The sequence below is a fragment of the Danio rerio genome, chromosome 16 (genome assembly GCF_052040795.2).
Source record: "Danio rerio strain M-AB ecotype USA chromosome 16, GRCz13ab, whole genome shotgun sequence".
Classification (NCBI taxonomy): domain Eukaryota; kingdom Metazoa; phylum Chordata; class Actinopteri; order Cypriniformes; family Danionidae; genus Danio; species Danio rerio.
Window position 1 is genome coordinate 7577501 of NC_141036.1, and position 245000 is coordinate 7822500.

General features: G+C 36.7%; 6 protein-coding genes and 1 long non-coding RNA gene across 14 annotated transcripts in view; 3 read left to right on the forward strand and 4 right to left on the reverse strand.

Annotated features, from left to right (window-relative positions):
• nt5c3a (5'-nucleotidase, cytosolic IIIA) overlaps positions 1–16930 on the reverse strand; it is a 21882-nt gene extending 4952 nt beyond the window's left edge. The window contains exons 1-3 of one of the 3 annotated variants that reach the window (XR_015510262.1): positions 16622–16930; positions 4561–4659; positions 1317–1386 (exon numbers count right to left, since the gene is read on the reverse strand). Coding sequence is in view for 2 of the 3 variants with exons in the window: in NM_199560.3 (NP_955854.2) it covers positions 1317–1386; positions 4561–4659; positions 16622–16759 (307 nt within the window). In the remaining variant the exon portion in view is untranslated. 3 annotated transcript variants of the gene reach the window in all.
• Positions 4796–11334, forward strand: LOC101882543 (uncharacterized). Its single transcript, XR_015511025.1, has 3 exons — positions 4796–4874; positions 8479–9383; positions 10431–11334. It is a non-coding gene; the product is annotated as an uncharacterized LOC101882543 (long non-coding RNA).
• A 3337-nt stretch (positions 16931–20267) lies between the features above and the next one.
• Positions 20268–36398, forward strand: sri (sorcin). Of its 2 annotated transcripts, none has more exons than XM_087285375.1 (8): positions 20268–20461; positions 26513–26581; positions 28112–28181; positions 28292–28335; positions 28946–29093; positions 30708–30821; positions 34201–34259; positions 35736–36398. In XM_087285375.1, exons 1-8 carry the CDS (start codon positions 20420–20422, stop codon positions 35760–35762), a joined length of 573 nt encoding a protein of 190 aa, XP_087141501.1. In that variant the 5' UTR covers positions 20268–20419; the 3' UTR covers positions 35763–36398.
• A 38711-nt stretch (positions 36399–75109) lies between these two features.
• Positions 75110–210017, reverse strand: foxo6a (forkhead box O6 a). Of its 3 annotated transcripts, XR_015510996.1 has the most exons (3): positions 127093–127537; positions 78232–81251; positions 75110–78179 (listed from the first exon to the last, which is right to left on the reverse strand). XR_015510996.1 is itself a non-coding variant. In XM_087286614.1 (2 exons), exon 2 carries the CDS (start codon positions 81168–81170, stop codon positions 79893–79895), a length of 1278 nt encoding a protein of 425 aa, XP_087142740.1. In that variant the 5' UTR covers positions 81171–81941; positions 209938–210017; the 3' UTR covers positions 75110–79892. The 3 variants fall into 3 exon arrangements, 2 of the variants coding, with proteins under 2 accessions (XP_087142740.1, XP_087142739.1); XM_087286614.1 differs by lacking the exon at positions 127093–127537 and adding an exon at positions 209938–210017 and having other exon boundaries at positions 75110–81941; XM_087286613.1 differs by having other exon boundaries at positions 75110–81251.
• On the reverse strand, positions 138755–141320 carry med18 (mediator of RNA polymerase II transcription, subunit 18 homolog (yeast)). The gene is made up of 2 exons (NM_200335.1): positions 140990–141320; positions 138755–139455 (listed from the first exon to the last, which is right to left on the reverse strand). The coding sequence occupies exons 1-2, from the start codon at positions 141060–141062 to the stop codon at positions 138902–138904; spliced, it is 627 nt and encodes a 208-aa protein (NP_956629.1). The 5' UTR covers positions 141063–141320; the 3' UTR covers positions 138755–138901.
• Positions 142501–174843, forward strand: atg5 (ATG5 autophagy related 5 homolog (S. cerevisiae)). 3 transcript variants are annotated; one of them, NM_205618.2, is given in 8 exon segments: positions 142501–142587; positions 143596–143753; positions 145862–145989; positions 147603–147681; positions 147761–147923; positions 153781–153875; positions 160046–160157; positions 173442–174843. In NM_205618.2, coding segments are annotated over 7 exon segments (828 nt in total). In that variant the 5' UTR covers positions 142501–142587; positions 143596–143639; the 3' UTR covers positions 173579–174843.
• prdm1a (PR domain containing 1a, with ZNF domain) lies at positions 190787–203004 on the reverse strand. Its single transcript, NM_199515.2, is given in 7 exon segments — positions 190787–192606; positions 192930–193058; positions 193147–194111; positions 195993–196245; positions 197297–197416; positions 199614–199862; positions 202865–203004. Coding segments are annotated over 7 exon segments (2331 nt in total). The 5' UTR covers positions 202892–203004; the 3' UTR covers positions 190787–192018.
• Positions 210018–245000: the final 34983 nt, after the last annotated feature.

Genomic DNA, 245000 nt, shown 5'->3' on the forward strand with positions numbered 1-245000 from the left:
CTGTGATTTTTTTTCCTTTTCTTTTTCAAATATTTCACAAATTATGTTTATTAAGAGCAAGACATTTTTCACAGTATTTCCTATAATATATTTTCTTCTGGATAAAGTCTTATTTGGTTTATTTTGGCAAGAATAAAAGCATTTTTTAATTTTTTATAAAGCATTTTAAGGTCAATATTATTAGCGCCCTTAAGCAATATTTTTTTGGATTGTCTGAATAAACAATTGTACAATAATTTGCCTAATTAACTTAGTTAAGCCTTTAAATGTCACTTTAAGCTGAATACTATTGTCTTGAAAAATATCAAGTACTGTCATCAAGGCAACGATAAAAGAAATCAGTTATTAGAAATGAGTTATTAAAACTATGTTAAGAAATGTGTTAAACAAATCTTTTTATGTGTGCACATTGTGATATACAGGTTTGGAAATAATGCATTCAGTGACATAGAATTAAAGGAATTATGACATAAAACCAAGATTTGCAACAAAAGCTCTGTGAAATTTTGGTAACACTGTCCAAAATTATGGTCCTTTAGACCAGTGTTTCTCAACCACGTTCCTGGAGGCCCACCAACACTGCATTTTTTGGATGTCTTCTTTGTCTGTTACACCCAGTACAGGTCTTTCAGGTACTGCTAATGAGCTGATGATCTGAATCATGTGTGTTTGGATAAGCAGAGATGGATAATGTGCAGAGCTGAGAAACAATGGTTGAGTAACACTGCTTTAGACAATATGTAGCAACTACGTCTCATGTGACTCTTATTACACTTAATTTTCTAGAATAAGTTGAGTAAAGTACTTGCAAAGTTACTGATTGTCAGCAAAATATTTGTTGTGGGACACAAAAACAATACGTTACAGGTGTTAAGCACACAGTCTACTAATATTCAACTGATTGCTAGCAAAGATACATTTAGTCAGACAGCCATCTTAATAGTGTCACCGAAATTATTAATAATACTAACCTGCAAAGTTTAACAAAACTATTTTAAGTAACTTACTCCAATTATCTATCTATCCATCCATCCATCCATCCATTTAATTTATCAATTTATAACTATTTCTTTCAGAATATTGCAAAGGATGATTACACAGCTTTAAAATTCAATCTGTACAGACAATGTGCTTGTTATTGTGTGATGCACTTTAGTTAATTTCATACTTGTGTGTAGTCAATATTTTGTTATATGCATAAATTTGCTTAGGTGGTTCATTCCACTGATGAACAAGGGAATACGATTAACGAATGTCACGTGTTATAGGAGCATAATTCTTTGTTGCAAATACATTCTTTTTTTTGGCATACTCACTATGACATGATGGACAACGTTTTCCATTGACGGCAAATCTGCTTAACGTCATATCGAAATCTGTGATGATCTAAAAATAGTACAAAAAAACACAGTAAGAATTAGGGTTGTAACAATATACCGGTATGACGGTTTACCACGATTTGAACGTGCACGATTATCATACCATGAACAATTGCATATCAACGGTTTTAACCCTTAAAGACCGAGACAGCCGCCCGCGGCTAAAAATAAGTATAGCTCTTAAATGTTTAATAACTTTTGATCCGCTGATCCGATTCATACAATTCAAAAATTGGCATAAAGAAGAGAATCTCAGCTTTCCAGTGCTGTATCACATAACATTCGCGGACTTTCAGAGGCTCCGGAATCAGTGCGGTTACGTCATCAACATTTGACAACGCTGATTTGACACAGAAACGCTCGTCACTGTGTCTCCGGACAAATCAGACATGATACATTGATGCATTGTCCCTCCTCCATGCCCAGATTGGTTCAAACTCGCTATATCAGAACCAATAAGCATAGGTTTCGCTTTTGTTTTTGGACCAACACTGAGCTTTTTGAACAACACGGAATGAGAGATGGGCATACATTTATGCGTGGCTAAATAAAACGCAAAAAAAAAAAGTTTTGCATGAAATAATTCTCATACTAAGTACTTTTGCATGCACAGCAGCACAGAAACATGACAAAACAGTGACACAGCAAAGACGAACTGCTGCTCTTGCTGTTTTCAAAAGACGCAAATGAAGATGCAGCTGTTTGTCTGCATTGCAGACAACCATATCCATATCCATAGACAACCATATCCATGCTGGCACATAAAACCTAGGGATGTTCCATATTGAATCTAGTTTCGTTATGTAACTATTTATAGTATAGTAAATATTTATATCTATTTTTTACTGAGGATTTGCACCATGTTTATTTGGACTTTATTTGGACTTTGACACATTATTTATTATTTTCTTATTTTTATTTGTTCATTGTAAGTGGTGTTGTTTATAGTAACTAAAAATATATTATTTGGAAAAAGTCAAATTTGCTTCACTGTTCTATTATTTTGTAACATTTGTAACATACCGTATACCGCGAAACCGTCAAACCGTGGTATTGTTTTAGACGATTATCATACCGTGAAAAATTCATACCGTTACAACCCTAGTAAGAATAGTCAAGTTGCACATTTGGGGTCATTAGATGTAGTCAGACTGGTATACACTTACCTGACAAATGTCCTGACGCCTATCCAAGTTTTAGAAACAACAAACAAAAACTTGACTTCTAGCTGATCATTTGGTATATGAAGTGGTTAATATAAAAGGCAAAGGCTTCTAGATCCCGCTTATTTGACCAAAATAAAATATGATCATACCTTAATTTTTAATGATTTAATAGGTCTGACTTTGCTTAGAGAAAAGTCTTGTCACTTAACAGAAATAATGTACAGTATTGTACAACTTATAACTTATTAATAAAGTCATCTGGAGTGGCAAAGAAAGTGTTCTTGCAGGACTCTTAAAGTTCATCAAGATTCTTTGAATTCATCTTTAATCCCACCTCCATCTTACCCCACACATACTCAATAATGTACATTTTAGGAGACTGGGCTGGCCAATACCAAAGCACCTTGACCTTCTTTGCTTTCAGGAGCTTTGATGTGGAGGCTGAAGTATGAGAAGCGCTATCCTGCTGAAGAATTTGCTCTCTCCTGTGGTTTGTAATGTAACGGGCAGCAAAAATGTCTCGATACCTCAGGCTGTTGATGTTGCCATCCACTTCGCAGATCTCCTGCATGCCCCCATACTGAATGTAACCCCAAACCATGGTTTTTCCTTCACCAAATTTGACTGATTTCTTAGAATCTTGGTTCCAATGGGGTTCCAGTAGGTCGTCTGCAGTATTTGAGATGATTGGGATGCAGTTCAACAGATGATTCATCAGAAAAATCGACCTTCTGCCACTTTTCCAAAATGGTCAACTAGAAGTCAAGTTATTTGTTGCTCTTACAACTGTAATTGACGACAAGACTATATATACACACACATGTATGTTTGTGTGTGACCCAAAACAATAAAATCAATCATAAAGTGTTTTTTTACATTACCTAATTATTCATTCATTCATTTTCTTGTCAGCTTAGTCCCTTTATTAATCCGGGGTCGCCACAACGGAATGAACCGCCAACTTATCCAGCAAGTTTTTTTACGCAGCGGATGCCCTTCCAGCCACAACCCATCTCTGGGAAACATCCACACACACACACACACACACACACACACACACACACACACACATATACTACGGACAATTTAGCCTACCCCAGGGGTGTCCAATCTCGGTCCTGGAGGGCCAGTGTTCTGCAGATTTTAGCTCCAACTTGCCTCAACACACCTGCAAGCATGTTTCTAGAAAGCCTAGTTAGAGCTTGATTAGCTAGCCCAGGTGTGTCTGATTGGGGTTGGAACTAAACTTTGCAGGACACCAGCCCTCCAGGACCGAATTTGGACATGCCTGGCCTACCCAATTCACCTGTACCGCATGTCTTTGGACTGTGGGGGAAACCGGAGCACCCGGAGGAAACCCACGCGAACGCAGGGAGAACATGCAAACTCCACATAGAAATGCCAACTAAGCTGAGGCTCGAACCAGCGACCCAGCAACCTTCTTGCTGTGAGGCGACAGCACTACCTACTGCGTCACTGCTTCGCCCATTACCTAATTAAGGATGCAAATAAATAAGCTTTCTATTGATTTATGGTTTGTTGAGATGTGACAATATTTGGCATAGATAAACTTGTTTGAAAGTTCAAAAACACCTAAACATTGAGAAAAATCAATTGAGTTAGGGTTGTCTAGGGTTGAAAAGTTGTCTTAATTAAGTTCTTAGCAAAAGGTTACCAAACAAAATTGGAGTTTTATTATATTTATACTATATTTAAATACTTACAAAATATCTTCATGGATCATGAGCTTTACTTAATATTTTAATCCATTAAAAGAAAAGATTTTAACATTAACATTAAACAATATCTATATTGATATTTAACATTATACAAATGTATTTTTAGCTATGCATGCAACAAAAATCACATATGAGCAATATCATACAGAGATTCCTGCTTTACTGAACACTACTAAAGATGGTGTTGACTCAATAAGTGTGCTTTAATTTAGTGCATAACACAAGATGTGCTTCAGAATAGTCATAGCAGTGCTAAAAAAAAGCACAGGGTTGTACCTGCAGTTTGGAAGCTCCACCTTTAATGAGACCACAGATAATCTGCTCCACCCTCTCAGGGTCTCTGATGTGAACGGTGTTTTTCTCGAACTCTGGCATCTGCAGCAACAAGAAACAACCAATGAGATCAAGGCATTCAGTGGTGTGCTGAAATATTCCCTCCCTTCTCCCTAAAGCCTTGCTGATGTCACTGTCAGGAGGAGGAGCCAAAGGAGAGCAGACGCTGCAGTCTCACAACCATACAGAAGAAACACACACAAGCTGCAGTCTTTAAGAAGAAATCCACTGAGGCAGAAGACAATAATAAACCACAGGTAAACATTTTCTGGAATCATTTTGTCAATTTGTGCTAATAATCATCATGATTTACTGTATTAATGTTTAATTTAAATGTCCAGCATTAAGCAATACATTCTAAAACACCTTTTGCTTAATAATAATTGTAATTATGCTGTTGTATAAATATATCTTAGAGACATTTTTTTGTATACTGGTTAGTTTTAACAGGGATGGTTCACCAAATCTCTATTTTTAATCACTATTTACTTACCATCAAGGGGTTCCAAACCTTTACAAGTTTCTCTATACTGTTAAGGCCAAAATAACATTTTAAAGATAGCAGAAAACCTGAAACCATTGACTTCCAAAGTTGCAAAAAACAACTGCTATGGAAGTAAATGGTTACAGGTGTACAGCATTTTTCAAAATATCTTCTTTTGTGTTCAACGGAAGATAGAAAGCCAAACAGGTTTGAAACAAGTGAAAGGTGAGTAAATTATGACAGAACCTTCAGTTTTGGGTGAACTATCTCTTTAACTGCTGTTAACTGTAATTTAGACAGTGTTGACTTGTCATTTGCCAGTGTCAAAGTTAAGTCCCTCCTTATCCTGATTCCAAAAATACAGTGGACAACATACTCCAAATACACTGGATGTACCTTGTGATTCTAAAAATACCCCAACCCCCATCTCAAGCCTCCTAAATGGAAACCAGATCCCTTATATTTACATAAGTTGCATAAGAAAGATTGCGCAGATATTCAAATTAAATTAAAACAAGCTCCCATAGAACTCACAGACTCAAACATATTACATTTAAGAAGCAACAAACATTTACAGTCAACCACAATGACCATTGTTTATTATACAACATAAATTATGCAGCTCGGTACGTCCAGCACAAACTCGCAAGAATGCAAAAGCATCCAAACGTCAAATAACTTGTCGTGAATATGGATTTGACTGACATTTACTGCAGGACACAAGTAAACAAATATCAAGTCCAATAATAACTGGGTGTAAAAATAGCCTGTAACCGTACCTTTTCCTCTTCCAGGCGTTGTGTCAAAGAGAAGAAAAAGTTTCTTGTCTGACACGCACTTATATAGCCCTGCCACAAAGGAGGCGTTGCCTCAAAACCGATAACACCCCATAATCTAAACCCCTGCAGGGAGTCACATGACCCAAACACCCTTCTTAAAGACACACGGAAAATATAGAAAGCCAAAATACTGTGATAATGACACAACTGAGGTTTAGATGCAGTTTGGAGGTTTAAACTTTTTATTAAAGGCTAACTCCACTTTTTTGGAAATGGACTTATTTTATAAGTCACCTAGAGGTAGAGAGTTGAGTTGTACCATTTTTTTAACCCCTTTAGACCTGAATTATGTTTCAAATTTCAGAAAAATGGGACTGGGTCAGGGTCTGCAGGGGTTAATTCATCCAGAACCTCTCCAGGTGTGGTGGGAGCACTTTTAGCTTAGAAAATCTAATCGAAAAAATGGAATCGGATTAGATTATTATTAGCATCTTGCTCAAAAAAACAAACAAAAAAAGGAGGACTTTTCCTGTAGTTACATCATGCACTTATGCTGTGTTTTTACTAGATGCGACACGCACTCGCTTCATTCGCATGCCAAATTCGCTTCATTCGCACGCCAAATTAGGTTCATTCACGTGTTAAATTCGCTTCATTCGCAAGCCAAATTCGCTTCATTCTCGCGCCAAATTCGCTTCATACGCGCGCCAAATTCCCTTCATTCGCACGCCTACTTTCCTTCATTCGCACGCCTAATTTCCTTCATTCGCACGCCTAATTTCCTTCATTCGCACGCCTAATTTCCTTCTTTTGCACGCCAAACTTGCTTCATTCGCGCACCAAATTTGCTTCATTTGCGTGCCAAATTCGCTTAATTCGCGCGCCAAATTTGATTCATTTGCACGCCAAATTCCCTTCATTCGCGCGCCTAATTTCCTTCATTCACGCGACAAATTCCCTTCTTTTGCACGCCAAACTTGCTTCATTCGCACGCCAAATTCCCTTCATTCATGCGACAAATTCTCTTTCGCGCGCCAAATTTGCTTCATTTGCACGCCAAATTCCCTTCATTCACACGCCAAATTCCCTTCATTCACACAACAAATTCCCTTCTTTCGTGCGCCAAATTCCCTTCTTTCGCGAACCAAACTCGCTTCACAATAGATGTGGATCAACTCTACAATTTATACGTGGACGATGAAGGCTTTCAGACATGCTTCACACTGAGCCGAGCCTAGTTTGTTGAGCTATTGTCTGGTGTCAGCACCACCAAAGCTCCTGATTGTTTAACGCAACACGAACGCCCACTGAAGTTCAGATTTTCCAACTTAAGCTTTCGCACGTCAAAATGCTCAACTCGCCCTGCTTCATTCACATGAATCGCGTCATTTGCGCCGCAGGATGTTTATTCACATTTTTGCATTGACTTAAGTAAATCACTCAAGCTTGGCGCTTCATCCGCGTCTGGTGAGAACGCAGCTAAAGTATGACAAAAATGTAAAGTTGCTAGTTTCTATGTCGATATGGGTAGAAAACCATTTTAGCATAATAATCAAGTTTTGCTGCTGCACCATGGCTGCAGTGGCACAATAATGCTAAGCAAAGTAGCTAGGCACTATTTTCAGGTATTGCTGCTGTACCATGGCTGTAGCAGGCCCTAAGTTCTTTGATCATTATGACAGAATGGGAATATAGTTCCTAGCCATATTAGCCAAACAAAATAGCAACTTTTAATTTTCTGCCAGTATTAGCACACAATGGACCAACAGAAGTGTCAAGCTTTAATTAGGAAAATTATAAAAAATATATATATATATATATATATATATATATATATATATATATATATATATATATATATATATATATATATATATATATATATATATATATATATATTTTTTTTTTTTTTTTTTTTTTAAGTGAGATGATAACGGTCTAATCTGATTCAATGATTTATGCTAAGCTAAATTCAAGGTGCTCCTGCTAAACCCTGAAATCGGACAAATAGATAAAAAAATAGTAAAACTTTAGGGCAAACAACCTTGTCATTTTTAAAAAAAAATTAGTAAGATGCTAATGGTCTAATCCGATTCATTGATTTATGCTAAGCTAAGTTAAAGGTGCTCCTGCCAAACCCTGAAACTGGCCAAATAGATTCAAAAATAGTAAAACTTTAGCTCAAACAACATTGTCATATAACATATAAAAAACAGTGTGAGTAAGATGCTAATGGTCTAATCCGATTAATTGATTTATGCTAAGCTAAGTTAAAGGTGCTCCTGTCAGACTTTGAGACCAGCCGAATGGATTCGAAAATAGTGAAAATTCAGGTCAAAAAACATTGTCTCCAGCTCAACAAAATAAATTATGCTGACCAAAGGACTGAGGTTATCTCACAGTGTCTGAATGTGCGGCATGTGTGGATTGTGTAGTTCAATAAGGTCAGGGTTTGCTCAAAGACTGCTCTACTCTGCATATGTTTATTTCATAATGTCAGAAACAAAAGTTATAAGCATTTTGAAGCTCCAAAGAGAAATTCATACATCTCTTTGGGGTTGAGTCATGTTCTAACATGCTATTGTGTTTCTGAAACAGGTTTTCATCTTTACACACTGATTCTTCAATGTATGAGGGCTCAATGAATGTCTCAAGACCATTACTGATACTGAGGATTGATACAACTCATCAAGCAAGAACATTTGAGCTTGTTTACCATATTTGAAGTGTGCTAATCAGTGTTTACATGCTAATGACAGGCAATCACATTAAGCAGTTGTGTCTCTATGTCTGAATTAAAACAATTTGACTTGTATGGATTGTTTACATCGTCTTTACAAAGATTTTGAAGTGTGAAAGTTTTGGTGAAATGGACTTTCAGTGAAAGGACAAGAATGTCTTGGGTTTCATTCAAAACACATTAAAGCGGTACAGTAGTTTACCCCAAACTTTTGCCATTGTTTTTTTACTTGTTCTAAACCTGTTTTCTTTCTTCTGAACACACAAAGGAAGAAATACTCAAGAATGCTGGGGATAAAACAGCCATTAACTTGGATGTCATTGGCAGATTGTTTTGTAACCTTATTCAGAATATTTTGTTTGTGTAGGCAAAAACAATCCCTAAAGTTTATAACAAGTTGAGTAAATGTTGAGACTTTAGGTGAGATATCTCTTGTGTTTCAAAGACAAAAACCTTTGAGCATGAGTAAAAGTAGAATTTTTAATTTCGTATGAACAAAGTTATCAATACCAAAATAAAATGGCCTGTTAAATGACAACGTTGTTGGAAAAAGCCTGTTCATTAACATGACAATGAAAATAGTTTTTTGTTTTACTGAAAACACATCGATCTGGAAACAGGTTTCAAAGTATAAGTTTTTGAAAATGCTGTCATTGTCATCTCTGTCTAAAGACCCAAAAATAAGAGTCTTTCAGGTGCATGCATAGTGCGGGTTTAGAAAGGTGTAGATTAAAAAATGTATGTAAAACAAACATACAATGTGGTAAAAACTAGGGCTTTGCAATTAATCGAAAATCCGATTTTGATTTTAGCTTCTAACGATTATGAAAAACCAATAATCGAGATAAACGATTAGTAACTTCGCAGCGCGAAAGACCGCATGCTTATGTGTGTGTGTGCAGCGCGCACACACAGAAGCGTGCTGTCAGCATTTGGTCTCATTCGCACACAGAGCGCAGTCAGCGCACAAATCTGAAGTCATCTTAATGTGAGCACTTTAATGGTCAAATAGGTGTCAAAACGTGGTGTTGAGTGATTATTCATATTAAACATACGAGTTGAGAAACAAAAGACGTGAAAAAGAAACCATTAAAGTGAAAGTGTGCGATGTTCCTGCTGCCGCCTGTTTTTATGAGTATTAATCAAACAACAAAACGAGAAAATCCCTCACTGCTTTTGACTGAAGGACTTTTGAAGCTAGTGTTTTTCTTACAGTGAAGATGCTTAAAGCACAGTTTGTTTCATATTTTTATTATATTGTATTTATTTCCCTTTCCTTTGCAGGGTGGAAAATAACTGTATATATGCAGTTAAAGTCAGAATTATTAGCCCTCCTGAATATTAGCAACCCTTCTCCTCCCCAATTTCTGTTTCATGGAGAGATTTTTTTCAACACATTTCTAGACATAATAGTTTTAATATCTCATTTCTAATAACTAATTTCTTTCATCTTTGCTATGATGACAGTAAATAATATTACACTAATTTCAAAATACAAGCATTCAGATTCAAAGTGCGATTCAAAGACTTAATTAGGCAAAAATCAAATATTCAAAATATTTAAAACTGCTTTTATTCTAGCCGAAATAAAAAAACAAGATAGCCTTTCTCCAGAAGAATTTTTTTTATAGGAAATACTGTTAAAATTCCTTGCTCTGTTAAACATGATTTGTGAAATATTTATTTTATAAAAAAATCTCAGGAGAGGTAATAATTTTGACTTAAGTGATAATCGTTTTGAATAATCGTGATTACAATTATGACCAAAATAATCGTGATTATGATTTTTCCCAAAATCAAGCAGCCCTAGTAAAAACGCATCTTTTACGCATGACAAATTCTACACCCACACGGAAAGAACCTAATATAATCATATACGTTTTAATAAAGGTTTTGAATATATGAGACATATATAATATTGTCCGTTTTCCTATATTATATGTACATATATGTAAGCTTGTAAAATTCCCCAAAAAACTTTAACTGACATATAAATGAAGACAATAACATACCAAGTTATCACCTGTCATAATCTACATTTAAGCAAGACGATTAAGTGCAACATAGTTACCCGAATATATGAATGTCTTTTCTGGAATAGCTTTTAGCAGCCAACTATTTTCACAGGTTTTAGTTCGTCATCAGATACTTAAACATTATGCTACGTTAAAAAACACACAATACTGGTTAATTGGTTATTGATCATCAGAGGAACCCATCATCAATATATATGACTTTTACAACCGTAGGCTGCACCGTCATGCCATTTTTGATGAAAATTCATTGGTTTCTGAGCGTGAATAATGATAAAAGCTTGTTGCAAGATAGCAAATGCAGTGACGTATGGAACAGTCAATTGAGCTATATCTACGTATTGATGTCTAAGGTCACAGCACTGTTCATAGTGTAGTTCCGATTGGCAACCTGGAAATAAGTCCACTATTTTGCACTTCCAAAAGACTTAATGGGACATCAGAGACCATTTTATGCAATACTCCAAAGGCCATTGGAAAAAAACTATTTGATTGTTGTTGCATAAACAAGGATGATGCTAACTTCTGGGTTGGCCTTCAAAAAAAGTATGTCATCCCTGTTGCACTCTTTTTCATAATAACTTATAAAGTCAGACATATTGTGAGCTACAATGTTAACTAATGGAACATTTAATAAACCCTTTGTTGTAGCCCCATTCCAAGACAAAAAATGATTCTGTTAAAAAAAAAAAAAAACATACCCACAAATCACAGCTAGGCATGGGCCGGTATAAGATTCTGATGATATGATAACCTTAAATAAAATATCACAGTATTGTGCTAACTGCTCTAAAATATGTTCTTTTTAACTGTCTAGATAAAAAACTAAACTTTTTTTTCCACTTTGAACATAATATATTTATTTTAAAAATACTTTAGAGCAGTAAACATGTCAGGCTAAATAATTCAAATGAATCATTGACTTCTGCTTCGTTTCAAAAACACTAATTTCTTTACAATTTAAAACGGCACCTTTGGATTTTTAAATTTTTTATTTGCTGTACATACTGTTATCCTAAAAAACAAACAAAAAAATGTAAATAAAAAAATCTTACACATACCTTAGAAGTTGGTATGAAATTTTGGCGATTTTAAACCGCGGTATGTCAACATTATTAGCCCTCCTTTCTTTTTCAAATATTTCCCAAATGTTTTCCCAAGTTAGTGTTTTACATTATTTCCTATAATTAATTATTTTTTCTTATGGAGAAAGAAGACATTTGTTTTATTTGTTTTATCTCATTTGTTTTATTTTTGATAGAATAAAAGCAGTTTTACATTTTTAGGTCATTATTATTATACTTTGCTTTAAGCAATATTTTTTGAGATCAAACCATCATTATACAATGACTTATGTCTAGTTAACCTAATTAAGCCTTAAAATGTCACTTTAAGCTGAATACCAGTCTTTGATTATGTTGTTTTTAAATTCACAATCAAACCATTTTTTAAAAAATGTATCCATTTTCATTAGGATTGTCATCAAATCACACAGTTCATACTAAGTTAAGCTGTAAATACATAAGTCTTTTTGTCTGATTTTAAATTTTGGTATGGTATTTTCTGCTTTACAATACTGTAATTTATGAAAAAAAATGACAGAACAAAGAGGGCAGGCACTAATGCACACTATTAGGTCTCAAGAAAAGGTGCCGTGGCAACCAGCTCAAATCCAGTCAATTACATCAATAAGTCATTACTGCCACAATAAAACGTTCTCTTCCAGAACCAAAAAGAACCACAAGCATATAAACTTAATAAGCTCTTTGAAGGATATTGTGATTTCACATCAGCAAATAGGGCTGCACTATACTGGAAAAACCTAGCATGGCAATATTTCTTTCCCTGCGATTTAAATTGCGATATAAATACAATTTCACCAGATGTAGGGCTGTGCAATTATTGGAAATAATTTCGATTTTGGCTTCTAACGATTATGAAAAACTATTAAACGACATAAATGATTATTCCATCATATACCGCCCCTTCCCAGTTGTACACATTTGTTGCTCTGCAAAGCTCAGTTCCACATGAAAATGACTAAAAGCATGTACTGTAATGTAACGTTTGCAGCACGGGATGAGCACCATTCATTGATGAGCATTCGAATCATATTTTTAAAAGCGCGAAAGATCGTATGTTGGTGTGTTTGTGTGTGCGCACCGCGCTTAGCCTCTGACATGCTGGGAGACGAGCAGAGCACACAGATCTAACGCCATAATGCGAGCGCTTTAATGGTCAGATACATGCACATTTGTGTCACAGCGCGGTGTTTAGTGATTATTCATATTAACCCTCATTTGGGTAATAAACAAACGAGTTTAGAAGCAAAAGACACGTGAAAGAGAAACCATATCAGAGCCGCACTATTCTTAAAGTGACAGAGCGCAATATTCCTGCTGCCACCTGTTGTTATCAATGATTAAAATACAAAAGGAGAAAATCCCTCACTGCTCTTGACTGAAGGACTTTTGTAGCTAAAGTGTTTTTCTTACAGTGAAGATGCTTAAAGCACAGCTTAAACATAACAGATTTAATAACTAATTTCGAATAACTGATTTCTTTTATCTTTGCCATGATGACAGTACATATTTTGCGAGATATTTTTCAAGATACTAGTATTCAGCTAAAAGTGACATTCAAAGGCTTAATTAGTGTAATTAGGCAAGTCATTGTATAACAGTAGTTACTGCTGCAGACAATCAAACATATACATATATATATATATATATATATATATATATATATATATATATATATATATATATATATATATACATACATATATATATATATACATATATATATATATATATATACATATATATATATATATATATATATATATATATATATACATATATACATATATACATATATATATATATATACATATATATATATATACATATATATATATACATATATATATATACATATATATATACATATATATATATACATATATATATATACATATATATATATATATATATACATATATATATATATATATACATACATATATATATATATATACATACATATATATATATATATATATATATATACATACATATATATATATATATATATATATATATATACATACATATATATATATATATATATATATATATATACATACATATATATATATATATATATATATATATATATATATATATATATATATATATATATATATGTATATGTTTGATTGTCTGCAGCAGTAACTACTGTTATACAATGACTTGCCTAATTACACTAATATATATATATATATATATAGCTTAAAGGGGCAAATAATATTGAGCTATTAAAATAGATTTCAAAATATTTAAACCTGCTTTTATTCTAGCCGCAATAACACAAATAAGCCATTCTCCAAAAGAAAAAATATTATAGAAAATACTGTAAAAAATTCCTCTGTTAAACATCATTTGGGAAATATTTATATATAAAAAAAATTCACAGAAGGGTGAATAATTTTGACTTTAAATAATAATCGTTTTGAATAATCGTGATTACAATTATGACCGAAATAATGGTGATTATGATTTTTCCCATCATCGAGCAGCCCTAACCAGATGACATAGTATCTTTATTTGGAAAGAATGTATAATGTTAGATCGATTAGGACGATTCTACAGTGGGAGTGCATCTCCATAAAATCTAATAAACAATCTAGAAACTTTATTGGGTTCCCCGACACATTTTTGATGTGGTCTGCAATTTGCAGTGTATTTCTGTATTTGCATGTGTTGCCAGTATTTTTATGCATACCAATCTATAATTGCAATCAAGAACAAGATACACTTGAAACAAATCGTTAACAAAAATAAAAATAATTCTTTAAAATTAATAGTTTTTTAAAGTTACAAATGGAACAATTTATTATGCCTGAATGCTTTTAAGGTCATTTTACAAATCACAGGCATCAAAAACACAAGCAAATGATGAATTATAATCCAGACTTAACATTGTGTATGCTCGCGATGAGACTATTGCGAATGATCACATTGCCATATCGATGCTGAAATGATATATACTGCACATCGCTATCAATAAGATTTTTTTACTTTGTTTACATATACCATTACATAGTATATAGAGCTAATTAATTTATTCTTTTTCAAATATTTCTCAAGTGATATTTAGCAGATTAAGGACATTTTCACAGTAATTCCTATATTTTTTTTCTTCTGAAAAAAAAGACTCATTTGTTTTATTTTAGCTAGAATAAAAGAAGTTTACATTTGAAAAAAAAAAAAAAAACATTTTGAGGTCAATATTATTAGCCCCCTTAAGCAATATTTTATTTATTGGCTACAGAACAAACATCATTATACAACGACTTGCCTAATTACCCCAAGTATCTTGAAATAGATATTTAGTACAATACTATCTACTGTCATCATGGCAAAAGTAAAAAAAAAAAAAAAAAAAAATCAGCTATTAGAAATTATTGTGTTATTAAAACATGTTTAAAAATGTGTTGAAAAAATTAGGGGAAAATAATTAAAATATAATAATTATGAACAGGAGGGCTAATAATTCTGAATTCAACTGTAAACTCCAATGAACCAAAAAATTATGTATTGTAATTATTTTTGAATGCAAAAGGCCACCTAATATAAAGCGGGTCCAAAACTTGAACAAGGATGCTGATAAAGTGGGCGGGCACAACTTGTGCACTGTTGGGATTCCAGGAAAAGGTACCACGGCAACCATAACTCATATCCAGCCAAATAAGCTATTCCTTAGTACTACTAAAATTCACATTCAACATCACGAGGAAACACAAACCTGACATCTTCATCCACTTCTTGATGGATATCAAGACTTTACCACAGTAAGTGGCCAATTTTGATTTAACTATTAATGGTACCATAGCTTAACTAAACGCTTATTTTACACTGCTATTAAAGGGATAGTTCACCAAAGAAAAGGAGGTTTAAAACCATAATGATTTTCCTTACTCTGCTGAGCGCGCACACACACACAAAAGATATTTTGAAAAATTTTTATAAACCTGTAACTATTGACTTATATAGTAGGAATAACAAATATTATAAAACAGTTGCAGATTTCCATCATTTTTCTTAGTTTGTGTGCAACAGAAAAAAAGAAATAGATTTGTATTAAGGTGGTTTTACATTCATTATGTGATAACTTTTGACATGCTTCCCTATATTATTTATAATGATACTTTGAATGTTCGACCTAAAAGCACGCAAGTATGACAACACTAGCACTATTTTTTGACTGCTAACAATTTAATTTGATAGCCATTGGCTGCTAATATGATTTTACTGTTTGGAATTTGCAAAGAATACTTTTTCAGAAAATGAAATTATTAATAATATTAAGGAAAAAGCGCGAATGTGTGAATAATAAACAAACTTTACCTCAATCAGATTTGTGACAAGCGAATGATGAGTAAATAATGACAGACTTTTCAGTGTTGGGTGAAATAACTTCTCCCTTTACGTTTCATTATTTTGACATCATTATAAAACAATTTGTAATATTATTATTATTATAAAGATATAAAATAACACAACTGTAAAGACTTTATCCTCAAGGAGACTTAAAAGTACACTTTGGGTGATCGTCTGAAAGTGACACTACACAATAAACAAACATATTCGTGTATTTATTCCGAATATACAGAGAAGCAAATGACCTCTACATCCCTTCACCGTTCACCGGTAGAGACACGGCCCTCGGTTCGGTGACCGTGAACCGGAGCTTCAGCAAATACTACAGATATAAATTTGTAACGTTAGATAGATTTAAAGGGACTTTTAGCTTCAACGCGAGCGCGTCCATTATGTTCAACCGGCACAGCTGTCAACTCCTGGAGCCTGACAACCTCCATAACCGCCAAATGTTACGCGCCGCTCCCTCGCAGTAGCAAGACGAGATGTGAAAGCCATTACCCAAGTTGAAAATGTGCGCTCACCATTTCGATTATCTTGGTTTTCTTCCCCGCTCTCTGTTTTTTGGTGAAAATGTACTGAGCGAACACCACACCGCCGAAAAGCGCGCACACTGTGGCGCTCGCCATCGCGCCGACTTTAACCACCGCGTTCCTGTCCATGTCCGCTCGCAGAAATAAAACTAATGTAGTCGCACAGACACTACGTGTTTACGGGGTGTGTTGGAACAGATCACAACCACCCTACTCAATCTATTTTCTATCTAGTATGTGTCATGTTAGCGGAACTGCTAGAGAGAGGACCCGGATGACACACTGCACTTGTCTAATAGTGAAGTATGCAACCAGAGTACACTTCATGGTACCAGAGTGCAATGCGCATGACAGGACATGATGGGCGTTTTTATATATCCGCTGTTTTATTAAAGAGAGATGTCGTAAATGTGTTGTCAAATCTGTTCCAGTGTTGCCAAGTTAAATATTTTGTTGCTAGATTTAGCAACTTTTCATACTACCCTAGCAACTGTTTTTTTTTTTTCAAAAGCACAGAGCAACAAATTTAGCAATTTTGAACATTTATTTGGCTACTTTTAGTACTTTTAAAAAAGTGACTCAAAAGAGCAGTGGCTGCAGGCTTCACTCAGTAGAGTAAATTGCTAGCTCAGATTGTTTTCATAACTGTTAATTTAAGGATATTTGTTAACACGTATAACTGTTGGTAATTTAGGTAGCGATACATTTCAGTAGAGCAATAACTGTTGTCACTTTCACAAATGTGTTAATTTCACAAGTTAAAAAGAGTAAGTACACAAGCTGTGATTGTTTAAAAGAATGTAACTGTTCATTATCGGTGTTATATTTAAAATAAATGAAATCTTGTCAAAAAGTGTTTGTATTTTTATAATTAATTAACTTTATTTTTCATACAAATCTGAATGGACATATTTCAAATAATGTTTTGCTGAGATGGCCAGTCAATTTGACAGCATTAATTATTTTGTATACTACATAAAGATGTAGTTTTGAGTTGTGACTACACAATGACGTCATCACACAAAGTAATATGTTAATAAGATCCTATTTGTTGTGCATCTGGATGTAATGTTTTAATATAATATAATACATGGCGGGCAATGCAGTGGCGCAGTAGTGCTGTCGCCTCACAGCAAGAAGGTCGCTGGTTCTGTTGGCGTTTCTGTGTGGAGTTTGCATGTTCTCCCTGCATTCGCGTGGGTTTCCCCCACAGCCCAAAGACATGCGGTAAGTAAATTGGATAGGCTAAACCAGGGATGGGCAAACTTGATCCTCGAGGGCCGGTGTCCCTGCAGAGTTTTGCTCCAACACTAGTCAAATACACCTGAACATGCTAATCAGTGTCTTTAAGATCACAAGAAATCTATAAGCAGGTGTGTTTGAATAGGGTTGGAGCTAAACTGTGCAGGACACCGGCCCTCCATGACCGAATTAGCCCACCCCTGGGCTAAACTGTCCGTAGTGTAGTGTGTATGAATGTGTGTGTGTGTGGATGTTTCCCAGAGATGGGTTGCGGCTGGAAGGGCATCTGCTGCGTAAAAATATGCTGGATAAGTTGCCGGTTCATTCCGCTGTGGCGACCCTGGATTAATAAAGGTACTAAGCCAACAAGAAAATAAATAGTACACGGCGCCTCAGAGTAGAAACATGACGGGCTTACACTTGTCAGATACTATGTGATGTCGTCACTGATATGCAAATTAGTGCATAGCATCATCTGGCAACATTTAGCTACTTTTCGGGCAGGTTTTAACTACTTTTAACTGGAAATAGTTGGCAAAACTGATATGTTCCAAAAACAGTAGGAAGTCTGTATTTGTTGGATATACGAAACACAGAGGAAAAAACACAATATAATAAAGGAAAAAAAGCATTTGAGTGACGTACTGTATGTTGTAGAAGATACTGGAATTTAGTCTTATGGGAGTGGACCAGGAAGGAAACAGGCCTCCCAAACAAAACAAGACCCACAATGAGAATTTGAAATATCTGTTTGTGTAGGAGTTTCTGAAATCTATTGCAGTAGTGCAACATTAAGACTGATCACTAGCATTGAAATCCAACAAAGAAGTATATTTGGAGACATATTCTAACAATTGTAGGCATTTGATATATGATTCTAATATATATATATATATATATATATATATATATATATATATATATATATATATATATATATATATATATATATATATATATTCTTGGACATATAAAATGTAAACAAAATAGCACAAATGAGTTTCTGGACAGAAAATTTTAAGTTTATGAATATAAAATATGGTTTGTTTCCCAGAGATGGGTTGCAGCTGGAAGGGCATCTGCTGCGTAAAAACTTGCTGGATAAGTTGGCGGTTCATTCCGTTGTGGCGACACTGGATTAATAAAGGGACTAAACTGAAAATAAAATAAATGAATGAATGAAAATATGGACTGCACGGTGGGCGCAGTGTACGCCTCACAGCGAGAAGGTCGCTGGTTCGAGCCTCAGCTCGGTCAGTTGGCATTTCTATTTGCATGTTCTCCCCATGCTGACGTGGGTTTCCTCCGGGTGCTCCGGTTTCCCCCACAAGTTCAAAGACAAGTGATACAGGTGAATTGGGAAGACTAAATTTTCAGTTGTGTATGTGTGTGAATGAGACTGTATGGATGTTTCCCAGTGATAGGTTGCAGCTGGAAGGGCATCCGCTGCGTAAAACATGTGCTGGATAAGTTGGCGGTTCATTCCGTTGTGGCGACCCTGGATTAATAAAGTGACAAAGCCGAAAAGAAAATAATGAATAATAATAATATTATTACTAATAATAATAATAATAATAATGGGCGTCATGATGTCGCAGTGGGTAGCACAATCACCTCACAGCAAAAAGGTCAATGGTTCGAGCCTTGGCTGGGTCAGTTGACATTTCTGTCTGGAATTCTGTTTTTCCCATGTTGGTGTGGGTTTTCCTCCGGGTGCTCCGGTTTCCACCACAGTCCAAAGACATGTGGTACAGGTTAATTGAATAAGCTAAATTGGCCGTAGTATATGAGTGTGAATGCAAGAGTGTATGGGTGTTTCCCAGTGTTGGGTTGTGGCTAAAAAGGCATCCGCTTAGTAAAACAAATGTTGAATAAGTTGGCGGTTCATTCCATTGTGACAAACCCTGATTAATAAAGGAATAAAGCCGAAACGAAAATGAATGAATGAATAATAATAATAATAATAATAATGATAATAATAATAATAATGATAATAATAAAATAATTAATGCATGCATAAATAAAAGCAAAAAAGTAATGATAATGAGAAAAAAACTTTTTGCTATATGATGTTTTAAAGGAGATGGGGAGAGTGGGGATGTTTTTTTATTATTATTAAAGGTTATGTTGGCTTGCCATATCTGTGGCGTTCATGCATTTACAATCATTAGACAGCAGGTGTCGCTGTATCATTGAACAGCCAATGATATATGTGTAACTGTAAACCCTTTCAAACCAATGAGTTTTACACTGAAGGAAGACTAGAAATTTTCTGTTGTTGATCCTTCATTTACATTAAACCATTTTACAAATTCAGGAAGTAGATCATATTGCAGCCGTTGCTTTGCTCAACCCCAGAAGACACCCATTACGGAAGAGGGCGGAGACTAAACCCACATACTTTCTTTAGCATCAACTTGTGCGGGTTTTTGATCAGTATCTTCTGAAGAATTCGCGTTTCTCTGGGTTTTTGACAATCTCCTGGAGACCCCAACAATCAGCTTCTCCGGTTTTTGACAATCTGCTGAAAAAAATCGAGCTTATAAAATGAATTACCAAGGATATGGCGCACCTCCTGCAGCGGGCGGGGTAGGACTGATTTATTGAGTTACTCCTAATGATATTAATTCATACGCTGCACAAGGATGTTTGACGGAGAACATTTAGAAAGCTCAATGTCAAACACCCTGCTGCTTATTTTAAAACACCGGGCACTTAATATTGTTTAGGGCGCCACTGAACCAAGTAAATTACGCTATTACTGTGATTTTTACCTCACATTGGGTGTTTTAAAAGTTTTTACCGTGTTCTCTAGTGTTCTAGGCAGTGGTGAAGCGTTGATAAAATAGATATGAAAGTCCTTTGGGATCTTTATGACCCCAAACCCAATTTAAGTGGATAAAAACCCACATGGAAAGAACCTATATGAGTATGCGCATATGTGAATCTTATATGCAGCACGTATATGTCACGTATAGGCAAAACTGAGGTGTATATATATGTGCTTATACAGGCCATATAGGTCTCCTGTATTGCTTCTTTGTATCCACATAAAAGCCCTATATGTACATACAAGAAGTCTCCTATATAGCTCATATCTCACTTTGGCAACTGTCATACATGATGCCTAGTTCATATTTTCTATTATCAAGGCAATAACTAAGAACTAAAAAATGTATGTCAGGGTTTCTGCAGGGTCTTAAAAAGTCTTAAATCTTAAAATCCACATTTTAGGCCTGAAAAAGTCGTAAATTTACTGAAATATTGTGTTGTAGTTCGTTTTTTTGTTCATGTATTGCTACTCAATCTGGCAAAAACCCATACAATCAGCAACAATCCTAATATTTGTTTAAAAGTTCTTCATGGATTTACTGCTCAGAACACCGACCCGGACAGTATGCTATGCAGAGATTTATTTTATGATAGTTATTGAGCATTTGTTAATTTTTTTATTTTAAAGAAAGTTTATGTTGGAAAAAAGTGTTTGTATAGCTTGCTTCTTTAACACAATATTTAAAATATTTAACGTTAGCCCAGAAATCAAAAATATTTTAATTGTTTATCATTAATGTATTATTAAATGGCGACACGGTGGCGCAGGGTGTAGCATGTTTGACTCACAGTAAGAAGGTCGCTGGTTCGAGCCTCGGCTGGGTCAGTTGGCATTTCTGTGTAGAGTTGGCATGTTCTCCCCGTGTTTGTCTGGGTTTCCTACGAGTGCTCTGGTTTCCCCCACAGTCCAAAGACATGCGCTATAGGTGAATTGGGTATGCTAAAATTGACCATAGTGTATGAGTGTCTGTGTATGTGAACGAGTGTGTATGTGTTTCCCAGTGATGGGTTGCAGCTGGCAGGGCATCTGCTGCGTAAAACATATGCTGGATAAGTTGGCGGTTCATTCCGCTGTGGCGACCACAGTTTAGTAAAGGGACTAAGCCGAAAAGAAAATGAATGAATAAATGAATTTATTATTAAATGTATTAAATAATAATACATTTTTTGAAAGGACTAATAAAAATCTTTTCCAACTGGGCATTCGAAAAATTCCTTAGCCTTTAGCCCTTTATGAGTGTAAAATTTAATCCATAATGGTCTTAAAAAAGTCTTAAAAAGTCTTAAATTTAACTGAGCTGAAACCCTGGTATGTATGTGCGAACACTTGAAATTGATTTTACATGTATTTATCATGTTTTGGAATTTAACTATGGCAAATAAGTGAGAGCCCACACAGAAAGAACCTACATAAACAGAGGTTTTGATATAGGTTTTTTAATATAATAATTTTATGTATATTTTTAGTATAAATGTAACATAAAATTGTCTGTTTTCCAGTTTTACGCGTATGTACATATAATATAGGAAAACAGCCAATTTTATATATGTCACATGTATTAAAGCCTATATCAAAACCTATAATACAACATTTATATTTATCTAGATTCTTTCCGTGTGGGAATACATGTGGTAATTTGTATTCATGACCTTTGCTATAATTACACAGGATATTTTCACAAATGTTTATTTTTTAAATTAATTATAATGTTTTTGATTTCCTGTATGATGTCCATGTTGTGTTATTTAGTAATAGTAATTTCTAATAATCTCTCTCACACGCACAAAGCCAAACCTTCTCCACATACACTGGAACATAAGCTATTTGCTCCAAATCTTTTCTTTCACACACATGCACACACACGTCCTGTTTTATTAGCCGCCCCCTACTTTATATGAATGTCTTGAAAATGTTTTATAATGCTGCTTCTAGCTGCCTTGTGTAGAGAACTGTAAGGTTGTACCTAATTAGTAGTTAACTGTTTGCTAAAAACACCTATATTTGGATATTATTTGTGTCAACATTTTTGTTTGCGCAATCTCTATAGTTAAATGATGCTTATTTTTATTTTTATAAAAGTGCCCTTGAAATGTACCACTTAAATTTATTTATTTTTTTTTTTTCAAATTTGTTCATAATTTCTTGTTGGAAAACAAAAATGCTTGACTTCAGCCAAACACAAACAATGTAAGTAATTTGGGGGGGAAAAGAAGTTTAAGTACTATTTTCTGAATAACATATATATTTAACATATATATATTTTTTTCATGATGTTCTTTCAATTAACAAGTGTTAAAATTAATTCTATGTTTAGTTTTTATTCTATATCGCAAATTATTACTTATAATTATTAACTTATAATTATTAACTTATTTATATTTTTTTGTTCATTTATAAAAGGGATAGTTTCCAGAATAATAAAAATGTACCCGCCATTGACTGAACCTCAAGTCGAGTGTTTTTGTTCAGTTGAATTTTAAACAAGCCATATAAATCTTAAATGAGGTGAGTTTATAATGGCATAACAGTTCACCGGAAGTGCCTTGAGCTGGCTTATTTAAATTAAAAGTCCCAGTGCATCTAGCCTATTGTATCTGTTCTGCCAATGTTGACTTTGGTTTGAACACACACCTGGTTCTACTCGGCTGATTAGTACAGTCACCTTTGACCAGCACTGGGTGTGTCAGATTATGAGGCATGCGTAGCCTGTAGGTCATTGGTTTTCAATTCTAGCTTTGACATACTCTGACCATTTTCTTTGATGAAATAAGCTAATAAAATACATTATTTTGATAATCAATCAAAGGAGACATTTTAAATCTCTAATTTTGTGGGTAGACAGACTTAAAATCCACTGCAGGAGGTCATGACCACAATGGTTTACCTCAAAAAACTAAAACTAGAGTTGACTGGTGTTGAAAGCACAAAGTTGGCACAAATAAACAAACTTAGAATTAAATTTGAATTTAGATATTCATGTATACCAGTTAATCCTATTCATCTTTATTTCTATAGCACTTACAATGTAACATTGTGTCAAAGCAGCTTATCATCGAAGTTCTAGTAAATTGAAACCGTGTCAGTCCAGTTTTCAGAATTGAGGATCAGTTTAGTTCAGTTCAGTGTGGTTTCATTTTCACTGCTGAAAGTCCAAACACTGAAGAGCAAATCCATTGATGTGCAGTTCCACAGGTCCCAAACCAAGCAAGCCAATGGTGACTTTTATATATTATATGGTGCTCTTATATAATTTGCATATTCAGATATTTAATTAAAAGACATGATGCTTTGTATCTGAGTAATGAACAGAGTAATTTTTTTTGGATTGCTTCTAAAAAAACTAGATGTGAAACAACATGGGAAAGACCACTGTTGCTACATTTCCTTTTACTTTACAACTAATGTGATGTTAACGTTCATGTGAACCGGATGGTGCCGCTCACTTTCATTTCAGTAGGATGGGGTAATTTTAAATGAAATGGAATATTAAGTAGGGGGCGGGGTTATATTTTAATTATCCTCTTTTCATTTTTTTCTCGAAGCAAATTTCGCCCAAGCTGTCAAACTGGCATCATCATTGAAGGACTGCCATTCCAGACTGGAAACAAATGGATAGATTTGATTATTCATTCATTCATTCATTCATTCATTCATTCATTTTCTTGTTAGCTTAGTCCCTTTATTAATCTGGGGTCGCCACAACAGAATGAACCGCCAGCTTATCCAGCAAGTTTTTACGCAGCAGATGCCCTTCCAGCCGCAACCCATCTCTGGGAAACATCCACACACACATTCATACACTACGGACAATTTAGCCTACCCAATTCACCTGTACCACATGTCATGTCTTGGACTGTGGGGGAAACCGGAGCACCCGGAGAAAACCCACGCGAAGGCAGGGAGAACATGCAAACTCTACAAAGAAACACCAACTGAGCCGAGGTTCGAACCAGTGAGCTTCTTGCTGTGAGGCGACAGCACTACCTACTGCGCCATTGCCTCGCCCTTAGATTTGATTATTTAATTTAATTCAATTCATTTTTATTTGAAGTGCGTTTTTACAATGTAGATAGTGTCAAAGCAGCTTCACATAGAAGATTATAGTGAATTGAAACAGTGTCAGTTCAGTTTTCAGAGTGTATGTTCAGTTCAGTTTAGTTCAGTTCATTTCACTGTGGTTCAATATTCACTGCTGAGAGTCCAGACACTAAAGAGTTATCCAAGGATGCGCAGCTCTACAAGTCCCAAACATTGCAAGCCAGTGGCGACAGCAGTAAGTAAAAAACTCACCAATTGGCGAAAGTGAAGTATAAAAAACCAGGCTCAGTTGGGCACGACCATTTCTCCTATGGCCATCTTGTACAGATCTGCAGTCTAGGTGCCAGAGGCTGGAGAATGCTGGACTTAAATAGATTTGTTGTGCCCCTTAAAACTTATAATGTGCGCTAACAAAATAAACTTTGTAAAATAGAAATTTAATGCAGAATTAAACTATTTACAGTTTTTCTCTTTAAATTCGAAGATTAATTGTAGTTAACAGGTTTTTACTGTTGCTGCTATACATTTTTTTTTTTTTAGCAAAATACTGCTTTTGTGCCTTAAAGTTTACAATGATTTTTGGCAGTGTGGGAAAACATTAATGTATCGTCTTTGATTTGGTCATGTCATCAAATAAAAATAGTAAAATGGCATCTGCCACATAAAACATGTCAGAGTACTCTACCTGACAAAAATCTTGTCGTCAGTCCCAGTTGTTGGAGCAACACATAATAACTTGACTTCTAGTTGATCATTTGGAGAAGTGGCAGAAGGTAGATTTTTTTTCTGATGAATTATCTGTTGAACTGCATCCCAAATCATCACAAATACTGCAGAAGACCTATTGGAAAGAAATTAGTCAAATTTGGTGTAGGAAAAAAATCATGGTTTGGAGTTAAATTCAGTATGGGGGGGTGCGAGAGATCTGCAGAGTAGATGGCAACATCAACAGCCTGAGACATTTGTGCTTCCCATTACATTACAAAGCACAGGAGAGGGCAAATTCTTCAGTAGGATAGCACTCCTTCTCATACTTCAGCCTCCACATCAAAGTTCCTTAAAGCAAAGAAGGTCAAGGTGCTCCAGGAGTGGCCAGCACAGTGACCAGATATGAACATTATTGAGCTTGTCTGGGGTAAGATGAAGGAGGAGGCATTAAAGATGTATCCAAAGAATTTTAATGAACTCTGGGAGTCCTGCTAGAACGCTTTCTTTCCAGATGACTTTATTAATAAGTGATTTGAGTCATTGCAGAGATGTATGGATGCAGTCCTCCAAGCTCATGGGAGCCATACACAATATTAATTCTTTATCCACTGCAGCATGACTTTATATTCTATACTGTACATTATTTCTGTTCAGTGACAAGACTTTTGTCTAAGCAAAGTCAGACCTTAATTAAAAATCAAGGCATGATCATATTTTATTTTGTTAAAATAAGAGTAATCCAGATGCCTTTGCCTTTCATATAAGCCACTTTCGATACCAAATCATCTACTAGAAGTCAAGTTGTTATTTGTTGTTCCTAAAACTTGGACAGGAGACAAGACTTTTGTCAGGTAGTGTCACTGGCAGTTCATTCTTATTCTAATGTATCAGGGACAAAGCCAAAGGCCAGTGAGTGAGATAAGTAAATCATTAAAATAGTTTAATAATTAAAATACCAATTATAAAATAAGCCATCTTCAATAAAAACTAATAATAAGAATATGTCCTTATTACCACCATTTAACTCACTAAAATCAACTTCTCCATGTTCTTCTCTGCAGTATCCCGGTGGATTCCCTGGACAGCAGCAGGACCCTCTGTATGGATACTTCACTGCTATCGCTGGCCAAGTAAGAACTCAACAATACACTCACAAATTTGCTACCCTTTCGTTATGTTAGTGGCTGTTTTTGCCCCTCTAACTTCCATTATAACCATATTTGTTTATTTGAAGGCTGCAACGGCATATAATCATGCATTCTTGATTGTTGGTGGTTTTCCCTGTTGGGAAGAGGTACAATTTGTGATTTATACTGTTTATCAGCAGTTACAGTGCAAAAAAAATCTTAGTTTTTGGCTTTTATATGGAGTGTAATGTGTGTGAGAGTAAAAGACCCTGTTTACACTGTCAGGTCTTGATGCCCAATTCCGATTTAATTTTTTTTTTTACCTATATCAGTTTTTTTTGCCTGTCCGTTTACACTTTCTTTTAATCATGACTCATATCCGATTCATGTGTTTACACTTGCTCTGCAATTCATGACGTAAAGGTGGGTTTAGCATCTGCGCCACAATAGCCAAAATGGAAGAAATTGTTTTGCTTTTAGCTCTGCGAAAAATGCAAAGTTCGCCCAAATTTAAAATGATTTTGAGGCTGACGAGGGAAAGAGCCGTCATCGCAGCTTGCGCCTATGGTTTATATATGGTGTCCTGCACCTTTCAGAGGAATTTGTGGGTGCGAGAGGGATCTCAAGTCTGGTGGGTGAACACTGTGGTGGCTGACCACTTTCCTCCAGCGTGTTTCCTCTGTTGTTGTTGTTGTTGTTGTTTACTGCATCGGCGTCTCCACACATGCACTCCCTTCTACGTCAATAAACTGCAAAGAAGCACCACAATGTCATACAAAACGGAACGCCTCAATAAATCTGATCTGCCTGTTTACATGATAGTCGCATCGTCACATATCCGATTTATATCTGATTTATTTCCACATATGAAGCGATCTCTGAATATCCGAATACATACTTTTTTTTCGTGTTTACACGGTCATAGAAAAGATCCGATCTGTGTCACATATGAGCAAAAAATCAGAGTTAGGTCACATTTAACTGGCCTTAGAGAAACCCTTGCACACTTACCTTGATATGTTTGAGAAAATAAAAATAAACAGCTCAGCTCTCAGAACATAGTAAACATAGTACGTGTATTTATGCACGCACAGCCTAATTTGCTATTTCACTCCATAGAACTCCATATAAACAGCAGAAACATTTTTGAACAGGCCTATCTAAAGGATTTATGGTGCTAACGGATGATCAACAGTACAAATGTCCAATATAACCTCTTCCCCACAGGGAAAACCACCAACAATCGAGAATGCATGATTATTTGGTGTCATGGCTTTGCAAATGAAAGAATGTGGATATAATAGAAGTCAGTGGGGCAAAAACAGCCATTAACATAACAAAAGGGTGGTCGGTTTGAACAGTACACAAGGGTTAAAATAGATTGATGTAAGATAATTTTATTCACAGAAAGATTGCATATAAAATTTGCCAATCTTTGTGTCAATCTGTAGCAGAAATCCTTCATTTTACTTTGATGAAAACTTGTTTGTTAATAGATGCTGTAAATAATATATTCAATTTGTTTGTCTTTAGGATGGCCAGATATCTGCAGAAGAACTTCAGGCTTGTTTGACTCAAGCTAATTTCTCTGGTGGCTATAGACGTAAGACAAAGTTTATCTAAATTTAATAGTGAAGCGTAATAGTTCTTCATAGCCGTAAACTTAAAGCATTCGCAGATTTATGACTGTAACACTCCTTTTTTGTCTTGCAGCTTTCAACCTTGAGACATGTAGACTGATGATCAGCATGCTTGATGTATCCTTCTCACTCAGACGTGCTGAATTGCATGTGGTTTGAATTGTAGTGTTGTTAATATTACAGTATTAGTGCCACTAAAATGTCTGTGATTTTGACTATTTCAACATAAAAACATCTAAAAAAAAATTTATTATTATAATGGTGCAAATAAAGGATCAGTTCACCTAAAAAAAGATCAACTGACCTCATAATTACCTCATAATTTACTCGCCTTCACGCCATCTGAAAGCAAATCTAATTCGGTTAAATCGGTATATAATAACAACAAGATAATAGTTCTGCGATCATGACAGCTGTTTGTGTTGCTTTGTAATAAACTAAGAAAAATTAGTTTTCATAGCTTAAAAATTACAACTAATAATAATGTTTCTACTTCAAACTCACCTCATAACTACTCAAGTGTTTGACATAAATCGTTTATTAGTCATGCCGATTCAAAGAAAGCAGCTAAATCTTCTGTTTATTCAGCAACTGCTATTTTTTCCAGAGGATTTCCTAGGTTTCTTTGTGTGTATTTGGTGATAGGTCATGTTGTATGTACAGTAGCACTTTAGAAACACTCAATATTACTCAAGCTTTTTTCCCCCATTACTTAACTGTTCATCAGAGAGACATGTCTTACTCGATGGGCTTCAATGAGTTCAAAGAATTGTGGGCAGTGCTCAATGGCTGGAAGCAGCACTTCATGAGCATTGACAGGGACATGAGTGGCACAGTCGACCCACAGGAAATGAATCAGGCCATTTCCTCTATGGGTAAATATTTGGAATAAATATCCATTTTGTTTCTGTTATTATTGTTCTTTATTGTTAGATTGGTCCATGGCAGGTTGCATCCCAAGTATTTTTGTGATTAAAGGAAGTCTAATAGATGTCTGAAAACAGACCTTTTGGCTAAATCGAGGCTAAATGTGATCTGTCAGTGAAAATCTAATAGACGTCGAACATTAGTTTAAAAACAGACTATCATCAAATCGACAAGAATTAATTACTGTACACATGAAGTCTGTCCAGCAAGCATTTTTGTGATTGAAAGAGGTCTAAAAGGCATCTAATAGATGTCTAAACAGAAACCTTTTTGGCTTAAACAAGGCTAAATTTGGGATGTCAATGAACATCTAACAGATGTCTAACAATAGATCAAAAATAGACTATCATCAAATAGACATGAATGAATGACTTCACACACGAAGTCTGTCCAGGAAGAATTTTTGTGATTTAAAATAACTCTAATAGGCACCTAATAGATGTCTTAACATAAACCTTTTGACTAAAACAAGGCTAAATTTAGTCTGTTAGTGAACATCTAATAGACGTCTAACAATAGATCAAAAATGGACTATCATCAAATCGAATTGAATGAATGACTACACACATGAAGTCTGTCCAGGATGAAATTTTGTGATTAAAATAATTTTAATAGGCACCTAATAGATGTCTAAACATAGTCCTTTAGGCTAAAGCAAGATTAAATTTGGTCTTTCAGTAAACATCTAATAGACAACTAAGAATATTTCAAAAATAGACTATTGTCAAGTAGACATAAATGAATGACTACACAAATAAAGTTTCTCCAGTAAGCACTTTTGTGATTAAAAGAAGTCTAAAATGCATCTAATATATGTTTAAAAACAGACCTTTTGGCTAAAACAAGTCTAAATTCGGTCTGTCAATGGAAATCCAATAGACGTCTAACAATGGTTAGAAAAAATGGAGTATCATCAAATAGACATGAATTAATGACTACACGTGAAGTCTGTCTAATCAGTCTATTTGATGAGTAGTCTACTTTTTTAGACTGCTGTTAAAAGTATATTAGTTTATCCACTGACATCCCAAATGTAGCCTTGTTTTAGCCATGAGGTCTAGGGTTTTAGACATCTTCAAACATTTTTTTAATATGTGTAATTTTCTGTAGAACAGTGAAAATTATGCTATTCTTGATAATATTTTCACTTCAATTCTTATACTTTAAGGTGAATTAATAGCTTTTAAATCAACCAAATGACAACGCACTGAACGCAGCCAATAAAAAAATTAATTATGTTATAGAAAGTAAATGGAAACACAAGGTTTTATAAAGATTATTGCAGTGTATCCATGAAAGAGTATGTTCTGATGAATGAATACATCCCCTCCAGTTTTAAATACATCTCCTTCACTGAAAACCTTTCTTCAACAGTGCTTTAGATAAATAAATGCCAAAAAACAAGGTGGAATAGCTATATTTTAATTTGTTTCCTGATAAGACTGCTGAACAAGATTGAGGAAAAAACGTCTTTTTTGAGGAACTGGATTTCCTAATTGTTGACAGGATGTGAATAAACTGTAAAAATGCATACTTAAATGTTACTGTGTGTCTTGTTTTAGGGTACAGACTGAGTCCTCAGGCCATGAACAGCATAATCAAGCGCTACAGCTCTCAAGGAAAGATCACATTTGATGATTATGTGGCTTGCTGTGTCAAACTAAGGAGCTTGACTGGTAAGTTTTATGTCTTTCCTTGCATTCTGATTGTGAAGAAGGCTTTTGGTTGATTAAACGTTACTGTGAGCAATGCTTGATTCACATATTGGGTGTCTGCAACATGAGCAGAAAAAGTTATTTGGTTACTACTCTGAATATTTTCTTTAAGAACCGTAATCAAATGTTTTTAGTAATGTTAAAAGTTTTGTTAATTTGATTGTACAAAATTAAAAGGACCAGACCAGATTTAAATCTAGTTCCCACTACCATTGAAAAGCAGTGAAAAAACCCAATTCATAGTCATGGAAAACCTGAAAAAGACATGCAATCTAGACATGGCATTTTCCAGGCCTGGAAAAGTTTGGGAAAAACCCACAAACTTTTGGAAAAGTCATGACAATTTGTTGAACAAATACTATAGCTGTATATTTGAAATATAGGTTAGTTGTCGTTACGTCTTTTCTGTCCTTGGCCAATCACATAATCTCACATTAGTTGTGCAGTGTAAGCATTATCCAAATAAATTTTACATAGATGTAAAAATAAATGTAAACTAAAGAGATTGTTGCCAATTTTACGATATGCTTGAAAACATTTGAATGTGCATCGCTTTCTTTTAATTATTATTTGTCAGGTATATGTAGACATTACATAAAACAATAGGTAATGAAAATTTGCTTCAAAGTCTTTCAAAAGTCTAGGAATTTTAGTAGTAAAAATGTGTTTCAACCCTGTTTTTAACCAATGCATCGTTCCCATTTATTTCAATGAAGAGCCAGTGATCTCTAGTGAACAAGTGATGCTAACCTTTGATGACGAGATGCAGGTGTGTGCATCTTGTCACAAGTCATGTGACGATTTCCGAAAAGTTTTGTTTTATGCAAATTTTGCTAGCAACAACCAGTAGAAGCGAGGAATGGTTCAGTGAAATGCACTAAGGCTTTTTTACATTAAAAAAAAAATGCTTTTCTGACTTGGAGTATTACTATCTTTCTTACTTTTGTATTATTGTTTCTAGTCCAAATATCCAAAGATCTTTTTCTAAACAAGTAAAATATTATTTATTTTCATAAACAATAAGTGAAAATAAAGTGAGTGTGTCCTTAACGTAAAGTAATCTGCTATTGTTTAAATAATCTCATTTTTAGGTTTGAAATAAGGATATTTGGCAGATAATATACAGTAGCTTGTTTTAATGAAGGAATTCTCTTAAATTTCGACTTGTTATTTCTGAAAACAAAACTATATTTTTAACTTGTCTAGAACATTATTTTTGATTAAGCATCTTATAATATTAGGACTATAAACAAGTAAAAAATATAAGTAAGAAAGCTTTTTTTGCAGTTTAGTAAATAAACTATAAAAAAAGAAAACAAATTGGTCAAAAAATAAAACATTTTCATTAACTGAAAAAAAAAAATTATTTTATTAGCCTTAAAAGGCACCTATGATTAAAATCCAAGTCTGTAAGCTGTAACACACAAAGTTTTTTTTTTAAATTTGCTGACGTTAAAATAGGATCCAAATCCCTTCCATTTTGAGGCCAACCGCAACATAACGTAGGAGTGTGTTTTCCCCGCCCACCAAATTGATTGACAGCTGCATATTAACATGTCTATGTAGTAACGCGTATAATCATATCCCCAAGACAGGACTTGCTCAAAGCAACTGGGATTAAAAGATCTGTTGAGGCCTCTGTGATCAGCTGCACATCAAGAATGAGTTTTACAAGTTTAAAAAGCATCTTTGTAATAAAGAAAAGAGAGTAAAATCTCTATATAATTCATCACCATGGCCGCATGTCAATACAGTTATAAAAGGATACACTTCAATTCTGGTTGTGGACTTAAATCAGGTTTAGAAAGGTATAATAAATAATCTGATGGGGGGTGTTTTGAGCTGAAACTTTACAGACACATTCTGGAGACACAAAAGACTTATCTTAAATCTTGAAAAGGGGGTAAAATAGGTGCCCTTTAATGAACCTAACAACAAAAACTAAAAAACTAACAGATAAAATACAATACAAAAAAAAATAAATTATGTAATAAGCACACATTCTGTGGTGGAAAATCTGACCTGTGGCTGTTTATGGAAAAACTGTAGGTGGAACTTATTTTGTCTCATCTATGACAGCCAAACACAACAGTCAAGCCCGTTTATATACATAAACCTCTTTTATAAACAATACATCCTATCTGTTTTTCCATCATCTGCCAAAAATGTAATCTAGGCATACACATAGCCTATATTATCTCTAAAATGAAGATCTTTGCCTCAATACTTCATCATTTTTACTCTGCAAAGCTCCATTTGTGTAGTTTTGGATTCAGTGGCGTCTGTGGTTTGCACAAGTGTTCAAGTAAACTGTGAAAACACTGAACTTTCCCTTTGGTCAAAGTGTTCCGTTAATCTCATGATGAAACTAAAACCAAAACGAAAAAAAAAAAAAAAAACGAAATGGATCAAGTATTTATTAAAAATACTCCTAGCAACCCATAAGAAAACTGTGAAGTGACTACAACTGGAACCCCCTACAAAATCTAAATGGTTGGATATCATATCTAATGTTCAAAATAGGTGAGGATAACTTTTTCTCTAAAACTACAAATGGACAAATACCTGCAATATTGGGAGAAATGGATTGTACTTATGCCTTTACACAGTGTAATCTGATTTCTATATGTATTTGTTAATGTGACCTGTAAGGAAATATGTGACCAGTCAACTGTTCATTTAAGTTCCGGTGTTTTATTGTATTATTTATTTTATTAAATTATTATTATTATTATTTTTTATATCTATTATTTATATTTTTTCCTTGTTTTTTTCCCTTAAAAAAGAGAAATAAAAATAAAGTGTGTGTGTGTGTGTGTGTGTGTGTGTGTGTGTGTATATATATATATATATATATATATATATATATATATATATATATATATATATATATATATATATATATATATATATATATATATATATGTGTGTGTAAAACGAAATGGGTACTTCAGAATGTCAATGAACTGAATTTTAAAAATAGTATTTAAAGAAAAACTCATTTAATATTGGAAAACTTTAATAATGAAATGTTCTTCATTAATAGTATTATTTTCAAATGTATTTTTAAAAATATAGCATTTATCATGTGCCACAGTGCTGCATCTTATGTTAATAGGGCATGGCGTTTTTATTATATATTTTCAGATTTTTATTGTTTATTTTACACATTTTTGGTGAAAATATCACAAGTGTAGCTTGTTTTGGTGGAAAGCATAAATACTGTTTAAATAAAGTGTGAAACTTGAACTGTGAATAATTAAACACCCCCAGCCAATCATTTAAATCAAATTAAGTGATGAATATGAATGTCTTTACTGTAATTTGTCTTTTAAAACAGATGTGTTCAGAAAGAGGGACCAAGCACAACAGGGAATGGCGACATTTCAATATGACGATGTAAGTCACAAAAAACATTCGAGAATGTAATGTTCACTTCAGAATTGTGTTTTTATTTTGAAATAGCTGTCTCTACAATGTAACCTATAAGTCGATATGTGACCGATAGAAAAGACAAAATTCGGATTGTTAAGTTTGATTTGCCATGGTTATATCACGGTAAAGTTAAAGTGCAAAAAGTGGTTTGGGTTCCTTTCTAGTGTTGATTTTACATATGGATATGTAAACCTCGAACCATCTTCTGTATATGTATAATATACCTTTTTCAGACAAAAAGGGATTCTTAGGGTGCTTTCACATCTGTAGTTTGCTTCATTTGGTCTGGAGCAAGAACAATAAATGATGCATTGTTGCATTTTCTGCCGTCTTTAAGTCGTTTTCACACCACACTGCTGGCTTTGGTCCGAACCAGTTGAAACGAACCAAAATGCAGTCATCTGACAAAATCCACATCTCTCATTGGCCAGATGTTGTTGAACATATTTCCTAAACTGCTTATTGATTGGTCAGAATTCAGGTGCGGGAAAATGCCAATAAACTCCCGCAAGTAAACAAACCGGCAGACACAAAATGTCGCTTTTACTCTTGAGGGACGACTGCGCTGACTGATTTTATCCCTGCTTTAGACAAACTATACATTTCGAGAATGAAGCGCGGCCGCGACTGGAAAACAGTGTTTTAATGCATCGCACGTCAAGGAGGAGCCGTGAATTAATTTAGCTAAACTGCGACATGGTCATCTTGCGGAAATATTACCAACGATCCATCAGGTAATGCTTTCCCCTCTCTCTCTCTCTGTTGGTAAAGCGCTGTCAACAAATATTTTTCCTCCATATCCCATAATGCACAGCGCATCGGCCTTCGGCAGCAAGATTAGTCCAAAAGGCGCAGTACTTTTTGCGGTTGGACCTATATTAGTACGAATCATATTCTCACCACAAACGAAACGCCCCAGGGTTCGTTTAAAAGCGTACCGAGACCACCTCTTCAAGCAGGTCTCGGTACGCTTATTTAGTCCACTTTTGGTGCGCACTCGAGTACGATTGCTGCATTCTTTCCTGCCCAAACGAAACGCACCGAAAGGGAAAATGAACTCTAGTGCGATTCAACCAAACTACATAAGGCAGGTGTGAAAGCACCCTAATTAAGCAATCTAATTTAGCAATCTTTATTGAAATATTAAACCTGTTGACATTTCATAAATTCAAATTTTATAATTTCTTATGTCTTGCCCTTCATTAGGCAGTGTATGCTTGTTTGAAATTATATGACAAAGTCATGATAACAACAGTTTTTGTTATTTTAACTTGATTTAATAAGTTCCACAAAGTGTAACCTAATATGTTTAGTCAGTTTGACTGATCAGTTGAGACAACTAGAACATTTTATTTGATTCAGCTAGGAACAATTCAGCCAGCAACAATTTTCTACAGTGCATAAATGATTGTAATTTATTGCTTGTGTCTCCTCTCACAGTTCATCCACTGCACCATGAGCATCTAAGAGAAGCCTCGGGATTCATGCTGAAGGATGCAAAATAAAAAAAGCAAACAAACATGTGCTTTAGTTTTCAATATAAAGTATACATCTTTTCAACAGCCACTTGTCATGTCTGTTACAATATTGTAGTAATTATGCAACATATTGCTTAGATTTAAAACAATATTGTTTTCATGAAGTTAGCTATGCCAATAAATTACTTAAATGTACAGGATCATATATAAAAATGTAATCGTATAACCTATATAAAGGATAGTTTAACACCATTAGTTGCACTATAGCATTCAACCTGTGGAACTTTATCAGGGCATTTATATATTTCCATGACTTGTTTGAGTGTCTTAATCTCATGTGGGTTGTTATGAGCAGCTTGTAATTGTGACAAGTGCTAAACTTCTAATCAACATACAAGTGCTTTTAAATGGAGTTAAATTGTATGTGACGCCAAACAATTAAGGATTCCACTTTATTTTTGTGATCTGTTTGTATACATTTTTCATTTAATACGAAATAATTACTTTGAAATAACACACCAGCTAAGACATTCTCTGTTTGACTTCATGAATTACAGCAAAACACCATCATAGTGCTTTGTAACATCTTTGTGTTTCACGATCTTTAAACAGACCATGATATGAATGTTGAATGTGTTTGTGTTGTTTTTAGTCTTTTCCAGAAGGCAGTTGTACACAACAGTTAGACTGGTTTGATAATCTCCTTGTGGTAATCTGTTGACTAAATATAGCTTAGCAACTACTAGCAGTAGTAAGCAGTAATTAGTAGACAGTCTGCTTGATAACTGGGAACTCTTTACACTTTACATGATATGGTATTGGTATGATATACAGCTAATATATAAAATACAGTAAACTTAATCTATTTTTAATGTAAAATAATGCAAATTGATAAAAAGTGATAGGAAATAAATAATTGTCTTACTAATAGTTGTTTAAATTATAGTTACACCTTTTTTTAACAACAACAGATTTGACCATAACACTACTACTAATAATCACATTAAACAAAAGCAAATTGTCGTGAATAAACTGAAAAAGCCCAGCGAGGTGAAGAAGGCCTGGAGGCGGTGGTTTTTATATTTATGTACAAAATAATATAAAAAATTTTTTTTTAATTCTTTAGTCAAGTCAAGTCAACTTTATTGTCAATCAAACCATGCAACAGTACATTACACAGCAGACTGAAATTGCGTTTCTCCCATACTCCAATGTGCAATTTAAAAACAAAAATATGACACACACTAGACATAAACTAAACATTTAACTAATATAGTACAAGATAAATTGAATAAATAGACAATAATAAACTGTGAACAATTACCATATATCCTATTGTTCCAGAATATGACCAAGTTGAGGTATTTATTGTAGTGCAATTAGGTGCAGTATGGCAAAAGTGCAAAGTAACAGCATAGAGGTAAGTGAATTTTGTAAACATATTACACGTGCAAGGGATATTAACATAAAAAAAAAAAACATTGAGTTTGCCTTTCTCACAATTCCACAGATTTTTGTGTGTGTGGGTTGTGGGGTGTGATTTTTATAATCCAGTTTTCATGAGTGAGTTGAGCAGTCTGATAGCTTGAGGAAAAAAGCTTTAATTCATATGTAAAGATATTTGTGTATTGCTGTGCATCCTGTGTGTTTTAAGCAATGTTTAAGCGGCGCAGAACTGACGCGCTCTGCGATGGACTTTAAACCTTCTCTCAGCTGGTCTATTGCACAGTCTATTTCAGTTCCTCAAAATAACAACGCTCCAACAGTGCACCCTAACACGCCTCTTTTCTGGACCAGAACACCTATGAGTCCACAAAGTGGCACAAATGCATTTGCTATTTAAACAATGTGGCGGAAAACGGGAAAATTAAGGTTGCGTTGGTCTGAAAATAGCAACAAGTCGTGGAAACATGTCTTGTGCCTTATTGTGCCGGCTGTATAAAAGGGCCCAAAGTGTTATACCGTGTCCAAAAAAACGTCACGATGCACTCCCAATTAATTGGTAAAGTCTTTAATCTAATAAATACATATTAAATGCATATTAAACCTCTAACATATACTAAGTGTATATTCTGAGTGACTGAGATTGTTGGTTTATACTCAGTCACAGTTCTGACTTTTCATTTTCTGTTAGTTATTTTATATTCAAAATCTGTGGCAAACTATCTGTTACTGCTTTGAGTAGTATGGCAATGCTTTAATGAATATAGCATAAAATGATATTTAAACTCATATTGGAAGTTAATGTTGAATAAAGCACATAATCTGTACCTGAGGGGATCATTGTTTTAGTAGTAGCTTATGCTGTTGTTCTGTTGCGCTATTAGAAATGGTTTCTAAAATAAATATTTTGTGCGTTGCCATTACAGATGGTTAGGACAAAAACACCTTTTAACTTGAAAAAGATGCCTTTTATCTCGTTGCGTCGCTTGTCGTTAGGACATGGCGTAAGTTGACATGCAGTTGCATAATAGTCATGCTTAAAAGAGACCCTCAAATTCAAGTGTATTAGGCTCGCTTCTGAAATGCAATATTTGTTTGTTTGCTAGTGGGAGTTTAAGGGATGGAAACTCATGAGAAGTATGTGGTCAGTTTGGGGAATGGAAAAATTAGTCATAGTTTAGTCCACAAACAACCACAAACACACATAGGAGACAGGTGCATACACACAACAACAAACGTTTTGATGAACACGCAGCGAAACCGCAATGAACTATGATGATAGTTGAGAAGAGGTATTGCTGTTGTCGTGAAATGCTCTTTTTTTTTTTAACAAAACAAAGGGAAGTTTTACCTGTCAACAACATTTTCCCAGACATATTGAATATCCAGGTCGTCTTTAGTAGACTTGAGACCCAATATTTTTGGTTATACTTTATATGAAGGTGATGCAATGTAGTAAAGAGTAAGATTGAATCATTTTCCTTCAGCTTAGTCCCTTTGTTCATCAGGGGTTACCACGGTGGAATGCACCGCCAACTTATTCAGAATATATTTTACGCAGCGGATGCCCTTCCAGCTGCAACCCAGTAGTGGGAAACACCCATACACACTCATTTACACACATACACTACGACCATTTTAGTTTCTTCAATTCACCTATAGCGCAGGTCTTTGGACTGGGGAAACCGGAGCATCCAGAGGACACACACACCAACATGAGGAGAACATGCAAACTCCACACTGAAACGCCAATAGACCCAGCCAAGCTGGAACCAGCGACCTTCTTGCCGTGAGGCGGCAGTGCTAACCACTGACCCACCATGTCACCTGAGTAATATTAATTTATTAATTATATTCTTACTTAAATTAAGGTTTAGTGTTAGTTATTCATAGTGTCTAATTACTATAACTATGGAACGGTGACGCAGTGGCAGTAGTAGTGCTGTCGCCTCACAGCAGGAAGGTTGCTGGTTCAAGCCTTGGCTGGGTCAGTTGGCGTTTCTGTGTGGAGTTTGCATGTTCTCCCTGTGTTCGCGTGGGTTTCCTCCGGGTGCTCCGGTTTCCCCCACTGTCCAAAGACATTCGGTACAGGTGAATTGGCTAAATTGTCCATAGTGTATGAGTGTGAATGAGTGTGTGTGGATGTTTCCCAGAGATGGGTTGCGGCTGAAAGGGCATCCGCTGTGTAAAAACGTGCTGGATAAATTGGTGGTTCATTCCGCTGTGGTGACCCCGGATTAATAAAGGGACTAAGCTGAAAAGAAAATAATTGAATATACTGTTGGTGTATCATAAGCATTTTGTACATCTTGTATCTCTGTATCTTTCAGAGTTACATTGATAGCCTCACTTCTGAATGCTTAATTTTTGTATGTTTGCATATAGTGGGAGTTTGAGTGAGGGAAACTCATGTGAAGGATGTGGTCAGTTTGTGGAATGGAAAAATTAGTCAGTTTAATCCACAAACACACACAAACCCACTTATAAGACAGGTGCCTACACACAACAACAAACGTTTGGACTGATTTGTCAAAGTTTACATAAAGAGCTTAAAGTTTTGTTATGAATATGAATGAAAGCCCTATGGGTTTAGAAGAAGGTAAGGGTGAGTAAATGACTACAGGGCTTTTTATTTGGGGTGTTCCTGAAGTCTTTAATTATTTGTAGCAACCCGGATTTCCAATTTGATTACCTGAACAGTTGCTAAACACAAAAAATTAAACAAAATTCAACCAATAACCAGTAAAAGGTTGCTCTGGTTTCCCCCACAGTTCAAAGACATGTGCTACAGGTGAACTGAATAAGCTAAATTGGCCATAGTGTATGTGTGCGAATGAGAGTGTATGGATGTTTCCCAGTACTGGGTTGCAGCTGGAAGGGTATCCGCTGCATAAAACATATGCTGGATAAATTTGCGGTTCATTCCCCTGTGGTGACCCCTAATGGGACTAAGCCAAAGGAAAATGAATGAATGAATGAATTTAGTCATAATCCACTAACTCCTGTTTAAAAGCTGTCATTTGGGGAAAATAATCTGTTACATTTTGGCACCTATAGTGGAAACAAAGGTGTCAGATTGCCGGAGCAATTAGAAACTGACTTTAAAAAAGACAAAAGTTAAAGAAAAAGCAATCATTTTTTTGTGGTTATTGTAATATTTTAAACACAATGTTGTAATGAAGTTACAGTCAAATTATAAAAGTTTTTTTTTTTACACAACAACACCATTTTTGTTAATTTCCTTCATTGCAGTGTAAACATTTAAATTTGTAAATTTGAGAAAATTTGGGCAGAAATGAAAAAAAAAAGCTTAGTAAATGAACGGTGGCCCTGGTATTAATTAAGTAGACATGTTTTATGTCATTTTAAATAAAAACATATTACATGTAATTTATTTAATGTGAATTAGAAAGTAGGATGTACTTTATTTGTGTGGCTGGTGTGACCTTTAAAATCACCCATAACCACTTCAGTCTTTACTAGTCAGTAGAATGATAACCACAAAAACCAACATAAAACAGTGTTTTAAATCCCAACCACAATATCTTTAAACACGAACAATACCCCTTTACTAAAAAGGTAAAATGAGACCAACATTTATTCTCTGTATCTGGTTCAATGCCACTACTAAGATATAAATAATGTATTTAATTAATCATTTAGTAATTTTGTAAAACTCTCGGTGTGTGCATGGTTTTAACTATACTTGTGAGCAGGGGCACATTTAGGGATTTTAGGGCCCTAATATAAGCAATTCCAGTCATGAGGCCCAAAAGTTGAAGTGAAGTTTATTCATAAACTAATTTCGAGAGGATCACGTGCTTATGATTGACACGGCTGGCCCCGAGTCAAGCTAATGTACGAATCACCAATCAGACTACTCCTAACCAAGCATAAATAACCAAACACCTTACCTTTAGTCATCTTCGTCTTGAAGAATCCCTCCTTCCACCCCTTCGCCTCCTCTTTTGTCTACAGGGCAGCACGGCGGCCCAGTGGCTAGCACTGCAGCCTCACAGCAAAATGCCTCCGGTTCGGGCATCTACCCAAACGGTCAGCATTTTCGTGTGGAGTTCATGTTCTCCCCGTGCTTGCGTGGGTTTTCCCCGGGTCCTCCGGTTTCCTCCCACACTCCCAAAAACATGACTCTTAAGTAAATTGACTAATCCAAATTAGCACCAAATTTGATTCAATTCTGTCAGCAACGCATCACCTTAGCAACCCTCACGCAGCAGGAGGGAGGGGGGTTCTCGAGATCTACCCGAGCTCAAACTCCCCTCTCGCCCTGCAACGGGAGGGAGCCCCGGGCTTGAGGCTCTCATGAGCTCGGGGCTCTCTCCCGGGACAGCATGCCAAACTAGCTTATTACCAATCATCAGCTAAGTGTGAACTCTTGAATTTATATTTATTACTATTTTGCAGTTTTTTTTTCTTATAACTCGATCCCCTTTTCTACATTTTATCTTAATGCAAAATTATAATATTAACATGTAAAGCACCTTGTAAAGCTTTTGAAATTATTCCTTTTTTTAATGAGTTCACAACTATTCATTCATTTATTCATTCATTTTCTTTTCGGCTTAGTCCCTTTATTAATCTGGGGTCGCCACAGCGGAATGAACCGCCAACTTATCCAGCATATGTTTTACACAGCTGATGCCCTTCCAGCCGCAACCCATCTCTGGGAAACTTCCACACACACATTCACACACTATGGACAATTTAGCCTACCCAATTCACCTGTTTTGCATGTCTTTGGACTGTGGGGGAAACCGGAGCACCCGGAGGAAACCCATGCAAACACAGGGAGAGCATGCAAACTCCACACAGAAACGCCAACTGACCCAGCCGAGCTTCGAACAAGCGACCTTCTTGCTGTGAGGCAGCACTATCTACTGCGCCGCCATGGTGTTACGGTGGCCCAGTGATTAACACTGTAGTCTCACAGCAAGAACGTCACCGGTTCTAGTCCTTTAACAACCCGACTGTTGATTCTGTGTTAAGTCAGCATGTTCTTCCCGTGCTCGCGTGGGTTTCCCCCGGGTTCTCCGGTTTCCTCCCATGCACATTCCAAAAACATGCGCTACAAGTGAATTGATCGATCTAAATTTAGCACTGCAGTCAAACTTTCATCCAGCAGCATATCTCTTCATAGCAATAATTTTCTGTCATTAGCTCTCATCACAAAAAAAAAAAAATAATGGGTACTCGAGACCTACCTGAGCTCAAACTCCCCACTCGCCCTGCAAACGGGAGGGAGGCCCGGGAACTTGTGAGCTCAGGGCTCTCTCCCAGGACAGCATGCCAAACTTGCTTATAATCAACCATCAGCTAAGTGTGAACTCTTGAAATATAAATAACCTGATACAAAACAATGGAGATGTATTTAATGTTCTTCTTACTAAGATTTTCATAAATAATTTTTAAATTAGGTGAGGCAGTGGCGCAGTAGGTAGTGCTGTCGCCTCACAGCAAGAAGGTTGCTGGGTCGCTGGTTCGAGCCTCGGCTCAGTTGGCGTTTCTGTGTGGAGTTTGCATGTTCTCCCTGCCTTCGCATGGGTTTCCTCTGGGTGCTCCGATTTCCCCCACAGTCCAAAGACATGTGGTACAGGTGAATTGGGTAGGCTAAATTGTCCATAGTGTATGAGTGTGTGTGTGAATGTGTGTGTGTGGAAGTTTCCCAGAGATGGGTAGCTAGATAAGTTGGTGGTTCATTCTGTTGTGGCGACCCTGGATTAATAAAGGGACTAAGCCGACAAGAAAATGAATAAATGAATGAATTTTGAAATTAAATTGAGGATCATACAGAATGAAATTATTTGAAAATGTAAAAATAAAGAATGTTTTTGAGAGATTTATGATAGAAAATAATAGAATAGAAAAATAGAAAAAGAATAGAATAAGTGTCTAGAATACACAACCTGTACAGTTTAAAATGAATGAAGAATCCTAATAGGGATAACAAACCACAAGTGTAATTATGTGTGAAAATGGACATTGAAATGATGCACATCCATCAGCAGGAGGCAGTAGAGGAACACTTTTCTCTAAACTGAAAGATCAGGGAATGTGAGAAAAAAATAGTAAAATTGAAACAAAATGAGCAGAATTTTCTGAATTTTGAGACCCACCTAAGAAGATGTCAAATTTACACAGAAATTAAACATTTAACTTCCCTAAAACCAAAGCAAAACTACCTTATGCACTGCTTGGGGAATAGCTTAGATCAGGGGTGTCAAACTCAAATTGCTGGAAGGCCGAAGCCCTGCACAGTTTAGTTCCATCCCTGCTCCAACACACTTACCTGTAGGTTTCAAACAAGCCTGAAGGACTCAATTAGTTTGATCAGGTGTGTTTAATTAGGGTTGGAACTAAACTGTGCAGAGCTGCGGCCCTTTTGGAACTGAGTTTGACACCTGTGGCTTAGATATTGCCTGTTCTCAATAATAAGCTCCTTTAGCTCAAATGTTTTGTGTCTAATTTTTACATTTTGTGTGACAAGTATATTTTTGATAAGTTGGATAAAATACATTCAGGATATTTTTATTTATACAACTGCTTTCTATGGTTGGCACCGTCTTTGATTTGCCTTTCTTTTGATCATACTGTAACTGTCTACCTCCTACATGACCATTGTTGCATCACATTTCTTTGTAAGATCAATGTCATAATCATGGTTCTATTTCTTGGAGAGGGGTCTGGATGCAGACCTTGTGCAGCGCAATCTGAACTGCATCCAATGCTTTTTAATGCGCTCATCTAACCCCACCCCTAACCCTAGCCGTCACAGTGATGCCACTCACTCCATTGAGTGCATTGTGTCTAACATGGCTCTCTTAGCTTTCATCATAAACGCTGCATTTAGATACTATCGATTACTTCAGGTGCACAACACTGTGCGATGGTCCAGTGTTAAAAGAGCAGAAGAACTTTTTTTAATGCAACTCCACCTCTAAACACCTCAGGGCTCGCTATTCAAAAGAAAAAAAAAAAGGCTGACGGATATTTATTTGTATGTTGTTGTTGTTTCTTTAATGGAACTCTTCTGGGAGTTATGAATAAAATAAGGTAATTCATTCATTCATTCAATTTCTTGTCAGCTTAGTCCCTTTATTAATCCGGGGTCGCCACAGTGGAATGAACCGCCAACTTATCCAGCAAGTGTTTACACAGCGGATGCCCTTCCAGCCGCAACCCATCTCTGGGAAACATCCACACACACACTCATACACTATGGACAATTTAGCCTACCCAATTCACCTGTGTTGGACTGTGGGGGAAACCGGAGCACCCGGAGGAAACCCACGCGAAGGCAGGGAGAACATGCAAACTCCACACAGAAACACAAACTGAGCCGAGGCTCGAACCAGTGACCTAGCGAACTTCTTGCTGTGAGGCGACAGCACTATCTTCTGCGCCACTCTTTCGCCTAAGGTAATTGTTTTGAGTTTTGTAAATCACCAAATGAACCCTCATCATTGTCCAGCGACACCCCAGGGGATCCAGACCCCCCCTTTGGAACCACCGATGTAGAAAATAGTGAATGAGGGTATAGGGGACAATGTAAGATACAGCAAAAGTGTAGTAAAAGGATGCACTTTTCAGCCAGATCCTGCGTTCGTAGCATACACCAGCAGGGGGAGATGAAGTCATACTAACCAGAAAACCTGTTGTGACCATAGACTTGTTCAATGACAAACGCATCAGCTGAAGGTGTGCTTAAAAACTATTTATAATCTGTCAAACAATTAAAGCTGTTAAATATATCTATGAATAGAAACAAACCAATGTTTTTATGAGGTTTTTTTTAACCTTCATTGTCTTCATCTTGTTTTTGGGAAAATGTTGCTAAGTTTGAAAAAAAAAGAGGAGCATCAGCTGAGATTTTTAGTGAAGTTTATTTATAAAATAATTTAGAGAGGATCACATGCTTACGATTGCTTGTAGCCGGCCCTGCATTATTCAGTTTATGATTCACCAATCAGACGATTCCTAAGCCACGATAAATCCCCTAAGTTCCATATGACAGCCATCTTTGTTTTAAAGAATCCGCCCCTTCCACCCCTACCTCTCCTCCTTTCCTAGATGGGTGGCACGGTGGCCCAGTGGTTAGCACTGTTGCCTCACAGCAAGAACATCACTGGTTTTAGTCCTTACCAAGCCAGACAAAGTTTCTGTGCGGAGTTTACACATTCTCCCCGTGCTCACGTGGGTTTCCCCCAGGTTCCCCGGTTTCCTCCCACCTTCCTAAAACATGCAACTTAACTACGGGACAAAACCCGTCCCATATTGATTCAAAACAGGACGCGCAATTTCAATCTCAAATACGGGACGATTCCGTATTTCAAGGGACGGGTGGCAACCCCAAAGGAAAGGGAGGTCATGTACTGGACAAGTCAATAAATATACAGGACGTCCCGGCTGGCTAATGCGGCCAGTTAGCCTAGAACCTCAGGGGGCAGATTTTCATCTGTTAGGAAGTCACTTACCTGTTTGGCAGTCTTTATGAACATATGTTCAATATTTTGCGATAATGACGCCGCTGCCTGCCTTTTCTGCCTCCTTGCTCTTTTCGACCAACAGCGTAACTCAGTAGCTATCCATGGATGTCGCATCAAAGATTCAAATGTTACCACTCAATGGGTTATGTCACGTGACTCGCGTCATATTATTGTGGCTTTGAGGCTCTATGGGATTCGAATTACTGGCCAGAGATATTTAAAATGACACTTTATTACTATATATTTTGAATATAAATATATTATATTAATTATATAATAAATATGCTATATAATATTAAATTACAAAAAATAATTAAAAGGACAAATTCTGGACCTTTTGGTTCCTTCGAACCACCTGAACCCCCCCTGGCTACAGGCATGTTAAGGTAATTGACCAATCTAAATCTGCACCATAGACATGCTCCTAGTAAGTAGTTATCTCTTAAGAGCAATCACTATCTGTTCATAAGCTACTGCAGCAGGGGAGTTCTCGAGATCTACCTGAGCTCAAACTCCCCTCTTGCCTTGCAAACGGGAGGGAGCCCAGTGCTCGAGGATCTTATAAGCTCAGGGCTCTCTCCTGGGACAGCATGCCAAACAAGCTTTATTATCAATCATCAACTAGGTGTGGGCACGTGTTGCATCTACGAAACTTCAGTATATGCAAATAACAAATTATTATTTGAAGAAATAATTAATAAAACAAAAGCCCCATTAGGTAGCAAAGAATTTTGGCCAAGTTTTGGCATAAAGCTGGCACAGCAGGCATTTTTCCGGTACTGTCATGCGCCATGTGGGCCAAACATGGCCTGGGTTTGGCAGAGGTGGCAACATCAGCACACAAGACTTGGGTCAGATGGTCAAATGTAGTATTTGGCCCAGATGATAAAAAGGGAAATGTGGGCCACATAAATTTAGCCTGTCTTGACCTAAATTTAAAATACATTTAAATTATTTTTGAATAGGGGTGGTGACTCAGTGGTTAGTAAAAAGGTTGCTGGGTCGAGTCCCAGCTGGACCTTCTTTGTAGAGTTCGCAAATTCTCCCTGTGTTTACGTGGGTTTCCTCTGGGTGCTCCAGTTTCTTCTACAGTCCAAAGACATACAGGTGAATTGAATAAACTAAATTGACTGTATGAGTGTGTGTGTGGGAATGAGTGTGTATAGGTGTTTCCCAGTACTGGGTTGTGGCTGTAAGGCCATTCAGTGCATAAAACATAGTTGGCAGGTAAGGGTGAAAAGGAAGGGACATTTTTGAGTAAAGAAAGAATTCTACCAATCAGGTCACTTTAAGAAAAAGCACGCTCATAGCGCACCTAAAGCACAATGCTTCATGGGACACACCAACATATCTGTCCCAGTTGAGGCCCAGTAATGGGTTATTAACTTGGCTAAGACTTGGTCCAGATATGTTCCATGTTTGGCTCTTATATCAAAGCCAGATTTGATCCAGTACCATACTTCACTGCGGCATGTGGGCCAAGCAGGGCATGACTGTGGCGCAATGGGAAGCACAATCGCCCCACAGCAAGAAGGTCGCTGGTTTGAGCCTCGGCTGGGTCAGTAGACATTTCTGTGTGGAGTTTGCATGTTCTCCCCGTGTTAGTGTGGGTTTCCTCCGGTTGCTCCAGTCCAAAGACATGCTTTTTAGGTGACTTGGATAAGCTAAATTGTCTGGAGTGTATGTGAGTAAATAGGAGTGTATGGGTGTTTTCCAATGATCGGTTGCAGTTGGAAGGGCATCCGCTATGTAAAACATATGCTGGATAAGTTGGGAGTTCATTCCATTGTGGAAACCCCAGATTAATGACGGGACTAAACCAAAAAGAAAATGAATACATGAATGAAGGTGGGCCAGATGTGGTTTTGCTATGGGGGATGAGTCCCACTTCTTTACATTTTCCATGTTTACATTATGACCTCAAACCTCATTCATCCATAGAAGTTTTAGGATTTCATTACTTTCTGCTACCCAAAGCGAATCGTTTTTTTATGAAACACATTGTTTTTGTTTAGTTAATCTTCTTCTGAGATAAGCCAGACGTTACTCGCTGAATTCATTAGTATGAAGTAATGCAACCAAAATGTATTGGAGCATTGATCTTCTTGTAGTGCATGACAGGTCTGACTTTATTAATTTAGCATTATGCCTTAAGCAGCACACTAAGTGTTCAATTCAAATACATATTTTAACAAATACAAAAGCGCTTATGATTTAAAAATGTACTGGATATTATGAGAATCGGAGCAATGCTTTGTCATTTACAGGGTAACATGTTTATTAAATGTGTCAGTGTGTGTTTTGAGATATGATGGTGTGGTTTAGAGAGGGGCTGCTTTCCATCATTTTTGCCAATTTCTTAATCCCTTTAAGCAACCGATCCTTTTCAGAAATGCAAATTGAATCAATTTTAGTCTGATATTTCAGACTTTTCAAGTGGGACTTAATTAGAAGCCAGGACTCATCATTTTAATGAGAGAGGGAGGAGTAGGAGAGAGACCGAGCATGGTTTTGATGGGGTTTATGGTTTTGATCTGCTCCTTCTGGAGAAGTTCACCATATACACAAGCATCTTTTATGAATTATTTTGCTTACTGTATATGTGTTGAATAAATTTCATCATGTTTAGCTGTATTGGAGTGCCTGAAGTATTTTAAAGGGATCATACAATATCACTTTATCACATTTTACCAGTGTTGGGCAAGCTACAGTACTTGAAAAATATAGTAAGCTAAGCTATAAGTGACGCTACTTAAAATGTAGCTTAACTACACTTAAAGCTACCCTCTGGGAAATGTAGCCAGCTAAGCTAAAAGCCTATATATATTTAACTAAAATGTGCCTCAACAAATTTGAGTACTTCACTATTGTGTAGTTAAAAACATTATAGTACATACTATAAGGGTAATTCTTCAACTATGGGCTTTGATCATATATCAAAAAAAAATAAAAAAAATATATATATATATATATAAAATTTTGTTCTTTTTTTATCAAACTAACAATAAAACCTACTTTAAAAAGTACTAATATATATTTTTCATAATATTCAACCTCTTTTTAGGTGTCAAAATCACTGTTTATACCTTGTCGCACACCCAGAGTTTTAAACTTCAACAATGAAAATAACATTTTAAAATATTATTTATCTGGTGTCTATTAATGTATCTTAATGAAGCACTAGTGAAATAATGCAAATATTTTATAGGTATTAACGTGAGACTATTATCAATATTATTTTTTAAACAAAATATAGCTGTCGCACAGTATCAGTGTCATTTCCAGCACAACACTGTAATGTCGCTTTAAAAAGTTTGTGTGGAAGATTATTTAGATGGTTTCCAACACAATCTCAAGCAATTCGTAACTTTTCATTTAGTGGCTAATTCGTACAAATTCGTACGATCTAATTCGTACATTTTAGTAGGATTTGCTCATCCCCCAATGACGGTTGGGTTTAGGGGTGGGGTTAGGTGCCAAGCCTCCTTTTTAAAATCGTACAATTTCTTATGACTGAACTCGTATTAGCCGCTAAACTGCCAAAACAAATACTTACGTTTTCTCGTGAGATCAGGCTGTGGTTTCTATGAAAATGAACAGTGTCATCTGAGAACATGTTCAAGATGGAGGGAATTTAATTTTTTATCAACAACACTTGAAGAAAAATCAAGGTAAATATTGCTTGATAAGGAAATACATTTATTATACCTCATTTCCAAACATGTTGTACCTTTAAAGATGTTTTTAAAAGCCAAACAAAATTAAGGTAAATAAGTGTGTTTTGTATACATGAAAGGCTAGACTCAATTTAAAGCTAATCGCTGAAGCTATTTTTATTTTTTTCACAATAAACTGTACAAATGTCATTTCCACCACTGTCATTTCCATCACCACACACATTTAAAAAAAAATGTAAAAAGTTCTCATCACACATTAAAAGTGTATTCACAATGTATAGGTTCATGCTCTATTTAATTTACAAATTCAGTTTATTTATTTTCTAATAAGCTCCTAAATAAATGAATATTACATTTTAGAGTGTGACAGGTGAACAATTCAGCAAACAAATAGTTTATTTTATTGACAAATGTAAAATTATAATATATATATATATATATATATATATATATATATATATATATATATATATATATATATATATATATATATATATATATATAGTGGAAAGATTGGTTAAACTAGATACAAAAATTATCTTAGACAATGTTTGTCTGCCATCATTTATTTCATTTTAAAATTAAAGCTGTATATTGAGATGTGGTGGAATTGACATTTGTTCAGTTCACGATGGAAAAAAATGTTTCTCTTCTTATCAAAGTTTGACCTCTTACAGATCTTAAAACTAGACAAATTGTTTAGACTTATGAGGCTATGTTACATTAAATTTGAACAAGTTTTTTTTTACTCAACTTCACAAGGCTAAAAGTGCCCATAGTTAGGGTTAGGGTGCATAAATTACTAAAGTGTTTTTTGAGCACAGCATCAGAATTAACGATATTGCATCTTAACATGTACTTCTCGAGGTATGGTCACGAGAAATCCTGCTTCCATCAAACAAATTTCTCATGTTAGTGATGTCACCGATTGGAGAGAGAGGTGACAGTTTGTTGTGGACAACCAAAAAACAGGAAAGAGTAGAAATGTTAATTTTCGACATCATATGGATTTACTTTCATCGGCTAGACACCGGCCTCACTGCTTTGTGAATGTCAGTATCTTCACTTATTGATCCATGATTGGTAAATGTAGCTTGTGTGGAGGCTACTGCGCTACTTGAAAAATTGGCTTCGCTACTGAAAAGCTATTTGATTTAGAACGTAGCGACGCTACCGACACGCTACTTTAAAATGTAGTTAAGCTGGTAGCGTCACTACTTGTAGCGGCGCTACTGCCCAACACTTGACTTTACCCCTTCCAAACTTTACCCTTCACCTTTAGTGTGTAATGAGTGTGTGAGCATACTAATGTTATGCTTAAAAGAGCATTTTGTTTTATGTTTCAACACAGGCTCATTGTGGATGTGTACCCCTGTCTACATTTTAGGAGAGCACAAATTATGTAGCCAGAGGTAGCTGCATTTCGTCTTTAAAACGAAAGCTACGGGGCGATATGACGCCGCCGACGGCTTCTGTTCATTTTAATGCTACCAGCTGACCGCTTATCTCTGTAAGAACGGCATTTCTGGTGTAACCAGTTTGCCCTGTAACTCGCCATGTACGTTGGCGGACTGTGGACACGGTCTGGAGAAGAATAATTCCAGAAACCAGGTAAAACAAAAGCAAAAAATAAATGAATAAATAAGTAAATGAATAAAAGGCAGGCTGAAAACGTGGTGAGTGGATGAGTCAGTCGGTCAGTCATTCAGTCAACAAAGCAAGCTGGCCCGGTCGGCTGAAGTGTATATTGCACCCTCTGGTGAATTCATATGAGAAGGAGGAAATTTGTGATCATCAAAAAGCATACACAGCGGCCTCTGGTGGATTTACAAAAACTGCAAGCCAATGTACCTCTGGTTATGTATTTTGCTGTCCCCAGAAATGTAGACCTGGATACGTATTCATGAGCCTGGGTTGGGAAAGTGTCTGAGTTTTTCTAACACTGAAAGAATTACATTAGAGGGAAAATCTGATCTCATTGGTCGTTAATTGGCTGTCTATGAACATGACCAAAACGATCCAACAAACCAACGATCAAAAATCTCAGATTTTAGCCAAGGATTACTGAAATATTTTAGCTTTTCCAAAATTTGTCTCAGGCGACCAAATTGTGGCTGAAATCCCACAGTGTGAGCAGGGCTTTAGTTAGTTTAGTTGTGTTTGGTCAGGGTTGGAGCTGACCTCTGCAGGGGCCTCATGTACGAAGACTTGCGTGGAAATCTTACTAAAGCATTGCGTACGCACAAAGCTGTAAATGTGCGTACGCATAAAAAAATTCAGATGTATGAAACACTGCGTACGCCGAATCTCACGCATATTCTTTTGTACATCCGAATGAACGTGAAACTGAGCGCAACATGCACGAGCACAAAACCCCTCCCTGCCTCCTCCCCCGTATGAATATGCTAATGACTATGCTAATGGCAAAACCCAACGAAAAAGCAAAGGCAAAAGCAAGCAAAAAGAGAAACTTTGAACAGAATGTGAAATGGAGGTGCTGCTTTCGGAGGTAGACCGGAGAAAAGCGGTGTTATTTGCAAGTTTGTTCTCCGGAATTAACAACAAAAGAAAAAAAATAGTGGGAGAGTTTAGCTGATGCGGTTAACACAGTTGGGTCTGAACATCGCACTGAGTGAATTAAAAAAAAGAAATAGTGTGGTTTATATCTGTAAAATGTTGCAGTACCCTTAGCAGTCTCAGTGGCACACCTCGAAAGACGCATGTGATCATGTATTGACACGTTCGAGCATGAACTTGGCTCGAATCCAGCGTCTGATGGACTCTTTCTTCTTTTTTCCCCCCGCTACATATCAGATTTTGCCTACTATTAATCACGAGAAAGACAAGTAGGAATCATCAATAAGTTTGTGCATCATATTTTATTTGCAAATTTATTGGATGGAAATGTTTCTGATTCACGCATGCAAATTCATCTTCAGATAGTGTCTTTATAGCAATGTGCGTGCGATAGATGGCTCAGATTACATTGGGAAAACAGGCGACTGCTGCAAATTGTGCTTTAATGTTTAGCTGGTCAACTGTATGGTATGGAAACCTTACATACCTACTAGATGAACCCCTCTCATACAGCTGCCATTACACGGCTTTGTAGAGTGCAATTTAACACAACTGCCTCTAGGAGTCGCCAATGGAAATAAAACAGACACGCACAAAAAATGTGCGTACGCCAGCCAGAAAGCTGCCGTGAAGCTGCGCACATTCCCACGTTCAGTTCATCGTTAGTAAATCCAAACGTGAGCGATTCTGAGCGTGAAACCTGGCGTACGCAAAGTTTTTGTGCGTACGCAGCGTTGATACATGAGGCCCCAGGACTGTAGATCTCCAGAAACCGGGTTGAGCACCCCTACTTTAAGCTCTATTTTTTTTTTTTTTTGCAAACATACAGTTATTTTCTCAGAATGTCAAAAATTGTTTTGAAATTGTGCACAAAGCAATCCACAGATCTCCTCGGCTCCACGTTTAACTGACAGCTACAAATTCAATTCCTTTATTATAGCCTGCTCGGTAGCTTTTCATAAGGAGATGGGTCTTTGATGATGAGCAATTGCTTTAGCTTTAATGATATGCTGTCTGAGCCCCACTTCAGTTAACTTCCTATCCAAGATACGAACAAAACGATGAATTAGCTGTGCTTGTTGCTTTCAATTTGAGAAGTCAGCTTTGACACAGCTCACACATGCACAGAGGAAAGTAGAGAGCACCTGACAGTTTATGCTATTGTTTGATGACTGCCAGAGGTGGCTTTTGCTTCACATTTAAAATGGATTTCATCTCCTGGAATGAATTATCAAAGGCTGAGGGGAGGATTAATAAATCATGGAGCTGTTTCTCTCTGCAGTGATATGATTTTTCTTCTTCTTCTTCTTCTTAATCCACCTTTATTCCCCAAAGCCAAGCTCATTGGGTATACACTCACCAGCCACTTTATTGAGTACACCTTACTATTACCAGTATGGACCCCTTTTTGGCTTCAGAACTGCCTTAATCCCTCGTGGCAGAGATTCAACAAGGTACTGGAAATATTCCTCAGATATTTTGCTACATATTGACATGATAGCATCACGCAGTTGCTGCAGATTTGTCAGCTGCACATCCATATTGTGAATCTCCCATTCATCCACATTCCAAAGACGCTTTATTGGATTGAGTTCTGGTGACTGTGGAGGCCATTTGAGTACAGTGAACTCATTGTCACGCTCAAGAAACCAGTCTGAGGTTATATGGTTTATGACATTGTGTTTTATCTTGCTGAAAGTAGCTATCAGCAGATGGGTACACTGTGTTCATAAAGGGATAGACATGGTGAGCAACAATACTCGGGTAGGCTGTGGCGTTGACATGATGCTCAATTGATACTAATGTGCCCAAGAAAATATCCCCCACACCATTACACCACCACCCCCAGCCTAACCTGTTGTTACAAGGCAGGATGGGATCTATGCTTTCATGTTTTGATGCCAAATTCTGACCCTACCAGAAATTGAGACTCATCAGACCAGGCAACATTTTTCCAATCTTCTACTGTTCAATTTTGGTGAGCCTGTGTGAATTGTAGCCTCAGTTTCCTGTTCTTAGCTGACAGGAGTGGCACCAAGTGTGGTTTTCTGCTGCTGTAGCTCATCTGCCCCAAGGTTGGACGTGTTGTGGTTCAGAGATGCTCTTCTGCATACCTCGGTTGTAACGAGTGGTTATTTGAGTCTGACTGTTGCCTTTCTATCAGCTCGAACCAGTCTGGCCATTCTCCTCTGACCTCTGGCATTAACAAGGCATTTGCACCCACAGAACTGCCGCTCACTAGATATTTTCTCTTTTTCGAACCATTCTCTCTGTAAACCCTAGAGATGGTTGTGTGTGAAAATCACTGTAGATCAGCAGTTTCTGAAATACTTTATACCATGTTCAAAGTCACTTAAATCACCTTTCTTTCCCGTTCTGATGCTCGGTTTGAACTGCAGCAGTTGTTGCTGCTATGTGATTGGAGGATTAGAAATTTGCGTTAACAAGCAGTTAAACACCCAATAAAGGCCGGTGATTAAAGATACCCATGTGTACTTTAATATATATATATATATATATATATATATATATACATATATATATATATATATATATATATATATATATATATATATATATATATATATATATATATATATATATATATACATACATACATACATACATACATACATACATATACATACATACATACATACATACATACATACATACATATATATATATATATATGTATATATATATATATGTATATATATATATATATATATTAATGTTCCTTTCAAGGTCATTAGTGGGCATCATCTGTACCCTGGAATTGATTTCCAGGGGCGCTCTTTAGCTTGCCAATATTAAAATTACTACGGTAAACCAGAATGCTACAGTATAAGCAATGACTAATTAAATACCAATCAAATTAACACAGTGTTTACCACAAAAACTGCAAATGTAATTATCTAAAATATTCAGGTTTGTAAAGAATCTTGGGAGATTTTCTGAGACTTGTGGTATAAGTCTGTCTGATCCAAGTCTATTGTAAATGGCAGTCTGACATCTGGTTTATGAGTATCTCCCAGTGTTCTTTCCTCTGATCAGGACTGGATAATGAACACAGTCATATAAATAAGATACCCAAGGTCAGTTTACTGCAGCATAAGAAAGAAAGAAATGGAGAAAACCATGTATTAATATTCACCGACTTCTTAATATTTTATTACTTCCAGCTCTTTGATATTAAAGAAGTTCATCGGGGACAATGCTCTTTCCTACACAGACAAACAGACATATAATATACAAATTACGCAGAAATGTTAAATCATACAAACATGCCGATTCACTGAAGATTACATACAGTACTGTTCACAAACAGATGCTCCTTTCTACAATGCTGTCTGTACATGAAACCTTCAGTAATACAGAGACACTAAGAGCAAATATTGCACTTTGAAAGTATATAAAGGCAATATTGTGTAAAGATTTTATTCATTCATTTTCCTAAGGCTCAGTCCTTGATTTATCAGAGGTCACCACAGCAGAAAACCCACACGAACACAGGGAGATCATGCAAACTCCAGACAGAACCGGGGACCTTCTTGCTGTGAGCCAACAGTGCAAACTACCGAGCCACCATGCCACTTTGTGTAAAGCATCTATAAGGAAAAGGGGGGATCAAACATCCTTTAAATATCCCCTTTTTGTCTACCATAGAAAAATATCAGCAATAAATCATGACAGAGTTCTCCTTCAGGCCTGAGCTAAGGCTCGTATTAAGCAGTCTTTTTTATTCTGATGAAATTGGGATGTTGAAAGCAAACAGTAATGACACATATCGGCCTCCCAGTTTAATCATTCTGCTTGTTTCCTTTTGCCTCGTCTCTGATGCCTCCGTGTTTGAAGTTTCTTCGCCACCCTCTTCTCTCACTCCCTCTCTGGAGGATGTTTGAAGCTGCTGAGGAGCAGGGCTCTTTTTACACTCGTAGCCTAAAGAGAGCATCTGCAGAGCCAGTCGACTGAACAGCTTATAACAGTATTTGAAGTCTGAAATTTGACCAATCAAAGAGTAGCTGCAAGGAAATTGTGTCAAAAGAGATGTTTAGCTCCTCCCAGTCCCATCTGAATATACAACACAAGTTATAATTGTCTCCAAGGTATTTCAACAACTTAAAATGAATGACTTTCTTCATGGGATTGTAGTTTTCCCCTTCATTAAAGCCGCTTAGTACTGTCCTTTTGTTCGACGTTCATACTTCTTTGCTTCAAATCGAAGTTTGTTATGCTTTGATTTTCATCAAAGCTTTGACTGGATCAAGGCTAATCACGCTTTAATGAAGACTACAATAATAAAATAAAATAACTTTACTTCTGTAAAACTATGTGAAGTTTATTTATAAACTAATTTCGAGAGGATCAAGTGCTTATGATTGACACGGCTGGCCCGAGTCAAGCTAATGTACGAACCACCAATCATGATTCCTAACTCAGTATGAATAACCAAAGGATCTTACCTTTAGTCATCTTCGTCTTGAAGGATCCACCCTTCCACCCCTTCTCCTCCTCTTTTTCCTCTATAGGGCAGCACGTTGACCCAGTGGCTAGCACAGTGGCCTTATGCTGCGTTCACACCAGACGCGGAACGCGCGTCAAGCGCGAGTGATTTACATGTTAAGTCAATGCAAACGGGCGAATAGACATCCTGCGGCGCGATACGCGCGAATGGCGCGGCACAAATGACCCAAATTGAGCGTTTTGCGCGTTTGAATCGCTTAATGAGCGTTTCGCGCGAATCTCTCGATTTCGAAAATCTCAATTTCAGGTTACACTCGCGCCGCGTTAACCAATCAGAAGCTTGCTCTTGTGGGGGCGTGATTGTGACGTAGAACCTGTTGTCAGTGTTCCGAGGGAAATCCTCCAGCCTTCACCAACAACAGTTCATCAAACTCGGCTTGACACAGTCAGAAGCACCGCTGAAAGCCTCCGTCATCCAGGTTAAGTTTCTGGAGGAGTTTATGAGCTCACAGAGCTGGATGCACCTCTGAAAGAATGTAGTGGACTCAGACACGACCCTAAACGTATCGACGCTGTTTTTCAGTCTTCATAAAGCACATACTGTTATTTTCTTCATAAAATCCATGTTAGCCATTTAGCTATGAAGCTAGAGTCTTCGGGCAGACAGAAGCCCTGCCCATTACGCGAATCCGGGTCTGTTCTGATGTGAATTTGACAGGCAAATGAAGCGGGGATTGACGCGCGTATGAAGCAAGTAAACTCAAATGTTCACGCGGCTATTTACGCGCGAATATCGCGATTTATCCGCGCATTCCGCGTCTGGTGTGAACACAGCAATAGAGCAAGAAATCCTCCGGTTCGGGTCTCTACCCGGCCAGTTGGTGTTTCTGTGTGGAGTTCATGTTCTCCCTCGGGTTTTCCCCAGGTTTCCTCCCACAGTCCAAAACATGAGACATAAGTAAATTGACTAAATTGATTAAACAATGAGGTGGGGGGGGATTTGGGGTCCAAGGGGGTTCTGGCTGGTGGTGGATTCCTGACATGTAGAGAACAGACTTACGTTCTTGCCAGGTTATCCTTATGTTACCTGGAAATTATCATTCATATGTGGGCATTTGGGAGTCTCTATGCATACGCGGGAGACTCCCAGAACTTCCGGGTGACTTGGGATGTCTGCATCCTCAATGTCAAGAACACATCCAGATTCTTTCACACGTCCGTCATTCTTCGTACTTCATCTTGAGATGTGGACGGTTTGGCGGTTGATGCTGATGTTACATGAGAACACAAGGACGCAAAGTTTGTGTAAACGCACATTTACACATGGCACACTTTACTGATTAGCCCTATGTATGTATGTATGTATGTATGTGTGTATATATATATATATATATATATATATATATATATATATATATATATATATATATATATATATATATAAACTGTATATGTTCATTAATATTTTCCATTTGCTGCAATTCATACGGATGCATTTGTATTAATATTTAAAATGGCATGTTAGATGTTGGAGAGCTACAGTTTCTGTTTTAATGCTTACTTTCACTGCGTGTGCATCTACAGCTTTGCCATTCTCTTTGTATTGTGTGTTTGTTTGTGTGTATCTCTGTGTGTGTGTATGTATGTGTCATTCCTCTGTTTCCCCTCAGGATCTCATGTATAATGCATGTGAGTTCTCATGAATATGCTAATTTGGCAGAATGCATGGAGAGGTGAGAGGGCTTCCCCTGTTCTCTGCTTGCATCCGTCTGATGAGAGAAAAATGTGCATGAGAAAAAACCTCCTTCACATATAGAAAGATGAGAAGAGGGCGAGAGAAACGGAAATATGAAGAATGGTATAAAAGGGTAGATAGCTGCTCGACATAAATTAGAAAACAGTATTAAGCAAGGTAAATGAATAAATATAGTATCTAAAGAATGCTAAATAACAAAAATTGCAACAGAGTAAAATTTATTTAGCAAATTAACAAGTCTTATAGTTAGTTTTGTTATATTGTTACACATTGGGCACCAGTAAGACCACACACACAACACAACGTATTGATCATGAGATCTTAATCTTAATTTTGCCCCACATATTAAAGTATCTCTGGCCCAGCTCTGGCCTACACAATTAACTTTTACCCTGGCCCACATGCCACAGTGAATTACAGTACATGACTGGACCAAGTTTGGCTTCCAGACAAGGGTCAATCATGGACCATATCTGGGTCAAGTCTGGAAGCCAAGTTAACTGAGCCTGAACTGGGCCAGTAATGTTGGTGTATCACTACTGCAACGAAATTAATAAACCCATGAAGACTAAGGAGAACCCCCCTGCACTCCCCCCACTCACCATCATGAACAGCACTGTGGCTGCAGTAGAGTCATTCAGGTTCCCTGGGCACCACAATCTCACAGGATCTGAAGTGGGACATTCACATAGACTCTATTGTGAAGAAAGCCCTGCAGAGACTGTACTTCTTTCGACAGCTGAGGAAGTTCAACCTGCCACAGGAGCTGCTCATACAGTTCTACTCTGCTGTCATCCAATCCATCCTCTGCACTTCAGTCAACCGAACTCCATAGACTACAGTGAATAGTCCGGAAAGCTAAACTAATCACTGGCACTACCCTTCCTACACTTTAAGAACTGTACCCTTCCAGAGTGAGTAAAAAAGCTCGCAAAATCACTCTGGACGCCTCGCACCCAGCACACTACCTGTATGAACTGTTACCCTCTGGTCGGTGCTACAAAGCACCAAGCATAAAAAAGCCAGACACAGGAAATGTTTCTTTCCTCAGGCCATCTACCTCATGAACAGTTAGATATTTCCCTACTATGCAATAAACATGTGCAATACTTTTTCACACGCGTTTGTACACAGCACCTTGAAACCTGTATATTTATAACAAATCTGTACATACAACTCAACATCCAGATCTTTTGGTCGAACTGCATCTCTGTTTAATGTTTGTCATCTTTTTTTCATATTTATTTTGTGTTGTCACTTGTCACTTCAAGTACACTGGAAGCTTCTGTAGCCAAAACAATTCCTTGTGTTTGTGAAGCACACTTCGCAATAAAACTAATTCTGATTTAATTCTGATTCTGATGAAATTAAATTAACCAATTAAATTAACACACCCCAATGATTGCGCTTTAGGTGTGCTGTAGGTGTGCTTTTTCTCGAAGAGACCTGATCGGTAGAATTTAATTTCTTGTTTTGAAAATAATAAAGATGTATTTTAAATGTGTGTCAAGATAGGTCAATCTTACATGGCCCACATATCAATCATTAACATCTGGGCCAAATACTACATTTTACATCTGCCCCAAGTATTCTGTGCTGCCTTAAAGATGGTGCCACCTTTGCCAAACCTGGACCATGTTTGGCCCACATGCTTTATGTCAGTGCCGGATGAATGCCAAATCTGGGCCAGAATTCTTTGCTACCTGGGCATTACATGCTGCTTTGTGTAACCCCGCCGGTGCTACGCCACCCAACCCGCTTTGCGCTGATATCGAACCGGCAACCTTCCGCATGGGAGTCGGTTGCTCTAACAAAGAGGCTGAAGACCATGGCCTCTAGCATCGGTCGCTAGAGCACCTTTAGAGGTCAGAGGAGTGAGGTTTACCTGCACAGCACTCACTTGCTGGCCTACATTTGCCACATTTGGGATCTGATCACATAGCAACAATGGTAATGTGGTAACGTTGGGAAGTTTAACCAATACTGACTAGATCTCAGGTATGGTAGGAGTCATTAATGGGTATGGGCCAAGTTTAAAGACCAGTAGGGCCCTGTTTTAACCAGTGAGCACTTGATTGAATTGATTATGCAGACTGACATCTGTTGCACTTTTGATTGGCCATAGAATTTATACGCACAACTGGAAGATTAGCATCTGGAGGATTTGTAGCCACACTACAGTTGTGTAGTCTATTCCAATTGACTGTATAGAGAAAAAAGCAGAAAGAAACAAACTATCAGAATGAAAACTGTTCAGAGAAAGAAAATTGATAGCTGGGGAATTGATTGCTGAAGAAGAAGGTAGGCAAGACTCACATGCACATTTACAAATGCACACACACCTTCGGGCAAACATATCTGAGAGTTAGTGCATTCAGTGTTTCTGGCTAAAGGTTGTTGGTGGCTGGCAGGCACTGAGGGTGACCTGGTACACGCTCACTGGGACACTACAGACGGGTTACTGCGGAGGCCGAGAGAGACAGTAGGATGAGTGACCTTCAGAGATGAGAAATCAGCAACCTCGGGCAAACGTGAAAGGACATTCGAAGTCTGTTCACATCGTAAAACATATTCACTATACACACATACATGCCTGCTTTCATTCTAATCATTTTGTTCACAGAGTTGATGCATAGGGGTAGATAAAATGAGAATAAAATGTCAGCTTTAACTGATAATGGATGCACACGTTTACCTAACTATAAACTGATGGGTGTGACATGCATCTGCACTTAAATAGCTATTACTTTTAGTCACTGCATGTCTGTTGACGGATTGTAAATAATGTGACAGAATGTGGGAAATGTTGTTAATGTCAAACAAAATTATACTTCATTTTTAAATATGGGACTTCATGGATGAAAGTCTCAATACAACATTTTATAATTCTGCATATTAACTGCTGTACCGAGTAGCATTGCTCTACAAAACGCAATTGCAGTGGAAAACATTTGTGAAATTGTAACATCATATTTGGTTTCTCTTATATTGTGTTATTAATAACACATGCCTTTCATATAATCATGTTTTCCAGCATATCATTTTGTAATTATGAGCTGTCAAAGCTTCAAGAGACCATAATGGTGGACTCAATACTCTACTTGTCAGTTTTTGACACTCAAGATATTTACAACATGAGTACAACATATGTTATATTGTTTGTTTTCATAATTTATGAGTAATATATTATTTTCCATCATGTTTTTCAATACTTGGAGAAAAAGTCAACTTTTGACAAAAGTCTGTTTCTGAAAATATTTATACTTACAGTTGAAGTCAGAATTATTAGCTCCCTTAAATTTTTTTTCTTCTTTTTAAAATATTTTCCAAATGATGTTTAACAGAGCAAGGAAATTTTCACAGTATGTCTGATAATATTTTTTCTTCACGAAAAAGGCTTATTTGTTTTATTTCAGCTAGAAAAAAAGCAGTTTTTAAATTTTTAATTACCATTTTAGGGACAAAATTATTAGCCCCTTTAAGCTAATTTTTTTTTCAATAGTCTACAGAACAAATCATCGTTATACAATAACTTAATTATCCTAACCTGCCTAGTTAACCTAATTAACCTAGTTAAGCCTTTAAATGTTACTTTAAGCTGTATAGAAGTGTCTTGAAAAATATCTAGTCAAATATTGTTTACTGTCATCATGGCAAAGATAAAGTAAACCTGTTATTAGAAAAGAGTTACTAAAACTATTATGTTTAAAAATGTGTTGAAAAAAATCTTCTCTCTGTTAAACAGAAATTGGGGGGGGGGGGGGGGGAGATAAACAGAGGGGCTAATAATTGAGGGGGGCTAATAATTCTGACTTCAACTGCACATAAAAATGAAAAGAACCAAATGTACCATGTACCAAATTGGTTTCTCAAGCCCTGATGCACATACACTTAACTGCCATTCACTAGAGAGGGGTTACAGAATCAGTGAAGGAGAGAGAAATTTCAGACAAAGAAACAGATTCATAAATGAGAGTCAATTCCTGTGCTGGAGTCGACTCCTGCTTCAGAGCTATTCGGAGTTGAGGAATCAACATGTACACAATCAACTTTTGGACTTGAAGGATTCGGATTCCTGCTTTCAAATCCGTCTCATCATGGACCAACGTTTATCCTTTTCATCATCCTGTTTCTCAGTATTTAACCATGAATTGATTTTAATTAATGAATAAGTTAACACATTGCTTAATATAAGAATGTTCAGTGCATTTGCCTGTCTCTTTATAACTATTTTCAGAAGCCACCAATCTAGGTCAGAGGTCACGGAGACCTTGAGTGGAACTGAGGGCTGAGGACTGGAATAAACTGTTTCTATTGTTATTTCTAGTAGTTAATACTATCTAAAATGTCTAAAGGGATTTTGTTACTTTTATGGTTAATTCTTTTAAAGTGATTCTACTTTTATTCAAGATAGACTTTGTATAGTAAGAATATAACTGCCTGAATGTAGATGATACCAGTTTTTAACCAGTTTTGATAAAGACGGCTGTGAGTACACACAGCCTTGGATAAGAAACAGATTATACTTCAAGTGTGTGTGTTTTATTTGATTGTTGATCCGTTTCACAGGTCTGGAGTCAGCTCTAATCAGTCTAAAGGATGTCTGACGTTTATGTTTAGATAATGTTCAGAATTGTATGCACGAACCCCACGTGGAAATTTTCCTAGTCTATCTGTGTTTTAACCAATCAGGTTAGAACACCTATATGTATGCCGCAGTTAATGACGTTATGTGAGAGTTTGATTGTTATTGATTGGTGATTGTAAGCAGAGCGGCGTAGGAACTCATTGTGAGTGTTGAAGCTGGCTTCTGCTGATGAAACTGCAAACTATCTTCAGTAAACTTCATTTATTTATTTAAATCTCTGACTCCGGCTCTTCTTCATCTACCAGACTGGTCATTCTTTGGGTTAAACTGTAAACTATCCCTACAGACTTTACTCCTCATCTGAGATTCAGCTCGGTCAGAATCTATTATAACTATTGTCTCAACTCTCAGCATCAGACTCTTCCCTGCCCCCCAGCCATCACTTCCTAGAGTTCCCCATTTCTCCGGTAGCTTTGAGGCCAATGTGCACTGGCAGCTGTGCGGAGAAGGAGACTAATGAGACGTCTACCGCCTCAGTCTAGACTGCAACTTGCAGTTCAGGCCATTTACTGCAAGAGAGCACAGTCACACCTTGGGAATTCATGAGAGCCCGGCACTGGAAATGACATTTGGGCTGGAGTGTGAGCATGTGTGTGTGTGTGGCAGAAGATAGTGAGAGTGTTCTGTATGTATGTTTTCTCTGAGTAGAGAGATGTGAACAGTGTTAACGTTTCTTAAGGACTCTGATGCCTTCACAGCACAGTTAGATGTCAGGGGTTCTCGAAGCTGTCCTGGAGGTCTCCTTGCACTTCAAATTTTGTCTGCTTGCATTATCAGGAAACATCCAGGACAGGTTTTGCACACCCAGCTCAGCACCATTTCTCAATACTTAATGTGCAATGTTCAGACATAGGAAATAATCGCATATAGTTGAAGTCATAAGTTTACATACACCTTGTGGATTCTTACATTCATACAAATTTTTTTTGACCTGACCTGAGGTGTATTTCCAAAAACCACCATTATGCCTCATTAACAGTAGCGGTGATGCCAATCGTTCTTGGTGGGGACCTACTGCAAGAGCAGGTTTGTGTTGGTCTACAGCACCAAAAGTAACTGGCCTCTGAGCGAGCTGAGAGAGAATAACGTGAGCTCTACTGGTGCTCCTATTGGCTGTCGCTCAAGAAAGTCAATCTTTATTTGCATAAAGTTAAAGGATTCTCAACTTTGTCGCATCGCTCAACACGCCCAGCTGGTCGCCAATGTTTGCTGTCGCTTGTGTTTACGGAGGTCGCCGGAAGTGAAATCAACGATCACTTGTCGCTTTTCTGATACGAGACGCTCGTAGTGTGAATAAAGCTTTAGTTAACTAAGGTCACAAGTTCCGTCCTCACATTTATAGCTCGTTGATTTGGCATTTCCCAAATCTCACGTTCCAACAAACATTCGCAAATGTGATCGCAAACGTGTGTTTTTTTACAGTTCAGTTTTAGCTAACTTCAGATTGACAATTGTGCTTCCTTCGTAGTGCACTTGGAAATCATTTTAAGAGTTCACACTTAGCTGATGGTTGATTATAAAGCTTGTTTGGCATGCTGTCCAGGGAGAGAGCCCTGAGCTTATAAGATCCTCGAGCCATGGGCTCCCTCCCGTTTGCAAGGCGAGAGAGGGGAGTTTGAGCTCAGGTAGATCTCGAGAACTCCCCTGCTGTAGTAGCTAATGTACAGATAGTAATTGCTCTTAAGAGATAACTACTTACTAGGAGCATGTCTATGGTGCTGATTTGGATTAGTCAATTCACTTTGGTTGTTTGTTTTTGGACGATGGGAGGAAACCGGGGAACTCGGAGGACACCAACGTGAACACGGGGAGAAAGTGTAAACTCTGCCCAAAAACATTGACTGGCTTGGTAAGGACTAGAACCAGTGATGTTCTTGCTGTGAGGCAACAGTGCTAACCACTGGGCCACCGTGTCACCCATCTAAAAGAGGAGGAGTTGGGGTGGAAGGGGGGATTCTCCAAAACGAAGATGGCTGTCATATGAAACTTAGGGTATTTATCGTGGCTTAGGAATCGTCTGATTGGTAAATCATGAATTGAGTTACGTTGTTGTTTGGGGAACGCACTCCTGAATAAGATATTTCAAATAGATACCTATACATATATTTCACAAGGTAAAATAATCAAAAAGTTTACATGTTGGTTTATTGGCGGTGAGATAAAACAAGTATATGCAGTAGTATAAATATGACAAACACAACCTTTTTTCTTTTCTTCCATCTTTATGGTAACATAAATTCAACATAAAATTATGAAGCTTTGTGCTCAAAATACTGTTCCTTATTTAGAGAACTACATCCTCACTTGATGTATGTATGTATATATATATATATATATATATATATATATATATATATATATATATATACAATTTATTTTAAACTGATGTATATGATGTATACATACATGCACTTAATATTTGATGATATTAGAAAAGCTAAGTTCATATATATAGGTTAAAAGTGATAAAAGTGAGTTAACAGTCTGACATCTGTCTGTGTCTTTACATATATATATATGTGTGTGTGAGTGTGTGCGTGTGTGCGTGCGTGCGTGTTTGGGAGGAGGGGGGCGCCAATGGATAAATTGTGTCAAAAGGGAGGCCCACTGTCTTAGACTTTGAAAAACCCTAGTTTAAGATGTTGACTCTAATGTACGATGAATTTTGGTCACTTTCCAGCATGTTGTTATTGTACGTCAAAATAACTTTGTCCATAGATGCTGGCGAGACATTGAATTTTGGTCACCTGATGTCACAACTTAAATCTAACCTAATATTAGGGTCTTATGATGTTGCGTGCCTGCTGGGTCCAGTTATAGCAGGGTTGTCAAACTCAATTCCTGGAGGGCTGAAGCCCTGCACAGTTTAGTTCCAACCCTGCTCCAACACACTTACCTGTAGGTTTCAAACAAGCCTGAAGGACTCAATTAGTTTGATCAGGTGCGTTTAATTAGGGTTGGAACTAAACTGTGCAGAGCTGCGGCCCTTTTGGAACTGAGTTTGACACCTGTGGGTTATAGTGTTCACATGATCCCACTGTACCCACAGTTTTAGAAAATCTTCACCCTGGCCGAAGTTTTAGTCACCTGATGCTGCATTTTTGTGTGGACAAACAGCAAAACCGCATAGAAAAAAGTGCAGTTTTGAAAATACCTGTGTTCGTGTGGACAGGGCCTTAAAGGCAAGTGGAGACAACAACACATTGAGAAACAGCTCAGTTTTACTAATGAGCTGGTGAGTTGAATCAGGTGTGCTTGATGAGGCAGACAAAAGATGCCTTCACGCTGGGTTGTAATTACATCAATTTCGAGCTGACAGCGCATGATGTTCTACTCTCAGCTTTTCCCATCCCAGAATTACATATATTTTTGACAACACTATCAGCACCTAAACATTAAACTTCAATGAAGATGCAGCAGGTGGTGCAGTGGTCATGTGGCATCTCTTAGAAAATTTCCAGTTTACAAGTTGCAATTATAAGTTCTTCAAGGACGTGAACGCTTTTTACTAGTCAGACTCTCATAATTACGGTAATTATGATGATGTGAATGCACTTACACAAAATGTTCAGTGTTGTGGGATCCTCCAGAACATGTATGAAAATCTATTTTCCAAACTATCTTTACTATCATGGTATATTAAAATTTATGTTCACAGATTTTCATGCCACTTGGTACTGGATTGCATTTGTAGAGTCACTTTATTAGGTACACCGGTCAAACTGCTTGTTTCTAATCAGCCAATCACATGGCAGCAACTCAATGCATTTAGGCATGTAAGCAAGGTCAAGACGATCCACTGCAGTTAAAACCAAGCATCAGAATTGGGAAGAAAGTTGATTTAAGTGACTTTGAACATGGCATGGTTGTTGGTGCCATAAGGACTGGGCTGAGTATTTCAGAAACTGGTGATGTACTGGGATTTTCACAAACCATCTCAAGGGTTTACAGAGAGTGGTCTGAAAAAGAGGAAATATACAGTGAGCGGCAGTTCTGCGGGTGCAAATGACTTGCTGATGCCGGGGATCAGAGGACAGACCGGTTCAAGCTGGTAGGCAATAGTAACTCAAATAACCACTTGTTACAACAAAGGTATGCAGAAGAGCATCTCTGAGCAACCTTGAGGCAGATCTGCTACAGCAGCAGAAAACTACACCGGGTGCCACTCCTGTCAGCTAAGAACAGGAAACTGAGGCTACAATTCACACAGGCTCACCAAAATTGAACAATAGAAGATTGAAAAAACGTTGCCTGGTCTGAAGAGTCTCGATTTCTGCTGCTACATTTGGATGGTAGGGTCAGAATTTGCCATCAACAACATTTAAACATGGACCCATCCTGCCTTGAATCAATGGTTCAGGTGGGAGGGATATTTTCTTGGCACACTTTGGCCCATTAGTACCAATTGAGCATTGTGTCAACGCCACAGCCTACCTGAGTACTGTTGCTGACCATGTCCATCCCTTCATGATCACAGTGTGCCCATCTTCTGATGGCTACTTCCAGCAAGATAACGCCATGTGATAAAGCATGAATCATCTCAGACTGGTTTCTTGAACACGACAATGAGTTCACTGTACTCAAACGGCCTTCACATTCACCAGTTCTCAATCCAATGGAGCACCTTTGTGATATGGTGGAATCTGCAGCAACTGTGCGATGCTATCATGTCAATATGGATCAAAATCTCTGAGAAATATTTCCATTATCTTGTTTAATCTATGCCACGAAGGAATCAGGCAATTTTTGAAGATAAAAAGGGGTCAAAGCCGGTACTACCAAGGTGTACCAAATAAAGTGGCTTTACTTTTAAAATAAAATGATTACAATGAATTTTGTGATTTCCCAGAGATGGTTTGCGGCTGGAAGGGCATCCGCTGCGTAAAAACATGCTGGATAAGTTGGCGGTCAGGCCCGGATTGGCTAATCGGTAGGACCGGGAGAATTCCCAGTGGGCCGGTCAGTTTTTTGGCCGCGAGGGCCGGTGTCCCTAGCTCCAGAATCTGTAGCTCTCAGCAGTCACACTTTTTAAATTAATTTATTTATTTGACCACAGTCTTCTTATTCATTATCTTACCGCAGCTTATTTGTACATAACCAGCCTGCAGGTTATTGATGATATAAAGATGAGTCACCTCTCAATATACAACTGCTGTGGTTTAGTGGTTAGCACGTTAGATTACGACGCTGCCCACCGGGGTTTAATCCTCGTCTGAGGATGTTTTTTTTTTCTTTTTTCATTTTTATTGTTAAGACATATAACACTGTTAGGGTTGTTAAACATTTGAAGTTCTAAAGCAGCTGTTTTCTCAAAAAAGACGTGATATTGTAAATAGAAACTGAATTGGAAATTACCTTATTTTAATATAGTCAGTCGTGAACTGAGGTGGGCCGGTCTGAGGCTTGAAACTCCATGGCTGAAAAGGAGTCTCACTCCGGCCTTGTTGGCGGTGAATAAGCGACCCCTGATTAATAAAGGGACTAAGTCGACAAAAAAATGAATGAATGAATTAATTTTGTGATGGAGCATCATTTATTTGACTGCACAGACAATAAATCAGACTCTATATGTTATGTTCTACATATTTATATAGTGTATGGAGGAAGCCTGCTGACTGTAGACCTGCTCAGTATTCACTGCGGACATATTTGCTGCTTATTTTCTTCTTTTAATCAGAATCTGTTATACATAGTCATTCAAAGCCTTCTCTTCTAATCTAGCGGTGGTGATTGTAAACACTCAAAGGTGATTAAGGAGCCTGGAGGAATAAAGACTGAGCCATGAACCATGGAAGGAGAAATAATGAGGGGATGAAAAAGATTGAGAGGATAAACTAAAAATGTACCAAAAATGGTACTAAAAATAGTGTTACCCTTTGGATGTGATATGTCCCATGATCTGATACCATCACAGTATTTTTTTTAGTAAATGGGGTTAAAAAAAAGAGAAAGAAACTAAAGGCATATCGTTTTAAACATAGTGGTGCATCTTTTAAAATCAAAAGATTATTTAAAATGTTGCCTTATAAATCCTTTCAGGTCATTAGCCAATATTTTGATCTATTTCTTCGGAGACTGTGATCCGTAAACTACATTTTATGACCTCCCCATTGGTAGCTGCAAGCAGACAATCTGTTAATCAGAAACTAAATTACATGCATCAGAAGGAAGACCCGCATCCCGCATGATTAAACAAGATAAAACAAAATGAAAGCATCTTCACTGAAGATTAGAAATGACATTAGCATACAAATGGTGATGTAATAAAAAGAAACACCAAGGCAAAAAAAAGGACATAAGTAGTCAAGTTAAAACACGTTGTTGTAGAGTCAACAGTGCCCCATTGCAATTTAACACAACTCAGGCATCTGGCCAGCCATGTGGCAAAAGTTAGTATGTTGGTCTTAACCAGAGGTGTAAAGTAACTAATTACAAATACTCAAATTACTGTGATTGAGTAGTTCTTTTTAGGAATTGTACTTTACTAAGTAGTTTTAAAAAAGTGTACTTTTACTTCCCTTGAATACATTTTTAGTGCAGTATCAGTATTTTTACTCCACTACTTTCCTTCAACCTGCAGTCTCTACTTTAGTATTTCTTGTCTATGGGGATTAGAAAAATCAGACCCGTGATTTTTTTGTCTAATCGAATCACACATAGAAAGTAAATCGCATCATAATGAACTACCTCAAGACATGGGTGATTTATAATTTCAGCAAAATGTATGGAAGCGTTAAAAGTGTCCAAGAAGATGTCCAAAATATTTGCAAGTATTGACCCAGAGACTGTTTATGCATGTCACTAACGAGAAGTTGACGGATGTTTACTGTATGATGACCAAATTGGTCTTAAACAACCAGCAGGACCAAGACGTCAACATGACGTCATGGGGACGTTGCATTTTGTTTGGGAATCAGGTTGACGTCAGAACTTAAACTTAGGCCAACGTCAATGTCCAACGCCCAACCTAAAACAACCCAGCATCTAATGATGCTACAGTTTGACGTTGTGTGGACGTTACCACTATGACGTCTATCAAAAGTTAGATTTTGGTTGACATACCTGTCGAATGAATGTGAGTATTTGACGTCAATATGATGTTGGTTTAAAAAGCCCCTATTATACATGAAATAGGGTCATATTTTGGTTGTAAGGGTCTCCAACAACATTCAAATATGCATGAAAGGTCAAAAAACACTTTCATTGTCTAATAATCTGCATTTATTTTTAGCTAATTATCCCAGCGACTCCCATATGAATCATTCAGTGATTCATTTGTTCCCAAACCCCTCCTTAGTGCGAAGCTAATCTGCACTGATTGGACCGATGACAGCCTGTTGCGATTGGTCGACACTGACAGCCTTCAGCGTGAGAAAGGGTGAAATGCTCAGCAGCTAATCAGCAATATAAAATTAGTCACAGTGCATACACGCTTCATAGTGTAAGGTGTGGATTTTGGCTGCCAGTGGGTGAATGTAAATACAGACGATGGACTTGAACATACCGACGACTAACTATTTTATTGAGCAAAAACTCCAAGAACTGGCGAGCAGATCGTCACACTCTACCTTCTCTTTTCACACACACACACACACACACACGCACACGCACACACACACATTACCCTCCTCCTCAGAGGACACAACACCAAAACATTCAAAACAGAGAATGCACTTTCCGGTTGAGGGCGGTGTGATCGCCGTTCGCTTAGAGCGCCAGTTCAGCTTGCTGGGTGCAATTTAGACAACTCACTTCGAACCTGAGCTTAACTATTTTGAAACTTGACCATTGGATGTGTGTAGGAACAGCTGACGGTCTGTAAACAAAGCAGTATGCGTCGCGTTTTCAACATGGCTTTACACGCAATATGAGAATATAAAGAGTTTACTTGATACAGCACGCGCGGTTACAAGTAACAAAACACAACTAAACACATCATTTGCAAGATAGAGTAAACGAGGCAACAATTTTAATCGCACGTACTGACACTTGAGAAATGGAGGAAGAAACTGATCCATGATGCACTGATCCATGTTCTGACAGTCTTTACTGATCCTTCATTTAACAAACAGCCGATGAAACGACCTTCTTTGTAAGCATGCAGTTTCCAGAAGCACAGCACAAGGCTGGGCTATAATGCTGATGTATTTTTGCAAAAATAAACCTCAACCACTGACTCTTCACAGTTTCAGCTTTGGGTAGAGTCTGTGAATACTTCTGTACATGTGATTTTTTTAGGTTTTTTGTTTTTAATAAATGTGCAACAATTTCAAAAACTCTTTTTTTCACATTGTCATTCTGGGGTGTAGAATTTTGAGGGAATAAATTAATTTAATCCATTTTGGAATAATAATAATTCCTTACATTTATATAGCGCTTTTCTGGGCACTCAAAGCGCTTTACACAATAGGGGGGAATCAGCTCATCCACCACCAGTGTGCAGCATCCACCTGGATGACGCGACGGCAGCCATTTTGCGCCAGACCGCACACCACACACCAGCAGATTGGTGGAGAGGAGACAGAGTGATGAAGCCAATTGGAATATGGGGATGGTAAGGAGGCCATGATGGACAGAGGCCAGTAGGCAAATTTGGCCAGGATGCCGGGGTTTTTTGAAGGACATCCTGCGATTTTTAACGACCACAGAGAGTCGGGACCTCATTTTAATGTCTCATCTGAAAGATGGCACTCACTGAGCAGTATAGCGTCCCCGTCACTATACTGGGGCATTAGGACCCACACAGACCACAGGTTGGGCGCCGCCTGCTGGCCTCACTAACACCACTTCCGGCAGCAACCTAGCTTTCCCATGTGGTCTCCCATCCAGGTACTGACCGGGCGCAGCCCTGCTTAGCTACAGTGGGCGACCATGTGAGAGTTGCAGAGAGCTAGCTGCCGGTTTAAGGCTGTAATAAGGCTGTAATAAGGCTGTAACATAAAAAAAGTGGAAAATGTGAAGCGCTAGGAATACTTTCCAGATGCACTGTATATAATATTTGATATTTCTTCAAAATGTAAACATTTCCATTTAGTGCATTTTGCAGAAACTGGCAGATGTTCAGAATCACAAAGGTTTTTATTTTATTTTTAGTGTGACTAAATATCAGGGTTATTCCACCGATTGCTTTCTTACATCTTCTGAAGTTAAACTGTATGATGAGAAAGCCAGAATGATAACTAAGCAGAAGCTTCTCTCCTATCTGGTTCCCAGCATGTCCCATTTTCCTGTAAATCCGAGTCTCTTTCTCTCTTTGCTAGCGAGCGACTGACAGCATTGAGTCAATTAAAAGCACACATCTCTGGCAAAGAGGGAGGGACTGAAGTTCCCTAGTGAGAAGACAATATGGCTGTACTGAGAGACACACTCCCTCTGTGACTCCCTCAGACGGGAGTACGACAGCTGCGACCAAACTCCAGCTTCAGTGGAGATAACAAGCCTTATTAGATGCTCAGCACCCCTCCCCCATCAGCACTGTCACAGCCACATACAAACACACACACACATGTTGGGCTGCCATGTTTATTTTTTAGTTCGAGACTTTTTATAGACATGATTTTTATACTGTGCAATATATATATATATATATATATATATATATATATATATATATATATATATATATATATATATATATATATATATACACACACACACACACACACACACACACACATATACACTATAGTATGTACTATACATGAACAAAATATCACATAAGTAGTAGTGATATGGCTGTATATCATCACTGGTGGGAGGCATGCATTGGCACAAGGCCACAGGTCGAGTGGCTCAGTGTCCCACCACTACCAGTGTCATGCAGTGAGGTTTGTGGGGTCAGTGCTGCCTCACCTTGCTTCCTACGCTGTAATTGAACAAGAGAATTGCAAAACACAGCAATTTTTATCATAAAAATTAATTAAATCATTTGAATCATCACAGAAATTGCATTTATAGCACGGATCAGTGGACAAATATTTATTTTATCATTAGTATACTTCTCATAATGGCAGGTGAGGATGATGACAGGTGAGGCCCTTCCTCCCCTTACCACACATCCCTGACTGTTACGAGTGTGATGGGTAGAACCACACGAAATCTGCGCGCGCTGAATTCTGCAGATTTTCCGCAGATTTTTAGCCCATCATTAATTCTGTTTATTTACTTGAGTAAATGTGTGTAAACCTATATTTATTCAGTTTTTAATTTAATTACAGTAATATTATTGACTAATGTGAAAATGTTCATCTGATTTACGTACAATGCAGTCTGTAAAGTAATATTTTCTGTCTTTTAGTAGATATGTTATATGAGAGACTTGCTTTGTGTAACCACATAAAGTGAATCTATTTGGATTTGTGTTTTAAAAGTTAAATAAAAGTGATTATTTTTTATTTCACATATTAAGGTTTTAGTTGTGATACTGCCAAAATAATTCAGCAGAAATCCACAGATTTTTACCAAAATTCTCCGCAGAAATATCAAAAAACATCCGCAGATTCTGTCTGGCCCTAGTGATGGGTTTATACAACAGTTAGACGGCATAATCGTGTTTATAAAAAAGAAAATCAAAGACGGAGAGTATTAAAAACTCTTTTTGTACGAGGAACTACTTTCTTCCGCCATTCTTTCACATCTGCAGCTGATAGTTAGAACAGCAGAAACCGTTGCAACTTCATAGACGTCACTTTAGGATTTGAATGATTCTCTAGTGTAATGTCTAAAGTGATGACAAAACAACTAATTTTACTCACATTTTAGGATTATAATGCATGAAATGACATCAGTCTACAGAGATTTCCCAGTATTTTTCTCTTGCAATCGGGAGATCACAATAATTAACCCTAAAAAAGCCAAAGCAAAGCAAGCAGATTACTATGGTATAAATACAGCACTACAACATACAAAAGAAAGAGATCGACTTAGAACGTCACTTACCTGTTCTGTAATGCTTTTATCAGCTGTAATTTAAAAATTTTCCTCCCCAAAGGATGTGTTAAACGGCCTCTGTTGCCATCTTGTGGTGGAAAGTCAACCCTCTTTGCTCTGCTCAATGACAGGCTGATGGCCGCTGATGTGCTCATTCATTTTCTTTTCGGCTTAGTCCCTTTATTAATCTGGGGTCGGCACAGCAGAATGAACCGACAACTTATTAAGTGTTGGTTTTACGCATCGGATGCCCTTCCAGCTGCAACCCATCACTGGGAAATTGCTAAATCTTCAAATAGCCCCTATCCTTATAAATAAACTGCACAGTTGCAATCTAAACAAATACATTCTTGCCGGAAAAAGCCTCAAAAGTACATTGTGTTGTCCAACAGTTACAATATTTGTCAAACTGTAGTGAGTCCATTGATTGACTGTTTGAGAAACAGTCAGAACTGTTGTGTAAAGTGATATATTGTCTGAATTGATGTTGTACATGACAATACAAAAACTGCGGGTATATTTAGATGTATATTTAGGTAGAGGTGATTTTTCAATTTGAACAGTCAACAAAGCATAGATCGAGGTCAAAGATCAGCTGTCAGGGGCGGACTGGCCATCTGGCAATTCTGGCAAATGCCAGAAGGGCTGGACCAATTTTTAAATGTGGGCCGGTCAGTTTTATCTATCTATCTATCTATCTATCTATCTATCTATCTATCTATCTATCTATCTATCTATCTATCTATCTATCTATCTATATATATATATATATATATATATATATATATATATATATATATATATATACATACACACATACATGTATTGTTTTTACGTGCAGGCAACTTTTATCTCTTGCTAGAAGTGATGTTATGATGATGATAATAATAATAATAATAATAATAATAATAATAATAATAATAATAATAATAGTAATACATGTTAAGCATTTGGCCCAATCGGCGACGGTTGCCTGATTTCAAGATGGGCCGACCCAATCCGAGGTTACCTAGATGTAATCAAAATCTGGCAAGAATGTCATATTATTTCACCAGCTGTACACCAAAATAAATAGTGAATGTGCGTGTTCGTGGGTGGGGCTTTGTCAGTGTGGTAATGTGGGCTGATGTGACTACAGTGCCAGGGCTGAATTTTTGTCCCAGTCCGCCCCTGTCAGCTGTAAATAAACGGCAAAAACACTTTTGAATCACAAAATAAATACGATAACTGTTAATTAACATATATTTTGCACAGTGTGTCTTTTACAATAATCATCTATATTAAATATGTACAATAACCTCTTTACAGTCACACAAGAAAGAGAGCTAATTTAGCCACTTTACAGCATTATCTTCTCATTTATTTAGCAGTCAACAAATGATGAAAACATTCTCTTAGAAAAAAAAAATTAGCCATGAAATGAATAAACATTTTAAAGTCTTAAAAACTATAATACAATATGCTCAATATATTCATTTGGTTTGTACAAAGAAAAGAAATGACAAAACAATATTTCTATTTTAATCACTGAAAGCAACATAAAGTATCAAGACACAGACACAAAGAACCAGAAAGAAGTTGTATCTCTGATACAATATGTCAGACTTTTTCTACCAGTAAAGTTTACGGACCTTACAGATGTGTTTCTTTTAATCATTCTGTAATGGAGTGAGCTAATTAGAGCAACTCTGCATGATAAAGAACGAACAGCATATGGTCTACGCTTGTGGGATTTAAATCACAAGAATATCAATTGACAACACAGAAATAAAAATTATTTTAAAAAGATAATGTCCGGCTGCCGTAACACCTGAACCACACAGTACACATCAATTAGCTTACTTGACTGTACTTACAAAAGTGAGTAAACCCGTTACTTTAAACGTGACCTTACAAGTTGACTTTACTCAGAAAAGTGAACCCATTGTTACTTGGAAGTGTTGACTTAACATTCATTCATTCATTTTCCTTTGGCTTAGTCTCCATTTCAGAGGTCGTCATTGTGGAATGAACCACCAACTATTCCAGCATATGTTTTTTGCAGCAGATACCTTCCAGCCGCAACCCAGAATTGGGAAACACACTCGTTTAAACGCTCATACACTATAGACAATTTAGTTGATTCAATTTACCTATAGCGCATGTATTTGGACTGTGGTTTACTCGGAGGAAACCCACACGAATACCGGGAGAACATGCAAACTCCACATAGAAATGCCAACTGGCACAGCTGGGACTTGAACCAGCGACCTTCTTGCTGTGAGGTGACAGTGCTAACCACTGAGCCACCGTGCCACCCTCTTGACTTAATTTCTATAATTATGCACATAGTTCCTTAACTTGAAATGTTAGGTCACCCAGAAATGAAATGATGTCATTATTAATTCCTCGCCCTCATGTCGGTCCAAACTCCTGAAACCTTTTAAAATGGGCTATATGCACAGCTAGTGTTTTTCAGCCAAGGATGAAGTCCTGGTGAAAGCTTTATGGAACGATTTTCAATTTCATAAGGTTCCTTTTACAGCATTGATGTTGTATTGTAATTCAAATATAATCAGTTAAATAGACTTAAGTATTAATTTCGTTGTTAAAGCGTAAAAAGAGACGAAAGATTGTTTAATCGCAGGCGCTATCATTAGCGGCAGGCTAGCGCAGAAATTCCATTGAAAATACTGGGGTAAAATTACTTCCGGCTTAGTCCTTTTATTAATCTGGGGTCGCTACAGCGGAATGAACCAAAAACTTATCCAGCAAGTTTTTACACAGCAGAAGCCCTTCCAGCCGCAACCCATCTCCCCAGGAAACATCCACACACACATTTACACACTACGGACAATTTAGCCAACTCAATTCACCTGTACCGCATGTCTTTAGACTGCGGGGGAAACCAGAGCACCCGGAGGAAACCCACGTGAAGGCAGGGAGAACATGCAAACTCCACACAGAAACACCAACTGAGCCAAGGTTCAAACCAGCGACCCAGCGACCTTCTTGCTGTGAGGCGACAGCACTACCTACTGCGCCACTGCCTCGCCATTTTAAAGACATGGCAAGAAAAAAATGTAATTTAATTTAGTGCTTCTTGCTCCGTCTGATACCCACTTTATATCGTATCTCAGCCAGGCAGTGAAGATTGCTGTTTTCTTTAAGAAATCAGATCTACACACTGCAACTTTGTATTAGATGACAATTCACCAGAAGCTCTGGGGCTGGCTGACTGAAATTAAAAGTCTGTGTGTATATACCCCATTAAATTAAAATATTTTGATGAAATCTGACGGCTCTCTCATCCTCAACTGACAACAATTTTCCTGGCTAGTTAAAAGTCCAGAAACATGCCAAAAAGCATTCTTAAAACTGACGATATGACTTCAGGAGTTAAATCTGTATATTTTCAAGCTACGAGAATACTTTTGTTTCCACATTTAACAAACTTTCATTCAACAGTTTCTTCCTCTAATTGTGGGTAAACACCATGTGAGGAATTAGGTATTTGCACTAGTTAATTGCATTAAAAAACAATGCGAGTCGGCAAATAGAAACGAATTGAAGAGGAATTGGCGTTTAGCACAAATTAAATATCATGGATGATGTGTTTGGTGCAAATATGCAGAATTCACATCAGTCATGTCTATCACACAAGTTTAAATAATAGAAATTAGGTTACATTAGTGTTTGTGGATGTGCGCAATATACTGACACTATTGGAAACTGTTGAATAAAGTGTTTTTTATGTGCGCACAACTAATCAAGTAAATTAGGTCAACTAATCACTTTAAAAGCAGCAGATTCACTCACTTTTTAAAGTAAATTAAACTAATCTAAGGTTTTGTTCATTAACATTAGCTTCCATCTAAATATGTAAATAAGATTTATGCACAAAACTGAATTATCACATAAAACATTTGTGAATAAAGCACTTTTTTTCATATCCAATGAGTCAAAGACAACAAAATCATCACTTTCAGATAAACTAGTGCCAAATTTAAAATGAATTAAATGAGATTTGCTGTGGGAAGACACGCCATTGTGTGCCTTTTTCTTGTATAATCAATTACTTGCAACACAGGCTCAGGCTCATTGTGGATACGTGCCCCTGTCTACATTTCTGGAGAGCGCAAATTTTGTTGCCAGAGGTACATCTTTAACCTCTTAAGGTGTTTTTTTTTTACATGTATTTTTTATTTCTCTTTGCTATTTGGGCTCATTGGAACCTAACTAGAATAAAAGTGTAAGTATCATCCTTTGATATGATGTATTTTTAGAAAAAATGATATTCATATATGTGGATTTGTGGTCCGAATTTACATAGAACACTTTTCCCTGACTGTTTTGTAATGCATATTTAACATAGAATTTTTTTTTTAAACATGTTTTGACTATCAGAGAGTAAAAACAACATTTTTCCCTATTTTGGACTGGTAAAAATAGTGTTTGGGACATTCCATATGCTAAAAAACAGTTGCAGGATGACACTGTAAGTCTGTAACAAAATATTAAACATTAAAAGTATTTAAAAAAGCCACTTAAGAGCTAAAATGTGCTTTCCATGTATGTGGCCACTAAGTCCTAGGAGGTTAAAACGCTACTGGATGGTATGACGCCACCGACGGCTTCTGTTTATATTTGAGTTTGATGAAAAATTGATGGCTTGCCTCCATATAAATGGCTTTCCTGGTGTTACCAGTGTGCCCAGTATCTCGCCACCTACATCGCCAGATGTAGGAGCAGAGGGGATCGCAACAATGGGGTTTGAGTCTGGCAAAGAATGATTTCAGAAACCAAGTAAAACAAACTATCACTACAGTATCACTATCATTTGGGTTTAGGTAAAAGATGGGCGGGTCAGTCATTTAGTCGAAAGCAATCTGGCCTGGTCAGCTGAAGTATATACTCCACCCTCTGGGGTATCCACAATGAGCCTGGGTTGATTACTTGCACCTCAGAAGACAAAATGCAATGAGCAAGCCATGGCTTTTGGAGGTGCAAGACCATTCAGGGAGGTAATAATACTGGACCACTTTGATGACAGACTTTGGCTGAGGGATTTTATAATGAGCAAAACAACATTTCACATGTTTTACAATGTGGTTGGTCCATTGGTTAGTCTAATAGTGTCATCTCATCACGCCAATTAAACGATCTGCTAAACAAAATCACATGACTTTTTTTGATGTGCATGTTAGAATTTATTTGGTAAATGTGTTTCCGGGCACATTTATGGGCACATTTTCTAATCGGAATAAAAGTTTATCCAATACTAAGCTTTTTATGCATATATTGGCGTGTTTTTATGTTATATTTCAGAATGTGCATAAAATAGGTGGATGGAAATATAGCTATAGGTACAGAAGCACTCAGATCAGTAGATTGTTTTTGTTTTAGCCAGGAATTTGGAACTTCTCATTTGCTACTGCATTTGTTTGCTAAAATGGTCTAAACCAGTGTTTCCCAACCCTATTCCTGGCGGCACACCAACAGTACGTCCCTTAACTGACCCATTAACTTCAGGTTTTGGAGTTTCTTCTAATGTTCTGATGAGCTGATTTAGGTGTGTTTGATTAGCTAAAGGTTGAAAATGTGCACTGTTGGCGTGCCTTCAAGAACAGTGTTGGGAAACAATGGCCCATGTTACAATGCAAATTGAACCAGTCATGAAGGATCAGTTGATACGTTTCTAGACAATCACAAAATTCCTTTCCAAATTTTTGCTACCATAGTGTCCTATACACTCCTATCATGTAAAGGTGAAATTATGAATATAAATGTGTCCAATGTATGTAGTGTACAAGAGTTTTTTTTTTACTGAAGTGTAAAACAATGTTGCGTAACCCTAGCTTAGATTGTCATTATGGCTCACTCAGTAGACCAAAGGCAATTCACACACGGCAGAATGTGAAGGGACGTTGCCATTTTTCAATACATTGACACGACACAAAACATGGATACACAAGCAGGACCAAACAGACAACATAAATCTAAAGAGATTCCCATCTTGGTTTGATTTCAGTGTCAGCACAGTGTATTCACCCTGAATTATGGTGGAGCGTTGGGACTCCACTGCTGGCTGGCATGTAGGTAGTCATGTTTTCAGGAAGATAAAGTGAAGATTTAGTGACATTTATCCTGGCACCCAGCTCTGTTTGCTGTGGGTCTGCGGCGTGCCTGTAAATCCAAATCCTACGCCCATTCCTTGTGTCAGTGAGGAATCAAAATTGAAATCGATTTCCTCTCCAGAGTCCATAATGTCATGTAGGAGTATAGACTCCATGTCGCAGTCCAGGCTGCTGTAGAATACATCCATATCCAGGTCTGCTGGCAGGCGCTCGTGTTGGTAGAGCTGATGGGGGTGGTGGTGGTAGTTGTGGTAACCTGTCCCTGTCCCCTGAGGCTGGCGGTAGAGTCCGTATGCCAAACTGTGTTCATGTGGATCAGTGTAAACGTAGGAATGTGGTTGTGGATATGGGGTTGTAGCAAGGTGACAAGTGTCTTGAGCGATTCCCTGTACGCCTGCAGGGTTGAGTGCGGTGGAGGCTGGGAGATGCACAGTCACTGGGGGGCTGTATAGATAGGGGGATTTATGCATGTATGACTGCATGTGTCCGTCAGTGGGCTGAGAGTGGACCGATGTAGGCCGATGGTCCTGACTCAAGCTTTGAATGATATTGTGAAAAGGTTTGGAGGAAGTGTTTGGATTGCTGGGATGGAGACCTTGAGAGACCATCATTGAGTGCACCTCGTTCTCTTTCCCATGCATCATTTCCTTGACGAACTGCTGGGGTCCTGTGGTTAACAAATTCTGGATGGTGCTTGCACCTTGCATACTACCCGAGTTGTCCTCAGTAGTTGGTATGGAGGAACGGTGCATGCCTACATCAGGCAAGCCATAAACTGGCTGAGTCTCGCAACTGGAGCCTTGGCTCTTTATGTCACTGACGTAGTGGTAATGAGGGTTTTTATGACATGGGGACTGATGCTGCTTGTAGCCAATTGTTGCTCTGAGATCTGTGGGACAGTGGGATGCAGGGGAGTGGGCACTGGAGGGGCTAGGAAAGAGTCGTGGAGATGCTGAGCAGGATTTCCTCCGTTCTTCAGGCTCTCCCAATTCCCCCTCTCCAAGGATGGGTGACAGATGACCACTAAGTGTTGAAGTGGAAGAGCTGCCAAGTGAATGGAGATCCGTCCATGTGTCGAACTCATCCTTAACCACAATTCTACCTGTTCCAGAGTCTGGAGAGCTACAAAACTCCAGCAGTGTCTCTGTACTCTGCTCTCTTTTCCCAGTTGTCTTCTTACGGTTGGTTCGACCTTTACTCTTTAGTGGCTTGATGCCATTGTCCATGGAGACAGCTCGGCGGCGTTGAGATTTTCCCAGCTTTCCGCCCTCAGGATTCAGCATCCACCAGGAGCTCTTGCCAGTTCCCTCATTCTGCACACGGATGAAACGCGTGTGCAGGGACAGATTGTGTCGGATGGAGTTCTAAAGAGAGAAAATTTAAGGATTTTGGGTTAATTGGTTTCAAAACAAAATATTTAAACAGGCATAACTATTTAAAAAAATATACACGCTACTACTGTATGTAGGGCATAGTGATGGGAAGTTCGGATCATTTTACTGACTCGGTCCTTTGAGTCTGGTTCATCAAGATGAACATATCTTTTTACACTCATTTTGTTCAATTCCTTTAATTTGCCAAAATAACATTAAAATGTTATAAGATGCTTCCGAAGACATCTACAACTAGCCCAAACGTTGATCACACTACAAGTTAAAACTAGAATACTACTGTACAATGCAATACAATGAAAATAGTACCTCATTGTTTACCTGGTGTTTTACCTATGATTAGCTCTGCTTACATCGTCTAGCATGTCTTCAAACTTGAGTGGTTCTTTCACCTGACATTGACAGTCTTATTGACCTCATTCTCCGCAGACGAGCGGGCGCTGCCATTTGAATCTTTTTGGCACGAGACTTCCAGTCTCATTCACTTCCATTCATTTTTAGACATTAAAAACTGCTCGTTTCGCTGTTTGATGTTGCAAACTGATATTTCCTTGTTATATTATTCTACTTTGTCTGTATAGTCATGCAAACATTTGTTTGTAGAGCAAGTAGTTTGACCGTTTTTTGCCATTTATTATTCCTTGTCATTTCTCCCATAGGCAACTGAAACGGAAGTTCTAAGACAATCGCGAAAACAGGCGCACTTCTGCATTTTAGAATAAGGTCAATATGAGCCAATGCACACAGTCTGAACCACCAATGATTAGTTCACCTTTTGATTCATCGGGTTTTTGAGTCGTTTGCTCATCACGTGACAGCATTTAATGAGATGACTCAAACCTGAGGACTTGAGAAATTAACTGATCAAATCTGTTTTCGGCTCTAAATACATATGATTGGCTTCTGTCTTTCACATGATAAACAAACAACTCAAACTAAGGACTTGAGAGATGAACAGATCAAATCTTTTTTCCGGCTCTACATGCATTTGATTGGCCTCTGTCTTTCGTGATGAACGAACGACTTAAACCCGAAAAAGAACTCGAAAAATGGGACTCGAACGCCCCATAGCATTCGCTTGAAAAAACGAAATGCGGTCATAAGTACATCCGGCTACGTAAATCACAACCTCCAGAAACGTCTGCGGGGCTACGTTTTCAGAATGAGCTTGGGTTGCATAATTTGAACAGAACATGAAGACAGAGTGGGACATATATTAGCTCCTCCCCTTTTTAAAAAACAGCCAATTTCATTTTATTTTAATACTGTTCTGCCAGTGACAGTGCTTGAGCTCAAGGAGATATAGCAATAGTTTCAATATGCTTATTTCATGTGGCTACAGTTTTAAAAAACAAAAGTGAGACTGCTGTGGGAAGAAACCCAGAAGTAGAGGACCAGCAATGTAAACATTGCAACAACACACTGTAGACTACAAACCTCCAGCTGTTGCTGTAAGTTCAAAGTGCAGGTGTGGTGTAATGTCACTTTTAAAAAAACACTTTAATATCATTCAGTACAGTTTAATTTAATCACTTAAAAGCATTTTAGGCATAAAAACAAAATCCTTCATTCAACATTCAGAATGACTTTTAGACCGTCATCTTTATCGTTATCATGCTTATAGTGGCAACGGGCCTCATTGCAATGCTAATAGTTCACATATTAGCGGTGTTCTACTCTGACAATGACTTTGATTATTTGTTATGTTATTAATTGGTAGTTAACACATTGCTCAGTAATGAGATGTATTGAATGTTCATTTAGACAACATCAGTACAGCCCAGAGGTAAATCTAAGATATCACGCAGAGGCATTTCACGTCTTGTATAATTTTCTCCCGCCCCACCATTTCCCTGTCCAGTAGGGCTGAGCTGCTGGGAAAGTTAACTGGCATTGACACCATGTCTGCTCCTGTTAGACAAGAGAAGAGAGGCTGCGTCAAAGGCTATAAAGTCACTTTCTGCAGCTCAACTAAAACACTTCCAGGGACTTTTAATTAACCACAGACTCCAGTCAAGTTGATGGTACGCCCTGCCAGGGCAAATAAGCAAAATACATTCTTTTTGCCAAGGTAAAATGTTGCATTACAGAGCCCGTTACTCATTTATTACTGAAAAGTTTTGTTTATTTTGTTTGATTTTTTTTATTCTTTTATGATACCTCTTCTGTTTGATTTGATTAAGAGTTTAATATCTCCTTATTCATTATATCCTTCATCTCCCAGTGCTTTTTAACAGCATTCTATATGTTGCTAAACAATGCAAACAGATGCTGAATGGATGCCCTTATAGAAAACAATGTTTACAATTGTGCAAACCACTTCTCTCATGCTGCATTCACAGCAGATGCAGATGAAGTGTCAAGCATGAATGATTTACATGTTACGTCAATGCAAAGACGTGAATAGACATCCTGTGTCGCGATTCGCATGAATGAGGCAGCGAGAATGACGAAATTCACTGGAGTTGGATCATCTGAACTTCAACAAACATTTGGGCTCTGTTAACCAATCAGGAGCTTTCTCTTGTAGGGGTGTGATTATGATGTAGCGCCTGTTGTAAGTGTCCCGAGGGGAAATCCTTTTGCTGACACCGGACAACAGATCATCAAACTGGGCTAGGCTCAGTCGAAAGCACCGCTGAAAGCTTCCATCATCTAGGTACAGTTTCTGGAGGAGTCTCACAGAACTGAAAGGGTCTAGTGGGCTCAGAATGTATTCGTGCATGCCACGTTTGGTGTGAACACAGCATTAGGGATACAGCTGCTACTGGAAGTTAACAAGAATTATTTAATAAATTAGCCATTAAATTGTATTTTAATAACCTTTACCCTTTCCACAATGACAAATCCACCCATTTAAGTAATATGAATTGTAGTACAGTAATTGTATTATTGTAATAATAATATAAATAATTCTCATTAGCTTCCTGCCAGAGCTGTATATCATCTAGACCAGTGGTTCTCAAACTGTGGTACGTGTTGTCATAGTATTTCCAATAATTTTTTTTTTCTTCCGGAGAAAATTTGATTTGTTTTATTCGGCTAGAATAAAAGCAATTTTAATTTTTAAAAACTATTTTAGGGTAAAAACTATTAGCCCCATAAGCTATAAATTTTTTCAATAGTCTATAGAACAAACCATTGTTTTACAATGATTTGATTAATTACCCTTGCCTAATTAATCCAGTAAAACCTTTAAATCACACTTTAAGTTAAATACCAGTATATCTTAAAAATATCTAGTAAAGTATTATACTGTCATCATAGCAAAGAAAAAAGAAATCAGTAATTAAACCAAGAAATTATTTATTGAAAATATTATGTTTAGAAATGTTTCCGTTAAGTCAGAAATCGGGCTAATAATTCTGACTTCAACTGTACATGCATTCTAACCCTCATTTCAAATGCACAAGAAATTGTCAAAAAAACGCCATAGCATATTTGGAAGGGAAGACTAGTTTATAATCCTTTTCACAGTCATTAAACTACAAGTTCTGCATCACTGAAGTATGGTGCACTTTCACTCGGCATCCGTTCCCATGGTGATGGTTGGTTTTGGGGCGCTGCTGAAAATATTTTCTGTGGTCAGTGTTCACATGCAAACCTCAAAACCCTTTTCTGGAACTGATCTTCAATTGCGTCTGCAATATGTTTGTGCGCTTAAATTAATTCCAGGGGAATAAATGTATGATTTAATTACTTAATTACTTAGTTACTTAAGTCCAAGGGTGATATCATTGTAAGATCCTTTCTGGAAAATTCTCATTTTATTTTTTGCTTGGGGGATAAAAACACACACCCTTGGGAAAGCCAAGAAGCACAGGATAAAGCAGTAATGTCCAGTCCTGCTCCTCTAGGGAAGAGTTTAAATTCAAAACAAACCTTTAGGACAAACTTTCAAGTGTTTTAAAAAATATTCTGAGTTAAATGTTGCAGGATTTGACTCTTTTCTCACTTCACATAATAATAAAAATGACCTTTCTCCTAACACATCCTATAATTAGTCAGTTACTATGCATTCTACATGAGTTTTTTTACACGATGTACTCACTGAATCATGCGTTTTTGACTTGCTTGCTCTAGATTCTGTTGAAAATGGACAAACTCAAAAGTTTTCTCAAACCTTTTCTGGGTTTTAGAGGTTTAAAGGTTTCTAGACCCTGTTTACGCTTTTATTTTGTGTCATTCATTTCTGATGTGACTGATGAAATTCGATAATACAAATTAAATAAAGACGAAACATTGATGAATTATGGCATATTTGAAGAGCGATAGCTAATACCAAATCATTTCCCATCTTATACCTTGCAAACAAATGTATATTAGGTTAAGAATTGTTTAAATCATCAGTCCCAATTCCTATTTTTGTGCATATTTGACTGGAATCTCATCACATTTAACAAGAGCCCCATCACACTTGGCGCAATGTATCCTTATGAATCCTGAATCAAAACTGCTGTGATTCATGTGTTGCCATTGCAGGTCACCAGAGATCACTCCCTGTATCCTTCTGAACCACAAATCCCACCCTATTCTGCATTCACACACCAGTTTCAAGTTAAGGACATTATCATTAATTACTTTGATTATATATACACCATTCACACATTTGTTGCTGAGTCTTGTCTAGTTGTTGCTGTCATAACCAAGCGGTTTCTATTGTTTTAGCCTTGCTTGTGTTTTTGACCCGTTGCACTGATTCTTTCATTTTGTTTGTTTGCCGCCTGTCTCCACCCTTTTGCCTGTTTAATGGATTATGCTTTAGATCAGTGGTAACCAAACTTGTTCCTGGAGGGCCGGTGTCCTGCAGATTTTAGCTCCAATCCTAATCAAACACACCTGAACAAGCTAATCAAGCTCTTACTAGGTATACTTGAATCATCCAGGCAGGTGTGTTTAGGCAAGTTGGAGCTAAACCCTGCAGGGACACCGGCCCTCCAGGACCGAGATCGGTGTCCCCTGCTTTAGATTATCTGTGTATAACCATCTACTTGTGAAACTGTGCATGGATGGATTAGCTCTTCAGTGTTTGGACTTTCAGCAGTAAAGATTAAACCACACTGAACTTAACTAAACGAAACTTCAACTCTGAAAACTGGACTGACACAGTTCCAATTTACTAAAACTTTTATGTTAATTGTTATAGAAATAAGGATTAATTAAATAACAAGCTGTTTTTAATGTCTAAAAATCAATGGAAATGAATGAGATTGATAGTCTTGAGCCAAAAGGATTCCAATGGCTGCGCCCGCTCGTTTATGAAGAATAAGGTAAGTAAACAATGAGAGCAGGCTGGAATGTTTCAGAATGGTTGATTCCCCACATGTTCTTCCTCAGTTTTATAGGAAATAAGAGAGATGGTTGATGCTAAAATGTAAAAAAAAAATCTCTTTCTCCCCTCTCTCTCTGTGTTAAATGGGTTTCCATAGCCAGGACAGCTGGAGCTCTTTTCTTTGCTCTTAATTGCTGATGAATCTCTGTTTCTGCTCCTCCTCTTTTTGCTCCAGGGAACGTGTCCCAGAGGTGCCGATACTTATGAGCACCACCATGAGACCCTGCCATCCTGACACCATTTGCTACCCATCTGTCTGCTCCTGCCACACCTGGTCCCGTGTTTACAGGGCTGATCCCTTGATACTGCAGACCTCACTGACCTGCTCACTAGCCTTTTCAACCATTACAGAAACACAAGTGACTCAGCTGTACCGTCTTCTTATTTCAGATGTGAAGTGTGGTTTTGAACTTTAGACTCTGAACTCAATAACACCTTCACTCTGCTTCGCTTTAAATATTTAATCTTCTAGGCTGATCTGATGGGGCCTGGTGTAGACTGTTAGTCTAGACATACGAGCAGGGTAAAAATGTTTTGCTAGCTAAAACATAAGGGAATTAATCTGTAGATAAATATCAAGAGTTCTAAATGTAAATAAAGCTCACACACAAATATATGAAGTGATTATTTTCCTGTATAAAAAATTAATAAACCCATTGTCCATTGACTGGTATGGTACGGTACAGGTCGGTACGGATCACCTTTATTAGGCTCGCGTTTCCACTGCAAAAAGGGTACCAGTGATCTCTCACAAAACAGATGCTTCATACACATAAATACTTGTGTATAAATGTTCATCACTAACCTTTCTATGAACATGATTTGATTATAACTGCAGATCAATGCAAAATAACCTACTGTAATGTCTGCTATTATATAAAATAAATAAATAAATGCATCATCAACACATCCAGACCTTACAGTCTTCGATATGCTACCAATTACAGAAGAACTACCCTTACAGTCTCCAATATGTTGCCAATTACAGAAGTACTTCACACAGCATACATCTAGCCCTTATTTGGGTTCAAAAACAACACTCAACATACAGCCTACACTCAGTGCAAACCTCTCTTTAATTTTCTTTAATTTTCAGCAGCACATCATTCAGAGTTCATAATAGTCCAAAAGGTGATGATAATAATAAACATGGCAGTTTGTTCATGGTTTAGATTGCTGAAACAATCATTTGCTCCTTTGTTTTTTCCAGCTTCTCCTTTGTTTTTTCGCGAGTCACTCTCTCGTTTGTCTGTTTCTAAAAGGATTGGATGTCAGATGCACTTTAATAATCATGCGCACGTTATTACCATGTAGATATAGACGCAAAAAAATGCGCGGCAAGCGATTGTGAGCTCCTAGGAGATAGTGAAACCGATCGCACTTTAGACTAGAGATCTCCACGGGACAACATTTTTAATCCCGCTCCCGTGTACTCCTGCCAGGTTTTAGTCCGAAACCGACCGCTGCCGCTTATATTCAGCATTTGTTGTCCTGCTGTCCAACCCGCACCGTTTTCTACCCGCCGCGACCGATTTATTCCCGCGCCAAAAGACTGTGGCTGTTCATCAAGATGACGACAGGTTTGTTTGAGCTCGGGTCAACCAAGGCTCATTATTATATAATATTACGATGTAATGTTGAAAGGGTAACCAAAAAGTGGTACGGTACGATTCGCTTTTAGGTACCTTTCAACAGTGGAAATGGCCATAAAAGCGTACCGAACCATACTCAGTGGAAATGGGCAATTATAAGCGTCAGGTTGACTTCAGTTTAAAATGAGTAAACATCTTTGTAACTTGGAACTATTAAGTTGACTTTACTTTTTTTATTTTTATTTATTTTTTACAATTTTGCTTATGGTTCATTTGTTTTACTCACTTTATAAAAGTAAATTCAACTTATTTTTGTTTATTTATTTTATTTTATATACATATTTGCTTAGCAAAGATTAATTGCATCGAAAATAAAAGGTTGTTTTGACATAATATATTTGTTTAATGTGTTGATTCATTCATTCACACATATTTTTTTTTTGGCTCAGTCCCTTTATTAATCCGGGGTCGCCACAGCGGAATGAACCGCTGTGTTTAATAAGTAAATATGTGTTAAATACGTTAATGCTACGATTTCAGTATTCAAAAGTATTAAGTATTTGTAAAGTTGCTGCTACTGCTGTGGGATTAATCTTTGCCCAGTACTAATATATACAGTGAGTAAAATAAGTGTTTAACCAAAGTTGCTTTTGTTTTACATGAAACAATTCAAATCAAATCACCTTTATTGTCCCATCATCAGCAGCACATGTGCTATGATGAGTGAAAAGCTTGGATTCAATTCACAAAGAAAACAAAACTTATTTGTTTCAACGTTAAGTTATGTGGAATAAACTCAACGAAATGTATGAACACCCATGCTTGTCTTTTTTATTTCCTTAAATTATTCAAAAATTTCGAATTATTTCCAATTTGTTGTTGATTCCTGAGTCAGACAAGAGAAAACAACAGCTCGTTTCCAACATGAATACACAGGAGAATCGAGTAGGAGAACTGGTACAGATATATCCGCACCTGTACTTAGGCTCGCTGAGAAACTTTGAAAGCATCAAGCTAAGTCTGATAAACTTCTAAGCGTTGATCCATGGAATGGAGAATGCTGGAGAGTCACTGTTAATCTCTCACAGCCGCCATTGTTGTTGTGTTAAGGAGTCCACTTGAGCGGCGTGACACATTTCAGGTCTGAAAACAGCATACCCTCCCTCAGCCTTTATTGAAATTATTTTTGTCCTCAAACAAAGAATAAAAAAGGCATTTGTTTGCCTTAATAGCCTACTCTTGTTGCTAGTAGATGTTGCAGCACAGTCACTATGATGCCTAAAGTGATCCGTCCAACTATAGAGTATCCATTTTAATAGGTCCATAAAAAGTATACAGTGTCTCTGTCATGAAAGACACTAATAAACTAGTGTGGTTAAAGATCTGGTGCCGAACGCATACAAAATAACCAAATAAATTCTACAAACCTTGTAAAAATGCATGAAAGACTAATAATATTACCAGACTTAAGAGAAGAAATGTGCACAGTCCAGAGCCTGCCGAAGGGCTAATGAAAGTGGTGGGTGATTCTTGGCTTGCTGTGTGTTAATTGCCACGAGCAGCCTGTGTTTCCCGCAGGATCTGTGGGTGTGGGTGCTAGTCAGCGTGGGTTAGGCGGTTATAAATAGCGTCTCCATATTAGCTGAGCATCTGAGGAGCAGACAGGAGATCGGAAAAATCCAGAATCCTCTGCCAATTTGGCTCAGCCTCATGGATGCAGCCTGGGATCCCCCTGTCCGTAATCCACCCAAAATCAGCTCAAAATAAAACACGTCACAGCCATGTCACCGGGATATCTCCTTCCACTTTATTGAAGGACACAAGTAACAGTTAAACCAGTGCAGATTGTTTGTATCCTCCTTGCATAATCTCATTCACAGCAATAAGAAACCTCATTCGCTTCACTGTAAAGGTCAGTGCTCTTCTAATCACAATTTAACACACATAATTGTCCATTTCATTCTGTAAAATTAAATAAGTGATCTGTGTGTGTGTGTGTGTGTGTGCGTTTAACAATGAAAGACTCTTATTTAGTATTGTTATTTGGACTACATTTTAACTGTAACGTTTTGAATGTTGTACACATATACAGTACAGCATCATGTTCTCTAAAAGGATCACTTCACTCAAAAATGAAAATCACCTCATCACTTATTCTTCCTTGTGTGGTTTTAAACTGTTTTGGGATTCTTTCTGTTGAACGCAAAAGAAGATATTTAGAAAAATGCAACTTGCTATCACCCATCAATTTGCATAATACAAAAAAAAAAAGAAAATCAATGGTGCCAGTTATCAGCATTCTTCAAAATATCTTCTTTTGTGTTCAACATCTTACACAAGAAAATTATGACAAAATGTCAATTTTGATGAACTATCCCTTTAAAAATGTAAGTAGTCGTACTTAAAGTGTACTGGCAGCAAATAAACATTTACTGAGTGTCACTTAATTTTGATAGTCCTATTAAACATTCTACTGAGTAGTAGTCTACTGATTAGAACATTAGTATTATGTCCAGGCCCGTGCAGAGACCGTCCAAAGGGCATGTGCAGATGTGCAGGATTAATTTTTTGAAGAGTGGGGGGGGGGTTGTTGCGCGCGTACTGAAGAGCGGTGTTGTCGCGTGCGTTCTGATCAGGGGTCCGTTCTTCGTACCTCGCTTAAATGATCTAAGATTATTTGGCAGATCCTGGATCTTTTAATCTTGATAACTGATCTCTCGCTAATTTGGTTCTTCAAACAAGTTCGCGAATTAGATTAGAATGTCTGGATAAACTGATCTGAGATCGCTGCGTGTGTTGTGAAGGACAGATCTATCGATCCTCGAAATCATGATCAGCAATGCAATGATTGGCTGACGGCACAGCAGCGTAATGACATCATCTGATTAATATTCAATTAACCATGTGAGCAAAATTACATCAAATTAGCAGTAAACGGTTTGTTTAATATGACACGCAAGAACTTTCCACATTTGTTGTGAGCTGCAGGGCTTTACACTTTCATTTGTCAAGACAAGAGTATTCATCATGCATTTCAATGCAAATCAATGTATTTAGTTCTACATTTAGAAAAGATTTTCTTTATAATAGTATCCGTTTTTTAATCGGTGTAAAGAATAACTGGTTGTTTACAAAAGCATTTTTATATTGGTAAAGGTGTCTGCAACTTTTGTGAAGCATCAATCACTGGCATATTAACTATCAAAACATGTTTATAACTGCATAAATGTATTATTGCTTTAAAAAAAAGTCACATATTGTGCATTTCTATCATACACAATTTGTTCTAAAGCGATCTAAAAAGTTCATACCAATTTGTTTTCTCTTTGCACCACCAGATGGCAGTCTTTGTTCATTTCGAGGGTGCAGATTGCATACGTTTTATTAATATGTATAACTGAATTTATTTTATTAATGACTTTAACTTTATATATATAGTTAAAAAATATGTACCATTTTCCCAAGTGTATATAACTACTACTGTAAGAAAATATCAGAATTCGAAACATACTTTCTGTATTATCTTTGCTTGAACTGAGCCGATCTAATGCTGTTTATATAAATTGAACCTGCTCCCGATCAGGTTTGACCTAGCAGAACTGTTGCCATGACGACAACTCTCGGATCAGCTTTAAAGAACGAAACGATCCTGGATCGTGTCAAATCGTCAATATCCAAATCCAGCTAACTAAGTAATCCACGTACGAAGAACGGACCCCAGCTGTGTTGTCGTGCGCGTACTCAAGAGCGGTGTTGTCGCGCGCCTACTAAAGGGCGGGACCGAGGGTGTGCCGCGTTGCGGGGGCACTTTTGATCATTTTGGAAGGGCACTTTCTATCCAAGACTAAAAAGGGCATGTGCACTGCACAGGTTGAGCCCTATGTGTGCACATGCCTGATTATGTCTGCTAGTGGTGTGAACCTACACTGGTCTCACGGTTCAGTTCGGTTACGATTATCTTGGTGCATCATAGTGCATTGATGATGCTTTCCATACATAAATACTTTTTTCTTTTTTTTTTTGCAAAACAAGAATGTTTTTAATTAAAACCTATAAATATATTCATATTTATATATTTGTTGTCCTTTAATACAGCAGTCAGATATATGAACTTTACCTTTAATTTTACCTGCTCAAGAAAAACACTCTTTCTGAATGTGTCAAACAAAACTCCAATACATGCACAGAAGACAACACGAGCATTTAAAGCAAATAAACTCATGTCAATTTTATCCCGCTTGCTTTTTGAGCGCTGTCAGGCGAGGTCTTACACCCCTATGATTGGTCATTGTCTTCACCCGCTACACAGAAACTGCGGGAAGAACAGCCAGGTTACAATCTATATGCGCACAGTACGCGATTATCACAGTTAATCCATAATAAACACAGTGAAAAAAAATCTCACCACAGGCACGCTTGTTTTTGGATCCACAAATATCGCTTTAACAGCCGAGAGTAGAGGAAAAGTTACCTCACAAATGTGTCTAAAGTGAGAGAGAGGCAGAGATGGATTTTTACAGCATTTCTCCCTAGTAGTGAAATAGCGGCTCGACTCTGCATCATAACTTTTCAATTCAGATGGAGGGGGCATTAGTGCATCCAAAACGGTGAAAAGCCTTGAAGTAAGGATTGATGACCAACTAAACTTCTCTGACCACATTTCTAGAACTGCTTGATCTTGCAGATTCGCACTCTATAACATCAGAAAGGTCCGACCCTTCCTATCTGAACATGCAGCTCAACTCCTTGTTCAAGCTCTTGTTCTCTCCAGACTGGACTATTGCAACTCTCTACTAGCCGGGCTTCCAGCTAACTGTATCAAACGTCTTCAGCTGCTTTAGAACGCAGCAGCACGAGTGGTCTTTAATGAACCTAAAAGAGCACATGTCAATCCGCTGCTCATCCGTTTGCACTGGCTGCCAGTTGCTGCTCACATCAAATTCAAAGCTCTGATGTTTGCTTAAAAAAAGCGACTTCTGGCTTTGCTCCTTCTTATCTGCTCTCACTTCTGCAGATGTATGTGCCCTCCAGAAACTTGCGTTCTGTGAATGAACGTCGCCTCGTGGTTCCAACCCAAAGAGGGAAGAAAACACTTTCCCGAACTCTCGCATTAAATCTGTCCAGTTGGTGGAATGAACTCCCTAACTGCATCAGAACAGCAGAGTCACTCGCTGTCTTCAAAAAACCGACTACAAACTCAACTATTTAGTCTCCACTTCCCTTACTAATCTGCAATTTCCTCTCTGGCTCCACTACTAACTACTAGAAAAATAAAATAAAATTACTAATTGCTAATGTTTTGCTTCTTACACTGTCCTTAAATACCTGAATCTTGGCTACAGCACTTATTCATTGTTGCTTCTACAGTTGTGTAAATTGCTTCCTTGTCCTCATTTGTAAGTCGCTTTGGATAAAAGCGTCTGCTAAATGACTAAATATAAAATGTAAATGTGTGCTGTGTTTTCTTTAGTGTTAATGAAAGACATTCATCAAATCGATTAAGTTAACTAAACAAATTTAGGTGGACTGGACATGAAACAAATAAGTTGTCCCCCAAAAAATCTCAATTAATTGTGTCGATTCAGCTCATTTTAAACAAGTATTTTAAACAAGCATCAAAAAAAAAAAACAAACAAACAAAAAAAAAAAATTATATATATATATATATATATATATATATATATATATATATATATATATATATATATATATATATATATATATATATATTTAATGTGTATTTATACATGAACTATTATTAACATGAAAGAGGTCTCCATTTCCACGTGGACACTGTCAGCTCTGGTTTTAAAGTCCACCATCCCATAAATAAATTAAGCTCAGACACATTAAAGGCCACATTCAGTCAGCATGTCAAGCCCCAGTCACGCTATATGCAGAGGGATAACCAACACACACACATATGCAAGCTTGGCACACTGGCACACTTGAAGCTGTAGTACTAAGCGACCGGTTGCTAAGGAGACCCATGGGAAAGGGAGGGTTCTTGTTGCTATAGCAGCCTCTTTTTTTTCCTCCCAACCAATTTGCCATCCGTGTGGAAGTGACATGGGTGAGTGTGGAGGGGAATCTTTGTGTTTGTGTGCGTGTGTGTGTGTGGAGGGGAGTGGGGGGTAGATTCAGTCATGCGTGATGGGAGAATGCAAAAGATTCAGATTGCTTGAATTCACTAATGGATGAGAGAAAAGTATGGTTTGGGGATTAATTCAGGTTTGGTTCATTTCAAAGAACTTTGGGAGTCGCAGGATAGAAACAATGATTAGAGAAAGTGTGATTACAGGAGTCTTTATTTTAGCAATCAACAAATAATTAGAGAGCAAAACACTAGTTCTAAACTAATGAGCTGATTTGTGGTGGTGGCATTATTTGGATGTACTTATATGTTTTTCAGCATTGCACATTAAAAATAAGGGTTCTATAAGAGGTGTTTCCCAGCACTGCCATAAGAGCCTTTCTGGTATGGAGCTAGAACAGTCTCAAAAATAATTCATTCATTCATTTTATTATCGGCTTAGTCTCTTTATTAATCTGGGGTCGCCACAGTGGATTGAACCGCCAACTTATCCAGCATATCTTTTACGCAGCGGATGCCCTTCCAGCCACAACCTAGCACTGGGAAACACCCATACTCTCTTGCATTCTCACACATACACTACAGACAATTTAGCCTACCCAATTCACCTATGCGCATGTCTTTGGACTTGTGGGGGAAACCGAAGCACCCGGAGGAAACCCACTCCAACATTGGAAGAACATGCAAACTCCACACAGAAACGCCAAATGACCTAGCCGAGGCTCGAACCAGCAACCTTCTTGCTATGAGGTGATTGTGCTACCCACTGCACCACGGTGACGCCCCATGATAAATTCAAAACACAATTCTGATAAATAAATCCACAATACAATTCATGAATTCAGTTCTATATTTCAGAGGTTGCCACAGCGGAATGGACCACCAACTATTCCAGCGTACGTTTTAAACAGTGGATGCCCTTCCAGCTGCAACCGAGTATTGGGAAACACCCATACACACTCATTCACATGCACACTCATACACTATGGACAATTTAGCTTACCCAATTCACCTATAGTGCATGTCTTTGGACTGTGGGGGAAACCAGAGCACCCGGAGGAAACCTCAGGAAATAGGGAGGGGTGGGAGATGGGAGGGATGGCGCATAGAAGGGGGTAGAAAAGTTTGATTCAAGAGTTCTATACCCACAGCAACACGTGGAGAACATGCAAACTGGTATTCAAACCAGCGACCTTCTCACGTGAGGATCACGTGCTTATAAGGGTGTCACGATTTCGATTTTAATGCTTAATTTCGATTATCGAATCAAAAAAAAGAATCGTCGATGCTGCCACGCCCCCATGTCACGTCAGCTTGGCTTGCCAAGTGGGGAAAAAAAGACGCTTGTTGAAGTGCTTGTTCAACTGTGCAGACGCAGGAGACCCGTCGACAGAGCTTAAACCCTCTCCTCTTTCAATGAAGTCGCCGGTGTGTAAGCATTTTGGATTTCTAGTGAGTTATGTTGACAACGTTCGTGTTGTTGACAAAAAAAAACACAGTTTGCAAGCTCTGCTATGTACGTATTAGGGTTCGTCCGATAGACAACACCGGCATCGCGCTCCTCCACCCCGCCCCTGTTGCAAATTCGCTCGCGAAAAGTACACACTCAGGCCCTGTTTACACTAATATGTCTTTGTTTTTAAATTGCATTTTAGAACAACAATGTTTTGACATTGACAGTGGCGTGTAGCATTTCTGAGCAGCCCTCCTTCCTTACTACTGCTGAAAATGCACATTACGTGACCACACACACTCAGACACAGACGCACTCACAGCCATGCGCTCGAGACAGCAGGTCCAGGCAGAGGATAAGTAGACTGCTTCAATCTTTCACTCACTTGTACTTAGTCATTTTAGCGAACACCTCAGATACTTTTGGCTGGTTCCTGTTGGTTGTGCGTCTTTTTTACCGACGCCATTATAACGACACAGATCATTCCGCCTTTTCATGAGTCCCGCAGAAAAAGTGATTGACAGGTGGTAATTATGTGTGTAACTTGCCTTTATTCATTTACTGTATGATTTGTTTATGGGTAAAACAAAGACCATGCAGGTCAGGTAGTTTAAACGGTAGGCTACAAATAATTAATTTGTTATTAATTAATTAATTATTCATGATCGAAAATCGAATCGAACCGTGACCTTAGAATCGAAAATTTAATCTAATCGAGGATTTGGAGGATCGTGACACCCTTACGTGCTAATGATTGTTTTCACCTGTTCCCGCATCAGCTCATCAATCGATTATCCAATCAGATAATTCCTAACTCACTATAAATGACTAGAGTTTTTTTTTTCAATTTATTTATTGCATTTTTTCCAGATATTACACAAACTTACAAATGTATATGAAAAACAGAAGTCCAATCAACAAAGAGATGACATGAAATACATAGCAATAAAAACAAGAAAACTGTAGAACTCTTAAATCAAACACTTTTCTACCCCCTTCTATACACCATCCATCCCATCTCCCACCCCTCCCTATTTCCTGAGGCCTTCAATAATTATTTAACGGTGAATCAAGACACTGATAAATAAATAATAAGCCATTTGAAAAAAATATAAATAAAGTAAATAAAAATAAATAAATAAATAAATAAATAAATATATGGGAAAAATCAAGAGGATGAAAATATAAAATAACAACTAGAAGTCTCTCTTTCTCCCTTTTGAAATTCAAGTCATCAGTTCCTGAAATGTTAAGGTTCTCAATTACTGACAGTATGGGACTCCATGTTTTGTTAAAGGAGTTCAGTGATCCTTTAAAACAATGTTTCAGTTTCTCAAGATAGATGCAATTAAGAACCTCTTTAATCCAGTGTCCTGATGATGGAGGGGACACATGTTTGACTAGAGTTTTTCTTATCTCAATATCTTCGTCTTGAAGACCCACCCCTACTTTCCCTCTTATCCAGATGGGCGACACGGCAGCCCAGTGATGAGCACTGTTGCCTCAAAGCAAGAATGTCTCAAGTTAAAGTCCCTAATAAACCAAATGACATTTCTGTGCAGAGTTTTGCGGTTTTCCTCGCGTTCTCTGGTTTCCTTCCACAGTCCAAATAACACACACCCTAAAGGCTGCTTTATACTTCTGCGTCAAGCGCACGCGTATGCTATGGCACGGCCTACATGTGGACGCATAGCCCTCACAAGTCGCAGCAACATGAGCACAAGCTCTGTGATTGGTCGGCTTGGTAGAGTGTGGCAGGGGCCGAGAGCCATTCGAGCTGGATGGAGCGATTGTTTACAAGTGTGGAGTCCCGTGATGGAGCTCCAGATGGAAAGTTTTGTTTTTTGTTTACCTCATGGTTAATGTTGTTGCACGCCTGCCGGTTCCTGGCTCAAAATGAGTGAGTTTGAACGACTAGTACATTAAGGAAGTGCTCACGTAAAACAAAACACCAGTAAAGAAATTCGACACAGAGGAACATTAACACCTCACTGCCAGTTAGCATTTCTGAAGTGTTATTGCAGAGCAACACAAATAGCGCGCAAAAGTAGAAATGCACGGCAAAATGCAAGGCATGCGCCGTGCATGGGTCACAACGATCATTCGATGCAGAAGTATAAACCAGGCTTAAGTAAATTGAACACACAAAATTGATACCATAGTTAAGCTTTAGCGAGTACTCCTCTCCTCAGTCATTCATATCCATCATAGCTAGAAATAAGCCAGGGGGAGTTAATCAAGATCTACCTGAGCTCAAACTCCTTTCTCGCCCTGCAAATAGAAGGGAGCCCAAGGCTCGAGGATCTCATAAGCTCAGGGCTCTCTCCCGGGACAGCAAGCTTTATTATCAATCATCAGCTAAGTGTGAACTCTTGAATTAAAATAAATTACAAAAACAAAAAAAACACAATTTGATAATCCTTTTAACGCACTCAATGTGGTTCGGAATCCAATTTAAGTCTGTTTCAGTCTGACCACTCATATCAGATTTGGTGTGCTTTTTTTGTCTGCCACTTTCTTAAAATGTAAACATGTCAGACGTGTTTGTAGAAAACCTACAGAATATCTTTGGAGCAATGTTGTAAGTGCAAGTTGAGCAGAAAATTACAATATATTGCTGGCTTGTCAGGTCTACAAACTTCTTTGAATGTTGAGACCAGTGGAGACGGCAGCAGGGATTAAAGCTGTGTCTGCAAACTTGCTCCTCGCTGCCTCATAAAACATAATAATCCAGCAAAATGGCATCATGCTGTCATATTGTAAGATAAAATCTATACCGCAAGCTGTGTTGTTGTTGTTTGGCCTTCACCTACTAACATCATTGCCATAGAAATCAATACATCATGAGATCTTCGATGTAAATCTGATCTTGCTGAATGAAAGATCATCATCATCTCAGCTTTTGCCAGACAGATCTGCTTGAGATGCCAAGCATCCAAGTGCATCAACATTAAAGGGGACCTATAATGCAAAAATCACTTTTATAAGGGGTTTAAACACAGTTGTGTGGCAACAATCTGTGAATATAACCAGCTTCTAGTGGTTAAAATGTATTGATATTATTATTAATAATCACACTTGATAAAAACAGTCTGCAGAAACACTTTGATTGACATTCTCCAGTTGTTCGTGTCATCACATGAGAAAAGCCCCGCCCATTAGTGACCATCCCTCCCTCATTTGCATATGACGTTAGTCTTGTTTTTGAATCTGCCTATGTGTCTTATGTTGACACACAGGCATTTGTAGCCCCGCCCTCTTTTGAAAAGAGCACAATCTCATTTGAATTTAAAGCACCAATCACCAAAATGGCAAAATTAGGATCAAAACCTAAAAGGGGCAGTTTTAAAAAGCTATAAAACATTATTTGTGTGGTATTTTGAGCTGAAACCTCACATACACACTATGAGGACATCAGAGACTTATTTGACATCTTGTAATATGGGGCATAATAGGACCTCTTTTATTCATTCAACAGGTCTTCAAGACAACACTAGCAAACCTCTTGTCTGTGCTATAAATCCTTTACTTCATGTCTTATATTTTTCTTTGAATAAGCGGGATTTGAATGTGAGTTCCATCCATAGACTGTAAAATATATGGACGTAGTATCCGTGACATCACCCATAGGTTTTGAAGAGCGCAAAAGAAGCCACAAGTAGGCACGGCCAACCGTTGGTCACGCGTCATCACACCCACAGCGGGATACCAAACAAGGGCAAAGAGGCGGAGAGTGAGCGGAGCTACAGACACCTGCTAGCATTTAGCTTGGACCTGGTTCAGACACACTTTACTTTGGGAGAACGCTTAATACTTTATCAGCTGTGACTCGTTTGTATTCTGACCACTTGTGCTTGGTTGTACACTATATCAATAAAGTGTTTAGACTTTTAAAAACACTGCTGTAATACATTGAGCCACTAAACATTGTTCTTATGACGTTTTTCAACAGGAGGAAAACACGAATTACTTCCAAACACTTCAGATATAGTCTGTGTTAGTTACTGTAAGACTATTGATGAAATCCAGCATAACACTGTATGACAACGCTTCAGATGACTGTTCTAGAGCCTACAGCTAATCAATCTGACAGCTCTAAATATAAATATAAACGATAAATGATCTTAAATAAAACAAATACATGTATAGAGATGGTATATAAGTATATAACTTTACTCACATGGGAAACGGAGGCCACGTGAATGGTTTGTGAGCACAATTAAGTGCACTCAGCATGCCATGCCATCTAATAATTGTGGGAAACAAGTCCAAAAGGCAGTTGACTGTGTAAAGCCACATAAAACAACACAGAAATACGATAAATATGCCGAGTTCAGTGGCTAATCTGCAGGATTCAGCTGAAGTGACGTGACGGCGACCAGCGAGACCTAACTGTCACTCAAGTGGCCACTCCCTTAATTATGCAAACTTAATATAACCTAATATAAAGAAAACGGATGAGTTATAAAAAAATTCACCCCCCTCACAGTTGTCATGAAGGGTAATATTACCTGTATTAACCAAAATCTTTTTTTGTACCAGGCTGTAAACACCTTTTTTTCTGCTGTAAAGTTGGCCATTCTAACAGTGGGCTCAATTGAAATTTGCTCTGTTTTGGAGCCAGGAGCGGCCAGGACTAGCGGAATTTCGGATGAATTGCAGTTTTAGTTACTTCCGTATTGGCTCCCTGAGGGAGAGCGGGAGGTTGCCGCTTGGTTCCATCAGACTGTCCAATGATGTTGTTTTGAATAAAGTTTTATTAACAACTTAAATCAACTATGTTATACGGTCAAAAAACGCTTTAATCTTCCATGACACAACTCTTCTTTTTAGCCAGAAATGACATTATCATATCTTCTACATTAAATATGAATTTACTTATTGCAATATTTTAAAATTTGCTTATCACATAATTATTATTCATTCATTCATTGTCTTTTCGGCTTAGTCTCTTTATTAATCTGGCCTTGTTGATGCCAGAGGTCAGAGGAGAATATCAGACTGGTTCGAGCTGATAGAAAGGTAACAGTAACTCAATAACCACTCGTTACAACCTGGTATGCAGAAGAGCATCTCTGAACACACAGCACATCCAACCTTGAGGAGGATGGGCTACAACAGCAGAAGACCACACTTGGTGCCACTCTGGTCAGCTAGGAACAGGAAACTGAGGCTACAATTCACACAGGCTTACTGAAATTGAACAACAGAAGATTGGAAAAATGCTGGTGGTGGTGTAATGGTGTGTGAGAATAATTTCTTGGCACAGTTTGGGCCCATTAGTACCAACTGAGCATCGTGTCAATGCCACAGCCTACCTGAGTATTGTTGATGACCATGTCCATACCTTTAAGACCACAGTGTACACATCTTCTGATGGCTACTTCCAGCAGGTTAATGCACCATGTCATAAAGTGTGAATCATCTCAGAATGGTTTCATGAACATGACAATGAGTTCACTGTACTTAAATGGCCTCCACAGTCACCAGAGCTCATTCCAATGGAGCGTCTTTGGGATGTGGTAGAATGGGAGATTCGCATCATGAATGTGCAGCCGACAAATCTGCAGCAACTCTGTGATGATATCATGTCAATATGGATTAAAATCTCTGAGGAATATTTCCAGTACCTTGTTGAATTAATGCCACGAAGGATTAAGGCAGTTCTGAGGGCAAAAGGGGGTCCAACCCGGTACTAGTAAGGTGTACCTAATAAAGTGGCCAGTTAGTGTTGTTACCTGGCTAACCTAATTAACCTAGTTAAGCCTTTAAATGTCACTTTAAGCTGAATACTAGTATCTTCAAAAAAAAATATCGAGTAAAATCATATATAGGTCATCATGACAAAGATTTCTGTTAAACAGCAGTTGGGGAAAAAATATACAGAGGGGCTAATAATTCAGCTGTATATACATAAGCAAATGGATTTGAACTGATAACATGAAGATGCTTTAAAACTCACATATCAGATAACTCTGCAAGACAATAACTATCAAGAGGATATTTAAAAAGTGAGGAGAAGGAACGACATGACTCTTTCCTGATGCTAATGGTAGGAGCGCTGGAAAATTACAGATGTCCATCCCCCCACAAACTGCCAGCTATTTCCCGAAACAAAAAAACCCCAATTAAGTCACTTCGAGTTAGAGTCTGATAGTAAATGTGCACCAGAGAGAGAGAGAGAGAGAGAGAGAGAGAGAGAGAGAGAGAGAGAGAGAGAGAGTAGGGGGAGTCGAGAGTAAAGGCAGGCGCTTTCAGAGCGGGAGAAGAGAAACAAATGAGATGCATTCATCTCTGAGATCCTGGACACGAGACGCTGAAATATTAATGTGCACTTCAGCTCAGTCTGCTGAGTCCGGTGTCTGCGGTAAAAGCTCTAATAAGATCCAGCATGAATGGCTGATACATGTCTGGAGAACATTTTGAGAGTGTTGAGACATCTTGTCGACAGTTTCTTGAAAATGAAAGAGATGGTTCACCCAAAAATGAACATTTACTAAATAGTTGCTCTCATTCGTTCTTCTGTTGAACACAAAAGAAGATATTTTGAAGAAAGCTGAAATCCTGTAACCACTGGCATCCATAGAAGGGACAACAAATACTATGGAAGTCAATGGTTACCAGCAAAGGTTTCCCGCATTCTTTAAAATATCTTCTTTTGTGTTCAACTGAAGAAAAAGCTCACACAGGTTTGAAACTATAAAGGGTAAGTAAATCATGACAGAATTTTTATTCACTGATGAACTATCCCCTTAAAATCTACATGAACATGCTAATACAAATGATCATCTACAGCACATTAGTCTTGTGCTTCGTCCCAATTCGCCTACTATCTACAACAGGGATCACCAAACTTGTTCCTGGAAGTCCGGTGTCCTGCAGATTTTAGCTCCAACCCTAATCAAACACACCTGAACAAGCTAATCAAGGTCTTACTAGGTATACTTTAAACACCCAGGCAGGTGTGTTGAGGCAAGTTGGAGCTAATCCCTGCTGGGCACCGGACCTCCAGGAACGAGACTGGTGAGCCCTGATCTACAGTATCCCAAATACAGGGCTTAATTTGTGCTGGAACACGCCGGATCCGGAGTCGGTTGCTTTAACAAGGAGGATAAAGACCATGGCCTCTAGCGTCTGTCGCTAGAGCACGTTTAGAGGTCAGAGGAGTGAGGTTTACCTGCACAGCATTTGCTAGCTGGCCTCTATTACACTCACGCCCCTAAACCTCACTCCCATCCGGGTCACGGCACCAATGTAACCCCGCCGGTCATACGCCACTCAACCCCTCTCCGAGCTGTTATCATACCAGCGACCTTCCACATGGGAGTCGGTTGCTCTAAAAAGGAGGCTAAAGACCATGACCTCTAGCGTCTGTTGCTAGAGCACCTTAATGCCGAGTTCAGACTGCATGATTTTCAAAGTAGTCTTGTCACAGATGTTGTCACACTGCTTGACTATCTGGGCTTGCGTTGCTTTGTTTACACTGCAAGATGGATTGGCGACAGGGACTTTCACATTGCATGACTTTACTATAGGAAGAATCGCCAACAAGTTCGTCCAAACTACGTCTCACAGCCAAAAACACGTCGTATATCTTTTGTTATTAACTACATAATGAGAAAGAAGCCTTTAATGGGGTAGAAAATGTACATATTTGCTCACCTGGGTTTAAAGGAAATTAACCATTTCTCCTCAACGTTGATAATAAAGTCATTTCTTTCTGTATGAAACGTCAAACAGACACGGTTGCTCCTCCTGAGTCTTGTCAAACCCCCTCTAGTTTTTTCTTAAATAAACCGAAAAAGAAATAAAAAATAAACTTTTAACTTCTCCCTCAGCCTCCCGCTGGCCTGCAGCAGTTATACACACACGCACACACAAGTGAATGCCGCTCTCTCATTGGCGATCGCTGATGTTATTTTCAGTCAAAATTCATTTCATACGGCATGATTTGAATCGCCGACAGCTCCAGATATTCAGCATGCCAAATATCTCGCTGGCATTGGCAACTCATTGGCGATTCTCTCAGATCGCGTCTTTAATAGTTTATACTGTGCGATTGTCACTCACGTGCACGAGCACCGATTTGCCTGTGATTTCAGGCATTTGTCAGCGATTTCTCAAAACCAGTCGGTGAGCCAAAATTAGGGCTAAAATCACGTAGTCTGAACTAGGCATTAGAGGAGTGAGGTTTACCTGCACAGCACTTACTAGCCGGCCCCTGTTACACCAGTACCTCTGAAATCTGATCCAGCACCTCATTTAACTGATCCCCCTCCCCAATCGCTCTAATCCCTTGTCTGCTGTTTATTTTCACTTTCTTCCGCGACTCTCTAACTCTCTTCACTTTCGTCAGCGACAACCAATACCCCCCCCCCCCCCCTTTAAAAAAGTGACTTTTATTGAGATTTTTGTATTTTTTTATTGAGTTTGAATTAATTAAACATATAATAAATAATATATAGTGAAAATGCATTTGCAGCTTGTTTTAAGGTTTTTGTACCATAATATACAACATCAACCTGGAAAATATATCACTAGAAACTTTAAAAAAATTAATTAGAGTCACTATTTTGAACTTTTCAAGGTTAAAAGTTGTTGGAGGGAAGATCAAGGTCTCATAATGCAATTCAAAAGCATAAATAAATGAGGAAAAATAAAAATATGAATCTCAAAATACAGAAAACTGCTAAAGTGTGGGCCTCATTTTAAAAAATAATGTTGCACAAAAACTGTACTAAGATACTTTCATTCATTCATTCATTTTCTTGTCGGCTTAGTCCCTTTATTATTCGGGGTCGCCACAGCAGAATTAACCGCCAACTTATCCAGCACGTTTTTATGCAGCAGATGCCCTTCCAGCCACAACCTATTTCTGGGAAACATTCACACACACACACACACACACACACACACACACACACACACACACACACACACACACACACACACACACACACACACACACACACACACACACACACACACACACACACACACACACACTCATACACTACGGAATATTTCATCTACTCATTTCACATGTACCGCATGTGTTTGGACTGTGGGGGAAACCGGAGCACCCGGAGGAAACCCATGCAAACGCAGGGAGAACATGCAAACTCCACCCAGAAACGCCAACTGAGCCGAGGCTCAAACCAGCAACCCAGCGACCATCTTGCAGTGAGGCGACAGCACTACCTACTGCGCCACTGCTTCGCCCTTCTAAGATACTTTCGCAAAAGAAAATTTTGTAAAAGCCTGTAATTAATAGCATTACAATATAGAAAGGCATCCTCTTACATGGTTAAACTGGTCACACTGCACTTTTCTCCCCATAGACTTCCATTCATACGCATGCGTTTCTTGTTCTGATGCATTTGCAAGGTCATGCGACAAGTTTCGCAGTTCGCTACGTTGGAAAGTTCAAGATTGGTAAACTCTGACCCGCAAATTCACATCATGTGAATGCGTGAGACCAATAAAAAAACAAAGCATGACCTTTCTGGACAGAAATGTAAAATACAGACCAGCTTTTCTTAATGTCTAATCATCTTGTTTAATCCTGTCCCTTTTCGCAGCGCCGTACAACAGAATTTCACATGCTCAAACTCTAGTGTGACCGTGGCTTTAGACTTTGCCACAATTTTACAGTTATTTACTTGAAAAAAAACCCAGTACAATACCACATGCATTCTCTACAGTTCATTCCTGTAATATGCGCTGCATTGTAAGTCATTTTAAAGCTGTTAAAGTAACGTACTGCATATTAGGAATTTACTAAAAGTACTGCCACGGAAGTTAAAGACAAACATGAGACAGTTAAATTGTCACTTAATTAAGTTCAATGCTAAATGCTAAAAATAAAGGTTTTGTACTGCAAGTGGAAAATGTAAATGCATTACAGTAAAAGTACTGTAATAATTGTCATACTGAAAAACTAAAATGTGTAAAAGAAATTTTATCATAAAAAGAAGTTTTGGTAAGGCTCTGCTATTACATTTACATATAAGTTACATTAAAGAGGCAGTGCTGCCAGTAATTTACCGCAAAAATACAACTAAATGTCTAACGTTGTATATGCAGGCGGCAAACGTGCTTTCTCATCTTAAGCCTGGTTTATACTTCTGCGTCAAGTGACCATCGTAACCCACGGCACATGTAACGCGTGTAGCTGTGCATTTATACTTATGCGCGCTGTCTGTGTTGGTCTGCATTAACACTTCCAAAATGCTAGTTGGCAGGGAGGTGTTAATGTTCCTCTGTGTCGAGTTTCTTCTCTGCTGTTTTGCTTTTCCTGAACACTTCCTGGATGTACAAGTGACTCAAACTCGCTCATTTTGAGGCAGGAACCGGCGGACGTGCAACAACTGTAACTATGAGGTGACCACAAAACCAAACTTTCCATCAGGAGCTCCTTCACGGACTCCACACTTGTAAACAATCGCTCCATTTGGCTCGCGTCCAGCTCGCGCCATTCGCGCGGCTCTCGGTCCCGCCCAGACTCGTCAGCGCTACCAAGCCGACCAATCACAGAGCTTGCGCTATGCGTCGTTGCGACGTGTAGTATAATTTTTGAGAGGTGCACGTCAGCGACGCCGACGGCCAGTGCGAAAGGCTACGCCTCAGCGCCGTAGCATACGCTGGCATTTGACGCAGAAGTATAAATCAGCCTTAAGTCAACTATCATCCGTTTGGTGTGTTCACATGCGACTTTTTGGTCCATAAATGAATTGACAACACAGTTGGTTTACTTCAGCGCTGGTTGTTGGACATTGGCCAACATTGGTGAAGTCATCAGCACCTTTAGAAAATTATTTCCTGAGATAAACGGGGAAGTGTTCAATAATTAAAGATCCGATGAAGTGCTTTGAAATGTGCATTTTTATTCAATGTTTGACATAATCTAAATCAAAACAAGAAGAGAGGGTGGGACATAGTGTAGCTCCTCCTATTTAAAAAAAAAAAAAAAACAGCCCTTAGTTTTGAAAGTGGTTGAGATCAACGTATCAAATGTGAAGCGTCTTGAAGGGGGCGGGGCATGTCAGATACTAGACAGCATTTGATTGGACAAGATTTGATGAGAAACTGGAGAATGAGGAGACTTGAATAAAAGCGTTGATCCATTTAGGCAGACAAACTGCAAACTGTAGATGTTTATATCAGTTTTATTTCTTTTAAACATGAGTTTTGTCACTGTTTTGGAGCACACTAGCTTATAGATATCTTTAAAACGAACATACTGATAGCAATAGTAAGTTCCATTTCATGGAACTTTTAATTTACCATGTCCTTGCATCTATCCCTCATATCCTGAAGGGGTTACCTGTCGTTCTTTCCCAATTCTCTTCTCATCAAAATAAAGAAATAATCAGAAAACTCTCACACTCTTTGACCTTTAATGCAAGTTGACTGCCCCAGTAAAGCTGTCATACTGTCAGCCGAGTCGAGTGCACCAGCATCACACAGACGCTTACTCAAGACATGAACCCTAGACAGACTCCAAGGCGGAGAGAAAGAGAGAGTGGAAGTGAATCACTAATGAATCATTTGTCAGAAGATATAACGGTACCCAGATAAAGCACTTGGGTGAATGCCAATAAATATCTCTGTGGTGTGGAATAAAAAGGCAAAAATCTGATTTAACAGATAGTTCAAGCTAAAAATGAAAATGTACTCACTACTATTCACCCTCAAGTGGTTCCAAACCTTTTTGAGTGTACTTTTTTTCTACACTGTAAAACCTAACAGTAAAAAGATAGTTTAAAGGTGCCGTATGTAAGTTTGTGACTCTTCTAAAGCATAAAAATACCATATGTTTGCTAATATTTAAAGGGTCACGAAACACCAAAACACATTTTTTGAGCTGTTGACAGTCATATATGTGTCCCATGCTGCTAAAAACACTATTAGGACACATACAGTTGAATTCAGAATTATTAGCCCCCCTGAATTATTAGCACCCCTATTTATTTTTTCCCCAATTACTTTTTTACGGAGAGAAGATTTCTTCAACACATTTCTAAACATAATAGTTTTAATAACTTATCTCTAATAACAGATTTCTTTTATCTTTTCCATGATGACAGTAAATAATATTTTACTTGATGTTTTTCAAGACACTTCAATACAACTTAAAGTGACATTTACAGGCTTAACTAGGTTAATTAGGTTAACTAGGCAGGTTAGGGTAATTAGGCAAGTTATTGTATAATAATGGCTTGTTCTGTAGACTATCAAGAAAAAATATAGCTTAAAGGGGCTAATAATATTTACCTTAAAATGGCTTTTAAAAAATTTAAAACTGCTTTTATTGTAGCCGAAATAAAAGAAGTAAGATTATTTCCAAAACAAAAAATATTATCAGACATACTGTGAAAATGTCCTTGCTCTGTTAAACATCATTTGGGAAATGTTTTAAAAAGAAATTAAAAATCAAAGGGGGGCTAATAATTCTGACTTCAACAAAAGCGAAAATTGATTGTGTTTGCGTTTATTCAAGCAAATTCGTTCTTCCGGTTTGTAAAGAAATTTTGAAGCTGCATCACGGCGATTAGATCCATGTGGGAATTCCAGCGTGTAGACTGATGTCTGGATGTCAATCCTATAGAAAATTTATGGGCAGAGTTGAAAAAGCTTGTGCGAGCAAGACCCAACAAACCTGACTCAGTTACACCAGTTCTGTCAGGAGGAATAGGCCAAAATTCCTTCAAACTATTGTGAGAAGCTTGTGGAAGGACACCCAAAACATTTGACCAAAGTTATACAGTTTAAAAGCAAAGCTAAAAAAAATACCAAAGAAATGTGTGTAAACTTTTGGCTGTCTAGAAATTAATAAAAATTTCTCAAAAAAATTATTCTCTCATTATTCTAGCATTTAGCAAATGTAAATCATTTAGATAATTCTAACAGATCTAAAATAGTAAACGTTTAGTATGATTTACCATCAGACATTTTTAAAAAAATGGTTATGTTCCTTTTTTTAGAGTGTATGTAAACTTCTGGTTTTACCTGTACATGCACAAATATAATATTGCAAAACTTGCTATAGAAAATATACATTTAAATGAGAGATTTGTGAGGGGTCAACTCATATGTGTAGCACTGTAATTATCATTTTAGTTTCAACCATTCAAACCACATACGCAGTGATCAGATGGAGAACGGTGAAGTCTGAAAAGACCGCAGAAGGCAGGACTGTGGATGAAAAAGAGCAGAAGAGTTGTTCTGGAAAAACAGATTGAGAACAAACGAAAGAAGGAACAAAGAGTTGCATAACAGCAGAGATAAAGTGCATGGGTTCATGCGGGCATATCAGCCGGCTCCAAGCTCAGAGTTTACATGGACGGAATAGCAAGCATCCAGCCTTCAGACTGACCTACTTTCATCAAACGACACACGGATCCACTTGGGATGGCCACATCTCCACCGCGTGTACCTCCCATAGCACCTCAATTACCCCCGCTGAACACTGCGCAACTACTGAAATGACAGTTCTGTGGTGACTTTGCTTTGCTTTTTTTGCTTATATTTCTTCACCTCTTAATGAGCACTTGGTTTATTCAACACTTGCCTAGGAGACTTTAGATGCTGTCCAAAAGAAAAGCATCAAACTGTAGATGTTAATCTAACATCTACTGTGTGTCAAATCCCAAATTCAGGCCATGTTTACACCTCTTATTAAAGAAACACTCGATTTTAGAACCCATTTAGCAGATTAGCTTAGCATAAAGTATTGAATCGGATTAGACCATTAGCATTTCGCTCAAATATTTCTATTCAAAGCTCTACTCTTCTTTACATCGCGTACTTAGGCCAACGGAAAATGGATAGTTGCTATTTTGTAGGCCGATATGCCTTAGAACAATATGTAACCCCTCCGGTATAACACCAACCAACCCCCGCTCCAAGCTGGTATCGAATCGATGACTTTCCTCATGGGAGTCGGTTGCTCTACCAAGAGGCTAAAGACCATGGCCTCTAGCTCTGTCACTAGAGCACCTTTAGAGGTCAGAGGAGTGAGGTTTACCTGCACAGCACTCATTAGCGGGCCTCCGTTACATATACTCTGCCGTACCATGGCTGTAGCATGGGTAATGATATTACACAGCACCTAAAAATAGTCCTCAGCAAGGTATTGTTGTAATATTTAATCCATTCATGATCAATAAAAAAAGTGAGGAGAGGGTTTTCTTCAACGTTAAAAATCTTAGTAATATATTGGGTACAATTGAATAATACGATTCACAAAATTTTTCAGCCCTGGAGTTTCAAGCCTCAGACCGGCCCACCTCAGTTCACGACTGACTATATTAAAATAAGGTCATTTCTAATTTAGTTTCTAATTACACTATCATGTCTTTTTTTTAAGAGAACCGCTGCCGTAGAACTTCAAATGTTCAACAACCCTAACAGTATTGTATGTCGTAACAATAAAAATGAAAAAAATTACATACTCAGACGAGGATCAAACCCGGGACGGTGGCGTCATTATCTAATGTGCTAACTACTGGACCACAACAGTTGTATATTGAAATGTGACTCATCTGAGTTATATCATCATTACCCTCCGGGCTGGTTATATAGAAAAAGAGCAGAGCTTCTGTAAAATAATGTATAAGAAGACTGTGGTCAACTAAATAAATTAATTAATTTAAAAAGTGTGACTGCTGAGAACAACAGATTCTGGAGCTAGGGACTCCGGCCCTCGTGGCCAAAAAACGGACCAGCCCACTGGGAATTCTCCCGGTCCTCCCGATTAGCCAATCCGGGCCTAAAGAGGTGTGCAACAATTTAATTTCCTAACTCCAGCTTTTTGTCACCGACTCGGTCCCGGTCATTGCCCTCGCTGGCCAGCAGAGACCACCATCTCCGGACTTTTAGCATTACATCATCCATTCACAATGATTGCACAGACACCTGATCTCAATCTGGTTAACGACCCACGTACCTCATAAGCCGCACTCAAACACTCAGTCAGGGCGAAGTCTTGTTTAGCCCCGGCCAGCACTACTGAGCGTTTATCTCCAGCCTGATCTCTTGTGTACGACTCCAGCCTGCCTCTTACTTTGCTTCGCCTTCTCCCTGCCCACGACCCACGCTTGTTATACGGACTCTGACTCTCTCTGCCTGCCCACGAACCACGCCTGTTATACGGACTCTGATCCTTGCTGCCTACCCTCGACCCAAGCCTGAGTAACGGACTCTGATTCTCACTCATTACCCTCCACTCATGCCTGGTAAATCAATCTGTGCCTGTTCATCACCATTCTTGTTCCCTATACTACTACTGTGGATGTGTGTGTGCACTCCGGTGCATATTGTGTGTTTGAGTAAAGTTGTGATTAATAAATACTGCATAATGGATCCCTCTGTGTCAGTCTCCTCGTTACACTTTTATAAGCCACTGATATTACCAGGTGGAGTTTAGTGGGGTTCGTCACTTGTCAATCATTCTCCCGTCTTCCATTGGCCGCACCCATACATACTTCCTCTTCTATGAATTCTCTGCACAGCATTAAAAAGCATACGACTTCTCAACTGCACATATACTGTGTTCATTTCAACCCATCAATGCTCACAAGAAGTTTAGCTGCAGAGCTCAAGTTAATTTTAGGCATTCAGGCCTTTGTATTTCTATCAGCTTCCTCTACTTCTGCAAAACTGCTTCATTAGTACGCAAGGCATATCACTCTCAAGAGAAGAAGTCTAGTTGATATATCACCTTCAAGCAATAGAAATACAATGGTTTAATGAAAAAAAGACAAGAATAATAGAAGTATATATTTATTTTTTCCAACAGTAACCAGCTAGGTAGCGCTGTGTAGTATCATTGTGTCTGTTGCAGGCATGGGTCAGCAACAAGTGCCTTGATTTTTACACCAAAAGGAGTAGTTCCTATGGCTATATCAAGGTTTCACCCACTATAAAAAATTCATGACAAACTCAAGACAACCACACAGTCAGTGGCACACACTCGTTGAGGTGGAAGGCAAGAATGTTTATGCACCTCACGTGGTCACATGCCGCCACAAAATTAGTGGGTACCAAAGGAGAGAAGCCACGACATCAAAGCAACTAAAGCTTAATATTTCTGTAACCCCAAATACTTATCACTCAAACAGAAAAAAACAAAATCATATCTAGATATATAGTTGAGGACATGCTGCCGTTGTCTCTCACATCATTAAAATAGTGTTGATTATGGAACTTTCGCATGGGAGAACACCACTACATAGAGTCAACAATGAAACTTTTTAAGAAGTTTAAAGTAGGGGACACTAAATATAGACCTGAAATATGAGACTGTCTCAGCAAAAACCAGAACACCGTATCCCACCTGTGGCCTCATTGGATAGTAATGTGTGGAGAATATTCACACAGTAAGAGTGTTTGTAGTAAATGTGTGCTAGTACTTGCAGTCAAGGCCACACTATTGTCTTCAATAATGATCCAACAATAAAAATTTACTCAGCATTTATACTCCCTCAAGTGACTCCAAACCTTTATGATAGGGCTGGGAGATTATTCGAAGGTTATTTTCATGTGAAACAGGCCTATAATTAGCTAGGTTTCTGGGGTCCAGTTGTTTTTACTTAATAATAGGCTTAATAACAACTAGCTTGAAAGGATTTGGAACATGCCCTAAAGATAAAGAAGAGTTGATAAGGTTAAGATGATGTTCTCCTACTACAGGTATCTACTCTTTCAGTAATTTTGTTGGAATTGGGTGAGTGTGTATGGATGCCCAAAAAAAAAATTTGTGACAGAGCCCATATCAGCACTGCTTCCCAGGAATCATAATTAGCCTGGACCTTGGATAACCCTGCCGGTCTGAACAGTGTGTCAGTTTGCCAGCGGTAACTGCAAGTGGTGTGAGATATTGCCTCACCCAGACATCCATCACCACAGACGGCTCATAACCCACAACACTCTGCCATGTCACAGACTCTAAATCAATCTGTGTGCAGTTCAGTACACTCTCCAAACACTGCCACAACTCTCCCTTTCAGACACACTGGATACTGGAAATATCGGCAACAATAAGAGCAGAGCCACAGGTGAAAAGCAGCATTGCTGTGTGTTCTATGAATTGATGCAACATTTACAGCATCTCCAAATCTGCTGGAATTATCAAACTCCTGGTTAATATACAGTTGTCAGAACTATTAGCCCCCAGTATATTTTTCCCCCAGTTTCTGTTTTTTTCAACACATTTCTAAACATAGTAGTTTTAATAACTCAATTCTAGTAACTGATTTCTTTTATCTTTGCCATGATGACAGCAAATAATATTTTACTAGAAACTAGAAATCATCTTAAAGTGAAACTTATAGGCTAAGGTTAATTAGATTAATTAGGGTAATTAGACAAGTCATTGTATAATAATGGTTTGTTCCATAGACAAAAAAAAAAAAAAAAAAGCTTTAAAGGGCTAATAATATTGACCTTTAAATGGTTTTTAAAAATTAAAAATGGCTTTTATTCTAGCCGAAATAAAACAAATAAGACTTTCTCCAGAAGAAAAAATATTATCAGACATACTGTGAAAAATGCCTGGCTCTGTCATTTGGGAAAAAACTTGGGAAAAAAAATCAAAACAGGGGAATAATTTTGACTTCAACTGTACAGCATGTTTATAATTACTATTATGGCATATTACTGTAAAATTTAGTTTCCCAATTAGGTAAACATCTTGTATTAATATACATATGCAGTAAAGTTACAAAATAAAATACAAGGTACAAATTACAAAATAGTAATTAGCTAATAATTACATAATTAAAACTTTATTTAAATTTCTAATGCTTTGTCTGAAAAGTAACTTACTCAATATGTAGATTAATTACTAAATTATTTGCAAAATTTATTTAATACTACAGTAAATTACATACTAAAAATCCAGGTTTAAAAAAAACCCAATTGAATTCGAAACTACATATGTATCAAAGCACAAACCTTTTCATAGATGACATATATATATTTATATATATTTAAAAATTGACTGTTTAAACTGCTCATCTAAAATCAGTTGAAAAAACTAATATTACTATATAACACATTAATATATAACACAAACAATTGTGTTGGGACAACATGAGGTAATTTTGTGGAAGATAGCATTTTTTTTTACAGTATTATACACACAGCTAAGCAGTGGCGCAGTAGGTAGTGCTGTCGCCTTATAGCAAAAAGGTCGCTGGTTCGAGCCTCGGCTCAGTTGGCGTTTCTCTGTGGAGTTTGCATGTTCTCCCTGCGTTTGTGTGGGTTTCCTCCGGGTGCTCCGGTTTCCCCCACAGTCCAAAGACATGTGGTACAGGTGAATTGGGTAGGCTAAATTGTCCATAGTGTATGAGTGTCTGTGTGAATGTGTGTGTGGATGTTTCCCAGAGATGGGTTGTGGCTGGAAGGGCAAAAACTTGCTGGATAAGTTGGCGGTTCATTCTGCTGTGGTGACCCCAGATTAATAAAGGGACTAAGCCAACAAGAAATTGAATGAATGCATGAATTATACACACACACACATATATACACATTTATATACAGTATATACACATGCACACAGCGGGGAAATTAAACATATAACACGTCACCATTTTTCTCAGAAAATATATTCTAAGGATGCCATTGACTAGAAATTTTCCCCAAATGTTGGTAACAACCAAAGAAATACATATATGTGAAGAAAACAAGTCTAATTAGTTCTTCAGCAAACCTCTGCCCTTCTTCAGTGTAAATAAATATTGGCTGCTTTAGTCCAACATCTACATTAGCAGGAGGATGAAGATGAAACCAGGGTGGACATTTCAGCAAGACGATGATCCAGAACACAGCCAAGCAAACTCTCAAATGCTTTCAGAGAAAGAAAATCAAGCTGTGGAATGGCCCAGCCAATCACCTGACTTAAATCCAATAGAAAATACAAATTGAAGCTCAGATTTGATCAACGACACCCACAGAACCATCAAGATTATTACACTCAGTTGAAGTCTGAAAACCTCACACCTGAGCAACGCATATGACTTCCTTCTCCACATGAGAGGTGTCTTTAAGCTGCCATCACCAAACGCCTTTTATATAAAGTATTAAACACATTTCACTAGTTCAGGACTTTCTCCTTGTGTCATGTTCGCGACTAATTACACCAATAAACACTAAAAATGACCACAGCTTACACTGAAAACATGTTGCAAGAAGAGTGCAATACTTCAAACAAAACGTTAAATTAAAGCAGACAAGAAATGCTCACTGGGGCAGCAGAGCGGAAAAATAAATAAATGTTAACAGCTTGATAAGAAAAATATTTTAAAGTGAGGTAGCTTTTAAAACTGTATACCTCAAGTCTCCAAAAGTACAAGGTTTTTGAATCCCTGAGACCTTGACAAGTAAAACTATTAAAACAAACAACACTTCATAAGAATCACAGAAAAAAGGCAGTTCAGAAAAAAAAAGAGGGTTTATTTTTAATAAAATAGTGACACACTGACATAAGTACAAGTTACAATGTTGAGTTAAATAAAGATTTTCATAAACATCTATTTTCTAAACTATTTGACATTTTAGTTGTCAAAAAATACATTTAGCGTCTGGCCCTGTAGGGTGGGTACAAACTATCCTTATAAAAGCTTGTGTCTAAGGCAGGGGTGTCCACACTCGGTCCTGGAGGGCCAGTGTCCTGGAGAGTTTAGTTCCAACCCTAATCAAACACACCTGAACAAGTTAATCAACCTCTTACTAGGTATGCTAGAAACTTCCAGGCAGGTGTGTTGAAGCAAGTTGGAGCTTAGATCAGCAGGACACCGGCCCTTCAGGACCGACTATGTACACCCCTGGTCTAAAGCCACCACCCAGAAACAGAGAAACCCCCAAAACAAGAAACCACAGGCCAGAGGAAACAACAGGCCAGAGAAAAACACCCAAGCTAGAAGGCCCAGGCTCTCAGAGAAAGACTTGAACACAGAGGACTCCAGGGAGCAGGCGGGCACCCAGACAAAATGGGTTAATCACACAGCTCAGACATTCTCATCTTTCTTTTTCTTTCTTTCTTTCTTTCTTTCTTTCTTTCTTTCTTTCTTTCTTTCTTTCTTTCTTTCTTTCTTTCTTTCTTTCTTTCTTTCTTTCTTTTTTTCTTTCTTTCTTTCTTTCTTTCTTTCTTTCCCTCCGAGAGTCTAGTTAAGTTTAGTGTGCAGCAAAACCAGTAGTCAAACACGACTAGACTTTTTGCTGCTTTCAAAACTTGAAAGGACCGACTCCACCCCACTCTAAGCCTTGCGAGGACAAAGAGCAGCCGCTAGCCACTTTTATTTACATCACACAAGGAACGCAAGTAACACTTCCATCTGAACTGGTGTAAAATAAAGGCAACCCTAAAGAGACCATAGAAGGGTTAAATTGATTATATTTGGTTTGCTTAGTTTGGTCTTACAAAATCCGAGGTTTCCCATCATGACACTCTCTTAAACTCTTATGTTATTTTATTTACTCTTCTCTACACTTGTATGGATGTGTGTTTTTGCTAGGTGTTAGTTTCTGTTTAGATTAGTCAATAAAGTGTCATTTTGTATAAAGACAGGCGCCTGTGCATATTTATGAATCTAATGTCTTAAACTTTGATCTTGCAAGCCTGCTTAAACATAAATGGGTTTTTATTTTGATAGCAATAGCCGTAATTAAAGTCAACTGTCCGTTTGAACGAATGCTGTGTGATTCATTTGTCTAGATTTAAAGAGTTGATTCTTTTGAAGCCCCGTTCAAATTAATCTACAATTCCCTTTGAGCTAATTTGTTACAACGGTTAACATTTTGATCAAATAAATGCAGCATACATATCAAAGTTACTTCATTCTGAATCTGAAACCTTACAAAGTCTGAATAATCTATCTATCTATCTATCTATCTATCTATCTATCTATCTATCTATCTATCTATCTATCTATCTATCTATCTATCTATCTATCTATCTATCTATCTATCTATCTATCTATCTATCTATCTATCTATCTATCTATCTATCTATCCAACATCAACACTTGGAGACTGTCTGGTCTGCTGAGCTGAACATTTAGTTATGCAAGCTTTCATGGAGAGGCAGAGCAGAACAGACTGGCTGCAATTAAGATGAAATCTGCACATGCTTGATAATAAGCCATGTCTGAATTATTAACAGGAGCTGTTCCCTGAGGATTCAGTCTCCAACTGAGCTCACCAGCGCACACACGCAAACGCACACTGTGTACATCCACACTAACACAGCACACAGCATAAAGAACCTCGAAAACATGGATATAAGACGCAAACACAAGCATGCACTGAAAATGATCCATACTTTTTAGTCAGATCTTTAGTCTCCTTCTATTGAAATTGTATTTACTCATAACTAAGATAGGGCTGCACGATACTGGGAAATAATGATAGTTCTTATGATATAACTTTTCCCAAGAAAAATATATTTTATTAGATATGTTTTTAAGACATTTATTTATGTAAAAATAATAAAATAAACACTATGGGACCTACAGTATCATACACCAGATGTGTTTGGCGCAAATTGCTGTTATTTTCAGACCAGCGCAACTCTAGTTTTCATGTTTTGCAGCATGTTGTTTAAATAGCAAATCAATTTGCGTCACTTTGTAGACTCATGGGTGTGCTGGTCTATAAAGGAGGTTTCAAGAGTTCACACTTAGATATTGCTTGACAACTGTTAGCAGGTTTGGCATGCTGTCCCAGGAGAGAACCCTGAGCTCGGAGATAGTTCAGCCTGGGGCTCCCTCCAGGTCCATAGAGCATGTGAGGGGAGTACGAGATCAGGTGGTCCTCGAGAGCTCCCCTTTTGTAAAGGAGGAAAAAAGGAGAAAGGGGTGGATGGGGGTTTCTTCTGAAAACAAAGATAAGGGAATAAATCTAGCTAGGCTACTTATAGAGAGTTACGATAGATCTGATTGGCTAACTAATGAGTGTAGATGAGAGGCCAGCTGCGGTCAATTATATCACGTGCTCCTCTCGAGATTAGTTTGAAAAACTTCACGTGTTAAGGTGCAATATTGGCACGTAGCTATTTTGAGGAACTGAAATATAGACTGAGCCATTGACCAACTAAATGCTGGTCTAAAGTCCAGCGCAGAGTGTGTTAGTTTGGTGCCTATGTGGGTCCAAACGCTTACACATTGCTTAATACACACAGGATGTACAGCAATACACAAATATCTTTACATATGACAAAAATTTAAAGATTAAAATGTTACATAAATTATTATTTTCTACAAAAAACCACTGCCTCCATGCCTTCTTCACCTTGGGGGCTTTTTTTTTAGTTCATTCATGACAATTTGCTTTCGCATAATGTTAATTATTATTAGCCTAATTATTTATTAAATAAATATTTGTATTTGTTTTAATAAAAACAAGTTTAGATTTGTCCACCTGTTGGGTTTTGGAGACGTCTGCATCACCATATGGGGCATAGGAATAGGACATGTGTTTGGATTTGTGTTTTTACACCACACTTATTTATTATTGCTCATTTATTAGTTTGCTGGAAATTAGAACTGAATTTAGAAATAGTTTTGAAATAAATCTTTGCACTTAACAAACTAAATTAAACATGTAGGCTAATGAATGTCTTCAGTGGAGTGCGTACAACACCATTTACTTCATGAAAGTAAAGGAGTAAAGAGTAAAAGTAAAGTAAAGAGGTCAAATGGAGGAGGCTCATTCTTTATTCTCGCACTGCAGATGGTTTGTATAACTTTTTTCATGTGAAACAATCAGTTTTTCCCACTTAAAAAATCCGCCATGTAAATAGCAATTGGGCCACAGCGCAATGCAACTGACTCTTAAAGTTAATGGCAGATGAGACTCTGATTGGTTTAATGCATGTTATGCTCAAAACACACCCATGACTCATTAAGAGAATAAGCACACACTCTGTTAGACCCTGGGCCAGGGCACAAACTGTATTTTTCTGTGCTTAAAATAGCAAAAGTGGATTTGGATACGTACTTAATACTTTTGTGCCATGTGCTTTAGACTTTGCACTTAGATCGCTAAAATAGGAGTGAGTGAAACCTCATCAGATTTTCTGCCTCTGATTGGTTGTTGTCATTTTGCTCAACTCCAGCCATTAGTGTTTATTTTCAGCTTCATGTTCATCTTTGGGTTTCTCCAGCAAATAGCAGAACAGCAATTACTGGGGAGGTGGGGATAAAGATATAAGCCCCCCACCTGATTGGTCAAATTTAGATAAATAACCAATGCATAAAATACATGTAATTTATTACACATGTCTGTGATACGCATATACAATGTTACAAATATCCATAAATGAGAAGTTTTAAATATTTTGTGATTATAATTTTTTTTTTCCTCCATTTATTTATGCTTTTAGTACCATTGTGGGAGCCTGATCTTTCGCTCAACATATTTTAACCTCGAAAAGTTAAAAAAAGTGACTTTTATTAAATTTTTTAACATTTTAAAGTGATATATTATCTACGATGGTGTTATATATTATGGAACAAAAACCTTGTAATAAACTGCCAGTACATTTTCTGTTATTTCACAGACTTTTTTCTCTATATTATTATTTATTTTACATTATATTATTTCAAAGTACTAAAATGTCAATAAAAGTCACTTTGTTAAACTATAGAGTTGAATTTTCATCATCAAAAGTCGACAAAGCAGATATCAACATCCCATAATGCAATTCACAACCGTAAATAAAAGGAAAAACACTTGTAAATCACAAAAAACACGGAAACTGCTTAACAGATATTTTACACTGTACTATTATCATGATTATGATTATTAAGCAATATATTGTGCTCATCTATGACTTATCAAAATGTCATAAAAGAGGTCAAAAATAAATCCCTGTGAATTTACACAGTGGCTCAGTGGTTAGCACTGCAAGAAGGTCAGCTCAAAGCAAGAAGGTCGCTTTTCGAGTCACGGCTGGGCCAGTTGGCATTTCTGTATGGAGTTTGCGTGTGCAGCCCATGTTGCTGTGGGTTTCCACTGAATGCTCCGGTTTCCCACACAGCCCAAACACATGCGCTATAGGTGAAATGGATGAACTAAATTGGCCGTAGTGTATGAGTGTGTGTGTAAATGCGAGAGTGTATGGATGTTTCCCAGTACTGGGTTGTGGCTGGAAATGTATCCGCTGTGTAAAACATATGCTGGAATAGTTGGCGATTCATTCCACTGTGGAGACCCCTAATAAATAAGGGCCTTAGCCAAAGGAAAATGAATAAATGACTAAATTCACACACAAGAACATGTTTTCAGAAAACTTTTAAGACATGTCCACTCCACAGATCCATATTTTATATCAAATTAGTATCAGACGATAGACATTTCAGTTTTTTTGTGTGTGTGTTTTTATATACAAAATGAGAACCTGTTTGCTTTATTTCACTGTCTGTCAGCTTTCCCTCTCTCATTGGCTCCTGATTCTTTGCCCCGCTGCCTTGCGCCATTAAAGACCTTAAAGACATGTTATAAATAACACTCGAGTCACTTCACATTACAGTCTGACTGACTGGCTGGCACCCGCACTGACCCGCCGAGCAATACCCTGGCAGCACATTACCAGCCATCACACTGACACACACACACACACACATTTTAACATGACACTCTTTTAATGATAGATTAGCATTTGTCGATAAAAATGCACAGGAGGGATTTTAAAAACATTAATGAATAAAATAATGGGAAGAGAATCCTTATTTATTTAGTAGGCGATCATTTATGTGAAGATATCACAATATTCATCAATAGATTAGATAAACACTTCGTCACAGATTGAAAAGGAAGATATTAAAGTTTAAAATGAGTTGTTTTTTGTTGTTGTACAGACATTGTTGGGAGATTTGGCGGATATTTAACATCTATCTTCTTGTAGGTCAAATATGTTATGTCGAAAATGTTGAAATTTTATTTATGTTTTTGAGATAAATCTTACTAAAGCTGCTGAGATTTGACAAAAAAACAGTAATACAGTGAAATAAAATTATTTTTTTTCTACAATTTAAATTCTATTTCTTTACTATTAAAAAAAATAAAAGAGATAATTTATTCTTGTAGAGGCAAAGCAGATTTTTCAGCAGCTGATTTGGTGGTAAATTAATATAAATTAATATTGTTTTTTTAAAATGAGTCATTCACTGTAAATAATTGTTAAAAAATAAATAAATAGTCTGGTTGCTGTGGTTTCCAGATTTTAATGTTTAAAATATTGTAAACTGTAAAGGAAATTCATGATTTTTACAGTAAACTTCCATGCTTCATTTATCCATACTGTTATATACTGTGGCAATGTTTTGAAGTACTAACATCTACACATCATACCTTCATTAATTCAATTCAATTCTTCTTTATTTCTACAGCAATTCTACATTGTAAATTGTTTCAAAGCAGCTTAACATTGAAGTTCTAGTAAATTGAAACTGCGTCAGATTTGAAGTTCAGTTTCAGTTCAGTGTGGTTGCATTTTCACTGCTGAAACTGCTTTAAAAGGACATTACAAAGACAAAACAAAATTATGAGCATGTGTGCATGAGAAAGTCCAAGTCGGAGCACTCACTTTGGTCCCCCGGGCTCTGCGCTGGTTGGGGAAATTCCAAATTGGACCAAAACAATTCATTACAATTGGCTTAAGATTGGCAAGCAAAATTCGGGACATTGCAACCTGCAAAAGAACTTTAAAAAAAGTCTTTATATTAAAACATTTAAAAAAAGTAAACCAAAAGTTCACACTAAGGCTAATGATATCGTCTTCAACTGTAGTCTTGCTATGTGTTACTAGCGAATTGTTAATCTGTTTTACATGTTGGTACATATTGGTATCATGTCCTAGTTATAAGGCTTTGTTAGTAGTAGTAGTAGTAGTAGTAGTAGTAGTAGTAGATTACTCAGGGCAAAGCAAAGACAGACACAAAGATGGCCTTTAACACATGGGTCAGGACACGTCTCAACAAGTTTTTAGAGATGTACGTATAATGGGCAGTCAGGAGAAGGCTGTTAATGCAGCTAAGTCTCCCTCAGGATTTAGGGGACACGCTTTGCTTATTTAAATGACATGAGCTTACATTCAGCCTAAACGATTAGGGCTGAGCAGACTGAGGGTCCATTGTGAGGATACTTTAGTCAATCTGTCTTCTTCTAATACAGTTCAAGTGGAAAACCACAGTTTTCATGCTGTAATGGGATGCACAGTGTGTCTGTAAAAATGTTCAGCAGTTGTCATATCCACATAGAAATCTGATACATGGAAATATATATATACACAGAGAGAAGATTTTTTTCACCACATTTCTAAACATGATAGTTTTAATAACTCTCTAAATCTCTAATAACTGATTTATTTTATCTTTACCATGTTGACAGTAAATAATATTTGACTAGATATTTTTCAAGAAATTCTATACAGCCTAAAGTGACATTTAAGTGGTTTACTAGGTTAATAAGATTAACTAGGCAGGGTAATTAGGCAAGTTATTGTATAACGCTGGTTTGTTCTGTAGACTATTGAAAAAAAAAATAGCTTCAAGGGACTTATAATTTTGACCTTAAAAATGATTAAAAAAATAAATAAAACTGCTTTTATTCTAGCCGAAATAAAACAAATAAGACTTTCTTCAGAAGAAAAAAATATTCACCCAACAATGAAGATTTCCTCATCATTTACTCACACTCAAGTGGTTCTAAACTGTAATAAATTTCTTTCTTCTTTTGAACACAAAACAAGATGTTCTGAAGAATGTTGAAAATCAATCGCCACTGACCTCCACAGCAGAAAAACAAATACTATGGAAGTCAATGACTCCTGTTGCTGCTTTCCAACAGTCTTCAAAAAACTTTAGCTGCGTCCCAAATCGCATACTTATGCACTATTCTATAGTAGTATAAATAGTGTAAGTAGTGTGTTCACACTGAAAACTCTAAAAATAATAAGTGCACTTTAACTACCCGGATGATGCACATATTCAGCCGCTAAAATTAAGTGTGTAATGATGGACACTTCACAAACTCAACGACCGCAGGTTTGCTTATGTAGCGGAAGGGGCGGAGCTATTGGACGCACATGTTGAATAACTTTATTTATTTTGGATGGTGAAAGCAAAATTCTCCTATGAGAGAGATTATAGCGCCTCCCGATGATGAATGCGGTTATACTCACGGCAGGTATTATCTGATAATTCGGTCGTTTATTTCACTGATTTGGCAACCGTCAAACGTCATCAGGGAAACGGTTTGAATTTCCGCTTAGTAAAAAAAACATTAGAGTGTCATTTGGGACGACACTACATACATGTACTATCCTGTTGAGTGTGTAAGTGCATAAGTACATAGTGCATGAGTGCATAGTGTATGGTGTGCCATTTGGGACGCAGCTCTTGTCTTGTTTTCAGCAGAAGAAAGAAATAAAAGAGTTTTAATAAAAGATTAATAAAAGAGTTTTCAGTTTCGGGTGAACTATCCCGTTAAGAAGCCAGCTACACAACTCCATTACCCAACTCAAAATGAAAAACTGTATGTGTTTGGTTGTCAGAGATGGCAAAAGTACACAAATCCTTTACTCTAGTAGAAGTACAGATACTCATGTTTAAAATGACTCTGGTAAACGTTGAAGTACTGACAACACTTTTGTACTCAAGTAAAAGTAAAGAAGTATGGCCTCAAAAATGTACTTAAGTAAAAAAGTACCCATTACTAATACACGTTTTAGTTTTACTAGGTAAATATCCAGTCTCCCACATTTGATTGTTTTAGAACTCAATGTACAAATCTTTTTTTTTTTACAGTATTAGATTGAAAGATCAGAGAAATCCTGTGCAGTATGAAGACAAAAGACTGTTCACCTTAAGCATTTGTAAGGCATATTTTTGAATTGGAATGTCTCTCTCTTGTTTACCTGTGATCTGATTGAGCAAAATGTGTCTTATAACCAAGTAAAAAGGGCAACATCAGTCATGTTATATTCACCGTCTCCCTCCGTAGTCATCCTTGCCTTTCCCATAGTAATCATCATAAACTAGCCTGCATACGGCACGTGATAGCCTAGGTTGAAAAAGCCACACACTGCAGCACGCAGGCACAAAAAAATAGACAGACTGCATTAAAAAGGCACTTCAAATTGCGCAATGACAAAGAAATAATATAGATTGCACCACCAAACACTTAAAAAAAAAGTAACAAGTCCGATTTTACAAATGTAAGGAGTAGAATGTACAGATATTTGTGTAAAAATGTAAGGAGTAAAAGTAAAAAGTTGTCAGAAAAATAAGTAGGGGAGTAAAGTACTGATACCAGAAAAATCTACTTAAGTAGAGTAACAAAGTATTTGTACTTAGTTACTTCCCATCTCTTTTGGTTTTTTATGATAATAGATTGTGAAAATTATATTATAATCCATGTATATAGTGTGTGTACGGTCTGAGCAGTTGACAACCGTTACAACAATGGTGAACTACAGGACTATACTGCCCTACAAAGGCAGCGTGCAGTAGCTACGCGAACACTAAAGCTGAGGGAAAAATGCCTTTAAAATTTTTACACCAGCCAGTTTAACATGCAGATTAGGGATTTTATTTGTCTCTGACGCAGGACAAAATTGAACCAAGAGACAGAATTGATGCCACAACACACACTTTAGACCTTAACCTTGGCTCAGTTTTGTCACTTTGCTTTTTGATGGCAGAATATGAGCACAAGAAGGGTTTCTTTATGAAGTGATGACGTTTAGTCATTTTCTCTGATGACTGGGGATCATTTTATAACATTGCTGTCATCTGTTTGGAAAACATTTTAGAATGAAAATAAGGGGGAAAAGGACAACAAAGGGTCAACACTAAAGATATAAAAGCACAAACATTCTTCCTAATACTGCTAAGACATAGGTCTCCATCCACAGTTTTGCTCAAACCCTAATCAAACAGCTGATCCAACGGTGTTCTACTAGAGACTATTAAGCAGGTGAGTTGGAGGTGGGTGGAGATAATGCAGAGCTGTGGCCCTCCAGGAATTGAGTTTGAGACTACTGTACTAAGGACTTGTGCATTGACAGACCATTTGAATAATCATTAACTTGTGTGTTGAAATAAAATGACATGTTTAAGTAGTGAAGGGCTGCACAAAATGAGCAAATCTTCCTAATGAAATCCATAAGGCCACATGAGATAATTTATGAATGAGAGTCAATCCATTTAAGTCACGTGATTATGACAACATACGCTTACTATTTCACATTCATATTCATTAGCAGTTCAAAATAAATCAGTTTAAATTCAAAGAGTACTGAACCTACTCAGACAGTACACTGGCTGTCATTTTTGGATCTAACCTAAAAATATTTAATGATAATGGCAATGCATTATTTATACTTTCTGAGAGAACTTACAGAACATCTGTATGAATAAATAAGTTGTAGAGGTATTTCTTTCCGCGCCGGAGTTTAATTGGAAGTGAGACTCTGCTTGTTTAGTTCAGGTTCAAGAGGCAGTGTTCACACGTAACGATTCAAATGAACCAAACTAACAGAGCAAGCAGAGCTCGTTTTAAATAACTGTGAACACACCCTCAGCCTTTTATTTTTCAAGCAGTTACTGATGCATGGTATATTGAGCAACTCGAACACCATTCTGTATGCCTCTTACCTACAAACATTTCTTAATTATCCCAGATTGGGCACAATGCACATGTAATAGCTCAAGTTCAGAACTTTGAGGCATAGGTCATTTCTATTCTGAATGTTCAGACTTGGTAATTTTCTCCAAACACTAAATAAAGGATGATTTCTATGTAAAAAAATATATTTTTAAGGTTTTTTTTTAAGGTAAGTGGTTTTAAATTAATTATTCAGGCTGAATTTAAACAAGCCAATTAAATTTAGTAGCATTCAACTTAATTTATTTCTTTAAATTCAACATATATAAATTGTTTGTGACCACCTATACCTTAAAAAAACTTAGTAAATCCAATGAATCATTTTGTTTCAGTGTTGGTGAAGTAATTAATAATATCTCTGTCTGTTATTAAAGTCAGGCACATGTAACTGTGCATTATTAATGTTGTGTGTGCTTTAACTTTGCATCACTAATAATTATACATGATATATTGAGCAAGACAAACACCATTCTGTATGCCTCTTTCCTACAAATATTTCTTAATTTTGCCAGGTTATGGACAATGCACATAAATTAGCTCAAGTTCAGACCTTTAAGGCATACTGTAAGGTCATTTCTTGTCTGAATGTTGTCATTTCCTCCAAAAACTAAATAAAAGATGATTTATAGGTAAAAAAAAAAAATTTAAATAAATAAATAAATAAATAAATAAATATATATATATATATATATATATATATATATATATATATATATATATATATATATATATTTTTTTTTTTTTTTTTTTTTGTTAGACTTACTAAGTTTTTTTAAGCAAGTGGTTACAAATACTATGTAGGCTAAATTTAAAAAAAAAATTAAATTTAGTAGATTTTAGCTTAATTTGTTTGTTTAAATTCAGCATTTATAAATTGTTTGCGACCACTTGGCTAAAAGAAAAAAAAAGTATATTCAATGCATCATTTTAATTTTCACTGTTCAAGTGATTAATAATCTCTCTGTCTGTTATTAAAGTCAGGCACATGTAACTAAGCATTAATAATGTTGTGTGTGCTTTAACTGTGTATCACTAATAATATGGTGTGAGGTTCAAACTGGCAAACAAAGGAAATTGCAAAAGTGCCTCAATGAATCAAGTGCTTGGAATGAATCAAACTGATTGCAGACTATTGCAACTAGACACATATTTTAGAGCAGGTCTGATAATGCATGATTACAATATGAGTGGGTTTCCCTCCTAAAATACCTTTATCATAATCAACCACTTAAAAAATGTATAGATTTACTAATATTAATCATAATTATCCATATTCTGTGCATGCTTGGTTTCCCACACTGCTCTTCTGTATAACAATGCTGGATATTATAATAAATATTATAATAAATAAAAATAATAATAAAATAAATGCTCTATAAAGATTAAAGTCTAAAACTATTTCCCACGTGAGAGAACAAAATCATATTTACATTACTTTCTGATTGACTCAATATTGAACGCCCTGAATATTCATTTCCCGTAATTTACGCACATTCTACAAACATACAGTATTGTAAAACACCTATTTTTTACATTTCAAATAATAATATAAGAAGTGATTGATGTGGCTATGATTTATTTAGAGAAAACCACATGCAAGTGTCACTTGTTCAACATACGTGAATTGTGCTTGAATGCATGCATGTATCATACAACACGATAGGCAATACCTTCCATCCGGCAGAGCTGTTGCTGTCTCCTTTATCCTTGAAATATGGCACATATCGGACCATCCAGTCGTAGATCTGAGACAGGGTGAGCCTTTTGTCGGGTGTGCTCTCGATGGCCCGGGTGATGAGCTCCGCGTACGACTGGTTCCCCCACGCGTTCCGCCGGGAGGACGCCTTGGTTTTGCGCAGCGCGGCTCCGGTCAAGTCGTGAAATCCTCCGGCATCCAGCACCATCATCCTCCTCCTGCACGACGGTGAAGGAGCACGATCCGAATCCACTTGAAAAATGGAGAGATTGAGCGACAGATCCGCGTTCACGACATCACACGAGAAGTCATTCGTCCAGCTGCAGGAGCGAGCCGCGCTGCCCAATTCCGACTCCATATCCACCTGATGAGCCTCCGCTTCATCCTCCTCTATCATCATCTTCTGTGCTTAAGAAACCGATGGCAGGTAGATGTCGTCAGGTGATCAAGTATATTCTGAGAAACGCCTCAACGAGTCCACCTTACACAGGGCGGGAGAGAGGAGGATGCTGTAAATGAGAGCGCATCATGTTGAAGTGAGTCTGGCTTTTGCAGGAATAATGGGATGCATGTGTTCAGACAGCGGCTCATCTTCAATTTCCATCCCGGTTTTAACTCACTCTGACCGCAGCATCCTCCTCCTCCTCCTCATCATACTCCCATTGCCGGTTACATGCAGGCAGAACTGGAGCAGCAACAGATGACAAAAGCTTTATACTGTAGTTCCACTCAATGAGAACTATAAATTTCACAATGAACGTCGGGAAATGTTTGGAAAAGCCCCATGCATGTTGTGCTTTATTCCGTTTTGATTGTAGGCTAATATAGTATATATTTTGGAGATACATATTTTTTCCCCTCTTAAATAAAAGGTAGTAAAAAGACATCTCTCATGTGCTACTTTTGTGCATAATTTATTATTGATTTCAAGAAATTGTTAGTCGAAAAAGAGGAACTGTTCACCTAAATATAAAAACATGTTGTATTTTTTTCTTGTCATTAATTTAATTTTTAAAATTTAATTATTATTATTATTATTTTTAGATTATTTAAATTATTTCAAGGATGTGTTCAGAGATGCTCTTCTGCAGACCTCGGTTGTAACAAGTGGTTATTTGAGTTACTGTGTCTTTCTATCAGCTGGAACTGGCCATTCTCCTCTGACCTCTGGCATCAACAAGGTATTTGCGCCCACAGAATTGCTGCTTACTGGATATTTTCTCTTTTTCAGACAATTCTCTGTAAACCCTAGAGATGATTGTGCGTGAAAATCCCATTAGATGAGTAGTTTCTCAACCCAGGCCAACAACCACGCCACATTCAAAGTCACTTAAATCACCTTTCTTCCCCATTCTGATGCTCGATTTGAGGAGCAGATTGTCTTGACCATGTCTACATGCCTAAATGCATTGAGTTGCTGCCGAGTGATTGGCTGATTAGAAATTTGCGTTGACGAGCATTTAGACAGGTGTACCTAATAAAGTGGCCGGTGGGTGTATACAGCACAAGGTGAAAATGTCAGAATATGAGTGGAATTTGGAATTCTGTCAGTGTGACAGACAGATTTATACAAAAATGAAGATATTCTATGAATAAAAAGTGTATATATTCCCTGATCTGTATTTATAGAAACATCTAACAGATTAAGCAGGCCTATTGATTTTTTACTCTATAAATATTAATATAGATCATGATTAAACATTTGAAATTACAGTTAATTCCATAGGACGGCACAGACATTTGTAAAAGAAACTGAGGGCAGAGGATTTTTATGTGTGTGTATCAACTATTATTTTTTTGTAAATCATAGATTTAGAAAAAAGTAAACATCAAACGAAAAAAAAAGAAGTGACTGTCAGAATCCTGTTTAAACTGCAAATCCAGATTTGTGTAAATTATTGCATTAAATATTTATCATAAAAAAACATAAAATAAACATAAAAGGCCATACAAAGACATCTCTCCTGTAGTACTTTTGTGCGTAATTTATTATTCGTATAAAGAAATTGTTAGTCAAAAAGAGCTGCTAAAAGGAACAGTTCACCTAAATGTCAAAACATGTATTTTTTCTCGCCATAAATTTAATTTCTATTTTTATTTAATAACTAATATATTTTAAAAAATGTACTACTACTACTATTAACTGTGTTTACTATGTTATTTTTAAACATATATGTATGTTCTTTTTTATGTAAACTTTAATAATGCTTTGGCAATACATTTGTTACATTTTCATGCCAATAAAGCAATTATTGAATTCAATTCAATTGACACGGAGAGAGAGTTTATTATGTATCTTTTTATATATCCTTTTACTTTAAACTTAGTGAATACTTTGGCAAAATATTTAAAGCTTTTGTCAGGCCGATCATTTAAAAAAAATGTATTTCAATTTAAATTGGAAGAGAAAGAGAGAGATTTCGATTTTAGTGTCTGCTTAAATTACAGTATGTACAGGGGCGGATTTAACCAATAAGCGAGGTAAGTGACTGCTTAGGGCCCCAGGAAAAAAAAAAACTTAAAATGTATTAATTTAAAAAATAGAAAATAAGATTGTGTGACAATATAAATATAAATAATATAAATAAAATCAGATAAAAGTAGAAAGGGTGCATTTCAGGACTTGGGCCCAGCATAGGGCCCCAAAATCACTAAATATACAAGGTGAAAATGTCAGAATATGAGTGAAATTCTCACTGTGTAACATAGATTTATGCAAAAATGAACACTACTGGGTACTATAAAACTTAACCTTTCGTGCTTACCAGCTGGCCCCTTACCTCTGTACGTTGGCAAACTTGAGATGCAGAGAGGAGCTGACCATGACAACAGGGTTCGAGCCTGTTGAAGAACGGTTCAAGAAAACAGAAGCCAAAAATTTAAATAAACAAGTAAATAATAAGGTTAGAATGTGGTAAAATCTGAAAACATGTTAAAAATCAGGCGAGGGCTTTTCTTTTTCTGGATTGTTTTTTAAAATTTTCGGTTGGGTTCAGGGAAGTGGGTGCACGGGTCAATTAATTCTTTTGAAAACACTACTGGTTGGGTTAAGGGATGGAGGAGGATGGTTCAGTCGATCAGTCAGTCAGTCGGTTAGTCCACATCGGCCTCTGGTGGATTTACGTGGGAACAGCAATCGCGAATGGAACAAATTTAAGATCTCAAAATGCATACACAGTGGCCTCTGGTGGATTTGCGGAAACAAAAACTGCCAAAAAACTTACCTCCTGGGATGTATTTGGCACTCTCCAGAAATGTATATAGTGGTACGTTTACATAATGAGCCTGTTGAGCAATGTGGGACCCAGCATTTTTTACAGTGTAGAAAACAATTATCGAAACTCTTTGGTCAGTTTTGAACGAGATGCTAATGGAGATACCAAACCAATGTAAATAATTTTGAGAAATAAATATTGGAGTGTTCCTTAAGGACAATATAATTACCATCAAAGATCACCAATTGTGGATAAACAGATGAAATGTAAACCAGTTCTCATGACAGTCTCTGATCTGTATTTATTAAATATCTAACAGATCTATTTTTTACACTATAAATATTAATATAGACTAGGAAAGATTAGGATTAAATATTTACATTTACAATTAATTCCATGGGCGTGCACTGACAGACTGTAAATATCTAGTAATGTTTTATGAACAAATTTTCGGGAGGAGCATGATCAGTCTTTGTCGAGGCTAATTCATCACAGACAATCATTCTATTTTCCAAGTAGCTCAAGACCAAACCCCTATATATAGTCAAACACGTCATACCTTTGTTTTCTTTTGACTTCAGCATCACTCCACCACCGTAACTCCACACTATTAAACCCTATACCTATTTAAATCTGTGGGGGGAGCGTTCTGAAGCCGAGCTAGACACTGCGCTCGGACCCTATCTCAATCCTGATAAGGGGAATAACCAGCCTAATCTCACGAGGAAACGTAAGTATTTTACGTTTTGTCAGTTTAGTTGCTAATTCGTACAAATTTGTACGAGTTCAGTCGTATGAAAATGTACGGTTAAAAAGGAGGCGTGGCACCCAACCCCACCCCTAACCCCAACCATCATTGGGTAACAAGCAAATCGTACTAAAATTTTACGAATTAGATCCTACGAATTCATACAAATTACCCACTAAATCAAAAAGTTACGAATTGCCGTGAGATTGCGTTGGAACAACACGAGTTAGGATGTCTTCCTGAGCTCAGAGCCCTTTCCCCGGACAGCACGCCAAATACGCATATTCTATTCAGTCAAATATCTGTGAGTGTGAACTCGTGGAATGACTCTTGTTCTAAATTGACATATTTTTTGGAATAAGCTATTTTGTATCAAGTATTATTATTTTTTTGTTGTTGTCTTTTGTAAATCATAGATTTAGAAATATGCAAACAAAAAATCTTGCTAACAAAAATTGCTAAATACTAGAGTACCTTTAAACGGTGCAAATCCAGATTTGTGTCATTTATATTAAATGAATCATTCATTCATTCATTTTCTTTTTGGCTTAGTCCCTTTAATAATCCGGGATCACCACAGCAGAATGAACCGCCAACTTATCTAGCATATGTTTTTACGCAGCAGATGCCCTTCCAGCTGCAACCCATCACTGGGAAACACACTCTCATTCACACACATACTCTACGGACAATTTTAGCTTACCCAATTCACCTGTACTACATGTCTTTGGACTGTGAGGGAAACCCGAGCACCCAGAGGAAACCCATGTGAATGACAACTGACCCAGCTGAGGCTTGAACCAGCGACTTTTTTGCTGTGAGGTGACAGCACTAACCACTGCACCACCGCATCGCCTTATTAAATGAATATTCATCATAATTAACATGTCAGCACCTTCTGTTATGTGCTTAGGGCTTTATTCTAGGTTTATATTAGACAACAGTTTATCAAGCATTTCTAACATAGTCAGAAACTGTTTGATCAACCATTTTCATTAATTGATTGCATAATTAATTCTCATAATTTAAAAAAAATATTCCCTGATAGCAGGTTTTTAAAGTCTTAAAAAAACTTTTTAAAACACACGTATGTGTATGTTTGTACTGATAAACTGCTGAAAATTAAAAAATAATAATAATAATTTTGGATGTTCCACACCATACCTGTCAACCATCCCGTTTTTCCCAGGTTTCTCTCGTATTTTACACTTTTATCCCGCTATCATCATGTAAAGGTATTTTCCTGTATTTCTCCCCTATTTTCTCTGAAGGGTGGCAAGAAACATTAAAGAGCCGAGCCTCCCTATACGCAATCCATACCGCCCAACCACCAGGGGCCGCCCCTTGCTCTTAAATGTGAGTCTGTTCTGGGTTGGGGGGTGGAATCCCTTATTATGGTGGGCATATCCCTTATTTTCACATCCCAATGTTGACAGGTATGTTCCACACACATTTTTTTAAGTGATTTTACACTGGATATGTGAATTTAGTCTTTTCTGTAATTCTACCATTTACCTTAAATTAACCATTAACCTGCAAAAAAAACCCGTAAAAGTATAGAAAATATATCTATTATTTTATTTACAGTGCATAGATACTTCTTTTTCAAGCATGGTCAGTCATTTCACAGTCGTCCTCTGATGCACTCAGAGCATTCTTTGTGCTCGGGGTGAATAAGATCAGGGTTGTGTTGACTAAGCTTCAGACACGCAAATCCAGCCTGACTAATTACAACCCAAGCCTAAATGACAGACTGCAGTTTCCACAGCCGTTTCACAACAATGTTTAATATGTTATATTGCTCGCCATTTCATTGGGGGCTTCATTATGTTAGTGGTATAGTGGTTATATCCTGGCACCACTGTGTCCTTTATCAAGATATATTTCATTGAAATGAAACCAGTAATAAAAAGCTGCTTCCTGTAAAATAAATCAGCTAAATGAACAATGGCCTTTGACGTATTCCTTATTATTGCGCTTTAATTTGGACAGCATAAAAGTGCACTAATATTTCAAGACTGAACTGTAATTAAAAGAGACTATAGGTAGCATATATATATATATATATATATATATATATATATATATATATATATATATATATATATATATAAATATAAATATATATATATATATATATATATATATATATATATATAAATATAAATATATATATATATATATATATATATATATATATATATATATATATATATATATATATATATATATATATATATATATATATATATTAGGGGTGTCAAAATTAATTGTTTCTTCGGTGCACCGCGATGCAGACGCGGACAATAAGGTATCGGTTCAGAAATAATCATAACCGGTTATTATGTACTGACATCATTTATCTCCTATGCGCTCTGTCGCGAGGGAGGTGAGCGCCGGTATTTACAACACTCAGCCAACTCAGGGCCGGTCCGTGGCATAGGCACCATAGGCAAATGCTTGGACTAAGGGTGCTGTATATCTATGGGGGGCGCCAGAATGGAGCGCGGTTCAGTTGGTTTTGTTTTCGATATTCCTGACACACATTCAGTGATAGACGGCAATAACTCAAAAACCTCTTACCCTAAAAAGATCTAAAGTGTGTTTCCTACAAAAATACAAAGCAGGTTATGTTTGACAGCTGTCTTTCTTTTTTTTTTGCTCGACATTACGAGCACTGCTCCGTTTAAGCCCTCGCCAACATGCGTTCAGCCGGGAGAGCTCGCGCTGAGAGGAGCTCTCAGTAAGGGGCCGTCGGAAAAGTGCTTCTTTTTTTCCGTTTTTTTTGTTTTTCTGCTCCGCTCAGCACGAGCTCTCCCTGTTGCGAGGGTTTAAGTGTGTGTGTGTGTGTGTTTGTTTCTTTGGTGCTGTCTATGTTTGTGTATGTGTTTGAATGAGAGACAGTGTGGTACTGTGTGGTTATACAGACACGTTGTTATAGCCTCCCCTCTAAAATATAACACTGTATATGGAAAGCATCGTCAATGCACCGTGATGCACCAAGATATCGAATTGAACCAAATCGAAGGCGTGATAATCGTAACCGAACCGAACCGAACCATGAGACCAGTATAGGTTCAAACCTCTAATATATATATATATATATATATATATATATATATATATATATATATATATATATATATATATATATATATATATATATATATATTATAAAAATGAATGTGTTTGATGCAACGACATGTTAAAAAATTACCATTATTCACTGTAAAAAAAAATTCTGGGTTCCACACAATTCCTTCATGTTTTCCCAACACAAATTGATTAAGTTAATTATTTTTTACAAATTAAAGTGGATTGAACAAAAAAATAATAATAATAATTGCCCCCCCCCCCCAAAAAAAAAAAAAAACTTAAGAATTGTGTTGTTTTAACTCATTTGAAACAAGTAGTTTGTACAAGCAGCAAAAGTTCTTTTTTTGAGTGTTGAATTTATTCATCCGATCTTCTGGACTCTTCTGTAGATACATTGTGTTCTAAGTTTTAAATAGAAAATTAAGTTATCGAAACTTTTTTTTTATTATTAGATGCTTTTATTATTATGCAGAGTGGACTGTTCCTTTAAGGACAACATAATTACCATCAAGAATCACCAATTGTGGATAAACAGATATAGTGTAAACCAGTTTTCTTTGCACAGTCATGACAGTTGAGTTTGCTATAAGGAACAGAGGACAGCCTTGATTACATTACAGAACAAATGCAAAAAAGGATAGAATTAAAGGATTGAAGGGTAGAAACACACTTAGACATTCCGAGTGTGACATAATTCACCGCAATCCAAATCCACATACAAGTTTGTCTTTGTCTCCACCCAACACGGCCACATTCGCCTTACACAATACACCCACAGAAACCCAGAAATGTGCGCAAATAACTGTGATCTCACACTCAGGATATTATCAAGCTCAACACAAGAGCACGTTAAAGCACTAGGGTGTCAACTGGGTGTTCTCTTTATAGCTTTCTACAATGCATCATGTGTTGCGCATCCTTTTGTCAAGGAAAAGCAGAAACACGGAGGTCACGGTCTTAACACGCTTCATTCCAGGCATTCCCGAGGGCAGGCAGAGCAAATCTAGGTTAATTACAGGGCAGAAACGCTCACTGTAGCCCATCACTTCTGCATAAACAAGCAGCCATCACATGGGCTTGATTTCATTCATTTCGTAACACGTCTGTATTATTCTTCAGAAAACCAGATCTTCAGAAATAGTCTTTTTTTCTGAAAATTCGGCCCTGACTTCATGGTGACCAAAGAAAATTAATATTCATTCGAAATGCTAACAAAGATGCAGAACTTTGATTTGAAACATTCCTCAGAGGTTTGTGGCCCAAATTGGTTCATTCAAATCACCCTTCCAAAGACGCTCTAGTCTAGTGTATTGAGATCTGGTGACTATGAAGGGAATTTTAGTATAATGAAGTCATGTCAGTTTTAGATGATTTGTGCTTTAAACATTGCAATGAGTTCGAATGAGAGTTGAAAGCTGGAGATTACACTCTCCGGCCACTTTATTAGGTACACCTGTCCAACTGCTCGTTAACGCAAAATTCTAATCAGCCAATCATATGGCAGCAACTCAACACATTTAGGCATGTAGACATGATCAAGATGATCTGTTATAATATGTTTTTCTATGTCTCGGCTGTGAAGGACCTGAGCTGTAGATGGAGGAGCTGAACACGCAGCAACATTGAAGGCTCGGGTTTTGAAGAGTCAAGAGGTAAAAAATAAATAAATAAAATGAAAATAAAAGAGTCTCTGATCCATAACCCACAGTAGGTGGCGGTAATGCTCTGTTAAGAATGCGAACCGGCAATAAACACCAGGAAGAAGAAGAAGAAGATGATCTGCTGCAGTTCAAACCGAGCATCAGAATGGGGAAGAAAGGTGATTTAAGTGACTTTGAACGTGGCATGGTTGTTGGTGCCAGACTGGCTGGTCTGAGTATTTCAGAAACTCCTCATCTACTGGGATTTTCACGCACAACTAGCTCTAGGTTTTACAGAGAATGGTCCGAAACAGAGTAAATATCCAGTGGCAGTTCTGCGGGCACAAAGGTGATGCCAGAGGTCAGAGGACTGGTTCCAGCTGATGGAAAGGCAACAGTAACTCAAATAACCACTCGCAACCAAGGTCTGCAGAAGAGCATCTCTGAACGCACAACATGTTGAACCTTGAGGCAGATGGGCTACAGCAGCAGAAGACCACACTGGGTGCACACTGAGTTTTAATTTAAAGCAAACAAATAAATGAACAATAATAACGAAGTTTTGTCCACCTGTTTCCTGGCAGGTGGACAAATCTAAACTTGTTTTTATTAAAACAAATATAAATACGCATATAATAAATAATACTGCTAATACCAATAACAACAACATAATACAAATGCAAAATGTCATGAATGAACTGAAAAAAGCCACCGAGGTGAGGCATAGAGGCAGTGTTATTTATGTAGAAAATAATCATTTTTGTAATATTTTAATCGTTTAATTTTTGTGTCATTTGTAAAAATATTTGTGTATTGCTGTACATCCTGTGTGTATTAAGTAATGTGTAAGCGTTTGGACCTGCATAGGCGCATAACTAACACGCTTTGCGCTGGACTTTAGAGTAGCTTTTACTAGGTCAATGGCTCAGTCTATTTTAGTTCTTCCAAATAGCAACGCACCAACAATGTGAACAATATGTGAAAATTAGGGTTGCACTGGTCTGAAAATAGCAACACTTCGGCCAAACACATCTTGTGCCTTATTGTGCCGGGTGTATGATAGGGACCTTAATCAGAAGCACATCAACATATTTGTTGGCTTTTTCTTGGCTGCTGCATGGAAAGTACCATAGTGACCAGCGTCTTCCAGTACAATGTTTAGAACGTCCGTTGACAGTGTTCACAACAGATAATTTGGGTTTCAATAGCGTTTTTATTGTATTACAGAGTGTTTTTGTGACACACAACTGTGAAAGGTGTGTGTTAAAGCTGTTATGATCTGTCAGATGAGGTTTAAGCGCGAGAGAAAAACATTATCCTAGTTCACGTGTCTGCCTTCCGAAATACAGTGTGTGTGTTTTCTCGGCCTGTCAGCTGTTAGCTCAGCGGCTCTTCAATACCCACACACACATGCTTGTTTTTGTGAAAAGTGGGGACATTACATAGGTTTCCACTAATTTTATACAGTCCAAACCATATATTGTATTGCCCTCACCCCACCCCTAAACCCAACCATCACAAGAGACTGTGTGCAGCTTTACTCTCTGATTAAACTCATTCTGTGTGATTTATAAGCATTTTGAGAAATGAGGACGTCACCAATGTCCTCATATTTCACCCCCTTTTTGTTAAACCTGTGTTATACACTTGTCGTTATACAGATTTGTGTCCTGATATGTCACAAAACATGTACACACACACAAACAAACCAGATTACTGGCATGCACTTAACAGGTATGCAAGCCAAGCAGTTTACTAAAATGAGCAATAAAAGTCTGTTATTGATACTCTGCTGGCTGATTTGCATGTTGATTTTAATCGCGAGCTGTTTATGTTTTATTTAGTGTGTTGTATTTAACCCAGTTTGTGTCATTTCAAAATGTCACTTTATTTTCATTTTGTCACAGATATTAAATCAGTGTGTTAGTGGAAGAGTACAGGCTACGTGTGTGTGTGTGTGTCAAACATTTTGGTGAATTACATTTGTTTGGGATGGTTATATATTTGAAAGAAAGAGAAAATGTTGACTTTAGCGATGACGAAGCTTCATTTCAATGGCACAGGATGCCTTCTGAAAACGAGGGGAAAACGCCTCACAGTAGTTGTTTTCCATCCTATTAGATCGCATTTTTTAAAATCTCGGAGTTGGCGCTGATCGACAACAGGATTAGTTCCAAGATGATAAAAGCAGGGAAAATAGGTAAAGTCTAGATCAGATATGCGGCCGGCCCGAAGTGTGATATGCACATTAATATAGCAGCATTTTTTTATGACGCTGCATAACAATAATTAATATTTTTATTTTATTAATATTTTTACTGTCACGGTTAGGTTTAGGGTTGGGGTAGGCGTTAAAAAATACAATTTATTGGGTAATTTAATAGATAACATAAATAATACTCTGTACATCTACTGTTTTTACATTACTGGGATGGTTGGGATTAGGGTTGGGGTGGGGGTAGACGTTAATAAAATACAATAAGTGGGAAATTTAATAAATAATATAATTAATTCTTGTTAACTTCCGGCTGCAAACGTATCCGATCTAGCAACAACCGGTAAAATAGATTAAAACTATCATTTCAAAGCTGTCCAAATGTGACTGTTTATACGCATCAGCTGCCGACCGGAAGTTCTAAGCATTCTCCTTGCGCATACATGCAAAGCATAATGGGTAACTTTGCTTTCTAAGAAAAAAAGGTCTATACTGAAATAAAACGTCTCAGAAATCTCCATTACCTTGGCGAGAGAGACAACACGACAAATACCGTTTAAAACTAGTAACATTTTTGAAATACATATTTTTATTTTTTTCCCAGAGATGGGTTGCAGCTGGAAGGGCATCCGCTGCGTAAAAAACTTGCTGGATAAGTTGGCGGTTCATTCTGCTGTGGCGACCCCGGATTAATAAAGGGACTAAGCCGAAAAGAAAATGAATGAATGAATGAATATTTTTATTTAAAGATTTTAATTAGCATTTCATCAATTACAAAAAAAGAAAACAATCATCAAAAATATTCCAAATAAATGCAGTCTTAACACCTATTCACCGAAGCAAAAATCTCAGTCTGTAGGTCATGTTCTCTACATGAGTCTTTTGGGATCAATCTTCTCCAGGTGAACGAGAGGTTTGAGCTGTTCTGCGAAGCTCCTCATGTCCTCAGACACAGTGTCCTGTCCCGCAGGAGCCAGAACGCTCAGCTCAACAAGATACGACAGAGAGAGCGGCTCCGTGTTATCCGTGTTTCCAGGAACCAGCACACGCGACAGTTTGCTCACCACCACCTTCATCACACCCTTCCGGAACACCTGACCCTTGGCCACGAACTCATGGTCCATGCGGAAGCCCATCTCATTGAGGAAGTCGGGCAAGCTGTGCGAGGCTGCCACGTCCACGCAGTTCCGCACCAGGGCATGACGGCTTTTGTCGCCCACCTCGGGCTGACCCAGATAGCGCAGGTGCCAGGGGACGGAGGGGTCGAGGAGCGAGCGGCGGGCACGCAGGATGAACGGGTTGCCCTGCTGACCTTTCAGGAGATACACCAACTCGTGATCAGCAAAGCTCTCAGGCTCCATGTTATCACACAGGCCCCGGAGGCGATGCAAGAGACTCTCCAGAGATTGGTCCAGTACACTGCCTGTGCCAAACAAACCAACAGAACACAGCCAAGTCAAGATGGATAGATAGATAGGGGGTGGGATGGATGGATGGATGCATAGATTAGGGGCATAAATAGATAGATAGATAGATAGATAGATAGATAGATAGATAGATAGATAGATAGATAGATAGATAGATAGATAGATGGATGGATGGATGGATGGATGGATGGATGGATGGATGGATGGATGGATGGATGGATGGATGGATGGACAGATGGGGGATGGATGGATGGATGGATGGATGGATGGATGGATGGATGGATGGATGGATGGATGGATGGATGGATGGATGGAGGGAGGGACGGATGGAGGGACGGACGGACGGACGGACAGACAGACAGACAGACAGATAGACAGATGGACGGACAGACGGACAGACAGACAGACAGATAGGGGAATGGATGGATGGATAGATAGATAGATAGATAGATAGATAGATAGATAGATAGATAGATAGATAGATAGATAGATAGACAGACAGAAAGACAGACAGAAAGACAGACGGACGGACGGACGGACAGATAGATAGATAAATGGATAGATAGGGGAATGGATAGATGGATAGATAGATAGATAGATAGATAGATAGATAGATAGATAGATAGATAGATAGATAATTTAAGCCTGTTCCTATACATCAATAAAAATAAAATTGTAATTGTGACTAATTTGTCTCAAGTAATGTCACAATTTCTCGCAATGTGGTGTCAATTTCTTAGTTAATGCTTAATAAGTCACTAAAAAAAAGATGTAATTGTTTTAATAAATTTAGTTATTAAATAATACATTTCAGTTGTATTTTTTTACTTACATTAACTTATTAACTGTAATAAATGTTGATATCCCTCACTGTGGCTTTTTGTTTTAATGTATGAACTAAGATTTACTAATGAGACCATATTTTGAAAGTGTTATTGATTATACTTTATGAATTAGCTGTATAATTTTGTTAAAAATGTATTTACTCCGAACACACACAAATCTGGTAACGGTTTTAGTATGGATGGTAATATATGACCAAATAAGCAAACAATAAGACTCAGCAAAAAGAACTCTCGTGTAGCACAGTGCATGCTATAATTGTATATTTTAAATTATAACAATTGTAAATTATAATACTACAAACACTACAATGAGTACATTGTATACATACTATTATTATGCTAAACTATTCGTTTTATATAACGTTAGCACATTCATAAAGTAATACTGTAGTACATGTTTTTATTATACAGAATCCCAAATTAAAGGTGTTAAGGAATTAAAGAAGATTAGGGTGCGTTAATTAAAAATAGTTTAAAAAGCTAGAAAATGTGTGTGTATTGTTTATAATTACATATTCACTTTTACATATTCAACGCTTTATTCAAATGACTTTGCTAATTAAAAAATCAAGATTGCTCATAATTGGTATTTAAAAACTAAGTTAAAACTATTTAATGTAGTGTAACTAGTGATAAATAGGAATGAATGAATGATAAAAGGAGTTGTGCTGATGGTGTTGTTTACCTTGCAGAAGATACTCCATCATGTTTATAGTTCCACCCGTGACGGGCATCACAGTAACCGGCGGAGCCTCCATCACTCTATTATTATTACTATTACTAGTATTATAATTCTGAACTTAAGTCTCTTAATACATTTACAGTCAACGATCAGTTGAAAGGTTGACTTAAACTAGGACTTTAACTGCTGTAGAAAACATCCACAACAATAGACATGCTAAGACGTGTAAGAAGATATTATCGCAGGCAGACGATGAATTAAAAATAGCATATATTGTACTTGTATCAAAAAGCAATAAACAAAACTAATGATTTGCGTAAAATACTACGAAAAAATAATGTGTCTCGATGAAACTGCGTCCATGTGAGTAAAGCGCATGCGCAGTATGGATAGCGAGTACTGCGCATGCGCATTGTGCAACGCTTGCTCTATTCTTTAAGGCGTGCATTTAGTGACACCTACTGGACTGAAGTGAACTCTTTATCATATAAAATGGGTATTAAAATTGAGTATTATTAGCCTATTATTAATAGCAGGAGAACATCAATTATGGTTGCGAAAAGCCGATTGCCCTGTTGATCAAATTCAAGTCAAGGTGTTTGCTTGCAGAAAAACTACTGGCTCTAAGAGGTGGGTGTGATTTTGCCAATGCAATCATGGAGTGACATCTATCCTGGAACATGTCCTACATGAAGAAATAATTAGGCTATTCCTAAAATACAATATATATTTTTTTTATGGAGTAATGGAAATCACTATTTTAAAATGGAAAATTATGTGTAAACAAAAATGCAAAGGTGGGTTATCGGTGTTAATTTTTTAAAACTTTAAACAATACATTCAAAATTAATTGGTTAATTAAATACAAGAAAGAAAAAGACAGTAAATGGTATACTTTTCCATATGGCGCAGTAGGTAATGCTGTCGCCTCACAGCAAGAAGGTCGCTGGTTCGAGCCTCGTCTGGGTCAGTTGGCGTTTTTGTTTGGATTTTGCATGTTGAATGTCCCTCCCTGTAGGGACTAAGCCAAAAAGAAAATGAACGAATGAATGAATGAATGAAGTTATATTTTGTGTCAAAATTTAGTCAATGAGGGAAGTTACTTTAAGTATATTATACGTTTCAGTGCACTGGCAGGACTTTTTTTATTAATATTGTCATTATTATCATCATCATCATCATCATTTATTATTATTATATTGTTATTTTATTATTTATTTTTTCTAGCATTTTCTTAGTTATGTGCATTTCTCATAAATACCTAGTTTTATAAGCTCACGTTAAGCATATTTTCCAAAAATTATATTGTTTTAATAATTGTTATTATTTCATATCATATTATTTCCAAATAGCTTAAACATGCATATTTACCATTTACATGCAGTACGTACGTATGAACCAATGGTATGAACCATGAACGCAAAGCAGTCGAGTAACTTTTATTGTGGAAAACATTAAATGCACTGTGACGTTTATTTTGAAAATAAATCGACATGTGGAGACCTTTATTTTGAAGTTTCGTGCCATCTTAGGGCTGCATGACATCGCTGGCTGTTGAAGATGAGCTCAACTGTAATGCTTCCTGTCGACATCTAATGAATGTAATTTACTATTATGTGTCTTTTACTTACGTTTGGATGCAGTAGTGTTTGTAATCGAGACAGTTATGGTGTTGTTACCAGCTCCAAAGGTGTGTCTCCGAGTGCTGTGTTTTTCTGTCAGTCCTTATTTATTTACACACATTATCAGTCTGACACCTTCAGATAGGCGAATAAATGCCTCAAACACATTATATAAGTTGGTCTTTTAAAGATGTGTCGTTTTAAAGTTGTTCGTTCCTGTGCTGTTTGTCATAAACAGTGTTAAATGCTAACAGTAAGTTAGCCCAAGTTAGCAGAGCCAACGTTAGTGTTTTTATATTTAAATTTCCTCTTTTAAGTGTAAATGCTGCAGCCATTTTGAAAATGTTTGTTCTGTGACATTTAAAGCTTACATACAGCTTATAAAATGTATTTTGTTTGTGGCTAATTTATTTTTATAATTATTATAATTTTATTATTATTATTATTATTATTATTTGTATCACAATAGATTGCTCTTCAGAAAGTTTATAAATTATAGAATATTATTAACACAACGGTTTTTTTTTTTTGGTAAAATCGTGTATTTGACTTTAGTGTAATTTGTTTAAGGCAAAACAAAAACAAGGTACTGTCAGGAAAACATTGATTGCTTAAGTTGACATGCTGTGTTTATTGTTAATTTAAAATAAAGGTTAAGATAATAAGTTAAACAAAATTTTGATAAATGTCTCAAAATGTTTGTCAGCCAGAAATCAAATTTTCTGAAATATTTTTGTGTTCAATCATTTACATTTTACATTTAGTCATTTAGCAGACGCTTTTATTCAAAGCGACTTACAAATGAGGACAAGGAAGCAATTTACACAAGTATAAGAGCAACAATGAATAATCAGCAATAGAAAGGTATCAAAGATATTAAAATTAGTTAGTTATTAAAGGATGTATAACAAAAAGTCAACTTTTCATTGTACTATTTAAAATTGTGACATATTGAATGTTTTACACAATGGTCTCTGTTTTGAACAGATTGGTAGCTGAAGACATTCATTATATGTGTCACTTGGAGAACGATGATAATGGCAGATGACAAGGATGTGCTTCGAGATGTTTGGTTTGGAAGGATACCCGCCTGTTTCACACTGTCTCCAGACGAAACCACAGAGAGAGAGGCAGAACCCTACTATGTAAGTTAAAGGAATGCTTGACTTTTGTTTTGTGGAATAGGCCCATTTTACAACTCCGCCATGAGTTAAACAGTTAAGATTTTATAATGGGCTTTATGCCCAGCTAGTGTTTTTTAGCCAATGATGAACTTCCAGTAAAAACTTTTTCATTTTGGTAAGGTTCTTACAGCGTTGATGTTGTAATGTAATTCAAATATAATCAGTTGAATAGACATAAGTGTTCATTTGGTTGTTAAATTGTAAAAAAGAGAAGGAAAACGGAAAATATGTATATATATATGTATATATGTATATGTATGTGTATATATATATATATATATATATATATATATATATATATATATATATATATATATATATATATGTATATATATATGTATGTATATGTATGTGTGTATATATATATATATATATATATATATATATATATATATATATATATATATATATATATATATTATTAACAGTTAATTAGTTGGTATCACTATATTAGTTGCAACTATAATTACCTTAAATTACCAGTACTTTATGGTTTAAAAACACTATTTAACAATAATAAAATTACTATAGTATTTAATGTGGGAAATCTTTAATAAAAATGTATTAGAAAATTAAGCAAATAAATACTATTCAGTCGCTGTAGTAAACTATTAATATAGTGTTATGCATTTATTACATGTAAAATGATTTGTATTACATCTAAAGATGTATTATAGTCTATACATATTTACATATTACATTTCCTTCAATATAATGAATCCATTATGTAAATTAAACTTGACTAATTTAGATCGTTTATATATCTCTGAAAAATGTTTCAGCAATGCCAGCAAACGAGTATCTGCTATATTGACTCTGTCAGATAAATAATGACTAAACACCTTTGATGACTGATAGAAAACCGTTCAGTCTGTTATATTTAATGGTGATTGGAAACAGTGTTCCCCATTTGCCCGTCACGATCGCCAAGTAGTATAGTATAGTATAGTATATGAAGTAGTAATGACTGTTGTCTATTTTGTACGCAATTTATTAACAATATATATGAAAATATATTGATGACGATTGAATTTTCGTATGTAAAGCTTGACTCTTCTGTAGTTATATTATTTAATAAGAAATAAAAAGTTGACCTTTTCCAGGTCAATATGGCTAGTAATTATACTCTTATTCTAGCATAATAATCAGGAAACTTAGCTGCTGTACCATGGCTCCAGCAGGTGCATGTATAATACATTGTGCTGTTTTTTCTCGTCTACTTGTAGCAAATGTGACAGGATGCCTACAAAATGGGTAAATATGCTGCTGTTTAGTGATTTACTATAGCTAAGTAACTGTTTAATATAAACCACAAACCGGGACTCCTGTTGTGTGATTGAAGCGTCCTCGTTTATAGTTGTGTACACTTATAACAGCGGTTATGAATTACATAACTCAAAGATTATGGTTCAAAAAGCTACAAAAAATACAAAGTTATCCACTAACTGCTTTTTGAGGTGCAGTTTGATCACAGCGAGTTGAAACAGAGATTTGTTCCCAGTTTCTTTGCAAATCCTATCCTGCAAACATGATTATATGCGTTTAAACTGAGACATAGTAGTGGCTGTCAATCAATATCGGTGGGTGGGAAAAATTATACTGCTATGTCACGTTGCAGTGGGTCTCAAAATTGCTAGAATTTGGATTCTATTTTAAAATCAGGATATTAAGAAAAAGACACTTGTTGTGTTTATATTACTCCAATATGACTGTGGACACACTATACCTACACACAGTTTTGTCCAAACGGCATCCGAAAGTTAATTTTGTATGATAGATGCCCTTTAAACAGGAAAATTACCAAAACTCTTTTGTGAATTTTTAATATTGAGATGCTAATGGTCTAATCTGATTCAATGAACTATGCTAAGCTAAGCTAACTGTGCTCTCAAAAGATTAAAAACTGATAAAACACAACAGTTAACTCTATGGGAGTAGTAAAATCAGCCTATTTCTAAAAAAGTTAATTGTGTTCCTGTAATATGACACTTTGTTAGTGTTGTAAAATGGGTATTTCCAAGTCACCTGACCTGTGCTGTTTTTTTTTTTTCTTTCTGTCAATCTGTCAGCTGCTCCTCCCACGGGTCAGTTACCTGACACTAGTCACTGATAAAGTCAAGAAACATTTTCTCAAAGTCATGAAGGCAGAGGATGTGGAGGAAATGTGGTTTGAACACGAGGGAACGCCTCTTAAATGGTAGGTTGAGTTGAAAAAATGTTGCAAAACACCTGGTTTTATCCGGAGTAGCTTTGACACTTTCGATTTCACATTCATGCAGGTTGCAAATGCTTTTATTCAGAGCCTGTTACTGTGCTTCTAATAAATAATTCAATACATGACATGCATACATATTACTAAATATTGAGGCTTTATGTGATTATAAAAATATCGATATCGCTCAGTGCACATTTTGGTTTTTGAACAACTGTCATTAAAGTTTATGATCCAACTCAGTTTTTGACAACTTTAAGGAGTATATTTGCAAAAAAAGATACATTTTTAGTCAATTCCGTATCTTATTTATGTTTATTAAAGAGTACAATTCATGAAAGATGGAATTAATATTATTATTATTATTATTTTTTTTTTTACAATTTTCAGAATTTCTTTTTTTTTTTTTTTTGAAAAGTACAAATGCAAAAATCTAAATTAAAGATCTCAATAGTTAATTGTGTAAAATGTGAAAAAACATATAAAAAATTTCACTTTTAATCGTGAGAGAAGTATTTTTTTTATTAACAGAAAATGCTATCTGATTTTCTTCTGGCCTGATAGCTTTGAGGGGCACAAAATAATAAAATATTCTTGATATAGCACTATTGTTTAATGTTTTTCTATGTACTATAATAATAAAACTGCTACAACTTGTAAAAACAATATAATTAATGCATTAATTATCTTATTTTACACACTAGTAGTAGAGTATATTCTAGAAATGCGCAATTCGGAATAAACTGATAATTACAGTTTTTCTGTTTAAAATAGAAACCCCAATTCTCCTACGCTTCGCAATAGGCAACTTAAAAATCAGTCATTTTCTAGAGTTTCTGACATATTTATTAGCTCCAAATGCTAATAAAGTTGTAATACACAAGTATAAAATATTATATTTTATTTTTTTAATTCTCACGTTGAATGATTCTACTAACTCAAAGACGTTTCATTACTGGATGAATCAGCAGTTTTAAAGAATCTCTTAGAAAAATAATTCAGTGACAAATGCATTTTTTATGGTTGCTGATTACCAACTATTGGCATAACTATTGGCTACAACCTTCTTTGAAGCATTAAGTTGCATCAAGTTGCTTTCAAATGGAGATTAACCACAATCATAGAGATCATCCTGATGGGATAAGATTAGGCCAGCAAATCCAGAAAATATTTTTGTTGTAACTTTTGACCCACTCGGGTGTTACTTTCGACCCTGCTGACTGGGTCAAAAGTAACAATGTGCAACTTTTGTTATATTAGAGTTGTTCTGCATTGATACAAAATAACACTTGATTTTGACAGACCACACTTGTGAGTTAGTTACTATATCAAATATGTGTTTCTGCTAAAAATATCTTTTAAAATTAGGTTTTTATGAAAAATAGTACTATTGTTCCCACTCTCCTCTACCATCAAATGAAGTACAACAGTTCTAGCTTTGTTATCAGAGTGTTTGGTTTAATTCGGTTGTTTACCTCAAGGTGGCAGGATAATACAAGTCTTTTTAGATCAGATCTCTGCTTGCTTGGTTAATGAGAGCCATTTGATTCCTACCATAGTAACTAGCGCACTATAAATGTGTTATTTTTGGTTTTAAGGCACTATCCCATTGGTGTGTTGTTCGACCTCCATGCTTCAAACTCCGCTCTGCCCTGGAATGTCACAGTGCACTTCAAGGTGTGTAGATTGCCTCGTTTACTGTATGTGTCATGCTTAAATTGAATAAGCCCCAGTTGTAATTTACTGTGTTTTGTAGAACTTCCCAGAACAAGACTTGCTTCACTGCTCAACAAACTCTGTGATAGAAGCACATTTCATGTCTTGCATTAAAGAGGCCGATGCACTCAAACATAAAGGCCAGGTCATCAACGATATGCAGAAGAAAGACCATAAACAACTGTGGATGGGTCTGCAGAATGGTAAGGACAAATATTTGACATATTTTTGCCGACACTAGTGAGTCAATCAATCAATCAGTTCAGTTCAATCCATCTTTTATTTCTATAGCATTTTTTTTTTGTCAAAGTAGCCTAACATAGAAGTTCTAATAAATTGAAACTGTCAGTCTAGTTTTCAGAGTTGAAGTTTGGTTTAATTCAGTTCAGTGTGGTTTAAATTTCACCACTGAAAGGCCAAAGACTGAAGAGCAAATCCATCGGTACACAGCTCCACAAGTCCCAAACCAAGCAAGCCAATTGACGAAAGTGAAGGAACAGTAAAAACAAATCCTACAACACAACTAGGAAGCAAACAATGCAAAAACAATACAAGAAATGTCAATAAAATACAGGCAAACATTAAAACAGAAGTGTGTCAATTTTAGTTAATGTATTTAATAAAACGAACAAATTGTGAGCAATACATTTGTTATAGTATTTATAAATCATTTGTAGTGTTAGTTAATGAAAATAACTTAATTGTTGGTTTAACTAGCAGTGCATTAATTAACATTATCAAGCACAAATTATCGCAATGTATGGATAATAATTAAATATTTTTAACAATCCATTTAGGAATATTAGGATTTTTTTGTTATTTAACCACTTTATTTTAATTAACAACATTACTGAGCCAAATAGTTTTAATATTCTAAAACAAAAATGTTTAAACTAAATAGCTCATCTCTTTATAATAAAATAAACATAAGTGTGAAAGAGAAACTTGATAAATAAAATTTATGGTGTGAACAATACTGATACACTAAACCTCAAACTGAGCTTTTAAGTAAAGGAACCAACCATCATTATTCAAATACATTACAAACTGTGAAGTTGGATGACTATATTATCCTCTATGCAAAAAAATCTTTCAGATGAGGTGCTAGTGACTGAGATGCACAAGAAAAGAAACCAAAGAGCCACTTTGGCGACATCCTTACAGTGCATTCGGAAAGCATTCATAGCCCTTCACGGTTTCCACATTTTTTCATGTGACAGCCTTATTTCAAAATGGATTAAAGTCATTTATTTCATCAAAATTCTTCTCTCAATACCCCATAATGTTGTTGTGAAGTCAGTCCATTGATATTTTGGTGGTGTGCTTTGGGTCATTGTCTTGCTGGAAGATGAACCATCGCCCCAGTCTGAGGTCAAGAGCACTCTGAAGCAGGTTTTCATTCAGGATGTCTCTGTACATTGCTGCATTCATCTTTCCCTCTATCCTGACTAGTTTTCCAGTTCCTGTTGCTGAAAAACATCCCCACAGCATGATGCTGCCACCACCATGCTTCGCTGTAGAGATGGTAAGGAGTGGTGCCTGGTTTTCTCCATATGTAACGCCTGGCATTCACTCCAAAGAGTTCAGTTTTAGTTTCATCAGACCAGAAAATTTAGTTTTTTATGGTCTAAGAGTCCTTCAGATGCCTTTTGGCAAATTCCAATATGGCCATTCTACCATACAGGCCTGATTGGTGGATTGCAGCTCAGATGGTTGTCCTTCTGTAAGGTTCTCCTTTCTCCACAGAAGAATGTTGGAGCTCAGACAGATTGACCATTGGGTTATTGATCACCTTCCTGACTAAGGCTCTTCTCCCCCGATTACTCAGCTTAGATGGCCGGCCAGCTCTACGAAGAGTCCTGGTGGTTTCAAACATCTTCCACTAACAGATGATGGAGGCCACTGTGCTCATTGGAATTTTCAGAGCAGCAGAAATGTTTCTGTAACCTTCCCCAGCCTTGTGCCTTGAGACAATCCTGTCTCTAAAGTCTACAGACAATTCCTTTGTCTTCATGCTTGGTTTGTGCTTTGACATGCACTGTCAAACCTGGGACCTTATATAGACAGGTGTATGCCTTTTCAAATCATGTCCAATCAACTGAATTTACCACAGCTGAACTCCAATGAAGATGCTGAAACATCTCAAATATGATCAGTGGAAACAGAATGAACCTGAGCTCAATTTAGAGCTTCACGGCAAAGGCTATGAATACTTCTGTACATGAGATTTTACAGATTTTTTTATTTTAAATAAATTTTCAATAATTAAAAAAATAATACTAATTCACATTGTCATTATGGGGTATTGTGTGTAGAATTTTAAGGAAATAAATGAATTTAATCCATTTTGGAATAATGCTGTAACATAAAGAAATGTGGTAAAAGTGAAGAGCTATGAATACTTTCCTGTTGCACTGTACATGCTTTTTTATTTACACTGCAGTGTTTGGTACGCTGTGTTTGTCTAAGGTAATTAATCTGCCATTATTTCTGAAATGTGTACATTCCATACAAAGTGTAAAGAAGATTGGTTAGTTCTACCTGCATGAATTGCGGTGCACTTGTACGGAACCCCGGAAGGGACGTAGTGGAGGAGAAAAAAAATTGGCTGGGTGAAAAAAAAAAAAGAAAAAAGAAAAAAAATGGGTGGGAGGAAAATATATATTTCTAAGTTTTTGCGTTCTCTCGCAAAGATGTTTTGCGTTATCTCACAAAGATGTTTTGCGTTCCCTCGCAAAGTTTTGCGTTCCCTCGCAAAGATGTTTTGCGTTCTCTCGCAAAACTGTTCCTCCACAAACACTTCCTCCCACACGTAAACCCTCCCGTTTTTGCTGAAATTCTCCCATATTTTACCATTCTACCCCACTTTCTTTAAATTACTGTGCGCTGATCGTCGCCTTTCACTTTGCAACCTCTGAACCAGTAAATGCATGTATAAGCGCTGACGGACAGACGCGCTTCGTACAATAAACTGATCCCAGATCAGCGTCTGTGTGCGCCATTTAAAGGGACACTTCTGTTTTCAAACAAGTGAGCAGCAAATGAATCTCATGTTTTGCTTAGTTTGATAACAGAGGTGTCTCTGTAAGAATGCACAGATCTATAATGAAAGCAGTCCATTACTTTAGAAACTGTTTGTGCTCATTTAAGAGAAAATAAGTTGTTTAAAATAAAACATGCAGGACGGAGATGTTTCATATTATTAGTGTATTTGTCTGTTTAAACATACACCCGCTCCTCTGTAAATGGCGTGTACAGACGCTGATCTGGGATCAGTTTATTGTATGGAGCGCGTCTGTCCATCAGCGCTTATACATGCATTCACTGGTTCAGAGGTAGCATATGAAAGTCGACGATCGACACACAGTAATGTAAAGAAAGTGGGGTAGAATGGTAAAATACGGGAGAATTTCGGCAAAAACAGGAGGGTTTACGTGAGTGCAGTGAACAGGAAGTGTTTGTGGAGAAATTGTTAATAATTGAGTCAATATAAATGTTTGTGGTCCTCAGTCTTTAATCATAATATGGCCAGATTTTTTTGACATGTACTCATTTACACAATCAGAAAATGTTTGTAATGTTTAAAAATTAGTGTGTGTGAGAAGTAGTGTGTGCGTTTCAGACTGCACTTAAGCACTGGTTTCAGTAGTTAATTTAAAGGTGAAAATGTGAAGCTCTGCCGATAAACCGAGAGCGGGGTGAGTTTCAGAAGCAGAGATGATGTTTTGACAACACGCCATCCCAGCTGCCCTCTCTTCTAATGAGTGTGTGTAGGCAGAGAAAGTAACAATTTCTAAGCGGATGTTAATTTTCACCTGCGCGTGTGAGAATGCAGCCAGCGTGCTGAACACTACGCATCTGCACAGGACTCTCATGCCTGTTCTTCTCGTTTATGTTGAGAAGTTGTAATGACCACATGCGTACCACAGATGAATGTGGTTGTCAGTGCAACTTTTCTTGCTTAACCCAGTTCTGTTCACACACAGTCAGGTTATTTAAAATTCACGCTGATCAATCTAATTTATTTCCAAAATTGAGAAAAAAAAGTAGCTACTAACAGTTGTTCCCTTTTAGTGTAAATAGAACCAAATAAACAACAACATATTTGTTCATAACATATTATAGATGTATTTAAAATTGCCCTGCAAGAAATCATAGTAAGGTACTTTTGAAGACAAAAGTTTTAGCCTTCCTGTGAAATGATTATTTTCAAATATTTCCCAAATGATGTTTAATAAAGCAAGGATTTTTTTCCCAGTATTTCCTATTATATTTTTTTCTTCTGGAGAAACTAATTTATTTTTGTTTGTTTAGAATAAAAAAATTAATTTGTAGCCACTATTCTATGTGGCTACAAATGTGGCTGTTCTATATCTATGAGGAAAACGTTCTCTGACTCGCTTCTCCAAAACACCTCAAAGTGGCTCAATAATATTTAAATCTGGGGACTGTGCAGTCCATGGGAGATGTTTAACTTCACTTTCATGTTAAAAAAAAATATATAAAATTATTATAACAACATTATAATAAATATTATTATTATAACAAATATTAAATATATAAATATATATCAATACATATATAAAAAAAGACTACACATTTAACAGAAGGGCTAATCATTTTGTCTTTATTTGTGTTTTTCAGATCTGAAAAAAAACAGCAAATAAGCACAAGCTAAAATTAAACTTTAACCCATAGGGCCCTATCATACTCCCAGTGCAAAATGTGTTTGGCGTGATTTGTTGCTATTTTCAGACCATAGCAACCCTAATTTTCATTTTTTGCACCAAATATATAAATATCAAATCCCTTTGTGCCACTTTAAGGTGTGCTGGTCTATAATGGAGGTGTGTTAAGGCGCATTGTTGTCTCATTGCTATATTGAAGAACTGAAACAGACTGTGCTATTGACCAGCTAAAAGCAGCTACACACAGGATGTACAGCAATAAACAAATATCTTTACATATGAAAACAATAAAAGGATTAAAAATGTTACAAAATTATTATTTTCTAAATAAATATTAAGACCACTACCTCAGGGGGCTCTTTTAGTTTATTCATGACAATCTGCTTCATATAATGTTTTTATTATTATCAGTATGATTTATTATATGCATATTTATTTTTGTTTTATTAAAAACTAGTTTAGATTTGTCCAGCTGTCGGGTTTTGGAGACGTATGCGTCACTATGTGGACATAAACAAATCTATGCGCTTAACAAACTAAATTAAATATGTAGGCTTATTGATGTCTTCAGTGGAGTGCGTACAACGCAGTTTCCTTTTCTATGAAAGTAAAGGAGTAATGAGTGAAAGTAAGGTAAAGAGAAAGTAAAGAGGTCGAATGGACGAGACTCGTTTTTTATCCTCACGCTGCAGATGGTCTGTTTGACTGTTTTCTCGCTAGTGAAGCATTCAGTTTTTCCTCTTACAAAATCCGCCATATAAATAACAAATGCACCATGGCGGGACGCAACTGACTCTTAAAGGGAATGGGGGAGATAAGACTCTGATTGGTTTATTGCACGTTATGCTCAAAACACAGCCATGACTCATTAAGTGAATAAGCACACACTCTGTTAGACCATGGTGCAGAGCGTATTTTTTCGTCCTTCAAATAGCAAAAGTGGATTCGAACATGACCTTAATGCTTTTGCGCCATGAGCTTTAGACTTTGCGCCTAGATCATTGATATAGAGCCCATAGTCTTTTTATATAAAACCCCATATCTGCTACTCTATTGACTCCATAAACTGGATACTGATCTTAAAGACAACTAGAAAGTGTCTCTCCTAATAAACCACAAGAGAGTAAACTTTGAAGCATCCTGACAAACAACAACAAAACACAACATCTCTTTTGATTGCAGTCTGTTTAAAAAGACTGAACATAATGAGTCCTTGCTGGCAGTAATATTGCTTGGTTCAAAAATGCAAAATACAAGAAAATGACAACTTGTACTGTCCCACGGAAGAAAGTTGTGTTGTGCTGTGTAAAAGATGTGCAACATGAAACATAAATTACTGTCATTAATTAAACCCACTTTTCTTTTTTTTCAGATAAATTTGACCAGTTCTGGGCCATGAATCGCAAACTCATGGAGTATCCCACCGAAGAGGGAGGCTTTCGGTATATCCCCTTTAGAATATATCAGGTATTTGCTCATTATTTTCACTATTCACTTCATTGTCTTGTACAGCTCTCTGTAAATTAAGTAATACGTCACTTTTAGCTCCACGCACGTGTTTAAAGGTCCCATGAAGTGCTTTGAAATTGGTCCACACTCTGGTTCGTTTGACATCATAGTACGGTACGTTTAGCTAGTGTGAACTGTCTTCTGAACTTGGGTACGCACCTGTGAATCGTACCAGAGTCTGAAAGAGGTGGTCTGGGGCACGGTTCATGCAAATTTTGGAGCGGTTCACTTCTGAGGTGAATGCAATCATACCAAATAACAGAAGTGAACCACCTACTGTGTTTCATAACGTTCGTTCGTGTGTGTGTGTGTGTGTGTCGTTTCGTACCTTGGTGACACGCGCAGGACTGAGCCAGGGCAAACACAGATACACAGTGATGTCTGCTTGTCTCCTCCAAAAACTTCTGCAGACACTGTGTGATGCTCTGAATGTTTGTAACATTTTTGCGGCAGATGGACGCGAGTCGCTTTCTGTATGTCCAAAACCAAAAGCTACAGTTAAAGCAGAATGACCGCGATGTGCGGACGTCTTTCCATTTCGGCACTTGCTCTCGTGACCGTCACCTAGCCATGGCCATAAACAAAACAGCAGCTCGATGACGCAAGCGTACCGTAGTTCAGAAGGAAAAAAGACAGTGTGAACACAAACCAACCGATGAGGTGGCAAGGAGGGACAATCAAACTTATGTTCGGTCCAGGCAAATGAACCAAGTGTGAAAGCACCCTAAATGCTTCCACTTTTTCAATGCTGAGATAACGTGAAGTAGTCAAATTGTGTTTAAAATCATTAAAATAAACCGCAATAGGATTTTGTTGGTCATTCAATCGTGTGTTACTTCTATGTTCAGGAATACGCATCTTAAGACAGTGCTTTGATTTACTAATATACGTCAAACCACAAAGACATTTGATCATATAAGTTACATTTTTAGTGTTGCAAGATATATTGCTCATAATTTTAAAAGGTTTCCCATGGTGACTAAAGGTCTGACATTTAGTTGTGAAATTGCATTTTGTACATTGTCCACATCTAAAGTTCCCCCAGAGACTAAAAGATGATTACTTAAACGTTCCAAATTTTGGTCAGCTCTCACTAACATTTGCCGTAGATTAGGGGCAACAACAACTCATAACAGGATGTGAACTTAAAAGTCCCACAGTCCCTATAAATATTTCATTTGGTCGAGCACTTGCTTAAAATGTTTTTTAAGATGTGCACACACTGACTGCAGTAATTCTTACACAAGACTCAGTTCAGGATTGATCAAGTTGTCCGTTTTATTATGATTTTAGTGGAAAAAAACAAACAAAATTGGAAAGGAAGTACAGAATTGTGTATTGTGGAATCAATGCATGCCATTGTTATGTTGCAGGTCAATGATTCCTGCTTTGAAAGTTTTTTGGCCTGAATCTTGCTGTAGATCAGTGGTCACCAAACTTGTTCCTGGAGGGCCGGTGGCCTGCAGATTTTAGCTCCAACCTTAATCAAACACACCTGAACAAGCTAATAGAGGTCTTACTAGGTATACTTGAAACACCCAGACAGGTGTGTAAAGGCAAGTTGGAGCTAAACCCTGCAGGGACACCGGCCCTCCAGGATCGAGATTGGTGACCCCTGCTGTAGATCATAGCCAATGTACACTCAACCGCCACTTTATTAGGTACATCTTACTAGCACCAGTTTGGACCTGCTTTTGCCTTAAGAACTGCCTTAATCCTTTGTGGCAGAGATTCAACAAGGTACTGGAAACATTCCTCAGAGATTTTGGTTTATATTGACATGATAGCATCACACAATTGCTGCAGATTTGTCGGCTACACATCCATGATGCGAATCTCCCGTTCCTCCACATGTCAAAAGTGCTCTATTGGATTGAGAGCTGGTGACTTTAAAGGCCGTTTGAGTACAGTGAACTCAATGTTATGTTCAAGAAACCAGTCTGAGATGATTGGTGCTTTATGACATTGCACGTTATCCTGCTGGAAGTAGTCATCAGAACATAGGTACAATGGGGTCATAAAGGGATGGGCATGGTCAGAATCAATACTCAGGTAAGTTGTGTCATTGACATGATGCTCAGTTGGTACTAATGGGCCCAAATTGTGCTAAGAAAATAATCCTCCACAACATTACACCACCACCACCAGCCTGAACCTCTGACACAAGGCAGAATGAATCCATGCTTTCATGTTGTTGACGCCAAATTCTGACCCTACCATCTGAATGTTGCAGTAGAAATTGAGTTTCATCAGACCAGGCAACGTTTTTCCAATCTTCTATTGTCCAATTTTGGTGAGCCTGTGTGAATAGTAGCGTCAGTTTTATGTTCTTAGTGGACAGGAGTTGCACCCAGTGTGGTCTTCTGCTGCTGTAGCCCATCTGCCTCAAGGTTCAGTGTGTTGTGCATGTAGAGATGCTCTTCTGAATACCTTGGTTGTATAAGAAGTGGTTAGTTGAGTTAATGTTGCCTTTCTATCAGCTGAAACTAGTCTGGCCATTCTTCTCTGGCATAAACAAGGCATTTGCGCCCACAGAACTGCTGCTCACTGGATATTTTCCCTTTTTCAGACCATTCTCTGTAAACCTTAAGAGATGGTTGTGCGTGAAAATCAGCAGTTTCTGAAATGCTCAGACCAGCCTGTCTGGCACCAACAACCATGTCACATTCAAAGTCACTTAAATCACGTTTCTTCCCCATTCTGATGCTTGGTTTGAACTGCAGCAGATCGTCTTGATCTGTCTACATGCCTAAATGCATTGAGTTGCTGTCATGTGCAATTGTGTACCTAATAAAGTGGCCAGTAATTCCAAACAAAACACATTTCACACTGCGGGACTTTGAGTCACCTACTGATGAGGTCAACGATGAATTGCTACTTCTGTCAGATTGCATCTTTGAAAACGCATGCTATGCGGTTGGCACTAAAATAAATAAACAAGAACAGTTTTGCCTCTGATTTTGCTACTAGCATTGAAGCGACAGTTTTATTTTTTTAATATTCAAATGATTTAACAGGTTTTTTTGACTATTCAAATTGGCAGTTTGATTATTTGAATGATGTGGCTTTTTGATATTTTATTAGCTCTACACTCTTTTGACTTGCATTGTTGACTAAATGCATGCATCTATGCATATATATTGATTCAAAGTTACCAAGTCACTCAATGTGTTTTATACTACTCATTGCTTTAATTATATGTATATTTTAAAGAGTAGAGTCAGCCTCGGATCAAGGCCTGAGACCTGAGAGCATCTCTTTTCTCTGGCCTCTTGCTTTTGGAGAAAGGCTAATGATGTCTGTTGTGTGGTTCATGTGCTGGTTTGCCAGCTAGGGTGTCAGGGGAGTTGAAAAGAAAGTGTCCGGCACCCAGAGTATCACACTTCTCATCAGTATCAGAAGCCTTTTGGATAATGCTGAGGTCAATAATTAATGCTGGCGTTTAAAAATGCAACGAAGTAGCTGTCACTTCTCACACTCTCTCTTCTCCGACTCTAGAGATGATCTCGGTGGAAGTGCGCAGTGAGTCAGTTTTTCTGGTAACCCGATCGAGAGCATAGCATTCTGAGACACCTTCTCTTCCTGAGACCCGAGGGTGTCGGTGTCAGCTGGTCTACCTGAGCCGTTGTGTCACCAGTTTCCTTTTCACCGCACCTTGATTGGCTCCTATTGTTCGCCAGGCCGCTGTTTGTCACCGCAGGTCCAGATCTTTCAGGATGATACCCTCCATCACTGACCACATGCAAGTTGTGTGTGAAAACTGGATCCTGTCCAGCATTCGACACCTTGCCTGCTCGCTCAAGGCCAAAGGAAAGACTATGCCTTGACTACCGGCTGTTAATCCACTCAATATCTCATTCAGCAGTTGACGTTATTCCTGACCAGTGTGTGGCGTTAAAACAGCTGCTAACTGACATGATATTAACAAATGAATTGGGTGTTGCAAGTTCTTTATAATGCGAGTAAAAATTGGGTATAAACATTAAAGGGCGACTGTCATGCAAAATCAGCTTTTGAAAGCTGTTTGGACAGAACTGTGCGTAGATATAGTGTGTCCACAGTAGGCATGGTATGATGGTATGATAACCTTGAATAAAGGTATCACGATATTGTGATTACTTCTCCAAAATAAGTTCTTTTAACATGTCTGGGTAAAAAAACAGCAACTTTTTTCCACCATTGAACATAATATATTTTATTTTAAGAAACATTTATAATATTTTGGACCAGTAGTATTGTTCCTTTTCTGCTGGAGATATGGTTTAACTAAAATAGTTGTGAAAAGCATTTTTTAAAGCATAAAAACAAACTTACATACTGTATAACTTATGCTGAGTTCAGACTGCATGATTTTCAAAGTATTCTTGTCAAAGATGTTTTCACACTGCTTGACTATCTGGGCTTGCGTTTCGTCGCTGCTTGTTTACACTGCAAGATGGATCGGCAACAGGGACTTTTACATTACATGACTTTACAATAGAAAGAATCGCCGACAAGTTCGTTCAAACTACGTCTCACAGCCAAAAACACGTCGTATATCTTTTGTTATTAACTACATAATGAGAAAGAAGCCTTTAATGGGGTAGAAAATGTACATATTTGCTCACCTGGGTTTAAAGGGAACTAGCCATTTCTCCTCAACTTAAGTTTATAATAAAGTTATTTCTTTCTGTGTGAAACGTCAAACAGACACGGGCGCTCCTGAGTCCTGTCAATACTCCACTAGTTTTTTCTCCATTTCGTGGGTCCAAATAAACCGAAAATGAGCCCAAGTGAAAGCTGCTCTCTCATTGGCTGTAGGCGATCGCTGATGTTATTTTCAGTCAAAACTCAATTCACACGGCATGATTTGAATCGCCGACAGCTCCAGATATTCAGCATGCCAAATATCTCGCAGGCATCGGCGACTCATCGGCGATTCTATCAGATCGCGTTTTAGATAGTTCATACTGTGTGATTTTCGCTCACGCGCACGAGCACCGATTTGCCTGTGATTTCAGGCATTTGTCGGCAGTTTCTCAAAACCTGTCGGCGAGCCAAAATCGGGGCTAAAATCTCGTAGTCTGAGCTAGGCATAAGGAATGGTATAACAGAAAGCATTGGCTGATTTAAAACCTTGAATTTTCCAAACCGCGGTAAACCTTGAAACCGATTATCATCACATGCCTTGTCTACAGTCATATTGGAGTGACCTAAATGCAGAGTCTGTTTTTTTTAAATTCTTACTGTAAAATAGGATCAAAATCTCTGCAATTTTTAGACCCACTACAACATGATGATATTGATTGACAGACACGTATGACAATATTTCAGTATTAATGCGTATAAACGTGTATATGACAGGATTTGCAAAGAAACTGGGAACTTAAGATCTGTTCCAACTCTCTGTGATCAAACTGCACCATAAGAGGCAGTAAGGGATACACTTTGTATTTGTTTTATACCAATTTGAACTATACTTTTGAGCTCCGTAATTCATAACTGCACTGAGGCAAAAACAGCTTATTCCCTCTGACCCAAAATTTAAATTTTCAAAAGGGTATAATGAGTAATGGTATGTTTGACATATTTTAACACTGTAGTCAGGCAGTTGGTCCGCAATCTGCTCAATGAGGGGATCTCAGCCCACTTCAAAATGAACTCTTGTGGTGAGAAAGCAATATTACCAAGATAAGAGCAGGCTGTATCACACTGTATGATGCTGCTGTTACATTTATGACAAGCTATTACATACACTGTGTGAAAAGAAGCTGTTTTTCTAATGTCTCTCAGGATTAATCATTGTAGAGACCTTCATATGAGAAAGTTTGGTCCGTTTAGAAATGTTGCCTTCAGTTGGAGAACTGAAACAAAAAGAAAATTGCAACAATAAAGCATTTTTAGGTCCTCTTTCAAAACAAAGCAAATGGCTATTCAGCTAATGTACAACTAGCCTTCAAAAACACTCTTAAAGAAATAGTTCACCCCAAAAAATAAAAATGACTCTATAATTTACTCACCCAGTATCTTCTATTTAATTTTGTTAAATAAAACTGTTGATTTAGATTTTTTTAGTGGATACATTTTTAGAACTGCGCGCAATGTATTTTTATGATCTAGCTTATGTCTTGTTTTTGTCCTTTTTTTAGACTATGAGTGACAGACCATTCATCCAGACGCTCTTCCGACCAGTGTCTTCTGAAGGCCAAGCGCTTACACTGGGAGACCTGCTGAAGGAGCTGTTTCCTGCTGCCATTGAGGGTAAGTCGTGACCCACAGAGACAGAAATAATTCCCACACACACATACCATTTGAACAAAACGTGTCTGGTGTTTAGAATTATCTTGAACATTAGAGGAAAACAAATCTTTCACATCTAGAGATCAACAGTAGAGATGAGAAAAGCGAAAAGAAAGAAAGACAAATCAGGGTTGCCTGAATGAAATCCACAGCCAAAACAGGAGCAGTCTCGGTTTCTCCTGAGAGGAAGTAGATAAGCAGACAATAGCAGTGACACACAGAGCACCTGCATGACGGAGCACATCTGTGCTGCTTCCAGCTCAATTCAAAATCTGCTTGCTTTGTCTGAACAGACCTGCTGCTTTGCTTGAAGAGAAAGTGGCACTTTGTGCTTCACTATTTGTTATCGTTCTGCCTCTTCCAAATATGGGGGGTTTGCTTTGATAACAGAGCAGAAGGAAACACACTTCTTCTTACTCAGCCTAGGAAATGCCTCATCAGTTCCAAAAAGCTCTCAAACCATTATTTGCTTATCATGATCAGGGCTCGAAATTGCGACCATTTTGGTCGCATATGCGCCCGAAAATTAATCGATGCGACCTCATAATATATTTGGGAGCATTAGTGCGACCTGTTTTGATTTTTTCTAAAAATGTGCTGAATCGCTCTTCCCTGCCGCTATATTGGTTCATATTAGCTGTCAATCACTCAAGGTATTCCGCTGTCAGGTGACAGTGAAGGAGCTTTTATGACCACGGGAAATGCAAACGGCTGAAGAGTGAAAACTTAAAGCACACAGGTTTGCAAACCCCACCTAAAGTTGAGGCGCAGATGAGAGCGATCATGACACGTGGTGAATATTGATCCCCCAGCTGAGATCAATCGAGTACGTGCTTTTCCGAGAAGGAAGGTGCCCGAATCTCGATGCGTTGCATTCACTGCGTGTTCGGCGCAAATGTCCGCTAAAAGTCAAATCTAATACTGTACATATCATCGCCAAAGAAGCTCGCCTTTACTAAGTTTACACTGAAACTGCGGTTCATAACAAACAGCGGTATTGCCCCAGTGCTCAACCTGCTCATAAATTGGGTCGGCTGACTCGCCTGCTTTTCCACAAACACAGAAAAATGAAGATCAGCTCAGACTGAACATTTAAATTGACACAAACTGAAACCAAAACTTTTCAAGATTGATAGAAGTGAGACTTTACTTACTTTTGTCTATTCTTTCTTGAGGTGTATATTATTTTTTCTATTTATTTACTGATGACTGGTTTGCAGCTTTCAGCCTTGAATTGAATTATTTATTATAATGTTTTGTTTGTTTTGTAGCAGAAATATTATTTATTAAACTGACATGCATATATATATATATGCTGTTTAGCAGTACAAAATAAACATTTCTTACTGCAGTGCTTCATTTTTGTTTGATGCAAACTATACATTTATTTTTCATAAAGTAACAGACTTTTTATAGCAGATAACTTACATTCAAGGCAGCATGATGATGAGAAATGTAATTCATTGTTACTATTATTGTCATTTTCATCATCATCATTAATATTCTATAATTATTAGACATACACATTTTGGAATTATTGCACACAAATATTAATTTCATCTCAGCATTAGTTAGATAGTTCTTTCTGGTTTTTGTTAGTCCTAATTGATGTTGTTTTAAAATACAATAAATCTTAAAATACAATTTGCATTGGTGCTCATTCATTTTTGGTGGGTGCTCCTAAATTTTTTCTGGTGCTCCTAAATTTTTGAAGTTGGGAGCACCGGTGCTACCAAGTAAAAAAGTTAATTTCGAGCCCTGATGATGTTCGCTAGATTAAGTTTTTTTAACTTAATCCTCATTTATGATTCACTCTTTACCATAAAACCAGTCTGAGGGCTCATTCTGACACACTGAACATGTCTCTGCTTTTAAAAACACGAGATGCTGCACTTCTCTGACCAAGCTTTACATCTTTAAATCTTCTAAACGCAATTTTTTTGTTGTTGTTTTGTACCACACTAGCTTACAGATATCCTTAAAGCATACTGATACTAACATCTAACACTAAAAAACATTTTAATTTTACTGGACCTTTAATAACACAGCAGAGGGAAACAAACTTCTTTTATTTGCTTATCACAGTGTTGGCTAGATTCATGTTTTTAGGGAAATGCTCATTTATAATTCACTCTTTACGACAAAACCAGTCTTAGGGCTCTTTCCGACACATCGAGCACTGAATAGTCTGCCAATAGGGTAAGCAAAATAATCTTATCACAAATCGAAAAACAAGAATATTTTGCTTACCTAATTGGCAGATTATTTTGCTTGTTTTGAGAAAAAAACTCACTTCATTTTGGCATATTATTTCTTAAAACAAGAGAATATGTTTTGCTTGTCTAGAAAATGCTTCTTGATTTAAGAATTTGAAGATATTTGGACTAGAAACAAGACAAAAAAGCTAGGTAAGAAAAGCATTTTTTGCAGTGAAGGTACTGGAAATGTTCCTCAGAGCATTTGGTTTTGACATGATAGCATCATGCAGTTGCTGCATATTTGTCGGCTACACATCCATGATGCGAATCTTTCGTTCCACCACATCTCAGAGGTGCTCTATTGGATTGAGATCTGGTGACTGTGGGGGCCATTTGAGTACAGCGAACTCAATTGTTATTGTTCAAGAAATCAGTCGGAGATGATTTGTGCTTTATGATATGGCGCATTATCTTGCTGGAAGTAATTTGTAACATGATGCTCAATTGGTACTAATGACCACAAAGTTTGCCATGAAAATATCCACACATCATTAAACCGCCACCACCAGCCTGAACCTTTGATACAAAGAAGAATGGATCCATGCCTTTATTTTGTTGATGCCAAATTCTGACCCTACCATCTGAATGCCGCAGCAGAAATCGAGAGTCATCAGACCAGCCATGTTTTTCCAATCTTCTATTAGATTTTGGTGAGCCTGAGCGAATAGTAGCCTCAGTTTCAGGTTCTTAGTGGACAGGAGCACCTGGTGTGGTCTTCTGCTGCTGTAGCTCATCCTCCTCAAGGTTCAGCGTGTTGTGCATGTAGAGATGCTCTTCTGCATACTTTGGTTGTAAAACAAGTGGTTATTTGAGTTAATGTGGCCTTTCTATCAGCTAGAACTAGTCTGGCCATTCTTCTCTGGCATCAACAAGGCATTTTGTGCCCACAGAACTGCTGCTCACTGGATATTTTCCCTTTTTCAGACCATTCTCTGTAAACCCTAGAGATGGTTGTGCATGAAAATCAGCAGTTTCTGAAATGCTCAGACCAGCCTGTCTAGCACCAACAACCATGTCACATTCAAAGTCACTCAGATCATCTTTCTTCCCCATTCTGATGCTCGGTTTAAACTTGTTCGTCTTGACCATGTCTGCATGCCTAAATGCATTTACTTGCTTCCATGTGATTGGCTGATTAGAAATGTGCGCTAACGAGCAGATGGACAGGTGTACCTAATAAAGTGGCCGGTGAGTGTATAAAAATCTCAGTTTCGAAAAGTTGACACTTGATATAAACATTTTCTGATATAAATGCCTTGCAGACGAGGATCTCTGCATTTTAACAAAAGGCTTTGATGGTGTTTAAATGCCGCAGATTATTTACAGTACAGTAATGGTTCCAATGAAATGGGGATTCCCACAAATAAAAATAAAAAGCATATGCAATCAAGAATCCTTTAGCCAGAGTATCTTGACATATTTTAGCTGTCTGTGCGTCACACACACACACACACCCAGCCGAATGGAATCTGTTGCTAGATTTGAATCCTTTTAGCGTAAAAACTGAAGACCTGCTTAAACCTACGCTTTTCACAACAAGATAAAGACTTTATTTATCGAAACGGCAAATACACAATAATTTCCCCATGTTCTGCTTTAGAAGTCGGTCAGACTAGAAAGAGGTTTTATAGTGAAATAGGGTGTGCGGTGGTATTATTTCAAATAAATGAATTGCAGAGAAAACCCCCCGCCCATCAGCCCTTCATGTCAGCCCACGCCATGAGTGGGGAAACCTCCAGCTGGCCTGCCCACCTCCATCTCTCCTCGCACCAGAAGACACACACTTTAACAGTGCTTTTTGTGGCTTTCTTGCCTTCATAATGTGGTAAAATGGGTTAGTGACTCAATTATGATTTGAACTCTAGAGAAAATGCATTTTGAAGTTAAAAGTCAAACGACTTTTGTAACACTTTCAGATTATGTAGAGTGTATATAATGTGAGATACAGGATTGTGTTCTTTTATGTATTAATTAGTTTAATTTAAGCATTGACTTTTTTTTTTTTGTTAAACTGCATGCGAGAAGGTTTATATTGATTTTTGAATTGAATGTTTTATTTTAAATGGTTAGTACAGCCAGAAATTAGAATTGTTATTTAATATTGTGTCATCCTGTTAAACACAAAAGAAGATATTTTGAACAATGTTGGCAAGCTGCATCCATTGACTTCCATTGCATTTGTTTTTCCTGCTATGAATGGCAATGGCTGCTTGTTTCTAACATTCATCAAAATATATTAGTTTGGGTTCAAAAGAAGAGAGAGCTTCATTAAAGATTAGAAACACTTGAAGGTGAGTAAATGGTGATGAAATGGTTATTTTTTGGCGAATTGTCCCTTTATTTTTTAATAAAAATGTAATTTAATTTAATAAATAAAAATAATAAAGCATATGATAAATGTTAAAAAATAAAACATTAAAACTATGACAAAAATAGAAAATATCTTTAATATTAATTAAAATATTTCATTTAATTAGCATCTCTCTCTCTTTCAAGACTGTCTAAAATTGCATTTTTATAACTGCTTGGCAAAGATCAATCTTATCCAAAATAAAAGTTTGTTTTGCTGTATGTGTGTGTATTTTATATAACAGGTCTGTGGTTCTTGAATCTGATTTGCTAATAGCTGTCTAGTATTCTGCAATAGCAGCACTCGTACATCTGCTCTACCCTTGTGTATTACTCCAGACACAAAGAGTGACAGCAGATCAATAGAATCACTACAGGTTGACAAATATTGCTGCTGTTGGACAACTTTTGAGGGTTTTTTTTACGCAAGAATATTTGTTTAGATTGCAACTGCAGTTTATTTCTAAGGATAGTGCCTATTTTAAATATTCATGATTTCGGAGATACAGCGTGTCGGCGGCCATCAATCTGTCATTGAGCAGAGCAAAGACAGTTGACGCTCCGCCACAAGATGGCGAGAGAGACCACATAATAAGCTCTTAGGTGACAAAAACTCAGCATAATTCTAAACTACAGCAGATCAAATCATTACAGAACAGGTAAATGACATTCTAAGTCGATCTCTCTTTTCGCTCTTGAAGTAGCAACGGTTTCTGCTGTTTTGACATCAGCTGCAAATGTGAATAAATGGCGGAAAAAGTATGTCCTCATGCAAAAGGAATTTTGAGTTTTTCTGTGATTTCGACTTTTTTTTTATATACATGATTAGGCCGTCAAACTGTTGTATAAACGCAACACCACACAAGTAGCAGTGCAATATGGCTGTATATTGTCACTAGTGGAACCTGCGGCCTCAAGCCAACACACGCCTGTAAAAACAAAATTAAACAAAAAGTAGTCACATACTGTAGCTATTTAAATGTACTATAGAACTCAAAGTTATTATTATTTTTTTCCTGTTTTCCATTTCAAATTTTTCCAAACATGTTTAACAGAGCAAGGAATTTTTCACAGTATTTCCTGTATTTATTTTTTTCTTCTTATTTGTTTTTATTTCTGCTAGAATTAAAGCAGTGTTTGCTCTAACTTCGGTACCAAGTAATAATAATAATAATAATAATAACAAAATAAAATAAAATAAAGATATGCCTACCAAGTTTTCGCATGTTTTTTTAGGGACAATTAAAAATTAATTTATATATATATATATATATATATATATATATATATATATATATATATATATATATATATATATAGCCTTTAATGAATGCCATCTTACCTTTTTTCATTTAGTAAATTTATGTGTTTATTTTTATTTAGTAAATAATGTCTTTTCTTTCTGGACCAAAAACTGAAGAGTGCCTGCCTGAAAAACTACCCCGGATTTTGAAATTTTGCAAGCCCTGCTTCTGAACAGAGATGATTGCTTTATATTTTAAACAGCTATAATTTGTACAATAAAATCGTAACTTTTATTTATGTTTACGGTCAACTTTAATCGACACACGTACACACAGCCTATTAAATATAGTATCTGTAAGTTCAATTGTACTGTTTTGACTTTAATTAAAACTTTAATTATTCTTATGGAGTTATAAAAACCTTGTTGTTTTCATGTTAATCAATCCATAATAATTAACAGATTCATTTTTTGTTCAATATTTTGACATTTTATAATATGCAATGTATTTATATAAAAATTATGGTCACCGAGATTTTAAATGTGACAGAAACATTTTATATAAATGCTGCATTTACATCAAAGAATCTTAAAAAGATAAACATATCGGTTGAAGTAATCATTTTTCTGTTATAAAATGCTTCTGAGAATCAGAATTAAAGGGTTGATTCACCCAAAAAACACCCTTCGCTTGTTTCAAAACATGTTTTTCATCTGTTGAACACAAAAGAAGATATTTAGAAAAATGTTGGAAACCTCTAACCATTGACTTGCAGAGTATCTACTTTCTTACAATGGAAGTCAATGGGCTTTAGGCTTTCTTCAAAATATTGTTTTGTGTTCAACATAATAAAACAACTTATAAAGCTTTAAAGTCACTTAAAATCACATAAAATCACTTGAGGGTAGGTAAATAGTGAGTAAAAATGTACATTTTTAGGTAAACCAATCTTTTAATAATGGAAAGCCAGTAATAATTAATCACAACAGAACAGTGAATCAGCATTTAATGATAGTGAAAACAATAATTCAGCGTAGAATAAATGAAATATTAAATATCTGTTAGTTGTCCTTAACTAATTTGTACTTACACAGAAATTAATAATTAGTTACAATGTATTAGTTGTGTAAATATATGTATTTACTGTGTACTTATGCTTGATTAAATACCTGTATGTAACTACATCTGTAATTAACTTCTGTAATTACATTTGTAAATACACTGTTGACCATACCTTACACCTCAACACACCCTTAAACCTACCCATACCACCAAACCTGTCCATAACCCAACTCCTATACCAACTCACGAGCACCACAAGTGTTCTCAAATACATTATGAACACAGTAAGTACGATGTATTTATTTTTTGATGCAAGTACATAGTAGTTAAGGACACTTAATATATATATATATATATATATATATATATATATATATATATATATATATATATATATATATATATATATATATATATATATATATGTATAATTTTTAAATTTCTTCACAATTTTACTGTATTTTTGATCAGAAAAAAATAAATACAGCATTGCTGAGCAGAATAGACTTTTTTAATTAGTATGTGGACTGTATGAGTTTATTAATAATTCCATAACAGTACAGAAAATCAGGTTTGAATGCAGTTTTTTGTTACTTTTTCTCTCTTTTTTTTTAAAACCGGTTTGTGAATGGTAAGGTCCTTTTACAATGTTAGTACAACGAAAGTGACGTCCAGACCGGACTCAGAACGTGGGCGTTTGTCATAACTGCCGAAAGAAATGTAGTTGTGTTCATTTGCTATATAAATTAGTGTTTAAATTCCCCTTGTTTCATTCTGAGAGTGACACTGGGGACGCTCCCACCTTACACCCTTACATACTCTACGGGGGCAGAAACACACAGACACACACACACACACTGAGAAAAAGAATTTCAGGAAACGACTTACCTCCTTTTTCTCATCACAACACTATTACCGTGTGACATCAAAATCAGGGTCAGATGAGCAGAGAAGTTCTTACTTCGATTTAGTTTATGTCCAGTTTGACCGTCACAGTTTGACAGAATGAAAGAAACACAGATCTGTGGTTTTAAGATGTATCGTAACTCTTATCATGTTACATGTTTTTTTGTTTTTTTTTGTAATCATTAATTCCAATAACCCTGCATTTGAGTTCCGTTATTACGTGGACATCTGGTTTCATGAGAGCGTGTGTGTTTGCATTGGAAGCGGTCATCAGTTTAGTCATATTCACTTTAAGAAGATACTCTCGGCATGATTTCGGCTTCCATGTTCTTGGTATTTGTGGGAGGCGTGAGTTTTTTCTTTTCTTCACTTTTTCCTGTTGAGCAAAAGTCCATTCTGACATACCTGAAAAACTACAGAACCTTCCAGCTGTCGTCTTTTTTTTTTTTTTGAGGAGATGATGCAATGAACAGCTACTGTGTTTCTTTTTTTTATCACAAAGCTGACTATATTATTCAACATCATGGATTATTAATGCTGTTTACAATCAATTTTACAAAGATATTGGTAACACTTTGGAATAATGGTTTAGTAGTTAATATGTTTACTAATATTAAGTGTGAATAAACTTGTATAGCATTTATTAATCATGGCTCAATGCATTATTAAAATCCAAAGTTGTTTGTTGACATTAGTTTATATACTGTGAGTTAATATTAATTAATGTTATTTAACTTAAATAACATTTAAAAAAATGAATAAATACAGTTATAAATGTATTACTAATTGTTTGTTTACGTTGCTAAATACATTACCTGTATTTAATGAAGTGTTACCAAGTCCTTTCAAAGGCAAAGAAAGTATATTTAATATAATTCAATTCGATGTTTTAAGTAACTTGTGTAAATATAATGTCACTGTGGGTGAAATAATTTTACGTAGTCATTCAGAGCACAGAGAATATGGTCATGTGCATTTTTTTATTTGGAAGGATTAAACTTTTAGATTTCTAATGTATTTTTGTGTTTTGGCACTGCTTTGTAATGCCATTGGTATTTTGTTGGTATAAAAACTGACTGATCTTACAAGAAAACATAAGTATTTTATGTTTTGTCAGTTTAGTGGCTAATTTGTACGATAAAATGTACGATTTTTAAAAGGAGTCGTGGCACTGGGGTTGGGTCGATAGACGATGACATCGTCAATCGCCGATGGTCAACTGATAACATGCTGCTGAGTCGGCATCACGATCCTCCGCTCCGCCCTTGTTGCAAACCCGCTCGTGGAAAATACACACTTAAGCCCTGTTTACACTAATACGTCTTAGTGTTAAAATGGCATTTTAGAACGAAAATTATCCATATCCCCACCCTGTTTTACCTAGCATTTCTGAACAGCCCTTCGTCCGCTAAAAGCACACATTACATGACCACACACACACACAGAAAGGCAGAGCCACACACACAGACAGCCACACACTGTCATGCGCTCCTCTGAGTTTATCAAGGATGTACTGCTGGATCGCGTCTCACTATAGTTGTTAAGCGTGAAATTTTTTTTGAGAGGTGTTCATCAACCCTGGCGAGGGCTGTGCGACCGCACAAAGGCTTTCATCAAAGTAGTTTTAAAACTATTGAACAACATCCATACTTATCTTTGGACAATAAAAAACACACTTTTTTGATCCACTTAAAATACCAGTAGGCATAATTCATTCATTCATTCATTGATTCATTTTTCGGCTTAGTCCCTCTATTAATTCGGAGTCGCCACAACGGAATGAAGCAGCAACTTGTCCAGCACGTTTTTCCAGCCGCAACCCATCTCTGGGAAACATCCACACACACTCATACACTACGGACAATTTAGCTTACCCAATTCACCTGTACCACATGACTTTAGACTGTGGGGAAAACCGGAGCACCTGGAGGAAACCCACGCAAACACAGGGAGAACATGCAAACTCCACACAGAAACTCTAACTGACCCAGCCAAGGCTCGAACCAGCGACCTTCTTGCTTTGAGGCAAAAGCACTACCTACTGTGCCACTGCGTCCCAGTAGGCATCACAAAAATTATTTAAATAATAATAATAATCATAAAACAAACATACAAACTACAACCTATATAAACAGTCCATGCCAACAGTGGTTTGTTCAAATTTCCCATGTAATGTACAGTTGAAGTCAGAATTATTAGCCCACCTGTTTAATTTTTTTATCCAATTTCTGTTGAACGGAGAGATTTTTTTCAACACCTTTCTAATAGTTTTAATAACTAATTTCTAATAACTGATATATTTTATCTTTGCCATGATGACAGTTGATAATATTTTACTAGATCTTTTTCAAGGCACTTCTACACAGCTTAAATTGACATTTAAAGGTTTAACTAGGTTAATTAGGTTAACTAGGCAGGTTATGGTAATTAGGCAAGTTATTGTATAATGACGGTTTGTTCTGTAGACTATTAAAAAAAATTAGCTTAAAGGAGCTAATAATATTGTCCCTAAAATGTTTTTTAAAAAATAAAAACTGCTTTTATTCTAGCTGAAATAAAACAATAAGAAAATAAATTAAAAAAAAAATAAAAAAAAAACATCAGACATACTGTGAAAATTTCCTTGCTTTGTTAAGCATTTAGGAAATATAAATAAATAAAAAAATGTCAAGGGGGGCTAATAATTCTGACTTCAACTGTACATGTGATGATTGGTATGGGGACTTTTATATTAAAAAAATGTATTAGAACTACCAAAAAACAAGAAGAAAAGAGAAAAAAGCTTGTGTATTTTGACCTTATCGACAGCTCTTCCTAATGAAAGCGTAAATGATGCATGAATCTAGTTAAGGATAATTGAGCTGACAGCGGGGCAGAGGGAAAGCAGAGGCCGTGCCTTTTTGACCACTCATTTAACAAACAAAAGAACGCATTATTATGAGTGGTTCCTTCCTGCGCCCACGTTATCTGTGTCCCAAACGCTCTCCAGCCCAGAGCTACAACTCATCAGACTCATGATAAATGGACTACAAGGAATCGACGAGATGAATTGCTTTTGTGTGTCTGTCTGAAAGCAGGGTGTTCGCTTTAGCTGTTTGAATCCATCAGGGAAACTTTGAGATTCACGCAGGGTTCAGTGTTGGTTTCCTTGAAGCTTCTAAAGAGCCAAACTGCTTTTGCTCATCTTCCTTATTTGCAAATGAGCCAGTAGGTCACAGTGCAGTTCAGTTGTGCGAGAAGGTCATCTAGCGCACATGCTGATGCCTGAATCATCACTTGCTGTCAAACCGAAACTCCTTCCCTCCAACTGCATTAGCCATTTAACCTCTGCAGGTCAACAGGGTAATGTTACTGCCTCTAGCGTTTCCTTCAATTTTCCAGTCGTGTTGCTGGCTACATTGTGAACTTGGTCAATTCAGCCTGTGCAGGAGATGATGAAGCACTGGAGAATAGCAGTAATGATCAAGGTTCTGCTGACAATAGGATTCCTCAAGATTATGCTCACTTTTAGAAAGTCAAAAAAACTAAAACATTAGCCCTCCCAAATTATTAGCCCCCATGTTTATTACTTATAAAAAAAATGAAAAACTGCATTTATTCTAGCTGAAATAAAACAAGTCTTCCTTCTCCAGAAGAAAAAAAAAATTATTGGAAATACTGGGACAATTTCCTTGCTCTGTTAAACATCATTTGAGAAATATTCGGAAAGAGAAAAAAAAATTCATAGGAGGCTGAATTATTTTGACTCTAGCTGTATGTGGGACTTGACTTGTTACACACTCGGGCTACCGGCATTGCTTTGCCATCTTACATTCCGTTTCCGCAATGTGTAATTGTAATTTTTGGTTGGTGCATGTCAGGGTGTGCATCAAGGTACAACAAAGTTCCATTTCAGTTTTCAAATCGAAGGCGAAGACTTGTTTGTATTTTGTGACATTTGATTAATTTGTTTGTTGATATTTTAATGTGTTCAGTCCCGTCTAGTCATTTGTTGTTAACTTTCTTCATTTTATTCATATTATCGTCTTGTTGAATTGTACAGCACTTTGGCAGACAATAGTGTTTTATAATTAAAATTGACTTGACATGGTGAATTCACTCATAAGTAAATTTGCCAATGCTATCAAACCCGAAGAACAGAAAACTATTATTATTATTATTTTTTTTATTATTATTTATATTATTATTAATATTTATATTATTATTATTATTATTTATATTATTATTATTAATATTATTATTATTTATATTATTAATATTATTATTATTATTATTATTATTATTGCTATTGTTATTATGATGATGATAATTTTGATGATGATGTTGATTATTACTGTTATTATTATTATTAATATTATTATTGCTATTGTTAATAATATTATTATTGCTATTGTTATTGTTAATATAATAATAATTATTATTATTATTGATAATACTATTATTAGTCGTAATATTAATAGTAGTATTTTTGTTATTTATTATTATTATTATTATTATTGCTATTGTTACGATGATGATGATTATTATTATTAATATTATTATTGCTATTGTTATGTTTATGATGATGATGATGATGATGATGATGATGATGATTATTATTAATAGTGCTATTGTTATTATGATGATGATGATGCTTATTATTACTATTTTTATTATTATTATTAGTATTTATATTATTATTAATATTATTATTATTATTTATATTATTATTATTATTAATATTATTATTATTATTATTATTATTATTATTGCTATTATGATGATAATTTTGATGATGATGCTGATTAATACTGTTATTATTATTAATATCATTATTGCTATTGTTAATAATATTATTGCTATTGTTATTGTTAATATAATAATTATTGTTATTTTTGTTATTATTGATGTTTATTATGATTATTATTATTGATAATACTATTATTAGTCGTAATATTAATATAAGTATTTTTGTTATTTATTATTATTATTATTGCTATTGTTACGATGATGATTATTATTATTATTAATATTATTATTGCTATTATTATGTTTATGATGATGATGATGATGATGATGATGATGATGATTATTATTATTAATAGTGCTATTGTTATTATGATGATGATGATGATGCTTATTATTATTATTATTATTGATATTATTTGTAGTAATATTAATAGTAGTATTTTGTTGTTATTCTTCTTCTTCTTATTATTATTATTACTTAGTGCCAAAATAGAGATAAAAATGTATGTATCAAATCAATCATCAAATCAGTTATCAAATCAAATCAAGATTTTTAGCCACATATGGTGACCCATATTTGAAACTTATGTTACGTATTTGTGCTTTTATTATGTATGGATCAAGTCTATAGAAACCATTACATTGCCAGTTCCCTTGATTCCTCATTGTGTCCTTTTTTTTTCTCACATTCATTTCAGATGAGCCAAAGAAATTCCAGGTTATGATTCACGGCATTGAACCCCTGCTAGAGACGCCCATCCAGTGGCTAAGTGAACACTTGAGCCACCCCGACAACTTTCTCCACATCAGCATCATCCCTGCACCGAGTGACTGATTCCAGATGATCCAACTGGGATGATGGAGAAGCACGGGTAAAACAAAGGCAGAGACAGTCTGATGGCACACCATTCCTTCCTGTTTTTCTCATTCTCATCCCTGCAGTGGCCTTATTGGGAGTGATGGTCATCCAAACAGAATCACAAAACGAAGACACTTTTAAAAAAGAATTCATTTAGAGCTCTCAGACGGGGGTCCCGTGTTCTTTGCTGCCTTTAAAAAAAAATTCTTACATTCATACATTTGCACAAGCTTGATGTGATTGTACTCCCACATTAACACTCCCGCTCTCTAATTTGTGAGCGACCTACGTTTAGACTCAGATCTGTTAATTATTAGCCGGGATCCCGTTTGGTGTTTAATGAGGCCACTAAACTGCTGTACTTAGTGCTAAAGGGGCTTGATTATCAATGGTTTTTAGGGATGCAGTCGGGTCAGATGACGTGTGAAATGAATGGATTTCTTGCATAAAACTTTAATCAAGAAAAAAAAAACAGGTATTTGAGGTGACAAAGTTTGATGACTTCATATATACCGGATCAAATGTGTCAGTGTGTCTGGTTTTGGCAGCCTTGCAAGGGGTCACACAGCTCAGCAGAGGTGATGATGATGCCACGGGGTGATTAGTCACAGGGGATAACAGCACAAACGAAGGCTCTCTTTCCCGGACTCCATTAAGGATATGGTTTACTTTCTTCTAATGATTTTTTTCTGCTAGTTTTGTTCATTCTGAGCCAAATTTTAATCATCGAAATGGACACGCTGCATAAGAAGTAAGTCAGAAGCTACACTTATTTTCCAACGAATTAACCTTACAGTGTTTTTTTCTTTAACCGTTTATTTACAACCTGTAGGCAGACTGGCTGTCTGTGTTTAGGGGGGATGTGGGGGACTGTAGATCAGTGCAGCAGACGACACACAGCTGAGAGTGATTATTCGTTTAGAGGAATCGGTGAGTGTTTCACCCCCAGACCGAGACAGAGAGACAGCGGGCAGAAACCGCAGAGCTTACGCCACCACCAGGCGGATTCTCGGCAGACTGTTCTTGAGACAATGCTGTTTGTGTACAAACTTTCAGACGTTTATATCATTCCTCGTGCGACTCTGAGTAAGTACAGAAATAGAGATGCTGCAACTATGTCACTATTAATAACGCGGTTAACACGACGTTGGTTCAAATGTGCATTTGCGTTCTTTTCATGCTATTCTGTCTTTGCTAGGTTAATTTAAACTGCATTTAATTAAAACGATATTTTATAATTACGCCGTGTCTCATGTTTTGTGTTCGTGGATTGGAAACAGAGCTCTGTCAAGGGATGCGGTTAATCATTTTAGAGAATAAAATTATCATCTCATCCGATAAAATGACGAAATACTGGATTTCTTCAATTATTTAGTTTCTTAAACACAGCCCCTTTCATGAAATCATCACAATGCAATACAATACAATACAATACAATACATCCATTCACCACCTTTACTTTTCCAATAATACATTTTACTTGAATGTGCATTACAATACAAAGTAGGGCTGGGCGATTTAGCAAAAAAAAAAAAAAAATCTGTTTTTTTTATAAAGTTTGACCGATTTACGATTTTGATTATTTTTTTTTTATTGTGTTACTAGTCTTCTCAAAATATTACAACAACATGACTGAAGTAACTCTCTCTTTAAAAGTAACTTAAAAAACTATCTGGTTAAGGAACATTGTATTTTTAATGGCCATGTCATACAAAAATAGGTCAAGGTGTAAATTAATGTAAAACAAATTCACGAGTTAAATAGCGTTGCTGAAGATTTGAATAAGAAATATTTGTGTAAATATTGCAGTTGCAGGAATACAGAGGTATTTTTTGCAAGTTTTGCTGAGCCTAGGAAAAATTGGCTGTCAGCTCAGCTTTGACTTTGTCTTCTGATTAAATGACAGGTTGTAATGCTGCTGCCTTTTTCTTAAAAAGATACAGCGGAAGAAAAGGACTGAACATGGAAACTGTAAAGCCTAATTTAACCCAATGTGTGAAGTTGTGGACGTATAGCAGGAGCAAATACAAGTAGCCTACCAGATGTGTCTAATATAAAATAATATACTTAATCTATTTTTCTTTTCCCCCTTTTAAATAGCTTTGCTCCACTCTCTGTATTATGCTGCCTGATCTGTCTGGTTTTCAACTAGGTCCGCTAAATGACGTTATGGGGGCGGGTACTTTCATTTTCACTGCTACAGTCCCTCACTTCTACTCGTGTTCAAACCAAAAGATCGTCGCGGTTTTTCACATGGCAGGCTTTTACGTCCTTCATACATGTTAAGATCGAGTTTATCGACTTGATGTGGGAATGTCTTGACAATCCACACAGACGTGACACAGACTAATGCAACAAGTAAAATCCTACATGACTTGACTCTTAAACATGACAGTTTAAACTATTACACACCAAACGCGCACATTCGCATAATATTTAACATGAAACTAATCAGATGGCGCTCTGTGGGCCGGCTGAAATGAGAACTGCTTTGTGAATCGTGACTGGGCAGCGTCGGTGTGTGTATAGAAACCTGTTTAGAATTCTAAAATCCATTGCGTGGTGCTGTGTGGCACGTCGCCGAGAGGTTTCCTGCTTCATACAGAGAGTGAACCAAAGCGCATTGGTGCCATTATAATGTATTAAATATATATATATATATATATATATATATATATATATATATATATATATATATATATATATATATATATATATATATATATATATATATATATATTTAAAAATCGCGATTTCTCGATTTGATTCAAAATTAAATCGTCTTAAAACATAAATACGAATTAATCGAAAAAATCGGAAAAATCGCCCAGCCCTAATACAAGGTAAATAAAATTTGCTAGTTGGCTAGTTCTGTTTTTTTGTTGCAATTTTTACTTTGTTAGGGCTTCTGTATGGTGGGCGATACGTCTTTTTTAAAGCTAGGTCAAACAAACTCATAATACTGCATCTATTTTTGTCATAAGGTTTTATACATATTTAAAAACTGTAACTTGTTTTTATTACTTGTGTGCACCCATAATAAAAACAAAATGTGATTTTAGTAAAACTTATAATTAAAAATTTACTGCCGTGATCCGAAAATGAACTGTAACTCATCTAATCCTTTTCACACAAACGGGAAACGTGAGTCTACTGAAAGCTTAGAATGCCTGCTTTTAAATGACATAACTCAACTGTAAAACTATATTCTCTGTTTATTTAATATCTAGGAAAGCAAGGAGAATAAAATAAAGAGTCCAAAAGGACAACCTGAAAATCCTAGATTTATCACAATGCCCAAATTATTGAAATCTTTACTAATAACTGAACTGTGGTTTGACGTCTAATTGATCATTTGGTATCAGAAGTGGCTTATATGAAAGGCAAAGGCCTCTAAATTACACTTATTTTACCAAAATAAAATATGATAATGCTTTGATTTTTAATTATTAAATTAGGACAGTAAGGTCAGACTTTGCTAAGACTAAAATATTGTCACTTAGCAAAAATATTGTACAATACAGAATATAAAGTCATATAATTTTGTTTATGACTTCCATGAGCTTGGAGGACTGCATCCATACATCTCTGCAGTGACTCAAATAACTTTAATTACTTTATAATTCATCTTCAATGCCTCCACCTTCATCCTACCCCAGACATGCTCAATAATGTTAAAGTCTGGTGACTGGGCTGGCCAATCCTGGAGCACCTTGATGTTCTTTGCTTTCAGGAACTTTGATGTGGAGGCTGAAGTATAAGAAGGAGCGCTATCCTGCTGAAGATTTTGCCCTCTCCTGTGGTTTGTAATGTAATGGGCTGCACAAATGTCTTGTCTTTGCAGATCTCTCGCACGCCTCCATACTGAATGTAACCACAAACCATGATTTTTCCTTCACCAAACTTGACTGATTTCTGTGAGAATCTTGGGTCCTTGCGGGTTCCAGTAGGTCTTCTGCAGTATTTGTGACGATTAAGATGCAGTTCAAAAGATGATTCATAGGAAAATTTGACCTTCTGCCACTTTTCCAAATTATCAACTAAAAGTCAAGTTATTATTTGTTGCTCTTACAGCTGGGATCGACAACAAGACTTTGGTCAGATAGTAAATATTGTCTTGTGAAAGCAAATTAAACCAGGATTAATTCCTGTTTCGTAACAAAGCAACTTATGTGCGAAAACACCTTTAAAAATGTTAATGTAAACCGATGGCATGTTGATCATGCTTATTTTCTGATGTAGATTCTAAATGTTTGACATCCATACCGTATGCATTTCATTTCAAGAAATATCCAGAAGTGTCCAGAAAGAAATCGTAAAACTGAATTAAAACGGTGTAATATGTATGCCACATCTACATGTGGTGCCGTAAACAAACACCAGCAGAGCCGCAGGACATATATTGCGTTTACTATGGGCAATACGATGTATTGCCATTAGAGTTAGCAGTGCAACACGGAAGAGTTGTATTGCCTGTAAACACACTCCCTGATCTGATATGGAAGACATCGAGGAACAAAGTCGTTTTTACAGTTATTTTTGCTGCACAAAAGTCTTCTTGGTGCTTCGTATGATTACAGATGAACCACTGAAGTCACGTGGGATGTTTTGACATTCCTTTACTGGTCGTTGAACATCTTAGGACTGTTGCTGTCTATGAATGATGAGGGAGCTCTCGGATTTTATCTCAAAATGTACAATGTTTATTTTACTAAAACGCAATGTTGTTCTTTAGGTTAACAATGAATCCATGCTAATTAATCTAAAGTTAATCCACTGGGGGGGAAAAAGTGCAATGGTAATCTTCAAAGTCTGACTGTTTACATCAACATACTAAAATAAAACTATAACCTAAAGTTCGTTGACGAACTTTGATGTTGGCTTGAGAAAGTTAAACGTTTATGGCATTGTTAGGTGGTTGCTAAGCAGTTGCTAAATGGCAATGCCATTTTTAGAAATGAGTTATTAAAACTACTATTTTTAGAAATGTTTTGAAATCTTCTTTCCATTAAACAGATATTAGGGGAAAAAATACACCAGGGAGCTAAACATTTAGGAGGGCTTATAATTCTGATTTCATGTGTGAACACACCCTCATCCAGGCCCCCTGTTTATTCCAGCGTAGCGGTCTTCTGCTGGGGGGCAGGGGCGAGCGCCATTAGTTTTCTCAGGGACAGGAAGACGGGTGGGAGGCGTCTCTGCTGTGTGGCGGCGAGTGGACATCAAAGCGGTCCCGAGCACTCTTCATGTGTTCATTAAATAAAGAGCTATCCTAGATTCCAGTAAACCCGTCACTTAAAAGATCAGAGGAGGCACTCTCCTCCTCTGCGTCTTCCTCTGTCATCTCTCCTGCAGACATTCGTTGTGGTGCATGCAGTAAAGAGAGAGAAAAAAAAAAACTAATTTCTTCATTTCCTTCATTTCTTGGTTTCCTCCTTCCCTGGGAAGTAGGTGAAGACTTGACCGACTCGAAGACCCTCTTTGAAGTTAATTTAATGAGGAAGCGGACAGAGTTCATGTCTCTCTCTTTTGCCCAGACTTACTCTTGTGTCGTCCACTCCCCCTATGCTTGCTGATTGGGATATAAAGTAGAACTCCGAGGCCATAACTCAAGGCAAGGACTATTAAGTTATACGAGGTGTCAGAAGACAACTTTCCCCTCCGTCCGATCAGAATGGCCTTCCCAAACCTGGAGTACACCTGGAACTGAGCTGCCGAGAAAGGGAGGAGGAGGGATCGAGCGACAGGGAACAAACAACGAAACTCTCTCTTCTCCAACATGGGCTGCCCTCTAATTTTCTTCAGAACCCCCTTCAACCTCTCGCTCACACGGAGCCAACCTGTCATTAACCCCGGCCCTAATGGACAGGTGCTGAGGGACCCCGAGGTGCTCTGATCATTTAGGGGACGATGATGATTATGACCCCCCATGCCACCACTTCTTTCAGCTTGTTTTTCTTCTTTTTTTTCCCACAAATGTGTACGTTTTTACAATTTTTACTGATTTGTTTTGATTTGTAATAGAGAGAAAAAAAGGTTTCACTCTAGTAAATATCATTCATTCATTCATTTTCCATCGGCTTTGTCCCTGCAAGGCTTTCTTTGCCATTCCAGATGACTTTATAAGTTATTTGAGTCATTGCAGAGATGTATGGATGTAGTCGTCAAAGCTCATGGGAGTCATACACAATATTAACTCTTTTGTTTAACTGCACAATGACTTTACTGAACAGTATTTTTGTTAAATGACAAGACTTTTGTCTAAGCAAAGTCAGACCTTACTGTTCTAATTAAATCACTACAAATCAAGGCATAATTATATTTTATTTTGGTAAAATAAGTGTAATCTAAAAGCCTTTGCCTTTCATTTAGACCACTTCTGATATAAATTAATTACAGTTTTTCTCAGTCACTTTGGTGCATTTCTCACTACACTATTTACATTTGCACAACAGTTAAAGCATTTCTCAAAACAATTAGTCATTTGTGCACATCCTAGTAGCAGTTTCTCATTCCTTTCAACAAATTGCGAATGCTTTTGGACATGCATCAATTGCTTTCATACAACTCTCTGCTGTTTAGAACATTATCATCTGCTTATGTCATGTCAGTCAAAATAAACTATATAAAACGAATAATCCTCATTTCATTACTTGAGTCATTACATACAAAAATGTTGAACTAGTTGTCAAAATCTAACAAGCAATTTTTTTTAACAAATTTAAATCTTTATTTTCCTGAAAATGTCTTTAAAATTGAACAATTCGATGAATGATTTACAGACCTGTGTATGTTGTAGGCTCAGTTCCAATATGTACTGCAATATTGTGTACAGTTGTGCACAGCTCTACCTAAAGGGAGTTTATGTTTGTCGTAAATAAGGGTGTGTTAATTCTTTTGCTGGGAATAAATTAGGATTGCAAAGAGCAAATGCAGAGTAAAAATGTGAAACATACATATTCAGTGTCTTGTACTCAGATTCCTCACTAAATGTAGTGATGTCTAACTTTACTGTAGTTTTCAAATGGCTGTGCAAATAGAATACAGTGCTGTCTTGAGCATTTTCAGGACGTGTCACTAAAATCAGACTTTTTTTGCGTTGAAAAAATGTAGAGAGTAAACAGTCATGATGAAAACATGACAAAGCCATTTGACTATCTTGTTCATAAACAATGGTGTCAGGACTTTCATTTTGATGATACTGACAGTTTGATTGACATGAATACTTGCTTTTGCGGAATGAACTATCAATTTTGAGCATGGGACGCGCTTTTGCAGGTTATCAGCTAGCTTTTGCAGTTTGTACTAATTGTTTTGAGAAAATCATTAAATGTGCCAAAATGCACTAGTGTTGTGAGAAACGCACCAAAGCGACTGAGAAAAACTGTAACTAGAAGTCAAGTTATTGTTTGTTGTTCCTAAAACTTGGATAGGCGACAAGTCTTTTGTCGGGTTGTGTACTCTGACAAATGTTTTTCACAGATCCCTTCCAGCCACATTTTAAAAACTACATATCTGACTGGATTACATCATAACATAAATGAAAACCTAAAATGAAGGGATTTCAGAGGAATTTATGAGTAAAAATAAGTTCTGTAGTCAATATTAACTGACGCATTATTGTATAAATTACACAGCCATATGGAAAAAAATATTTGATGTAATCTCTGCAGCACACTATTCACACTTTTCTTGTCTCTTGATGATGTTTGGCAGTAAGTTGTATTAAGCTGTAAATAATCAGATAATATTAAAAACGGTGTAAAAAGGTGGTATTGTTCTTTTCAGTTTTAAACCACTAAAGCAAAACAAACAAAAAAATCTCTCAGCAGATTCAACACAATCTTACGACAATTCGTAACTTTTTCATTTAGCGGCTAATTCGTACAAATTCGTACAATCTAATTTGTACATTTTAGTACGATTTACGTATCCCCCAATGACGGTTGGGTTTAGGGGTGGGGTTAGGTGCCACGCCTCCTTTTTAAAATCGTACATTTTCTTACGACTGAACTCGTACGAATTCGTACGAATTAGCCACTAAACTGACAACACGTAAAATACTTACGTTTTCTCGTGAGATCAGGCTGGCAGATTATGAATAATCTCAAAAACCAAAAAAAGCCATCGTATTATTTAAAATAATTTTTCATCTCTTTAAATGCAACGCTATCTCAGAGCAGTTCGGAACTTTTATTTAGTGGCTAATTCATATGAATTTGTACAATCTCATTGATATAATTTAGCATGATTTGTTCATCCCCTAATTACAGTTGAGTTTAGGGGTGGGGTTTGGTGCCACGCTTCCTTTTTATAAAAATCATACATTTTCGGATGACTGAATTAACCACTAAACTGATAAAAGGTAAAATAATTACGTTTCCTCATGAGATCCGGCTGTAGGTTGCATAATGTCGGTTAAATAATTTTTTCCCAGTGCATATATGGGCATACTCACACTATGCTAGCCGAACCGTGCCCTGGCCCTTTTCCCGGATCATTTGAGAAGTGCTCTGAATCGGGCTCAGGCACGGTTCACTTGGCCAGCCCTGGCCCGGTTGGAAGAGGTGTGCCAGAGCGCGGTTCACTTGGGCTTTGGCGTGATACACTTGTAGTGTGGTTGAAAAGTGTGCCTGAGATAGAAAGTAAAGAGGAGACGTGACTTTAACGGGATTATTTCATATGGATTAATTAATCATTGTTACTGTTCAATGAACTCAAACTGTCGTAGATTATTAAAGACGCAAACCCCTCACTGCACGACAGCTGCACCTTCAGCAAACCTCCTAATTCCTGCAGCACAATGACTTTATGATTGTTTATGAGCGTCAAAAGTGGCGGATCTGTTCGGCGAAATATTTTACTGCCTAGCACTGCATCCCAAACTACTAAAACGATATAACTAATGAAATCTCTACTGTGCTGAGCGAACAGCGCATCATCTATGACGTAAGCGTGCACAGGCCCGAATGTAATGTGAGTGCGGGCCGTCTGGGGAGACGGGAGGGTGGACAACGTGCTTTGGCCCGGTTCAAGGCAACTGTACATAGTGTGAGTACGCCCTATGCTTATTTTACTTATAACATTTTTTATCATTATGACCATATCAGGACATTTGGATTTGTCCAATCACGTTGTTTTTTTCAGCGTTCTGAAAGCAGATTTGTTTCTGTAACTGTGTGTTTCCCCTTTTAGTTTCAGTGATTCAGACATCATAGTACAGCGGGAAATGGAGAAAGCCAATTATCATCTATAATCCCAATGCTCACATGGGGCCTGTAAATGCAGAATTTTGGGAAGAGCTGAAAGGGATTCCTTTTGTTGTAGTCAGCGTTCTCAGAACTAGAGTAGGAAGAGGAATGGCATGAGCCGAAACGCATATCTTAAGCAATGAAAATACAGTGCTATTGGCTGTGAAAGCTGGTTGTCAGAAGTGGGTGTTTAGAATGTAATCAGATACATTAGTGTTTGTGTCTGGATTTGATTTGAAGTGATTATTTTTAGAAAAAGCTACTTGAGTAAATGTGGCTCTGTCAGAATTTTGTAAAGAGAACATAATGAATGACTCTTTCATGCTACGTAAGTCTACGATATTATTCAGTATTGGTGGGACCTCAGAAAACATAATAAAACATACATACAGTATACAGTCAGAATTATAAGCCCCCCTGTTTATTTTTTCCCCTTTTTCTGGTTAACGGAGAGAAGATTTCTTCAGCACATTTTTGAGCATAATAGTTTTAATAACTCATTTCTAAAAACTAATTATTCTATCTTTGCCATGATGTCAGTAAATAATATTTGCCTAGATATTTTTAAGACACTTCTATACAGCTTAAAGTGACATTTAAAGGCTTAACTAGATTAATTAGGTTAACTAAGCAGGTTAGGGTAATTAGGCAAGTTATTGTATAACGATGGTTTGTTATTTAGACTATAAAAAAATATATAGCTTAAAGGGGCTAATAATTTTGACCTTAAAATGGTGTTTAAAAAACTAAATACTGCTTTTATTCTAACCGAAATAAACAAATAAGACTTTCTCCAGAAGAAAAAATATTATCAGACATACTGTGAAAATTTCCTTGCTCTGTTAAGCATTTAAATATTTAAAAAATAATAAACATTTCAAATGGGGGCTAATAATTCTGACTTCAACTGTAAAGTTATCAAAATATATAGCCCTCCTGTATTTATTTATTTTATTTTATTTTTTATTTTACAAATATTTCCCAAATGATTTTAAGAGACCAAGGACTTTTTTTTTTTAAATTGCACAATTTACTTACAATATTTTTTTCTTCTGGAGAAAGTCTTATTTGTTTTATTTCGGCTAGAATAATTTAAAAAAAAAATCATTTTAAGGTCAATATTATTATCTCACTTAAGCAATATTTTTTCCGGCTTACTTTTTATGTTTAGAATTGTGTTGAAACAAATGTTTGTTAAACAATAATTGGGGGGGGGGGGGGGGGGGCTTATAAACTGTATATTTTACAAGACAAGAATTTACTTAATTTTTTAAAGCTAAAAACTGTTTTAAAATATATTATGCATGCTTGAAGTCGGTGATGTCACTTTGTATCAAAACTGCTGTCAGTTGTCAATGCGTTAATTAGATTGATTACGTATGGGAAAAATAACTCTTTAAAATTTTTTTGCGGTTCACACACCCGCCCCTCCCCCAGACCTGTTTAGTCATCTAACATTTCACACAGTTGTTTGGTGGTGAACAAAATGCAGGAGAACGACTTATGAGCAGGGCCAGGCGGAATCTGCAGGGTTTTTTTTGTGCTATTTCTGCACAAAATTTTGTACCAAATCTATGGATTTATGCAGCATGAATTTGACAGTATTGTAATTAAAAACTTGACTTAAAATAAAAAATAACTTCTATTGATCCAATTAGAATTACTTGTTTCGTATAAAGAAAGTCTCTCGTAATATATCTACTAAAAGACAAAATATTTCTTTACAAACTTTATTGTACATAAATCATCTAAACATTTGCCTATCATTCATTAATGTTGCCTAAACTATTAATAAAGCTGAATTAATATAGTACAGTGTGACACAGTGGCTCAGTAATTAGCAGCAAGAAGATCATCGGTTTACTCATGTTTTCCAAGGTTTAACAACTTCTGACTATAACAACTTACAGTAATCTAGTCTAGATGTCATAAAAGCATGAATTAGCTTGTCTGGTCTAAGATTGGTAGCGTGCTTCAACTGAGCATGCACAACAGCACTTCAAACACCAGGAAAAAAAAGAGGTACACAAAATGAACTTGAAACATACAAATAGGAAAAAACAAAGAACCAAGATGAAAAACAAACAGTCAGATACAAGTATAGTTGTGTGTGTGTGCGCGTGTAAGAGTACCAAGTGGACAACTCAAAGTACATAAATAAGAAAACAAAACAAAAAAATATATATATAAACTGCATAATGGTAGAAAACATAATATTATAAGTCATAAATATCATAATTATCTTTAATGTCTTTTTTCCGCCAAAAACAATATAAAATCTCCAATTTGTTTCGTATCTGCATGAATTAGGCGAACCATTGATTCGATTGGCAGTCCACACAGAGGTTTTTACTTCATCGCTGAATGAATCAGTAGTTTAAACAAATCGCATGAATAAATAACTTATTGACTTTTACTCAATATGAAATGTTTTATGTCTCCAATCTGTTTTGTATCTGAATGAATCTGGTTTTGAACGAATCAGACAAACCAACGATTCGGTTGGCAGCTCACTCAAAGAGCTTTTCAATCCATCACTGAATGAATCAGAAGTTTAAATGAATCTAATAAATAAATAACTCATTGACTTCTGCTTAATACGAAATGTGCCTCCAATTTGTTTTTATTTTAAATAAATCAGTGCTTTGAACGAATCAGGCGAACCAACGGTTCGATTGGCAATTCACACAAAGATCTATTTACTTTATTGCTGAATGAATCAGTAGTTTAAATTAATCGACTGACTAAATGACTCACTGATTACTGACTTTTGCTCAATATCAAATGTTGTGTCTCTTATTAATTTCGTATCTGAATAAATCTGCATTTTGAACGAATCAGGCGAACCAACAATTCGTTTGTCAGTTCACAGAAATATATTTACTGCATTGCTAAATGAGTCAGTAGTTTAAACGAATCACATGCTTAAATAACTCAATAGCCCCTTTTACACAGTGATACTGGTAAATATCCGGAAAATTTCCGGAACGACTTTACCGGTATATTCAAAAAAGCGCTGTTCACACAGGCGAGGACGTTACGGAATTTTTCCAGAAAAGACCGTTCACACATCCATTCCACAATACCGGTAAATTCTGACATCATTCACCACAAATGAGCCTTAAACGGCTGTGCTTGTATTTGTAAACATTTGACTACATCACAAACTCTGTGGATGATCAGTATTGTGAACAACTTCGATGAAAACATATGGAGAATCACTTTTGCATGTCGAGATGTTCATAATATGTGCGTGTGCTGGCGTTTCACAGGCACACGCAAAACTTGAAAGGTAAACAAACAGCGGCTTATCATAAGCATCTTATCGATGATTATTTACACAGTTGGCATTAAAAAGAACATATCTGACTAACTTCTAGCAGCTAAATGCGTCTGGGAAAATATTCAAAGGCTTTTATTCTCATAAACCGCGCAGACGTAAACGTGTCTGACTGTTCTGATTGGCTAAAGCAGACGTCTTACGTCAGCATGTTCTAGACGTGCACGCGCTCTTTCCGGCAATCTTCCTTCTGCGTTCACACAGTGCACCATTCAAGCAAATTACCTGTAATTTTACAACTTCTCTTTCCAGAAAATAGCCAGAACGAATTTACCGGTATTTTCAAAAAGGACTTGTTCACACATACAACCTTTCCGAAAAATTGCCGGTAATTTTCGGGAAAGGTCTGCATGTGTGAAAGGGGCTATTGACTGGTGGTGACATTTACCACCACCTAGTGGGAGTTTTACTTAAGTAGAGGATCTCTTTATTCATTCATATTTTTATATTATTAGACAAATAACAACAATAACACAGACTGTTTTAAAACGTGACTCATTTGCAACGTATTTAATTAGATTACAAATCGAATCAATTGCAGTCTCATGAAGAAACGCTAAATGCCTGTACACTTTTGCAGTCTGCCATTGTTGTTTTGTTTGTCAGTAGTCACGCATGCCTATAGACTAAACAAAAATTATGTATGATGTCATCAATTTCACACAAAAAAATTTAAAAAAATAAATAAATATATATATATATTTGTATTTTGCTGGCAATAACAGTATCGCTCTCAATAACTTTGCACTTTGAATCTAAGTAGTTTGTTTTTTTCAGTCCCACTGTTGCCATGAAAACAAACACCTAAAAACACAAATAGTTTTTTCTCTTATAGTTGAAAAAGGAGTCATGTAAACACGCCATAAGCGAACAATAAAAAACCCCTCTTGTGGTGACAGCTGGTCACAACAGCGTATGAAGGATTTCACATGTAATTGGCTGGAATTCGTATGCGTTTCATTATCACAGTGACGTAATGTGCATGTGTATGGTGTGATATATTTACAAGTCTGTTGTGGCGGTATTGCTAACACTGTCATGATTTGTGTGGTGTGGAATTTGACGCTTTGGATTTGGTGACTGCTTCTTTTGTCTGCCTAGTCATGGATCTATTCATCGGAAGTTGCAAATGAAGCATCTCGTAATTGTGGGGCTTGCTGTGTTCCCAATTCTTACCCTGGAGCCATGCGTAGAGTCAGAGCCAGAATCTTTAAGGAATGGTTAAACACTGGTTATTTGTTGGTTGCTGTTTTTTTAATACATCTTAATTTTCTGATGAATAAATTGAAGAGGAGTAATGTTTAATTTTAATGAATCTGTTTAAAAGTTACAAGTAACGTCTGACAGAATGCCAAACATATGCCTTTATAAAGACTGTCATAGGTAGGACACTTTTTCCAAATAACTACAGTCACATATTGTGAATATCAACAGTTTAAAGCAGGGGTCACCAATCTCGGTCCTGGAGGGCCGGTGTCCCTGCAGAGTTTAGCTCCAACTTGCCTCAACACACCTGCCTGGATGTTTTAAGTATACCTAGTAAGACCTTGATTAGCTTGTTCAGGTGTGTTTGATTAGAGTTGGAGCTAAAATCTGCAGGACACTGGCCCTCCAGGAACAAGTTTGTTGACCACTGGTTTAAAGCAACATTAATATATATTTTTAAAGAGTTTAAATCAGCTTTAGAAATGTCAGAGGCAAGTGTGTGTAGTATTGATGCTAATCAATGCAGTATTGAGGCTGATCCTTTACTGTAAAGTGTAAAAATGTTTATTTTGAGACGTTATTTTTGAGGTAATTGCCACAGTACGTACTATACCACATCAGGTGCCACTCCTGTCAGCTAAAAGCAGGAAACTGAGGCTACAGTTTGCACAGGCTCACCAAAATTGGGCAATAGAAAATTGAAAAAACGTTGCCTGGTCTGATGAGTCTCGATTTCAGAATTTGGGGTCAGAATTTGGCGTCTACAACATGAAATCATGGATCCGTCTTACCTTGTATTAACGATTAAGGCTCCTGGTGGTGGTTTAATGGTGTGGGGGATATTTTTTTTGGAACACTTTGGGCCCATGCCAATTGACCACAGCCTACCTTTATGACCACAGTGTACCCATCTTCTCATGGCTACTTCAAGCAGGATAACGCGTGATGTCATACAGCGTGTCATACATGACAATGAGTTCACTGTACTCAAATGGCCTCCACAGTCACTAGTTCTCAATCCAATAGAGCATCTTTGAGATGTGGTGGAACGGGAGATTCACATGTGCATTCGACAAATTTGCATCGTCTGCATTATGCTTTTATGTCAAGATGGAGCAAAATCTCTTAGGAATATTTCTAGTACCTTGTTGAATTTATGCTACAAAGGATTAAGACAGTTCTGAAGGGCGTCCAACTCGGTACTTGTAAGGTGTACCTAATAAAGTGACCGGTAAGTGTATTTAAGATGATTGTATGATTTATATCGTTTGAAAATAAAATAGTTTGATTAATAATGTAGGGATTTACACTAAGATGAAACTTAAATTATTACACACTCTAGTAACAAACAGTATAGTGATAAGGTTCCTTCATGAGCTTTAAATAAATGATCAAGGTTAAACATAAAAGTAATTCATCGTAATTATAATCTGCTTGTTAAGCTTGACGTCATGCAAAGCGGCTTCCGGGTCCAAGCGCTCTATCAAACTGAATGCGGAGACTCTTCAAATGGTAATAATAAACGTTTACAAAGCAATGAAATACTTTCGAAAATCACAATCGTTATAATTGAAGTCAGAAGGATTAGCCCCGATTATTTTTTCCCCCCAATTTCGGTTTAACGGAGAGAAGGTTTTTTCAACACATTTCTAAACATAATAGTTTTAATAACTCATCTCTAATAACTAATTTATTTTTTCTTTGCCATGATGACAGTAAATAATATTTGACTAAATATTTTTCAAGACACTTTTATACAGCTTAAAGTGACATTTAAAAGCTTAACTAGGTTAACTAGGCAAGTTAGGATAATTAGCCAAGTTATTGTATAACAATCATTTGTTCTGTGGACTATCGCAAAAAATATAGAGCTTAAAGGGGCTAATAATTTTGACCTTAAAACGGGTTTTAAAAAATTAAAAACTGCTTTTATTCTAGCCGAAATAAATCAAATAAGACTTTTTCCAGAAGAAAAAAATATTATCAGACAAACAGTGAAAATTTCCTTGCTCTGTTAAGCATTTAAATATTATTTAGGTATTTTAGGTATTTGTGATGCAGCAAGTCCAAAAACTCTTGTGTACACTATCATTTTGTTTAACATCCACTTTAAAGTGTGATATGGCTAAAAAGTGGCCATAAACAAATATTTTCTCATTTCAAATGACTAGCGGCTCAACAATATTCCATACGTCACCACTTAACAAGCGGAACAATGCTGTAGTAAAATACTTGAATTAATATTTTGTGGTAATACTATAATTGATGTGATAACTATAGTGAGATAAATAACCCAATAATGTAGTTTTTTTCGACTATAGTGTATATTATACTACAATACACCATCGTTTATTGTTGTAAAAACTAAAGTATACTACAGTATTCATTACAGTGATCAGTTCACAATAATTGAATGCTGCAGCATTCATTAACAGTGTTGTAAATGCTATAATAAATACACTTAACTACAATTTTCTTATAGTATTCTGCGAAAACATTATAGTATTTATCATAAATAACTAGTATTTTCTTTTTTTATGTGTGGCCCACTATTTTAAAAGCAGTTTATGATTAATTTTACAATTACAGTTCCATAATCTATTATTAATTAGACATTTTTGCTTAAAATATTGATCCCCATTTGCTACATACAGTTGAAGTCAGAATTATTAGCGCCCCTGTTTTTTTTTTTTTTTCCTAATTTCTGTTTAATGGAGGAAATATTGTTTTAACACATTTCTAAGGATAATAATTTTAAAAACCTATTTCTAATAACTTATTTATTTTATCTTTGCCATGATGACAGTAAATAATCTTTTACTTGATATTTTTAGACACTTCTATACAGCTTAAAGTGAGATTTAAAGGCTTAACTAGGTTGATTAGGTGAACTAGGCAGGTTAGGGTAATTAGGAAAGTTATTGTATAATGATGGTTTGTTCTGTAGACTAAAGGGGCTAATAATTTTGTCCCAAAATTGTTTTTTTAAAAATTAAAAACTGCTTTTATTCTAGCCGAAAACAAAACAAATAAGACTTTCTCTAGAAGAAAAAATATTATCAGACATACTGTGAAAATTTCCTTGCTCTGTTAAACACCATTTGGGAAATATTTAAAATAGAAAAAAAAATTAAAAGGGGGCTAATAATTCTGACTTCAACTGTAAATCTGTATCATATTAAAAACATTAGATTTTAGATTAAATTAGCATACTAAACTTTGGTTTTCTGGCTGAGATTGCGTCAAGAGCTGGCCAAATTTCTACAAAGTGAAACGCCGGATGTTTTAAGAAAGTGCTGTGGTCTTTTTTTTTTATGAAGTGGTTCACTTTTACTTCAATGTTCCCCTTTGTGTATATAAAGAAAGAACACAACCGACAAAGATGCATTAGATCAGTGAAGATTTATATTATAATTTACATTTTGTCAAAGCTGTACTTAAATAGCTACGTAAACCAGTATGTAAACAAAGACAGTCTCTTATTTTCTTAATTTAAAGCTGAAGATGAGGTGTAGACTTTGGTCATACTTTAGGACAGAGAGCGTTTGAGATTGTACTGCCTCGCTGACATGTTGTCCTACTAACATCGCTGGACAAAAACAAAACAAAAAGTACAAACATAAGACGAAAGAAATAAAACCAGTGCATACAAAAGGCCGAGGTGACGTGAAGAGTCCACAGACATCACCACGGACCTGCAGAACAGACAGTTTACTCACATCTCTGAAACTCTGAAAGATTTCACTTTGGTTAGCAGTTCCACATTCTCGTTTCTTTATCATTTTGGTTTTCAGTAATGTGCCGCACATAAGTAAGAAAATGCAGAGTCAGTGTCAATCTCACAGCCTGTGTGCGACAGCTAGACAGACTGCTGTTCTTTGGACCGCATGTAGACCTGCACATTGGGACATTTGGTTTCCTCTTCAAGTAGCAAAACAAATATCACAATTCAAGCACACATCTCTCAACACACGCACACACACACACTCACTCGCTCACATTTGAGGTAACAGTTGTTGGTAATATATAATATGCCCTTTTTGTATTCATTAAATTGTGGTAGAGCTCAACATTAAAAGAATAACTGTCATGTAAAACACGTACACATAGATATGCAACCTCTCCTAGGGTACAAAAAGAAATGCCTTCAACAAAAAAGTTCTACCTCGGACATCGGCCTACATTAAAAATCAACCTGAATGTGGTAAGCTCTTTGCAGTCGCACTTGAAATCACAGTCAATCGGGACGCTATTTACAAAATGAAAGAGTAGAAGAAATATACAAGACAGCAAATTACAATGAATCAACCAGTCATTGTAAACATTATTTCCATGTATCGGTCGTGAAGGAGGACATGTTGAACAATAAATTAAATAGATTACAAACTGAAATGAACACTAGAGCAAATAATATTAACAATAATAATAATAGTTATAATAATAAAAGAATATGATTGTCTTTATCATTTGTGTAGGACATACTGGACCACTGATGATCAATGTCTGTTAGCCCTGAGTACGGAAGTCCCTGAATATATAGGCCTGAGCCTATTTTTTTTTGTTTCGTTTTGATAAGAACAACTTATGAATGTTCAGTCAGTCAACTGGTCAGGAAGCCTCTAGGTATCCATGGCCTCCTCTGTCTCCTTTTTCACCTTGATGGGTAGGAGTTGGATCGGGCTGCTGCGATGAACTTTGATGACAGAAGCTTCACTGTCATGCTCATTCAGATGATACGCGGATAATGCAGGCGCTCGGGGGTGCAGGTCCCCTCCAGTGCTACCTTTGTGATAAGACGCCTTAAAATCCATCTCCTGCCAGAGCAGGCCAAATATCTGCTTCTCCACCATGCCCTCCACATCAAACCCTTCCATTTCTTCTAGCCGGTCGGCATTATCGCTGATGTCAAAGCGTTCAATTTCCTCGTTGACTCGGTTGAGTTCGTCCAAGCTGCAGCTTGGAGAAGGAGAGACTGCTAGGCAGTAGCCCTTGAGGTGGAACCGTAGGCTGCTGAGGTGAATGTAGTTGTGGTGGCAATGTGGGCATTGGTGTGGACGTTCTCGCGTGTGCAGCCGCTTGTGCAGCTTGAGGTGGACAAACTGTGTGAACTTGGCTGGGCAGATCTTGCACTGGTAGGGCTTTTCCCCAGAATGTAATCGCAAATGGGTTTTCAGGTTGCTAGTGCTGCTGAAACGCTTGTGACACACCTGTGAAGTGAAAGCAGAGTTTTAGGGTCTCAATCTTATCTAAGAAGGAATCTTAAAGAAACCACCTCGTTTTACCCCTTTCCTAGAGTTAAATATTTGAGTGTTATCATTTTTGAAAACATTCAATCAATCTCCAGGTCACTATTAGCCTAGCATGAATCGCTAAATCAAAAGAGACTATTAGCATCTCATAAAAAAAAAGTTCTGATAGTTTTCCGATTTAAATCTTGAGTCCTCTGTAGTTAGTTGTAAAATTAGCCTATTTCCAAGTGCAGTGCTCGTTTAAAAATATGTTTGAAGTTATTAGTATTGATGTTGTTTACCTGGCACTCGTGGGGTTTCTCTCCTGTGTGGACCAAATAGTGTTTCTGCAGGTGGGCGAGCTGAGTGAAACCTTTATTGCAGGTCTGACACTTAAAGGGTCGTTCCCCACTATGGACACGCAGGTGCACCTGAGAATAAAGGTTCAGGTAGGTGAGCTACTGTAAGTACTGCTAAGGGTATGTGTTAATAAAAGGGAGACAGAGTTGTCTTGCTTACCTTAAGATTAGAAAGTTGACCAAAAGTCTTGGTGCAAACATTGCACTCATACTTGATCTTCCCATTCTGCTTCTTAAGTGGGTAATCAAGACTTTTGTAGCCTGTGGAACCTCGTTTCATCTTGCTCAGATTGATGGCCTCATCCTCTGAGCGGCTGGTGCTCAGAATCGCAGAGGTAGGCTTGGTGGGAATGCATCCCGTAGAGGCCGCAGAGCCGGCTGTTGGAGATCCACCAGCAGGAGCGTAAGGGTGTCCATGCCCATGCAGGGGTTTGTCTTTCAGAGAAGTGGCTGCAGAAAAGGCACTGGTGGCTGCTGGAAGCAGAATGTCCCTGGGGGCCGGAGAGTCAGGTGGAAGCATAAACTGACGACTGCCCTCGGATGAAAGCATGGAAGGTGGGAATGGTACATGAGGAGGTACCAAGCTGCTGTAAAATGGATACATGTGTGGAAATATACCCCCCAATGTAGATGGCCCACTCAAACTACTAACAGGGTAGTGGTGCATGAGGTAGCGCGAGTAGTGCGGGTTTGGGTAAAATGGCATGGAGCCTGCTGGTGAGTATCCTGGGTAGTGGTTCAGGCCACGATTGTAGAGTGCTGGAGAGAAAGGGAGAAATGCTTCTCTTGGCTCAATTGATGCTGATGTCGGACTGCTTCCTGGACTTCTCTCAGGGCTGCTGTGTGCTGACGGGCTGGGTGTCACCGAACACTGTGTGTGAGAGCGTGTGGGGAGGCCGAATACTGTGGTGCTCTTTAAAAAGTCCTCGTTTAGGGAAGGGCGGGGTGGATAGACAGCACTGGGGTATAGAGGTCGGTCTGGGCTTTTGGGACAGCGGGGACGGGTGGGAAGTGGTCTGCTGGGTTCTTGCAGCACATCTTTCAAAATCTCCGAAACACTGTGTTCTCTTTTCACTGGGTGCTTGACTTCGGTTGCTTGCTGCTTGGCTTCAATCAGGCTCTGCTCTGTTTGTACACACACAATAAAACAAAAGGTAAATATATATTTATTTTTCAAATACAGTCATTGACTTCATATTCCTTGCCAAGAAAAAGAGAAACAATTCAATTCTTGTCCAATTGAGCAGTTCTATTGTCCTAGAAAACTCATAGCCCTTCTTAAACCAAATTTCAACAAAGCTCCCCAGTGGTTCACTTAGTGTGACAGTTTGACAAATTATCTCGTGTTAGGGTCTACAGACAGGATGTGAGGCCTGACAGCCGCCCCGGTCAGGGTGGGATGGATGCACTGATACTATCTAATGGGGTTCACTGAGTGGGTGTGGGGGGACTGATGGGATCCTGCTAATAGGGATGTACATGCCAAGATCTCTCCTTTTAAGAGTCCACAGAGAATGTGAATGAGATTTTATTTAATGATCGATCTTAAATGGGTTCCCAAATTTCTACCAAGCTTAAAAGCTTTCACGGAACTCACATTAGGAAAACATCAAATGTGAATCAAACGTGAACGTTAGAATTCTCAAGCTTGGGCTAAATAAACTCATTATAAACCACCCTGACCGTTCAACCCACCCGCATTTGTTGAAAGGTGGAAAGCTAATTAGAAAATTACTTTCCCATATATCTTAAATACTTCACTGTTGATCTCCTTCAAAAGGATGTAAACAATTAAATAGCTTCCTGCTTCCTGTTCACTGAACTTTCACAGGGTTAATTGTGTAGAATTCAAGTGTGAATAAGAGTCTGCGCAAGATAAGTGTACCCTAAAAGATGCACCATACTCTCTATTCCCCTATCCTTCTGTCCCGGCAGCTACGAGTAAACAAACCGAGAGGTTATCAGTTCCCCCTCCCACCTCTCTTCCACAGATAGTACCAGTTCTGTTCCTCCCTAGAGAGCTTGCCAAAAACAAACAGCCGGCGATCACAGAGATATCAATCTGTCAGCACAGCCCTGCCGCCAGGAAGTTCAACTAGTCAATGGAGAAGTTTTTTTTTTTCTTTCTCTCTCTCTCTCGCACACGCTCTTACTAGCCTCTCCTTGCTCTTAAAGTGGCAAACAAATGAAGAAGTTCCTCCCACACGTCCTGAGGCAGGATGACAAAGGAATGAAGGGACTCAAGATACATGTTGGCTGTCTGCGCTGTCATTTTACACCCGACAGGGCCAGTAAAATAGAAAGTCAATGTCTAAACCAGTTTCATGTGGGAGGCTGTCAGTCATATCAGCTCATTCTATTAGATTGAGTCATGCATTAGGTTTCCTTAGACCTGCAACTGTTTTGCTTTGAGATGCGGAGGCTATTATTCTTTCTTCAGGCTACAGGTAGAGGAGCAGCAAACAACAGTGGGTAGGTGTAATTATAGACTTGTCTTAAGAGTGTGTGTGAGCTGAGCTCAAGGGGTCGACTACATCCAGTGCCCCCAGGGTATGCGCATGACTCTGGGGAGAGGAGTCACACTGACTGGCCTGTTCGCCTACCTATAATCTCCCCCTCCGTATCAATCTTTTTTCTGTCTCGTCACTTTAGCTTTGAGACTTTTATTGCTGGTTTAGTATGCTTGGCCAAAACAAAACTTAGTCCGCACTTTCATGTTTAAAGAGCGTCCTCAAACAACAATACCTTCAACATTACACTCCTATTCTGTGTAATTGGTTTAAACAAAAACATCTTAAGGAAGAGGGCAGAGAATAGAAGCAGTTCAAAGAAATTTGATCTTAACAGAGATGAAAGACAAGTTGGTGTGTTTGCACAAAGCTAACAGGGTCTATCTCCATAGAGGAGAAGAGATGTCTTCCTTGACTTAAATGAAGATAACTAGGAACTGCCCAGGACTATGACAAATAGATATCAGATATACTGTAAGCATTTTTGTGAACTTACTGAGTTTTTGCATCATAATCTCTCCAGAGGCAGGGTAGTTGAGACGGCGGGCAAACTCAGGGCAGTACCACACCAGTAGCTCCTGGTCTGCAGGAATGGCCTTCACCGTGTAGAAATAGATGTTCATGCCGTTTTGACAGGCGGCAAGGTTCTGCTCCTGCTGGGAATGCGCTGGATTCACATAGCGCATCCAGTTACTCTTTTCCTCGTCCAATCCGTCCACAAAATGATGGAATTCTCCATCTGAGTATATCTAAAAATTAAATGAAGAAAATTAACATTCAAAAATCGTCCTACGTCTTTGTTTCAATCCTCTATTCTCTAGTCCTCCAGGGTGGTTCTCATGCCTTTGAGGCAGACGAGTGGGGTTTGCTCTTATAAAGTCACTCAATGAGTCAGCAAACACCCCCACACTAATATTCACAATCTCTGAGTATCTCCATTCAGAGCTCTGATGCGGGCTTAGGTCTTGACTGAAGTTTGGTAGGGGGACGCCTGTCTCAATATGTTGTTTACACTGAGACTGCAAGTTCCAGGAACACTTTCAAGACGTCACAAACAAGGTTTCCCTCTGAAACATCAACACTACGCTTCCTTTAGCGCTTTTTCTCAATGCTTCGAGTTCTCACTAATGACTCTGTAATCACCTGCTCTGCGAAGGTCTGACAGTAACACAGGAAAGAATGATATCACTGCTGTTTCTAGTAGGTAAAGACCAGAGTTGTTCCACTTGGGGATCTTCGATTTGGCAGCAACATGGAAGTGACAGAAAATAAACAAGCGGGTTGACTTTGCACTTTCTCCGTGACGACAGCTGTAGACAACAGCTGCAAGTCACAAAGGAGTGAGGGAAACGGATCGTTTTTAATGGTAGTGACACAACAACTGTGATGCTGCATCTTGATTTATCTTATCACTCCTCAAATGCATTGTGACACAGATGATCTATCAAAGCCGACATATTCATAAAAAGGCTAAATTCACAGTAGCAGATCTGCAGAGTCATACAGCGCTTCCTGTCCCAAACGCTCAGAGCGCTGCACAGTCAAATAAAGATATCAGTACATGGAACGAATCGCTGCTGTCTCAGTCATTCAACGCCAGTGCAGTTCCCAAAACAGCAGATCTTTACTCAGCAGTTTCTGATCGCTCTGAGAACATAAACTGACTGCTTCTACATAACCCTCCAGCCCATGATGTCACATAGGAAGTCAGTCAGTGGAACAGGAAGTGACCCAGTATGTATTTCTTTCTTCTTCTTTTATCTGCTGCTACTTGAAATGTTCAGAAACAAAACAACTCACCCGCCAGAAGTACTTCCTGTTCGCATCTTTGGGGACATTTTCTGCAGTGTAACTTTCTCCCACAAGGGGGCCAAAGCGCGTGCCTTTAGGGATGTATTCTCTGCTTACTACACCAATAACCTGTTCGAACAAAAGGGGAAAACAGGTGGTTAGGAAACGAGGAGTTTACAGAGTCTCATGTGCACTTTCAGATCATTTTCGGAGATGTGATTTCTGCAGTGCTAACAAGGCATACTGAGTATGTGCGAGTGAGAGGTAATTAATTGACAGTCAGCCAGATGTGCGCACTTGAAAGACATGGAGCCATGCCTCTCTTCAGCCCTCACCTCTTCTGACAACCACAGGAAGCTTAAAGGTCATCAAGGTTGTGTCCTAAGGCTGAGAGAGACCAATCGTTTGTCCCACTTCACCTCTTATTAACCGAACAGACACTTCTTCCAAGGAAAACACCAAAGCTTAAAAGCATAGTTCAGACCAAAACTGAAAATTCTGTTGTCATCTGCTCACCCTTCAAAACCTGTTTGACGTTCTGCTGAACTGAAAAGATTTTTCTGATGAATACCTGTAACCTAAGACTTCCAAAGTATTTGTTTTTCCAACTACAGGAATCATACAAACCTTTCCTACTATCAAGATATCTGCTTTTGTGCTCAACAACTGCGCCACAAACCACCTACTACGCAGTAGGTACTGCATTTAAATTTAAATGTACTACTCGACTGTTAGAAAAGAATGTTCTATACATTATGAATGCAACTTGGACGTACTACATCCACCATTTTGTCATGATTACATGACCTACAGTACCCATGTTGTATTGATTCACTCTTATTCATGAATTCTCTTGTGAGGCATTATGGAATAGCGCATAGTATGCACACTTCACAATCTAACCGGAAGTAGTCCGGCACAGTTCAGACTCTCACCGGAAGTAGTCCAGCACACTTCAGAATCTAACCGGAAGTAGTCCGGCACACTTCAGAATCTCACCGAAAGTAGTCCGGCACACTTCAGAATCTCACCGGAAGTAGTCCGGCACACTTCAGAATCTCACCGGAAGTAGTCCGGCACACTTCAGAATCTCTCCGGAAGTAGTCCGGCACACTTCAGAATCTCACTGGAAGTAGTCCGGCACACTTCAGAATCTCTCCGGAAGTAGTCCGGCACACTTCAGAATCTCGCACACTGATTTCAAATTCTATGAAATCGGACATTATACTCAACTCGCTTAATGATTTTAGCATACTATACAGTATGGAAGTATTCACAAATTCTGACGCAGCCAGAAAGTTTTAGAACAGGGCATTTCAATTTTTAAGTGAACTATCCTTTTAACTTTGATTAGAATACCGAATCACACAATTACAGCAAAACAGTCGTGTTTAGGAAACACAAACGTTTAGTTTCAATTGAATCTTGACAATTGAGTCAAAAGATTGGATCTCCTATCCAACTCTCTTACTCAAACTCCTCCGAAGACTGATTACTTTTTCAACTCTCCTCATCAATACTCTCTGATCAAGGTAATCTTCCTCTGTGAGCACATGACTTCACTCACTCTCTTCCTGTTTGAACCTCAGGTGTTTCTTGAAGAAAGAAGGTTAACTCTTTATCACCTCATAAGTGCGTGCTCGTAAAAAAAAAAAAAGGGTTCGCTTTTTTTCCCCTCACAGGAAGAGATAAGACAGACAGAGCGCATGATGAAAAAATCTATAACCCTGTTCCTATTGATCTATAAACACTTTCAAAATAACAGAGGCTTAATCCTATTCAAAGCTCCTGCCGTCATTAGCGCCAAGAAAGGTGGAAAGTAGTGTTTGTGGATTGTCATGGACACAGACATGGCAGTCTGCTTCAGATAAAACAGCTTTGATAGATGGCAAAGAGCTCAACTTTTGCACTCTTGAGGAGCTTGTCATGTGGTGCTCTGATCTATGGATGTTTGCGTTAGCCGAGTAAGAAATTAAGCACACAGACACAGACAGGGACTTTTTTTTTTTGTTCCACAAAACAAGTTTAAAATCTGGGCTGACAGAGCAGATAAAAAAAAAGAAAAGATTAATGCATCAGCATAGGTGGGGCTTAATGGAAATCCTGTTCAAACAGAAATCACAACCATCCAAAGTTTGAAAGCGCTAGGCAGTTTTGTAGATTTACAATCAGCACACTCATACAGGCAGACAACAATTATTAGCAGATGGCCCGCAGGACTGCCGTTGTAACCCAATGAGTCTTGTGGCACATTTCAAAAAGGAAGCCTCGAGGCCATGAGTACATCATGCGTAATATGTGACGGCGCGCGAGCATGGTGTCATACCTCTTTGGAGTCTGCCGGGTGCTTAAAAGCCAGGTTTCTTGGTAAAGACGCCTCAGCCCGGGTGAGGTCCGTGTTCTCCAGTGGTCCTTCCCAGGTGTGGTCTTTCACAATGTATGTGCATTTCTCCTCGAACTCGTCCTCCGTCCATTTTGTCATGTCTACATCCTCTACATCCATCTTGAGCTCCTCATTGTCAGCGGTGTAGGGTGCTGCCTCAGTAGTCAACATAGCCGAGTTTTGATAAGGAGCCTGAGAAAAGGAAAAAGGCACATGTTGGTTTATCAGATAGTCTGCGATTACTCATTTAAAGGCTGAGTTATTTAACTTTCAAACTTTCTTAATGACCAGAAAAGAGAAGAAAACACTGATTTATTTGTGATTACCCATTTAAAGCTTGAAATATGTAAACTGGTGTTTACTTTTGAGTAACACGTGAAGTTGCTATTCACATTTAACTAAGACTGAATAGACTTTAATAAGACTTAAGGCTCAATAAACTACTAATTATCAGCGTAATAATAGTAAGGTAGACGTTTGGGTAACACTTTAGATAAAGTCAAAATTCATGCTATTTACTACTGCCTTTTTACCTGCCTATTGTTAAGATATGAACTGTATATTGGTATATATAACTGTAACGAGGTATATATCACTATACTACTGTATGTTTATTTGTATTTATAACTGTATATAGCTATAAAGTATAATCTTATACTGCATCCCTAATCCTACCTAAAACCTAAACCCAGGATCTAACTATTCATAATACAGAGCTAATTAGTAGTTTATATAAAAGGTTAGTGTCAGTAAATGGTTTGTTAATACCATGAATTGTGACCTAAACTAAAGTGTTACTGATGTTTGGGTATTAGGTAGGTTTAGGGATGGAGAATAAGATCCTACTTTATGGCTACATACTGTACTGTATATTATAGGCTTATACTGCATCCCTTATCCTATCCAATATCTAAACTCAACAACTACTTTACTAACTATTAATAATAAAGAGGTAATTAGTAGTTTATTAGGCTTGTAGTGTTAGTAAATGCTTCGTTAATACTGTGAATTGTGACCTAAACTAAAATGTTACTGACATTTGTGTATAAGGATTAGGAATGGAGAATAAGATCATACATTTAGCTACTAATAAACAGGTAATATTTAAATAATAGACAGGTAATAAGCTAGTAATAAGTAGTGTTACTAAAACTGTCTTTATGATATTGATATATTATTTTGTACTAAAGGAAAAATAATATTTTGAGTTTAAATATTTCTTCCAAAAATCAGATTTTTCTTTCTAGAAACATTACATTTTATTTTATTTTTTGGGACAACTTAATTGTTTTACATTGAATCCACTTAAATATGTAAAAACTAATAAGTTAACTTAATTCCTTTATGTTTTCCCAACACAAATTGATTGTGTGGAACCCAGCATTTTTACATTTGAGCATTTACAGTGCACATAAACCCCAGTGTTGCTTTAAATAATGGTCCACATATATTCATGTTTCCTAAACAAATATCTCAAATTGAACTATTTTTCCAACAAAAACGGAACTTGTTTGTTTACAAAACAAATAATAACTTCCTAAAAATAAACTAAAAGACAACAGGTATTTTGATCTCTCTTTTCAAGTCCTACTCTTTATTTGTGTCTATCATCTATCCCTCGCACCTCTTTCCCCTCTCCCTGTTTTCCTCCCTGAGTGAAAAAATAGTTACAAATGGAGGAAAACAGAGGAAGGAAGTCCCGTCTACATCTGAATGTAGCTAAAATTGGAATCAGAGTGGCAGGGCAAAAAAAACCATCAATCTGTCCCTGAGAATGAGTGTGAGAAAACCAGAGACAACCAGAAAAACATAGTTTTTTCCCCCGCATAGCATTACATTCAGTGTTTAACCAATATTTACAAGCCAAAACATTTAGAAGTATGCTAATAATCAAAACTAACATCCTGAGAATGTTTGGAAACACTATAGTTTAGGTCACAATTCATGCTATTAACTACTGGATTATTAGCAGATGATCAAACCAGTCTTTATAAAAGCTCACAATGTTGTTGTGGATGAAAATACCACAGATTAATAAGGAGTTATTATTGGTTATTATTCATTATTATAAAAGATCAGATTAGATATTAAAACTAGAACTGCCAAGCTGGTAATTCAATATCAACTACTCATTTGTAGTTTTAAAGTAAGATCCCTAATTGTACCAAAAACATAAACCCACGTTCTACCTTACTAACCATCCATAAACAGCTAATTAGTCGTTTATTAAGTTAGTAGTGTTAGTTAATGAGTTGTTAATAGCATTAAGTATGACCTAAACTAAAGTGTGACCAAATGTTTTATTAAAGTATACCTAATTACAGATTTGTAGTTCACTTTTGTATATTATAAAAACAAAAAAAACTCTTTATATAAATAAATAGAAGTTCATGTTTTGAAAAAAAAAAGTCTGCAAAACTTTTATTTGGGTTGAATTTAAACAAACAAATTAAATTTAGTAATGTTCAACTTAATTTGTTTGTTTAAGTTCAGTCCAAATAATGTGTTTACAACCACTCAACATAAATAAATTGAGTAAATCTAAAGAATCATATTTGATTTTTTTTTCAGTGTTCAGTAATGAAAAATGTCTACAAAACAAATTTGAGTCATAGTTTTTATTTCACTTGTATTTTATACTAAGTTTTTACACACACACACACAAAAAGATTAGAAAATAGTTTTTTTTGTTAGAAAGTAGTGCGTAGGACATCTGTAGAAGCAAAACTCATAGTGAAACTCAAAACTCAAACATTAATAAACATGGAAATCAGATGTATGCATATTAAACTTATGTATAAGTAAGTATGTTTATATGTTTCTATTTGTAAAAAATACATAAATACATACATATATATTTACATTTTTTAATATATGTACTTTTAAGTTTCTTTTAAGTTTATTTTTAAATCCTAAAAGAAATAAGTTAGTTAAAAAATAACTCGATTTATATTTAATTCCGACTAGTCAGTGAACACAAAAGATGCATTGTTTTAAATAATTTAATGTAATCAGAAATGCTTGTCGAAACCAAGAATTTAACAAAAAATAAAAAATAAAACTATAGCATACTTAATTAACAACCACCTAACATCACTAAATCGCCACTAAAACCAGTAAATATCTGATAGAAAAACTAAAACAATTAGCTCTAATAAACCCATACGCATAAATTCAGAGTAAGTGTCACTTACCAGGACGCTCTGGTCCCAGCCACACATAGAGGCTGTGTGTGATCTCTCCCCTGAGTGTGCGAGTGTGTGTATGGGACAGGTGCAGCTCACAATTCGCCTGTCTTGTCCCACTGCTAGTCCAGATGGTAAGTGACTTCTCCTGCAAGTGCCTGAGATTGACTGACTGCCTGAGCATGTTTGTCTGACTTGTTGAAGGCACTTGGCCCTGCCCACAAATCTAGTCCCACCTTAGTGTCGCAGACTCCACCCCCAAGAGTACATGATCTAACAATTACTCCACCACCCCACACACATACACACACAGGCACTGAGGAGGAATGACATAATTTACTTGAACACAATTTTGGCATGAAACTCCACACATTCATTTTTAAAAGTCTTTCCCCCTTTTTATAACAGTTTTATTCCTTTATAAAAAAAAGTAAATACATTTTAGTTGATGTGTTAATTACACCATTGCCACACACACACATATACACAAGAGAAATAACATAATTAACTTGTATTATGCTTTAATTAGCTGTAACCACACTAAATGTCTCTCCTCTTATCCCTTTTATAAAATTTCCCCCCCTAATTTTTACATTTTTTTATGTCAACAAGAATAGTTTTATGGAAAAAAAAAAAATTTAGTTGATGTGACAATTACATTTGTGCCACACACACACACACACACACACACACACACGCACACACACACACACACACACACACACACACACACTAAATAGAAACAACATAATTAATTTTGAAAGATTGTGAAATCCCTAAATCTCCAAAGATTCATTTAAATTTGACATATGCAGTCAATGACGCCACTGCCATTCACACACAAACACACTGAAGAGAAAGAGCATAATTAACTTTAAAAAAAGCTATAAAATATTTAAAAGAACAAGAACAGTTTGTGTTTAACAAATCAATTTTACACACACACACACACACACACACACACACACACACACACACACACACACACACACACACACACATTTTAAAACCTGATAAGTTTACTTAAACTGTTTGAGAAAATCAACTGAGGTTTGGAAACAACACAAATATGAGAGAGAGAGAGAGAGGTATATACATATATATTGTGTTGATATTATTAAACATTTAAAGTATTAGTAACGTAAACATTTTAAGTTGAGGTTATTAGATCAGTATGAGTTCAGTTCAGAGCAAATTAGGTCCAAACAACTATAAAGCTACTCAAATGGCTTGATATTAGAGTTAAGCTAGCGCAAACAAAAATAGTAATTAATTGATAGCTCATCAGGTTTGAGTTCTGCTTAATACGTCACCATCACTCTTTTTAAATAAGTCAAAGTAAAAAAAAATTTTAAATGACAAGTTAAACTACCTTATTTCATTTAGTGATTTACACCGTTAGATTTTACAGTGCAGAAATAACTTAACTGTGTTAAACGTTATTTTACCTTTTTTATGTTGATTTGTTTTTAAAAAAATAAATCAAGTTTACTTGATATAGTGAGACAACACTGACACACACTCTGTAGAAAAAACAACACACTGTAAAACCTGATATGTTAAGTAGAAATTAATACAAATATAATATTAGATAAATATAAGTTAACTCAAACTGTTTGAGGAAATCGTTTGTGCCAAACTAAGTTTTGAAACAAAGTGGTTTGAGTACTTTAAACTTGTATAAATGTATACAGTCATACATATATATATATTATTTGTGTTGATATTGTCAAACATTTATAGTATTAGTAACTTAAACATTTTAAGTTGAGTTATTAAATCAGTATGAGTTCAGTTCAGAGCAAATTAAGCCCAAACAACTATATAGATACTCAAATGGTTGGAGTAAAAAAAATAATCAGTTAATTATAAGCTTATGCTTCACCATCACTCTTTTTCAATGAGTCAAAGTAATTCTATTTAAATTACAAGGTAAACTAACTTATTTCATTAGTGATTTTCACTGTTAGGTTTTACAGTGCATAAATAACTTAAAAATATTGCGTTAAAGTTTTTTTTTTAACCTTTTTTATTGTTGACAAAAAAGTTAATAGTTAATCTAGCAAAACAGCACACACACACACACACACACACACACACACACACACACACACACACACACACACACACACACACACACACACACACACACACACACACACACACACACACATCAAATTGAAATAACAAAACTTAAGATTTTCCAGTAACCACCCTTAATCGTTAATTTAAATTTGTATTTTTTATTGAATAGACAAAAATATATTTTTAAAAAATCCTAACGTATGCCACAAGATACAGAAATCCCCAAAGATGGATATTTGAATACCGCTATCATTTACTCAAAAAACATTTGTTTAGAACACAGTCCCCCTCGCACCACTAATGTGACCAAAATAGTCTTTGAATTGTTGAGACGCACAACACACAACTGTTTTGACCCAAAGCCCCGGAGGTAGGGTCTTGTTTGAAGAGGAAAGTGAACATGTTGATGCGTCTTCCCCTCGCTCTCATCCTGTGAAGGAAGGACGTCCTGTGACGGTGACTCAATGACTAATGCCGTTTACTGGGAGCTGACTGACGTCCCTGTTCCTCTTTTACCCCCAATTCACACTCTTTCCCACCATATACGTATCTTCTCTGGGGTATTATTCATTCTTAAGAGCATTCATATTAACTCATACAAAGCTCTTTTTGTTGTTGTTGTGCTACTTAGTATAAGTCAGTGGATCGTCCTAATTATGTGATTCTGGACTACAAAAATTTGGTCAGAATAACTTGTTTTGGTTTTATTCCAGATATCTTAAGGATATTAAGTAAGAATCATGTTCAATAAAGAATATTTAGTAAAGGTATTACTTTATCAAACTTTCATTTTTGCATTGCTAAGAACTTTATTTGGCCAACTTTAAAAGTGATTTCATCAAAATATTCAGATTTGTTTTTGAACAAATAGTTATATATTGGCAAAATTGGGTCCTATCCTAACAAACAATACATCAAGCTTATGTATAAATCTCAATTTCTATAAAAATAATAAATTAAATTGGAGCAATTCCATCCAAATATCAACATTGCCATGAAAAATTAGTTTTCACCAAAATGGCAAAACCATTTCTAAGTTGTTTGTGTAGGATTGTATTTTACAGTGCTAAAAATAGACAACAATGTCTCTGTCGATGATTTTAAAAGGTCACGAAACACCAAAACACATTTTTTTCAGCTGTTGACAGTCATATATGTGTCCCACGCTGCTAAAAACACTATTAGGACACATTTATTTCACAAAAAAGAAAAGTGGAAATTGGCAGTCTTTGCATTATTTTGAGCAAATTCGTTCTTTTGGTTTAAAACAAATTTTTGAAGCTGCGTCACAGCAATTAGATCCTTGTGTGTATTCCAGTGTGGAGAGTGGATGTCTGTACCTGGGAGTACATTGTGACGTCTCTGAGTGTGCAGCATTTATTCATGAAAAAGACTTGGTTCAAATCAATCAGCGCGCTCATTTTGAATGCGGTGCAACTTCATTAATATGCATGATAGCTTCGAAGACTGTTTGCACCCGAAACAGCGTTCAGACGCCAGTGAGATGACACGTTGTGTTGCCAAAACAAGTGAAAGAAGAATTGTTTGGAGACATGTGTTGTCATTGATGTGTTTATAAATTTGCTGCAACAAAGGTTTTGTTTCATTTCTCGCTATGAGAGTGCAGCTGGACTCACATGTGCATTACAGTGCACGCAGAAATACATTTTTAAGGGAAATTTTTTACCTGAGAGTTTTTCGCATCTGAAAATGGTGAAATACGGATTTGCCGCTCCTCTTCTTTTAAAAAAAGACGCGGTTCCAGTTGGTGTTGATTGTCCTGTCTCTACAGATTTGGTAAGAATGTAATCAGTGTCGTTGTTTATGTTTAGTCAGATGGCAAAGTTACAATCATTAGCAGTACTCTTTCTGTGTTTAAAGACACATCTTAGTCAAAATGATTTCTAACTTACTAAAGTTTACAGTACGTTAATATCACTACAATATTATGGACTGAAAGATCCGTTGTAAATGCAGCTCTTCGAGTGTAAACTTATAAACACCGCAATCAAACTATTACCATCGTGTAGGATTTTCGCCGCATTATGTGACAGGATAGTCTATACACACATGGCTTTCTGACACTATATACCCAGTGCATCTGAGAAATAGGGAGGTTGTGTTTTCTCCCATTCGTCGTGTTGTATCAAACATCCCATTAAAACTACACTCTTCCAGCAGTTTCTCGCATCATATATCTCGTTTGTCATGGGGAGCATGCATGAAATTCCTGAATGAAAGTGCCAAACTGCAGTTAAAGTCCACTGTTTAATTATTTGGCAAATATTTTGATTACTGATTTCCATGTAAATGCAGTCACTGTCTTTCTCCCCTGCGTCTGTGTGTTTGTTTTGCCACTGCGAAAATCAGTGCTTGCCGGAAACTCCCATTTTTATGCAGTTTTGATGCACCTTAAATCTTACCCCTTCCTAACACTCCCCCCCTAAACAAAGCTAGACACGCCCACTTTCCTGACTTTTTCCAAACTAGAGTTGTGAAAACACCCTGCTGAAATGGGGGTTTTGTAGCCCTTTAAACGATATTATTTGATTTATCAAAGTCTCCAAAGTGTCAATTCATCATCTGTCACATCCATAATGAAGAGATTTAACATCTATAATTAAAAACAATTTCATAAATGCAATAATATCAAATAAAATAAATAATTTTCATTATAGAAAGCCAACTTGTATACTTTTGATTAGTATTATGTATTTGGGGTTGTGCAGTTTAATTCACAAACTTCTACAAAGTATGTTGTATACTGTAAACTCATCTGTTTATTTCTATCATTTCAAATATAAAGCACTTTGATATCTCTCTGATCCCATAACTCTATGGTTAGCCGTTTTGGAAAAATATGAACAGATGTTTTAAAATACAACATATACATTCTCTCAAAGTTTGTTTCGAGTGTCTGAAATTGCTCACATGACAGGTTTTGTGGTCCAGGATCACATATTGTGTGATTAAATCAACATTACTTTAACTTAGAAACCTCTGAAAATCACATTACTCTTAATTGTAAAATATAATCATGCTTACTTCCCGAAAAGTTGCTTTGAAATGATGTGAAAATCACTATTTAGATCATCTTAAATTGAACATTCACTGTACATGAAATGAAAATGAAAAGCAAAGGATTCTCGCCTGTCCTTCAGCAGACATACGCAAAAACACTCATTACGCACAAAAACACTCTCACCCACCCGAAATTCAGCTGGTGACAAAGAGCTGACCACATCAGTCGCAGCCTACTATTTCCTGGCAGCAGAGACCCAGAAGACTGCTGTAGCCCCAAGGGCTGCCCAGAACCCGCTCAGCCCACAAGCCACCCCAATCTGCTCCACAGCTGTTTACACTGAAACCCACACAATCAGACGACCAGGAAGGACCGGCAGCAAATGCTGAGATTCACCTTCAAACAAAAGCACGGAAATGGGGACCTGTGAGCAAGCTGGATACAAGACAAGAGGGTGACACTTTAGAATAATGGTCCATTAGTTTATGTTTGTTCATGTATTTACTAACAGTAATAAGAAGCATCTATTCAACTTTTACTAGTTCAACTAACACACTTAAAAAAGAAAAAACTAATGGTTTAATTTAAGATGAAACAACACAGTTCTTGTATATGTATCATGATCAATCCACTTCAATTTGTGAAAGAATTAAGTCAACTTGATGGTTTTGCGTTGAGACAACATGAAGAAACTGGATTAGTGGTTACACGGTAAGAAATTCAGGGTTTCAAAGAATTCATTGATGTTGTCCTAACACAAATCGGTTGAGTTAATGTGACAAATTAAAGTGGATTGAACCTAAAACAATGAAGAGGTCTCAAAAAAATCTCAAGAATTGTGTAATTTCAGCTCATTTTAAACAAGTCGTTTGAACAAGCAGCAAACATAACTTTTTGGAGTGTAGTGGATGTGTGTTTCCCAGCATGCTTTGCTTGCGATTGCATTAAGACGGTGAAATCAAAGTAACCTCAGGTGTTTTAATTTAAGAGGAAAACTTTCATTCATTCATTTTCTATCTGGTTTAGTCCCTTTATTAATCTGGGGTCGCCACAGCAGAATAAACCATCAACTTATTCAGGATATGTTTTACGCAGCAGATGCCCTTCTAGCTGCAACCCAACTATGGGGGAAACTGGAGCACCCAGAGGAAACCCTCACAATTGCGGGGAGAACATGCAAACTCCACACAGAAACGCCAACTGCCCCAGCCGAGGCTCAAACCAGCGACCTTCTTGCTGTGAGGCGGCAGCACTACCTACTGCACCACTGTTGCCAATTAGTTAAGTTAATGTAACAAATTAAAGTGGATTGAACCTGAAACAATGAAGCTGTCTGCAAAAAAATCTCAAGAATTGTGTCGTTTCAGCTCATTTTAATCAAGTAGTTTGAACAAGCAGCAAACATAATTTTTTGGAGTGTAGTGGATGTGTGTTTCCCAGCATGCTTTGCTTGCGATTGCATTAAGAGGGTGAAATCAAAGTAACCTTAGGTGTTTTAAGTTGAGGACAACTTATTAGAGTTTAATCAACACTTAAATTGAGTTTTGTGTAAGGTTTTGATGTTACAAATATTTGTTTTTGAGCTCAGTCAACTGAAGGTGATATTAATACTGTTTATTCGAGAGGGGTCTGGATGCAGACTTGGTGGAGTGCAATCTGTTTTGCACCCAATGCTTTTTAATGGGCTCACCTGACCCCACCCCTAACCCTAGCCCTCACAGTGAGGTCACTCGCTTTATTGAGTGCATTGTGTCTGACATTGCATTGCTGAGTGATGCAGTCTCACATTGCATCATAAAGGCTGCATCCCGATACTACTGCAGTATATAACAGAAAAATCTGATGGTCCAAATGAAATGATTGAGATTACTTGGCTTCACAAGAGTAACCTGTATTTGAGGGGATTTTAAAGCCCAATCCCAATTCTACCCCTTACGCCTGTTTCACACCGCAAGCGTCAGCGGTGCATTAGCACAGTGGTTCTCAAAGTGGGGGTCGGGACCCCTTGAGGGGTCGCCTGGTGATTTCCAAATATCTACTTATTATTATTAGGCCATAAGACTTACTATATTTTATCCATAACCAACTGAAGAGAAAAAAAACAGTCGTTTATAGTTACTATAGTAGCTTATTTACTAGTTCTATTGGATTGCGACCCCTGGGGTAATTACATTATATTAAAGACAATAGCGTCAGATGCAGCAGATTGATTTTATAACACCAGGTTAAACTTTCTGGCCCATTTACAGCACTCACATACAAAAAAAAATTAAACGAAGAATAGACTTTTGGCGCCATTGCATGCCAGTTTTCTGTATTTATAACCACCTCAGAGGATATTGGGGGTCGCGAGTCACTGGTATTGTTATTTTAGGGGTCGCGTGCTGAAAAGTTTGGGAACCCCTGCATTAGCAGAGCGTGCGCAGCGCATATGTCGAGCAGTAGCAGCACGCAGGCGTTTGCCTTTCACACCAGCTGCGTCTGCAGTGCGCAGCTCTTCGGCAGCTGCTGCAGAGATCAACCTATCTCTGTCTTTTCTATCTAGTTACCCATGTCTCTCTATATACAAATACACTTTTTAAACCAAGACCAAGGCCCCTCCTATGCTGTTTCTTTACCCTGCAAATGTTTATTTCACACATTTTATAGATCAAATAGTACTGTATGCTTCTCAAGCTATATGAGAAGTGTCTACAGTCAGAAGACAATCGCCTGTGATATCATGTCATTTGTTTTTTGATTGTCAGGTTGCTGTAGACCTAGTTATATTAATATTTATCTAATATAGTTATAATGATATTTATAAATGTAAATGTAATGTGTATTTATATAGCGCATTTATTGTGTATGGCCATACACCCAAAGCGCTTCACAATCATGAGGGGAGGTCTCTCCACACCACCACCAGTGTGCAGCATCCACTTGGATGATGCGACGACAGCCACAGGACAACGGCGCCAGTGCGCTCACCACACACCAGCTGTTGGAAGAATGGAGAGACAGTGATAGAGCCAATTCGGTTGAAGGGGATGATTGGGAGGCCATGATCGTAAGGGCTGATAGAGGGACTTTGGCCAGGACACCGGGGTTACACCCCTGCTCTTTCACGAGAAGTGCCATGGGATTTTTAATGACCACAGAGAGTCAGAACCTCGGTTTAACATCTCATCCGAAAGACGGCGCCCACTGACAGTGTAGTTTCCCCTTTATACATGATCAAACTAGTGTTACTTTCTCCGCTTCAGTGATGTCCAGCGGCAGAACAACAGCTCATTAATTCATGCTCGTGCAGAGGATGAGACGGACAAAGCTAAGCAATGCATGCCATTCTTTTACTACAGATTCTACAGCAAACAGTGCAATTATGCTATTAAATACATGAACTATTCATTTATTCATTTTCCTTCGACTAAGTCTCTATTTCAGAGGTCACCACAACGGAATGAACCACCTACATGAACTAATGGACCAATAATTTAAAGTGCTACCAACAAGGGAGTTATTCTTGACCATTGGCATCCTCAAGAAGAAGCGATTTAAGAGACCTCAGGCCCATAAAAGGGCTGAACCCTCCAGGGCTTGATCAGACACCTTCTCTTTCTCTGGATGAGCTGAGGCCAGGGGGCAGGGAGGACTCTCAGCACTCTGAAGTCAAATTCAAATGGACCTTTTTACTGTCTATATAAAGGGTTTAATGTGGCCTGAAAGAAAACCCAGCGAAACAATAGCGGGCAGAGGAACATCAACAGCGTTGTTAGTTTTACAGACAGCTCATAACATCCCCACACCGCAGAGGAAGAGAAGAGGAAGATATGAAGCGCAGAAAGCATAAATGGAAATGTTTCCGATTTGGAATGCTTAATGACAAATTTGAGCGCCGTAAGCTGCATATGATGAAGCTGCCAGCTTAAAAGTTATGTGGGATAGAAATGATATTACATAATCAAATAACTAAATTACATGTTTTAAATAAAATTTAGTCAACATCAAAACATGAGATTTAAAGTGGACTGAATAGAGATTTTATATGTACATATAAATAATGTTTCAGATTAAATAAAATGTCATAATATGCAAGAATATTCATTCTTTTTTCAGCATAATATTCATTAAAATTATTACTATTATTATTATTATTATTATTATTTCTGTCAAATATCTTTCAGGTAATTTTTTAAAGAGCAAGGAAAGTAAAAAATAAAATTATAAAATGCACTAAAACCTGCTTTTCAAATAGGATTTCATCTGGAAAAAAAAAAAAAAAAAAAGAAAAAAAAAATATATATATATATATATATATATATATATATATGTGTGTGTGTGTGTGTGTATATATATATATATATATATATATATATATATTTTTTTTTTTTTTTTTTTTTTTTCCAGATGAAATCCTATTTGAAAAGCAGGTTTTAGTGCATTTTATAATTTTATTTTTTAAGGTTGACATTATTAAATATTATTAATGTCTAATTGTCTAGTTAACTGTTTAATTTGCTTTTAAAGCTGAATACTAGTATCTTGCAAGATAACTAGTAAAATATTATGCACAATATTATGTCATCATGGCAAAGATGAAAAAAATCCTTATAACAAATTAATTATGAAAGCTTTTATTACTTACTAATTGGTAGAGCCAGACGGAAACTGCAGATATTTTTTGCTATTTCTGCGCAGAATTTTGTTAAAAATCTGCGGATTTATGCGGAATGATTTTGAGAGTATCATTACTAAAACCTTAATATATGAACTAAAAAGTAATAGCTTTTTAACTTGTATTTAATGTTTACAATGGAAATCCAATTAGATCCACTTTATGTGTTAAACAAAGGAAGTCTCACATATAATATATCTACTAAAAGACAGAAAATATTACTTTACAAACTATATTGTAAATAAACCATATGAATATTTTCATATTAGTCAATAATATTACTGAAATTAATTAAAAAACGGAATAAATATAAATATATACACATTTACACAAGTAAATTAACAGAATCAATGATGGGCTAAAAATCTGTAGAAAATCTGCGCGCGCAGATTCTGTGTCGGCCTACTAATAAGTAATTGCTAATAATTTTGGCTTAAACTGTACATACTCATTTAAAAAATGAACCAGTATAATTATTCTGAGATTGTAATGATTAAATAAAACCAAATATGTAAGTCATACTATTTAATTGTGTATATTTGAAGGTTAATAACGATTTCTATTAAACATTGCAATGACAACAAATTAGTGAATTGGGGCTGCACGCACTGAATAAAGGCTTTTAACATATATCGAATGTATTTTGCTGTCTACACTCTCTAAAATGTCTCTCAAAATTATTATTTCTTTTTAATGTAAACTATTAAATGTTAAAATACACATGCACTGTAAATTGCTCAGACTTTTGATCTACCTCTAACTGAAAATGAACATTGAGTAGTGGGTGGGGCTTTTTTTGTGCGAATCATTCCCTAACAGCAAACTTACGATAAGGTTTAGGAATGTAAATAATATAATAATGACGTAGTTTAAGAATATTGTGGCTGAAGCCATCAAACCAGAGGAAAACGTAACTATTTTACATTTTGTCAGTTTAGTGGCTAATTCATACAAATTCATACAGTAGAACAAAAATGTACAATTTTAAATTGGAGGCCTGTCACCCAACCCTACTCCAAAACCCAACCAATATTGGGAGGATGAGCGAATCGTACTAAATTGTATGAATGATATCATACAGTTTTATACGAATTAGTCATTCAATCAAAAAGTTACGAATGATTAAATAATTGTAAATTAACAATTACATCTAGTTAACTGCGACTCCCCAGCAGCTCAAGACGAAAAGCGAAGCCATTCACTCTTTATCTAATTTCCTTCTCTCAATCAACAACACATCCTCGTGAGATTGTGTTGGTCAAACTGACATCATCAGAAAAGGACGGCCACTCCAAACAGGGAAGCAAATGGTCTGATTTTGATTAAAGATTACCAAAATAAACTTTTTTTTTTCTTCAAGTGGATTAACTTGCACTGATTAATTCTTAGCTTAAAGAACAATAATGTGCACTGATTAATTGTTAGCTTAAAGAACGATAATGTGCGCTAACAGAATAAACATTGCAAATTTTGATTTCGACATATTTTAATCCCAATGACATTATAACGAATGTATTCTGTAAATGATGCTAAATGTTTGACACCCATTATGTTTTGCTTTGACATGAATTAAAATTTTTGACCATTTCTGTCATAACAAATCAAGAAAAACAAAGACCAGTTGACAATATTCTATGCTTTCTTTTCTCTGTATAAACTTGTACGATCTTATTTATATATTTTAGTACGATTTCCTCATCCCCAATGACGGTTGGGTTTAGGGTCTGAGTTTGTTGCTAGGCCGCCTTTTAAAAATCGTACATTTTCATACAACTTAACTCATATGAATTCCTACAAATTAGCCCACTTAATTGACAAATAGTGACTAAAATAGTTAAGTTTCCTTGTTCCTAGGCGAGTCGTTAAAAAAAAAGTGTTTCGCATTTAATCTTTAAATGATTTTGTCCGATCTCATTGGTATATTTTAGTATGATTTACTCATTCCCCTATATGACGACAGGTTTTAAAGGCGGAGTTTGTTGCCACGCCTCCTTTTAAAAAATAATAGACTTTTATACAACTGAACTTGTATAATTTGGATGAATTAGCCACTAATATGATAAAATGTTAAATAGTTACGTTTCCTCGTAAGATCAAGCTCCGTTTGCGAACTAATTTGTCTGCCTTCAATGGTTTAACCTGTAAACTTAAACAATTACATCCAATTAACTATGACTCCCCAGTGGTTCAAGACGAAATATGAAACCATTCGCTCTTTATCTAATTTCCTTCTCTCAATCAACAACACATCTAAAACACCTCAAACACTGTTATCTTCCTTCAAATCACAGGTGAGTTTTTTTATGAATTAGAGTGATTACAAAAGCCAGTTTTACATTTCCTCCTCTGGCTTTAAACCAAATGACATGTTCGTGTATGTCTTCTGTAAATGTGCTTGATGTATGTCATTAATTAAAATGTGACCGTTTTTGTCATAACAAATGAAGAAAAACAAGGAACAGTTGTCCATATCCAATGCAATACCACACTGATTCATAACTTTTTGATTTAGTGGCTAATTTGTATGAATTTGTACAATCTCATTTGTATATTTTAGTAAGATTGACTCATCCCCAATGATGGTTGGGTTTAGGGGCGGAGTTTGTTGCCACGCCTCCTTTTAAAAATTGTACATTTTCATACGATTCAACTTGTATAAATTTGTACAAATTAGCCACTAATCTGATAAAACATAAATAGTTGTTTCCGCATGAGATCAGGCTGGCCTTGCTAAAAAAACAACTCATTTGTTTGCCTTTAATCGTTTAACCTGTAAACTTAAAAAAATTACATCTATTTAGCTGCGACTCTGATTTAAGACGAAATGCGAAACCATGCGCTTTTTATCTAATTTCGTTTCCTCAATCAACAACACATCCCTTCTTTTCCAAGACACCTAAAAACACCATTTGTGAGTTTTTTCTAAATTAGAGTGATTGCCGAAGTCAGTTTTACATTTCCTCTTCTAGCTTCAAACCGAATGACATGTTTGTGTATGTCTTCTGTAAATAATGCTAAATACATGACATTAATTAAAATGACCACTTTTATCATAACAAATCAAGAAAAACAAAGAACTGTTGTTCAAAATCAACGCTATCTTACACTGACTCCTAATGAAGGCTGGGTTTAGAGGCGGAGTTTGCAGCCACGCCTTCTTTTAAAAATCGCACATTTTCATACAACTCAACTTGTATGAATTTGTACGAATTAGTCACTAATCTGATTAAACGTAAAATAGTTACGCTTCCTTGCAAGATCAGGCCTGGATTGCTAAAAAAAAAAATGAACAGATTTGTTCTATTTCAATCTTTAAACCTCTGAAATTAAACAATTACCTCCAGTTAACTGTGACTTCCCAGCGGCTCAAGACGAAACGCAAAACCATTCGCTTTTTATCTAATTTCCTTAGAGTGATTGTGAAAGCCAGTTTTACATTTTAACATGAACATTTTTGACATTTTTGTGTATGTCTTCTGTAAATAATGCTAAATGTATGACATAAACTAAAATATAAGACCATTTTTGTCATAACAAATCAAGAAAAAATAAACAACAGTTGCACATATTTAACGCAATCTCACACTAATTCGTAGCTTTTTGATTTAGTGGCTTATTCGTATGAATTTGTCTGATCTCAATTTTATATTTTAGTACAATTTACTCATCCCCCAATGGCGGTTGGGTTTAGGGGCGGAGTTTGTTCCCACACCTTTTAAATATCGTACATTTTCGTACCACTCAACTTGTATGAATTTGTACGAATTAACCAGTAAACTGACAAAATGTAAAATAGTTACGCTTCCTCGTAAGATCAAGGGTTTGCTTAAAACAACGACAAATTTGCTTACCTTCAATCTTTTAACCTCTGAACCTAAACAATTACATCCAGTTAGCTGCCACTCCCCAGTGGCTCAAGACGAAACACGAAACCATTTACTTTTTATCTAATTTCCTTCTCTCAGTCAACAACACATCCCTTCTTGGCTGAAACACCGTTACCTTCCTTCAAGATCACTCGTGAGTTTTCTCTAAATTAGAATGAATACCGAAGACAGTTTTACATTTACTTTTCTGGCCACATTACACTTTGAAAAAAAAATTGTTGTTGCCTTACATTATTTTAGTTGAATCAAATGAACTTTTCTAGCCATCTCAACTTACATCAGTCAAACTGACTAAACAATTTAGAACTTTATGCAACAACTTTAAATAACATAATTGTATCATGATTAACGTATTGAATTAAGTTAAAGTAACAGAAAAACATTTGTTGTTGCGACTTTTTATACACTGTGAAAATTCACACAATTCCTTAAAGTTGTCCCGACACAAATTAACTTAATTTTTTCTACAAATTTAAGTGGGTTGAGCATAAAACAATTACGTTTCCCCCTCAAAAACCTAAAGAATTGTGTTGTTTCAACTTATTTTAAATAAGTAGTTTAAACCAGCAGAAAAAGCCAGTGTTTGAGTGTACAGTGTATGAAATGCTGGGTTCCACACAATTCCTTCTTGTTGTCCCAACATAATTTCATTTTTAACCTAATCGTTTTTTTATAAATTTAAGTGGATTGAACATAAAACATTTAGGTTGTTCCCTGAAAAAATTGAACAATTGTGTAAATAGCAGCATTTAAAGGATTTTAAAAATCTAATAATGTTAAATACAATGTAGAAACACATAATAAGGAGCTAGAGCACCTGGACAGAGCTGAATCTGAAGCTTTGTGTATATGTGAACACATGTGAAGTGCACGTGTGGCGCACGTTCTGCAGATGACACCCCTTCCCGGCCCTTTTCATGTGGGGTAGCGGGCCAGCAGAGCTCTAATCCCTGCGCCTCAGCTCCACTTCCTCAAACCAGCCATCTGGAGATATGTCTGTCTACTACATTCACCACTGAGGGGGCGGCCGGCTGATTAATACGACCGGCAGACGCTTAATATCTAAACCAAAAAGTGCTAAATTTGGCACGTGTTATTAAACTGTTTATATCAATCGGTCAGTTTTCAGGACTCATCTGCATTAAATAAAGCTTTTACAGTGACAGTGGATTGGAGGTTTGCTTATATGACAAACCATTCGAAAGGAATTGTCAAATAAAAATAATAATTCAGGGAAATGTTATTGCTTTTCAGACAGACAGAGCATAAGGATTAATCATCTCTAAACTTACGACTATGTTTATTAATAGTTGATTTATTAAATTTGAAGCTGCTGCCCAAGACAATTTACATATATACACTAGTAAAAATGCTCAACCGTTGGGTTAAAAAGAGATTTCAAAATTCATTTTCTAAGGTGGCCAAGAGAGCTTTACGTGCTGCAATTACAAAAAACACCAGCAAATTAAGAAAAGATCTATGCTAATTTGTTTGCGTTGTAAGTGTTTGGCGCGTGTTTTAAGGTGTTTTCACAAATTGTTTGAGCTGTAAGAGAATGCAGTGTTTTTTTTTAAAATTGTTTGTGTTGTGAGAAAATGCAGCGCATTTTATTAAATTGTTTACGTTGTGAGAACAAATTTTCCATTGTTTCTATACTAGTTGAAAGTGTTGGAAGAAATTTACTGTAAGAAAGTTTTCTTAATGTGTTTGCATTAAGAGAGAATGCAGCACGCTTTATTAAGGAGTTTTCAGAAATTGTTTGTGCTGTGAGAAAATGCAGCACGTTTTTTGAAAATATTTTGCGTTGTGAGAAAATGCAGTGCATTTAAAAAAATTGTTTGAATTGTGAGAAAATGCAGCATGTTTTATTATTTGTTTGAGTTGTGAGAAAATGCAGCATGTTTTATTAATTTGTTTACGTAGTGAGAAAATGCAGCATGTTTTTTGAAAATTGTTTGCGTTGTGAGAAAATGCAGCGCATTTAAAAAATTGTTTGCATTGTGAGAAAATGCAGCATGTTTTATTATTTGTTTGGGTTGTGAGAAAATGCAGCATGTTTTATTAAATTGTTTGCGATGTGAGAAAATGCAGCATGTTTTATTAAATTGTTTGCGATGTAAGAAAATGCATCATGTTTTATTATTTGTTTGGGTTGTGAGAAAATGCAGCATGTTTTATTAAATTGTTTGCATTATGTGAAAATGCAGCGCATTTTATCAATTTGTTTGCGTTTTGAAAAAATGCAGTGTGTTTTCGTAAATTTTTTGCATTGTGAGAGAATGCATGGTTTTTCGTAAATTTTTTGCATTGTGAAAAAATGCAGCGAGTTTTGTAAATTGTTTGCCTTGTGTGAAAATGGAGCATGGTTCTGTAAAATGTTTGCATTGTGAGAAAATGCAGCACATTTTGTAATAGCATGTGTTTTCTTAAATTGCAGCACGGTAAGCTCTCTCAGCCTCCGTAATATTCTGTTGATGTGGAATTTGTTATGAAGGACAGTATTTGGCTGAAATTCGGGGATTTGAAAATCTGGAATCTGAAAAATATTAAGAAAACTGCCTTTAAAGTTGTACAAATGATGTTCCTAACACTGCATATTATTAATCAAAAAATTGCTTTGTTGTATTTACAGTAGGACATTTACATAATCTCTTTTACATCTTCATGATCTTTATTTAAAATTGTAATTATTTTTGACATGAAAGGAAAACAATCTACACTTCTGACTCACACGATGTATTTGTGGCTTTTTCCAGAAATAACATTACCATAATTTTTTATGAAAAAAAAGGAAGATTTAAACAAATTTCATCAGCCAGATGAGAAATAAAGACTACACAACTGAAAGAAAAAAATATATAAATAATCAATCTACAATTTAAGAATCTAATTCATATATATATATATATATATATATATATATATATATATATATATATATATATAAAAACACACAAATATTGGGAAGTCATAATACAATGCTAGGTCAAATGTGGACATGTGGGTTGTTGGGCTGGGTTAATTTATTCAATTCAATTAATGTTGGGTTAATTTATTCAATTAAATTTTAATGAAACTTATTTATTTATTTTATTTATTTTATTTATTATGAATTGTATGGCAAATTACAGAAAAGAAAAATAAAGACAAAACAATTATAAATTGTTGAAATATTATAAAACTATAAATAACATTTAAAAAAGCAAAATGACACTTTTTAACCCAATGGTTGGGTTAATGTCCATACTTGACAAAAATATTGTTAAACAAAAGCATTTTTCAACATTGTTGAAATTGATGAAATACGAAAACAGTGATGAAAATAGTAACGAATCTTGTTCATTAACAACAATATCACTGCATTACTTTTCATTGACTGCTTAATTTATCGACCAGACACAGTAATCAAATGGCCTGCAGATGTATACATTTTAAGTATGTTTATAATGAACGAAAATCTGTTTGTTTTACCTGCTGGCTTCCATAAACGTCTGTGAATGATCGAGATGCTTTAATCCCACAGACATACACAGAACTTGAGACACACACACACACACACACACACACATACAGACAGACAACTCCACCCAAATCAGCCTCATTAGGATTAACCGAAGTCATTAGGAAAGCAAACAGTTGTCAGGAAATAAGACAATGTAAAGCAGGGGTTTATGTACTGACTAGTGCAGGTTTTTTAGTCTCTCATGGGCTGCACGGGGGCTCAGTGGCTAGCACCGTCACCTTACAGCAAGAAGGTCACTGGTTTAAGTCCCGGGTGAGCCAGTTGGCATTTCTGTGGAGTTTGCATGTTCTGATATGGGTGAATAGGATGAACTAAATTGGCCATGGTGCATGTGTGTGTATAAATGAGTGTGTATAGGTGTTTCCCAGCACTGGGTTGCAACTGGAAGGGCAGCAGTTGGTTTTTGTAGTCTGTAGTAAGCTGAAATGTGTTTTGCTGTAGACGCAGACAAACATTGGCACAGGCTGCAGTGTTATGTCGAGTTGATAATAGAGTCCATGTTGAATGAGTTTACCCCACCGGCACACTTCCCCTCCTCTCCGAGTCTCAGATCTTTACACGAAACAGACATACAGTTCCTGACCACCCCCTTACACACACACACACACACACACACACACGTTTCCTCATCAAAGCAGCACAGAGAAGAGTGTAGGATGAACAAAGTCAGACAGTGTAAGCACACGTTACTCAGAGTGACTTCATCAAGACTGAGGGGAAAACTGGCTTTAAGAGCAGTTAATACAATCTGATTAGCAAAAGATGATCAGAAAACACCGGCTGTTATCTCTTGGATTCATTTATCTGACCACACACACACACACACACACACACAAACACACAGTTGTACAGCTATCTTTATGGGGACTTCCCATAGATGCTTTTTAAACTGTACAGACTGTATATTTTGTCCGCCTGCCCTAGTCATACACCTAAACAAGGAAACAATCAGCATTTTTACTTTTTCATAGTACTTTAATCTGTGTGATTTATGAGCCGTTTTCCTCATGGGGACCAAATACAGTGTACACCCCTCACAAATCTTTCATTTAAATTCATATTTTCTTTAAAGGATGTTAAAATATTATATTTGTGCATATTCATTAGATTAGACAGTACTGAAGCCAAATCTAGAGCTTATCTAACAAACTAACTTGCGATAACGGTCCAAAAACGAATAGCCCAAGTTTATATTATACGATTTATAAGATTTAAAAAATTATCAGGAATCGAACAGCAAAAAGATTTTGTTGAAATTTTAACAGTTTGTCATTTGTTTTGCAATATTTCATATGAATTTAAATGTATTATCGTTCTATTTCTATAGATGTTCAGTGAATAAAATATTATTTTAATAAACAAATCTACAGTACAAAAACAATTAAAGCGTAGTTTATACTTCTGCATGTACTTCTGTACTTCAGTTTATGTTTCTGTTGTTCTGCAATAACACTTCCGAAACGCTAGTTGGCAGTGAAGTGTTTATGTTCCTCTGTATAGAGTTTCTTTGCTGATATTTTGTTTTTTCTGAATGCTTCCCTAATGTACAAGTGGCTCAAACTCTCTCATTTTGAGGCAGGAACTGTCGGACGTGCAACAACTTTAACCATGAGGTAAACACAAAATAAAACTTTCCATCCGAAGCTCCTTTACAGGACTCCACATATGTAAACAATTGCTCCATCAGGCTCGCGCGGCACTCGATCCCGCCCAGACTCTTCAGCAATACCAAGCCGACCAATCGCAGAGCTTGCGCTATGCGTCGTTGCGACGTGTAGTTACATTTTCTTTTGAGAGGTCCGCATCAGCGACGCCGACAGCCACGGCTTAGGGCTATGCGCCAAGGCTTAGGCTGCGCCGTAGCATACGCGTGCGCTTGATGCAGAAGTATAAATCAGCCTTAAGTCAATGGTTACAGGTTTCCAGCTGTCTTCAAAATATCTTTTTGTATTATTATTTTCACAAATCTTTTATTTAGATTCGTATTTTCTACATAGGATTTGTTAAAATATTATATTTGTGCAAATAAATTACACTGAAAAAACTGTTGCATGCAGGACTGTTGCAAACAATTTGTTTGTGTTGAATTTAAAGAAATTAAGTTTAGTAATGTTCAACTTAATTTGTTTGTTTAAATTCAGCCCAAAAAAATTGTTTACAACCTCTTAACGTAAACAAATTGAGTAAATCCAAGGAATCATCTTTAAATCATTTTTTTTCAGTGTAGAATAATCAGTACTGAAGTAAAACCTGGAATTTATCTAACAAAATAACTTACGATAACGGCCCAAAAATTAGTAGCTGAAATTTTTATGTAAGGGAAAAATATTAAATACAATTATAAAAAAAAAAGAGAGAGAAAAATGATAAAAACAAACAAACAAAAACGATTTTGTTGAAATTTTGCAGTTTGTATTTTATAAAAAAATTTTGGCAAAATTTCATATGAATTTAAATGTATAATCATTCTATTTCTAAAGATGTTCAGTGAAAAAAAAATTGTTTTAATAAATAAATCCACAGTAGAAAAGTCAATGGTTATAGGTTTCCAGCTTTCTTCAATATCTTTTTGTATTAGTATTTTTACAAAACTTTCATTTAAATTAACATTTTCTATATAGGACGCTTTAAAATATTATATTTGTGCATATTCATTAAATTAGTCAGTACTGAAGCCAAATCTGGAGCTTATCTAACAAAATAACTTAGTAGCTCAAATTTACATGTTATACGATTTATAAGATTTAAAAAAATATCAAAAATCGAAAGAAACAAAGAAAGATTTTGTTGAAATTTTGCACTTTGTAATTTTTGTAAGGTAAGGATAAGGGTGGGGGGGTTCCAAAAACGAAGATAGGGAATGAAGTTTAGGAAGGATATTTATAGTCGTTTTAGAGTGATCTGATAGGCTAACTAATGATTAGCGATAAGGATTAGCTGTAGTCGATCATATCATGTGCTTCTCTCAAAATTAGTTTGAGAAACCTCACTTAATAAATATATCTGTTTAATAAATTTGTTTTGTTTAAATGCACCAAAATACATTAAATATATTCACTGAGAAATGCATAAAAATATTCATTATCAAAATGGGATGTACTCATTTATGCTGAGCACATATGTAAGTGTCCCCATGAGATCAACATTTACTGGTATTGCCATACTTGTGGGGACATTTGTTCCCACAACGTAAGGAAAACAAGGCTCATACACACACAGACAGTAGGGAAGCCCTTTGGCCCGTTAACAGCCTGTGAGTGTGTGTGAATGTTAAAAATGTTTGGTTTGGATCTCTGCCACAAAGCTAGCTGAAAAAAAGTCTGTGCATCTCCACTTGCAACATGTCAACAGAGTCAAACACTTTGCAGGGTCGCTTTAATAATGTTTATTAATATACATATACAGTTGAAGTCTGAATTATTAACCCTTATTTTTTCCTCAATTTCTGTTTATTGGAGAGAAGATTTTTTCAGCACATTTCTAAACATAATAGTTTAAATAATTGATCTCTAATAACTGATTTATTTTATCTTTGCCCTGATGACAGCAAATAATATTTGACTAGATATTTTTCAAGACACTTCTATACAGCTTAAAGTGACATTTAAAGGCTTAACTAGGTTAATTAGGTTAACTAGGCAGGTCAGGGTAATTAGGCAAGTTATTGTATAACGATAAATTGTTCTGTAGACTATCAAAATATATATAGCTTAAAGGGGCTGATAATTTTGACTTAAAAAAGTGTTTAAAAAAATAAAAACTGCTTTTATTTTTGCCAAAATAAAACAAATAAGACTTTATTCCAGAAGAAAAAATATTATTAGACACACTGACATACATACATACATACATATATATATATATATATATATATATATATATATATATATATATATATATATATATATATATATATATATATACAGACACACACACACACGCACACACACACACACACACTTTTTCTTTTCAGTCTAATAGAAAGAAAATATTCAAAATGCACTAGTGTGCACACTTCTTTCATTGTACTGTTTCATGCTTGTTATAATTGTTTCTACAATTTTTTTCTGTCTTGTACTTATCTCTTGTATATAATTAGGCATGTGTGATTTGGCTATTTATTAGTGCTGGGAAATATTTAATCTCAATTAAAAACATCTAAAATAAAAGTTTGTTTTGGCAACAAATGTGTGTGTGTACTGTGTATATGTACTATGTACATATAAATACACTCATTGCATGCATATTTCTGAGAAAATGCTTGCTTATATTTAGATATGAAATATATACAGTTTGTATACAAATTATATATACATTTAATTATTTAAGTAACAAGTTAGCTATTGTGTAGTTTTGTTTCTGTGTACACTACTGGTCAAAAGTTTGGGGTCAGTTTTTTTTTCTTTTATTTTTTTGTTTAAGAAAATTATTCTGTTTATCAAGGCAACATTTATTAAATGTAAAAAAATGTTAAATGGTTAAATACTTACTTAATAAATATATATTTATTACTTATTACATTAGTTATACATACTTATTGTATGTATTTTCAAATGAAATGATTACTCCAGTCATTATTGCTTACTATTACCGTTAATAATAATAATAATAAAATAAATAATAAGATATACACAGTATTTTCTGAATAACAGAGAGATAAAAAGGATTACAAAATCTGCACAAAAACATTGCTTAAAGTTTTAAAAAATAAAACAAGATTAAATCTTAATCCAATTTCTATTTTTTTTTGTTCCAGAACTGTATGTAAATGAGTGCATATTTAACTAAAATAATTGTTTTATTTGACTATTTAAACATAACATTTTAGAAATCTTGTAATACAACAAAGCAAAACCAAACTGTTTGTCTTTCTTAAAGGCATAGTTCACCCAAAAATAAAAAGCACTAATTATTTGCTAAATCTCAAGAGGTTCCGAACCCCTATATATTTTCCCCTTGTATTCTGTGAATTATAAAAGAAGATAATTTGAAGAACACTGAAAACCTTTGACATTCACATAAAAAAAATAACAAAAAAATCTACCATAGAAGTCAATGGTTACAGGTTTCCAGCTTTCTTCAAAATATCATCTTTTTTCTGCACTGATCTCTTGCATATAATCAGGCATACATAAATTTACGTTGAACATGATATGTTTAACAAGTTAAGCAATAAATACAATATCTACAATAAAAGTCAAAATTAATTTTTTTTCTAGCTATTCACAATATTTTCTAATTCACAGAGATTAAAATGATTACAAAAATCTCCTCTGTAACAAAAACATTGCTTAATAAAGTAAAAAATTAAACAAGATAGAATCTTAATCCAATTTTGATTTTTTTTTCATGTGTGTGAGTGCATATTTAACTAAAATAATGTATTATTGTATTATCAACTATGTATGTAATGTATTATTTGACTATTTAAACATACAATTTTAGTAAACTTGTAATACAACAAAACAAAACAAAACTGTTTGCCTTTCTTACAGGCATAGTTCACAAAAAATTTAAAATTACCCTGTATTTGCAAACCTCAAGGGGTTCCAAACTTCTGGGGTTCCGAAGTTTCCGAAGGGGTTCCAAACAAATTCTGACGAAAGCTGAAAGCTACTGACATCCATACAAGAAATCAGTGGTTACAGGTTTACAGCTTTCTTCAAAATATCTTTGTCTGTCCTGCCCTGATCTTTTGCATATAATTAGGCATACATAACTTTAAGTTTAACATGACTGTAAAAAAAATCTGTTAGTTTTTTTTTTTTGGGGTGCCAAAAAGTGTACAATAATGGCCGTTATAAAACGAAAAATTACTGTAAAATAACGAACGTTTTCGAACGCTGAATTGAATTACCGTAAATTTCTGTAATTTAACATCTGCCATTTTACAGTAAATTTCTGTTATTTAATTGCATTAAAAAGTAAATTGATGATTTTTTTACAGTGTTATGTTTTACAAATTATTCTACAAAAAAAAGGGAAATTATGTATTTTTCTTTCTAGCTATTTACTGTATTTTCTGAATCATGGAGCGATTAAAAAATCACAAAAATCTCCTCTGTAACAAAAACATTTTCTAATATGTCAAAAACCGAAACAAGAATGAACCTTCATCCAATGTCCAGATTTTTGTTCCAGAAATCTACAGTATGTAATTTAATGCGTATTTAACTAAATTAAATATTATTTGACTATTTAAAAAACATTCTAGAAATCTTGTAATCCAAAAAACTGTTTGCCTTTCTTTATACATTTTTCTGTATTCTGTTTTCTGTTGATCACAAAAGAAGATATTTTAAAGAAAGCTGAAAGCTGCTGACATCAATAGTAGGAAAAACAACTACTCTAGAAGTCAATGGTTACAGCTTTCCAGCATTCTTCAAAATATCAAAGTCAATCAGGTTTTCAAGTGAAGAGCAATGAATGAAATGAATACAGAACTATCAGTTTTGCCTGAACTATCCCGATAATGTAATCACTCAGCAGGAAAAGCACTGGTGATAACAAATAAGTACATTTTTGATACTATCCAGCTTGCCTGAAAGGAAAATGCTGACTAAAAAGTGTAAACCTGTTGTCAAGCAGTCGTCTGACTGCATTGTGGCTGAATAAAATAGCTGTTGAAAATAGCTGTCGCGTGCCAAACATGTGTTCAGACTGTTTAATGACACGTCATATGCAACTCTTACTTCCGGCTCTAGATAGTGTAGATAATATTAATAACCTTATGATGACTGCTGTGGATCTCAACCGCGTGTTAGTGTGATAGATGGAGTGAGAGATGGATATGACAGGTGTGTGTGTGTGTGTGTGTGTGTGTGTGCGTGACCAGCAGCCATGCTTAATCAGCACCGTCAGAACAATGACCCTATTTAAGCCACTGCTGGCCTCTAATGAGATATCACTCATTCACTCAAACACACACAAAGTTGTACCACTATTTTTAGGGGGACTTCTCATGGAGGTAATAATTTTGTTATATTGAACAGATTATATATATCAGTATTGTATAAGTCCCCACAAGGTCAAATTTTACTAGTATTGCTATACTTGTGGGGACATTTGGTTCCCACAATGTGAGGAATACAAGATCCACACACACACAGTCCATATGACTATCTATCTATCTATCTATCTATCTATCTATCTATCTATCTATCTATCTATCTATCTATCTATCTATCTATCTATCTATCTATCTATCTATCTATCTATCTATCTATCTATCTATCTATCTATCTATCTATCTATCTATCTATCTATCTATCTATCTATCTATCTATCTATCTATCTGTCTGTCTGTCTATCTGTCTATCTATCCATTCATCCATCCATCCATCCATCCATCCATCCATCCTTCCATCCATCCATCCATCCATCCATCCATCCATTTATCTACCTATTCCCCATCCGTCCTTCCGTCCACCCATCCATCCATCCATCCATCCATCAATCTATTTATCTATCTATCCCCCATCCATCCGTACATCTGTACATCCATCCATCTATCTATTTATCTATCTATCATTCATCCATCTGTTCATCCGTCAGTCCATCCTTTCATCCATCCATCCATCTATTTATCTATCTATCCACCATCCATCCATCCATCCATCCATCCATCCATCCATCCATCTATCTATCTATCTATCTATCTATCTATCTATCTATCTATCTATCTATCTATCTATCTATCTATCTATCTATCTATCTATCTATCTATCTATCTATCTGTCTATCCGTCTGTCCGTCCATCTGTCTGTCCTTTCATCCATCCGTCAGTCCGTCTTTCCGTCCATTTATCATCCATCCATCCATCCATCCATCCATCAATCAATCCATCAATCTATTTATCTATCCCCCATCCATCCGTACATCTGTACATCCATCCATCCATCTATTTTTCTATCTATCATTCATCCATCTGTTCATCCGTCAGTCCATCCTTTCATCCATCCATCAATCCATCTATCTATTTGTCTATCCCCATCCATCCGTCTGTCCGTCCATCCGTCTGTCCTTTCATCCATCCGTCAGTCCGTCTGTCCGTCCATTTATCATCCATCCATCCATCCATCCATCCATCTGTCTGTTTGTCTCCATATCCATCTATCCATCCATTTATTTATTTTTAATTGATGAATGATTGATTTTATTAATGAATTTATATCTAGTCTTTTGTCCTTTGTATTTATTTCTGCATTTGTTTACTGCTTCTAAAAAATGCTGAGGACCGGGGGAGGGGCTGGTTGAAATTACGTAAGTTTTCAGAGATAAATACAAAAATGGGTTGTTAACTGGAGATGGGTCTAAAATACGGTAGACTTCCTGAGAAAAACAGGAGTGTTGGCAGGTATGTCACACGTACACTGCACTCTGACTACTAATTGTTGATAAGCCGCGCTGGGCGTTTCACTCTGTCTCATGTTAAATGCTGTTGACCAATCGCAACAGGCTGTCGTCGGTCCAATCAGCGCAGATTAGCTTCAAGCTAAGGAGGGGTTTGTGACCAAATGAATCGCTGAACGAATTATTTGGGAGTCACTAGGAAAATTAGGTAAAAATAAATGCAGATTTTAAGACAATGAAAGTGCTTTTTGAACTTGCATGCGTATCAGTCTGTTGTTAGAGACCCATAAACCAAAATATGACCCAATCAATGTACAATAGGGCCTCTTTAAAACTTCACTGTCTAAACTTTCAGGTAACATGGTGGCTCAGTGGTTAGCACCATCGCCTCACATCAAAAAGGTCACTGGTTTGAGTCTGGGCTGGGCCAGTTGGCATTTTTTTGTGGAGTTTGCATGTTCTCACCGTGTTGGTGTGGGTTTCCTCCGGGTCCTTTGGTCTCCCCCACAGTCCAAAGACATGTGTTATAGGTGTATTGAATAAATTAAATTGGTCGTAGAGCATGAGTGTGTGTGAATGACTGTGTGTAAGTGTTTCCCAGTAATTGTGTAATGGGGTACCAGTAATGGGGTACACCCAGTAGTTGTGGCAACCCTTGATGAATAAAGGGATTAAGTAGAAGAAACATTTATAAATGTCTAAACTCGCCACTGTCCCCCCCCAATAGTAGACCCTTTAAATTCATATTTTAGGAAGCTTTACAATATTATATTTGATTAGTCAATTAGTCAGTACTGAAGCCAAATCTGGAGCTTATCTAACAAAATACCTTACGATAACTGTCCAAGAACTAGTACAGCCAAATTTGGATGTTAGGGAAAAATATTAAATAAAAGATTTTAAAAGAGGAAAATTCAAGAGAAAAAAAATTATAAAATGTTGTTAAAATTTTGTAGTTTCTAATTTAATTTATAAATTTAAATGTATTTACTTTCCATTGCTAAATATGTTTGGTGACTACAGTATTATTTGAATAAACATACCTGTCAAATAAATCTGTTTTGTTCAAATGATGCAAAATATAGGACCTATATTTACTAAGAAATGTATAAAAATGGTCATTTCCAAAGTGCCGTGTTCTCAGAGCTCTGTCAAACTCGCAGACATATTAACAAATATGAACTTATGTCTTTAAATTTCTGCAGTTTGCCATCATCATTAAGAGCGATTATAAAAGAGAACGAGAAACAACGTGACAAGCAGGAAATTAGTTTGTTATCGCTGAACAATCGTTTCTCATCCAGACTCCATATCCTCTCTCTCCTTATGAGTACAATGGAGCTCTTGTCACACTGTCCTTTGATTGGCGCTCATGTAGTAAATATTTAGAGGGCATGCGGAGGAACTCTCATGTCACATTGAGACTGATAGCTGCTATCCATCAGCTGCTGATGCTGTCTGGTGTGGGTGGTCAGCGAGGGTCTCTCTAAGTGCCGCATGCAGCAGCGGGCTGTTGATTTACCCCACCATCCACCTCGGGGTGCCCTCTTTATGACCCGACAGGTCACTCGCAATCATCAGCATCTAGCGGGCAATGGCAGGAAAAGACTTCACTGATACGCACACACATTTTCTTTCTTTGTCCTTGATCTGAACCCAAGTTTTGCATGAATATATTTTTAATCCCTTGGACCAAATCAAATGGGGTTCATGAAGAAACATGGCATTGAAGCAAGTATAGTTTTTGTCTTGTTTCTACTGCAGATATTTGAAAATCTGTTACATTTTTTTTAGACAAACATAAATAAATATATATTTATATAATAATGAATACATTTTTATTAAATTCCTTAAAGGGAAACATTGTTGAGGAAACCCTAGAAATACCTATAGTGAAAACTCAAATCAAGTACTGGAGAGAAATTATGGTCCTGTTTACACTTATTAACCAACCTTCCGTCTCACTACAATCCAGCCCACTCTTTAAGATCTTAAAACTCAGGGCTTCTGGTAGTACCCAGAATAGTAAAATCTACTAATGGAGGTCAAGCATACACATGTATGGCTCCTACTCTTACATTACACATCCTGGGTGTTCTAAAGATTGTGCGACGCCATCATACCTGCCAACATTTGTCTTTGAAAATCCCGAAGACAGTGAGGGGAAGGGGTGTTGAGTGGTTGTTCGGGGCTGAGGTGTCTGAATAAAACTGTTGAGACCTAGTTAATAACTATACTGTGGTGTTAGTAACTGTACCAGTGTTGGGCAAGCTACCTGACAAAAGTAGTGAGCTAAGCTGTTAGCTTCTCTACTTAAAATATAGCTAAAGTACACTAAAGCTACCCCTGGGAAATGTAGCAAGCTAAGCTAAAAGCTACATGGCTAAAGTAGTTTAGCTACATCTAAGCTATTTTTACAATTTTCATTTTTAAATCGAAGCTTAACTTAAATCCAAGTCAATCATATCTTAGTGATTAATAAAACTGTCAATAAACCATATGAGGCATAATAGTTTGGTTCAGTTATTTACTGTAAATAGTATGCTGTACTAAACAGAAACACATTATAGTATATAACAGCTAAACCAAACAATTCAATAAAACCAGGTGTTACACATTTAAAATACTATGGCCGTGATTTCAACAGTAAAAAACTGTAAAAATGCTACAGTACAAATCCGTAACCTGGTTAACGGTATGTTTCCTTAATATATACGGCGAATAACCGTAAATTGACTTTCCCAGAATTCCCTGCCTGGCACATCACTTTTTATGCATTTGGTTGACATTAATATGGATCTTTTTAGTTGTTTCCCCATCAGTTATGCACATTAGAGATTTATGTTACATCTAATGTTGATAAACAATGTTTATTTCATGACTTTAATTTTATGTGTGTTACCATACTGGTGTTTATTAGCTGTGTGAATGACACTGAGCACCTTCTACATGCTGATACTCTTTTCTGCTTGTGGGAAAAGTTGATTGTGATGAGCATTGGCTCATCATGTAACTTCCTCAACATCACCTGCATGTGGGTGTGCTAACGTGTCTAACTGTTTAACAAAAGATGTGTAAATGTTGATCATTCAAAATACAGACATTTTACCTCTATAAATTCATAAAATACGGTAATGTACCGTGTGTACCGTTACGGTTTGTACCGTGTTTTTAACTGTAAAGTACTTGCAACCACAGCTGCCGTTTTTTACCGTAAATTTTACGAATTTATTTTTTACAGTGTATAGTCATTTATAGTAAAGAGAAATATATATATATATATATATATATATATATATATATATATATATATATATATATATATATATATATATATATATATTGTAATAAGCATTATAGTGTTATATATACTAAAGTATTTTTATTTTTTGAGCACAGCATCAGAAGTTATTGCATCTTAACATGTACTTCTCGAGGTATAGTCACAAGGAATCCTGCTTCAGAAATAGCTACTCTCCCTCAGTCATCTTTCCATCCAGCAAGTTTCACCAGAGGTGGCAGTAACGCACCAAAAAGTTTGTTGTCGAACACCGTAAAGCAGGAAGAAGAAGAAATCATCCTTCTCCCTATCATATGGATTTACTTTCTTCAGCTAGACACCGGCCTCACAGCTCAGTGAATGTCGATGTCGTCACTTATTGATCCGCGATTTGTAAATGTAGCTTGTGTGGACGCTACTGCGCTACTTAACTAATAAAATAGCTTCGCTACTGAAAAGCTATTTGATTTAGAAAGTAGCGACACTACAGCCACGCTACTGAGAAATGTAGTTAAGCTAGTAGTGTCACTACTTGTAGCAACGCTACTGCCCAACACTGAACTGTACTATGGAGTGGGTTTCAAGCGGCAGCAATCGGATGGAAGCTGGAAGTGTTACGGACTGTACCAAAAAAACAAGGACCAGGGGTGTAGGAGGGCTTGGGCGGTGGGGGTGAAATTATGCAAGTTTTTTGGGGAGAAATAACAAAACGGGAGGGTGGCGGAAGATGGGTCTGAAATACGGGGGACTCCTGGGAAAATGGAAGTGTTGGCAGGTATGGGCACCATTGATGTGATCCAAGACCTGTGAAGAGATGATGCCAAGATATCCATAATCCTGGACTAGGGCCGTATCCTGAGTAGATGCTTTGGGGGTCATGGAGGAGCAGAGAGCATGAGATTGATTCCTGAAAGTCCCCAATGACAGATGAGTTTTCGCATAGATCCCATGGGCCAGCCTGAACACCAACCGGTGACCTGCTCACACATGCGGCTTCTCTATTATGGAAGTTCAGCATTCTCCAGCTTCCTTCGTCTAGATTGCAGCTCGGCATAAGTAGCTTAGCCAGAGGAGGAATGGTCATGTCTAACTAAGCTTGGTTTCTCTCCAGGTTTTTTCCTTCACTTTCATCTATTGGTGAAGTTTTGTTTGTCGCCACCGGCTTTCTAGGGACTGGTAGAGCAGCGTATCGATGAATTTGCTCTTCAGTGTTAGAACTTTCATCTGTAAAATTGAAACCATACTAAAGTATTTCAGTTTAAGTCACTGCAACAGCGCTTGCTTATTTCAAATATAATGAAAAATTAATGCCAACAATTATGAAATTCCAAATAAAGATGTACAAAAGTCTTACTTAAAGGGATAGTTCACCCCAAAATGTCATCATTTACTCACCATTTACTTGTTTCTTTATGAGTTTCTTTCTTCTGATAAAAACAAAACAGGACATTTTATATAAAGCTGAAAAAATGTTACCATTGACTTTGATAGTATCTGTTTTCCCTCCATTGAAAGTCAATGGTTACAGGGTTTTAGCATTCTTCAAAATATCTTCTTTTCTGTTCAATAGAATGCAGAAACTCATAAAGGTTTAGAACCACTTTCATTTTTGGGTGAACTATCCCTTTAAGTATATGCCAAAATATTTTACAGTTGAGCTGATGGCATCTCAAATAAATCCAAACTTCAATTTAATTATCAATTATCATCCAAATCATGCAATTTTTACACTAATTTTGTCTTTTAAATGATGAGTTCCAACATAATTGCCTTTGAAATCATAGTAAAAGAATTACTTGAAAGTAATTCAAAGGTCTGCACTATCAAGTAGCTAAAAATATCTGTTTATGTGTGTGTGCTGAAGTGTGCGTTTGCATACATGCGTGACTGTATGTGTGTATGTGTCAGAGAGAGCGACTGCGATCCCTATAATTTGTTGACAACTGACATCAGACCTGTAATTACAGCGGCAACTCCGGATCACAGCATCAGACGCATGGCTATTTCTCCCACTGTCCCTTTAAGACTCACTCAATAACAGCACAAGAGGAAGACTTACAGCAAACACACACTCTCAGCAGGGCATGAACTCACTGCCAAAGCCAGAGGAGAATGATTCTGCGATGCAATTCAGATAGTACAATGCAAAACACACTTTTCTTGCTTCGAGTTTGTGTCTTGTTTCTAGTCCAAATATCAAAAAATATCTTAAATCATGAAGCATTTTCTAGACAAGCGAAAATAGTGTTGTTTTCAGAAATAATAAGTCAAAATTAAGTCATTTTAGCCTTTAAACAAGCAAAAAAATCTGCCAAGTCAAACAATATTGTTTTTCCTTTGGAATAAGAATATTTTACTTACACCACAAGTAGATTATACTCCTTGTTTTAAGGAAAAACTCTCTTAATTTTGAATTATCATTTTGGAAAACAAGACAATATATTTTAGAAAATGCTTCTTGATTTAGGGAATTTTAACATTTAACCCTCTACCGCTCATATTTTAATGGTAAATGGCAAAAATGATTCCACGTGTTTTTTTTTTTTGGTCTCCTTATGGGAATATTTTTTTATTAATTAACTGTTGTTTTTGGTTTGAACACCCCCCCCCCCCCCACCCCAACTCCAAAATATTTTTTTGCTGCTTTAAGGCAACGTTATAGTACAAAATCACAGAGAAAATTCTTCACATATTATTTATCAAATATCACGAGTTAGGGATCAGAGAGCAATAAAAATTTACAAATCTTACTCAAATTTGTAACAGAATCATTGAGGAAATATAGAAGAACACATAAAACATATACAGTGCTCAGCATAACAGAGTATACCCCATTTTCATTCATTCATTTTCTTTTCGGCTTAGTCCCTTTATCAATCTGTGGTCGCCACAATGGAATGAACCATCAACTTATCCAGCATAGGTTTTTTATGCAGCGGATGCCCTTCCAGCTGAAACCCATCTCTGGGAAACATCCATACACACTCATTCACACTCATACACTATGGAAAATTTTGCTTCCCCTATTCACCGCATGTCTTCGGACTGTGGGGGAAACCGGAGCACCCGGAGGAAACCCACGCGAATGCAGGGAGAACATGCAAACTCCACACAGAAACGCCAACTAACCCAGCCGAGGCTCGAACCAGCGACCTTCTTGCTGTTGTTATATGGGTTGAATTTGAACAAATATATTCAATTACAGATCTGAAAAATGGTCAAAATGTCCACCTTGGAAGTTCTAGTTTTAATATCTAACCTGATCTTTTAGTAATAATAATCCATAATAACCTGTGTTATTTTCATCCACAACAACATTCTGAGCTTTATAAAGACCGCTTTGATCATTTACTGTTCAATGCATAAACAGATTTCTGTGCATGATAGATTTACAATCTCCAATATGTTAGGAAATTAATAATAAAATAAACATAGATTATGTCACAGCCTTAACCCTAACCTTAACCTAATTAAGAAACAGAATGTTCTGTTAAGGATAAAATTGCCTGTCCCACAGTTTGCCAAAAGGGACTTTTGCTGCTTGTTTAAACTAATTAAAAATAAGTTGAATTTTTTGGGGGGGTGGACAGCTTAATTCTTTAATGTTCAATGCACTTAAATTAAAAATTATAAAGTTAACTTAATCGATTTGTGTTGTATTGACATAAAGGAATTCATATTTTTTTTCACAGTGTATTCATGTTGAACACTCAAAAGTATGTACTTTTTCTTGGCAAATAGGGCGTGTAGTATAAGTAGGTGAATTTGGACAAAGCGTGAGCGTAAGTGGCTTCGAGTGTGGATTGTATTGCTAAAGGACGGCCCTTGACAAACACATGGAGACTGTTTGACTGGCCTCTGTAGTTCCCCTGTGTTTAACACATCTTTTTACCTGACTCTCCGTGAGTCACACCTCACCTGAACGGCTCGGTGACGCCACTCATCTGAGACTAAATGACACACACACAAACACGCCGATGCTTGGTGGCGATTTAGCCGCAACCTAATTACACAGGAAGTCAAAGGAGCAAAACCTGTAATCATTAATGCAGCTTACAACAAAGAACAGAGGCAAGTCTGACCTCTGAGACGAAAACACAGCCATTCTGAGCCCGCGACCGATCCGAAAACAAAAACACACGCACACCCATTTTATCTCCCGTGAGTCAGTGGCTCAGACCTGTGTGAGTCAGGAAAGCCTGATAAAATGAGCAAAGAAGCGCAAGCTTGTGGTCACATACACACAAACACAGTTCTCTTTATAGAAACAAAAAAGTAAAGGAAAAACAATCTAATACGCTCTGAACTGGAGTCACTTTTGAACTGATTACGCATCACTTGTTGCTTTAAACGTGTTTTGTAATGAGATTTATATTTGATTTATATTTTGATTTGATTATTGTCTACAATTTAACATCGAATGTACACTGTAAAAAGTGATGTGAGTGTACTTATTGCCTTCAAATTATTAGGTAAATGAGCTATGTGTATAATTAGAAAAATTAAGTTCAATGAACTCAACAGCTCTAAGTTAAAGCTGAAATACTTACAGTATAAAAATGGAATGACAAAAAGACAAGACAACAAATATTTCTGTTGCTTTAACTTATTTAATAAGTTAATCAGGTTTCAACAATATATTTTTAAGTTAGACAAGTTTAACTTAATATTCTAAGTCAGGTTGATTGTTGTAAGTTGAGATGACTAGAAATCGTAAAAGAAAATGTAAGGCAGCAACCTTTTTTTCAGTGAAGTTCCTATTTTTCATCAATTTTCCCTCAGCTTAGTCCCTTATTTATCAGGGGTTGCCACAACGGAATTAACTACCAACTATTCTGGCACGTTTTATGCAGAGGATGCCTTTCCAGCCGCAAGTAAGTACTGGGAAACACCCATACGCTGTCACATTCAACACGCACTCATACACCACATGCAATTTAGTTAATTCAATTCACCTATAGCGCATGTCTTAGGACTGAGGGGGAAACTGAGCACCTGGCGTAAACCCACACCAACACAGGAGAACATGCAAACTCCACACAAAAATGCCAACTGGCCCAGCCAGAACTCAAATCAGTGACCTTCTTGCTGTGAGGCAACAGTGCTAACTACTGAGCCACCGTGCCGCCCTTCAAAGATTTATCACCAATAAAGTCAACAAACCTATGGCAATGAGAAGGGACTGTCCTGGGAAAATTGGGACATCTAAATTAATTCCTCAGCAAATAGAGGGCCCCCCATTCTTCCGTGGGTCCAGGGGCTTCAGCCCCACTTAACCCTTACGTTAATCCGTTTTTTTGCACAGACAGTACATTGTAACAAATGATTCATTTCAGTGTAAGCGCACATTAGTTAGGACTACTTATTAAAAAGTGGGACCTTTGTTTGTAAAGGTATGACAACTTTGTTAAAACACACCCACATAAAATTGGAAAATTTCACAAAAAGTTATTTGTTAACACATACAGTTGAAGTCAGAATTATTTGCCCCCCTTTAATTTTTTTTTCTCTTTTAAATATTTCCCAAATGATGTTTAACAGAGCAAGGAAATTTTCACAGTATGTCTGACAATATTTTTTCTTCAGGAGAAAGTCTTATTTGTTTTATTTCGGCTAGGATAAAAGCAAGTTTAATTTATTTAAACATAATTTAAGGTCAAAATTATTAGCCCCTTTAGGCTATATTTTTTTTGATAGTCTACAGAACAAACCATCGTTATACAATAACTTTTCCTAATTATTAGTTAACCTAATTAACATAGTTAAGCCTTTAAATGTCACTTTAAGCTTTATAGAAGTGTCTTAAAAATATCTAGTCAAATATTATTTACTTTCATCTTGGCAAAGATCTTGGAAAACCGGAGCACTCGGAGGAAACCCACGCGAATGCAGGGAGAACATGCAAACTCCACACAGAAACGCCAACTGACCCAGCCGAGGCTCGAACCAGCGACCTTCTTGCTGTTGTTATATGGGTTGAATTTGAACAAATATATTCAATTACAGAACTGAAAAAATGGTCAAAATTACCACCTTGGAAGTTCTAGTTTTAATATCTAACCTGATCTTTTGGTAACAATAATCCATAACAACCTGTGTTATTTTCATCCACAACAACATTCTGAGCTTTATAAAGACCGCTTTGATCATTTACTGTTCAATGCATGAGCAGATTTCTCTGCACAATAGATTTACGATCTCCAATATGTTAGGAAATTAATAATAAAAGAAACGTAGATTATGTCACAGCCTTAACCCTAACCTTAACCTAATTAAGAAACAGAATGGTCTAATAAGGATAAAATTGCCTGTCCCACAGTTTGCCTACAGGGAGTTTTGCTGCTTGTTTAAACTACTCATTAAAAATGTTGGCAAAGATAAAAGAAATCAGCTATTAGAAATGAGTTATTAATACTATTATGTTTAGAAATGTGTTGAAATAGGCTAATGAAAGGCTAATAATTCAGGAGGGTTAATAATTCTGACTTTAACTGTATAAATATCTAAATCATACTCCAAAACCTGAACCTTTAACCCAAAACCTTTACAGTTCCCTAAACACGGTTGTCATTTAATGATCAACCAAAATACAAAAGTTGTTAGTTTATCGACTTTTCAATCAAGCAAACAATTCTTCATTAATTCTAAAAAAAGATTGTAAAATAAAGAACCTTTTGTGGAATGCATAATATTATTACAAAAGTGGCTTATTACTAAAGTGTTTTCTTTAATGTTTTGTCATGGTTTGTATCTACTTAGATGCCTTATTTAGAAAGTCCACTGAAGTATCTCTTGTTGTGCTCTGACATGTTGTCCAGCATCACAAAAAGCACACCTACTGTATGGCATGCTTGTTGATTATCTAGTGAACTCATGAAACAACTATATTTCTAATCTTCGGCCTTTGAATTGTCTATGTGTGTGTTCTCTGTAACCATTTGCTCTAACTTGTGTGTGTTCCTCTTTGTGTTTGTCAATTAGAATCAATTTGTAAATTCAGCTGTCGGTGGCATTCTGCCACCCATCATACACACACTGGCTGTCTTTTGGTGTGTGTCAGGCTGCTGTTATTCTAGGGTGTAATGACTTTGTTCAGTGTGTGGGGCAGTTGTCGTCTATGTGTGTGGGGCTTTTGTGCCGTTTCTGACACTTTTCTCTTTCATTTCTCAGGTTCAGTTAACTTTATTGGACTGGTTAAAATGCTTTGCATTGCTAAGACATGTCTACCATTACATAAACTGTAGGATATACGGTGGATGTCAGAATAATTAGCCCCCCTGTTTATTTTTTCCCCAATTTCTGTTTAACTGAGAAAAGGATTTTTCAGCACATTTCTAAACATGACAGTTTTAATTACTCATTTCTAGTAACTGATTTATTTTATCTTTGCCAAGAAGACAGTCAATAATATTTTATTAGATATTTTTAAGACACTTCTATACAGCTGAAAGTGACATTTAAAGGCTTAACTAGATTAATTATGTTAACTAGGCAGGTTAAGGTAATTAGTCAAGTTATTGCATAACGATGGTTTGTTCTGTAGACTATCGAAAAACAATATAGCTTAAAAAGGCAAAAAATTTTGATTTTAAATGGTGTTTAAAAAATTTAAAACTGCTTTTATTCTAGTCGAAATAAAACAAATAAGACTTTCTCCAGAAGAAAAAATATTATCAGACATACTGTGAAAATCTCCTTGCTCTGTTAAACACCATTTGGGAAATATTTAAAAAAGAAAAGAAAAAATCAAAGGGGGGCTAATAATTCTGACTTCAACTCTATATCAGATATAATAATGATGTCTACATAATAGACATCTAAAATAGTCCAAAAATAGGCCAGTCATCAAATACACAGATTAGACAGACTTGACATGTGCAGTCATTCATTTGATGACTACTCTATTTCTGGACTATTGTTAGACGTCTATTAGCTGCTCACTGACAGCCCAAATTTAGCCTTGTTTTAGACTCAACGTCTATGTTTCGACGTCTATTAGACATCTTTTAAATGGAAATTTGCTTAGTGGATTATTCAGCAATGTTGCATTGAATTGAACAACAGTGATAAAGATGTAAAATTACACAAAATGTTTATGACCATTTGGATAATTGCTTTTCAATATGATATATTTTATTCATTCATTCATTTGCTTGTCAGCTTAGTCCCTTTATTAATCCGGGGTCGCCACAGCGGAATGAATTGCCAACTTATCCAGCGTGTTTTTACGCAGCGGATGCCCCTCCAGACGCAACCCATCTCTGGGAAACATCCACACACACATTCACACACTACTGACAATTTAGCCTACCCAATTCACCTGTACCACATGTCTTTGGACTGTGGGGGAAAGCGGAGCACCCGGAGAAAACCCACACAAAGGCAGGGAGAACATGCAAACTCCACACAGAAACGCCAACTGAGCTGAGGTTTGAACCAGCGACCTTCTTGCAGTGAGGCGACAGCACTACCTACTGCGCCACCGCCTCACCTAAAATGTACTCAAGGGAAGGTAAAAGTACACATTTTAAAAACTACTTAGTAAATTACAATTTCTGAGAAAAAATAAAAACTACTCAATTACCGTAGTTTGGGTGTTTGTAATCTGTTACTCTACACCACTGGATTTTTGGAAATAAAAAAAGAAAGAAAAAAAATGCTACAATTAAATGAACAAGCTCCTCCAAAATGTGTTTTAATTATCATAAAACAAGTTTGAAACCTCAACACTCTCACTTATCTTCAATAATTTCCTCTATCACTCCACGAGAGACAGAATAGGTGTGTCTCATCATGAATACACACACACACAGAGAAAGATAAGGCAGAATGGAGGCTCAGCATGTTTTGGTGTAATAAAACCTCATTCATCCTCTGCTTTTCCCTGCTGAGAGGTGCGGCAGACTTGTGATAATGTTATCACTAAACGCTGTAGTATTCACTGGATGACTGCCAAACAATGGTGTGTGTGTGTGTGTGTGTGATGAAAGTGAGTGTGATTTTGCTTTTCCTCTCTGTAGGCCGGTGGCGCATTAACACAGTATGCGTGTTCTTATGTGAACCGCTATATTTTTAGCATGTGTTGCCGTGCTTGTAGAAAGTGCCATACCACATATGTGTGTTTGGTGTGTGTTTGTGTGTGACAGCTTTGTCCTTGTGTATGAATCGGTGTGAAACTCGAGTCACTTGAGCTATCCCAAACAGGCGAAGGTAAGCGGCGTCACCTGTCGCCCTGCGGCCTGCAGACGGCCCACTCCGCAGCAGCTGAGGGTCACCGGTTCAGCGGGCGTCTGCCACACACTTGCCACATTCCCTTTTAACGACCGCCATTGTTTTTCTTTCTCTTTTTTTTTCTCTCCTGCCCTTGTGCGCTGTAACTCAACTCCTTCACGGCTCTCATCTTTTCATTTCAATGCTCTCTCTTTCTGCTGCTGCCATCCCTCACACACAGTTTACTGGCAGTGAAAGCTGTGCACACACACACACACACACACGCACACACAATTCCTCTCTCCTTAACTGCTGGCCACATTGGGGATCGGCTTTCAATTCAGCATGTCCTCTAGTTATCACTACACAGCTCCGATTATTAATGCACGTAAATACATACGTACACAAAACCTTCACAAGCTCAAGTATGTATGCGTCACATTGCTGTGGTGTAAAGAAACAAATTACAAATACTCAAACTCAGAGATGTATAAAGTACTAGAGACCCAGACTTAAGTAAAGTAACAAGTGCTCTATCGAAAAAAGTGACTTGAGTAGCAGTTGAAGTGCTCTTTAAGCCCCATACCTAAGTGCAAGTACTAAAGTATTCAACATTCAACATTTTTGTAATATTGTTAAGTATTGCAAAGAGTTTATATTAAAGTTTAAGACTTAAATACTGAAAGTAAAAGTAGAAGTATTGTGTAATGCAGTTATTAAAGCAAGCAGTCAAAAGACATCATATTGTTTTCTTTATTTATAATATCTTTTTTGGGGCACGTGATTAAGCAAAATAAAAAGAAACATGGCTTACGATATTGTTTTTCTCTCACGCCTGAACCACAGATCTGACAGATTAAAACAGCTTTAACACACACCTTCCAAAGTTGTCACGAAAACACTCTGTAATCCACTCAAAGTGAAGTTTATTCGTAAACTAATTTCGAGAGGATCACGTGCTTATGATTGACACGGCTGGCCCTGAGTCAAGCTAATGTACGAACCACCAATCGGACGATTCCTAACCCAGTATAAATAACCAAACATCTTACCTTTATTCATCTTCGTCTTGAAGAATCCCCCCTTCCACCCCTTCTCCCCCTCTTTTCTACAGGGCAGCACGGCGGCCCAGTGGCTAGCACTACGGCTTCACAGCAAAAAATATATAATATAAATCAGGCTCAACTGTTAATCCAGACTAATCTCATTAGGAAACGTAACTATTTTACGTTTAGTCAGTTTAGTGACTAATTCATATGAATTTGTACAAATTCAGTCGTTTGAAAATGTAAGATTTTCAAAACCCCACCCCTAAACCCAACTGTCATTGGGGGATGAGCAAATCAGACTTAATTGTACAAATGAGATTATACAAATTCATACAAATTAGCCACTAAATCAAAAAGTTACGAATTGCCGTTGGCAACTAAAGATTTACATTTAGAATGATCATCCATTAGCACATTGAGGATGCGTTCAAGATATTTTAAATGAAATCCTAGAGCTCTCCCATTCATTCATTTGTTCATTTAATTTGGGTTAATCTCTGATTTACACAGAGGAATGAACCACCAACTAATCCAGCATAGGTGTTTTGCAGCGGATGCCCTTCCAGTGATCTTCTAACCACCAAGCCACATGCCGCCCAAGAGCTCACATCACTGAAAAAACATGTTGGCTTCCACACAGTTCCTTCATGTTGTCCCAACACAAATCAATTAAGTAAACTTAATCTTTTTAAAAATTGTAAGTGGATTTAATATAATACAATTAAGTTGTCCCAAAGAAAACCCTTAAGAATCGTGTTATCAGCTTGTTTTTAAATAAGTATTTCAAACAAGCAACAAAGGTTATTTTTTGAATGATCTTTCAATAAAAACAATGATTAAGAGCTGATCAAAGACCAAAACTAGAATTAAAAACCCTGTCAGAACATTCCATCTTACTTCAGTTGTTCAACTGTAACCGTACGAAGCTCCAAAAAGACTTTTGTGTCACAAAAAAAAAAAAATAAATAAATAAATATGGCTTTGTCTAAAGCTACTTTTTTGGGGAATAAAATGACTTTGGAGTTAAGTTTTGCAGATGATTTTTTGGAATTTCAAATAAAATGCAGATTATAATCTCACTCATTTCATTACAAAACAATAAATCAATACAAATGAACCAAAGCCACACTGTAAAACAAATCCCTAATTTTACGATTTATTTCCGGCAGCTGGGGTGCTGGAAAAAAACGTAAAATGACAGACATTTAATTACAGAAATATACCGTAAGATAACAGTTTATAAATTACAGAAATTTCCTTGAATTTTAATTTCCGGTAAATTTCTGTAATTTAATATCCGTTATTTTACGGTAAATGTTTGTAATTTAACGGCCGTTATTTTAAGTTTTTTTTATCGGCACAAAGCTGCCAGAAATTAACTATGAAATTACAGATTTTTTTACAGTACACTTCTCTTTCAAGAGGATAATGGAACAGATGAAATTCCATTCAGCCTCGTTGGTGTGTTATGTTAATAATGCATTATAACAACACCTTAGGGTAGCACAGTGGTGCAGTGGATAGTGCTCTCACAGCAAAAAGGTCGTTGGTTCGAGTCCCGGCTGGGTCAGTTGGCATTTCTGTGTGGAGTTTGCATGTTCTCCCAGTGTTCTTGTGGGTTTAATCCGGGTGCTCTGGTTTCCTCCACAAGTCCAAAGACATGCGGTACAGGTAAATTGGGCAGGCATAATTGTCCGTAGTGTAAGTGTAATTGGAAGTGTATGGGTGTTTATCAGTGATGGGTTGCAGCTGGAAGGGCATCCGCTACATAAAACATATGCTAGATAAGTTGGTGGTTCATTCTGCTGCGGTGACCCCAGATTATTAAAGGGACTAAGCTGAAAAGAAATTGATTGAATGATTGAATGAATGAATGAATGAACAACACTTTTAAACCACATTCTCGGGAATTAATTTGGCAGTTTTTGTCAAACAATGTGATACAATGAAGGATAACTGTGAAGCAGCACTAGACTGGCTACTGTAGACTTTTGTTTGAAAATCACAAAGCAAGGAAACATTTTTTTTTGAACACTGCAAAGAAATTTTAGTTAAATGGCATAACTTTTCTAGTCATTTCAACTTACATCAATCAGACTAACTAAAAATATTACATTAAACTTTGCATAACTGAAACCTGATTAACTTATTAAAATAAGTAAAATTGTTTTAATTCATTTTCCTTTTTCAGTGCAGCAAATGTAAAGTTGCCACTGAAGTTGTTTTTTTAACAAATGCAAGCTGTTTGATTGTTCATCATTCTTTTTGAAACAGAAAGTACCACAAGTCACCACACTGGGAAAAAATGGAGCTAGCTGTGGTTAACGTGGCATTATTTGTGTGCCAAGTTAAAGTTAAACTTGTGGCAAATTTGCCACAAGTGTTTGCCAGAAGGGTGTTTTTCTACAATACTGCACAATTGCAAAACCACCAATGATGACGTCCACTCAAAGGAAATTTAGCAAAATGTTTCAGCCGTGAATGAAACAGAAATACATTTTTCTTCTGTTTATGAAACTGCTGTGTATTTTCTGAGCGGTAAAACGTTTAATAGTTACTGTTCACTATCAAAAGAATTCATTGCATTAGCATGGGATTTTGAGTTTATACACTCAAACAATCACGATGAAGTTTCACGATTTAATTTGTCAGTTATTTAAATAGTATGTAGAAATACTATACTCAATACTATTAGATTTCAGTTAAAAGATGTGTATATGGAAAAAATATATCTGTAGAAATAAGACAGATCCAATTAGATCAATTCTATGAGGTTGGTTTACTTAATATTTGGGGGCACAATTGACACAGATTAAAATGTTTATTGATGTCATTATATAAATCTTGTTCTTATTTGTTTTACAGTGTTTAACTTAGGTGGCACGGTGGTTCAGTGGTAAGCACTGTTACCTCACAGCAAGTAGGTCGCTGATTCGAGTTCCGGTTGAGTCAGTTGGCATTTCTGTGTGGAGTTTGCATGTTCTCCCTGTGTTGGCGTGGGTTTCCCCTGGGTGCTCTGGTTTCCCCACAGTTCAAAGACATGCTGTACAGGTGAATTGGATAAGCTAAATTGGCCGTAG

Bases quoted from the DNA above. Each gene is read 5' to 3' on its own strand.
- atg5 (XM_087285669.1), top strand. From the start codon at position 142,525: ATGACATCGCTGGCTGTTGAAGATGAGCTCAACTGTAATGCTTCCTGT. The intron at 145,990-147,602 runs GTAGGTTGAGTT...TTTGGTTTTAAG, and splicing joins GAGGGAACGCCTCTTAAATG to GCACTATCCCATTGGTGTGT. The intron at 147,924-153,780 runs GTAAGGACAAAT...CTTTTTTTTCAG, and splicing joins GTGGATGGGTCTGCAGAATG to ATAAATTTGACCAGTTCTGG.
- foxo6a (XM_087286613.1), bottom strand. From the start codon at position 127,518: ATGATGATAGAGGAGGATGAAGCGGAGGCTCATCAGGTGGATATGGAG. The intron at 81,252-127,092 runs GTATTGCCTATC...TTCTCTCTTTAG, and splicing joins ACAGCTCTGCCGGATGGAAG to AACTCCATCCGACACAATCT.
- med18 (NM_200335.1), bottom strand. From the start codon at position 141,062: ATGGAGGCTCCGCCGGTTACTGTGATGCCCGTCACGGGTGGAACTATA. The intron at 139,456-140,989 runs GTAAACAACACC...TGTTTGGCACAG, and splicing joins GATGGAGTATCTTCTGCAAG to GCAGTGTACTGGACCAATCT.
- sri (XM_087285375.1), top strand. From the start codon at position 20,420: ATGAATTACCAAGGATATGGCGCACCTCCTGCAGCGGGCGGG. The intron at 26,582-28,111 runs GTAAGAACTCAA...GTTTGTCTTTAG, and splicing joins TCACTGCTATCGCTGGCCAA to GATGGCCAGATATCTGCAGA. The intron at 30,822-34,200 runs GTAAGTTTTATG...CTTTTAAAACAG, and splicing joins CAAACTAAGGAGCTTGACTG to ATGTGTTCAGAAAGAGGGAC.